At 46.5% G+C, this 284,033-nt stretch overlaps 2 protein-coding genes and 1 pseudogene across 2 annotated transcripts; 1 reads left to right on the plus strand and 2 right to left on the minus strand.

Annotated features, from left to right (window-relative positions):
* Positions 1 to 6,449: 6,449 nt before the first annotated feature.
* On the minus strand, positions 6,450 to 186,200 carry ABTB2 (ankyrin repeat and BTB domain containing 2). The gene is made up of 17 exons (XM_059931367.1): positions 184,908 to 186,200; positions 53,494 to 53,640; positions 46,614 to 46,827; positions 26,584 to 26,736; positions 25,065 to 25,230; positions 22,088 to 22,177; positions 21,420 to 21,521; positions 19,322 to 19,418; positions 18,926 to 19,061; positions 16,882 to 17,111; positions 15,073 to 15,251; positions 14,526 to 14,631; positions 13,759 to 13,861; positions 13,115 to 13,205; positions 8,894 to 8,962; positions 8,088 to 8,201; positions 6,450 to 6,722 (listed from the first exon to the last, which is right to left on the minus strand). The coding sequence occupies exons 1-17, from the start codon at positions 185,788 to 185,790 to the stop codon at positions 6,525 to 6,527; spliced, it is 3,078 nt and encodes a 1,025-aa protein (XP_059787350.1). The 5' UTR covers positions 185,791 to 186,200; the 3' UTR covers positions 6,450 to 6,524.
* Positions 186,201 to 226,238: 40,038 nt separating this feature from the next.
* Positions 226,239 to 267,395, plus strand: CAT (catalase). Its single transcript, XM_059931368.1, has 13 exons — positions 226,239 to 226,394; positions 243,276 to 243,447; positions 244,818 to 244,928; positions 245,905 to 246,035; positions 246,485 to 246,589; positions 247,185 to 247,310; positions 252,621 to 252,812; positions 253,275 to 253,427; positions 256,164 to 256,302; positions 259,379 to 259,509; positions 264,694 to 264,801; positions 266,305 to 266,388; positions 266,704 to 267,395. The coding sequence occupies exons 1-13, from the start codon at positions 226,329 to 226,331 to the stop codon at positions 266,767 to 266,769; spliced, it is 1,584 nt and encodes a 527-aa protein (XP_059787351.1). The 5' UTR covers positions 226,239 to 226,328; the 3' UTR covers positions 266,770 to 267,395.
* Positions 249,748 to 250,153, minus strand: LOC132369925 (non-histone chromosomal protein HMG-14-like; annotated as a pseudogene).
* Positions 267,396 to 284,033: the final 16,638 nt, after the last annotated feature.

The following is a 284,033-nucleotide window of genomic DNA, read 5'->3' on the forward strand; positions in this document are numbered from 1 at the left end:
GCCTCCGCGTGTGGGTTTATGGCGATCCTTCGGAGCTCGCTGACCGTGTCGGATTTCAGCTTCTGTATTTTTCCTTATTTTAAAAAAACTCATGTGGTGGCCTTGGTTACTGATCTTCCTTGGTTTTTCATAGACTTTTAAAAGGACTGGGCCTCTGTGAGTCCAGATAGATCCTTTCCTCAGCCCTGATAGGTAATCTGGTTCCTAGAAGTCTGGCGTGTGGACGGGGAAGGAAAGGGAGCTTCTGGACCAAAGAGGGTTAAATGTGCACCTCCCAGGACAGATGGCCACGGGGAGACAAGCAGATTCTGACTGCGTACCTGGGACCACTGTGCCTTGTCCCTGTAGGTGTAGGGCCTTTTGTCTCCTGGAGCTGCCGACCCCCTATTAAGTCTGAAGGAAAGTTTAATGAGATGAAAAATTTTTTTGATCCATTTTTCTCAGGTGAGTGCCTGAGCCTGCCTTTCAAAGACGATTTTCTTAAGGAGAGCGGCTAAAAAGCAGAGTCACAGCCCCAAATGGTCTGAGCTGAATGACATCTTAAACCTCTCCAGCCACGTCGTCCCACAGGTGCAGGACCCAGATCGGCCGAGCCCTTGCTTGGCCCCTCTAGCCCCAAAGCCCGTCCTCTGATCTGCTCCAGGGAGCCTTCCTGGCCTTGACACTGGCTCTGCCTGGCCCTTGCTGTGACCTGGGGCACACCTCGTAACCCAGGTCCACATCTTTGTAAACCGTAGGTGGTCATGACAGCACCTCCCTCACGGGGCTGCCGCGAGGAGCTGAGAACAGTGCCTGGCGTGCAGCAGGCACTCACCAAGCCTCTCTGGGTTCTGTGGCATGTGCCAGTGTAACCCGGGGAGCTGCTCCATTACCCACGAGCGCCAAGAGGGGCTGAATGAGGACTGGCTGGCTTTGTTGTAAACCACAGGCTGTGCTCGAAGAGGCCCACCAGGGCAGCTAGGAGCGTGCGCTTTGTAGTCAGACCAGTGCAGCTCTGCGTTCTCTGACAAGCCTCTTGACTGACAGCCTTTCCCTTTGCGCATGAAAAGGAAGTGAGCCTTTCGCCTACTCTATAGTCTTGGCCCTTTTATGTGCAAAGCGTGTGTTCCTAAACAGGTCTCTGCACTTGGTGGTTGTGATCTTGGGTTCTCCTCCAAACCTGAAAAAGCACGCCTCCCCCAGACCTCACCATCTGGCCTCCAGACAGAGTGACATCTGTAAAGCTCGCTGTCTCAGGAAATCTCACTTGCAAAATGAATTCAGATAGGCTGCCTATGAATGCTGTCACCAGCCTGGGGAAGGGGCTGAAGAAGCCTGAACAAAGAAGAGTCCTCAATGGTCTCCACCCCCCGCCCCCCCCACCAAGCTGGGAGGGGGGCCAGTACTGGCCGGCTTCAGCGCTTCCAGTGCTCGTCTGTCCCCCACAGTCCCGGAGGACTCCGGGGTGACCAGGAGATGACACAAAGGGGGCTGTTGAGGCTGGGGGAGGGGAGGAAATCGGTGACCGTCACCTTGGACAAATGTAGACTCATTATCAGAGGCCATTACACCAGCCGCAGGTCCGAAGGCCTGGAGGGGGCGGGGTTGGCATCCCCAGGGCCTGAATAGGCAGTTCAGACTCCAGACGGCTGCCCTCCACCCTGTAAACAACTGGTGAAAGTTGAAAGGGGGTGTGGATTCTGCAGAAGGGTGGGGCGGCAGGAAAGGGAGATGCTGAAGCTTTTCTTGCGTTGCTTGCAGTGGTTCTGCTGAGGAGAAAGCTGTGATAATCCCGGCATCTGGATGCTATCGGGCAACCGGCAGGAGCAGAAAGGAAAGGGAAGTATGGGGAGGAGGAAAGCAGGGGGCCAGACGCTGCTGAGGAGGGCAGGCTCGGTGTCAGCCTTGGTGGCCCGGGCTGGACTCGGGCTCCCTCTCCTCTGGATGGGTTTCCTGGGGAGATTCCGGCTGAGTTAGCCCAGCTTCTCACTGCCTGCGGGGCAGCTAGAGTAGAACGAAGTCCCCCTTGCTTTTCAGGGACTCCTGCCCAGGAGAAGTTCACTGTCTTCTTCCCGGCCTACCTTTGGCTGCCGACAGCCTGAAGCAGGCAGCGGACGAGAGATGCCCCCATGCTCCGGAGCAGTGGCCCGACGAGGAGGCCCGGCCGCCGGGGCAAGTAAGGTGACCAGACACACCCCTGTTTCCATTCTAGTCCTCCTGGCCCCTTGGAGAATGTCCGATTTTTTTTCTAATTATTTAAGTGCTTGCTTTAGAGCGTGTTTCTGCTACACGCAGGCTCAAAACGGCCCCACCCCTCCCTTATCCCACCTTCCCTTCAACCGTCTGCCCCCCAAAAAGAGAAAATATGGCTGAGCTCCCGTCTAGAGCCAGGTGCTGACTAGATCTTGCCTCTTAGGCTGCGTGCTTGACTGAGGCACGTCCTGCAGGGCTGGGGGACTTGTGGGGAGGGTGGACACGGACCTCTGTGGGGGATCCCCTGCAGGTGGCGAGTGCTGGGGAGGGACCACCCCCCAAGCTCCCTCAGGGGCCTCGGACCAGGAGTATGGTGCCGAGGGGTGCGCCTCCTCCCCAAGGCCCCCAGAGGGCGCCATGGTCCGTGCTGAGCCCTCTCCCCACGGAGGCCAGGGCCCCAGGCTGCCTTGCCTGGGCTCCACCAAGCAAAGCCCACAGCAGGCCTTTCCTGGGACTGACCCCGTGCGGTCTTCACGTTGTCCCCCGGCTCCCGAGTCCTGGCCTGTCGGTCACCGAACCACAGCCACTCCAGTGTTCCCAGCGGCCTTAGGAATTTCTCTGCCTGCTTCAGGCAGGAAACATTTTTCAAAGCCTTTATTTCTGCCTGGACTTCGCACCTAAGACAAACTACAGCCGACCCCAGAAAACCCTCGGGCCTGAGTCACCGGCTTCCGGTCCTCCCTGCATTAACAGGTGACACAGCCAGCTTGGGCTCAGCAGGGCCTGAAGGCAGCAGCCACCAAAGGGCGGGGGGCCCCTCCTCAGGCCCCCCTCTTCCTGTGCTGGGCCACACAGATTTTGACTGTGCGAGGGAGGGTTTGCAAACAACTATCCCAGTAGCCCCTGCATCAGGGGTGTGGGGAACCTGGGCTCGGGCAAAGCAGGAAAGCCCCTGGCGGCTGTCTTTCTAAACACTTTTAAGTATAGTTGATTTACAATGATAATTTCTGCTCTACAGCAAAGTGATTCAGTTTTATATACATATATATATATATATATATATATCCTTTTTTGTATTTTCCATTATGGTTTATCATAGGATATTGAATCTAGTTCCTGTGCTATACAGTAGGACCTAGTTGTTGATGCCTTCTGTATATAATGCTTTGTGTCTGCTAATCCCAAACTCCCAGTCTACCCCTACCCCACCACCCTCCCCCTTGGCAACCACAGGTCTGTGCTCTGTCTGTGAGTCTGTTTCTGTTTCATAGATATGCTCATTTGTGTCGTATTTTAGATTCCACATATAAGTGATATCATATGGTATTTGTCCTTCTCTGTCTGACTTCACTTAGTACGATAATCTCTAGGTCCATCCGTGTTGCTGAGTTCTTTTTCATGGCTGAGTAATATTCCATTGTATGTATGTTCCACATGTTCTTTATCCATCTGTCAATGGACATTTAGGTTGTTTCCATGTCTTAGCTATTGTAAATAGTGCTGCTGTGAACATGGGGAGTGCATGTATCTTTTTGAATTATAGTTTTGTTTGGATATATACCCAGGAATGGGATTGCTGGGTCGTATGGCAACTCTATTTTTAGTTTTTGAGGAACCTCCATACTGTTCTCCATAGTGACTGCACCAATTTACATTCCCACCAACAGTGTAGGAGGGTTCCCTTTTCTCCACACCCTCTGCAGCATTTATTATTTGTGGACTTTTTGACGATGGCCATTCTGACCGGGGTGAGGTGGTACCTCATTGTAGTTTTGATTTGCATTTCTCTAATAATTAGCATCTTTTCATGTGCCTATTGGCCATTTGTATGTCTTCTTTGGAGAAATGTCTCTTCATGTCTTCTGCCCATTTTTCGACTGGGTTGTTTGTTTGTTTTTTGATATTGAGCTGTTTGTATATTTTGGAAATTAAGCCCTTGTTGGTCACATCATTTGTGAATATTTTTTCCCAGTCTGTAGGTTGTTTGTTTCATCGATGGTTTCCTTTGCTTTGCAAAAGCTTATTAAGTTTGATTAGGTCCCATTTGTTTATTTTTGCTTTTATTTCTGTTGCCTTGGGAGACTGACCTAAGAAAACATTGGTATGATTTATGTCAGAGAATGTTTTGCCTATGTTCTCTTTTAAGAGTTGTATGGTATCATGTCTTATATTTAACTCTTTAAGCCATTTTGAGTTTATTTTTGGGTATGGTGTGAGGGTGTGTTCTAACTTCGTTGATTTGCATGCGCCTGTCCAGCTTTCCCAACACCACTTGCTGAAGAGATTGTCTTTTTTCCATTGTATATTCCTGCCTCCTTTGTTGAAGATTAATTGACCATAGGTGAGTGGGTTTATTTCTGGGCTGTCTGTTCTGTTGCACTGATCCATATGTCTGTTTCTGTGCCAATACCGTGTTGTTTTAATTACTGTAGCTTTGTAGTATTGTCTGAAGTCTGGGAGGGTTAGGCCTCCTGCTTTCTTTTTGCTCAGGATGGCTTTGGCAATTCTGGGTCTTTTGTGGTTCCATATAAATTTTAGGATTGTTTGTTCCAGTTCTGTGAAGAATCTGACAGCTGTCTCATTCCTGGCATTGTGTTCCCGTCCTTCCAGTCCAGCTCAGTGGCACGTAAGTGCTCAACGAATGGGAACACACCTACCCCATTGGACAGAACAGGAAAACTAAGGCCCAGCGAGGGCTGGACTGAGGCTGAGGTACTAAGTGGGGTAGGGCAGGGGTTGGCAGGTGGCCACAGCACAGCTTCCAGCAGGGGTTCTTTCCCTCTGAGACATGGGTGCCCCAAGTAACCAGGGAATCAGCTGTGGGTTCTCTTCCTGGTCCTAAATGGGCTCCTCCCCAGCTCTGAACTTTGGATAACCCTCTGTCAGGAGCCATGAGGCCAAGGTCACTGTTAACAAGTGTTTATTGTTAATAAAACCATAGTACATTTACAATAAGTGACAACATTAATGTATAGTTACAGTATCGTACAATATTACAGCAATAAAATAACGCCTATTCCTTTGTACATCCAGCTCAAGCAGCTAGTTGAAAATATTTTCCAGGGTTGCAAGCCCCCAGGGGTTTTTCAAGGTGACCGAAGTGACACCTCCTAAAGTGCCTGGGGCTTCTGGTGAATAAATAGTTTCTAAGGTACGGCCAGACAGCTGAAGGCGACATCCAGCACAAGCTGTCCAGAAGGTTCCCCCCAGTGTCTGGCCCATAAATACGACAAGGGTCTAGGCCCAGCGCTGTTGTCTCCACCCCAGGAGAGCCTGGAGCGTAGAGAATGTCAGCGGCAGGTAGTGGGGAAGAAGTAGAAGGGCCTCCTCTCCCACTCCTTGCCTTCCACCCATGCCCCGTCCTTTAATTCCCCAAGACCCGCAGTTCCCAATGGGAAGTGTGGGCCCTGCTCTCCAATCCAAATTAAAGGACTTTTTCACTGGAGAAACTGGACCAGGGGGGCTGTTTAGGGCTCTGCCTCCGGAGCCCACAGAGGCAGCCTAATTCTAGGCTTGGGATTTCAGCATCGACCCTGAAAACAGCAGCAGCAACAAAAGCTGAGGCCACCAGGCTCCTCCACTGTACCCCATGCCACTCTTGGCTCAGACCAAAAGCTTGAAAGGCATTCAGGGGAACTAACTGCCTTCTGCCACTCACTGAGCAGGATGGTGATTCCCCCCGCACCCCGTCCCCCCAGAGGAGGGCCTCTGTGAGGCCAGACACCAAGAGAATGGACTGAAAATGGACTCAAAGTGACCCTCTGTGCACGATCCCTGGCCCCCTGGAGGCCCACATCAAGTCTTTCAAAGGCACAGCCCTGCATAAGTTCGGGGTTTGGGCAGTATTTCTGACGTGACATTGAGGGAAAATACCAAGTTTTGACTGAAATGGCCCGGGGCCCAAACAGAACATACATTCTGTACATTCATAGGGATGCCCACACCCCCGAAAAGCCCCAGTTAGGACAGTCTGAGCTGCCTGAGGCCCCGGGGGGAGGGCACGATCTGAAGCTGTGTTGAGCAGAGCTGAATGAGCATCACACGAGGGTGCGTGCGTTGCGGCCCTCAAGGTGTGAGCGTTAGGTGTCGGGGAGGGGTTGGGGGAAGGGCCACCTTTTGGCCACACCTGCCTTTGGCCCATCACTGGTTGAGCCAGTGGTTAGCTCTGGTCCTGCCCGGGTCTGGCTCCAAGAGGGCCTGTAACCAGCCTCCACCCAGCAGGGCCCCAGCGTGTCCACAGGCCCTGGCTACGTGCTGGCCCAGACACCCCGGGAAGCACTTGCTCCCGGCCCTTCCCACCCGCTAGGATGCCTGGCGACAGAGCCCGGCCCAGAGCCAGCCGTCCCCCAACCTCACACCCGTGAGGTGACGTAGAGAGAGTGCACGCGCTCGGCCAGGGTGCTCTGCAGGTCCTGCAGTGGGTCCAGGCCCTGCACTTTGCTGCTGCGGCCGTAGATGAGCTGCCGGAAGGAGTCCTGCTCGAGCAGGGCCTTCATGTGCTTGAGGAAGAAGCCCTCGCAGAACAGGGCCAGTTCGGGGGCGCTGTGGATCTGTGGGGCAGGGAGAGGGAGGGGGGTGAGGCCCACTGCGTCAGCACAGCCCTGCCTGAAACCTCCCCCTACCCTCACCTCCAAATAGTACCCGTGGGTTAAGGCCCAGCTTCAAGCCTCAACCTGGGGGAGGCATGTCCTATCTCGGGGTGACTGGCCCCTTATCTGAATTCCTTCCATAAGCCTCTCCTTGGGGTTAGACTGATCGGGGTTCAAATCCCAGCTGTGCCACCAGGAACATCCCTGAAATCTTGTTCTTGGCCTAGGTCCCGCTGGTGACGGCTTGCTGAATGCCAGTCATCCCTATTGGATTGGCAGCTCCCTCACTAAGGGCAGGGACTGCCCACTGTGGGATGTCCGGCACAAGGCCCAGCACACGAGTGTTCACCTGGTAAATGCTCAGTAACTATTTTAGGTCAACAAATATGGAGTGCCCGCTCTGGGCCAGGCGCTGGGCGCAGGCCTCGAGGCCCGGGTCTGCGATGCTGTCTCAGAGCTGATGTTCCAGTTCAGGAAGACAGGGAAGCCAAGGAACCAACCAGGCCAGGAAACCACAAAGTGTGGTCAGTGCTGTGAGGAAGTGAGAGTGGGTGAAGGGGCAGAGAGGTGTGTGACTCGGGGGAGGCCTGGGGAAGTCAACAGGGCTTGGGAAGAGCTTCACCGGAGGAGGGGACAGAGATCGCAGGAGTTCTTCTGGGGTGGGAATGAGTTGAGGAGACGTGGGCCGCGTGGCTGGGTGAAGGCAGAGGGGAGGCATCGGAAGGGGAGATGTGGACAGGGTCCTGGGGCCCTCGTAATGGGCGACAGATAAGGGCTGGATTTTATTTAGTTTGCAGTGGAAAACCTTTGGAGGGTTTAAGTAGGGGAGTGATACGGCCTTTATACTTTTCCAAGAGTCTTGTGGATTGCAGGGTGAAAGCCAGGAAGTGTGGAGGCCAGGGCAGCAATTGCCCAAGAGAGGGGGCAATGGTGATGGAGGGAAGGGGAGGGACTGCTGATGTGTTTCAGGAGTGTTTCTAGGTGTGGCAGATGACCATGGCGTTTGCTGAGAGGAGGAAGACTAAGGAGGACCGTGCTGGGGGGGAAAATCAAGTAGTGCCTGGGGAACTGATTTGACTCAGGCTCAGCTCCTTGCCCCAGGTCTCACAGCCTGGCGCGGCACGGCTGGGATGGGAACTGGGATCCAGCCGGCTCATGGCTCAGCTCCCAAGCTGCTATGCTGCCCCACTGGGCGGCAGTGACGCCAGGCTGCAGAGGGACTTACAGTGCCCTTCAAAGCTGCCTGGCCACCTGCATTTTCCAGCCAGGCCACAGTGGAGCAGAGTGTGTGTTGGGAGGCAGCCGGCGGGCATCGGGGGTCCTCACCTTGGCATACTTGTAGGTGTTCACGGCGCTCTCCACGCTCAGGGTCTGGGAGCACAGGATCTCGCAGTGCCGCTGCAGGGCGTCCAGCTGGAACAAGCTGGCAGCTGACAGCAGCTGGCAGGAGGCAAAGGAGGCCGTGGGTGTGCGTGGCCAGGTCTGCGGCCCAGGCATCATGGAACAGACAGCTGCTTTGTGCTGTGCGCTCTGCTTCCTCCCGACCTCCAGGGCCCTCCCCCACTGCCAGTCAAGTCTGACGGCCTAGATTCATTTCTACTCTAGGCTATCTGCGTATTGGCTGGGACACCTCGGGAGGCACCGGATGGGTGACAGACGCTGGTTGGGATTTCTGACGTCAGGAGGCCTTCAGCTATAAGCTGCCTGCTCATCTACGTGACCTTGTAGCCAGGTGCCCGGCCAGCAGTGGGTCCGTTCTCTGAGCAGTGACCTGGTGAGGGGAAGGCCTCGCTGCCTTGTGATCCTCCTGGGCCTTCCATCCTCAGGGGTGGCCCTTTCTAACCCCGAGGTGTGGCCCGGGAGGCCGGGCTCCGTGGGTGCACAATTTCCCACACTCTCCTGGAACGGCGCTTCCCGTCGCCAGAAGAGCAAGGACCAGCAGGGGACCAGGAGGTCCTTGCAGAGGCCACCTGCCTTCCCTCCTCATCTCTCCAAGTGCTGTGTTTCTGAGAGCGGGGTTGAGACCTGGAAGATGTCGCAGGCGGGGGACACAGGCATGGCGGGACTGGGGGCCAGGCTCACGGCCTCCCTGCTCCTCCCCCTGGGGCCGGGCAGACCGGCCAGGCCCTCACCTCCAGGATGTCGCCCGTGGGGATGTCCATGGATTCTGTTCCCCCGTAGTACAGATACTGCATCATCATCTGTAGGGAGGAGAGGCCCCGTGTGAGCGCCAGAGGGACCCACAGCACCGAAGTCCTCACCCGGCACCCCCAGAGTGCCACTCCAGCCGCTGCCGGCCTCGTGGTGCCCCCTGACCTCTGTGTGCTGACGTCTGCACCTCCCCCGACTCTCGTCAGACATTTTTGTGTTTTCGCTGGAATGCGTGTGGCAAGCTTCCTTCCACAGAGTGGTTTCACTTCAATCCTCACGACAGCCCTGTGAGCCCAGGAGGGCAGATACTACTCACAGCTGGGGAAACTGAGGCCAGGGAGGGGGGCTGAGCCCCCCTCCCCAGAACCCTTCCAGCTCACCAGGCACCACGCCGCTCGTTTCTCCTCTTACTGAAATTCTAAATATGGGGTTGGGAGAGGGGGAGGTGGGGCTCTGAGGGGGCGACTGTCTGACGGGCCACCCTCCCTCAGGATCCCAACTCCTGACCTCCCTGTCTGCGCTAGGCCTCCACGTGGAGGTGACAGCCAGATCCCGACTCCCCCCTGGAAAGTAAGGTGCAGAGCTGGGACAGGGATCTGGTCCAGAGGTCACCTTGCTGACCAGCCCAGGACCTTCAGGATTCTTGGGAGCACAGGGCCCTGGGACACCACGTGAGGTGGCCTGCGGGGAGGGAGGCTACATTTAGTTCCGCTGAGGTCTGAGTTACAAGCTCTGCCATCACGCTGGAGACTGGGGAGTTTCCCAGTTGGAAAAAGAAAAATGATTCCCCCTGGTTGGCTGAAGAAACAGCCCCAGCAAGGAGCTGGCAAGTGTGTAAGTAAACACGGCTCCAGCCAGCACAGTCAGGCTCTGTTAGGACTGGCCCCCAGGCTGGAAGCGGCACCAGAGGAAAGGAGCCCAACCTGGGGGAGGGGGGGGAGTGGGGAGGGCCCGCCAGCCTCCCCCAGGCCCAAGGCCTGTCCAGGAGACATCAGTCTCTCCCCCTCAGAGGAGCGGGGGCCCCCAAAGGCCTTCCCCAGCCCCTGCTGGAGCTCACGTGGCGATCCTACAGTTAGACATATGTGTCCATGTGTCCCACGGCTCCAGGTGGTACCTCAGGTGGGCCCACGCCTGCCTTCCTCTGCCATCCCCATGCTGGGAGCTGAGTGGGTGCTGAGCACAGCACCAGCAGGACAGCGCTGAATGCCCAGGGCTGGGAGTGGGGGAGGTCAGATCTGCAGGGATTCTTTGCTGAGGGATGGCCTCAGGGCAGCCCCTAGGTGAGAAGGGGCCCAGGGACAGAGGCTGGGAGACAGGTGACAGCCTGCAGCTCCCCTCCCTGGCCTGGAAGGCAGCCTCCTGCTGCATTTGGTAGCTGGTTTTGGCCAGGCCCAGCCATCTGTGGCATGTGGATCTCCCTGAGGTCACCTGAATGCATACGAGTCCACAGAAGTCAGACCAGAATTGCCCTTCTGGAGGCTGGCTGAGGGAGCTGGGCTGCTGGCAGGCAGCCTGTGGGGCTGGACTGGCCGCCCAAAGGGCTGCTCCCTGTGAGCAGCGGTCGGCACCAGCTGCAGGAGCTGCCAGGCTTCCTCCTGCCCAGAGTGGGCCACCAGGAATGTGACCACAGGGAGGCCGCTGATGCTGCAGGGACAGGCCTGGGGTCAAGAGCCACGTCAGAATGGCAGGGCTCTCCCCCAAAGGCCTGGGTTTAGTCGGCAGTGACCTTGGCAAGTGTCTAGACCTGTGCTGTCTAATGCAATAGCCACTGGCCAGGTGTGGCTTTTGAGCATTTGAAATGTGGCTGCTCTGGATTAACACGTGTTGTGTCAAAACTGGATTTCGAACACTTAGTGTGAAAAAAAGAATGTAAAACATTTAATTTTTTATATGTTGAAATGATACTATTTTGGCTACATTAAGTTAAATAATATTATTAAAATTCATTTCATCTGTTTCTTTTTGTTTCTGTGGCTACTAAGCGATTTTAAATTACCTATGTGGCCTGCATTATCTTTCTATTGGACGATAGCACTGCTTAGATCTCCTTGGGCCTCTGTTTCCTGTTCTAGAAAACAAATAATGACCGCCATTTCTCTTCGTGCTGTGAGAGCCAATGAGATGTTTGGGGGCTGCTCTGAAACTTTTAGGCTTTTTTAGGGTGCACTGGCCCTGGATTGATGGCTTCGGGCTCCCCCCACTGATGGCAGAGCTCTGTCCCCAGAGGACCCCTGGGGCGAGGCCAGAGGCTAACATGCCCAGGCTCACGTGTGCCCCAATGTTAGACCTGTTGTCCCCGTCTACCCTCGTGACAACCCCGAGAAGTCATCAAGGGCTGCCCAGCCTGTCCCGGAACAGGCATCCTCCCCTGCTGAGTGAATGCAGCCTTGATGGCAGTGGTCACCCGTGCCGCACGTGTGCCCTTGCCCCCCGCCCCCCACCGCCCCATCCCTGCTGCCCTTCTCAGACCCGCCTCCTGTGTCAGAGCCTGACCCCACCTCCTGCTCCAACTCACCTGGACTTCGGGCTTCTTAGCCAAGTAAGTTTCTAGAGCTGCTCCCCTCCCCAGTGAGTTTGGCTCAAGGGACGGGAAAAGGGGGGGAGGGGAGACACCCTATGCCAGACCCTGGGTCTCCCACCCTGTTGAGTTGCCGAGTTCCATCCACTCTCCCCTCGCCCACTTCCCTTCATCCTGCTGTCACTACCTGGTCACCATCATCACTTAGCTGGATTTCTCAACAGCCTCCTAACTGGTCCCCTTGGCTGCAGTCATGCCCCCTCCAGTCCCTTCCTCACCCTCCAGAGTGAGCGAGGTAATGCAAACTGGACCATTCCACACACCCTAAGATTGAATCCTGGCTCTGTCACTTCTCAGCTCTGTGACCTTGGACAAGTTACTAAACTTCTCTGTGCCTGTGACCCCTCATCTACCAAGAGGGGATAACAAACCTGTACTTCCTAGGACTGTGCTGTGAAGCTTAACTGAAGAACAGGGGCAGAGCACTTGGAACCATGCCTGGCTCAGTGTCTGTGATGATGGTGACCTCTTAGTGGCTTCCATCTGTCCTTGGGTTAAAGCTCAGGCCCTTCATGCTATGGCTTCTGGGGGCAGCTTCAGCCTCATTTCTGAGTGTTCTTCTGAATTGCTGCCAGGACTAGGCCAGAGGGCATCTCCTGAGCAGGTCGTGGTCTCTGGCTTTCGGACCCTGCGTGCACTTCTTCCTCTACCTGGAGCCCCCGATACCTGGCTGGCTGCCCTCGTCCTCCAAGAAACTTCCTTCTCCACAGCTTTGGGTTAGATGCTCTGTCCTGCTCTCCCAGTGCCTTCTTCACCACACCTATACCATTACTTCATAACCCTGTCTCGTGGAGGGCAGGGTCTGTTAAGTCACAAGACTGTCCTGTGCAAGGCCAGGTCCTACACCCACCCACCAGCTGCCTCTTGGCCTCAGTCTCAGCCCCTGAGGGTCATGCCTGCAGCCTGGAGATCACTTTCTAGAAAGGAGCTCCCCACTGGGGCTCAGCATAGACCCCAGCCAGCCTCCTCCAGACCCCACCTGCCACCCCTGGTGGCCAGCCTGTGGAGTTTCCATGACGCAACCTCTGAGGTTCTCCGAAGTTTAGAGATCAAAAGTCCTGACCTGGATCTTCCACACCCAGGATGGGCTCACCATGGCTTTTTCTGCTTGGCCGGCGTGGCTGGGGTCTGACGCTTGGGAGGAGTGACGTGACTTACACCAGCGCACGCGCATGTCACCCTCCACCCACCGGGGTCTTGTTAAAATGTGGGGTGTCTGGGGTGGGGTCTGAGGTTCTGCATTCCCAACAAGCACGCGGGCAACGTCTGTACTCTGGGAGCTCACTCCGGGGAGCAAGGACTCACATGCTGCACGTGTGGTGTGTGCCTGTCCTTACACGTCCATCAGTCTGCCCAGACCCCTCACCCAGTGGTTAGAGCTCAGGGCCCACGAGACAGGCTCTGAAGCTACAAAGTCACAATGGAACGGCTACCTTTGCCTGGGAAAAACCTAGATGCTCCAACCTGACCACTGAGATTCAGCAAAACACAGAAGGCACTGGGGACGGAGGGGAAGATTATGACCGACTCACGGCTGCTCCCGCCCAGACGGACGAGCCAGGGTGGGGCTCCTGGGGGGGAGGGGGCATCCCCTGAGAAGCGTGCAGCACTGAGGTCCACATACCTGAAAAATGTGGTACTTCATGTCACCGATCTCAATGGTTTTGCTGCTGTTGCCATCTTGTTCTGATTTATTGGTCATCAGTGTCTTGAACCTGGAGCCAAGGAGATGAGACAGGACGGGGCTTGAACGTGACTTTCACTCCATGGCCGTGTGGCAACGGCACCGTCCACCACCTGACTGGCCACCAGGGCACAGGAGCATTTTAAAAATTACTGCCGTGCTCTCAAAATAATTCTCGGCGAGTGACGTTTTACATCGTCCAGACGGCTGGGCTGAGCCCCATTCTGTCCCTGCTGCCCCCTAGATGAGTGACTGTGACGCCTGCGTCTGGAAAACTGACTTTCGTGCCAGAACATTTATGTTTTCTAATAATCAAAGGCAGCAAGTTGGCCAGAAAGAATACAGCCTCAGAGCTCCTCTTGGAGAACTCTGGGTCCCATCTCGACTGTCCCTCTGTCAACCTGTCCCGTGCCCGCCGTGGGGTGGACGAGGCCTCCGCGCTCCGTGACCTCCCTGTGGGGGGTGCAGAGGCTCGGGGTGCAGCCCCAGCGAGAAGCTCTTCTCCGGCCTGTCCATCACCTTGTATCTACATGAAGCTGCCCAGCCTCCCGGCAGCTGAGACTTCATTAACCCGGGTTGCCTACCTGTTAGAAGCTGTCACCAGCAGGACTTTATGTGCATAAAACAGCTTTCCTTCCACAAGGAAGGTCACATCCGACATCTCCTTGTTGTTCAAAAAGTGAGGATCTGCCAGTAGGGAAGGAGAGGGGGTGACTGAGGAGCCTGCCTCCAGGGGTGTCTTACGTGTGTGTTGGGGGGAGATGGGGTGGGGAATGTGGAGAGCAGAGAAACTGAGGCCAGGCCATGGCACTTGGAAAGGGGAAGGAGGACAAAGAGGAGAGGGAGAGGAAAAGGGGAGGGAGGGGAGGGGAGGGAGGGGAGGGGAGGGGAGGGGAGGGGAGGAGGGGAGGGAGGGGAGGGGAGGGGAGGAGGGGAGGGGAGGGGAGGAGGGGAGGGAGGGGAGGGGAGGGGGGAGGGGAGGGAGGGGAGGGGAGGGGGGAGGGGAGGGGGGAGGGGAGGGAGGGGAGGGGAGGGGAGGGGGGAGGGGAGGGGGGAGGGGAGGGGGGAGGGGAGGGGAGGGGAGGGGGGAGGGGAAGGGAGGAGGGAGGGGAGGGGAGGAGGGAGGGGAGGGGAGGAGGGAGGGGAGGGGAGGAGGGAGGGGAGGGGGGAAGGGAGGGGAGAGGAGGAGGGGAGGGGAGGGGAGAGGAGGAGGGGAGGGGAGAGGAGGAGGGGAGGGGAGAGGAGGAGGGGAGGGGAGAGGAGGAGGGGAGGGGAGGGGAGGGGAGGGGAGGAGGGGAGGGGAGGGGAGGGAGGCCTGGCAAGCGCGGGTGGCCGGTGGGGAAGGCCTCACCTAGCCTGGCCGGCGGGGTCTTGCGGAGCTCGGGGATGCTGGGGATAGGGCTGCTGCCATAGCAGTGCGTGAAGATGGCAGCCAGCTGCTGGATGACAGAGTCGTTCTGTGGGGGGAGAGGCAGGGAGGGGCCATGAGCTCAACGCCCCATCCTGTGGCCGTCTGTTTACAGCTCCCGATACATCGGGCCAACTTCAGAAGTCCAGGCCAGGATCAGAGCAGCCGCTGCCTTTTGCTCCTCCTGGAGGTGGCCTGGTGAGGGAGGCCTGTCCCTTCAACACTGATTCCCCAAATCGCTTTTTTGGCCAGGCTCCAGCCCAGACAAATCCACGGCCTCTGCAGCCAAGCGGTGCGCGTGTGCGTGTGGGGTGGGCGTCCACCCGCGTGCGTGAAGGTGCCTGTGTCCATCTGTCCGTGTGAGGGGTTGTCCCTGTGTCTGTCTGCCTATGCGTAGGTCTCCGTGTCCGTCCCATGGTCTGCTGGGGCCGCGGGCTCTGGAGCCTGGGTTCTCTGAGCTTGGGGCAGGGACCTGCCCGGAGACACTCACCTTGCTGGTCTTGAGGATGTCGAACATGAGCTGCAAGCCCTCGGTCACCAGCTCCTCGTTGTATTCCTCCTCCTTGATGGAGCTGAAATCCCGCAGGAGGCTCTGCACCACCGAGTACCGAGACTGGGAGAAGGACGTCCTCAGAGACTCGATCCAGACGTGCAGCTTCCAGGGGACGCCTGGGCCCGGGCAGGGGAAGGGCAGCAGTCAGCCCCTGGGCAGAGCGCTCCCCGCAGGGCCCACCGAGCCCACCTCCCGACGAACCCCTTCCTGGCAGGCTCTCTTGCGATGCACCCAGTGTCTGCAGAGCAGGGGGCAGGGGGCAGCCCCCAGCCCCCTCGGTGTAGCCAGTAAGGAAAGCTTCCGTTCACCCTGACGGGCCTCCCTGAGAGATGAGAGGGCGCCCCAGGTTCCTGTCAGGTGAGGTGGAGGAATGCCTCCGGACCAAGTGCAGGGAGCCTGAGCTCTGAAAATCCACAGCTCAGCCTGGGGACTTTCAAGCGCCATCCCAGCACCCACACTGGCCCCACTCCTTGTTGGGCCCTGGAATTACTTACTGGGGGAGGACCCATTATAATTACGAGGGGTAGCCTGGGAGACTCGGATACCCGGAGGATATGCAGGGTGCTTGGGGACGCAGGGGCTCCCTGCCTGTCAAGAAGCCTGAAATCAACCCTGTCCTATTGCAGAGGGCTTTTCCTAGCGCCCAGCTCACTGGTCTGTTTGTGCACATCCAGTGCCACGTAATTACTGTTTACCAGCTCCCTAGAGTGTGTCGGTGGGGCCGCAGAGCAACTTACAACTACTTTGGAAAGATCACCACAAAAACTAGTGATGTTTCTGATAATTAGAGGGATTGCTTCTTACTCCCCCACCTCACCATGGGTTAAAAAAGGACCGATGGCATCCCCTGCCCCCCCACGACGACGTGCGTAACGTTAGCATCGCTGGTTGACTGACTGTATGCAGGAGCCCATTTCACAGAGAAGAACACTGAGGCTGGCTTGCCACAGCAGGGCCATGTGGCCTCCTGCTGCCTTGGCCCAGCGCCGGGCGTTCGTGTGTCATGGCCCCCGGGAGAGTAACGATGCTGTCATCGTGCACTGAGTGCTGATGTTGAGCTGGCACTGGGCTCTGAGCTGCATGTGGCGACACCACAGTCGTAGAGGAGGATCATCAGCACCAGCGAACGTGGCAGGGCTGGGCTCTCCCCCATGTCTGTCTGTCTGACCAGCCTCCCGAGAGGGAAGGAGAAGTCGGCAGGCTTGCAGACCCAAGGAGGTAGGGAGGTTGGCTGAGGGACTGGAGTGCATCTAGTTGACCAGAAATGTAGACCCCTAGTGCTACAGATGCTCCCAGAGCAACACATCCCAGGACTTGACCAGGGAGGTTGGGGGACCTGAGGGCACAGGGCTGGGGTGAGGCTCTTGAGACACATCCCCACTGAGGACTGTCTGAGGCTCAGGGCACCTCCTGTCCTGGCTGTCAGTCACCAGGCCTGGGGGAATTGAGCCCCGCTCTACGCTCAGCTACCTGGCCCTCTCCTGGCCTGAGGAGCAGCAGAGCGTGTGTGTGAGTGTGTGTGCGTGTGTGTGTGCGTGTGTGTGTGTGTACACGCGTGTGTGTGTGCGCGCGTGTGAGTGTGTGACAGTGTGTGAGTGAGAGCGTGTGTGCATGTGTGCACGCGTGTGTGAGTGCGTGTGTGTGCGCGTGGGCGTGTGTGTGTGACTGTGCGTGTGTGCGAGTGCGTGTGTGTGTGTGCGCACGTGTGTGCGTGTGTATGTGTACCCATACGCTGCAAGGTCTCACCCAGTGCCCGCAGCTCCATGGTGATGTCCACGTAGCCGTGCTCCGCGCTGTAGTACATGGCCTCCTGGAGGGCCTTGGTGCGCGTCCGGCTCAGCCTCACGGGCCCCTCGCTGCCACTGCCCTGGCTCGACGTGTCGCTTTCCTCCACGCCCTCAGCCAGGATCTCCTCCAGGGACAGCACGTCTGCTTTGGCCTGCTGCGGCTGCGTCAGGAGCTTCCTCAGGACGTTCCTGTGGGTAAAGGGACGGAGGGTGAGGCCTGAGGCTCCCGCCACGGACGGCGCCCGCCGAGCTGCCTTCTGGCGCCGCGGGGTCCAGATGGGCAGCTACGGGGCATCTGCGGGCACAAAGCGCTCATGGTCTTCCCGTCCCAGGCAGGCTGGGCCAGGGCTCCCAGCGACCCCCATCCCTGGCCGCCTGGGTGAGTAAGGGGAAGGTGCAGGAGACCTCTCCCTTCTGCCATCCAGGTGGGGCCGAGAAGTCGTGGGCTCTGAAACCAAGCAGGTTCTGCCATCCTGTGTGATCTCGGATAGGTTGTTCTGCCTCTCTGAGCCCTGACGGCTTTGTCATCTGTAGGACAGGGCATCAGCATCATGCTCTCCCGGTGAACGTGAGGCCAGTGTGATGACATCAAATGCAGAGCCTGATACCTAGCAGTCCTCCTAATAGCAGCCAACTTTACACATGTAAAAGTGTCCGAAACATAGGACATGCTTATACTCATTTCTTCCTTTCCCTCTATTAATAAGAATGAAGTGAAGCTGCATTTTATACTGAATTCATTAATATACACAGATGTGTAGAACACTGGATGCTCGATGCAGCATATTCCCATGTACCGCGGCACTTAACCCTGAGCGATCCCACGAACCTCGCCACTCGTGGGCGATGACTACATCTTGCTCACGGTCACACTGAGCAGGATGAAGACTCAGACCCAGAGCTTCAAGCCCCAGGCTCGTCCTGTCACATCCTGTGGGCCGGGGCGCTGGGCAGGCTGCAGCAGGGGCAGGCCCACAGGTCACCTGGGGCTGAGCCTCCTCCCGGCGGCCCTGCCCACCCCTCCCCCACCCCTTCCCCTACTCGGTGATGGAGGCCCGGCAGGGACCCCCTCGAGGGACCTGGGTCATCCCGCTGTAGCTCTGTCAGTTCAGCAATTTAACAGGGCACCCAGTCCGGCGTGAGCTGGCACGTGACGGTGAGCGCCCACCGCGCCCACCCAAGGAGCCCGTGTTCCAGAGAGAGAGTGGGAAGCCGATCAGCAGAGGGGCAACTCCACGCGGGGTGAAGAGGCCACAGCCGGGGGGAAAACGCGGGCACTGGGCGGGGTAGAGAGGCCTGGAGGCCGTGCCCTGCGAGGTGGTGCCTGAGGGCAGGGCTGGTGGAGATGGGTGAGAGCGGGGGCCGGGCGCAGAAGGCGGGGAGGAGAAGCACGCTGGGAGCGGACCACAGCAAAGGCACAGTCCGGGCTTGAGAACGGCAAGTAGGTGTCCCGCCTGCCCTCTCTGCCTTCTACTCACCTCTTCCCTGTCCCCCTCTGCCCCGAGCTGCCTAACGGCTCTGCTCTCACCCCTGCCCTCTCACAGCCCTGGCCCCCGCAAAGCAAGGTCCACCAGCTGCTCCTGGAGCGAGACGCGATCTCCTGCTGCAGAGCCCCCAGCGGCGTCTTCGTGGTGGAGCTGCCTGCTGTGTGGACGCCTCTAGCGCCCCAGGCCACTGCAGGCACCGGAGGAGCACCCCAGGCGCGGGAAGGGATGGGGTCCTGGGTGGCTGCAGCGTGGAGAGCCTTACGGGGGAATGGGAGGGCCTGCTCCAGTCCCACGTCTGCCAGGAACTGGCTGTAGGACCTCTAAGCAACACAGCGTCTCCGGGCCTCCAACATCGGGGGCCCCCGCGCTGCCTGAAGACCTATCTTCTTTCCGGCCGGTGTGCACGCAGCCATCCCCGGCCCCCATCTCTGGAAGGATCTCCAGGCCTAGCGCTTCTGCTCCTGAGAGCCTGCTTCATGCCCCACAGCACACGGGGCAGGAAGCCCGGGCGGGTACCTGTGGCCATGGGCGGCTGAGTGGCTGAAGCAGTTCATATCCTCGTGGAGGGAGGAGGCCATGCCGTTGGTTTCGAGCATGCTGAGGAGGGGGTCGGCGCCCCGGCCGAGCAGCAAGCTGACCAGCTCGTAGTTCCCTGAAAGACAAGGTGGACCAAGGATGCTCCCACCGCCCGTGTCACTGCCCCTCTGCTGGGCCTGCCTGGGCAGTGAGTGTGGCAGAAACACTGACGATGGGGTGAAGGGGAGCCCCTGGGACCCAGAAGGAGGGGCTTCAAGGCTCGCCACAGGGATCTGCGTGCGCAGCTCAGCCAGGCCGGGTGACACCATGGGGAGGAGCAGGTGGAGCCGTGGGGCAGGAGGGGACCCTCACTGCGCAGGGCAGCGGTGTACCTACCGGCTGCAGAAGCCAGCTGCAGGGGTGTCTCCGCGTAGCTGTCCTCGCCACCGGTCACTGCCAAGCCCTCCACGTGGGCACCGGCGTCCAGCAGCAACTGCCATGGCACAGGGAGGACACTTCAGCGTTGTAGGGAGTGTCTGGGGCATGTGCAGGGGAGGCTTTGGGGAGGGACCTGTAGTTCCCTCCTGGCATGTGACCAAGGACCGGCTCACCCGGGTGTCCAGGCAACCAGAATTTTAGAACTCTTGGTTACCTTCAGGGCTCTAAGTGTCTAGAATCTTCACCTCCATTCCTGTGGCCTTGGACCAAGCCCCTAAGCTATAGGGACCTCTGAGCTATTTCTCCCTTTCAAACAGTTTCCTACAAACTGGCCGCAGTGATCTTTGTAAGAACTCACACAGATGAGCAGAAAAGAAGGTACCACCCCTCAATCAACCGGGGGAAACCGGGGCTCTGGAGGCAGCAGAGGTAGTGGGCACGGCAGAGGTGTTAGAGCTGAGTGCCAGTGCTGGCCACAGACCAGTGGGTGACCTGGGGCAGGTACCTCAACTCCCCAAACCTCAGTCTTCCTCATCTGGAAAATGCAAAAGAGGCCCGCCTTGCAGCCTTGTTGGGGATGAAGTGAAACGGTACTCACCTCTCCATAGGGGCTCAATAACTAGTAGCTTTTAGGGTTCCCATCAGAGAGGTTTGGCGAGCTACCCAAGGCTGGGAAGTCCAGGGCTGGGGCAGAACCTCACTGTCTGGGACACCAGGTGGCCTCTCCCCATTCCAGCAAGGGCACGTCTTGCAGGGGACAGATGGGGCAGGGCTGACAGATACCAGTTCCAGCTGAGCCGGCTGGCTCTGCCCTGGGGCAGGGGTGGGTCTGCGCCACCGAGAGGTGACTTCAGCTCCATCTCACCTTTCCTGACCGGCTGCTCTGGAGGGAGCCGCCTTCCAACCCTCCCAGGTTTCCAGAGACCAAAGCCTCCTCAGAGCCCGAGCTCGGCCGGCTAAGGCAACGCCGCACCCCCGTCACCTGGAGACCAGGTCCGAGGGGCCCAGGCTGACCTCTCAGCCTCCCCACAGCGTGGAGCATGGGGGCGGCTGCCAGTGGGAGGCTCCCATCAGGCAGAAAGGGCACCGCTGCCTGAGCCAGTGTGCCAAGGTGGAAGAGGAAGAGGCCTGCCCGTCAGGGTGAAAATGGGCACCAGTCCAGGTGAGTCCAGGGCACAGCCCTGCAGGCCAGTCTGGGCTAGCGTGGAACTCTGCTCAGGGCCTTAGGAGGACGCGCACCAAAAAGCAAGCAGGATGTGGCAGTCAGCCCACTGACCACCATTTACTGCATCCCTCGTAGAGGCCAGGCCTGGGTGCACAGCGACGAACAGGCCAAACTTGACCCCTGCCCTCAAAGGCCCCGCAATCCAGCAGACAGCAAGGGTGTAATACGAACTCCCAGGAAGGAGTCTGGAATCCTGTGGGCCTGTGGCCTGAGGAGTGAAGGAGTCTGGGAGCCGAGTGGCAGTGTCACCATGCCCCATCCACAGCTTCCACTTCTAGGCCTGAACCCCCTCCTCACGCCAGCCACAGCTCCTGGGATCAAGGTGGGCACAGTGTGGCTTGGCTTGACAGGCGAGCTGTGCCAATCTGAGTCCTCTTTCAGGAACTGGGGAGCTGCAAGACTACGCCTGCTACCCGGGAGGGGCAGAACCGGAAGGACAGCATGATGTACAGAGCCGGCAGAACTCAGGAGGGAGTGAAAACAGCTAAGGGTTGGAAAGATTACTGGAGGAGAGAAACGGAGCACACCTGCACAGATTCCAGATTCCAGCACGCCCCAGGACTCACCCACAGATGCAGAGACGCCAGGCAGGCCTGGTACTGCTTGGGCCTGAGTCTTGCTCCCTGAAATTCTCACATGCATCCTCACACTGAAGGCTGCTCCTGGAGGCAGACCAGGTGGGTCTTTGCTGACCAAGTGAGCTAGCCTTAACCAGTGCCTCTGGTGTCTCTGACTCCAGGCTGCTGCTCACACAGGTAAGGCTGGGGCTACGCCTGGGGCTCAAACCACTCAGCAAGCTGGGGGCACGCTGCGTACCTGACAGGAGCTCACCTGGACCACAGAGATGTGTCCATGCAGCACAGCAAATGTCAGTGAGGTCCAGTGCCGGCTGTCAGGGTGGATGGAGGGATGCTTGGGAGAGTTGCTTGGAACCTGGAAAAATACCACAAATGATCAGTGTTTCCTAGGTCAGTGACATTCCTGGGCAGGTGACACAGGCGCCTGAGCTAAGGGGAGCCCTGCAGGGATGGTGACTAGGAGTCAGCTCAAGAGCTTTCTACATTCGATTGGCAATGTCTGCCTGGAGTACCCTGTGGAAAAGGCTCAAAAGGATGTTCTATTAGTGATGTCTGCCCTGGGCAGAGAGATGGCAGAGAGGGAACACTTTATGCCTCAGAGGGAGGTAGAGCAAGAAGTATCTGGGGATGGTGAGGATGGCTGGGGATTAGGTTGATAAAATGGGAAAGGTGCTACAGTAACAGAATCACGGCCATTCTCTCTGCTCGACTCCCCTCTGAGCTCACTTCCTCTCTGACAAAAAGTTCAAATCTTGAGGAAAAACCCTCTTTGCTAACTGTGATCTCTGTGCATCTTGCGTCTTCAGTCCTCTGAGACACGTCTAGTTGTCCAAAACATCACAGCCAGCATGGATGATGAAGACCTTGGGGTGTTCTCTTGCTGGGTTAGGAGCCCGGTGCAGCCCTTGGGAGCTTTCTCACCTGGATGTCCAAGTTTGCTCCAGCATCAATTAACATCTGGACCATCGCTTCATCCCCAGCGGCACAGGCATACATCAGCGGCGTCATACCCTACATGAACCAAAGGCAGATGCTGAACTGTCTGGAAACAGAACACGAGGACACGTGTTCCATAGGTGTCTGCCCCAGAAACCAGATCCAGGTCTTCCTGCTTGACCAGCTGCTCATCCTGAACAATCCTGTGTCTTGTGCTGAAAAAGACAACCTGCCCCTCCTAGGCCCACTGGACGTATGACACCTGAAGGATGAGGAGGGGACATTTCCATGAGCACTACAGGTCGCCAGAAGGGCAAAGGGCACAGGCCCTATGACCAGACTCTGGTGCAAAGGCTACTTCTGCTGTAAACTTTGTACAAGTTACTTGTACTCCTCTGTGCCTCAGTTTCTTTATCTTTAAAATGGGAATAACAACAGTATCTACTTCATTGGGTTCTTGTAAAGAGTATGAGTTACTATGTATAAAGTGCTTAGTACAGCTAACTAAGGACAAGCTAACTAATTAAAATAACACAACGACACTATCACTGATACTATGTTACACTGGCACATCCAAACCCACCCCGGGCCCTGTGCTGGTAAATCACCGTGTGAAGTGACTTACATGCATCGTCTCATTTAATGACCGTACCATCCCTATTAGGGAGGTTCTGTTATTGTCCTCACTTCACAGATGAGGAGCAGAGAGGGGGATTAACTTGCCCAACAGTCACACAGTAAGTAAGAGGATGAACTCAGCTGGAACCCAGGTCTGCCTCAGCTGCGAAGCTCTCCCTTGAGCCATCTCACGGAGGGTGGAGAGGTCGACTTCAACATCTCGTGCTGTGAGCAGTTCGGAGCTTTTCTGAAAGCTGAGGCCCAATCCCTCCCTGAGTTCAGGTGGGCGATTAACGGAGCTGCCTCCCTGGGGGGGAATCTCCTCTGTGGCCAGTAATAGCAAAGGCAGCGGTGGAAAGTGTTATTCCACAGCTGGATGCCGGCAAGCGTTTGTCTGGAGCCCCGTGATGTTATTTATTAGGTTATCTGTGTGTAGACAAGATCTCCTTACCTCATAAATCCTTGCCTAGTGCCCAGAGATAAAGAAATGGCCCGAGATTAATCACGGGTGAGAGGCCTGTTTACCCACAGATCATTCTGCAGACACTGAGGCTGAGGGAACAAACAGGATCGGACATTTAGAGAAAAGCCCACTGCCACCGAGTGAGAATCTGGCTTTGTTTTATTCCCCTTGGCACATGCTTGACTTCTTTTTTCTCCACACATCTGTACATGATTCGGAGTGTAAACCAGGCTACAAGCCTTCTAAGGAGAAACTACTTTTTTCGTGTTGGCCCCTCCCCACTGCAGGTACCTCAAGAGGCTAAATCAAAAGAGGCTGATTAACAGATTTCAGGGATGATCATCATTGTATCGACAACAAAAAACTGGACGAACCTTTATTGAGCATTTACTATGTGCCTGATGTGAAAGCCTCACGATAGCCCTATGGGGCGGGTACTTTATTCCCACATGTTAGAGGTGAGGAGACAGGCTCAGAGGGGTAGAGTAGCTTGTCCAAGCTGCCACAGCTATGACAGGAGGACTAAACTCCAGGTCCGTCTGAGGCTAGTGTCCATGGGCTTCCCCACCGCACTGCTGGAGGAAGATGATGACCCCCCAGGATGAAAGCCCCATAGCCTGCACTGACAGAGGCACCTCGGGGAGATCCCAGGACCCAGCCTGTCGCCTCCCTGAGCTCGGCCGCAGCGTCCCTGTCCCAGCACGCGCCCGACTGTCCCGCCCCGATGCTCCTGCTCCCAGCATCTCCCTTCCCTGGAATGCCTTCCCCACTCCTCTCCGTTGCATCCGATCACCCCTCACTCCAGCTTGGCTCAGATCCCCCAGGAGGAAGCCATCCCTGGCCGCTCAAGCCCGACCTGTCAAAGTCCACTCTGGCTTGGGTTCGCCGGGCACCTCATCATGCTCTCTACCATGCTGTCATCTCATCTGAGAGTGCTATGTGACCCTTCAGCTGTCATTTAACTTCCCTCATGCTTCTGTGTGGGTTTCTAAACCCATATAGGAAACCCATTACCTATATATTGCAGAGCTCACAAAACTATATCAAATACACAAACTGCATCTTCCACAGCGGTGAAGAGCCTGGGGTTGGACCACTTGGGTTCTTCTAATCCCAGCTCTGCTCCTTACTAGTTGTGTGACCTCTGTACCTCAGTTTCCTTATCTATAAAATGGAGATGATACCTACATCATAGGGCTGTGGTCAAGATTAAATGAGTTATTCTGTGCAAAGTGCTTAGAACAATGCCTGGAACACAGTGAGTGCTATATAAATGTTAGCTATTCACAGCAAAAACGAAAAACAAAGCAAGCCAAAAAACTCAAGTTAAATTCTACCTAAAATTGTTAGCTGCCTCCAACACTTCCTATCCCCTCTTCTGGCTTCATTTAACGCCTTAGCACTTTTCACTAACATACTCTGTATTGTGTGTGTGTGTGTGTGTGTGTTTCTTAATATCTGTCTCCTCTCTAGAATGTTAACTCGTGAAGGGCAAGGATTTCTAAAGGGCTGGAACGTGGCAGGCACACAGGATGCTCCAAATACAAGTCTCACTGATTATGATCTAGAGCTCGCTATCAAGCTGACTCCTCTGGGCTCTTGCCCAGCCCTGCACCCTCTGGGGCAGCCTCCAGCCTTCCAGTGAGGGGAAGCAGAATCCCCGTTACAAAGGATTTCCAAGGGGTGTTAGGGAAGTCTCTGAGTTGACATTCTACCTGGATGGCAGGGCACGATTCAGGAAGCAGCCCACCTCTTAGAGCACAGAGCTGAGTGGGCGGGTCTCAGGTTTGGGACAGAAGGGACTGTGCCACCGGCTCCAGTGGTCACGAACCCTTGTGGACTCTGGTCCTGAGCCTGGCTGGTGGAGCGCTCACAACACACCTGGTCATCCATGGTGTTCACCCCGTCGGGACCCAGGGCCTCGATCGCCTGGCTGATGAGGTCCGTCCTCCCGCAGTTGAGCATGCGGAAACCCAGGTCCTGGTTGAATTTTTCAGTAGCCGCTCGGGCTTCCAGCCTCCGGAAGGAACTGAAAGAGCATTCGGGTCTGCGCAGAAGAGACCGGGGTGTGTGAGCGTGGCTCTTCCTGCTAGGACACGGCCTCCCTATGAGAGGTGACACAACTGTGCTAGGCTGATGTGTGGTGTGAGGATGAGGGTGGTGGGGGGAGGACTGGGAATTACTATCTAATCGGCAGTGACTGGCCTTGTCACGCTCGGTGACAGGAAGAGCACGTATGTCGGCTGTTCTACAAACACGTTAAAGACGTGCTCTGAGCTCTTGGGAGCTGTCAGTTGTCAGAGACAAAGTTCCCATCTAACATAATCTCTCAGGGGACTGTTCTGAGGAGGAAGTAGCTCCAGCTTTTTGGCCTTGGGCCACAGCTCTTGGCTGTATAGTTTCTGCACAGAGAAGGGCGCACTCTCACTCTCTCAGTCATCGAGGCCAAGCTCCAGTTCTTGCCTCTCCATCCTCTCCCCTCAGCGCTTCCTGGTGAGGCCCCGAAGCGCCAAAGAGACGGCAGAGAGTGGCCCAGACTCCCATTGCAGCCAAGCCGTCCTACCAAGGAGAGTCACAGATAAAACCTGCGTCTGCAGAGGGCACACCACAAGCTTCCAATAGGTGGCTTCAGCCTGGAGTCGTGATTAGGCCAAAGAATAAAAAGTACCTGCCACAGAACGAGGTCCTGGCATTTGTAATGGAGACAGAAGAAGACAAAAAAAAAAAAAAGCAAGGCTCTTCCAGGTCAAGCATGGCCAGAGGAATGTTTCTCTGAAACAACTTCAGGAGGCCAGTCCAATACAAGAGAGGCACATTGGGAAGGTAACTGAGAGCCCAGGCTTGGGGCCATACGGGCCTGGGTTCAAATTCGGACATGGTCACGTTGCTGAGTATCTGTGGACAAGTTACTGTTCCTCCTGACCCTCAGCTTCTCCATCTGAAACATGGGCATTAAAGCCCCTTCTTCTCTGAGGTTGTCACGAGGACTGAGAAAATGCACGTAAAAAGGAAGGGCTCAGAACCGGCCTGCACCTAGGAAGTGCTCCAGAAAATGGTGGTAACCACAGCAAGGAGGGCCCACTTCTGCTGCATACCCCCAAATGGCCCGAAGAGTCAGACTGCGAAAGCTCTCCCACCCAAATCCAAATGGGAGTCTGCTCTGTGGGCCCGACCCGTGGCTGCAGAGGATGCGTCCGAGGGCAGCCAAGGTCCAGAACACATCAGTCCTAACAGGTGGGCTTGTGCAGAGAGCACCTTCGAGCAGCTCGAACGAACCGGCTGCAGCCCCTGCCTGCCGCCCCCTCCCGATGCAGGAGGAGGAGGGAGCAGAGGGTTTACGGGGGGGGGGCTGGGCATGGAGACGCACCCCCCCCCCGCCCCCGCCTCCCTGGGTCCGTACTTGAGCTGCCGGGGCTCACAATCCAGGCCGGGCAGCAGCAGCCGGGCTGCCTGCCGGATGTCGCCGCTGTCCACGGTGAGGCTGCGGCGGTGCTCCGCGTAGGTGATGGCCACGCGCATCCACTCCATCAGCGGCGGCAGCAGCATGAAGGGCCTGGGAGGCAGCAGAGAGAGGGGGTCAGGCCTGGGCGGGCTGCTCCCTGAAGCACAGAAGGGGACCCCCTTGAGCACCCACTCTCAGGACAGCCGCGGAGGCTGGGTCCCCTGTAGCCTTCCGGCGGTGGGAGGCGGAGGGGGCCTGACTCTTCTCCTCACGGAGAGCGCGATCTGCCCCGTTCTACAGGAACTCTGTCAGGACTCGGAAGGAACCCCTGCCATGGGCCACGAGCAGAGCCTGAGGGCCTTAGGTGGCCCATCGAGGAAGGGGTTTGCCAGCGTGTGGAACTGGGGACTCCTGTCGCCTCCACAGGATTCAGACAGGGTCTCCTTCTCTGCAGAGGGGAGAGGAGGCCAGCCTTCTGGGTGCTGGGGTGCAGGGGAAAGAGTCGAACAGACCCAGGCTCCAAACCCAGCTGTGCCGTCAGCAGCTGTGCCCCTTCATCACCACAGACAACACCCCGAGGCTGTTTCCTTCTTCGCTTGCGAGATGGGGCAGTCCCCACTTCTCAGGATCATCGTGAGGCCGCGTGAGACGACACATGGCACACTACCTGTGTGTGGTTGACAGACACCCCCTCCTCAACTGACCCCGTGCTGAGGTGGGCCTATGTCGCTTCCTGTGGCAGGCAGGGTGGCCCCAGGCTGGCGCCCGAGGTCCTCCAGGGAGGACCGGTCCCAGGACCTATGTCACACCCAGAACCCATGGCCACGGTGTGGGGCAGCTAGGAGGAGGCAGGGAGAGGCGGTTCAGAAAGGCCTCTGAGCTACAAACTCAGGGGGCACTGGTCACAGGCGTTCTGGGTGCCAGCAGGGGGCACCATTCACAGGGCAGCGACTGGGGCCCCCTGGTGCTGAGCAATACCATGGTCCTGCCACTCAGGGCTGGTCCCTCCCTGCCCCAGGCCCTGCCGTCCCCACCCCACCAAGCTTGACTCCTGTCCTCCGCCCATTCTGGCCCATCTCCCACGGTGAAGACCTCGGAAGACCACTCCACAGCCCAGCAGACCCCATGCTGTGGAGGGGCCCTGACAGCCAGTCTTGGCTTCATGCCTACCGCCCCCCATGCCCCCTCCACACCCCACTTCATCTGATACCCTGGGATCCATGTGCGTTAGGCCCTTGCTGTCGCCGTCTTTCCCCTAGACACGCAGAGAGGTACTCTGTCCAGGAAGACGACCTCCATCCTCTCTCCTCAGCTCCTGAGTAAATCAACTGCAGGGAATCACCTAAAGATGCCCTCACATGACTGATCTCAGATCTCAAAAGCTTAGGTCATCTTCAAAGTTTGCAAAGCTTCTCTTCTTGAGGGCAAAGGATGCTTTTATTTATTTATTTAAAAAGATAATCAGATGGGATTCTGGAAAGTGGTTCATTCAGAAATTATTTTGATGCCCTGGTTCTGTCATTTCTGAAAATATTTCTAGGTTTGAGTCATTTCACTGGTGCACTGAGTGTACCAATCGCTATGGTGACAAGGCGGCCACAGGCTGGGAAAGCCTTGTAGCCTTGGCCTTCAAGGATGCCCAGAACCTCACTCAGCTTACTTTCCAAGCCTGGCTCACATCTTTCATCAGGACACACCTGACCATCAGGCATTTGTGGTTCTCAAGCCCACCCTGCCCGTTCCCACCTCCTCACAAGAACGAACCAGCTCTCACCTCTGCCCATCCAGATCCTATTTATCCTTCAAGGCTTAGTTCCAATGCCACTTCTTTCTAGAAGCCTTCCCACATCCCTTTTCCAAAGAAAATAATCTCTTCCTTCTCCAAGATCCCTTAGAATTCTATTCCAGAATGAATATGTCTCATCTTCCTGACTAGGTTATTCCTCTTCAGGACAAGAACGATGCCTTCATCATCTCTGGTTCTCTAAAATACACCCAGCACAGGTCCTAGACACAACAGATCCTCAATGAACCGAATGACTGCAAGGATGGCTAAGCATCAGGAACGTGGCATAATGCATCCAAGTTATCAGTTCTGGACCAAGTCCTGTTTCTGCCCAGAAAAGAATGGCATATACTTTTCAAAGTCACAACATGGACTCGTTAGAGCGGGAAGCCAGGACCCTATGCGGGGAGCTTGTAGAATCCAGGAAGGAACAACTATCCCTTTGTGAATTACTCCCCTGTTTCCAAGAACTTCTTTAATTGTGAATGCCCATTTGAATTCCCCCCAAATGTTATTTTGGAATTTTACAATTCTTACACTCCAATGCTACAAGGCAAGCTCAGAGACATACTTCTACATGTCAGTCCTTCTGATCCAAAGGGAAGGTTTTATCTAAACCACCAGCATTGGAGACTGAAGGGTAAACAAAAAGACAGTTCGTGGATTTGCCAGCCATTCTTCCCTATTGTGGCCAACGGCCAAGACAAAGAGCCAAGTGTGGCCACAAACGCTCTAAACAGCATCTCCCAGCTGCACTACGGGAAATCCAAGAGGGAACTCAGGAAACCATGAAGTCTAATCAGATGGTGTCATGATTCATTCTCCCGCCTTGTGCCTCTTATAACTCAGCACATGAAAAGACACAGTGTTGATAACCGGTGGGCAGATACTGGGGATTGGTTCATTCAGCCTCCATTTTACCATCTTAGCTGAAGACGTGGAAAATTGAAAACTACATTTCCCAGACTTCTTTGCAAATTAGGCTTCACCATTAAGACGTAGCTGCCCGAGATCTGGTAAATGGATGTGAGGCGGAGGCCACCTTTGTGTCCCCTTTGCTTGTTTCTGCTAGCAAGCCAACTCATAAAACATGAGGGATTTTTTTCCCCCTACAGAGCATTCCGGTGTCCATTTCCCAACTTCCTGAGTGCTCCAGAGGCAGCAGTACTGCTATTGAAGGCAACGGCAGAAACTTCTTGACTCCAGCTTCAATCCTGAATTGCAGTTCCCAGGGTTATCTCAGAGGGAGTAGCCCCCATGCTAGCAAGTTTTGTATTGTCCTTGGAGTCATTCCTGGAGTTCAGCCTTGAACCTGCTCCTTGAGTCCTTCCAATGATTCTTTTGGCACCTAATTCCCTGCATTAAATCCCTTCCTGTTTAAAGCACCTAAGGTGTTTTCTGTTTCCTGAATTGCACACTGATTAATATTCTCAACATACAAAAATCCTTCAGGGTTAAAATTGTCACTCTGCCTCTGGGGTGGTGGCTGGTGCCCACCTGCCCACAAACAAGGCCATTGCAGCCCCCCAAATGACCCCTTCAGGCCTTTCTCCAAGGAGAAATGGTGGGTGTCTACCCACCTCCTTGACCTGTGGCCCATAGGAAGGTAAAATGACAAGCAATTCATGGACTTTCTCAGTAACATCCTTCCCTTGGCCTGTGGGTTCCAGGCTACTATTTCCTTTCTGGTAATTTCATCTAGCCCACTGGGCATGCTGAGAAACTGGCCTGCATTACTGGACATTCTGGAAAATCCCTATAAAAACTCCCATCTGTACCGGCCATGGCTGCATCCTAACTGTGGAGTGAAAAGGCTCTAGAGGGGCAAAGCTGGGAATGACTGAGTATGCGTCATCCCCAGGGTCTCTCTGCTTGGTTCCCTCCCAGAGAAAAAAACCTGTTTCCCTCTTCTTGCCTTTTCCCTAGGCTGAGTGGGGCTGCAAGCCCCTGACTTTCCCCTTTGCTGGGTCTGGCACCACAGAATAGCGGTTCTCAAGCACTTTGGCCTCAGGATCCCCTTTGTACTTTTACAAATTACTGAGGCCCCCAAAGAGCTTTTATTTATGTGTATTGTTCTAGCGCTAATTATTGTATCAGAAATTAAAACAGAGAACTTCAAATATCAATACACAAACTCATATCCCGTCAGCCATCAGAGTGATACTATGCTCACATGTCACACAGCTTCTGGAAAACTCCCTGGAAACTTGTGAGAAAATGAGTGAAAAGGCAAATAACACCTTATTATTATGAATATAATTTTGACCCTGTGGACTTCTGAGAAGTCTCATTGAGAACCACTGCCTTAGACAACTGTAGTCGATCCCTAAGGCAAGGCTGCTCTCAGGCGTGGGGCTGGGATTCTGTCCCAGTCCAGCCAATTCTAGAATGGTGTGTGCTTTATATGCATGCTCCCGGCCTAAGGATCTGAGGATCCCACGCTGAATCCTCACTGGGAGACAGCCCTAGTTTTAGGAAGCAACCGAACTGGCTCTGTAACCTTGGGCAGATCATTACCCTCTTTGGGCCTGTTTTTCTTTTAAAGATGGGGTTAAGTCAGTGGTTTCTAGACATTTTCCATCATGAGAAACCCTTTTGCTGTTATTTCACAGCCTCCACATAACAATAGCTGTACCTACTATACAGAGGTCAAGAGCATAGGCTCTGGTGGGAGGCTGCCCTAGGCTGCAATCCACTGCACTCTCAATGAATTAAATTGTGATCCTGTGCAAGTCATCTTATCTCCCTTAGCCTCAGTTGCCCCATCAGCAAAATGGGTATAAATAACAGGACCACCTCACAAGATGGCCAGAAGTATGTACGTAAAGGGCTTAGCACAGCATTTGGCACATGGTAAGTTCTTGGTAAAGGTTAACTGTTACTACCATTTTAGTGTCTGTTGGTAGAGAAAACACATGATAGCAGAAAAGGCTATAGGAATCTGGTCCTATTAAATGCCTCAGCTCCAGCTTTCTTCAAGTCCAGCCAATTCCCTCCCCACACCCCCCAACCCTCCAGCGAGTATAAACATGTAAAGCTTGCAAAAGCCTGCCAGCGAGCTGCTCACCACCCACTCATAAAACAGAGCAACAAACACAACCACTATGTGGAGGGTGATCTGGAGACCGTTTCTGGCAGTGCAGGCCCTCGGCCTTGGCTGTCAAGAACCTTGAACAGGGGGAGGGACGACAACACAGACCCAGGGACCATGGGGTCAGAAACATGCCAGGTGGTGAGGCGGTGGGCACGGGAGGACTGTGAGGGACCCGCAGCCCCTAAATGCTGTTGGCGGCCTGACCAACCTCAGAAACACCACACACATGTGCGTGCGTACACACACACACACACACACAAACACACACACACACGCATGCAAGCGCATCCGCATCCGGTCAGGCTGCTACTGTGACAAACAAAGCCACTTAAAAGGGTCACCGACTGGGAGCATTTGTCTTTGTGTGCATAAAATAGCAACTAATGTCAGTGGGGGAGGTGTAAAATACACCAAAGAAAACGGGTCTTTAACAGGAAGGGGGGTGAAGAGGAGGAAATAGAGACCCGGGGAGGCTTTATATGCATGACCTCACCCAAGGTCACAGAGCCCTTCAGCAGCAACAGGGGGCCCAGCCCCATGTGTCATGACTCAGTTTCTCTTCCTCTCTCTTTAAATTAATCATACAGATGAGCCTGAGAATATCAAGCCAATGGGCTCACAAGGCCCTTCAATAGGACCAGGCCTGCAAAAGCCATTTTTCCCTGTTAAAAAAATGAAAGAGAATAAACTTCTTAAGACCTTGGTTTTAAGAGGTCCCTGCAGCCTGGGGGGAAAAAAAAAAAAAAACCGCTGCCCCACTCAGCAAGCATATGATTTATTGGGATTACAGTCCTATAAGCAGTGTCTTAACAACATGAAACAGGAAACGCCTCCAATTTCCAGCTCAAAGCAGGCTCTGTTCTTCCTTGAGGTGGGCAGGGGCCTTGGGGAGAGAGTCAGGTTGGTAGATGGGGCACAAGCCTGGAACTGGAGGCCCAGGTATGGGAAGGCCTTGTGCCTCTGTCCCCAACTGGCAGGCCAAGTCTGGGGCCAGCAGGTATGTCCCCTCTGCGCCCACCCACGAGGACTGGGTTCAAATACTCAGGCAGGCAGATCTGGGAGGTGCCCACTGGCTGGGCAGGGCCTCGAGACCCGGCCTGAGCTCAGCCCTGGGAAACCGGGCTGTGGTTTCTTAACTTCCACCGTTGGCTGGGAGGACACAGGACTCTGGGGCGTGGGCCTGGCTGGGAGGGTCTGGGGATGCCCATGATGCCTTAGAGCCCACCCTGCCTGTGAGCACCCTTAGTCTAGGAAAGGAATCTCACAGGGACCAGCTACACAGCTGCAGGTGATGGTCAAGGGAGGGGGTAGCCAGAATGTCTCCCACCCTCAGCCCTAAATTCTTGCACTGCCTCTGCCCCACCTTCAGTGGGAACCACTGCTGAGCACTGGTGTTGAATGGGGTGACCTTCCCCCCAAATCCATCCTTCTCACGGACCTTGCTGGGAAACACACCGCTTCCACGCCCTATCCTGCTGTGCCGCCTGGGCTGGGACCTGGCAAGTGGCACCGTCAGGAACCTGAGAAGATGCCAAGCTTTTCCCAATCAAGTGACAGCTCTTCAAGCAGAGACTGCTCTAGGAAGGTCAAGGTCGGCTCTGCTCTGCCAGCTCTGAGGCCCTCACCACAGGTCCCCCAAGATTTCTGGAGGGCCACGGTGGCCGAACACCAAGCCAAAACATCCACGGAGAATGAAACCAACACTGTCCCAACTGAAGTCAGATTCCGCTCCCAGTACAAAGGAAGCGATTCTAGTCTGGTTCACATCTTGGACTAATTATTTTTCTAGAATTGCTTGGTAAACCAGAATGGTTTGGCTCAGCTTGGAGTCAGAGCCGGGCAGGCATCTCTCTTCTGACCCCGGGGCCTATCTCCTCTGGCAGCCCCCGCTACCTCAGACCCTGTAGCTGACCCCTGGCAGAATCTCCATGTGGGGTCAGGTGACTTCTGTTAGAGGCAGGGCTTAGGACTTTCTTCTGGGAAATACACTTTTCTTATTAAAACCCATCTGGTACAGATTAGAGGCACTAGAAAAACCTCCAGTTGCTCAGATATGTATATGGATATAAATTTAGATTACAACCAAGTCATGATTAGCTGTGAACGATTTCCCTGCCTCTTCCCATTGGTTGCCCGTCAGGGAACCTAAACATGAGCTGTGGGATGGGAGGCCAATTGTGTAACAATCGGGGCATCCTGGCCTGGCTCCGAGGCATCCAGGAATAACTGGGCAACACAAACGACTAACGTGTACAGAGCATTTGCTGAACACGTGGCACTGTTTTAAGCCCTTTATATCTATTGACTTATTTCATCCTCATATCTACTTTATGAAACAGGTACTATTATTATCCCCATTGTACACATGGAGAAACTGAGGGCTGGAGAGGTAAAGTAACTTGCTCCAGGTCACGCACCTAGTAAGTGGCAGAGCTGGGATGTGGTCCCAGGCAGGGTACCCCCCATGTCCAAGCTCCCAAATAGTATACTCCACTGCCACTTAGCTTAGTCAGTTGGCCCTGGCTTTCCATTTTTCTGGACCCTGGACATCTTGGGGATGATGAGCATTAGGCATGGTAGCCATGTAGTCTGTCATCCAAGCTGGACCACTTTTGAGAGGGAAAAGGAGTGCTATTGCCAGCAACACTGGGACAGCAGGCATACATGAGAAGTGTCTCAGGCAAACACAAACACCTGGTCACCCTGGCATTAGGCCCTGGGGTAAGGCACCTTGCCTGGCTCATGGGTCTCCTCCAGGCAGTGGGAGGCCCTCTCTGCCCACCCGCCCTGAGCCTGGTCCCCATTCTGCCCTCAGCACTGCACCCTCACAGCACTTAGCCCATTTGGTATCATTTTGTTTGTTCACATTCTTTTTGCCTGCTTTCCCCTCAGGCTATAATTTCTCCGAAGGCAGAGACTGCTTTACTTACTGACGCTACCCATCCCCCAGCACAGAAGCCCATGTTAGAAACTCAACCTTTGAATTCAGAAAGCATAGCCCAGGGAATTCCCTGGCGGTCCAGTGGTTAGGGCTCCGCGCCCTCACTGCCGAGGGCCTGGGTTCAATCCCTGGTTGGGGAACTAAGATCCTGCAGGCCGCGTGGTATGGCCAAAAAAAAAAAAAGAACAGAAATGCATAGAACGTTTCTCACTCCTAGAGGCAAAGCCCTCTGGCTGCTAACATGTTCTCAGGGGTCCGCTCTTACTCCAGAACTCTCTGCAGGGCTCCCGAGCTCTAAGTCAGGCAGATGAGCTCCTGAAATGGGCAAGTGCTTCGTCTTCCATTCTTGGAGGCTTGGGCTGGCTTGGGTATTAACAAATGGTTCTCTTCAGAAAAAAAGAAAATATTTCCCTGATAAAAAGATAAGCATTCCGCAGGAGAATTTTCTACCCAGGAACAGCTTCCTGGGGGAGCTCGGCTGACTGGGGCTAAGGTGGTTTCTGGGAGGGCAGCTAGGATGGCACGTGGAGCCGTCTCAGGGAGGGGATGGCAGGTGTGGCTCGGCAGATGTCCATGTGGCCTTGAGCCGCGATGGAGGGGACACAGCCATCTGTCTTTGGTAACTGGGCCTGACTCCAGGGTGGCCTCTTATGTGGGTTGGGAGGGTACAGATTTCACTGGAGATTGCATGCGGGCACCACGCCTCCACCCTCTCCCCTACAGCAGGGAGGGCTCTGAGTGATGCAAGGTCCAGGGCATCTATCTGGCCCATTTCTCAGGCCAAGGCTCCCCTGCGTGGCGGTCTGGCTGGCAGGCAGCTGGCAAGGCAGGCCAGAGGATCGCTGCTTCCCACACAACGGGAATGGAGCGGGGTGAAAGCAGGCCTCCCTCTCTCCGCTTGGCTGGGGTGTGGCTCCCTTCGCCTCCCGGCTGCACCTTACCCCCAGGGCTCACTGCTGCAGGAGGATGCAAGAGACTCAGAATCACCCAGGCTCGGCGTCTGTGATGGCTGACAAGAGACCACAGCTCTTTCACCCTGTGGAAGCCACACAGTCAAGGGCCTCCAACCTGTTCAAACACACGTCCCTGCTTCTGAACACACGCTTTCAGAATCACGGTGAGGGCACTGCCACCACCGATCGGCCTCTGCCAACAAGTCAGCTTGGGAGGACCCTATTGCTTAGCTCTCCTGCTCCACTGACCCAACAGGCAGCTGCTGGGCAGTGGGCCAGGGGTGGGGTCATTTATTTAGAGTCTCTGAATAGGTGTTCCTGTCTGGATTCAGCTGAGTATCGTCACACAGCACCCGCCTTCCCCATCCCCCCACAGTCTAAGGCAGAAAGGTGACCCATTCACACTGTCAGGTAAAGAGTTTCCAGAAACTTCCAGGAGGAGGTAGAGGCATGGGGCTCTTGAGGCCTGGCAGAGATGCACGTGTGTAAGGTGGAGATTCCCGACTGGCAGCTAGTGGCTTTGACCTGAGCTGGAGACGGTGGTGCACTCTTAACCCAGCCAGAGGAAAAGGCTCCCAGCGCTTGACCCTGCTTTCTGCACCCACGGCCCAACTGCAGCCTCAGGGGGGACGCTGGCACTGGCTTCTGAGCAGCAAAACCACATTGCTAAGGTTTGCTGAGGGCCTACTACGTGCCAGGTAAGCAAGAGGCCATTCTGAAAACATTACCCTCTAACACAGCCACCCTGCAAGGGTGTTTCACAAATGTGGAAACCAAGGCTTTGAGGGGTTTGGACACACGTCCAAGGTCACATAGCTAGCCAATGGCGATCTGTCTGGCTCTAAAAAGAGAGATTCCGAGGTCCTTCCTGAGACCAAACTGCCATACGCAAAGCGCTCTGAGCCTGCTGGCTGGTGGAGAACTGGAAGGCAGAGCATGAAGGAGAAAAGAGTCGCCCCAGTGCGCTCACTGCCCCATTCTGCCCAACTCCAGCCTCCGCGCCCATAGCCGCATCAGTCCTGAAGGCAGCAGGGAACGGGGTGCGGGCTGGGCCCCAGAGGGACACTCCAGACCCCTTAAGAGCTTTCTTCCCCCAAATCTCAAATATTAAAGCAGCAAAGGAAGCGGCTGTCAGAGGCAGTTGGTCTTGAGGGAGGAGGGAAATCTGGGGAGCCGGCTGGCAGGCAAGTAGGAGCAGGCCAGAAACCAGCCCAGCTGGACTCCAGACATCGCCCGAGCTCCTATCCTGGCCCATCCTCGGCGTCTGCAAAGTCCACAGCTCAGCCTAGGAAGCCGCCTTCTGTAAGAAACCAAACTCCATTCCCTTGAGTTGGGACTTTCCAGCACCCAGGCGCCCTCTGGGAGACAAAGGGCATTGTGGCGGCCCCGTGACAAAAACACCCCTGGGGCTGGCAGTTCCCAGTCTTCTTCTTCTCTGTGGGGACCGGGTGGGCGCAACAATGGGACAGGAAATCACACGCAACAGGCAGCCCCGGGGGCACTTGTCAACAGCTGGGTTGGGATCCTGTTCTTTCTCCAGCCCCTGTTATCTGGCACTGCCACTTCCTTTGTCTGTCCCCCATCCCTGGCTCACTCCTTCTCGGATGCTGGACAGATGCCCACCCTCGCTGGCCACCCAGAGCCAGCTAACTCAAGCCTGTGGGGGAAGAGGCCCTGAGTAGTTGAGAGCGAGCAGCCCAAGTCACACTGGGCAGGAGGTGCTGATGGAGACCAGTTCCCAGGGTCTTTCTCTCTCCCCTGGGAGGCGGGAGGGAGGTCTCACCCCCCGCTGCTGACACTGTGAATTCACTGCATTCTTATCGTTGGACCTCCCCGGCTGAGCTCAGATTTGCCTCTTCCTAGCTGTGACCTTGGGTACCCCTCTTACCCTCTCAAGGCCTCAGTCTGCTCTTCTCTAAATGGGAGTGGAAACGGCTTCCTCTGAGAGCTTGTGAAGATCTGCTAAAGAGTCGTGTGTTTAAAGTGCTTTATAAACTGTAAAGATTTGTCCAGATGCTTCTAACCCATGTAAATATAAATCAGGTCATATCACTCCCACGCTTAACACTCAACGACGGCAGCCCGTCTTGTGCAGGCACTGTGGCCAAACCAGCAAGTGAGGGGCCAGGGGCACGACTACATCACTAACTTCAGAGTGCTTGACTTGCTGCTCGGTCTTTGAACCAATGGGTGGATGAAATCCAGTTTCTAGAGTTCTTTGAGATTCTCGGGTGGTGGGTTGCGATAAATCCAAAGTCTGTACATATCTCTGTTCAAAACTATCTTCACTGAATTAAACCTTTGGACCATCTGGTCTACCTCATCTTCTCTGTCATTTGCCTGATTCCCTGGCTACAGTCAGGGGTGGGTTAAGAGGGAATTAAGGGCAGCGATTGAAGGAGGTATATATGAGAGGGAAAGAAAACATGCACTTTGAGTAGATGTGATTTTTAAATTCACCATTGTTTTGGGTTATTTATGCATTAAACATGATTTAGTTATTTGAGTCCCTCCACAGGTTTATGAAAACAGTAATTATACTGACAATAGCAGCCATCACATATGAAGAGCTTACTCTGTGCTAAGTCCTTTCAATGGATTACCTCATTTGATCCCTACAAAAACCTATGTAAGTAGATCAAGCCATTTTCCATTAAAAGCTGGGGAAACTGAGGCCTGAGAAATTAACTTGCCCATAGTTACACAGCTAGTAAACGAGAGAGCAGAGACCCCACAGATGGTCTTTCTGACTCCAAAAGTCCAACCTTTAGGCTCTATAGCCTATTTCACTAACCAAACAAAATATTTAACTGCCTACTCTGTGCCAGGGAATGTCCTATGTGCTGGGGTCACAGTGGTAACACCGGGCCCACAGTGCCTACCTTCTAGAGGGGTGAGGAGGGGGCAGAAAAGGAAGTAAACAAATTCACAGACAAGGTAACTTCAGACAGAGGAGGGTGCTTGGAAGAAAGTAAAAAGCAGCTAAGAGGATGGAGAATGACTGGGGGTGGGAGGGACAGCTCTCTGTGTGTACTGCAGACCACAGACAAGTCACTTCAGAGGTCACTGGATGCACCAGCCTGGGAAACACATGCAAACAAGTACTTAATTCACCCGATAGCTATTTTTATTTCTTTTGCTTCCATTTTGGGTAAGCAGATGGAAATTCAATGCACAAAAGGGGGGGAGTGGAAAGAGAGAAAAGAGCTTAACATTGCAAATCTTCTTGAAATGGTATTTAAGGGAACCACAAGTCAGGAGCATAAAGCCACCAGTGCCATCATCTCTATTATTTGATAAGAGAACACTTTCGCAAGCCGAGCAAAAGATTAACGAGCCCACTTCTTCAGACTGAACGCGCAGCCTATCCGCGGGCGCCTCCCATTTATGTAAAGTGCTCATCTGAGGGGAAACGTCCCCCTCCTGCATCTGGACTGGAACAAAGAGAGGCCTCTCTTTGCTGTGTACTTCATGTGTGTTGGGGGCCCTGCCCCAGAACTTGGGGGGCCCCCAGGAAGTAGGCACTGCTTAGATCTTCACTCTACATAGGAGGAAACTGTGGCTTGGAAGGTAAGGAGACATGTTCAGATCACACAGCTGGAGGAGGCGGCGCTGGTTTGACCCTCACACAAGGGCACCTCTAAGGATGCAGGTCTCCACGGGAAAATCACTCAAGCACCACTTATCTAGGAGCATTTGCCTAGATAAACAACCACCACTGATGATTTAAAAAAAAAAACAAAACAAACCTTTTCTGTGTTTTAAAAATGTACATGAGGGCTTCCCTGGTGGCACAGTGGTTAAGAATCCGCCTGCCAATGCAGGGGACACGGGTTTGAGCCCTGGTCCGGGAAGATCCCAAATGCCGCAGAGTAACTAAGCCCGTGCGCCACAACTACTGAAGCCCACGTGCCTAGAGCCCGTGCTCTGAGACAAGAGAAGCCACCGCAATGAGAAGTCCACGCACCACAACAAAGAGTAGCCCCTGCTCTCCTCAACTAGAGAAAGCCCGAGCACAGCACCAAAGACCCAACACAGCCAAAAATAAATAAATAAAATAAATAAATTTATATTAAAAAAAAAAGTACATGAAATGTAGATTTCATGACATATTTCATATGTCATGAAATATGCACTTTGAAGCAACAAAATCCCTCTGCGACTTCTGCTGCCAGTGTCACCCCACCTGTCCCAGTGTCCCGTGGCTGTTCTTTAAGGCCCAGTTAAAACCCCAGTCTGTTCTGACACTACCTCCCCAAAGACTCCAGTCTTCTCCAAGATCCTCTGGGCTACGAGGATGAGGATGAGGATGAGGATGAAGAAGATGATGACTGACACATACTGTGTGCCATGCACTGTGCTTCGCATATATTAACTCAATCCCCACGACACCCCTACGAGGTCGGCACTGTTAGTCCTGTGTTAAGAAGAAACTGAGGCATAGAGGCTAAACGACTGAGGCCACCAGCTTGTACATGGCAGAGCTGGGTTTGAATCCCGGCCGGTGTCAGGGCCTGAGGGCTGACCTAATGCAGTATCATACAACCAAGCTTCTTCTTACATTGTCTGGTGGTTTGTGCTCATTTTTTCCCTCTGTCTTGTTTTTGCCTCTCTCATTAGGCAGGAGACTCAATCACATAAGGCGCTCCGTAATTCCCTTATATCCCTTCCCTGCTGATCAACAGAAGTACAGTGAGAAATGTGAGTTAATTAGTGAAGCACTTAAGATGGTATCTGTCACTTAATATGTGCTCTATAATGCTAGCTATAATTAGCAGGAGTGTTTGTAAGTAGGAGTAATATTAGGAGTTGCATTATTAACTATTATTATTGGTAGTGGCACTGGTTATATTGGTAATATCAATAGTAGTAGTGGTAATTGTATTAGCTGTAGTCGTATTACTAACCCAGATGCTGCTGGAGAACCACATTTTAAGAAACATCATCCTACGTCAATCAAGAAAGACTATTCTAAAAAAAAAAAAAAAGAAAGATTATTCTCGGCGCCAACTGTCACCTAAGCATGTTTATGACCATTGTAGTAACGGGGGGAGTGGGGGGCGGGGCTGGGGGATGACAGCCACCATTTATGAGTACTTTTAGGTGCCAGGCACTGAGGTGAGTGTTTTACCACATTATCTCAGTTAACCCGAGTAGCATCTTATTATCTTCACTGTTTTACCGCTGAGGAAACTGAGGCCTAGAAAGATGGGCTGATGTGTCACACCGCTAGAAGGTAGCAGAGATGGCACCTCCGGGATGACCCAAGAGGCTGGTGGAACCCTCTGACCCTTGGGCAGTATCTGAGGTCGTGGTATGGACTTCAGGTGGAGTGGGTAGGAATCCTATGGGCTGACACCTTTGCCAACTCCAGTTTTTCTGAGTTCTGTCCACATACTTGCAGGAACCTTCTTGGCCAGCATGACATGGATCAGGGCAGCGAAGAGATGGGCTAGACACACAGCACCTTCTTCCGGGATCTCACCTGGAAAAGGGCTTTGATCTCAGAGCAAAAATAGCTCCATGGGAACTGGGGACTGATAGGTAACAAAGCAGCAATCTGGGCCACTTGTCTCAGCTGAACCTGCCCAGGGTGCAGGACCATGTACCAGACAGCTCCAGGGTGGATCCTGGTAGAAGTGCCTTTCCTCGCAGCAGCATGGGAAGGGCTTCCTAGCGCCTGCATTCTCAGAGTGGTCCAGGTGCTGAGAGGGGATGTGTGGGGAAAGGGCAAGTGAAAATCAGCCAATCACAGAAACACTGAGCAGGCCAGCGGTCCCCAACCTGTTTGGCACCAGGGACCGGTTTCGTGGAAGACAATTTTTCCACGGATTGGGGGCGGGTGCGGGGCGGGGCGGGGGGATGGTTCAGGTGGTAAAGCGAGTGATGGGAAGCGATGGGGAGCAGCAGATGAAACTTGGCTGGCTTGCCCGCCACTCACCTCTTGCTGTGCGGCCAGGTTCCTCACAGGCCGCGGAGCGGTACCAGTCCGTGGCCTGGGGGTTGGAGACCCCTGTTCTAGGCCACAAGCTCAGCCCTCCCCTTGTCTCGGCCCTGGAGGTCCCAGCTCCCCCGGGCATCGTTCTGGACCGTGTTTCCTTATTCTCACACTGCTCCTTTCTCTCTCCCCCAGGTCCCACACTCTCTCTTGCCACATGGTCTCGGCATATGCTATTCCTTCTGCCTGATACTAACCATCATAGTAGCTAATACTGAGCACTTACTGTGTCCAGGTACCATTCTAAAAGTGCTACCTGCGTTAACTCATCAGCGCTCACCTTACGGGTGGTTGTGAAGACTAAATGTTACTTGTCCACAGAACCTGGGCTCTGGAGAGACTAAGCGACAGGTCGAAGGATCTAAAATAAGAGAGTGATAAGTTTGATCTCAAATGCGCGTCTTTGAATCGCAGTTTTCCCCTCAGATCATGCTCTGCTGGCTGAGAAACAGAACACCAGATGTTTCTAGGTTCCATCCCAAGTCAGACGCTCTTCCTGGCTTAGTGTCCTGAACACCAGCAGGCCCCCAGCCCTCGGACTGAGCTTCCCTCCATGAAGGGGCACTGTGCAGGGCTGGGGAGAGGGAAGCAAGGGGCCAGGAGGGCTTGAAGCTTAAGCAGATGGGCTGGTTTGTGGACAAGGAGCCCACCTTCGTTTCCAGTATTCCCAGATATTCCTCAAGGATCTGGCTTTTCTGCTACTGCTGGCAGCACCGTTCGGTGAGTCTGAGCACCCCAGCTCCCGAGGTTCTGAGGCAGAAAATCAGATCACCCTCTGTCTACCTCAGCCCCCTCTGCATCTCTAGCTGTATCTGTCTCCCTCCGTGTGCTCTGCTGGATGATGTTCTCCTCCAGCAATTTGCTGGCAAGCCGGCAGACCTCCCTCTGTTCCTGCATGTCTACACAGCCTTCCTCCCCGCTTCCCCAAACCCCTCATTCCCAGGGGGACGATGTCCTCTGCCCGGATGCTATTTCAGCTACCCATCCCTCTGCCTCCAGGCATGACGAGCAAGGACCACATTTAGCCATATGTGGCTGTCCATTCTCCTCTAGACCATAGGGGAAGAGGCTCCCCCCATCTCCCTGGGTAACCCTGGATCTCTGACAGCAAGTTCTTTCACTTTCTGAGCTCAGTCCCGGGTGATGACATGCCCTGCAGGGGCGCAGCTGTGACTAATCCTGTGTTTGAGATCCTGCTGGTGCCTGTGATGCAAAGCTGCCAGCAAGAAAGGGATCCTGGGAGGGTGCAGGGAGGCTCCAGCTGCGGGGCTCTCCCAGGGCAGAGGAGAGGCAGGTGGGGCTGGAATGGTCCCAGAGAAAGTGGCCCCAAGGGCCATCACCCACCCAGATTATCTCAGAGCTTTAGGACTGGGTCTCAGCAGCTGGGTGGGAAAGCTGTAGCCTGGCATGGTGAAGGTTGAGGGCTTTCAGGTCAGAGAGACCTGATTCGAATCCCTGCCCAGATACTCAGCAGCTAGGTCCCCCCTGGCCACGTGCCCTCGTCTGTAAAATGCAGGTAATGCTAACACGCACCTTGCTGATTCGTTGTGGAGCACAAAAGAAACAGAAGTTGGTAGAGCTGCCCTTTAAAAGGAAGAGCTGGCTCCTTTCACATGTGGCATCTCACTCGCCCTCCCTGATGGGTCACTCAGCCCTGTTTTACAGATGAGGAGCCTGAGGCGTGGAGGGGCCTGTGTGGGAGGCTGGATCCGAGCCCAGGCCCCTGCGCGAAGCCTGTGCTCTCTTCCCTGCTGCTGCCCGCCTCACTGCGGAAGCATGTTCAACTGCCTTCTTGTGCCTCGCAAAGCCCCCGCTGCTTCTACGACTACCTCCTCCCTCCAAACCCAGAGCAGGAGGCCCTGGGGAGAACGGTCCTCACGGAGAGATACTGAGGCCCCACTGACCAGCGCAGACGCAGCTCACGGCGTAGCAGGATGAGCTTCACACAGAGGGTTGAAGGCATGTCCCGCCTGCCCTTTGTCAGCACACTTGTGGTCACACACAACCCCCGTGGGAGGGAAGAAGGGTACTTTCTTCAAAGCGGAAATCTATAAGCACAGACTGCAGCGGCACCGTCAGTGGTGCCACGGGCCAAACCCAAGCCGCCAAACTGAGCTCCTTAGCCCAGGCAGGCGAGGCCGTGGAAGAGGTCCCTTAATCCCCACGGGCCCAGACATCCCCAAACCATCGAATCCCCAAGCGGAAAGCCTCCAGGCTACAAACCCACCATCATACCCGAAATCAGAGGTTCTGTCCAATTCTGGTTGGGGCACCTGACCCCCATGTCCCAGACATGGGACAGAGGGAGGAACTTCAAGGGAATGAAGTGGGGGAGGGGAGAGGAAGAGACAGACAGACGTCCCCCGACTCACAAAAGCAAAGCTTTGTCACCCTGGAGCCCTAGCAAACGCCAGCTCCTTGGTGCACAGAAGAGAAGGTTTTCCCCAGGGCTCTGCTGAGGGTATTGGAGTGGCAGTGCCTCGTGGGGACATGCGGCCCAGCCCGCAATGGAAAGGCCAGCCAGGCTCTCCAAGGCCTGCAGGGCCTGCCCTGTCAGAGTGAGTCCAAGCACGGCAGGACCCACTCAGCAGCCAGGAACCGGGCCACCAGAAAGCTGCCGGGCTGTCTGCCCCCCTGGGTACTTTTAAGGTGTCCTCCTTTTAGTGCCCAAATGTGAAATTTGGGGATTCTTTTTTCCTGATGGTGGTTCCAATTTTCCACATGTCTAACACCCACTTGAAACGATTCACGGAAAAATGCTTTTGCAACCAACTTCTTTGTGCCACAGACAGTGTGGTTTGTAAATAAGGAGATATCTAAACACGTACTCATGTGTATGTTGTCACTCAAGCTCAGCCATCGCAATCACACACAGACAAGCAGCTCGCGTAGCACAGAAACCCTGATGTCATGTTTTAGAGCATCAGGGGCTGGGAATCCCCCCCGGAGGAAAGCCAGAGGGTGGCCACAAAGACATCCAAGGGGTTCCGGGCACAGAATCCACAGAAGAGCGCCACCCTGGCCAGCGCCACAGCCAGTAGCCACGGTCACAGCCGGAGGGCCAAGCAGCCCAGCCTGGGGCAGCAGGTCCCAGGAAGGCTCCTTGTCCTCCTCTCCCAGCCACCTCTGCTTGGGTGACCCAGCCTCAGGCTCGGTCTAGCACCCTTGGGGACCTCACCACTAACAAGCAAGCCTCCCCTCCCCATCCCCACCCCCTCCAGATGTTTTCTTGGCCCTTTCTCCATCCCAGCCAGCTCTGGCAACCACAACAATTTCTCCACAAAGCAGAAACAGCTGGGGCGTACAGCCTGTGCTCTGGCCCCATCTCCCTGCTGGATGCTTCCTTCAGGAAACCCAGGGCCTCCACCTGCTGCCTTCTTGCTCTGTGTCAGGCCCCACCTGCATTCACTGTCCAGCTCCCCAAGAAATAAGACAACGATGGTCTAATAATGATACCAGTGATAATAACAGCAGTGGTAGCATTTACGGGGAATCTACTGTGTGTGTGTACTGGGCCACTATTGCTTCATGTCTCTCGTAATGACAGACGGTATGGTACAGAGGTTATGAGCAGAGCCTATGTGGCCTTGGCAAGTTACTGAATCTCTCTGTGCCTCCACTTACCCATCTGTAAAATGGGGCTGCGAAGAGCACCTATTTCCTGGAAGTGTGTGCCCACATGTAAAGTGCTCAGCACGGTGCCTGTCACGTGGCAAATGCCCTATAAACATCGCTGATCATCATCGAATCCTTAAAACTGCTTCGTTACTGCCCCATGTTTATAGCTGAGGAAGCTGAGGCTCAGGGAGATTTGGAACCTTGCACAAAGGTCTCAAGGTTCATGAATGTCCGAGTTGCTGTGCGGGCCCAGGCCACCTGACTCCTGAGCCTCTGCATCCTCTGCTCCCAGCATTTGCCATATGTCCACAGGATTGCCAGTGTTTTCACGACGGCTGTTTTTTAATGAGCTGGGGTGGGGATCTACCCTTGCATCTTTATCTTTTGTGACTGTGGAGGCCCTGGAGAGGTGGGCCTGGCTGTGAGGACCACAACACCAAGGAGACCCAATGCCTCCCAAAGACAATGGGTGGCGGGGGGCTGGGAAAGCAGTGGCACTCTCTGGATCAAGGTCTCAGATCTCCCTCCTCTGTGATGGGGCACAGAGACCCCTGGGCTGCTCTCCCCCTCTCCTGGGCCCTGCTGTGAGGTGGAATGTATGCACTCAGGGCTTCCTAAAGTGAAGGCGAGTCTCTCCCACTCCCTGGACCTTCAATTACACAAGCCTCGACCCCTGGCCATGGGTCGAGCCTGTGGACAGACCCTGCCTTGGGTGGCCATGTGGTGGCCTCCAGGTGAAGCTCCTGTTAGCATATATACTGGACAAATTATAAAAAAGCATCTTCTCTGGGCAGAAAATTGAAAAAAGGTGGCCCTCTGAGTAGACCAATTAGAATGGGCACCCTGTCCTCAGGCAGACATGGTTCCACGTGTGCCCCCCACTCATGCCCCTCACTGCGTCCCCTTGTGCAGTGTATACAACCTGTATATCTGTTCTTAGCAGCCCTTTCCCCAGTTGGGAAAGGGCTGGGACTCCGCGGACAGCACTAGACTGGGGGCCAGCAGGCCTGGACCCTGGGGCTATTTACCCACTAACCTGCTGGAGATCAAATAACCTGCCAGAGACATGACGTTCCCATCTATAAAATGAGTGAACAGGGCAAAATGTGCCTAAGAATTCCTAACAAGAATGATGATAACGTGACATCATCATCATCAAAAGAGGTGACAGCCACCACTGATGGAGGGCCAATTACCACCCAGACATTGTCCTAAGTGCTTTTTCTGAGAGCACTAGCTCACTCGATTCTTACTACCACCTTTCTACGTAGGTGTGAATACCTCATTTTATAAAAGAGGCAACTGAATTTCCAAGAGCCCAGGTAGTAAATGCTAGAGCTGCGAGACAGAGGCCAAAGCCCACTTTCTGAGACTCAACGACCCCACACTACATCAGCCCAGGGTGAACAAATCCCGCTGCACCCCAGGGACAGGCCTTCATCCATCTGAATTCGCAGCCGCCGCCCGTGTCAGGCCGCCTCCTCACAGGCACACAGGCCGGGGCCAGGGCTCTTTTTCCGCCTTATCGGTCGCTCGGTCAGTCAACACACATTGTGTCGCATGGTCCAGCAGGCGTGCGGCCCAAGGCAGATCCCTACCGTTCGTTGTTCAGGGCCATCCTCGGGGGGTCCAGGTTGGGGTTCTCCATGGACTCCATCTGTGGACACCGCAGGAAGTAGTAGAGCGTGTGGAGGGCGTCAGGGGACCAGGTGATGGGCTGGGGTGGCTGGCGGGCCTGGCGGGCGGGGCTGGAGCCAGGACAGAGCGGGTGGCGCCCCTGCATGTGGTGCACGGCGCGGGAGACCAGGTCGCCTGCGGGGGAGGGCAGGAGAGGGGGGGAGAAAAAGAAGAAGTCTCAGTTTATAGCCCACATTCTTCCAAGGATCTTGCTAGCTAGAGGAGCAGCTAAGCCTGCATGCCTAATTACTATTTACCCAGAGGCAGCAGGGGGAGGTGCAAACTGTCACCCAGACACACGATAGCAATTTAGATTCCCTTTCACTTTCAGTCCTGCCTTAACAGTTGAATGAAACACTTGGTAGGGCCCGGCCCCACCGGAACTTAGGCGAATACGGTTTCTTTTCCAACATCCCCACTCCCTCCATCACCCCACGGCCCTTCCCCCAGCTCTGACCACAGGAATCTCCCTGGGCCTCTTTTCCCAACCTCCAATTCCTGTGCTAGGCTGCATGGTGATTCTCCCCCGTGCTGTCTGGTGCAAAGTCCAGGTACTTCCGCAGAAAAGGGACCTCCCTCTCCACGGCCTCAAGGAAAACTCCCACCACCATCCATTATGCTTATTATGTGCTGAGTGTTCAATTTTCTAGAAATAGGATTTAATTTGATCCTTACAAGGCCGGGGCCCGAGTAGGAACCCCATTTTGCAGACGAAGAAATTGAGGCTTATCCAGTAAGCAAACATTTACTGACACCATGCATTTCCCTGGTCACAGGGATGCCGCGGCGCCCAGTGAACGGTAGAGTCTAGATTTGAATCCAGGCCTGTGGGACTCCAAAGTCCATGAACTGAACTGGGACCCAGGCCGTGGCCTGCCCTAATGAAGTCTGCAGGGTCCTCAGGTCCCCATATCCTGTGCTGTGTTTCTTCCCCAGTTGAGTCCTTTCAATTCCCCACCAGCCCAGGACAGGAAACATCCCATCATTGTGTGAGGCCACAATGCTGAGAAAGGATGGGTGAAATGGCCCCAGGCACCTGCGGGCCCCTCTTTCTAGGAAAAGTGGCGCCTTCCATTCTTCTCAGGCCTGAGAACTCAGGGGGGCGTCCCCTGTGGGTCAGCTTGCCCCTTACAGATAACCCCTTGGAGAGAAAGCCGCTGGATGAGGCTGAGCTCAAGGAGGGAGAAACGAGTAGATTTTAATATGGCAGGTGAAGTGTTGTTCAACGTTCAACAGGACCAGTTCATTCACTTATTCCGTTAACCTCCCCTACAGAGCCTCTGGGTCTGGGACTCTATACCATGTGTCCCCGGCGCCCTGCACAGCTTCTACGGCACAATGGGTGCTCAGCAAACATTTGGAGAATGAAAAAGTAGCCTTACACATTCATTTCATTCAAAATACAACTTCTGCTGGGGCTTGACTTGAGCTCGTTAGCTGCCAAGTTCTCCCATGACAGCCACAGCGGCAATGCTCGTTTCCAAGCAGGGACGATGACAGCCCTGGAATTGGAGATCTCCACTGGGAAACAGCCCTCCATGCCACCCCCAGGTCCTCACTCCTCTCTACACAGCGGACTCTGTCCATCCCGCAGTTGTAGCTCAGCTGCCTGGGTGCCTCCTGCCAGACCCCAGGGCCAAGAGGGCTGAGGGCACTGAGTTCCTGATGCCTGGTTCCCATCCCCCAAAATCTAATTTAATTGGTCTGGGGCAGGACCCAGGCGTCCATATTTTGTAAAAGTTCCCTCAGTGAATCTAATCTCCAGTCAGGTTTGAGAATCACCAGGTAAGCAGATGAGCGCATAGATTCTGAATTCAGACTTGCCTGGCTTCCAATCAGGGCTCTGCTATTTCTATCCTGTGTGCCTTACGTAAGTTACTTATCAAAGCCTTGGCTTCCTTATCTGTAAAATGGAAATAATCGTTTCTAACCTAAAAATCCTGAGGATTCAAATAAATAACCAATGTAAAACACTTAACATCATGCTTGGCACAGAGTAAGTGCTTGGTAAAGTTAAATATATCACCATTATTGTTACTGTCTTTTGTTATTAATCCTCTATCCTACAGGCCACCTCGTGGTACTCTTCCTTCCAGGACCTCTGCCTGCAGTCAAGCACTGTCCCGCATTTCCCAGGACAGGAGGAGTCCAGCCCTGCCCTTGGGCTCCTGGGTAGTAGTAGAAACTGGCATCAACAACCCCAGGCCAAGCCGTCTCCCAGCAGCTAGTTGTACAGCTAAGTTGGCTGCAATAAGTTGAAACCTGGCTCCCGTTTCTCCAGGTCTAAATGTCATAACTGTTGGCATGACCACAGGACCACAAGGAGGAGAATTCAAAGAGTCCTCGAGAGCATCAAAGAAATCTTGTTGAATTATCATTTCAAAGACTCGACAAGGTAGAAGTCATTACCATTAATGATGTTTAAGATGGTTTCGTTGTTCCTGGTGTAGAACCCTTGGCAGCACGTTTCCAGCCAGGATGCAGGCAAGAAGATCGAGGAAGGAATAGGAATACCTCCTAACAGCTCCCTAAAAGGGAAGCCAGGAACAGAGAGGCCTTCCGAAGGTTCGGGAAACCATGAAGGCAGCAGCATGAATGGTGACTGGAGGTGGAGTCCCCGGACACTTTGCTCCAGGCCCAGCTTCGGGCTATCAGTCTTTCTCAAAGACCAAAGAGACAGATGCCTGCAGACAACTCTAATCAGGCATCTAAAAAACTTAAGCTGCGCTGCAAGTCCAGGTTACGGGCAAAGACAGCCACTTGCTTTGGATGTTCTCCCAGAGGGATTTTCCTCCCTGTCACCTTCTATTTTCTAGGCTTCAAGATAGACATGAAAAGATAAGACAAAATCTCTAAAAAAATCTCTTTACAGCCACCCCATAAGGGAGGCATTTCCATTTTACAGACGAGGACACAGGCTACACAAATTAAGTGATTTGTCCAGTGGCACAAGCAGGACTTGAACTGGGGTCCCTGTGTCCCAAACGCACATTCTCGACCATTGCGACATTGCTACTTGAAGTGTGGTCTGCAAACTGGGACAGGTCTGTGAACTGGGACAGGTCTGCAAACTGGTTACTGGTTCAGAAGTTCATTTCAGAAACTGAGAGTGAGCTTGGAAAAACTTCCAGAGCAATCTGACAGAGTGATTTTATGCCTATTTAATCTAATTAATAAAATAAAATGGCTTGCATCTTACCTGTGCTTTATTTCATATTTCGAAACGTTCCTTTTTATTGTATTTTATAAAAGTTTCAGTTTGCAACAAAGCTGGGGGGATACCATCCCTGACCTGCTACCACAGTGAGTTTCAGAAGCTGTGGCCCAACGGGGCTGTGCTCTTGGTTTGGTAGAGCTGGGCACTCAGAGCTGCTTCTGAGACATCCTTGTACTTGAGAATCAATGGATCCTAAACTTGATGAGACCTCAGTCTGAAGCCCAGAAACACCCACAAGTATGGAGAAACAAGCCCTCCCTGCTTGTTAATCACGAGAGCCCTGAGCAGAGGTGCTATGGCTTCCCTCTGGTCTGTCCAACCTGCATCAGGAGCCATCGAATAAAAAGAGAAGGGGAGGGCCTGGGATTCAGCACTGTCTCCAAAATGAGGCCCATACCATCTGGCTCCCTTTAAAAAGAAGTGTTTTGTTTATTTCTTATTCCCTTCCATTTATCTTCTCATAGGTAGAGAGGGACAGAGGAAAATAAAAGTGCCCGAGCTCCCTATGCAGATGGACCTGATACAAGAATGAGACTTCTTGACCTACCTGGCAGGCTGGTCCTGGCCGGGTGCAGGGAGAGAGCGGGTGTTAAAGCCGGGCTAAACTCTAAGGTACGAGGTGCTTAGCGCCAAGTATCACTAGCCTCATTAAGCTCTTTAGTCTTGAAGAGAAAAACCGCAATATCTGCCTCCACCTTCACCTCCTCCCTCCTTCACAACGATTAGCAAAAACCCTGGTTTCAGAGCGAGGGAGCTCGGGCATCTTGGCGCATGATACAGCCTGCTTGGTTGTCGGTGAAAGATGCTCTGGGGATCCTTCTTCCCTTTGGTCTGAAAAGTGGTTGAGCCAGGATGGGGACCAATCCTAGGTGGGTTTTAGGAGGCAAAACCTGGATGATAGAGAACTTATTCTTACTTACACACACACACACACACACACACACACACACACACACACACAAATACACAGCTCAGGTTCTGTTCTCATCACTAGCGATACGTACACCAGGGGATACAATAGAGAAAGTCTCCATTCTCATGAAGCTGAAGTTCTAATCACATGAGAAAGATGACCAACTATTCACAAGTAAATATATAATAAATGCCAAGTGTCCATTAGTGCTTTGAATAAACCAAAGCCATAAGATGGGAGACAGAGAACGAGGGTGGGACCCTTAATCTCTGCAGGGTGCTCAGGGAAGGCCTGTCTAGTAAGTGTTATTGGGCAGAGACTTTAAGAACGTGCCATATTTGGACAACTGGACGAAAAGGTCACAGGCAGAGGAACAGCTAGTTCGAAGGCCCTGGGGTGGGAGGATCTTATTAGCCAGGAGGCCAGGAGGCCAGGGTGGCTGGAGCACAGTCAACAAGAGAAGAATAGAAGACGAGGAAGGCAGATCATATGTCCAATCCCGGACTTCACTGAGTGTGTTGGGAAGCCATCGGGGTAATTGAGAGGATATTGAGTAGATGAGTGACATAATACAATTTGGGTTTTAAATATCCCTGGTTTGGCCTGAGTTGGTAGCCCTGGAAGTGGTGAGAGGGGCAAACTTAAACTTGGGATAGTTTTAGAAGGTAGAACTGATTGGACTTGGTCCCTGGGCTGAATGGTAAGGACAAGCCTTTCCCCTGAGGGAAGTTTCTGAATGCTCGCCTTGTGCCTGACTATGGATTGTAATGGGCACAGAGACCACTACAACAAAAGGCTCTACGATAAAAGTCAAGATCAGATTCCAATCTTTTTTATGTACGTATGTATGGCTGCAATGGGTCTTCGTTGCTGCATACGGGCTTTCTCTGGCTGCGGCGAGCGGGGGCTACTCTTCGTTGCAGCGCGTGGGCTTCTCATTGCGGTGGCTTCTCTTGTTGTGGAGCACGGGCTCTAGGTGCACGAGGGCTCAATAGTTGTGGCTTGCGGGCTCTAGAGCACAGGCTCAGTAGTTGTGGCGCACGGGCTTAGTTGCTCCGCGGCATGTGGGATCTTCCTGGACCAGGGCTCAAACCCGTGTCCCCTGCATTGGTAGGCAGATCCTTAAACACTGTGCCAGCAGCGAAGTCCCCAGATTCCGATCTTGACCTCAGCTGCCCTGAGATGCTGGTGGCTGGGCTGCTAGTCATGTCTACGAAGCCCATAGCCCTAAGTAATTTAGAGCTTTGCTAAAGTCAGACACAGCAGGAGTCAAGCCCCCTTTCTGATTCTTATTTGCAACCTGACTTGGGGAAAATGACTTTTCCTCTCTAAGCTTCAGTTCCCTCATCAGGACATAGCTTGCTGAGCCGTTTTGCACAGTAAATGAGATCACGTGATGAAGGCACTTCATACAGTGTCTTGCACACAGTAAGTGCTCACTTAATGTTCAAAATGCAAAACAAAATCAAGGTGTTCTCCAGTGGACTGAGGCCTAAGTGTGTCCCTCACTGTCCTCAGGCCAGGAGAGTTCACCAAACAGACTGCGCATAGCCCCAAAGACAGCCCACTGTCCAGGAGACATTCCCCGGGGGTGGGGATCAAGCTGTACACCCAAGCCCACTTCCTGCAGGGTCCTCAAGAGGCAGGGGACCCAGGTGGCCATGCTGGAATGCCCCTAGGAGACAGAGAGCTCAAAGTGCTGCTTTCTGTCCTAGCATTATCACCAATCTGCTCTGTGACCTTGAACCAGGCACCTTCACTTCCTGTCCTGGGAAGGGAAGGAAGATGGGGGGGTGGGGGGAGGAAGCGAGGAAGCTGTGTCCTAAAGAAACAGAATGGCTTGCCATTCACTATTCGGGGGCCAGAAACCTCAAAGAAATCACAAGCGGAAAAGGCTGGAGCAGAGTGAAACTCCATCTGTTTCCACACTGTGTGCTATACGACCCTTGGCACATGTCCCCACCCTCCGCTGGGTGGTCTCATGACCCCAGGAGGAGCATGCAGTTTGATTTCTCAAATAATTGGGATAATGGGAGGGAGAGATCGGGAGACACGGGGATCTCATGCCTCCTAACACGATCTTCTGAAACACCTGTCAAACAGTAATGACCTAGACCCAGGGGTTTCCCGCTGTGTTCCAGAGAGCCCTGAGGTCCTGGGAGATGCCCAGGGCACCGCAGGGCTGAGGTCACTGATCAGGTCCTCCTTCAGCCAGAGAAGCTCCGCTTTTTCCTTTCTTTTTCTGTGATGAGGTTTCGGGAGGTGCTTTCTTTCAAATACTGGTTGTAAATTCAGAGCCCTTGGGGCCAGGCAGGTAAAATAAATAAATGGGACAGGCCAGCTACGAGAGACCGAGGTATTTGGCAATGTAGGGAATGCCTTCTGCCCCCTTAGCTGCCACTCAGCTCCCCCTGATTGCTGCCATGCAGGAATAGGGCGCAGCAGTGCCAGATTGTCTGCTTCCTCTAGAGAAACGAGAGATCCAAACTTGGATGTGATTAAATGCACCTGCCAACTAAAGCACACATGTCTGTGGGCCACCAGTTTGCAACCTCTGGCTTTCAGAGAAGGCAAGAAGCATGGAGGAGGAGGAGGAGGAAGCCAGGACCCAGAAGGTGGGCTCTTCCCCGCCTCTCCCTTGGAGCCAGCGGACTGTGGGTGCCCCACTTACTCAGCTCCGAGATGCTCCCCACGCAGGTGGCCAAGAGGGACTGCTCCAGGGTCCGGAGCTCCAGCTGGGCGTAGGCATTGGCGCGCTCGTCGTGGCCCAGGGACCCGCCGTTGTAGGGACTGAAGTACGCAGGGAGGGAGAGGACACCTGTGGGGAAACAAGGCGGACAGTGTCAGTGAAAATAATCAATAAACAATCAATAGTAAGAATAGGAAAGAGTTTTATTTGAGCCAAACTGAGGACTAGCCCAGAAGCCCACTGTCCAGGTTACTCTGAGAAACCTCTCTGGAGAAGCAGGGTTTTCGGCACAGTTTTATATCTTGTCAGAACAAAGAATATTAAACAAGTCTGGGTTACATTTCTTCAAGGTTTGAAAAAAAAAAAAAAAAAAAAGAACAGACCAGCACGTACATAGGAAGTCGGTATGCCTTAGCACCTGAGAAGGGAGTCTTTTTTTTTTTTTTTAAACATCTTTATTGGAGTATAATTGCTTTACAATGGTGTGTTAGTTTCTGCTTTATAACAAAGTGTGGGAAGGGAGTCTTATCATCCAAAGAGGACCAGCATTGGCATCCCAGGAAGGGAGGCATTTAATCTTTATTTTTAACCTAGACGTTATTTACTTCTGGTCAATGTGCCCTTTTCTTTAATAATTAAAGCCGATGTACAATGTATGTTTGATAGGCCACAAACAGGCTATTTTAGTTAGCATAAAATTCAAGGTAACTCATGGATAAGCCAGAATGACTTCTCTATATGTCAATATGTGAAAATGTCTTTTATCAACAAGTCACCTGAGGATGGAAGCAAAGCTCAAAGGCCACAACTCTGCTCCCTGTCTGCTCGAGTGCGGGTGGTGGGCAAATCGCAAGGCTCCACTTAGGACAGCTGACTTTTCACTGTGGACGGTGCTGCAAGAGCCAGGATGAGGGTGGCCCACCTGTAGACGTGGTTTAAAGCAATGGGAGACCATCCTTTCTTGGAGCTGCACAAGGAACTGGCCTCCAGAGGCTGGTGGGCCACATAAGCGTTCATTCATTCCTTCCCTGCTTCACTTGCTGAATATCCAGAGTGCCTCACTCGGCCCAGGTGTTCTGCTGCCTTTAGGATTCCGGGGTGACAAAGAGACCTGGCTTTGTCTTCACGGAGCTCAGTGGATGGGGCGGCAGATGGAAACGTTCACCCTGCCCACCCAAAGGGCGGCATCGCCCTTGGAGTCCTCCCACTTCCTCATGCTGGCCCCCCTTCCTTCTTCAAGCCAAGAATAGGACTAGGAGAAACCACAGAGAAAAGGATGTTGCTTTCCCCACTCCAGGAAGGGGACTCATCCAGCCACTGGCCAAGGCCAATTAGCGTTTTTCATTAACACTTCAACAATAGAGGAGCAGAGCTGTCAGAATCAATCCCAGAGGGTGACAGCCTGTAAATTTCTCCAACTCACTGTGTGGCTTCTTAGAAAGCACCAGAAAAGCAAAATCAGACTGGCTTAAAATTACATGTTGGTTCTTAGGAGCATGTGGCCACAAAGATTCCCAGTTTTTGGTAACTGCTTCTTCTTTGATCAAGGCATCTTTGTCCAACCCCCTTGAACTTTATTTTTTGAAAGCAACATACCCACAGGAATTTATTTTAGTCACTTTTGGGAAAATCTCTTAAAATTCCTTGAGATAACAGAAGAGCCCCTGGGATGTGGCCAAATCCAGGCTAGACTTCCCTATCCTGTACCCAGAAATGTCACAAGGATGACAACAGCCATAGGTCCTGCAGCAGAGAGGTTAAGACAGGGCCTTGGAGCTGGAACATTTGGGTTCATGATTCTAGCTCTGTCACTTAAACCAGCGGTGTGATCTTGGGCAAGTTACTTCACTTCTCTGTGCCTCAGATTCCTCACGTGTTAACTACAGGTAACAAAAGTTACCTAGCTCACGGTGTGGCCGTGAGTTGTCAGATGTCCATGTGTGGACTGCTGCGTGGCTCAGAGTAAGTGCTCTTTGGGTACTCTTGCTATTGCTTTTCCTATGTGCTGGGAACGCAGGCTTTAGGTACACTATCTCATTTGTTCTTTGAACAAGGTGGGCACTGCTGGCTCCACTTTAGAGAATGTGCAGAGAGTTTCAATAACTTGCTCTACCAAGTGGCAGAGCTAGGATTCAAATCCAGGTCTGACTGGCTCTGGAATGTACACGTTTCACCTCTCTGTAAGCCCAGATTCAATGAACACACCACCAAGCTCACCTACGGCTGTCCCGATTCAGTGTTATTCCTGCTTGGTTCACCCATGGAAGCCCCAGTGCTGGGCCTCGTGTGCTCTTTTATGGGGCAAACGCACATGGCAGCCTTCCTGCTGCCCAGATCCTGGCAGCGTTCTTTGGCCACGCTCTAGGTTCGGCTGCCGGTCAGCCCTGCCCTCCTAGCCTGCCCCTCCCCTGACCCAGCCTCCCTGCCCTCCCCAGCACTGCCTCACTGCCCTGCTGTGTGGCTGGGACCTGCCGCTCTGAATCTCCCTCCGACCCCTCCAGGATGGCAGCGGCAACGGGCTCCCGATCTGGGCGCTGGTTCGGCAAAGCAGGGCATCAAAGCACTTCCTCAAAGCTCTGTTTCCAGTGGACGGAGGAGGGCATGACTAGCTTCCCCCTGCCCCCAGCCCTGTCCCCAAAGCAGAACCTCTCCCTGACAGCTGAGGACCCAAATGCATTAGGAAGACCTGGCTCTGAGCATTAAAACAAGTAGTGAAACAAAAGACAACCCTCCCATCCCCAGCCCGAACTACAAGCTCAAACCCACGGGCAGCCCAAATATTTGGGAGGGTTTCTACGCATCTACGGGTCTAACTCAGGCCCTGCTCTTCCTCTTCTCTTCATTATTAATCCACAGAAACAACGCTGGGGACGTGTGGATCAAATTTACAGCGCTTAGGGCAAGGGAATAGGAAATTCAGCTGATTTGTCAAAGGATTCCCAGAGAGAAATATTATGTCAATGGATCTAGTAACAAGAGCTTGCAGCTCCATTAATAATAGTTCCCATTTTCCCAGTCATCACCCACCCAAAGGGGTTTTCATTTAATACTGTGGCAAAAGTAATTATGAGCCTATTATTGATAATAGTAATTGATAGCATCACAGCTTTTGCATAGTATCTTTTGCTTTTAAGAGACTTCGAACACCGAGGAGTACGTAATTTATTCTTCCGGCAATGGAGGTAGGGAGGTCATTATCCGTAATAGCCACTGCTGACTTTTAAAGAGTGCTCACTATGTGCCAGGACTGCGATAACTTTATATGCATGATCACATGCAATTCCCAAGGCTTCATGAAGTACTGTTTGCACCCATCTTGTACATGAGAAAACCAAGGGTCCCGCCCCCAAAGTTAAGTGACTTGCCCAAGGTTACTGAGGGTCTGAAACTGAACTGGGGCTAAAATCTCAACCTCTTGATTCTCAAGCTGTTGAAATGAAATGACGTCCTAACTTTGGCCCCCTTGTCCTTTAGTTAAAGAGCACAAGGATATTTGAGAGAAAAGGGGTTCTGTTCTGTTTGCGCCTGGGGTCTGATAGGAGGAAATATAAAGAAAGACCCAGAAATACGACTTTCTTTTAATGTGTCTCCAGGCACTGCCTGCCAAGGAACCCTGGAGGCCTCGCGTAAAGCTCTACAGACTGAAGGCCATCTCTCTTATTCCCTCTGATCTTTCCAGAATGCAGTTCCATAGCTTGTCTTCCAAATCTGCCCCTTAAGAAAGCCTTTTTTGGACTTCCCTGGTGGCGCAGTGGTTAAGAATCCACCTGGCAATGCAGGGGACACAGGTTTGAGCCCTGGTCCGGGAAGATCCCACATGCCGCGAAGCAACTAAGCCCGTGTGCCACAACTAGAGTCTGCGCTCTAGAGCCTGCAAGCCACAACTACTGAGCCCGTGTGCCACAACTACCGAAGCACACACGCCTAGAGCCCGTGCTCCAGAACAAGAGAAGCCACTGCAATGAGAAGCCTGCACACCGCAACGAAGACCCAATGCAGCTAAAAATAAATAAATAAATTTATTAAAAAAAAAAAAAAAGAAAGCCTTTTTAAAATGTCAATGTGAAATTCTTCAAACACTTGCCTTAAGTTCTCTCAACACTTCAGTGCCCTCTTTGCCCCACAAAAATTCCCAGCTTTAGGGGATGGGCCCAGGGCAAGGTCATTCTGGAAAAAGGGATTTCCAAAAAAAAACAAAAGAAAAGCAACCCCCCCTCCCCCATCTGTTTACTAAAATCCTTAGAAAAAAACTGTTTATTTCAGTCGTGATGGAAAAAAAAGCATGCTGGAATGAAACCTGTATCCCTTTATTAATTAATAAAGACACCCCAAATCAATCCCTGCTGAACTCTGTAAAAGTTACAGAGAAAGCCCACGTGCGTCACTCATATCGTTGCTGTGAAATGAACTCCCGAGTGTGAGGCAGGGAGGCAGTAGGCATGATGACCCAGGCACCCTCTGTCTCCCTCGTCTACAAAATCAGCATTTCTGTGGAAACAACATTCCACCCCAGTGTGCTTTGACTGTACGTGAAGCCTCTACATTTCTCAATCTGCACACAGAACCACAATCTTCCGTCACTCAATTTTTCTCAAGCAGGTTGCCCAACCCTTGAATCTCGGAACTCATTACCTCATTCCCCAAAGCTTCCAGTCCCTTCTCTGAGCACAGCACCACATCCACCCAGTTGCCCAAGAACAGATCGGTGAGTCATCCTTATCAACTCTCTTCCTCCTCCCCCCACACATCCAATCAACCACCAAATCTTGCTGCTCTCATCACCTTCGTATCTCAAAAATCCGTCATTGCCGGGTCAGGCTACCATCTTCCCTCACTGGATACTGCAGCAGCCCCTCCCCATCTCCTCCCTCCATCTCACCCCATCCCTGACAATCCCTTACTCTGGTCACGCACTCTTATTTACTCTGGCTTTAAACTCTTCAACCACTGCCCACTGCCCTCACTCCCCACTGCCCTCATAAAGAGGTTCAAACACCTTTTCACAGATAAGAATAGATAATATTCTTCTTTCTTTTTATGATACTTAGAGATGAAAATAATTCTGCCAGTAAATAGGGAAATTCCCAGCACTTCTCAAGAAATCAGCAGAGCTAAGAAGCCTACGCACTGGAGAAAAGGGAACACTCCTGCACTGTTGGTGGGAATGTAAATTGATACAGCCACTATGGAGAACAGTATGGAGGTTCCTTAAAAAACTGAAAATAGAACTACCATACGACTCAGCAATCCCACTACTGGGCATATACCTTGAGAAAACCATATTTCAAAAAAAGTCATGGACCACAATGTTCATTGCAGCTCTATTTACAATAGCCAGGATATAGAAGCAACCTAAGTGTCCATCGACAGATGAATGGATAAAGAAGATGCGGCACATATATACAATGGAATATTACTCAGCCATAAAAAGAAACGAAATTGAGTTATTTGTAGTGAGGTGGATGGACCTAGAGTCTGTCATACGGAGTGAAGTAAGTCAGAAAGAGAAAAACAAATACTGTATGCTAACACATATATATGGAATCTAAAGAAAAAAAAAAGGTTCTGATGAACCTAGGGGCAGGACAGGAATAAAGACACAGACATAGAGAATGGACTTGAGGACATGGGGAGGGGGAAGGGTAAGCTGGGAGTAAGTGAGAGAGTGGCATGGACATATATACACTACCAAATGTAAAATAGATAGCTAGTGGGAAGCAGCCTCACAGCACAGGGAGATCAGCTCGGTGCTTTGTGACCACCTAGAGGGGTGGGATAGGGAGGGTGGGAGGGGATATGGGGATATAAGTATATGTATAGCTGATCCACTTTTTTATACTGCAGAAACTAACACAACAATGTAAAGCACTTATACTCCAATAAAGACGTTTTTGAAAAATAAATAAATAGGAAACAAAACAAACAAAACAACAACAACAAAAAAGAAGATTATGGGCTTCCCTGGTGGCACAGTGGTTAAGAATCCGCCTGCCAATGCAGGGGACACGGGTTCAAGCCCTGGTCCAGAAAGATCCCATATGCTGCGGAGCAGCTAAGCCTGTGCGCCACAACTACTGAGCCTGTGCTCTACAGCCCACGAGCCACAACTACTGAGCCTGCGAGCCACAACTACTGAAGCCTTGTGCTCCGCAACAAGAGAAGCCACCGCAATGAGAAGTCCGTGCACCGCAACGAAGAGTAGCCCCCACTCGTCACAACTAGAGAAAAGCGCGTGCGCAGCATCGAAGACCCAATGCAGCCAAATATAAACAAATAAAATAAAATAAAAATTAAAAAAAAAAAAAAAAGAAGACTATGTACACCTGATCCTGGTTTCTGCAGGCTGTTTTCCGAGTTTGGTCACTTGGCTCTGCTCCAGCCCTGGGCTCCTTCCTAGGTGATTCTCCACCAGTGCCCAGAGAGGGTGCCAATGAGTCAGCTGGGAAACCCAGTGCACAGAAGACTGGGAGTCCCGCCTTCTTGCTGGCTGCCAAGCAGGAATTCGACCTGGGTTTCAGCTTGCAGAGGTTGCTGGCTCCTCCAAGCAAGCAAGTAACAAGCCAGAAGCCAATGGACTGCACACTGGGTTGACAAACCAGATTTTCAGTGCTAAGGTTTTTCAGAAGCAGGGCTCAGCCCAAAGGCCAAGTCGATGGGGATTTCATTCTCTTCTAAGACACAGGGGTCAACTGGGTGGCCTCTCAAGTCTGCTCCAGCCCTGGGATCTTGCACTCTAACTGGCCCTTCTGTGGACTCTAGCACTAAAGTGTACCCCTTAAAACCTTTCCCCCCACTTTCATTCCACTATTTAACTTCTGAATTGTGGAAACAAATAGGCCCTGTTAGTATTATTTCCTGTGATTTAATTTCCCCCAAGTTATAACAACAGCCCCCCAACAGACACAATACACACAAAATTGTAAATGTAAAGATGTCCTTTTTTTGTGAAAACTGGGTAGATTTACAGTTCAGTTTTTCTAACCAGTCATCAAAAGGCCATCAAGACTGTAACATAACTGTACCCCCAACTTGACAACCCATTCCCATCCCCAGGGCTCTCCACAGATTTGCAAATGTTCTTTTCAGGGTGCTGTGACTACAGTGGGCCCAGCGACCTGTGCAAGTCTGCGTGCCTAGCATCTTCTCCCGCCCCTGCCCCCCCGACACGCCCCACCAGACTCACTGGCCCCCCAGCTCAGGGAAGCTCATTTGTGAAGACAGCAAAGGCCACTGCCTGTCTCCTGTTTCTTTAAAATGAAACCCGGCATGCAGAGGATTACTCTTTTACTGCCCTTGAGAGGAAACTTGGCAGGGCGTCTTCTGCCACTTTTCTTAGGAGCTGGAAGCTTGGGTGGGGTTCGATCCATAAGCTTCTGAAAATAAAAATTATATTGCCCCACTGAACAGTTTCCAAATAGCCCACATAATCCAATCCTTTTTATTTTTTTTAAAGTGTTTCCATTCTCTGATCTGGAATCTTATATATAGTACGTTTAATGCCCGGTTGTTGCATATTAGTCATACTGAAACAAAGTGCTGAAGAGTTAAAGCTGGAATATTTTCCAGAGAGACCCAAATGGAGTATAAGGACAGTTGATTCTAAAAAAAACCCACTTCACTGAATGGTATTTCCCCTGATATTCGAAGTCCAACGAGATTGGGGGATGGGTGTTGAAGCAAGGGGAAGATGAAGGAAATAAGGAGGAAAACCTAGAAGTGGAATGAAATCTGCTTGACTTGATGAATCGTCAATCATCCCTGTATAAATGATTCATCAAGAGTAATTGAAAGCTCATGTAATTCTCAGCCAGAACCCACCTAAAGATGAGATCACCATACTGTGAGGCCCAAGAGTTCAAGTGAGGAGCAAAGGTTAGGAGACAGGAAGAGAGAAGAGCTGGGGTCTAAACTGAGTTTGGGAAGCAGGTTTTAACCGTGGGTTAGTAATGAACGGAGATGGGCGAGCCCATACCGAGTAGTACTCTACGCCACGAGTGGGATGAAACAGCCTTTGAACCCACATGAAGACCCTACCAGCGGTCTCATTACAATTAGCTAGTACTGTTACTAACCCCATTTACCAATGAGGGACACTGAGGTTTAAATGGGCTGGGTCACTTGGTGAAGGTCACAGAGCTAGAAAATGGCCGAGGTGGGATTCAGACCCAGCTCGTCCATCCCGGGAGTCCACACTGCCTCTCACACGGGGCTCTGCCCATTCAAGCCCAGGGACAGAAGACTTCCATCACCACTCACCAGACCAATTAGCACTGCCCCTTCCCCTTCTTCTTCAAGCTCAGGAAATTAAAAGCAAACATAATCATGCTCTGGTTAACACCTCACTCTAAGTTATCAGAACTCCACCGGCTGAAGGTGGTCTTCCGCTTAAGAGAGGCCCAGAGGGCCAGGAGCTTACCATTAAACTGCGAAATAAAAATGCACATTTATGACTGCCCAGGGAGCCAGGGGCCAGAGAACCCAGGGCTAGCGAGATCAAAGGCTGTTGGAGTACAACGCGCTTGTTGCCAGCGTCCCCAATTCTCTTAAAAAAAATATACGGTAAAAAGCAAACCTCACAGTGAACACTGGGCTGAATTCATCTCTCTCTGGAGTCCTTGACAGTCTTGGGCCTTCTGGCAGGGAGTGGGGGGGGGGGGTCCTGCTTGGGGAGCTGGCCTTGGGCTGCCTCTTTTCCCTCCAGTTGGTAGCAGCACCTCTGACCTCAGGGCTGGCTCACTCAGTTCTCAGAGGGGCTCCAAGCAGGGTGAGGGTTTAGATGGGGAGAGGGGCCACCATAAAATAATAGCCCAACAAAGCAGTGCGGGTGAGCCCAGAAACTCCGCTAGGAATGCTGGCTCACTGGCATTTTGGTGATTTGTTTAATTAAGGTTCATATCAGAGACCCGGAGGATGAATATGCCCGTAAAAGAACTAGTAGAGATCATGGACTGCTGCTTAATTCTTTTGAAGTGAGAAAAGACCTAGCGAAACGCAGCCTGTTCATTGCCATTTCCCCCCCCTTGCAAGAGAATAAAATAAAGCCACAGTAACCAAGCAGATCAATTTCAGGAAATTAAACCTAAAGGTGAACTCTGGAAAACCCGGCAACCGTCACAACATCGGGGGGTATGGCGTGGAGAACTCACACGTGGACCACTGAGATTTTTCCTGTGGAAAAAGATCTCTGTTGTGTTTGGAATATTTTTTAAGAGATTCTGGGTGGCCTCGCTCCAAAGTATTGATGTAACACATCAAGAACTTGAGCGACCCAGGAAGCATGAGTCTTGGAACTGCCACCTCTTAAAAAAAAAAAAAAAATCCATCACATGACCATGGTCCTCTGTCAAATGCTGTCCTTGACCCATGGTGGCAGAGCACGCTAGTTCCTGTGAGCCAAGGACAACATCCAGCCACTTTTGTATAAAGGCAACAACACATTTAAAACATAAACACACACTGTCATCACCCTAAAACATCAGCCCTTCCCCCAACCCATGCACACAACCACCAAGGTGAGAGTGGTTCTCTCTGCACTAGGGCTATAAAAATGTTTTGAACTACTATGCTTTTTAAACTTTTTACAAATATGATTTATTGGTGGTGTAAAAAGTGATTGTTATAAGAGAAACAGGGGACGTGGTGGGGGAGATGTACTTAGAGGGAGAAGAAGGTGATAGAATGTTTCTTCTGAGCATAGGAATAGCCATAATTTCAAATATGTTAGAAAGTTAGTTAACTGAAATTAAATTTTTATGTAAGAAAACAAGAGAACGTTTAAAAAAATTACTATGATCTAATTACCTATAAAGAGCCCAGAATGGAGGTCATCTAACATAAAAGATAGTTATTTCTGCACGGGAGAACTTTAGATGATTTTTTTCTCCATTATTCTTCATGCTTTCTTTCTACTGATTAACTAATGAAACTATATATTTTAATAAAAACAAAACCATTGTTACAACTGTTGTGAGCTCATGGAGGAAAAAAAAGTAAATAGAAGGAAAACTTGATTGTTTTATATAAATATTAATTTAAAAAAAAAGATAAGGGAAAGAAACTCAGACAGAAACTGTTCTATATTCCTAAGCAGGGGGTGAGATTTTTGTCTGCAAGTCTCATTCCAAGAATCGGTCGCTCTGAGAGCCAGCCCCTTCACCTGGCCAGATGGTAGGGACTCAGGGGCCACCTGACTGGTCAGGGGAGGGGGGGGCACTTCCTCTGGTCCAGCCATGTACCCACTGGGCTGAGCCTGTGTGATCATGATGCAGCCACGTGGCAGTCTGGACCGCCAGTACTCTCAGTCAGTCGGTACAGGCTGCCACTTGCTGGGACTGAGCACAGGGAGAGCTGGGGGAAATCCTCACGCTGCGCCAAGTGTGAAAAGAGAGGCTTGCCACTACCAGTGCTGCTGGGGGTGGGGTGGGAGGTACCGGTGGGCCCGGGAATGGGAGAGAGGGCAAAGCACGTCCCGGGAGTGATCCCGGAGCTACATCTCCAGTGAGAGCAGTGCTGCCGGCAGGAAAAAGAGGGGAGTGGGAGAAGGCTCCAAGTGTCAACTCAGAGGAAGGAGAGGGATAAATGAGCCCGAGCACCTGTAATACACACAAGTCATTCCTTAGGGGTTAAAAAAAAAAAGAGGCAAATGTCACAAGGTCCAGGGCAGATGGCCAAGATATTTATTAATAGAACATGAATGCATCATTAGTCAGAAATGTACTGTGCTACAGTCCTTCTAACAAATATAACCTGCTTCAGTCGGCTTTGGTTCCCATTCCAAATGGCTCTATTAAACCCTCCAGATGATTTAAGAGCATGAGTCAGAGGGAAGAAGGTTCAAAACTCAGCTATGAATCTTATTAGCTATGTGACTTTGGACTAGTTAATTAACCTCTCCGAGCCTCAATTTGTTCATCTGTCTAATATGCCTAATAATAGCTCCGAATTCACATGATTATTTGAGAATTAAAAGAAGTTAAGTAAGTAAGCATTTAGTAAAATGCCTGACACATAGTAAGCATGTAATAAATGGTAATATCTTATAAATGGCCTCACGGATTCCCAGGGCCAACGGCTTTGGGATAAAGCCATCAGATACCATATAAAAGTATTTCTATTCGACGGACCCTAGGCCAACCTATCCCATTATTTTCCTAAAGGCCTGTGCTGATAAAGAATCATGCTTTATTCACCACAGACAGATCATTTATTCTGCATTCATCCACTAATTTCTTCAACAACTGTTTACTGATGACCTAATAATCTGCCAGAAGTGGCTATGCTCTGGGGGTAGAAAAGTGAACAGGACATAGTCTCTACCCTCTTGATGTTTGCCGTCTAGTGAAGGAGGGCAGACAGTATACCAGCCAAGTCCATAATGAAAAGGGCTACCTGGAGTCGGATCAAAGAGCCCAGAGAAGGGTCTCTAAGCAGACTACGTAGGCCTAGTAGTCAAGGAAGGCTTCCTGGAGGAAGAGACATAGATTAGATATCAGTCTAGTGAAGGGGTTGGATGGGTCTTCCAAGCAGAGGGAGGGCCTGTATAGGGAGGTTTTGGGGCAGCGATAGGCAGGGAGGGGCCCCCTGAGACTTGTCATGAAGCTGTGCTTGTAGAGCCAGCATATTATTCATACTTAGACTATGTGTTTATTTGAGGCAGCCTGGGAGGTGGCTAACGGAGATCACTGCCCTCTCTCCACCCACCCTTGGAGCCACTACGAAGCCGAGATCGGCGAACTTTTCCCGCAAAGGGTCAGAGTAAATATTTTTGGCTTTGCGGGTCTGTCACAACTACTCAACTCTGCCAGCGTAATGTGCACATACATAAACAAATGGGCACAGATTTGAATTTTATATCACCTTCATGTGTCACAAACTAGTCTTTTAGTACTTTTTCAACCATTTAAAAATGTAAAACTAATTTTTAGCTTGTAGGCCATATGAAAACAGGTGTCAGGTGGGATTTGGCCCCAGGGCCATGCTTGCTGACCCCTGTACTAATCCAGAGCCCCTCAGAGGGATGGAGAGGGGGTAGCTCAGAGTGATGGGTGAGCGTGACAGGCCTCCGGGGGAGAGACCAGGGTGGAGGGCACCAGTCACAGGAGTCTAAGGGGCTGAGACTCTGTCCTGAGAGCAATGAGGACTCGCTGAAGGAGTTTAAGCAATTGAATGACAGGGTCATACGCACATTCAGACAGATAAATCCGGTAGCTGTGTGGGAAAAGGATGGGAGAGGAGATTAGAGATTAGACAGCCCCACTGCTGGCTGAAGACATCTTCTTTGCCAAGGAATTCAGTCTAAAAATCCACCTGGGCCACTGCTTGGGCTCTTATTTCAATAAAGCTGCTCATTCCTTTTAGCTTTTGCACTAAGCACTTAAACATCAAAGTCGGAGGTAGCAGATTACGTTTTTCGTAACTAAAATTCATTAAGGGATCATTTTTAAGACCAAATAAATGAAAACCATGTTTGACTACTTTTAAAATTGGTGATGTTCCCGGATCAACTTAAAGCAGTTAGCAAATTTCAATCTCAATCTTTATGGCTCCAGCAAATTTCAATCTCAATCTTTATGGCTCCAAAAGGCAATTCACAGAGAGTGGGAGAATTCAACACGTGCCTTGAAATCTGGGCTGAAAAAAAACCCCACAATGCTAAGTGTGCTGGGGACACCAGAGCCCAGAGTTTAAGTCACTCCCTTCATAACTCATATATGGCAAATATGGACATACCCATGTACCACCCTGTCCCCATTCCCCCACACAGAAAGGGTTGTTTGCAGGCAGTTAAATCCTATGGACAGAGAACACATTCTCTAAGGCCATGGGACCTTCTGTCCCAAGGTTGACTGATGGCTTCAAATATGGAAGAAGTATCCAAGTAGGCTCGGGGAATTTTAGCGCTGTGCTGTTCTTATCACTCATTCACTTACTCAAATATTCATCACATGCCTATTAATCACACTGAGCTTGGTGCTAGGAATACAGAGGTAAGATCCAGTTCCCTGGCTCTAGAGGACAGGAAAAATATGTAGACAGATAATTAAAGAGTACCATAATAAATGCTAGAGGAGGGGTCTGCAGTAGGTACCAGAAGCTTGGAAGGAGTCTGAAGAGGGGGTTTTGCTATGTGCTGTCATCCAGCAAGGGAGGAAAAATAACAGAATGTTTCACAAAGCCGCCCCTCCCCGCTCCAAGAACCCCAAAGGGACCGTACAGACCTTATGAGTAGCAAACACTCCCCGGTCATCTCACGGCTAAGCAACGTCACGGAACATGGGAGTAGGTTGAGGAGGTGCAGGGAAAGAAGCTCATTCATAGGAAGGAGGTCCCTGTAGAATGTTCATTATCAGGATGGGGACATCCCAAACCTCACTGTGTCACTTCCAGGACACCACGATCTTTCCCTGCAAAGGTGTATGAAAACATCCAGCCGCTGGATGCTTGAAACTGTGTCGCTGTTCCCAGCGACCTATCCAGTGCCGTCCTTCTCCATCCTGGCTAACAGAACCCTGATTCTGCCTGGAATGACTTGCAGTATGAGCCCTGGGGGGCCCCTTCCCAGACTCCCTTACAGCTGTACAACATGGTCTTGGACATGAGACATAAATTCGAGACTTCAGGGGTTTTGGAAAATGTTGCTTTGCCTGATCTAAAGGGACAGGCTGTCCAGCTGGCAGGGCCTTTGCGCTTCTTCCTGCCTCGAATGGGACACAGTGTCTGAAGAAGGTACAGAAGCAGCCATTATGCCAGCAGGAGACAGGCCGCCTGCTGCCAAAGCTGGAGCAGCACCTTGGGGCTGCCGTGCAGGGGGAGGAGCTGCAGGAGGGGACAAGGGCAAGATCAGAGCCAACATGCTGAGGATGGCAGAGCAGAAAGCAGAAAGAGCCTGGGTCTCTGACCGTCTCACCGAGCAGCTAACCACCACCAGGAACTGCCGATCCCCGAACTTCTTGTTATAGGAAAAAATATCACAGGGAGGGCAGCTTAAACAACATAAATTTGTTTTCTCGCAATTCTGGAGGCTAGAAGTCTGAGATCAAGGTGTGGGCAGGGTTGCTGTCTTCTTCTGAGGCCTCTCTCCTAGGCTTGTAGACAGCTGTCTTCTCCCTGGGTCTTCACATGGTCTTCCCTCATGTGTCTGTGTCCTGATCACTTCTTCTTACAAGAACACCAGTCAGATTGGATTCGGGCCCATTCATGGGACTTCATTTTACCTTAGTTACCTCTTAAAAGACTCTATTTCCAAATACAGTCACATTCTGATGTGCTGGGGGTTAGGATTTCAACCTATGAATTTTGGAGGGTCACAGTTCAGACCACCACAGGCAGGTTTTATTGACTTGCAGATGAAGTGATTTCTCTAATACAAGATGGTTTCTGTAAATCACTAGTTCGCAAAAAAACTTTTAAACCATGGAACCCTTTGTTCAAATGAAATCATATGGAGAGTCTGATGATAAAGCCGTCTCCCCACTCCTGGGGCCCTGCGTCTCTATGGATGCTAAAAATGCGTGCTCCCAGGCTCCTCTGTGTGGCGCTGGCTGTGGACATGCTGCACTCAGACTCTGCTGAGAACAGGGCGGCTCTGGCCCACAAGGCCAAGTTCCCCAAGGGCCTGGGGTGGCTGCAGCAACTCCAGTCCTCATTTTGCTCAACATAAGGGCTGGAAGCTCCCTTCACGGGGGAAATCTTCCGGGCAGACCATTTGGCTTCTGCTGGGTGAGTGCTGGCAGAACACCACTCACAGTTTATTTGCATTTAAAAAATGCAGATAGGCGAAAAGAAGAGAATAAAAACAGTAATTTTACTGCCCTGAGATAATCATCATTGACATTACAGTTTAATATCCTTTCAGACTTTTCAATATGCACCTCTGCTTTGGAGTGTGCATGTGTACTTTCTTTTTTCTCACATGCATACTTTTAATTTTAAGAAATTAATACTTTAATGACCACCTTTTTCACTTAATATTTCACAGATAGCTTTCCATGGCCCCAAATATTGTTTCTCATCATCACTTTCAATGGCTGCAGCACACTCCATTCTAAAGGCTCACAGTACCTAGCACTGTTATTTTGGGTGACTCAGGAGGGTCCCCCAGTATGACTTCATAGTGGGCAGTGGCCTCTGAGTCACATCGAACCCCAGCGCTCTAGCACCGAAGGGACCCCTGCTTGTTGTCCTAGCTCTGGAAGTGAGCCCTGAGCATCCACCAGGGAGGTGAGGCCCCTGCTCTCCCAACCAGGACCTGCTAGAGAGAGGTGACCCGGACAGGGCCTCATGACAGACGCCAGCACCTCCATCTCATTCTGATTTTGAAAACCAGGTCTCAAAAAAATGAACTAAAGCCACAGGAAGATGGGGCATTTCCTCACAGGTGTCTTTGGGTTACAGATTCTCGCTCCCGGAGGCCTCAGAGGGCTGGCTGTGGGGCTGTCATCTAGCCAGGGAGCACCCAGGACGTCTGATCCACTGACAACCAGCCCTGGATTTGCACACAGGCCCACTCCTTTCCTTCAATCAGCAAAGCCAGGACCCTCCTGTGCTTTCCACGCAGAAACAAAATGGGAAGGGCTCTTGCCAAGGCTCCAGGGGTTTCTGCAGCACCTGCCTGGGAAGAGAGGCCTGTCATTGGGGAGCAGCTTCTCCCGCTGCCCTGGGCACACAGAGTCCTGGCCTGTCTGCAGAACTGGATGTGACCCTGTGTGCTTCAACGGCGACTTTGGGCTTTGGCCGGAGTCCCTCCCTGTTTGTTTTACAGACGCCTACTTAGAGCCTCAAATTAGGCTCATTAAAAAGCCAGCTCCCCGTGGGACTATAAACGTCACATAGACAAGTGGAGAGTGAGTTTACGAGGCTGGCGTGTGATCTGCCCACCAAGACAGCGCGGACCCAGTGGAAATAGTGAATCAGCCTGTTTGGGCAGGACTCCCTCCTCCAGCCCCTCCTCGATTAAGGCTGTGTCAGCCACAGGTCAGAAAAGAGGCAGAACCGTGGACGTCCTCTCAAGCCAGCTGGGCTGGATCTCTGTTGGATTTGAGCGGCATAACTAATAGGGGGGATGAACTGCCTCTCTGACACCCTCTGCTGCTCTCAGCTTTTCCTCACTTCATGTGCAGCACCCCTGCTCCGTGCGCATCCCCCATAATCATCCTTACAGGCAGAGGCTGCTGCCCACAACACAACCCCGACATTCTCACTCCTGCCTTCAGCAGATTAACCTTATCTTTCTGTGGGGTGTTTCTCCTGCCTCCGGGGCCCCCGGCGGCCCCCAGTTTAGCTCCGTCAGTTCTGCTTTGCAGCTCATGCATGTGCGAGGGGTCGTGGCTTGCAGGTGGGAGGCCGGGGTGAGTGGAGTGCAGAGAAAAGTGGTCTCCTGTTCCCCAGCATCAACCGCATTTACTCGAGTCACTGACCAGTCAGCATGCCCCAAATTACTCCAAGGCTGAAGCAATGTCACCTCGGAGATCTTACCGTCCACCCTGAGGCTACCAGCCAGATGGTGAAGGCGAGAAAGCATCAAAATCTTTTAACCTCCTAGACTAAGTTTCAGGAGATCACTTCTCTGTCCCAGGGCTTTACTAAAACACATACAAACAGCATCTCCTCCTTCCAAATCCAGAAGAGCATGACTTGTATTTATACAACCAAGGCTGGAAAGGACTACAGAAACCACACAGATTCAAACCCTTTTTGCACTTCCCCAGGCATCTTTATTTAATATGCTGCCACTGTGTTATCAATATTCACCACACCCTCCAGTACATATATCAGCACTGTCTGATCAGTCCCTGATGTTTGACACTCCTGCACAATACCCTGAGTAGCTGCCTGAGGGCTCAGTCCCAGTGGCCAGGAACTCACTCTCCCTAAGAGAGCTCACGTGCAGCTCCAACTGCTAGAAAATTCTTATTTAATCCAATCTGTCTTGTTGCAGCTTCCAGCCCTGGTCCTGTGTCCACACCAGTAAACCTAGCTCCCTTCCCATGGTGGGGCCCTTACATCCATCACATGTCCTCACGTGTCGTGGTTCCACACCACTGAATCTGGGATCTCAGGACTCATGCACATCCCCGAGCTGTGTTGTGCGTGTGTGTGTCTATCCTGCCTGGTTCAGAAGAGAGGAGGATGGTCCACACCCCTCTTCCCAGATTCTAAAATGCTTATGACTGTAGCCTCTGCATCGGTGGCGTCCCCCATCCTTGTCCGTCCTCTTTCTACCCAGTGACTGGTCACCACCTTCTTCCCAGAGCCTCCCCTTGGTTGCGAGCACAAGCTCACAAGTTAGGCAGACCCGGCCTCAAATCTTGACTCTACCACTTACTCGCCATGTGGCCTTGGACATGTGATACTTTCTCTAAGCCTCAGTTTCCCCATCTGTAGAATGGGGATAACACCTACTCTCAGAGAGCAAGAGTGAGGGTCAACCGAGATGACAGGAATGCACAGTGCCGGGCACAGAGCAGGCACACGATAGAGGGACAGTGTCTTTGTGCCATCATCCCCATCAGGTGGGGATCTAATCACCACTGCACTTGGCCCTCTCCCAGGGTTCTCAGGCTCCAGGTAGGAGTTACCTGTGATATCAATAACCCTTTTACTAGAAGCTTATGAAGGGCAGAGGCTATGCTTTTCACCTTACTCCTTCCCTCTCTGCCATCTCTGCAGTTCCAAGAACATGGTAGATGCTTAATAAGTATGGAAAACCCATGTTCAGAGAACACGAATTTACTTCAGCGTTAAGCCTTAGTAAAAACACTGGACACTCTCAATAGAAAAGCAAACCACGAGAATGGCTTTGCCTTCAGATGGTGTGACAAGTTAAAGAAGAAAACCGCCTCTGTGACAGCGTCTCCTCCAATCGTCTGGCCTGTTAGGAGACAGCCGTCGGGGGCAGATGTCAGAGGGAAGGGGCCTGCCGGGCGCTGACCGCTTGGGCCCAGGCACTCCAGCAGAATGGAAGGAGGGCAGGCACGTCAGTCTGGCCTCCACCCTTAGCCCTCCCAGCCCTGGTCCTGGTCCACAGATGGGCTTGAGCGGAGCACAGAGGTCCGGGCTGCGCGGCCCTGCCCGGTCACGGTGACGTCGCAGCTCTAAACAGCAGCTCTGACTCTACGCTCTGTGCAGACTGAAGAGCCCACCCTCAGCCCCTAGCTCTCCTACTCCCTTCCCTTATAGAGAAAGAGAAGGAGAGAGACAAGGAGGGAAGAGAGGGAAGAAAGTGTGTCTGAAAAATAAACAGGTGCCACATGAGTGCTTTGAGCTCAGAAGCCCCATGACGCTTGCATTAACGACATGTTTCAGAAGAAGCCACTGCCTAGTTGACTTTTACTTCTTCAAACAAACACTGGAAATGCCTTGGCAGCATGAGCCATCACTCTGCCCCCCAACCCAGAAGCCCAGTCTCTTGGAAGGGGTGGTTTTAATGCAGGGGCTCTCCCGTGGGAATGGAAAGCAAAAAGCAAGATCCCCTTACATGAGTGACAAACCCGCCTCTTCAGGGAGCAGCTAACAGGGGCAGACGAGAGGAGGATGTGGAGGAGGGGTGTGGGGTCTGAACAAATGCCCAGGGACCCTTGTTAATGTAACGGTGTCTCCGTTTTACCCTAAGAAAACTGACACTGTAAGAGGTTAAGAAACTTGCCCAAGATGATGCAGCCAGGAAGCAGCAGGGTCCATGCTCTACACTGTTCCATTGTAGGGAGTCTGGGCCCAGCACTTATAAATCAAAACTGGAGACTTAAAAAAAATTGAGAGGGCTTCCCTGGTGGCGCAGTGGTTGAGAATCTGCCTGCCAATGCAGGCGACACGGGTTCGAGCCCTGGTCTGGGAAGATCCCACATGCCGCGGAGCAACTAGGCCCGTGAGCCACAACTACTGAGCCTGCGCATCTGGAGCCTGTGCTCCCAACAAGAGAGGCCACGATAGTGAGAGGCCCGCGCACCGCGATGAAGAGTGGCCCCCGCTTGCCGCAAGTAGAGAAAGCCCTCGCACAGAAACGGAGACCCAACACAGCCAAAAATAAATAAATAAATAAATAAAAATGAATATAAAAAAAAATTGATATATAATTCACATATCATTAAATCTACGCTTTTAATATGTAAATTCGGTGGTTTTCAGTACATTCACGGAATTGTAAAACCATAACCGCTATTTAATTCCAGAACAGTTTCAACAGCCCCCAAAGAAACCCCCATTCTCTGTCTTCCCCACCCCTACCCAGGCCCGGCAACCAGTAATTTACTTTCTGTCTCTATGATTTGCCTACTCTGGACATTTTATATGAATGGAATCGTACAATGTACAATACACAGTCTTTTGTGTCTGGCTTCTTTTACATGCGTAGCACAATATTTTTAAGGGTCATCCACGTTATACTGTATGAATACTTTACTCCCTTTTGTGGCTGAATGATCTTGCACCACAGTTTCTTTATCTCTTCATCAGCTGATGGACATTTGGATTCCTTCCACTTTTCAGCTATTATAGATAATGCTACTGTGAACATTTACTTACAAGTTTTATGAGCACATACAGTTTCATTTCTCTTAGGTATACACCTAGCAGTGGAATTGCTGAGTCATGCGGTAATTCTATGTTTGACTTTCTGAGGAACTACTAGAATATTTTTCACAGTGTCTGCATCATTACATTTCCACCAACAAAGAGTACACGAAGGTTTCGATTTCTGTACATCCTGGCCAACAAGTGTTATTGCCTGTTTGGTTGAAACCATCCTAGTGTCTGTAAAGCAGTATCTCATTATGTGATAATCTTTTAAAAAATTATTTATTCTTTGGCAACGATTCTATGCTAGAATGGGTTTCCTTAGGAGTGCCATCACAAAATACATGAAAGAAGCACATAGAAAAATAAGATAACACAGCTAACAAAAAATCAGTCACAGGAGATTAGGATGACCCTAAGAATGAAACTCACTCACTGGCTTCACGTTAAATTACTTTTATCACTGTCAGAACAATTAATGCATGTTCACTGCAGGGTATAGAAAATATAGTCGAGGGCTTCCCTGGTGGCGCAGTGGTTAAGAATCTGCCTGCCAATGCAGGGGACACGGGTTCAAGCCCTGGTCTGGGAAGATCCCACATGCCGCGGAGCAATTAGGCCCGTGAGCCACAATTACTGAGCCTGCGCATCTGGAGCCTGTGCTCCGCAACAAGAGAGGCCGTGATAGTGAGAGGCCCGCGCACCGCGATGAAGAGTGGCCCCCACTTGCTGCAACTAGAGAAAGCCCTCGCACAGAAACGAAGACCCAACACAGCCATAAATAAATAAATAAAATAAATAAAAATTAATAAAAAAAAAAGAAAATATAGTCAAGTCCAAGGTAGAAAATAAAAATCACCCATAATCCCATCACTTAGAGAGAGGTACTGATATACTTTTTAAACATACAATGTTGTATCATTTTACTTATTACACACTATTTTCTTATGATATTAAATATCTTTGAAACATATTTAATATGTCTTTAAATGTCTATGTAGTCACTGCCAACTGCTTCAGGTTCTACTAGCTTGCTTGGCATTTGCTTTTTTTTTTTTTTTGGCTACACCACGTGGCTTGCAGGATCTTAGTTCCCCGACCAGGGATTGAACCCGGGCCCCCAGCAGTGAAAGCACCGAGTCCTAACCACTGGACCACCAGGGAATTCCCTGGCCTTTGCTTTTCTACCTGGGTCCACTTTCCTTTCTTCTAAAACTCCCCATCATTCAGTTCATGAAGCAGAACCTCCGGCTGGGTACACCTACCTGCCAGGGAAGGGGTGGGAATCTGTGAAGCCCCTGGAGAGCCCTTGGGATGGACAGATACACACCTGTGTACGCCTACACACACACACACAGCCTTCTCATTTCCCTGTGATGACCATTCTGATCAGAGAAAGCAGAGAGTGTGGACCATGGACTTGGGGACACCACAGTCCACGCCTGCATTTGAAGCTAACAGTTCACAAACCACACTAAGGGACAGCACAGCTCAGTGAAGGAGAACCTGAGGGCCACACGGAGGTTTGGCTGCCAGGTTTGTCACTTACCCAGGGACACTGGGCAAGTCCTCAGTCTTTCAGCAGTAAAATGGGGCTGAATGGTGTCCACCTAAAGCTGTTGATTTGGCAAAAGGCTTAGGGACCACCTCTTCCAGTCCCTTCCCTCTTATTTTTTATAATTAATTAATTAATTAATGGCTGCATTGGGTCTTCGTTGCTGTGCACAGGCTTTCTCTAGTTGTGGCGAGCGGGGGCTACCCTTCGTTGTGGAGCACTGGCTCTAGGTGCACAGGCTTCAGTAGTTGTGGCATGAGGGCTCATTAGCTGTGGCTCATGGGCTTAGTTGGTCCGTGGCATGTGGGATCTTCCCAGACCAGGGATCGAACCCGTGTCCCCTGCATTGGCAGGCGGATTCTTAACCACTGAGCCAACGGGGAGGTCCTCTTCCCTCTTATTTTCATCACAAATCTTTTGTACAGCTTTGGCTCTTACTTCCCCAGTCTGAAAACCTTCTTCAAAAATGAATGTCCCAGGCTCCCCAGTAGCAACCAGCACATCCCACACCCAGATTCTGGTTTCTAATACCGTTCTCCAATGAAAAGACCCAGAGCTTACTGGAGAAATGGCAGATTCCAGGAATGGGGCAGGAAATACACAAGATGAGCTTGGAGCATCCTGTAATGCCAGAAAGTAAGATAGTGCTCAAAAAACCAAAATGATGAGGCATGTGAAAGGGATGAAGGGGCCAAACAAAAGAGCTCTCAATGACCCAGGATGGAGCAATTTGAGCAATAAAGGATTAGAATCCTAAGTGTAAACTAAGTATCCCTGTATCCATATGATTAACAATGATGGAATGTTTGAACAACTGATTGAATAAATAATTGAGGAGAAAACAGACAAATCTTTCACACAAAATAATTCCAAGTAATGTATGTAGATTCATCCCCTTCCAGGTGCTGGAGCATAACTTCCTTTCCCTTAAGTGTGGAATGCACATAGTGACTTCATTCTAAGGAGTACAATATGGAAAGGTCCAGAAGGGAGGGGGAGGGGGGGAGGTACCCTCATAGTAGAGAAACCTGACAAACATCCCGGGGGGTCAAGGTGAACCTCATCATGGTAAGTCATGTTGATAGCATGTACCCTTGACACGATGTGATGAGAAGGGCACTTTACCTCTGTGGTCTTCCTCCCCAGAAACCCACAATCCCAACCTAATCATGAGAAAAACCTCAGACAAACCCAAATTGAAGGACATTCTACAAAACACCTAACAAGTCTTCTGATTAACTGTCAAGCTTACCAATAGCAAGGAAAGGCTTAGATGAGAAACTGTTACAGCTGAGAGGAATCTAAGATGTCTGGATGACTAAATGTAGTAACATGGGATCCTGGGACAGAAAAAGGGCATTAGGGAAAAACTAAGGAAATCCTAATGAAGTATGGACTTTAGTTAATAACATTGTGTCGGGACTTCCCTGGTGGCGCAGTGGTTAAGAATCTGCCTACCGATGCAGGGGACACGGGTTCGATCCCAGGTCCTGGAAGATCCCACATGCCGCGGAGCAACTAAGCCCGTGAGCCACAACTACTGAGCCCACGTGCCACAACTACTGAAGCCCGTGCACCCTAGAGCCCGTGTTCCCCAGCAAGAGAAGCCACTACAATGAGAAGCCCGCGCGCTGCAACGAAGAGTAGCCCCAGCTCGCCACAACTAGAGAAAGCCTGCGCACAGCAACGAAGACCCAACACGGCCAAAACAAACAAACAAAAACAAAAACAAAAAAACCCATTGTATCAAAGTGAGTGATTCGTTGTGACAAATGTAAGATGTAGGGGAAACTGGGTTTGAGGCATCTGGGGATTTACTGTAATATTCTTGCAACTTTTCTCTAACTCTAAAATTATTCTCAAAAATTTACTGAATGTTAATAAAAAAGTACATCCTAAAAAAAATTGAAAAAGAAAGAATGTCCCAGAAATAGCATCATATGGACTTCCCTTCCCTAATTCCTAGTGAGGGGATCTTTCCCTTAAGGCCCCACCAAAACCTGCTGACACGTATCTCAGACAGCACTTATACTACTTGAAAGCATTATATCTATTGCTGAAATAACTTTCTAAGCCCCAGATTGAGCCACTCCGGCCTGGGGTGCCACGTCAGCACACTGAAACTTTGATAACTTTTGTTTCCCTGTAAATGCTCTGCTTGACCAGAAAAGCAATGTATCCAATCAGCCGATTCCCAAACACCAAGCCAACTCTGGGCCTTTTCACCCCAAACAAGGCTGACCGTGTGGCCCTGACCAATCAGATATTTTCTATTATTCTCCTCCTTATTCTTTATTCTTTATTCCATAAAAGCTTCCTGCCTTCCATCCTATTTTGCAGTTCTCCAAAAGGAGACTGTCTGCTTCATGAAGTGTTAAATAAAGTGTGTTTGTATCACCTAAATTGTCTTCTTTAATCATTTTTAAACACTATTCAAACTATTAGAATTTTTTCCTCCAAATCTTTTTTTTTCTGATTATAATGGTAAATATGATTATTATTTAAAAATCAGAAAGGCAAATGACAAAGAAAAAGACAGCTTCCTGTACTCTTACCTTCCAAAGATAACTACTGTTTTATATATATATATATATATATATATATATATATATACACTAGGTACAGTATATATTTTTTCTTCAAATAGCCTTTTTTGTGCATAAATTAACCTTATCAGTATTTTTTCCCTCACAGATAGGATTCTAATGACATTATTTTTCACCTAACACTGAATCCTGTCTTTTGTGGACATTTTTCAGATCACTACATTTTAAGATCTGCACAGTTTTCTGCTGTAACTGCCTCCCCAAATTTGAATTGTGCCCACAGCTGGCCCCCGTCTCTCAGGTATCTAGCGAAGCTGCCAGCTCCAGGGCGCCTTATGCAGAGCCAAGCTGGGACTGCAGGAATTTTCTGTGGCAGGTGCCTCAGTGAGGGGATTTGCCCCTTTTCCTGGCTCTTCCCCTGCGGGGGTGGGGGCAGAGGTGGGAACCACTCCCCAGGGAGATGCCCAAAGCAGGCCAGGAGTCAGGCAGATGAGCTTCCTTAGTGACATCACACTGCGGAGCTACGTGCAGACACCCGGCAGGCCAGCTGAGTGGTGACTCAGTGAGGCAGGAGCGAAGGGAGGGGGCTCCCATCTCAGGAGGGAACAGGTATTGGCTGAGAATGAGAACTGCTGGGTTCTCCCCTCCCTGGCCTTCCTAGAGCAGAGGCTGTAATCAGAGCATCGGAACTGGAACTGCAGTAAATTCCCCAGGGCTTCCCCATCTGGGGGATTCCTGGGTTACTTTCGCTGATCACAAGATGACTACCTACGTCCAGGGTGAGGCTGGGCAAGGGTGGGGCTGGGGCTGGTCCCGCTTAGCAGAGGAGAGATGCAGTTCAAAGTGCCAGCATCGTGGGGACACTTTCAATGCCAGCTCTGGCTCTGCCTCTCATAAGACAAGGCACATAATCGTTTCCTAACGCAAACACACGGCTACCAGGCAGTGCTAAGCACTGGGGAAATTCAGGTGACTGACTCTGCCTGCTGAGGCCCCCAGGTTACCAGGTGACGCTGCCTGCTCCTGCCTGCCTCAGAGCTCTGGGAATCCTGGCTCTGCCATGGAAGAGAGCCCTGTTAGTGACCCTGAAGCGTGTATACAGATATCGCTGTGTCTATTTAGTTGCTTAGCTGTTCAAAGTCTGGCACTCCCCTCCAAAATGCAAACTCGTTCTGGCAGGGGTTGCCTGAACAATGTCAGGCACATAGTAGATGTTCAATAAATACCTTTTGGGGAAAAAAAAAAGATTGCCATCAACTAGCTGTTTGACCATAACCCTGGGTAAGTTACTTGACCTCTAGATCTCAGTTTCTTCATCTGTAAAATGAATGTCGTTTCTTCTCTCTAGTGGTTATGGTGAGAATTAAAAAGGACAAATGCACACGAAGCCGTTAATGCCTGACACATGGCAAGAGTTCACCAATAAATGAATAAATGGGCTCTCTTTGTTATCACCATCAGAGGTGAGGGACGGATCTGAGCCCCTTCAGTTAATGGCCACATTTCCAGTATTTAATGAATTGGTCTTTGTTCAACCAGCCCCGCAGGAAGGGGATGGCAGAGGGGAAGATCAAAAGGACCTGGTGCCTATGATCCCACCTTCCTAAATGGATTTGCCAGGTCATCCAGGACCCTGTCTGAGGGGGGATCCCGCAGTTTGGTTGGTAATCCACAAGCCACGGGTCCTGCTGACAGACTCCCAGGAAGCAGCAACAAGCAATCCGTCACTAATTGTCGTTTTGCGAAGCTTGTCCTGATCCAGGCTGCTCCGGCCAGCTAAAGGCACTAATTAGCTGCAGGAGGCCAGCTGTTAGCTAAGGGAACAGTCTTTGTATCCCAGGTAACAGACGAAGCCAGGAAGGCAGAGTGGAACTCGTCTCCCCTTGATACAAACTTTCCAGGTAGCAAAGCCCTAAATGGAGAGAGAGCTGTTTGGCCGAGGCAGGAGCAGCACCTGGTTTCTCCACTGCCCAGGCCCAGAGTAGGTCCATCTCCAGGAGGGGAAAGAAGAGCTGCCGGGAGAGGTGAGGGCTCGTGGGGACAGATCTGCTGTGGAGAGAAGAGGTTCCGGTGGTAAATCCCTGGAGACTCTTGTTGGGAGAGAGAGATTAAAAATGGAAAGAGAGACAGAGGCTGGAGAAAAAGGAGGAGGAAAAATAACCAAAATAGAGCAAGTTATTTCCCTTCAAAGAAGAGGTCCTTTGGAACAGTCTCTTAAACTAAATTCTTGAAAAATGTATTTTGAGGGGACTTCCCTGGTGGCGCAGTGGTTAATAATCCGCCTGCCAATGCAGGGGGTGAGGGTTTGGTCCCTGATCCAGGAAGATCCCACAGGCCGCGGAGCGGCTAAGCTCGTGAGCCACAACTACTGAGCCTGCGCTCTAGAGCCCGCAAGCCACAACTACTGAGCCCACGTGCCACAACTACTGAAGCCTGTGCGCCTAGAGCCTGTGCTCTGTAACAAGAGAAGCCACCGCAATGAGAAGTCCGCACACCACAACAGAGAGTAGACCCTGCTCGCCGCAACTAGAGAAAGCCCGTGCGCGGCGACGAAGACGCAATGCAGCCAAAAATAAAAAAGCATTTTGAAATAGCTGAGAAAATGCAGAAATTTTCTCCTTCCTTTACTCATGCAGTTGAAGTTTAGAGAATTCACGCTTGCCTTTCACCTCTGGCCTTGTGTGAAGGGCGGAAAACACAGGATTCAGTTTAATATGCTTTTTAAGCATAAAATTCTTCCTGATTTGAGCTGGTTCATCTGATGGGTTTCAGAGACCTTATTTCTAGGGCTGGAGAAGGACCTTCTCCCTCCAGATTTAACTGAGGGCAGCTCCTTGCAAGTGGGGAAGGGGAGATCCTTTTCCCCCATCTTCAGGGTAAGCAGCAGATGATAGGTAGCCGGAAGCAGAGAGGACCCCATTCTCTTTTGATCCCTTCTCTGCACCCCTCCCTGCAATTTACTGATTTACTCTGGGAGGCCTCAGGGCCCAAGGCCAGGCCTTGATCTCTAAGGGGAGCAGAAGTGATTGAGATGCCAATACATCAGGCCTATGTGCAGGGTCGGGAGGGGGGAGGAAGGATAAAGAGACAAAGAGGAGGAGGGGGGATAAACGAATTCTCATCAGCGGCAAAGCGCCTCTCCTTGATGGATTAGCCCCTTCCTCTGCCCTAATCATTCAGGACAGCCTCTGCATCTTGGGCCCGCCGGAGCCATCTGGGAACCCTCAGGGATCCAGACTCTGGGTTCCTTGGAAATGTTTTGGCAGTTATGATCTGAGATCCTCAAGTTTATGAGAAAGTTGAATGTAAACATGAAGACAAAATAAAATCATTTAAATTGTAAGACGGAAGCAAGCTGTTTAGAGGTATCTTAAGGAGTTGTGGCCAAGAGCAGGGACTTTGGGGACAGATCATCTACCTCTGAATTATTCTGGGCAAGTTACCAAATCCCTGTGTGTGTGTGTGTGTGTGTGTGTGTGTGTCTGTGTGGTTTTCCCCATCTGTAAAACAGAGTCCACAACACCACCTCTATAGGGTTGTTATGACGATTAAATGTGCTATCGGATACAGAGTAAACAGTATTGGCCGTTTTCATATCACTTATCCCAAATATGCCCTCCTGATATTTCTGCACGTTCTGATTTCAAATTGTTTTCCTGTTATCTCTAAAATCCCTCTGCCAGATTATTTATAATTGTTATTTTGATCAGAATATGCTCTTTGTAAAGGATACTCTCACCTTCTGAACGATCATTTGTGTAAATGTGAACTTTCCCAGTTATGGCTGGCTGAAATGGGGACCCAACTCAAGAAGAGCCTGAGGCCACACAGTAACGAAGCCAGGGGTCCTCTTAGAGGTAATTCAGGATCTGCCATCTCCTTCCCTAAATTACAGCTACTTGTGGGGAAAGGATGTGACCGCAGACATAAACAACTGTGAAGGCTCAAAGAAGCCCAAGAGAAAACAAAGCCCCAGTCAAAGAAATGAAATCCTGGAAACACCCACTTTCCGAGGCCAGATCAGGTCCAACCCACCTGTATTTCTGTAGCTCTTTTCTTATTTGGGGAGAAAGTGTCTGGTCTTGACTTTCTGAGCTACTCTGGCTTCCTCAAGGCGAACTGGCAGGGAGCCAGGTCACCCCAGGGTCAGGGCGCTGTGGTTACCATCAACTTCCTCTGGCATCTGAGAAGGAAGGTCAAGATGGGACAGGGCAGACCACTTCTACCCAGAAATGTACTCTCCTCCCCCATGAGGTCAATTTCCATCTTCCAACTTTCCCTGATACCACCTTGTCCAGGAGACCATCCTTGCTCACCTGGCTTCCTGTACCAGCCTAGCCGATCTCCCTGCTTCTCTCTTTGTCCTCCATTTCCAACAGAACAAAGAGAGGGATTCTGTTCAAACCAAGAAGCCAGGTCTCATCATGGCACTCTTCAAAGCCCTACTGTGCCACCCCCCACCCCCCGCACGCCCACCCTTCACCCAGCAGAGCACTCTAAGTCTTTAAATTGGCCTCAAAGCCCTTCGTCATCCCCCCACACCTCCACCTCTCTAGCCACACCACACTGGCGTCCTTGCTGTTCTCAGACATACCAGGCCTGCTGTGGTCACAGGGCATTTGAACTTGCTGTTCCTTTTCCTGAAATGCTTCCCAGGTATCCGCACTGGTTATCTCCCTCACCTCTTTCAGGGCTTTTCACAAATGTTGCCCTTTCAGTGAGGTCTTCCCTGACCTTTATCTGCCCACCTCCATCTCTCCCTATTCACATTCCCTGCATTGTTTGTCTCCATGACACCACTCACCAAATATACTGTGCTTTCTACTCAATTATTATATTACCTGTCTTCCCCGAATATGGTATAATCTCCAAGAGGCAGGGCTTTTGTTTGTTTAATTCATATTCTTAATGTCTAGAACAATGCCTGGGATATAGTAGGTGCTTATAAGTATTTGTTGAATGGAGATTTGCTATAAGCATATTCATATTCATCCATGCATTTGTATAAATGTTAATCCAGTACCTACCATACACCAACTACTTAACATCTACAATCCCAGTAAGCCTTGCAACAGCCTGTGAGGGGAGATCTGACCCCTACTTTATAAATGATGAAACTGAGCCGCGTAAGCTAAGTGATGTGCCTGAGCCAGGCTGCTCTCTTCCATTGTGCCTGATGTCATTGGTCACGTCCTATTGTGAACATAGGCGTCGATTTTCCCTGCTGGACTCGAAGCTCCGTGAAGGGCAGGGCTATGTTTGGCCTGTTCATCACTATGTCCCTGGCACTCAGGACAGTGCCCTGTACCCGGGAGGTGCTCAGGTGAAATGAATCCATCTGATAAGGAGTGGGGGGATTCACTGCCTGGCCCTTTAGCCAGCTCCTGGGTTTGCCTTCCCACCTACAGAGTTTTTCAGAAGCATGTAAAGCAGTTTACCCTGAGGCTGAGCCAAGCCTAGAATTCACTCTCAGGCCTCTCTACCTCTTTCCTATCCCACCCACCCCAATCCTGGGCTTTCTGCCAGCAAAGAACTACCCAAACAGACTGTAAGACAGGCTGTAACTCTGACTTCGCAGTAGTACAAGGTAAGTCTCTTCGACAAGAGTCTAAGGGGGGAACTGACCTTTGGGAGGCTAACTGCAGCTGTCACTCTCCTCCAGTCCTGGCTCCCCTCCCCTGGCAAGGATGCACCAGAGACCCACAGCCATGCAAAGGGCGGGAAGACATTCTACTCTGAATTGACCATTTTCCCAGAGAAGCAAGCTGTCTCCGTCTATGTACACCCCCACACCCCCAGTACTGGATAAAGAGCCAAGAGCTGGGGGACTGATCTATCACTTAATAGTCAGGAGGAGTTTCTTATTCTAGTTACACAATTTCCTCACCACAAAAGATGGTTAATGGACACAGAAGATTTGACAATTCGTATGAAAATCATCATAACCTCAACTGCTACTCATTACAGACCTTTTTTTTTTTTTGGTGGTGGGGCTTCTGAGAACAAATGAAAAGAAGAAGGTTGTGTGTGTAACCCCCATCCCCCAATCTTAAAGCCAAGAGAGCTCTTAGAGCATGTCCTCCTTCCCACAGTTTCCAAAACTTTTCCATTTGATGAATTGACTCCATTAGCCGGCAGTAAAGCCAAGCTGCTGACAGCAATGGCTCAAAGCTGGAAGCCATGATTCTAGGGACTCTCTGATGATCCAACCTGGCCGAAGAATAACGGAGGACCTCACCACTGAGAGGGGTCACGAGAACAGGGCTTTGCTTCCTTCATTGCCAACCGCCCCCCCAAAGAGGGTCCCTCCATCAGCACTGGATAATCAGAGACAGGGGAGATTGTCTCGTAATGAACCAAGAATGCATCCATAGATGTTCTAGTCACGCATCTCCCGGGCCCAGTCCCGTCAGAGGAGCCTGCCCTTGACTGCTTGGGCTGAAATCTTCAGAGAGGCCAAGTTCTCAAGGTTTTGGGGGCAAGAGAGAGAGAGGGACTTGGAGGCTTTTCAGTCAGAGTTGCCTTTTTTCTAGAAGAGGTGCATTATGGCATGGTGGTTAAAAGGATTTGACAGCCAGCTCGTTTGAGCTCCAGTCTCAGCTCTACCAGTTACTGTGTGACTTTGGGCAAATTACTTAACCCCTCCATGTCTCAGTTTCCTCATCTGTACAGTGGGAACAACTGTTAGTAACCTCCTTCATGGGGCGTTATGAGGACTGAGTGAGTTAATACTTCTGCTTCTAAAGCCTAACAGAGGCGGAACAGAGAGAATGCAATTAAGCATTTCTGGGATAAGGTAGGAGGGTGGAGAGAGGAGGCAGTGTTCACCCAGGGACAGTTTGAGGGTGCCTACCTCATCCTCTGCATTTCCAGACGACATCCCTGCTGCCCAAGAACCATGGAAGGGGTGAAGAAACGGGAGAGTGGAAGGCACTGGAAGGACACCATGAACCACAGAGGTGTGCCTCTGGGAGTCTAGGATTGAGACGGGAAAAGAACCACTGAAAGATGGCAAGCTTTTAGGATCCAAGGCTGAATTTCAATACAAAACAGGCCACGGCCCCCAGAAGGCTGCTGTGGGAGCTAAACCCTTCTGAGGGGTCTGGTGAAGGTTCCACAGGTTGATCTTACCTCCTGGCCCCTCATTCTCTTAAACAAGTGAGAGAATTAAAAATCGGAGTGTACTTCCCCGGGCTGGCATCTGAAATCTCTCTGCAGAGTCACTATTTACCTTAACCGTGCTCCTGGGGCCTCCTGCCGCCCCCCTCCCTACCCAACTTCCAAGACTGCACCACGACTCTGCACGGAAAGAGCGGGCTTTGCCTTTTATAAATGAAACCAGGATCCATTCGGGCTTATGATGCTGCCTTCTTGTTAGGACTGCACATCTGTGCCGTGCCTCCGAGTCACTCATGAGTCAGACCTTGCCACACCCTCCTGGTCTAAGGCGTGATTACTGAACCAAGGGGGCCAAGAGGACACCATTTCCCATCGGTAGGAACTCCCGGGCTTATGACTCTTGGAATTGTGTGGTCTGGTCTTGAAACGAGACGATGACTATCAGGTCCTTGGTACACAGTATCTGACACACGGTGGTGATGGTGGTGAGACGGACACCTGCGTGGTGCAAACACCTCTGCACGCAGGGCCCAGTGAGTGGGAGCTACTGCTGGACTGTGGCATTCCTTTCCGGGGGGAGAGGTGGCAGGAGGGGTAGGCATGCTGTGAGAGGGCTCCGTTGCAGGTGTACCTGTATTAACTCTGAGGAAGGAGAGGGACTGGTGTCCTGGGGGAGGAGGGGTGTGGACTTGTGGGAGAAAATGACCAGCTGGGGTCTCCTGTCCTCAGGCGTGTGACGGAGCTAGTGAATCACTGCAGGCTTCTGAGCACTTTTGCACCGAGCTGAGTTGTTCACATTGCATCATCTCCTCAAAGTCTCCACAGGATGGGCACCACTGTGTCTCCATTTTCCAGAGGAGACAACTGGAGCTTAGAGGTCAAACAACCCTCCCACTTCACAGCCCCTACGTGGAGGACTCCAGGTGCTTACTGAGAGCTTTACCCCGGGAGTGGGCCCAGGTGAACCAAGGCCTCTTCCCGCCTCTCCTCATCTCCCCCTGCCCCACACAGTTCACAGGTGATCTACGGCAGGGAGCCTGATGAGGAAGTAGAGGCCTAAGGAGGAGATGTGCCAGCTGGCGGAACTTTCCACCTTTTCTATCACACCCAAGATAACCTCAGCTTCTCAAGAACACTCTGCAGCTATAGGCGGGAGGCTGTTATCACCCCACTGAAGGGGGAAGAGAGGTGGGAGAGACAGCCCCTGTCAGATCCTGCCTCTGCTTAGGACAAATCACTTAACCCTTCCAAGCCCCACTTGCCTCATCCATAACCGCTGCCCTCTCCCTCTGCCTCCAAAAGCAGAAATCACTAACTTCGATGAGCACTTAATCCATTCTAGAACATTTGCTAAATACTTCCCATTCAGTATCTCATTTAATCCTCAAAAATAATCCCAGGAGATAGGTCCTAGCCTTAAACCTATTTTACAGATTGTTGTTATTTGTAAAAATGAGAACAACAACATTGATCCTCTTAGGAGGCATCTATGAAGACAAGACAAGATCTTGCATGGAATGTGCTTAGCACAGATTCAGTGTTTGAAAGGGGAGAACTTGAAGCCCAGGGACAGCCCTAAGGTCAAGCATCAGGTTGGACGGGAATGGAGCCCTGAGGTGTCCAAAGCAAGGCTCTTTCTTCAAGGACCCGCCCCATCCCCAGGTACAGTGACTCAGCAGAGGGCATTCCACTGGCTTATATGAAACTGTCTGGAAAACCCCACCTGCCTGCGGCCAAGACCCTTCTGTACCCTAGGAGTGGAGTGGACGTGTCTGGAGAACGTATGGAATTTGAAGCTTTGGATCCTGAGTCTAACGCTGCTATATGGGGCCATAATTCACAAACTACCTCTGTTTCTTTCCACGCCTGTCCCATGCCAGGCCCTGCACTAGCCCTGGAGATACAAAGAGAAACCAGATCGGCTACCCTCTGAGCAGCCATCCCAGGTACCGGCAGGCCACAGAGCAGGCCTGCCCTGGGGACCCAGATGCTGGCCTCTGGAGATGTCACTGTTGGCCAAAAGAGGTGCTTTCTCTCTTTTAAAAAATCACTTCCAGTCGTTAAATGAATAAACAGCTCTAAAACACTTAGGAGATAAGACACTCTATCAGGACTCCCGTGATCTTTCAAAGCTCAACGTGAAAATGCCAGCAGGCCTCGGCTGACTGGCTGTGGGAAAAGCAGATAACCACCAGTTTCACCGGCAACAAAGAGACTGAAAACCCTGCACATTTTTAGTATGTGACTAGAATAATCTACAGCTGGGCCCCCAGCACAAAATGCAGGGTAATAAAGCATGCAGGAAACAGGGGCAGCCAGTGCCTTCGTTAGGAGTGAGTGAGGCTCACTTTGTGCCTGTATTATTAAGCCTTTCATGCAGATCATCTCATTTAATTTCATCTAGTCCTCACCGCAGTGGCCAAGAGCTGCGTTTAGAGTCAGTCTGCCTGGGTTACTCTCAATATTCACTCCCACTCACCCTCCTCACCCCTACCCTCCTGGCTGGGTGACCTTGGGCACCTTGTTTAACCTCTTCAGGCCTCAATTTCTCTGTCCGTAACACTGGGATACTAGAACCTACCTTATAAGATTGTTTTAAACATTAAATAAATAAATCCACAGGAAGAACTTAACTTAGGATCTGGGACACAGTCCTCAACAAGTGTTAGCTTTTGCTGTTGTTACGCTGATCGCAGACAGCCCCATGCCTGGCTGTGTGTCATCTCTTTATTTTACACTTGATACAACTGAAACCTCCCAAGGTCAGAAGCAACCCACACTTGTGCAGTTCCCTCTCGGTACTGATGCTCGCGCCCGGCTCACCACACCGCCTCCCCACGAGCCCTGCCTCAAAGCCAGAGCCCTGCTGATTCTTTGGGTCTTCCCATTAGGAAATCACCTCCTCAGTGGGAACCCGCCTGGGGGTCTTTCTGTGGAAGCAGACTGCAAGCCACCCACTGGAAATGCGTGCCGGGCAGACCTGAGGCCTGTGAGGTGCCGAGACACCTGAGGAACCAGCGGTGTCTGAGAGCAATTTGTCTCCAGCTGTCCTGGTTTCTGTCCGTTTCCTCCTCTGATCCAGAGGGGGCTGGGGGAGGGCAGGATGAGCAGGCGCTGACATCCAGGTTACTCACAGGGAGACCGTCTTCTGGCCACAGGCCGCCCCCTCCCTGTGGCTTCTCGTGCACCTCTGCACACCCGGGGCTCCTTTCCGACCCAGTCTCATCACGTAGACAAACGGGAGCTTCGCGGTGGACTGGTTCCTCTGCCCGGAGGCCTGGGCCCCAGCTTGTCTGCCACAGGTGCAACCCAGAGGCTCTTCCTTAAGGGTGAAAGCTGCCCACGCCTCCCTCCGTTCCTGTCACACCTGGGCCCAAAGGCCCCAGCACAGCTTTCCGTGAGTCGTTCATGGAAAACAAATGACGGGCTGCCGGCGTTAGAGCAGCAGAACGAGACCACAGCCCGTGCCCACAGGGGGTCTACGATCTAAGAGGAAAGAGATACGGATCAAGAAATGCCACCGAGGTCATCCCACGTCTAGACTCAACACAGCACTCAGAATTATCCTTCCAGTAAACACCTCAGATCACGTCCCCCAGTCTCTCTCAGAGTCAAAGGCGAGACCTGAAGATGTCCTCTCAGGCCCTACAAGGCTGCCCCAGAACTCCTCAGGTCTTACTGCCATGTGTCCTCACTGGAACTCGTCAGGCCTGCGGGCTGTCATGCAGGCTGTCCCCTCTGCCTGGAATATTCTTCTCCCATTTTTTCACAGGGCAAAATCTCTCCCCTCCCTCCAGCCTGCGTTTAACAGCCATAAGACCCACCCTGATTACCCTATTGCAAACTCCAACTTCACTCCCCACACCCCTGTGCCCCCAATCCACCTTACCTTGCTCATTCCCCCTTTCCACCTTCTGGTGTATACTTCCCGTGTTTACTGTGGACCATCTTCCCATCTCCCCCCAGCCCCACTAGGATGCAAAGGCAGACATCTGTATGTGTTTTATTTCCTGACATGTCCCGAACACCCAAAACAGTGTCTGGTACGTCACAGGCACTTGGTAAATATTCGTTTTGTTTTTTTTAATAGATCTTCATTGGAGTATAATTGCTTCACAATACTGTGCTAGTTTCATAGCACAGGGAGATCAGCTCTGGGCTTTGCGATGACCTAGAGGGGTAAATATTTGTTGAATAAGTGAATAAATGAATGAGGGAGTGAGTGAGTGAATGAACAAATGAGTACTATGAGAGGGGAAGCAGAGGGTGCTGTGAGCACTCAGGGCAGAAGAACTAATTCCGTCTGGGGGTCAGGGAAAGCCTCTCCCCCCCACCCCCCAGGGCCTCAGGGGGTACAGGGGACGGGGAAAAGAGAAGCAGGGAGAGCCTTCCTGATGGCCAGTCCTACCTGAGGGAGGGTGAATGCACTGCTGCTGCCCCTTCCCCAGAGGGATAATTCCACCTGCAGGGGGGCAACACCCAGGCCCGACACTGGCCATCCAAAGTACTTCTGGCTGCCTTGGGCATCTCCACTTCAGAGCCTGAAGATTCCATCGGAGAGAGCTGCTCTCTGAAGCCTGGATCTCTAAAAACTCTTATCAGCCAAATCCCCACTGAGGTTTCTCAAGTCAAGGAATAAACCAAGTCTAACCCTGGCTATGAGGTAGAAGGGCAGAATGGAAGCATCCAACAGAAAATTAAAAAGAAGTGACATTTATTGAGAGCACATTAGGACCCAGGCCCTATTATAAATTGTTAACCTGCTTAATTACTGATGAATTGTGTGCCTCCAGTATGGTGATAGGTAGATAATAACAGGACCCACCTCACAGGGTGGGTTGTGAGGAAGGCAGGAATTACGGTATGAAGTACACAGAACACACACAGAGTGCTCTTTATTTGTTTGCTACTATGTCACCATCCTCAACTTACAGGTGAGAAAACTGAGGCACAAAGAGGTGACGTAACTTGGACCATCTTCCCCCACTAACCAGAGGCCAAGCAGGATCCAAACACAAGCCGTCTGGGTTCAGGGCTGATTTTCTCTACCCTATATTACACCTTTCCCAGAAATCAGGCTGCTCAAAAAACGCTTCTTCCTAAGGGACAGAGAAGCTCCTCCGAGCAGAGTTCTTTCTGAAAATTAAGTTGTGCTTGGGGGCTTCCCTGGTGGCGCAGTGGTTGAGAATCTGCCTGCTAATGCAGGGGACATGGGTTCAAGTCCTGGTCTAGGAAGATCCCACATGCCGCGGAGCAACTGGGCCTGTGAGCCACAACTACTGAGCCTGCACGTCTGGAGCCTGTGCTCCGCAACAAGAGAGGCCGCGATAGTGAGAGGCCCGCGCACCGCGATGAAGAGTGGCCCCCGCTTGCCACAACTAGAGAAAGCCCTCACAGAAATGAAGACCCAACACAGCCAAAAATAAAAAAAAAAAAAAAATTGTGCTTGGCCTTATTTGTAGAAAGGTGGCTAAAAGATCCAGCAGCCAGGTATGGCTGAAAAGCCCAGGACCCAGCAGCTCCTCCCAAGGCTGTCCCCACCAAGTGTCTGGAGCCAGACTGCTGTTCTGGACTATACTGCAACCTGGGGAAGAACCCTAGCCCTTGATGCTGCAGACACAGAAACACACAAACCCCAGGAGAGGAGAGAGGTCTTCCTCATCCTGGGACCACAAATGTCTGTCATTTATGGATTGGTCTTTGCTGTCAGTTCCTGGCAGTGTGTGTCCACCAGCAGCCAGCCACCCCCCACCCCATACAAATGGCAGTGGAGGGGCTGAGGGGCCGGCTGGGAGCCCAGGCTTCTGGCTCCCCCAGCCCCAGCACGCTGAGTCGGATGCCCTCACTATTCCTGGAGCACCTCCTACCTAAGGCTGCTGCCTCGGTCATACCCACACCCTCGGGATCAGCCTTGGTGTGGCGATTCCTCACGGACACACTGGAAGCCAGAAGCATGTAAGCCTTACTCACGGCCCAGTGCCCCAAGCAGGACTGGCACAAGACCCGGGGAGGACTTGAGGGGTGTGGGCAGGGTGTGCTGGACCAGTGGGGACTTCGAGGGCCCAAGCGCAGGAGCCAGCACCCGGTTCTCCATCCTTATATCCCTTTCTAAAAGGAGAGGATTCTGTTCAAATGAAGACTCTTCAGCCAAACAAAAAAAGGAGGAAACCAGTCAGGGCATCAGGTGGGTTTCTTAAACAAGTTCAACGAGAGTGGCCAAGGCTAGGCAACCTCTTGTCCAATCTGCAACAAAGGGGCCTTTGGTTTGTTTTTTGGAAGAAGAATCTGGTCTCCCTACACCTTCTTCTCAGTATTTGCATAGTGAGCCATCCCAACTTGCTTTGTACCCTCTTACAACAGAAAACCCCACTTATTTCTTTAGGTTGTGTTTTTTTTTTTTTTTTTATAAAGCTCCTATTGATATTACACAAATGATACTTCTTTGTATTCACACTCGGAAGGCTCAACAGATCACTTTTTTGCCAGAAGTTCAGTTTCTTAAAAAGCTGGGCCAGTGTCTCCTGTGTAAATCCGCCTTGGCCCGTTGACCAGTTGATGCTGTGGCCGCTGGCATCACAAGCTTCCAAGCGGGCTTCTCCCACCACCACTGCCTCTGCTGCCCTCAACAGCCCCGAAGAGAAGCGCTACAGATGCATCCACTGAGGAGCTAAGGCCCACCCGGGGCCGCAGAGCAGCAGAAATCCTAGCAAAGCAGCGACTCTCACCACCAATCTCACCACCAACGTCAGCAAAGGCTGGCAGTGATTGTGCATTTACTGCAAACCAGATGCCCTGCTAAGCACTTCACATGCGTCATTTCATTTAACCTCCCAGCAACTCTGTGAGAAAAGCAATTTTTGGTACTATTTTGTACATGAAGAAGTAGGTTCAGAGGTGTAGGGGAGAAAGAAACTTAAATTGGAGCATCTCAGTGCTTCATGCTGGGCGAAAGGCACGTATGTGCTGATTGCATACCCAAGCACGGGGAAAAAGAGCCGCACCTGGGGCTGGGGTCCTGCACAGCTAGGAACCCGCTGTGGAAAAACCCACATTTATACAAAGGGAATGCCAAGGAGTAATGGTTCATTCTTTCAAAGGGTTAAGTGCAAGTTTCCTATAAAAAAGAGACTTCCTCACTACCTTCAATTACAACTCCATTTTCATGCCACTTTCCACTCCAGGACACGGTGACCCAAAGCAGGAATGATTAAAAAGCAGAATGTGAAGCGGAATTGCAGCCCAGTTCACTTCAGAGGTGGCTTTACCTTCAGAGAAGAACCTGAAGGACCACTCAGGCCCCTGACGTGATCACGACACCCTCCCCTCAGCTCACTTAAGAATGTAAAACAAGTGAATTAATTCACAAGTGTGGTTTTCATAAATGAACACAAATGTACAACTTCTAAAGAGACGGACATGTTGAGTTTGGGGGCTATTTTAACTGCAAAATTCACGGATGGAGTCATGATATGATGTTTACTTAAAACCCTAAAAACTCTGATGCATCACAGAGATACAAGATGCTTGCAACACAAATTCACTGCAAAGGTGGCCGTGACTTGCACGTAAGCAGATGTTGGCCGTGGGCTGGAGTTGGGACCCACAGACCAGTGCCGACTCAGTTATGGTAGCTCAGCCGTCCGTGCCTGGTGCCTGTGTGGACTGTGCCTTTAGAGACGAGTCTGAGTCTGGCCCCTGAGCTATAGCAGTTGTAGTGTCACATAGGTATCAATGAGCAACTGAAAACGTTGCCAAGAAGTGGTGAAATACTAGTTTTACACCGAACTAGCCAGAGTTGGGTGGAAATTTAAATCAGATTCTATAAAAGCAACCAGCTTAAACTGTCTTGGACCAGAATAACCCCTGAGGCATCTCAGGGAGTTAGAAGCACTTTGGGAATGTCCTCTAATATGACAGGGCCTTACCGCTGAGGCTCAGAACATTGGCAAGAGGGCAGGCCACCTGGGTAGGTCACTCCAAGACCTTCTGAGAAAGGCAAGGCCGTTTGAGCCTGACCCCACCTGAACACCTAACTCAGAGCTTTGTCCCGGTCAGGGAAATAGTTCTTCAGCACCGTCTCTGCACACCATCAGCAGAGCTGAAGAGGCCCAACTCACAGGTCTGTTCTCACAAAGCCAGCGGTGTGGCCGGTAAGACCTTGTCAGTGTCAAAGCATATGGGTGGCCCCAGCAGAATAACCTCAATGGTGCTCAGTGGCTGGGACAGCTTCACAGGGGACTTAGTGACGACTTGAGCTGGCCCTGGGGACCACAGCTCCCTTGAGCTGGGGAGCTCAGGCAGACAGAGGAGTAAAGGCATTAAAGTGTCAGCTGCCCTAGAACAGAAAGAAGAGGGGTCTCGGGGGAACAGAACGCTCAAGCGAGAGGCAAGCAGGAAATGCGTACAAGGAAAGTGGAGGCAGAGGGTACCCAGGCGGCAAGGAGCCTGTGTCTCATCCACAGGCAACAGGGAGACAATGAAGCTTCCAGTGCAAGAGAAGTCTCTGCAGATCTCCTGAGAGGGCCTTTCCAGGCTTTCGGCACTACCGGATGTGAGTTCCATAGGGGCGGGGGATTCAGTCCCAGCACCCACAAAAATGCCTGGCACGTGGTGCACATACAGTAAATACTTGCTGAATAAAGTAATGATAAATGTGAATCCAGAATCCCTTCCCTCCTGGCACAAGGAGGGAAAAAGGGGGCTTTATAGACACCAAATGACAAGGTTTTGGGCAACTGAAACAATTCTTCAAATGACCCCTAGGGGCAGCTCCCTGCTACATGAAGATGAGACTCAGTTCTGGGAGAGGAGGAATGGATGTGGAAAGTGAACACTCGTGGCACAAAGACACTTCATCCTTCCAGTCTCCACACCAGCTCCTCCCAAACCCCAGTAGCCTTGACTGAGATTCCCCCTCAAGAGGGATGGCACCAACCCCCAGCTTCTTTCCGCAGCACGCAGATCAGGTGCCTCCCTTAATAAAACCGCAGCTACTCTTACTGCGATCCTACCATGTGTCAGGCACTGTGCAAATCACCCCCTGCTCATTCAATACTCAGAATGATGCGGAAAGGTAGAAACCATCACTCCCATTTTACAGATGAGAAAACTGAGGTTCAGAGAGATTAAGTAACTCATAAGGTCACACAGCTGACTGGGGCAGAACAGGACTCATACTGCTCTGACATCAAAGTACATATCCTCAATCTCTATAGTCACCCTTCCTGAATCTCTGACATTACACTGCAGAGGAAGGGAAGGAGGGCAGGTGCCTGTGCACTGGTAAAGAGAAGCTGGCAGCTAAGAGATGAACATTCCCCCCGGCTTAGGAGCAGAGGCCAGCCTGGCTGTGGGACAGGGAAGGTAGGAGGGGCCTCTCAGAGGCAAGGAGGGTGGCTCTCCCCTTCTTCTATGACAACCACACCAAAATAGACGGGGCGAGGCTGCCGGGGGGCGTGGGAGCGCATCACTCCCAGTGAATCAGGCCCTGTGAAGGGTGAGGTGCTGTTCAGACACCCTGACACTATTTCTTCTTTGCCAGCGTGAGGGCTGAAGGGTGAGGCGGGGCTCTTTGTCAAAGGAGGTGGATATGCTGAGAAATACAGCAACCCCCCAAAACACACACCCCTCCCCCGAGCACCAAGGGGATGTTGGGGTGACTGGCTTTGTGGAGGACACTGTCTGCCTCCTTCCCCTCTTATTGGGGGTTTGATTCCAGGCTCTGTCAGTCACCAGCCATAAGCTGTGGGCGGTTACCTCGCTTTCCTGAGCCTCAGCTTCCTCATCCGTAACACGGAAAACATAATAGTCCCTTCCTCCCAAGGTGCTTGTGAGGGTTTAAGGAAACCGCGTCTGCCCAGCACTCAGCTCAGTACCTGGCATTTCATAAGCGTTCAGATGGTTTCTTAAGTTACTGAAATCGTGACTTGCTATGCTGTCGGTGCTGCGATCACTCTGCTACTATAACATATGGGAAAATGCGAGTCGGCGCGGTCACTGCCCTTATACCTTGCCCTGGGGAGGACGGCAGACTTCAGCACGGGAGAGCAAAGGAGGGGGGCGTGGTAGTTTTAAGCCCAAGCGGGTGACGGCCAGACAAGGCAGTTCTGTCTCAAGTGCCCTGAACCAGAGAAGGAGCCCGTCCTTCGGGTACAGAAGAAGGCATTGAACTCCCTTCCAGTGGTGGAGGAGGGAGGAGGGCCCTCTTCCCAGGCAGGAAGAACCTGAGATAACCAGGGCGTTTGGCTTCCTCTGTGGCTCTCGCGGAGTGAGTAGTGGCCGCCGCGGGAGGCGGCGGTGCGGAGAGGGGGTGGTGCGAGGGGAGGGCTGTGTTATGAGCGGTGCCCCGAGTCTTTCTGAAGGAAGGAAGTGAAGAATCCCAGGCATCTGTGTCTCGTGGCCCAGGTGAGGCCTCCAGGTACACAAGTGACCTGGGTGCAGGTGCTGAGAGGGGAGACGGTGGCAGTGATGCTTCCAGCTTGGAAGGGGCCAGGGCGTTCTGACTTAGCAGCGGGCAAGCCCTGCTGTCATCTGGGAAGAATGCCGTGGAGCTAACGGAGTTGGGTCTTCCCCAGGATGGACATGGGGATTAGCTGGGGTTGGGGGGTGCAGTGCTCAGGGTCAGCACTGATGGGAGGTATTTCCACTCACGGCAGCTATGGAAGTGGCTCTTCCTGCTGTGGAAGGAGGGATGGAGTCGGACCCTGAGCTGTGCCAGGGCCAGGTGACGGCCACCTGGGGCAAGGCAGGAGATGGCCAGATGGCCAGGTCCAGTCACCTATGGCTCCCTGGAGACCACCCAACCTCCTCTGGCCCAGCTGGTAGTTTCATTGGCCCTGGCACTAGGTTAGGGAGGACTCTTGCGGTCACAATTTATAAAAGACATATTGGAGTATAAGGAGGAAATAAAAAAAAAAAAAGCAGGTGGAGCCCAAAGGCAGGAGAGCTGAGCCTCGGGACAGTACTGGGACCGAGGATTGGGAAGATAACGCACACACCCCCTTTGTCCCCCCCTCCCCCTGTCTTCTCCTTTCTGCTCTCCTCTCTTCCAGAGCTTCTTTGTAAACAAGGGCACACTGGGGACTGGCTCTTAGGAACTTGGTCACTCTCCCTAGGTCCCCATTCCATATTCTCCAGGAAGGGGCCAGCGGCCCCCTTGCGGTCCAGTGGGGCTGGGTTCCTGCTCTCCAGATGGCGCCTTCCCGCTGTGACTGAGGAGGACCAGTTAAGCAGTGGTCACTGTGAGCTGCCCACACAGCCCTAAAGGTGCTACTCCTAAGGGAGTCAGCCCAGCAAGGGCACAGATGTGGCCACTTCAGGGAATAGACCAAAAAGAAGTGGGGAAACGTGAAGATTCAGGACAGGGCCTGTGTGCCTGGCCTCTCACTGTGGCCCCAGTCATCACCCTCCCAGGTGTGGCATCGTGGGGCTCCGGTGCGGGACCAGGTTGCGTCAGGTGGCTTACCTCCCTTGCTGAACCCTGGAGCCTGAACTCGGAACCGCCCTCCGGGACTGACCATCAGTGTGCTTCTCTCAGGAAACTCTCCTCTTCCCCAGCTGGGCTGTGAGCCCCCTTGGGGAGGGACCTGTTTGGGGGAGCGGGGACTCTGACCCCAGAATGAAGGGACGCTTCTATTACCACCCACTTCCTTATATTCTTATATGATGGTGCTAGTGACTGTGGTAGCCACTAGGCTACCAAATAAGGCCAGTGAGTATCAGGAACCACATTTTTACTTTAATTTTAAATAAATTTTAATAGCCACATGTGGCTAGTGGCTACCACACTAGACAACACAGGTAAAAAATCATATCTTGTACAAAGTACTTCCATATATACCATAACATTCAATTTTCAGGTGAGCAGGGCAAGCAATATTTACCCCATTTACAGATAACAAAACTGAAGCTCAGAGATTTGCTCAAGTTGAGTTGGATTGAATACTCAAAGCTCCCAAACCATTTCCATTACATGACTTTTATACCCAAACTTGACTTCTGACCTGAGGGCCAGGGGAGATAGCCCTGATGGAGCCCCATTCTGGCTCTACCATTAACTGGACACGTCACTTTCTCACCTTTCCCTCCTCTAAACTGAGAAGGAACATGGTGGAGGGTTCCAGAGAGCCTGGGGCACGGTCTCCTCAGACCAGAGTGGCTAGGTGGCCAGGATTCAAGATCCTTCTAAGCTGCTGTGCGGTTTCAAGATACTTTTCTAAAAATGAGGAGAGGGAGGGAGAAATGAGATAAATTCTTTCCCTCCTCCACCAGTCTTGTCCCAGGAGCCATAATTAAAGGGGGAAAAAATAGTGTGATCCCACGCTGGCCTCGAGGACATTCCAATGCCTCCTTACATGAAACTGAACTCCTGACCATTTCCTTTAGGATCAATCCAATCCTCAGCATATGGCCATTCCATCAAAAATGGTATAATGCGGGACTCCCCTGGTGGTGCAGTAGTTAAGACTCCACACTCCCAATGCAGGGGGCCCGGGTTCCATCCCTGGTCAGGGGACTAGATCCCACACGCATGCTGCAACTAAGAGTACACATGCCACAACTAAGGAGCCGGTGAGCCGCAGCTAAGTAGCCCACCAGCCGCAACCAAGGAGCACACGTGCCACAGCTAAGGAGCAGGCGAGCTGCAACTAAGGAGCCCGCCTGCCGCAACCAAATTAATTAATTAATTATTTTAAAAATGGTATAATGCACTGGGTGGGCATTCGGTCCTTACCAAACACCCTGGCACTAACCCAACACTCATTCCCATTCCTGTTCCTTCGTGAAATCCAACTGATGAGTCTCAGCTAACTGTGAGGCCCACACTACTGTCAGTTTATAATCTCCTGGGTGGGGGGGGATGGGCTGGGGGACATCTAGAGGCAGAAATAAATCACACAAGGAAAAGTCAAACGGAAAACGCAAATTTAATAAGACACAGACAGAAAATAAACCACCAGCCCAGCCACTAGTGACCAGTGCAATGTTATTTGTTTCCCTCTGGTCCCTGGTGAATGCCCCCTAATTCTGGGAAAGGCTCCCTTTCGTCTTCTGAGTCAGGCTTGAAGGAATACTGCAGTATTTCAGCCTTGGGTTTCTAGCAGAGAAACAAACCCAGTTTTGTCATATAATTTTCGGCACCTCTACTATAATAACACATCATTCGTGGATCTATGCTAAAGCAAACACCATCTGGTGGCTGCATAAAAAGCTGTCCGGGGTTCTGACCTTCGAGATGTAAGGGGTTTGTTTGGGGAAAGGAGGCCGGGTGCAGGGAGAATCAAGTCGGTAATGAGAAACGGTGTCGGCAACCTGCACAGTGCGACATTTGGAGGCTCAGTGGAGGAAAACGAGGCTGGTGTCAGGTTCCAAACACTCAAGGCAAAATCGCCAACGATTCTTTTTTTTTCTTTCCCAAGTGAAACATGTTTCAAGAAGTCTCTTTTCCCGGTCTCTGGCCACAGAACACACACACACACACACACACACACACACACACACACACACACACACACACTCACTCACTGGAGAGGGAATGGTCCGGGGGAGCCCCAGGCTGCCCCAAAGGAAAATTACCTCCTGAAAAATCTAGCTGGTGAGTTCTCCATTTTGTGGACGGTACTAGCTATGCAGCTGCAAGAATGAGACAGAATTTGCCCCGTCCGCAGCCCAGCATTTCTTGGGTTGCTCTGAATCACTAGGACACCGTGGTTCACCCAGATACAGGGCACTCATAGGACTCAAATGCCTTCTCTGGAGCTTAGCTGCTTAAACACAAACTTGTTTAAAAATTCTAATTATACAGTAAAACTCCATTATTCCTCACACATGAAATGATCCCCAAGAGTTAGTATGAAGGGCGGCAAGTCCTGGTCCCGTAAGTTGGGTTTTCATGAAGACAGGTCTTGACACTGACCTCAGAGTTCTGACTTGTGCATTCGGACTTGAATAAGTCCGTTCCGAGCACACATGGAGAACAACTGTTCCAGAATGAACAAATATGCCTTGAACATGGGAGGGAGGAATTAAAAGAAAAAGAACCCAAGAGCCATGTGCGGCTCAGGAAGACCTGCTTCTACGGCGTCAGAGAAGAAAACACATGACTGAAACATTTAGAACTGGTCAAAAGCAACTCAGAGAAACTAAGTCTCCAGGAGACCTCTGGGACTCTAAGATATGAAGAAGAGTTTTTAGTCTAGAAGGGGCCACAGAACCCAGCCTAAGAAAGAGCAAATTTGCTGTCATATACCCAGAAGGATCAGGTAACTGCTAGAACTTTCTATAATGATGAAAATGTTCTACATCTGTGCTGCCCTACACAGTGGTCACTAGTCACATTTGGTTACGGGCACTTGAAATGTGACTCATACGACTGAAGAACTGAAATATTAATTTTATTTAATATTAATTAAAATATAAATTTAAATAGTCACATGAGTTGAGTGGCTACCACTTTGAGCAGTACAATAAGATCAAATGGTAAAGCACTATTTATGGAAAAGCCCAGGACTTCCATGGTGGCTCAGTGGTTAAGAATCCGCCTGCCAATGCAGGGGGCACGAGTTTGAGCCCTGGTCCAGGAAGACCCCACATGCCGCGGAGCAACTAAGCCCATGCGCCACAACTACTGAGCCTGAGCTCTAGAGCCAGCGACCCACAGCTACTGAAGCCTGCACGCCACAACTACTGAAGCCCACGCGCCTAGAGCCCATGCTCCGCAACAAGAGGAGCCACCGCAATGAGAAGCCCGCTCACTGCAACGAAGAGTAGCCCCCGCTCGCCACAACTAGAGAAAGCCCGCACGCAGCAACAAAGACCCAGCACAGCCAAAAATAAATAAATAAATTTATAAAAAAATAAAAAAAGAAGAAAGAAAAGCCCAAGAACAGTCTCCAACAAAGCTATCTGACAGTTACTCTTTTTCTTTCCTTTTTAGCCCCGGGCCTTCAGGTCCTCTCAGTCGAAGTCACATCTTCCAGCCCTGGAGGAGACCTTCTCCACCTGAGGGTTGTTATCAACCACTTGACGCCACCAAATCTCTCCAAAGCTATCCCAACCACGGGCCATGGTGCCTTGCTCTCCCCCCACCCCCTGCCCCAGAGTCCCTGGGAGACAAGGCTGGAACAGAGGCAGCACCTGGGCTCCCTTTTGGGGCCTGCAGGCAGAGTACTCTAATGACCCCAGAAACCCCACTGTCCCTCAGAACCCCCAACCTGTTTTGTCCCACAAAAATCCCAAGTTTAAAGATGAAGTCCCATGGCCTACTTTATGGATTGTCACATTGGCCTGTAAGCCTCATGCCACTCATTCCAGAAGTTACAGATCATTACAGTATACCCCTCACATGCTTTCTCCACAGCTCATTTGAATAAGGCATAACTTACACATTTGGGTCACTTTATTATTTTTTTCCCTATTTAATCCTGACAATGAGAGAGAGGCAGAGGGAGGTAAGATCACACCTGTTTTAAACACACTTGTCAAGGGTTCACAGAGGTGGAGTTGATGACCCGGCAAAAGACTGAGGATGATCTTGGGTTGCTCTGGGCAAGTCACTTAACCTCTCAGTGCTTCAGGGTCATCTGTAAAATGCGAGGAACAACGGTGCCTGCCCCTTAGGGTCGTTGTGAGTTAGAGTATATACAGTGCTCGGCACTGCGCCCAGCACAGGGAAAGCTCTACAGAAGCGTCTGCTCTTGGTGAGAAGGGTGTAGTGTGTGTGTTTGTGTGTGGGGAACGTAACTACATGTTTATACACCTGGTTGTAGAAAGCCTCTGAAGCTTCCCCAGAGACCCTGAGAGGTGAGGAGGAGGACCTGGTCCAGTGGACAGGGAGAAGCAAGCCGAATACAAAATGAGGATTTTCTGAACTCAATAACCCATCTGATCCCAACCGATAAAGTACCTGCCCTCGAAGGATGGTGTGCTGCCTCCTGAATAATACATGCGCAAGGTCCCCCCTGCGGATCGCGATGTAATTCCATGAGGGGTCTCCGGAGAGGACACATCAGTGTGCACTGAGGTTCTGGGGCCTTGAGAAGGCAGAATTCCCAGATCAAGTTTCCCCCCAGACCTCTGTCCAGAAATACACCTGTATCCTACCAGGGAGAAACCTGTACTGATAACCAGGGAGTGACACTTTTTCTAAAGGGACATTTGGCCCAGCATTGCCTCTTTGGAAGAATTCCATAATAGTTACTTATTTCATGGGTTTTCTTAAATAGTCGAATCCCTCATATTACGTGTATAAAAGCTGATGCCCATGGAGACCAAGGTCATACCAAAGGTAAGGGCAGAGCTGAGGGGACACCAAGACTCACCATTTCTACTCCAGGCTTCCTACCACCCAGCTTCACAGCCACACTTCCTCCAAATGCCCTTTTCTGTCCTGTCTGGGTTCACAGCATCCTTACATTTAAATAATAATTCATAAGGCACATTCATACCTTCTGTCTCAGTTACCCTCACCTAGGTTTAATAACCCGAAAGATTTTTTAGAGGAAAGATGTAAGTTGGTATGAAAACAGAAATACTGCTGGAACGGATGACCTGTTCGCCTGAGTACACGCTGTAGTAACTGTGGATGTGAAAAATCCAGATTTACCTAAAAGATAAATATACATATGCTTTTTTGCTTGACACAACTATTGGCCACAGGATTCTAACAAGTGGCCTGTTTTTCTCATATATTTGAAAGAGGATTTAACTTACAAAACCCGCCCCCCTCCAACATTTTTGGGTTTATACCAATTGTATTATACGGAAAATGTACTTTTTTTCTCCTTCCTGATTTTTATTTCTGAGAAGCCAAGGTGGTGCTAAAAGGACTAAGGAGGAGGAGGATGATTAGTGACAACAATGATTAGATTCCCATCTTCCAGATTAATAGAGAAGTCAGAAAAGAATTATAAACCCCGGAAGAGAGAGGCCTCAGGGAAAGCTGTTGCCTAGTTAGCTGTAATGAGTTAGTCCACGTAGACCTCATGCATAATGGGCATTATGATACATTTATAATTATCAGCATTTTCACTCTTTTAAAATGCTATCACCCATTCTCGTCTGGCTTCCTCCAACCCAAGGCACAGCCATTTTCATAGATTGGTGAATAAGCTGCATTCTTCTGGTTTTTAACAAACACTGCACAGTGCTGTCTGTACCACCCCCCAAATTAAATCAGACTTGTTGCCACACAGCTGCAGCGACCGGCTGCCAGCGTCTCTGGAGGACAGTGGGACTTCCGACTTGGCAGGGCGGGCTGCTGCTTTTCACAGAGCCCGTCCAGCCCTGAAGTGTCACCACACCCCTGGTACGGTGAGCCCGGCACCCAACAAGAAAACAACACAGCCTCACATCCTCATGTGAACAGCGTGAAGGCCATCATTCTCACGACAGTTCTTTCACAGAGAGGTAAATGAGGTCCAGAAATGCCAACAGGCTCGGCGCTTGGCACACGGCTCTCAATAAACGGTGGTGTTAGTTAGCACCCAGCTTTGCATCTGGATCCTCCCTCTAAGGGGTGCAAGGCACTTCCAGCAAGTCCTCTTTCGTCACACCCTTGCCACCCGGTTTGGGCAGCTATTATTCCCTGAGCAACGCGAGGGGCTTATACTCCCATGATCTCCGATCTGGACGCTCCCCAGCAGGTGGAGAATCAGACTCAGACATAAAGGAACCTGCCCAAGGTCACACTGCTGTGCCAGAGGCAAGATTTAGACCCGGGTCGGCCCGACCTTATCCTCTCTCTGTTCAGAGCCTTGGAGGGGCTCAGATCTGGTGAAATAAAGACAAAGGAGGAGGGCTTCCCTGGTGGCGCAGTGGTTGAGAATCTGCCTGCCAATGCAGGGGACACGGGTTCGAGCCCTGGTCCGGGAAGATCCCACATGCCGTGGAGCAACTAGGCCTGTGAGCCACAACTACTGAGCCTGCGCGTCTGGAGCCTGTGCTCCACAACAAGAGAGGCCGCGATAGTGAGAGGGCCGCGCACCGCGATGAAGAGTGGCCCCCGCTTGCCGCAACTAGAGAAAGCCCTCGCACAGAAACGAAGACCCAACACAGCAAAAATAAATAAAATTAAAAAAAAAAAAGACAAAGGAGGAGCTGGAGACACTCTTGGGGATGCATAGTGAGGCTGGGAGCATCTTCCGATTACACCTCCAGCAGCTATAGAATCTCTCCACAAGCTCCCCCGGTGGACTTGCCTTCCTCCACCAGCCTTGATAAATTACAAGGCCCCACGACAGGGACTGTTTCTTCCTCTTAGCTTTGTTTGGAGCATTGTCCTAGCAAGGCTCAAATAAAAGGCCATTATTAATAGTGACAATAATGCAATACTGTTTTCTCAAGGGCCTCTGCGAAGGCCTGCCAGACCAATGCCAGGCTGCTCCCCGCTGCCTCTCGCTGGCGGTTCTCACCTGTGAACCCTCAGCCGCCGGGGGCCTTGGTACCCAGCTCCGCCCTCCATGTCGTGTTGCCTGAACTCCACCTTTTCAGCTTCTCCAGGGCCCTGAACAGGGGAGAAGGGCCCAGCGCAACGCATCTGAGGCCTAGCAGAGGACGGACAAGGCAGCCACGGGGGACAAAACCAGGCCAGGGAGATAATGGGCCCCAGGTTTGTTTTGCACTGAGCTCGCTTGCAGCCCCAGGCCTAGAGCTAAAGAGCTCTGGGACAGAGCTCTGGGATGGGGTGAGCGTCAGGAATGCTTGGGGCAGGGGGGGCTCTGGTTTCCATTATGCACTTGGACCTATGGCAGCTGTGAAAAGTTAAGGGTTCATCTCGTGAGAAACGCTGCCTGTGATGATGGAGAGGACACAGAGGGGAGCCACTGTGCAGTGGGACTCATGCGTGGCGGTCCCCGTGTGCATGCGTGTGCATGCGATCCAGGCTCATCCCTGGGGTTCGGGCTAGAAATTCATTAATAAAGCCTCGGTGGGGGAAATAAGAGGCTTTTACGGCCACAGAAGCAAGCAGCAGGATGAGGCAGGATGAATGTGGAGAGGGGGTGGGGTTTAAATGAAAGTTCCTTTGCAGGTTCTCAGCTTTTAATTAGTACACCTCTGGGGCCAGAGTACTCCCCTCCCCCCGCCAATGCTTACAAACATAAGGTCTCCTCAGGCGTTACTTTTACTGTCAGCTGGGACAGACCCAGGTAACCAAAGTTTATCTGGGTCAGAAGAGCTTGGCCCTTCCCTGAGGGTCTCATAGGTAGGGTTGCCATGTTCTCTGAGCGGCTGGAAAGGCAGGCAGGTGTGGCACACACGTGCACCGGACTAACGCGCTCCCGCTCGTTCCTCAGTAGGTCATGAGCACCCGCCGTGGACAGAGTTCAACTCCAGGCCCAGTGGGGAAACAAAGACACGTGAGCCCACATCTGACCCCAGGAGCCCTCTTCTCCAAGTCCAAAGGGCAAGACCACGCTCGGAAATTAGAGGCGCATCTGACATGCACAACAGGGCCGCCACTCTGCTCCACCCCAGCCCTCCTGGGGACATCTGTGAGGGAAGCTGTGATCTGGGGGCCTGGGAGGGAGACCTCAAAACCGCCTGCCAGTAACGCTGGTGCGGGGGGTGGTGCAGGTCCAGGCAGCTCTCCTTTCCACACTGATGTCTTCATGGAGACTGGTGGTAGATTGGCTTTGCTCTGTAAGCTCAACGGTCTGTTAGAGAAAAGTGTCCCAGCATCTTCTCTGAGGGAAGTGACCCAGGCCTCCCCTGGCTTCTCCAGCAGGACAAACAGGGAGGTAGTCCCAGCTCCATCAGGTGGGTCTCCAAGCTCAACTGATCTTTGAGCAGCAGCTCCTTGGAGGGGAGCATTGGATGGGGAGCCCAGTGGGTAGGGCCCAAGGTGGGGAGCCCAAGGCTGGGATTCTAATCTCGACTCTCCCTTGGTACCATTCTCCCCAGCTCTCTCAGTCCTGATTTCTCCCTCTGTGAAATGAGAGCTTCAATTTCTGCTGCCCGTACAATTAAACAGCAGCCTGTCAAGAGCACACGGTGACACATGGGCATGGCTCCTTCCCTGGAACTGTGGACAGGAAGAGGCACGATCATTTCCACAATATGCAGGGGAAGCAAGAGCAGACTGACGCCCTTGGAAATCACACTTAGTGGCCCGAATCTATGGGAATTTGCCCGGCTACTCCAAGATCTTTCAGACTGGTTCAGAAAACCTGATTTTGTTTGACTTTCTGCCACCAACATTTATCTGAGTTGGCTAGTTGCTCCATTTCTTTTTTTTCGGTTTTGCCCCCCAAAGCTGACTCAGTTATACATATATATGTATTCTTTTTCATATTCTTTTCCATTGTGGTTTATCCCAGGACACTGAACATAGTTCCTTGTGCTATACAGTAGGACCTTGTTGTCCGTCCATTCTATATGTAATAATTTGCATCTACTAACCCCAAACTCCCAATCCATCCCTCCTCCATCCCCACCCTCCCCTCAGCAACCACAGGTCTGTTCTCTATGTCTTTAACTCTATTTCTGTTTTGTAAATAAGTTCATTTGTATCATTTTTTTAAGATTCCACACATAAGTGATACCATATGATATTTGTCTTTCTCTGTCTGACTTACTTCACTTATATGATAATCTCTAGGTCCATCCATGTTGCTGCAAATGGCATTATTTCATTCTTTTCTTTTATGGCTGAGTAATATTCCATTGTGTATATTGTATATATGTACCACATCTTCTTTATCCATTCCTCTGTCAGTGGACATTTAGGTTGCTTCCATGTCTTGGCTATTGTAAACAGTGCTGCTATGAACATTGGGGTGCATGTACCTTTTTGAATTACAGTTTTGTCAGGATATAGGCCCAGGAGTGGGATTGTTGGACCACACGGCTCCAGTTTTAGTTTTTTGAGGAACCTCCATACTGTTCTCCATAGTGGCTGCACCAATTTACATTCCCACCAACAGTGTAGGAGGGTTCCCTTTTCTCCACACCCTCTCCAGCATTTGTTAAGAAAATACCCTTTTTGAATGGGGGTGGGGCACACTGACCACGAGGTGCCAAGACCTGGGATCTAGTCCCACTCCCGCCTCTGCCACTAATTCATCCTAGGACTGTGCAGAAGTCACATCCCCTGCTCAGGCCTCAGTTTCCCCATCTGGGAGCCGAGCTACTTGATCGGAACAATCCCTTCTCACTGACACTGCGTGCTCCTCTCTGGAGCAGGAAAACAGTAGTGTGTCTTGTTGTTTCTGAGCAAAGGCCCTAATTGTTCTCTACAGCATGAGCTCCTCTATCTAAAAACCACCACCTCTCCCCTTCCTCCCTCCCCACGGCCACCCCCTTCCTCTGAGATCCACAAGACTGTTACAGAACATTTATTTTTCTTCGGCGCTTGGGCTGAAAACTCTGATGAGTAAGCCATTGAATTTTAATGTGCTACTGTGCCCCTTGGAGGATTCCTTCATTTCCCAGCTCCCCCTCCCCGCCCCCTGCGCCCTCAGTGGACATGTGGTAGTCATTAGGAACAGTTCGATGAAGTTTAGGTTTGCACAGTAAAGGAGGGACGGGGGGAGGGCTGGGAGGAAGGCATGATAAATGGACACAACAGTCCAGAGAGCCACTCAAAAAATAAACAGAAAGCTCCTTTTGAGTGAGCCCACTAAAAACAAATTCCAAAAAAGCTTTCCCCCCGCTTTTTTTTTTGGTGGGGGGTTAGGAGAGGGAAGTTCTCTTGATGTAAAAAACCCCGTTCAGAGAAAGAAGCAATTCTTTTTCTGGGCAGCCCACCGAAAGTGTACAGGGGTCGCTGCCAGCCACAGGTCTTTTTTTTTTTTCAATTTTATACACATCAGTGTATACATGTCAATCCCAATCGCCCAATTCAGCACACCACCATCCCCACCCCACCGCAGTTTTCCCCCCTTGGTGTCCATACGTTTGTTCTCTACATCTGTGTCTCGACTTCTGCCCTGCAAACTGGTTCATCTGTACCATTTTTCTAGGTTCCACATACATGGCGTTAATATACGATATTTGTTTTTCTCTCAACCACAGGTCTTGAACGCTAAGTCCTCCAAAGCTGAAGCTGGCATCTAACTCTTGGGTGTCCGAGAGGCCGCGGCCCTCAGGAGAGCCCGCCAGGGCTGGCAGAATTCCATGGAGAAACCTGGGTCACCCACCACGGCAGAGGGGGAAACACCCAGTGGCCAGGAACGCCCCTCCTGGCCTCAGTCTTGCTGACTTTCGGAAAGCGCCTCGCGTTCTGAGAGGACTTGCTCAAATTCTCCTTCCTGGACCCCAACCTCAGACTCTTGCCCATCCCACAATGGCATCGCTCCCTGCCCCTCAGTCCACATTTTCATCCATGTAGTTTAAAAACTATAGACCTGAACTCTGAACACGAACTGGGTAGCAGTGGCTCCAAAGCGTCCCTGTTAACGTGCTTAGGCACGATCATGACATTTTGGTTATAAAAACGACGACTTTTTTTTTTTTAGAGATGCACACTCCAGTAGGAGGGCGTAAGATGACATGAGATAAGGGACATGCTTTCAAACACTTCAGCAACAACAAGGACAAAGCAATAGGTGAAGTGGGGTAAGAATAGGTGAAGTGGGAATTCTGGGCAGTGGGAATGTGGGACTTCTCCATACAACTCTTTACACTTGTCTGTACATTTGAAAACAGTCATAATAGAGACAAAGACCATCTTAAACAAAACCCTGGACTTTTAATGGTAAGACTTCCTTTGCAACCTGAGTTTCTTCACCAGTGTGTGAGCTGGGAGTTTTCAAGGAATTGCCCTTGTGGAGAGAAGTACAGCATCTCAGGAGCTCTGAGGGCTGATTTCATTTGTCTGCCACACAAATGAGCTTAGCCAACCAGAGGCTACCTAAGAAGGAAGTATCAGTGTTCTTATGCTTTCCAGGAGGCCACTGGAGACTTCCCTTATTAAATCATCTTCCACGTTGGAGTTTTACGTGGGGCATCTCCCCAAAGATCTCTTAAGCGCATTCTTCAGATGCACTGTAACCTGGCTCAGAAAATGATAGTTCACTCCTCTTCCAATTCTGCAACTGTAAAAAGCACACAGATGTATGCACAACATATCCCCGCCTCCACTGTTTTTTTTTAAAGTTAGCGACTAATTTTTCCTCCTACCCATTTGAGAGCCTAAGTGAGCAAGCTCAGATGACCACAGTAAAGAAATACTCTTGGGCTTCCCTGGTGGCGCAGTGGTTGAGAATCTGCCTGCCAATGCAGGGGACACGCGTTCGAGCCCTGGTCTGGGAAGATCCCATATGCCGCGGAGCAACTAGGCCCGTGAGCCACAACTGCTGAGCCTGCGCGTCTGGAGCCTGTGCTCCGCAACAAGAGAGGCCGCGATAGTGAGAGGCCCGCGCACCGCGATGAAGAGTGGCCCCCGCTCGCCGCAACTGGAGAAAGACCTCGCACAGGAACGAAAACCCAACACAGCCAAAAATAAATAAATAAATAAAGAATTATTTTTAAAAAAAAAAGAAAAGAAAAAATACTCTCTGCAGAGCTCCTGGAATGAGAAATGCAAGGCAGGAGGAGGCGCCGTCACTCTGAGGACCCGCCCTTCCCTCCAATAGGATGCTATGGACCAGCCAGAGGAAGGCCCTTCCCAGAAGCGTGGAATCAGAAGGCTTGGGTTTGTATCCTGCTCTGCCACTAGCCAAAACCTCCGGCAGGTCATTGAAACTTGCGGCACCTCTACAGCCTCGTCTGTAGAATGGGGATAGCGCCAAGTGCTTTAGACGGCATTAGAAGGTGGCATTAGAAGGTGGCACCGAGGGTGGGCGAGCTGCCTGCATGAGTTTCCTAGGGCTGCTGTAACAAACTACCACACACTGGGTGGCTTTAAACAACAGAAAGGTATTCTCTTACACTTTTGGAGACTAGAAGTTGGAGATCACGCTGTCAGCTGGGCCATGCTTCCTCTGAGACTCTGGGGAGAATCCTTTCTTTCTTCCTAGCTTCTGGTGGTGGCCAGAAGCCACCCTGGCATTCCTTGGCATACAGACGCGTCACTCCGGTCTCTGCCTTCACTGTTACTCAGCCTTCTCCCTGTGCGTCTCTGATTCCGTGTTCAAATTTCCCTCTTCCCTCAACAAGATGCCAGTCATGTGGGATCCAGAGCCCACCTTACTTTAGCAGGACCTTGTCTTACTTAATCACATCTGCCACTACCCTATTTCCAAATAAGGTCACACTCTGAGGTGTCAGGGGTTAGAATCTCAACCTATCTTCTGGGGGACACAATTCGGCCCTAACACTGCCCTCACAAGCTTATCAGAGCCGTGGCCGCCCTATGTGTGTCCCGTCAGCCCGAGGCTGAGGGAAGCTCTGCGGACCAGGCCCGCTGGATGGGTGACATGCTGGAGAAATGCCCACTGTGACAGGAACAGTCTCGCCTCCTTTTGCGGTTGTTGCTAAGAGGTGGATTGGTTTAAGAAAAATGCTGTGGTTTTCATCAGGAAGTGCCCCTGGCTGAAGCCAGAGGAAGGAAGCGTTGCTCCATGGGAGTTAAATTGAGAGAAATTCTTGGTTTTACATCTGAAAATATTTCTTGGGCCACCTATTTGCAACAGCACCTGAGTCTGGATGGTAGAAGAAGTGAGGGAAAGAGGTGGAGGGACTGAGTCACCGGCACTCCACGATCTACCCTAGAGGTTGGCCGACTTTTTCTGTAAAGGGTCAGAGGGTAAATATTTTATGCTTTTAGGGCCATCTGGTATGTGTCACAACTTCCCAACTCTGCCACTGCATCCAGAAAGCAACCACAGACAACACCTGAACCCATGGGCATGGCTGTGTTCCAATGAAACTTTATATGGACACAGAAGTTGGAACTGTGTAGAAACTCTATGCGCCATGAAACGCTATTTGTCTTTTGATTGTTTTTCAACCTTTCCAAAATGTGAAAGAGGGCAGGATATGTCCTGTGGGCCACAGCTTGCTGATCCCTGATCTACAAATAGCACAGAGGTTGTGTGTTATGTGTTCATCCACAGCACGCCATTCTGTCATATCACCTGACTTTTCAATACAGCTTTACACTTCATAACATTTTCATTGGATCATGTAACCGGATCCTCTTATCTGCCCTGTCGGGAGGCACACTTGACATTATCCCCATTTTACCAATGAGAAAACAGACTCCAAGAAGTCAAGTGCTCAGTTAGCAAGTGATAAAGCTAGACTGAAACTTATGTCTTCCAACTCCTTGTTTGATACCTCAGTGAATATTTCACATCACGTAACTATGCTCCAAGTCAACTACTTCCCCACAGATGTACGCACATACCCACGACTCCCCAAGTCAGCATGTGTCATTCTCCAGATCAATTTTCCAGGAATTCTGCCACAACTGGGGTGTTGCTACAGAGCTGAGAATTCCCCTTGAGGATCTCAGCTTCCTACATAAGATGGCCAGGCATAACACTGACCTAATGGAAGGATGGAGAATGAGCAGCTGCCCACTACTTCTGCTGCATACACACACAGTAAGGAGCAGAGTCTCGGATCAACTGTGGACCAATTAGCTCCCGAAGCATTAATAGGCTGCACCTTGGGAGACAGAGTTCCTTCTTCATCTATGTCAGGAGTTGACAACTAGATGCTTGTGAGCGCCAGGCACGCAAGGTAAATGAGTGACCTTGGGGGATGGAGGCTTACAGCAAATTGGAGAGCACTTGCTCCATCTAAAGGGGGCAGATGCCACTCAGCTTTAGCCAACTGTTGCTAGATCTGGAAATCTCTTAATTTTATAATGATAGCATAAGAATTTTTACAAGAGTATTAGGTCAAAAGATATCCATAGGCCACCGTGTGCAGCCTCTGCTCTGAGGCCTGTCTCTAGACTTTGGGCAGCTGATACCACCTTGTAGTACATATAAGAAGTTGACTCTCTTTCCTGACAACACTCATTACTGGCAGCCAGAGGTGGGTATGTGTGCGTTTTTGGAGAAACAAGCAACCGTGTGACCCTGAATAAAGCAGTACGGGAGCTAGGGGGCGTGGAAGTTTGGTCTTTGGAAGTAGATAGACACTGAATTATTCAAGACAGGTTCAGCCCAGGGCAGAAATAGAAAATATATCCTTGCTGTGTCCTGATTCAGACTAAATTGAACTTGACGCTACCCTGTCACAAGACACCTTTGATGGAAATGAAGATGATAATCACTGATGCCATCCAACATGGTGATTGATAATGTTCCCTCTTCCAAATTGTAGCAAAGTCCTTGAATCCCAGGAAGGTGCCTGGCTTGGGTCCAAGACCCAGACTCTGTCTGGATCCAGAGGAAGGTGCGTTAGGCTGTGTGGGTACTCTTTTCCCGGTTCACACTCTGTAAATACTTATAACTTGTGTTTTGCACCATGACCCATTACATGCTCCTGGATGGTAGAAACACATCGTAGTTGTCCTTGTATCCCTGGCATCCTCTGTGCCAAACCTCGGCAGAGGCTGCGACCAGCTCATGCAATACTGTGCGCAGCACCTGGCAGGGCTCAATGTTTGCTGAGCAAACATGTGGAAATCAACACTATGGAATATCCATGCACCAAGTGCTTTATCTCACTTGATATCTGTAATAAAACAAGGAGGTAGGTACTGTTATTATTCCTGTTTTACAGGTTAAAAAAAAAGTTCCAGGAGTTTAAGTAACTTTCTCAAGGTAAAAAAAGCTAGTGAGAAGTCAAGCTAGAATTTAAACCCAGGTCTGAGCCTAAAGTCTGCTCTTTCACTGAGATGTGAGGAACACTTGTGATTCAGCCCCCAAAACATACCTCTAGGGTCGCTGAGCTTGTACGGCAAGCACATCCTTCGTGGAAAGGAAGGGATGATGGGGAAAGAGAAAAGATGATGGCAACTGACGGGTTTGATCCCTTTCAGGTCTGCCTCAGACCAAACAAGGTCCTAGGGCTGCTGTCACCTGGGGAGCTTGATCCACTCTCAGCTGAGTCTCACACAGAGCTAGGTCCCAACATCACACACCTTCTAAGTATTCTTACATCCAAAAAAGCATTATGAGTTTATGCTCTGAAGTCAGAAAGACCCAGGGGACTCACCACTTTCTACTGAATTTATACAATTTATTTAACCTTGCCAACCTTCAGCTTCCTTATCTGTACCTGAAGATAATAAAGCACCCATACCTCACTGGGCTGCTGGGAGGATTAAATAAAATAATGAGTGTAAAGTGCTTATTAGCACAGTACTTGGCATAAAATCATAATTCATTACAGTGTTGGCCATGGTTTATTTGTTTGTTGGAACCTCTTATTTTGCAATAATTATAGATTCAAGGGAAGCTGCAAAAATCGTATGGAAAGGTCCTGTGTATCCTCACCTAGACGGTACATTCTCCTAGATGGTTAAGTCTTACAGTACAATAGCGAAACTAGGAAACTGACATTGGAAAATTGTGTATTATAATTCTATGTATCACATGTGTATATGGTTTATTTTTATAATTATAACTATTTTATAATTGATAAGTATCATGAGAGGCAGTACAGGGATGTGGTTACGTGTGCAGCATCTAATTCCAGGCTGAGTTCCAAAACTGATTTGGCCTTTACTAGTTGTGTGACCTTCAGCAAGTTACTTCACTGCTCTGTGCCCTGGTCCCCTTATCTGTAAGAGGGGAACAACAATAATAGCACTTCTCTGACAGGGTTATTAGGAGAATTACATAATATATGTAACGTGCTTAAACACTAGCAGGCAGGCACTTAAGTAAAACTCCATGATTTTTTAGTTACTATTATGTTCACTATTTTCACCATTCCTGGGACCAGGAAGGGAGAGGGGAGAATAATTTTGGTCTAACTTCTGTCTGTCACAAGGCTCAGATCTTTCTTTCCTTTGGTTAATGGTCATGATGCTTTACAGAAGTGAGTCAAAGAAACACCAGGGGTCTGCTTTTGTTGTTTTGTTTTGGAATAAACCCATGTTGCAACTCGAAGAGAAAACTCAGGCAGTCTAGGCTTGAGGAGCCTGCCTTTGGAAGGCCTGAGGTCTCTGTTGGGGAGCCTCGGCTGGCTCCAGGTTCACTGCTTTGGAGAGTAAGCTGGCAGGGGATGTGGGAGGGGCAGAGCTGGCAAAGGCCAGCACTTGACCCCAGATAACACCACCCCAGAGTGCTCACGCTTTCTCTAAAAGACTCCTCCATCCATCTGAATGGTGGTCCACTAGATGGACTTCATGGCTGAGCAATACTCAGACCTCGGAGGAGAAGGATAAAACAGGACCCAATCCTGACAATGGGTCCATAGGAGAACTGATGCTGGCCACAAGGTCCGGTTTCAAGGTCAAAGTTCCTAAGAACTTACATCCCCTTATGTGCTAGTATTGGAGCAACGAGGTAGAAAAGAGGAAGGAAATCAGACACATTGAGCTGCATAGGGGGCATTATCCCCAAACAGGCTGTTGCTATGGGAGAAGGGAGGACAACCATTATGCTAGCAGCTCCCATTTAGTAAGCACTTGATTCCTGTTAGGTGCACTCAGTTCTCAGGCCAATTTATGGCATGGTACCATCTCCCCATCTTTTTTTTATTAAAAAAAATTTTTTTTTTCAATGGAAGTATAGTTGCAATACAATGTTACAAAAGTTATAGATGTACAATATAGTGAATTCACAATTTTTAAAGGTTATACTCCATTTATAGTTATTATAAAATATTGGCTATATTCCACATGCTGCACAATACATCCTTGTAGCTTATTCTTCTGCCTAATAGTCTGTACCTCTTACTTACCCGTACCTCTATATTGCCCCTCTCCACCTCCCCATCTTATAGTAAGAGGACAGAAGGCTGGAGCGCCCAAGGTCACAGCTAATAGGCCACAGGGCCAGGATCCAAACCCAGGCTCATGGACTCCCAGGTTAGAGCTCTTAGCCACCAAGCTATGCCCCCCCACCGACAACCACAGCTCCTCTTGGCTGGGCTCTCATTTTGCCCTTTATTAATGCTATGGTTCAGTTCTGGTTATAGCTCTTCTAGTATGATCTTATGCATCCATCCTTGTATTAACTAGTGCATTGGAATGGTTATACTACATATTTAAAACAAACACACAACAACAAAGCAATGCACACCTCAGCTGGATAACTGGGAAGGGAAGGGAAGGGAAGGGAAGGGAGGGGAGGGGAGGGAAAGAAAAGAAGGGAATTCCCTGGTGGTCCAGTGCCTAGGACTCTGCGTTTCCACTGCAGGGGGCATGGGTTTGATCCCTGATTGAAGAATTAAGATCCTGCATGCTGTGTGGTATGGCCAAAAAAATAAAAATAAAAAATTAAAACAAACAAAATAAAAGCATTAAGAAAAGAAAAAAGGTCATTTCCTTTTCTGGCCAAGCAGGTCTCACTCTGTGCTAGTTGGGAGGTACAAATTCAGACCAGTGGCTTTGCAGAACCCCATTTCAGTCTTGGGACCCCGTTAGACACACGGGTCAGTCCACATCGGCTCAGCCCGGCTCAATACTGTGCAAATGTGCCTTAAAACCTGCCTTGAAACATTCCTGTCCCGGAAAGTTCCTGCTTACCCACTTCCAGCCTGCTCTCGTCCTCCGTCCTCTGTCCTTCTACACTACATGAGGCGACGACGTCAGCAGAGAGAACTGGCCCAGCAGCCTTGACTGTCTGCCTCCTGTCTGGGCCCCGGTCCCAGGCTGCTGAGCCTTGCAGAATAGACGGTGATGACTCACCTGCGCTCTGTGCCGGCCCCGCCCCATCCAGAGCCCCACGGAGGCCTGATCACATCACATCACACACTGACTCCCTTACCTCAAAACCCAACAGGAAAAACCAGATTCCATCATTTGGAATCTATTTGGCTTGGAGCCATGACAGCATTCCTTACTCAAGATCTGAGTCGAAACAGGGCTGCAGCCCACAGGCTGAGGCTCTGTTCAGGGGAGCCTGAGATGCAGGCATCGACCTCCTTACCCTCGTGGAATTAGGGCTATAAGTTATGACAAAAGAAAAGCTGGTGCACCCAGTGGAGAACGTTCCACCTCTGCCGTGGAGAGAGCGCACCCTAGACTTTCTCCAGAGCCGTTTAGTTAAGCGGGAATGCCAGCACGCCACAGGCTCTCCCTGAATCCTGGACATCGTTTTCCCTTTATTCTACCCGCAGACGGGGCTAAAATATCAACCTGATCTTGGATCTCTTGCTTAGAAATAAGCACAGATGGCACCGGTACCAACTGCAGCCATGGGTTTCATGAACAGCCAGGTCCGCCGGAAGCCACCGCCACTCATGTGGATCCCAGCTCTGCTTCCTTTTCTGTATCATTGTCATCTGCTTTTACTAGCTGGCATGACCAGTTTTCCCTGGGCTTCCAGGTCTAGTTAAGGGTAGATGCTAATTATGCACAACAAGCTTAGGACTAACAATACTTTCTGCCACCCTTTCAGGTCAAGGACACCAAAACTTCCAACCCAGAACTCCTTGTCAGGTGAGCTACGTGAACTATTCCTGTCAGGTCAGCTGGATAAAATCCCTTGGTCATCTTCACAGGTGGGCAAGGCCATGAGCAGAGAAGGTGACTGTCCTGCTGGAGTCAGCACAGGAGGCCACTGCTGGGGGGTGGAGAAGGGAGACGCCAGACAAGCGCTCCAAGGAAGGCCACCATCGAATACCTGAATGGAGACCTTTCCACAGTTAATTCAGCTACTCAATGAGCTTCTGGAAAATAGAAATGGCACTTGGGCGTTACCAATGTGTGGGGCTCGGAACTGACAACTCAGGGGTCAAAGCCCTTCTTTTTAAGCGGGGGCCTCCGAATGACACCAAAGGCCCTCCAGTGAGAAAAAGGACATGTTGAAATAGAAAACGTTCGACACTAAAGAGAACCACGTCAAACATCCTGACTCAGTGTGACTAATAATTCTCAAGACCGCACTGCTGAAGGGACCTGACCAATTTAAGCGTTTTAAAAACTTAAAATAGATCGCCTTTCTGCTCCCCAAAACTTAATCAGTTATTCTTGGCTGCGAATAAAACCGATGCTGGTACTTACTTAAAGCTATACTTCATAATCCAGTTATTATTCTTAAGGGAAAATATTAACACGTAAAATCCTTCTTGGCTATATACCATGTGGAAAAAATATAGGGCAACAGGATTCTTCCACACACACACTCCCTCATCCCTCCCCCCGTCCCCCAGCCCAAGCCTGCCATTTCATCTCTCTGCTTTATTGGCATGCACATCTGGATCACATAAATTTCAAGTACAGTTTTCAATATTAGTACCGCTTAGGGTTACAATACTTGACAAATCTCGAATGCCAGGATGTCAGATCAAATTAGCTTGACCAGCCACAGGAGCGAGGGGGTGAGAGGGATGTACAATTAGAGGACTGTAATAAATAAACAAGAGCTTGCAGCGGCCCTTTCTCTCTTGTTGAGCTGGCGCAGAGGTTTCAGAGGTGACCTAATGAACTCTCAGATCCAGGATAATGATGACCCGCAGATCCACACTTCCATTCCTTACCAGAACAGTCTGAGCAAGTCAGCAATGAGGCTCGGGGAGGGGGGTGGGGGAGTGGGGTCTGGTCATCCGTCCTGATTTCCACGGTCCAGCATTATGAGGACACAAAATACATGAAAAATATTCTTCAGGATAAATCGATGACTCTGGATCTTTCATACTGCTCCAGTCTCATACTGCTCGATCGAGCTGGAACAGCTAGATCAGGGGCAGGCTCAGGAGGTGCTCACGTGGCTGAGAATGTGTGTTTAAAGGTCCAAATGAAACTACTTGAATGAACAGCCCTAGTTAATCCAGTGTCTCATAAAGAGCATCTTTGAAATTCTCTTTAAATAAATACCTTTACTACTCAAGTTCAAGTCTTACCCCCATTGGGAGCATCTCCTAGCATATCATGACTCTGGTATTTCAAGAGGGCCATGGGTTGGTAAGACATTGAGTATTTTAAGATCAAATCTAAAAGTGACTGGCTACCAAAACAAAACAACATACTTTTTTGCCAAGTACTTTTAATTCTACCATTTTCTAAATGTCTTATTAAAAAATAACAGATTCTCCTTTCTTAATGTTCACATAATCACTTGTTATAAACTATTTTAGGATAATTAGATATCTTCAGTGTTTTTACTTACCCCTGAGGGATGAAAAAAAAAGTGTTCGTGTTCATGGTAAATTTGATTTGGGCACTTCTGGGTTAAACAATGTTAAGTCTGTTTCTTTACTGCAGGACTTCTCAGAGCCTTGAATATGCAAATGTGTATTATAAAATGCCAAGAAGGAAAGACAGAGTAATGCATTTTCCAAACATATTTGGCCATGGAAACTTTTCCTGTGGTGCATTCACATGAGCAGTGTTCTGAGAATTACTCTGGGGATTAGTTGATACTGAGGTAAGCCCTCTACTCAGTAATCATCACCCCAAACTCACAGATAAGGAAACTAAAGCTGTCCAGCCAGCTGTGCTGGCTTCCGTTTTCATGTATTGAGGGAATGGCTGAGTGTCACCAGCCCCTGTGGGCACATGATGGACAAAATCATATCCTCTCTCTGACTCCCCACAGCACCCTGTAGGGTCTGAGCTTGTCAGGAACACAGCTTACTGCCTGCTAGGTCTCCCAAATGTCTGACACCCTGGTGGCCCAGGCGCCTTCATGGGAAAACGAAATCACTGTACACACAAAGGTGTGTGTTGGCATTTCCAAGCAGGAGAGCCAGCACCAACTTGGAGACAAGCGATGTGCTCCAAGCCAGGCCACCACCGCAGAGAGGTTGGGAAGATGCCCAATGATCTTGGCCACTATGGACACACAGTGGACTCCAAAGGCCACAATGAACGTCCGGGGTGGTCTAATGTCTGACACTGGCTTGTGTGTGAAAAGTACATACAGAAGAGCAGCTCTAAGGGTATAGCTGTGGGAAGTGGGAAAGGATGGCTCGTGCATAGGTGTCCTGTTTTCCTTCCTGTGTTCTGACAGTCACCGGGGAAAACTAAACATAAACCAGAAATCATCCTCATACTTCAAAATGAAACCTGAAAAACTGCAGGAACCACCTACTTAATGTGGTAGAATGAGCCTTACTGAGGCAATATTTCACTCATCAGCATCAGCACCGCCATTTCCTGGAAGCTCACTACTGTCATGGGCTTTGCATGTGTTCTTTAATTTAATCCTTGCTACAACCCTAGAAGGAGTCTATTCTACTCCATTTTACAAAGAGGTAATGAGGCCAGCGAAGTCAAAGGTCCATAGACAGGGGCAAAGTCAGAATTTGAACCCAGTTCTATCTGGTATCATAGTCTGAGCCTCCCCATCCATCCATCCAACAAATATTTAGGAATCCTTACTAAGTGGGGGTTAAATGGATCAGACAGGGATTCTGCTTTCAAGAAGAAATAAGAGGTTAAGATGAAAGGTCTGAGGCAGACAGAAGGCACTGGCAAACACTGATAAAGAAAATGCCTTCTATATCCAGTCACTATTCTAAATGCTTTTTTTTTTTTTGGCTGTGTTGGGTCTTCGTTTCTGTGTGAGGGCTTTCTCTAGTTGTGGCAAGCGGGGGCCACTCTTCATCGTGGTGCGCGGGCCTCACACTATCACGGCCTCTCTTGTTGCGGAGCACAGGCTCCAGACGCACAGGATCAGTAGTTGTGGCTCACGGGCCTAGTTGCTCCGTGGCACGTGGGATTTTCCCAGACCAGGGCTCGAACCCGTGTCCCCTGCATTGGCAGGCAGATTCTCAACCACTGCGCCACCACGGAAGCCCTAAATGCTTTTTTATAAATAAACTCATTTGACCCTCATGAAGAACCTATGGGGTAGGTACTATTATCCCCATTGTACAGATGAGAACACTGAGTCACAAAATGGTTAAGAACCTGCCCAAGGTCACACAGACAGAAAGGATGGAGCCGGGATGGGACCCTGGCACATGGAGGCTTGATCACTGTACTACTTAGCATGGCAAAGGAAGGCCATGGGTGAGCCTGGAGCTGAGACGGTGAGGCCAGGCCAAGCTCCTGGGTAGTGGCTCTGCTGCCTGCCTGCTGGGCTGTGGCATCCAGGTCAGAGAGGAGACCATCACAGGGCCCTCCCTGTGCCAGGTCAGAACGCCCTCCTCAAGCCTTCAGCAACCTGGCGCCTTCCTAGCTCCAACAGCTGCCCCAGGGCCCCTCTCTCTCTCTCATTGCCTGGTCAGAAAGGCACAGCTCAATAATCTGTTGGCAGTGAATGTTTTCCTAGCTGAGGTCTGGGAGGCGGGATGGCTGTCCCAAGCCTTTTGACCTCAGGGCCCCTATTACTAACCTAACAGTCATGTCTAGTGGGATCTGCCCACAGACAATGATCCATCAACCCTTAAGGACTACACTACATTAAGCCCTCAATAAAAATGGGCAATTTAAGCACTTACTATCCAGCCAGCTACTAAGGGAATACTTTCTATGTCATTACTTCTAATCCTTACAACCGCTCTATTTTATAAATGAGGACCCTTAGGCTCAGAGAAGTTAAGTAACTTACCCAAGGGTGACCCAGTAATTGGAGGAGGCAGAATGTTAACTGAAGAGCTTGGTGGACTCGTAATCCCTGGGTGCTCTCCCCACACCGTCCTGCTTTTCCCGAGACACACATAAAACTAACTATAGCATAACAAAGAAAATGGGAAAGGCCCTAGTTGGGACACAGATAAAGCAACACTGGAGAGGTTGTTCCCAGCCAGGAGGAGGTGGTGGCATTTAAGTGGCTGTAGCTGCCTTTCATGGGAGAACATACTGGGCTGAGCAGCTAAGTTCCCCAGGAATGAGAACCTCCACCCAAAACCACAGTTGCAGCAACAGCATGACACCCAGCAGACGCTCTCCCAGACCAGGAGTATGCACCCAGCTTCCGACATCCCTTCCGTGTACATCTGTCAGGAGTTCTCCAACACCTGCTCCCCAAGACAGACCCCTGGCTGCCTCGCAAATCCTCATCTGCCCCTTGCTGTTGAGGCCACTCCCCTCTTGGATGCTGGCTCCCAGCTCCGCCCTGGCTAGAAACCACCTCTAGTTCCCCTTTTAGCACAGCTGCCCACACCCAAGCCTCGGATCTCTTCTGACTCCTGCCGAAATCCAGGGTGTGGCCCCGATACATACGTACAGCGTCATGCTTCCCACTCACTTACAAGAGCCTCTGTACCCTCCCTGGGCCCTTCTGTAGCGACGATCCTGTGACTATCACCGAAGCTTTGCCAACCGGGCTTTGGAATTCTAGCACAGCCTTCTGTAGCTGCCTACTAGGCGGGCCACTGAGCTGCAGAACGCAAATAATTTGTTTTCTTCAGAAAACCCAGATGATTCCTAAGAGCCATTTGCCACAATGAAGCTGCATCACCTCGTTCCAGCAAATTGATGGCTTATCACCTGAAGTTGCCATTAACAGACACAAAGCTACATCCCAGGATGGAGTCAAAACTCAGAGTCAACCTTCTTGTTTTTGGAAGGTTGTCTTTTTACATGTATTTGAAAAGTTATTCTAAGTAAATCATTAAGACCATGTGCAAAAGTTTTGTTACAGATTAAGTTCACGGCAATGCCAATATATCAGAAAACACTGTAAACCAAAATGGCCCAAAACAGGTAACAAATTATATAAATGCATTATATAGAACAGCTCGTATAATGAAATACTTTGTAAGGCATTAAAAATGAATATGTAGAAGAGCTCTATTTATTGACTTGGAAAGATATTGATGGTATATTGAATGGAAAGTAGGTTATGAAACAGTGTGGAAAGTAACGAAAATCTCCGTATGTGAAACAAAACCAAAATCTCTATATATGAATCAACAACTTGAAGATATAATCTCCGAACAGTGAGATTATAGATGATTTTAGCTTCTTTTTTGATGACACACATTTTTAAACTGTGTCTACATTAAACATATTAGTTGTACAATAAAATTTATAAAAAAGTTTTCTTTTGATTCAAGAAGCAAGCAGTGTATGTCCATTTAGCAAGTGTAAAAATATACGCTGAGAAAAAAAATACCGTCCTATAAATCCAAGCTTCAAAATTTCAAATTTAACAAAAGCCAAGTAGCAGTAATTTAGGGCATGGATCAAGACGGAAAAATCATCACTAAATACCAGTCAACCTAGAGGGTACCATCCAAGGTGGCCCCAGAGGACACTTTTTTAGGTGGTCTTTCAACACCAAAACATTTCCTCCAGAATAAGGAGAAGCTGCTGCCAAGAAACTTAGCCCCAGGGGCCTAAGACCCACATTTGGTTCCTTAGCCTCAGCAAACACGCTTCCAACTGGTTTTCTTGTCTCCTTAACAAGGTCCTCCCCAGGCCAGAAGGGAGAACTCTTCACCAGCCCGTTTGATGGAAGTTGCTGAGTTCTCTTACTTCTTGGCAAATCCAAAGGAGGGTTTCCCTACCAGATTTATGTCCTGGTACAGAGTTTCTCAAACTGCACTGTACGCATGATCCCTGGGATCTTATCAAAACGCAGACTCTGATTCAGGAGGTCTGGGGTGGGGCCTGAGATTCTGCATTTCTAACAAGCTCCCAGGTGATGCTGCAGCTGGTCCAGAGACCACACTTGGAGCAGTAAAGCCCTCCCCGTGATTCTCAGATAGGAGAGCTCGGCTCAGCCCAGGGATGCCGAGGTTAAATGAGACAATGGGCCGAACCACATCACCCAAAAGGGCAGAAACATCCTGGCTTTTGTTACACTCTTACCTTCTCAGGCTACCGGTGATCCATTAGCAAATAGAACCCTGAAGGACCTTGATGATTTAATGTTCCTATCAAAATGGGCCATTTACCACAGTTACCAGAGGGAGCAGCCCCGATGCCTGGGTGCCTTCCAGGAACTCTGCGTATAACCAGAAACACCCTTGGGCGCCTGAAAAAGATTGGCAACACCAAGGATTCCATTCAGGAACAGAACATTATGACCCCAATAAATCAACCCCCAAACAGGAATTCCGATTGGCTGCTCTGAAAGCTGACACTGGAAGCAAGGCATGAGGGTGGAAGACAAAGGTGAGAGGCCACAGTTAGGATGGATTAGAGAAGGATGAACAGGAATCGGAGAATTGGTGACTGGAACAGGAAAGGTGGAGAAAGCAGAGGACAATAAAAATGGTAAAAGGTGGACCCAAGTAACACTGCTGCAGCTGGATACCTGTCCTCGTGGGCCCTGAACAATGGCAGCAGGTGCTGTGCTTGCACACGCCCCGCTTGATGCTGTCTGGACCCAGAGGGGCGTTAATGAGGCTGGGTGGCGAGGCCGACTCCATTTTTCATCACTGACACTCAGACGGGCGGTCCTCAACACAGGACCCTGGCCAGTCAATCAGCCCCCAGCTCGGCTGTGTATAAACACCTTCCATCCTCAATCAGCATGGGAGGCAGGTGCTGGAGATCTGGTCACGGTCAGTTGGACAATCTGATAAAGCCTTTCTGGGGTCGCTGTGGCCAGAGAATAGACCCGGCATAATTAGACCAGGCAGAGAGGCTGTCAGGCAGCCCAGGCGGAAATAACAGGGTCTCTGCCAATCAAAGGGAAACCCGACCACGGAGGCGGGTGGAGAGGGACATTTGTTGTAGAAGTGGACAGTGGGGGAGGGGAGGTTTCCCTGAGGCTGGCTGGTGACTCTGGGGGAGCTGCACAGCTCATTATGCGAGCCCCGAAGCTAGGCGGGCGCTATCGATCACTATCGGGGGTCTCTGGGGACTCGTCATCACGCAGCAGGACCCGGTGCGCTTTGCTCTGGCGGTAACCAGAGAAACACTGCAACGCACCCTTGCTAATGGAAAAACAGGTTGGCCTTTTTTCCACTCCCCTACTTTAATCATCTGGCAGGCCTCTTAACCATGAAGGTGCAGAAACGGACAGTAACAATGAAAAGACCACAATCGGTTTGTAGTTTACAAAGTCCTTCTACACATGTGATCTCAGAGAGGCCAGAGGAGGGTTGATGCCTGAGAAGCATAGCTGAGAACGCAGGGGCTCGCCACCCCGCCCTTGGGTCTTGTTACATTCACTCCGCCACACGTGTGCACAAACTGCTCAGTTTACTCAGGGATTCTGGCTTTGTCAAGAACTGGGCAGAGCGCACCAGCCCCTCTCCCAGCCTTGCAGGAACCTGGGCCCAGGGCACAGTGAGGCACCCACTCCCCTATCCTTTTATTCCACTGTTTCCTGTTTAAGCCGAAAGTTGCCCCCCTGCAGCTTGTATTTTGGACGGAGTGGAACCAGATGGGCAGCCTCTGTCCTCAACTCATGTGTACCCGGCAGGAGGCGGCCACAAGGCCCTAAATAAATTCAACTCCATAACCCAACCTCCAGTACTGAAGGTTCATTGGGGAAAAAAATCAAAGGAGATTTACACTTCACATTTATAGAAAGCAGCTTGATACAATCTCCCTTTACAGACCAGGTTCATCCCCCAACCAGCCTTGCCCAGTGCCCGCCTCTGTGTCCCCCACTCCTGTTTTTGGTTCTCACCATCCATTGCCATTTTCATGCTGCTTCTTCCCCCTTCCCTCACTCCCAGAAAAACAAAAGCCACTTGATTATTATTCTCAACATGTCCCCTTGGAAGCTTAAAAACATATTCATGGGCATTATGCTCCATGAAAGAAGCCAGTCTCAAAAAGTTATGTACTGGGCTTCCCTGGTGGCGCAGTGGTTGAGAATCTGCCTGCCAACGCAGGGGACACGGGTTCGAGCCCTGGTCCGGGAGGATCCCACATGCCGCAGAGCAACGAGGCCCGTGAGCCACAACTACTGAGCCTGCGTGTCTGGAGCCTGTTCTCCGCAACAAGAGAGGCCGCGATAGTGAGAGGCCTGCGCACCGCGATGAAGAGAGGCCCCCGCTTGCCGCAACTGGAGAAAGCCCTCACACAGAAACGAAGACCCAACACAGCCATAAATAAATAAATAAATAAGAGATCTTCTTTAAAAAAAAAAAAAAAGTTATGTACTGCAGGATTCCATGTGTATGATGTCCTCAAAAGATGGAACTATACTGATAGAGAACAGATCAGTGGTTGTCAGGGTGTGGGGGAGGGGGGATGATGTGACTCAAATATAGCAGCAGGGAGCTTTTTGGGGTAGTGGAACTGTTCTGTATCTTGATTGTGGCAGTGGTTACCCAAATGTATACAAGAGAACTGCGTCAACATTCCCCAAAGCTGATTTTACCGTACGATAATTACAAATATATATATTTGGTGTGTGTATATATATATGTATATATATATATATATATACATATATATATACACACACCAACAGAACTGAGCTCCTGAGACGGGGGTGGGAAAATTCTGCAATTACGAATGATCAACTGATCCTACTCACCAAATAGATCCACTTCTTCAAAACTCTTTCAATTTGTGAAGACAGCTTTTACACAACACACAGAGCCTCTCTGCCCAAGCCAGGGCCTCTACACGCGGGACTTGACTTCGGGGACCCCAGTTCATCATACGCAATGTACAATTCGGTACCCAGAGGTCTGCCCCGCAGGATGCCCTCCCTCCAACCTTGACTGCTTCCTTCAATCAGAGGAACATTCTAGGCCTACCATGTAAGCCTTCGGCTACCTCCCCCCACCCCCCAGCCCACCTGTCTCTCAGCCACTCCCTTATCACACGCACTGGCTTTCTTTCCTTTCCTCCAATCCACCAAGTATGCGCCCATCGCCAGGCCTCTGCAGCAGCTTCTCCCCACCTGTATTGCTCCTCCCTTCATCCTTGCATGGCTAGTGCCTTCTGTTCACTCAGGTCTCAGCTCAGATGGCTCCTTCTTGGAGATGCCTTCCCTAGGCCCTCAATATACAGCAGCTCAGCCCCCTCCTCACTATGCGTTTCTATGGTTGTTTTTAAAAATTTTTTCTTTTTATAGAACTTTCCACTATTGCTTGTCTGACCTCCCCCCAAAAGAATGAAAGGGTGTGTGTTCCGCAATCAGGGGACCACCTTGCTCACTATCGTATCCACATCACCTAGAACAAGCCCCCAAGTGCCCCAAACGGAGTGAATAGGCCATGAAGACAGAGCTTGAAAAAAAAAATGGGGGAACAATTGCAGGGGGTGGGGGGAGAGGTGGGATCCCAAATCCATGAATTCTCTTTTGCTATTTTCCAAAGGTTTTACACTCAAATACTTCATGTCATTTCCTACAACATTTGATTATTAAAATCTTCAAACAGACAGCAAACTTGAAAGCATTTTACAGTGAACACCTGTATAGCCACCATCTAGACTAGAGTCTATCACTAACATTTTGCTATTCTTGTTTATCACCTATCTATCCAACTGTCTGTCCCACTGTCCATGCTTTAACCCATCTGACTTTTTCTCCACCAATTTCTATTCAATCATCTAAAAATGCCCATTGCATAAACAAAGCAAACGAACCAGAGATGAAGACATTCTTTGGGGCTTTCCTAAGTGCAAGAATCAAAGATTTCCAATAGCTGGTCCCCTAGAGGCCATGCACCCCTTCCAAGTTTTGAGTGCTCTGAATCAGGCCTGAAAGAAGGGAACAGAAGGACAGAGCGCTAGATCAGTTATTTTCCCACTGCCTCATTAGTCTTCCGAGTCGTGTTTTCACCCCGGGGGTGAGGGTGGGATGGGAGGGGGTGGTTAGGGACTCACAGGTCCACAGGAGGATGACAGTGAAGGACGACCCTCAGCCACGTGTCCAAGGCCACTGCCCTAGAAGCCGGGCTTCCGCGTTGCTGCAGAAACCCCTCCCCGGCTGCACGAGGAAGGTGGAGGGAGGGGTCGCAGCAGAATATACTGCGCAACACTCCACCTTATTGCCCTGACATGAAGCACAGCCTTCCTCCCCTGGACACTCCTGCATCTGGTCATAACATCAGCAGCGACCTTCACAGTCCCGCTGGGGTTATTCATCATGTACCCTTGCCCCTACCCCTGCCTTCATATAGAAACCCAGCAACACGGCCATTTTTACTGAGGTCACGTTGGCTGACTGAGAATCTGCTTTTCCAATTCTGATGTCGGCACTGCCTGGAAAACTGGCTCTGTCCTTGGAGAAAGTGGGTCAATGGAATAAATCTCTGATCAGAAGAGTGAACGAAACTCGACCTTGTGTTTACAGGTCCAAGAAGACCTGCGTGCCAATTCTCCAACATCTGAGTCCTGTGACAACTTCCTCAGCATCCCTGAACATCGGGGTCCCTACTTTATCATGGCTGATGCTTAGAATCTGATGAAAGGTAATGGATCTTCTCCCCAGGAAAAATAAAGTACCCATCAACACAACATTTTACAATTAATTTTAGGGATTCACCACGGCACATCCACAAGGCTTCTACACCCCAATAGCCATGGTTAATGCTAATGTAGGGCTGACCATGTGCTGGGCACTTTCCCTATACTGTCTTATTCAATCTCACGAAAACCCTTTATCATTCTACCACCCTCAGAGGTAGAACATGAGGCTTAGACAGGCAAAGCCAAAACACACAACTGGTGAGCAGCAGAGTTGGAATCTACCCAAGCCTGACTCCAGGACCACCAGAACACACGTGGCATTCTTGAGAACCCCATAAACCAACTTTGCTCAGGCCATAACTTAAAGCTACCCCTGACCCCAAATCTTCATTCCCATCCAAATGGTTTATTAAAGTCAACTGATGAGATGGCCCTTCCTGGCAGGAGCCAGCGTGGGGCCCTGGGCATGAGCCAGGAGCACAGTAACCTAGAGCCTAAACAAGGGAGATCCGGGGGATAGGTCACTAAAACCTGAGAGATGGTGAGCCAACCCCCAAGGCAAAGAATATCCCATAAAGAACCACAGCTCCACAGCAGATGTCAAATTGCACCCTTGAGCCCGATTCAAACCAGATGTGTGTTGTTTGGCCCACACAGCTTTGCTTTTGTTAAAGTTTAAGTTTGAATAGCCTTCGGGCAGGGCCAGCAGCTTACTATAGTCCCCACTATTCCCAACTGCCTCACCTCCAACATCTTCATTAAAACAAATTAACAAAGATGAATGGCCTAGCCCCTAAAGACATTTGAATGGAACTCCTAAATCACAGCAAATCAGTTGTATTGACCCTACCATGGAAATCTGATACAGGTCCCTAAATGCTCCTCCTACTGCCTTGGATTTTACATGCCCCAAAGCCCCAACCCTGGATTTTCTCAGAACACCAATTTCCATGTTTGCTCACAAGCTAACACTTCTCTAAGTAAACCAGTAAGAGTCAGCAAACAAGCAGATATTAGCTCACTCCAATTTTTGTTCTCCTAAAGTCAGACAAAGAATGTGAATTAATAAAAACATTGGGGTATTAGAATTTTTTATTATTAAAATTTTCATAGACAAAAATAGAGTTAAAAGATGATTCCAAATGGATTCATTGTAACAGTCGTTAAAAAAATACCTGGTCTAGGGCTTCCCTGGTGGCGCAGTGGTTGAGAATCTGCCTGCCAATGCAGGAGACACGGGTTTGAGCCCTCGTCTGGGAAGATCCCACATGCCGCGGAGCAACTAGGCCCGTGAGCCACAACTACTGAACCTGCGCGTCTGGAGCCTGTGCTCCGCAACAAGAGAGGCCGCGACAGTGAGAGGCCCGTGCACCGCGATGAAGAGTGGCCCCCGCTTGCCACAACTAGAGAAAGCCCTCGCACAGAAACGAAGACCCAACACAGCCAAAAATAAATAAATAAATTAATTAATTAAAAAAAAAAAAAAAAAAAAACCTGGTCTAACAAAACAAAACCAAACCCAACCCAGTCTTCTGCTTTAGCTTGTTTTATTCCCTTGGCACTAAGAGTTAAAATATTTATGCAAGTTAACAGCTTTTTACAAAAACATAGCAGGAGAGAGAGGCCATTTTCCACAAAGAAAGCACATATAATATGATCACACTTATGTTTTAAAGGTGTGTCTACACAGACACATAAAGACAGGAAGGATACACAATGACATACCCCCTCACACCCGTTAAGATGGCTATGATCCAAAAATCAGAAAATAACAAGTGTTGGAGAGGATATAGGGAAACTGCAACCCTTGTACACTGTTGGTGTGATTGTATAATGGTACAACCACGGTGGAAAACAGTATGGAGGTGCCTCAAAATACTAAAAAGAGAACTACCATGAGATCTAGCAATCCCTCTTCTGGGTATGTAACCAAAAGAACTGAAAGGAGTGTCTGGAAGAGACTATTTGCATATCCATATTCTTAGCAGCATTATTCTCAATAGCCAAGAGACGATGCAACCCAAATGTCCATTGATGGATGAATGGATAAATAAGCTATGGGCCATACATACAATGGAATATTACTCAGCCTTAAAAAGGAAGGATATCCTGTCACAAGCTACAACACGGACAAACCTTGAGGACATCATGCTAAGTGAAATAAACCAGTCACAAAAAGACAAATACTGTATGGTTCTACTTATATGAGCTATCTAAAGTAGTAAAATTCATGGAAACAGAAAGTAGAGTGATTACCAGGGGCTGGAGGGAGGGAGGAAGGGGTGGGGGGGTGTTTAATGGGTATAGAGTTTCAGATTTGCAAGATGAAAAATTCTGGAGATCTGTTTTACGACAACGTGAATATATTTAACACTACTGAATTGCACACTAAAAAATGGTTAAGAAGGTAAGTTTTGTGTTTTTTTTTTTACCACAGTTGAAAACAATATTAAAAAATGAAACAAAAATGTAGAAGATAGAAGGATGGATACTGCTAATGTTTGGGTGTATCTCTGGGGGTAGGATCATGGAATCCATTTGCACCCTCTGGGTTGCTTTATTTTTTTTACAATTGGATATTATCAGACAAAAATAAGTAGAGATACCTCTTCTCAAAAAAAAAAAATGTCACGTTTAACAGGGTTCTAAGGATAGGATATGGGATTATACATTAATAAGGATTACCAGGGTGAGGTACTACTCTGTTTAGGGTAGCTGGCAAAAGAGGCCCCATCTGAGACATCTGGGCCAGAGTGCTGGCCACTGAAGTTATGCTTATTTGAAACAGAGGGAGAGCAAGAGAGATCCAAAAACACTCATATACACATGCATACATGTAAGTAGCCAGGGCACATGACAGATTGTTGGATTGAATGGAGCATTTTCTTAGCCTCTTTTTTCTTTCTTTTTTGTTTTTAATTAAACATCTTAAATGGTGTGGGGACCCTAATGATTCTATTCTAATCTTTATTTTGGTTCTGTCTTGAACCATGCTTCTAAAGGCTGTTTTTCATACTCAGAGAGGGCCCTGCAAATTCCTGACTTTTGTATAGAACCATAATGTGTTTATGCATAGCTCCTTGTCTTGAATTTTTGCATCTGTGAAATCAGAATGGGGCTTATCATCTATGTATACTCTAAATACAGACCTTCTGACTTCCCCAAAATAATATCTAAATCATTATTTCAGATAAGCAGCACTTATACTAAAGAAATATTACTCTAAGTGCTGTGCTGGGAAATTTACTGGTACTTGGATAAACATTTAAAAATATTTAATAGTAACGTGTATAATGTGTTAGGAAAAAAACAATAAGCCCATCCAAAACTCATTGTTATGGATAGTATTACTCAGAACAAGGCTGAATTTTAAAAAACTGATTTCAAGAGAAATATTGAGTACAATGTAGTCAAATCAATGGACAAAATCATGAAATGATTTTCAAATCATTAGCGGATTGAAGTATAGGAACAACTGGACGAGGGCGTGTATCTCTGCAGAGTGGAATTGGATTTGGGTGGAAGTAGCTACCCTCCCTTGCTCAGTCACCCTTGAGGTCAGAAATCTGTATTTTCAAGATGGCGGCTGGAGTTAGGGGTTACACTGTGGGCTGGGAGCACAGAAGGCCCAACTTTCTCTTGTCAAGATTTTATCCAATTCGTCCCTGACCTCAGCAGTCCATGCCAATACCAGTAACCCCAGGAAAACAATTTCTAAACTTCACAAGTGTGGTTCTTCTCTGTAATAGTGGCAGCAGTCAAAGAAAGATATTTTAAGCAGCTCATTAGCCACATATGGCAGATATGAAAATCATCTATACATCATCATGGACAGGTGGCCTTCAGAAAAGCTTCAGAGGGGGAAATAAAAGTGGAACAAAAGAAAAGTGTGTGCCAGAGAGGACAGAATAATTGCGACTTGAACACAGATGGGTAAGTGTCTCCGGGAATTCCACAGTTAGGACTAATGGCTAAAATTACCAGCTTAAACTATTTCCCATGTTCATTCTCTGAAGTGCTATAAATGGAAACAGTTATAAATTTTTTTCCCAATAAAGTGTTCATATTCTTCTTTCTAAGACACAAGAGACTAACACTCACTTAAGACCAACTGAGGAAAAACAGCATTTTACAGCCACTGTACACACCCTGAAAACCTTCATCTGCGGAGTGGAAAGGCAGCAAGTGGTGCCCGGGTTTCCCAGGCTCCCTGCACGTAGGAGAGACTGGGGTCTGTCGAGATATGTGCATATCAATGAGCTTCAGATCTAAGTCAATGCCACAGCGATCCCCAAGGAAACTGGCTAAGTGTTCGTAACAGCCGGCTAACTTTGGGAATTCAGAGGACAATAGTATCTTTTTCTAATTGGCTCAGAATCCTCTTTGATGTCTTTATCCCAAGTGGACCAGCTTCCCCACCAGCCTCTCCCACACGGGTGAGGGGTCTGTAAGCACATTCCCAGCCTGGAGGGAGCAAGGGCTGGAGACCCCTTTGTCAGCTGACTGGCGGGTCTGCTCAGCCAGAGCACAGGCTAGGACAGAGACGGCTCCCTGCTCTCTGGGGGTGGCACACAGGACAGAAAACTGTTCCTTTAGCTGATCTTGATTACATTTGCTTTTAAAATGTTTTTACTATTATTATGCAATGCAAATGGGTTTTTAGTTGGGCAAAATGATCTGCACAGAACCATCCCTACTAGTAACTAATTTGAGTTTTGGGTTTTTTTTTTTTCTTTTTAAAGGTTTTGAGTGGCTTACACAAATAATACAAAGGTACATTGAAATGAATGCACTAGGAATCTGAGCTTGACTGATTTACACGTCTAAAACACAGGCCATAAATACTAATTTGCTGAGTCCCAGACCCAGCCCATATTCTAATGAACCGGGGAAGGCGGGAGGCACATCTAAGTAGACCTTAAAGCAAACCAATATTTCATTTTGCGTGAAGCCTGGTCTAAAGTCCACTGGATCAGCACCAAGGCTGCATTCCTTCTGTTCATCCAATAACCCCGCTCCGTTCCCAGTAATGAAGGAAGGAAAAGCCACAGTGTTCTAAGAGAGGACTGGGAACAATTTAGCAAAGACTTACTTGGAAACTTTTAAAACAGCTGCAAGAAGCTACATGCCTTGTGGCACAAAGATGATCTTTCCTACTTTGCAAATTGGTAAAACGTTGGCCTTGACCTGAAACCTGCCAGTTTCCTTGAGGATTCTTTTAGTCACGGTCTGTGAAGATGGCAGTCCAGCCAGGGTCGCTGGTCTCTACTCTTCTCAGAGACCAGCCGGTCATTTTGCCTTGGCCCTGCTGGAATATGGAATCCTGTATGGAATACTTCCTATGTGCCAGGGCATCTGCTAGTAAACAGACCCAAGTCCTGCCTCAAGGGTCCGATAGACAATAAGCAAATATAAACGACAGACAGCAGTTGCCGATATGAAGAAAAATTAAGCAAAGGAAGAATGGAGAGGGGTGGGAGAGTGGAGCTCTCTCAGAGGGAGGTCAGGGAAGGCCTCCTGGAGGAGGTGGCAGGGGAGCTGAGACTTGCACCAAGTGAGGGAGCCTGGGACGGGGCCACCTGGGTGAAGGTAAGAGCATGTACAAAGCCCTGAGGGGTGGTAACAAAGGGGTCACCCAGGAAGGCAAGGGCCAGACCACAAAGGGCATGTAGGCCACTGGAGGACTTCGGATTTTATTCATAGTATTATGAGCGGCCTTTGGGCAGAGGAGGGCCATGGTACGCTCTGGTTTTCAGGGAGCAAGAGCGGGGGGCAGGGAGACAGGTTAGGAGGATGCAGGGGAGGAGGGAGAAGACATGGCTTAGATTAGAGAGAGATCAGTGGAAAGAGAGGATTCTTTGAAGGCAGAGCCAACAGGCTGGCTAATGGACTGGGTGTGGGATGTGAGAGAGAAGAATGGGGGGTGACTGCTGGGTTTTTGGCAGCGCGACCAGACTGTGCCATTTGCTGATGCTGGGAGGCCCTGGGCAAGAAGCAGGGTCTGGGGAGGTGAATCAGGACCCCAGTTTTGGGCATGGGACGTTTGATGGAGACTGAGGAGGAGGAGGAGTGTGGGGGGAGGCTAGTCCGGGCTGGAGGTATAAAGTGAGATCTCAGAACCAAATGAGATCACCCAGAGGATTAGCACAGACGAAGAGGCCTCAGGGCTGGGCGCCAGGAAGCTCTCTCAGCCCTCAGGAGGAGGAGGAGGAAGAACTCACAGAAGGGACTGTGAGGCAGGAGCATGGGGCCCCAGAGGCCAAGCGAAGGAACTGTTCCAGGAAGGAACGAGCGACCAGCTGTGTCAAATGCTGCTGAGACCCCCCCCTCAGAAGGTGGGGGAAGGAATCTGCGCGTGTGCATGCAAACACACGCGCAGCGAGGGACGGGTGGAAGCAAGGATACGGCAAACGTGGCAAAACGTTAATTAACAGTTGGAGATCTCGATGAAGGATATATGGGGATTTTTTTGTTCTATTGTTGCAACTTTCTCTACGTGTGAAGTTTTGTCAAAATAAACGCTAAACGAGGGAATTCCCTGGCGGTCCAGTGGTTAGGACTTGGTGCTTCCACTGCAGGGGACCTGGGTGGGGAGCTAAGATCCCACAAGCTGAGTGGCATAGCCAAAACAAAGAAACAAACAAACGAAGAAAAAAAATTAGAAGCTTTAAGAAAAAAAAAAAAAAAGTTAAAAGAAAAAAAATGATGTTTCTGAGAGATCCAGTAAGATGAGGACCGAGAATGGACACGTGTCTGACAAGGCAGAAGTTGCTGTATCTTAACAAGAGCAACTTCATTGGGGTGCTACAGATGAAATCTTGATTGCTGATGGGTCCTACAAAGAACGAGAAGTGAGAAACTGACAATGCTAACTACAGACAATGCTTTCTGGAGGTTTCACTATACACTGGAACACAGAAATGGGAGGGGACACTGAGCTCGGGATCAGTGAAAAAAAATTTAAGACGGTACTTCTCTAAGACGGTATATTTGTCTGCTGATAGAATGATCCAGCAGAGACGGGAGAACTACAGAAGCAAAGCTCTTCCGTAGGCTAGAGGGGGTGGGATGCCGATGCGTAAGTAGAAGGTTGGCCCTAGACAGGAGGAGAGACAGGTCAACCCCTGGAGGGGTGGCAGAGTGTGGGCATTCAGATGCAGGGAGATCATTCAATTTGGCCAAGGAAATATAAGGAGATTCCCTTCTGATGGCTTCTATTTTCTCAGTGATGTATATGACAAAGTCAGCAGTTGAATGTGAAGGAGAGAGTAGGTGTTTAAGGTTTCAGAGACAAGAGGTGTGGGGGAAAAAAGAGTGAACTGACTATGGAATGTAGAAGGTGTGCCAAGCAAAGCAGAAGGCTCAGTTGAGGTATGTGGCCATAAATTTAACGTGAATCCAATCCGCGCGGGTGTGAGCATGTCCTTCTCGGCCACACTGAGCTGCTTGGGTGACAGCATGGAGAAGGCAGACTTGGGTTCAACCAAGGTCAGAATTTTCCAGAGACTGTAAGATAGAGTGAAAGGCAAGGCAGTGATTACAATGATGGGCCATGAAATCTAAGGTGAGTAAGGAGGGAAGAAAAGGATGAAGGGTATTCATGGATAGTGGAGTCAATGGGTTGGAGGTCCCCCTGGAGTGGAGGAACTACTTGAGTGTTAGGACCAAGAGAATTAAGCTGGAAAGACAGGAGGTGGTGGTCAGAGAGAAGGAAGCTTAAAAAGATGATTTCAGAGATGATGCAGTTATTATTGGTCATAACAAGGCCCAGAGTCTGACCCTGGGAGCAGGTGGCTGAAGTTAGATAAAGGACAAGACCATTGGAGGTGAGGGGGTGAAGGAACCAAAAGACCAGTGTCCTCTGCGGATGTTGATGGTGCCCAGAATGAGGCAGGAGTTATGCGGGAGAGAGAGGCGGTGAGGCAGGGGCCAACATCACCCAGGAAGCAGGTGCGGATGGGGCTCTGAAGATGTGCAGAGGACTGGAATAAGGAGGGACAGCAGGTGACACAACCTGAAATTCTGTATGCTTCAAAGGAACTGGGTTGTTGTTTTTTTTTTTTTTTTTCCAGAAGAAAATAGGGGGAAATGGTCTGGAAATGACAGTAAGGAGGAAGAGAGAGTCCGGACCTGTATCCAAACCCTGTGTACGTAGGGTGTGGGAGAAGTCAACAGCCACGGCTTCAGAAGGCTGTAGGGACGGTAATGTCCTTCAGATTCAGGCAGATTTCAATTATAGCAAGATGGAGAAGGAAATGTTGGGGGAAAAGAAAAAAAAAAAAAAAAAGCCCTGCACTTCTGGATAACTTGCTCAAAGACCTTGAAAAATTTACCATTCACAATGAGTGAAGAAGACTTTCAGTGTTAGGCTTTTATTCATATATACAATTTAGCTATGTGTATACAGCTTACCATGCCAAAAAAACAAAACAAAAAACCCACCTTTTAAAAGTATTTCACTAAGGAAGATAGATTTAGCTTTGGCCGTTTATGTACATATTCATTTTATATCCTCACTTGTTAGCCTAGTACCTGGCACACAGTAGATGCTCTGTGAATTTAGAAATGAATTTGCTTTTCCTTAAAGGTTCCTGCCTCTCTGAGGCCTTTGAGTCTTGTGCTTATTCTCTCTCTCCAGTCTTTTCAACTACATATTTTTTAAGTAGTTAACTTAAAGAAATGCCAGCCAAATTCTGGTTAACTTTTTCTAACGTGCTGTAGAGTAGAAGATCTTAATATGAAAACAAAACCACACTGGAGAATTTTCAAGCTGAGTGTAAACAGACAATTTATCCTATTTTTATCATCTCACTCAGCCTCAGAGAGGCTAAGTGACTTACCTAAGATCACACATGGTGTGTAAGAAACGGAACCAGAACCCAGGACTCTTGGCTACCAACCACTCCAACATAAATCACAAAATATATGCCCACATTTCACTGCAACATGATTGACCAGGCTCAATCACTCATGGCATACCCTTGGCATAAAACTCAGGTCTTAATTTCTACCTTTAAAATACAGAAGATTACAGAAAAAAAACAAAACAAAAAAACCCAAAACAACAACGAAAAAAACTTGGGAGGAAAATCTCATTTCTTTTCTCTTTCAAACCAGTTACTTTAAAAAGCCATTTTACTTTCTCGTCTTCCCATAAAAAACAGCATTCGGCTTGGGTACAACAAAGCAAAAGAGTTTAGAGTTTCCTACATACAACTGGGCCTGCATAAATGTTTAAGTTAATAAAGATCCCTGTTCTAATTTTATTCTTGGTGCTTCTTCACCCTCTTTCAAATTCTGGTCCTTGAATGGTCTGAGTGATTGAAGATGCAGCTTAAGGTTTCATAGGAGCTTCTCAGGGACGTTTGCATTAATCCTCTGCTCCATGCAATGTAGAAAACATTAAGTAAAATTGTCTGAAGTTAAAATATGCACTTAATTCCCACTACAGGGGATGGATCTTTTTAGCAGATGTTTTTCTGGAATGGCTGGTGATTGTAAAATAGGAAGAATTAAAAGAACCTAAATCAAAGCAGGTAAAGAGAATGGCTTGGGCAAGGGTTTGGACTGGGAGGCAGGAATGGCACATCAATTAAATTTCCAGACTATTGCTTATGAAAAAGAAGCCGTCTTCGGATTGTTTCTAGGACATGGCTATACACGGTGGCCATGGACCAGAGAAAATGAACCCAAATTGATGTTAAAAAAAAAAGAAAAAAACATTTAAGCAAGACTTTCCTGTGATGTTTAAACCAAGATCTCTGAGGGTATTGGGCTCCCTGGTTGGGAAGGATCGCGTGTTTGTTTGGGAAGTCGTGACAGCGTAGTCCTCACGGAAAACAATGAAGGCGGTTGTCGGCAAAGCCCAACGAGGCTTCGGCTCCACCAGGGCCCTGCCAGCCCGCCACCCGATGGGAGTTTTCGGCCAGCAAAGGAACCCTGGCTGAGCCTGAGGAAGGTGGGCCGTTCCATTTGCAACCGGCATTTTTTTCCCAGGCTCAAACTGACAGCAGCTACTTTGGGCCCTCATGCCGAGAGGCTGCTCAACTGGGGCTCCCGCTCTGCATTGCTCTTACATGGGGAGGAAGAGAGAAGCGGGCCATCTGGGTGGGGCAGCAGAGTGTGGCCAAGGTTGGCATCCCGGCTCCACCACTGACCAGCTCTAAGAGCTGGGGTCAGCTAATTAACTCCTCCGTGTTCCAGCTCTGTCTCTGTAAAATGGGAATAATATTACTACCTACTTCATAGAACCATTGGGAAGATTCAACGAGACAAGGATAAAGTAGGTGGTACAGTGCCTGGCACCCAGTCAGCGCTCTCTGCCTCTTAGTCCCGAGGGGCGGGCAGGGAGGGGCGGAGGTGGAAGGTGAGGGATGCAAGCATCTCCAAGGTAAGGAAGGGGCTTCCTGTATGGCTCTCAAACATATACTGTTTTCTTTTAGAGGAGCTATTATACAGCCCGCTGAATCTAACTGCCATGCTAGCTCAGCATGAATACCCCTGCATTAAGAATCATGTCACACTCTTGTTTCACAAGTCGCGGAAACCCAAATCAGACTGCATTCAGCTTTGGGTGGTGGGAGACACACTGAAGGCCTTTCAATTCCCCAAGCCATGATCAGAATGAAATGTTCTCACATCAGGCGTTTCACATTTTAGAATTCAATTACAAAACCCTACCATTTAGCTTGTTAGGCTGACTGCCCCACCCCAGAAAGAGTGACAAAAGACGATCTTTATAGCCACGCTCCAAGTTCCAGTGCTATAAATCACTGGTTATCGGATGGAGTGGAACTCATTAATATAAACGAGAAGGCTGAAAGGCACCCATTAGCATGCTATTAATTTGCTTGACGATCTACGGCAGGGCAAGAGCTAAAATTGTTAGGCTGGGCGATAACGGCATCTCACGCAGAAGAATGACCTGGTCCCATTAATTTTTGTCTTGGGCTTGCCAAATGTAATTGGGCATAATCAGAGCTCATACATCTCCTCATAGTGTTTTCATCCTTTCTTTCAAAAGAAGATTGGGGGTGGGGATGAGCTCAAACTCTGGGTACTCAACAGAGGTAACCAACGAGAAGAGGTTTTAAGTTGCAACAACCCGCTTAAGGACTGTAAGTGCTTCTACCCTTCTGTTTCCCTTCCTTTGCTCTGCCTTTCTTGTGTGTTCCTTTCTCATGAAATGAACGTCAATCATAAACTCTTTTCCAGTTGGGTTAACTTTACTTAAACATCCAGCCATCCCAGTTGGGAAGGGAGGAGGGGAGAATCCATTCTATCCCAGCGGTAGAGATGACTGTCTCCAGTCTTTGCCAATAATGAGGGGGTAGGAGGGAAGGAGAGAGGGTGAAGAAGCTTTATCTACGTCTCTGTGGTCTCATGTCTTTGTGTCCAATTGCAGGGTATTTCTATAGCTGGTTAGCCTTCCAGCCCCCAGAGCTGTTACAGAAAAGCAACTCACAGACTTGAAGGCCTCTGACAGCATCTTGGCTCACCTGGGTCACTTGTGGGCAAAAAGAACATCAGAGTTAGAGGGAGCTGCCCACATGCTCCTAAACACACCTCCCTTCCTGTGGTTATTGCTGTTCAAAGGACACCCCCCCCACCTCATCATGCCATCAAATAAACTGAAGACAAAAATTGTGTTTTCAGAGTTTTTCAGATAATGGGATTACAAATAAAAGGTCTGTGGATCGGAACTGAATCTTCCAATGATCATCTTGACCACATCAATTATTTTCTTTAATCTAAGTCAATGAATGTGTACTTTTCCTGCTCATCAAAAAGCTAGAATAAAGTAAGCTATGAGGATATATTTTACAATGCAGGGAATATAGCCAATATTTTATAATAACTATAAATGGAGTATAAAATATAAAATTGTGAATCATTATGTTGTACACCTGTAACTTATATAATATTGTGCATCAACTATCCTTCAAAAAAATCCAAAAAACCCCCCCACCCCCCCAAAACACCTAGCATAAACAACAAGCTTGAGTAAATTGGTACGTCACATCCACCAGCAGAGCATGAAGACCTAGCCTCAAAGCTGAAAGGGAGAGAAGCGAGAAAGGCCTGTGAGCTTTGCTATGTGTTTAACACATCTGTTCCAGCATCACCCTCTTCTAACAATCCAAAGAGGGAGCCACTTCTGAGGATTCAGAACTCTTCCGTTTCTCCTCACTATAGGATACTTAACATTGGAAAACATTTCAACATGTTTTTATGCTCAGGGCATAAAATTTGGCAAAAAGTAGAAAGTATAGGGAAGAAATGAAAATCATGTGTGTTTCCACTGCCCTGAGATAATCACTAGTAATACTCTGGCCTATTTTCACACGTATGACATTTATGTATGTTTTTTTAGAACTGGACCATGGCATATATAGTGTCCTGTCTCTGCCCTCTTGCCACCCATGCCTGGACATTTAAGGAGCATTTTTCTATGCCATTACATTTCCTTCAAAAATGTATTCGTCTTCCCTCCCTCCCAGCACCTCGAGGCTTGCAGGATCTTAGTTCCCCAACCAGGGATTGAACCCCGGGCCCCAGCAGTGAAAGCACCGAGTCCTAACCACTGGACTGCCAGGGAATTCACCAAAAATGTATTCTTTAATGGATGGTGGTAATGGCTGTACATCATTGTGAGTGTACCTAATGCCACCAAACCGTACACCTGAAAAAGTTTAGAATGGTAAATTTTATGTTATGTACATTTTACCACAATAACCAAAATACAAAAAAAGCAGTGTTTCTTGTGTGACGCCTGTGCATTCCAAGTTATATAAATAAACACATGCAATTTTGTTTAAAAAAAAAAGTATTCTTTGATGGCTGGATAAATTTTACCATATCCAAGTGCTATGATTAATTTAACCATTCTCAGATGATAGATAGGATTTTAATCTCTCCCTGCCTTCTTTACTAAAATTAAACTCTTATCTTCCTATCTGAAACCCATGACCAGATAGACTCAAACCTATCAAGGGACATTCTACTGGGGAAACTTGACAGCAGGCATTCCTGCATAAAAGTCTCTGGCAAGAGAAGATCTGCTGGTTCTCAGGCCCCAGAGGTGCTCAAGCAACAACCAGAAGTGTTACCAAGGCCTGAAATCAACTACTGGTCTGCCCGCTATTTCTGTCACCAACTTGTGCCGCTGTTTGTGTCCTTGTGAAAACCTGGGGGCAGCAAGCAAAGCAAGATGCTCTCTGTGACCAGCTAATGCTAAGGAGCCTCCAGCCCTCAGAAACAGGACCTCTTGAACTCTGGTACCCAAAGCCCCCATCAGAAGGAGAGCTGGGACATTCCTGGCAGTTTGGTTTATTACCCAGAGGCGTTATAGATTCACCAGGGGGTTCTGAGCTACCCAGTGGTCTGGAGCTGTCAAGTCTCCGGTCGTAAAAGGAACTTTATCTGTAGATCTGTATCTTGGGTTGGTGCTTCTCCGGGAGCGTTAAGATCGGCACCTGATAAGACACCTCCAATTCAATTTCCTGCCTCTGGCGGATTTATTCCTGATGGGTTTCATTCCCAACATTCCTGCCCCTTGACTTAAGGCAGAGGCCGCAAGATACTTTCTCAGGTGGGAACCAGATAGAGAGACCACACGGTCAGCATCGCCCCCTCCCCACAATCCTATTGGATGTGTGGTATTTAGGAAGATGACAGCGGTCAACTCACTTCACTGGTCAAGAGGGAGAGCCACAGGAAGAGGTGCAGAGGTCACTTCCTGTGCTGAGCACTTCCTCGGAGTGGCACCCAACCACAGTCAGCCAACCATCAACCGCTGATTGCTTACAAAGGTTTCCTTTCTAACTCCATCTACCATTTTTATCAACCACTCAAGCACGTGTTACTTTACACCATGATTTAAGAGGATCAGAAACAGCCTCCCCACATCTAAGGCGATCAGAATCAGTTGCAAGGAAGACTTGGGTGGCACAGCGTGGAAGCTTCCTGTCTGGAGGAGGAAGAGATCAAATGTTTTCTGCTTAAACTGCCAACGCTAATGCACACTCTATCTTGACAGTGGAGTTGTACTTTACATGCATTTAACATACATGAACAACGCAAATATACACACGTGAAAGAAAAAACACTAGTAATAAATACTTGCATGAAACTAATTATGTGCCAGCACTGTTGCGAGCACTTCTTATAAATGAATTCATTTACTCTTCCTAATAACCTATTAGGTAGGCATGATTCCCATTTCACAGATTAAAAAAAATAGAGGTCAAGTAACTTGTCCATGGACACACAGCTAGGATATGGTAGGGCCAGGATTCGAACCCAGGCAATCCAACTGCAGAGGGCTCTTAACCAACCACATGGCCGCAGTGCCCCTGCCAACTGGCGTTTGCGCTGCCCTCCCCTCAAAGGGTGAAGGCCCCAGAGTGAATGCGGACAGGACCATGAACCTGTGCTCCCTGCTGGCTCAGTTCCCGGGTGCCTCTCATGGTGTACATTATGGGCCATTAAAGAGATTTTCGGCAGAAATGTTGGCCACGTGCAGTTTCTGCTGTGTGCACCGCCATCAGGGGCTCGCCCCTGAGTGAGGTTAGGACTCCTCGGGGCAGAGTCTGGGATGACACATAAGTGTAGAGCAGCCACGTCAGAGCACACATCTCGGGCTCAAGAAAACGTGCGCTCTAAATGAAAGCCCCACATATAGGTGCAGGTGATCTGGAAGAGGTCCTGCACCTGCAGGCTGAAAATCAAAATGTTAAGCTGAGTCTCCACACTAAACTCAGCGACACAGCCGCGAGGCCTCTGGGGTCCATCCGTTAATTCTTGGTGGCGTTTTCCCGAGATTTGTGAGTGGGGAAGCCCTTACTGGACAAGCTGCTGGCTCGTGCACACGTTCTCTCTCACACATGGCTGTTTTCTCTCCAAAAAATAAAACCTTGCAGTTTGAAACATTTGATACTCACGAAGGCATCACCATGAAGGCAATAACATCGCATGCACCTCTTTTCCAGCAAAGTGAAAAATTGAGTGACCAGAGCAGCTGAGATTTTTTTTTTTGCCTTCCTGGCCAAAAATAATATTGCACGTCATATAAATGAATATTCTACTGGTGGCTTTGAGGCTTGACTGGAAATAAGTGAAGTAAAGGAATAGGAGGTTTATAATAAAGACCTGCTATCTCAGTACATTTCATTCATGATGATTTCTGACTTCAGAGACAGTTAAAGGACAGGACCAAAGGACTAGAATTTTACTTTTTTCCCCTTCCAACCTTTCATTTTGAAAATGTTCAAACTTACAAAGAAATGGAAAGGATAGTACAATGAAAAGCACATACCCTTCACCTAGATTCACCAGTTGCTAACATGCTGCCACATTTATTTTTTCTTTTTTGCTGAACCATTTGAAAGGTGCAGATACGCAGCTTCCTCTATTGATAATTCAGCATGTATCGCCTAAGATGAGAGACATTCTTCTAAGACTGCCATTCTCAAGAAAGTGCATATTGACACAATAATGTTATCTAATATTTATTTTTACATTATACTTACTTCTGATACAATTATAATTAATAATATATTAACGTTATAAGGTAAATATATGTACTTGGAATATAATTATATAATTACATTTACTTCTAAGAGTCAGTAAAACCTCATGTAAGTAAAATGACACAACTTGGATTCAATTAAACTGTTAGAGGGAAAAATAACTCTAAAACGTACCAGAGCGCACTAAGTACAACAATGCCGTGAGTAAAATAACTTTCAGACGATGATTAAATATTTGCATGATTCTAAACTAATTTTCTCATTATTCAACACTGTAGACCCCACAGGGGGATAAGCTCAAAGTGCCTGGATCCCATTACACATGTGGGAGGTTGTTTTTAAAAAGACATTCCATTATTTGCTTGTGTTCATGCCTTCTGCCATGCAGTTAAAAAGTACTTCTGCTTGAGGGAAAGAAAGACCGGAAGGTGAACTGTTTTCTTTAGTTGTCGTCTTTTCCTTTTTATAAACAAATATTACTTTATAATATTTAGAAACTTCTGCTACATGAGAATTTGGATGAGCTCAACACATAGGAAGTACTCAAAAGTGCCTGATGGCCAAATCAAAGCTTGCTTGCTTAGTTTTCCAGCCACAGCAAGGAAGGACAGCTAACAAGCTAACAGCATGAGAGGATGAGAAGGGACTTAAAAAAGGAAAAAGCAGAACAAAACTTCAAGCAAGACTCAAGGCTGACTTTCCTGCAGGCGTCCCTGAATGATTCACTTACTCAGAGCTTGGTATCCTAAGAACCCTTACAGTGACATCCCGAATCATCCAGACTTCCTCCTGGTGCTGCCAGAATTGTTCAACAGCATCCAATGCTTGCCCGTGCTTCAAAAGTGTAACTGTCACTGGGTCACCAACAGGAGAAGTCTAGAACAACTAGGTCACTTCTCTAAAATAGGTCAGGACCAAGAAATGACCAACCCTTAGGTCTCCCCTGGTCTCCTTGTGTGCATAACCTGCATCACCACTACATCCCGAAACTCTTGGAGAACTCAACACACCACGTACCCAAAACCTAGCCCTTCAGCAATCTCCACCATCCAGCACTCAGCTATGATCAGGAAATGATGTAAAAGAGTCTATGCCATAAACAGAAATGCCATGAACCCCATTCATGGCTCTCACAGGAAAGCTCTTCAGACTCACGCCACAATTCTTTCCTTTCCCATACGTTGGAGAGTGCAATTTCCTTGGGGACACAGATCATGCTCTCTGGGTCTGATTTTTACATTATCAATGGTTATGAGTCTGACCCCATAGTCGACAAATCTCTATGAGTTACAACGCGGTGGAATAAAAAAGGTAGGTGTTTTGGAATCGGTGTCTTTGGGCAAGTTACTTTACTTCTCTGAGTTTTGATTTCCTTATGTTTAAAATACAGTCTAAAACATATTCTTTGAGGGTGTTGTGAGACAAGAGGTTACACACTGAGAAGCCCTGGGGCACAGTGGTTAAGACTGTGGCTCTGGAGCCAGACTACCGGGGACTGAATCCGAGCCCTGCACCTCTTGCTCTGTGACCTTGGACTGCAACTGCTTCACTTCTCTGTGCCTCAGCCTCCTCTCCTGCAAGATGGGGATAAGAACAGCACCTACCTCGTAGATGATTGTGAGGATTACCTGAGTGGACACGTGTGATGAGATTAGAACACCTGATGTAGAGCAGGCACTCAATGAATGCTCATTATACTAACCATTATTAGTAATGTACACTTCCCAGACCCTCACCACCCAACACATAACAGATACTCAAAAGAGTCTATTAATTGAAAGGAAGCTGGCTGGTTTTGTTTCTCAGACCACAGCTTGTTCAAAGCAGCAAGAAATGATAGCTAATAGCTTTAGAAGGGCTGAAAAATGTACAAAAAGAGAAAGCAGGTGAAAAATGTAAAACAAGACTAAGTGTGGGGCTATTCAGTATTGGGATCGACTCTCGGTCACATCTTGGGGTTCCTGGTGAATCACTCCCTTAAAAGAAAGCACAGGGCTTCCCTGGTGGCACAGTGGTTGAGAGTCCGCCTGCCAATGCAGGGGACACGGGTTCGAGCCCTGGTCTGGGAAGATCCCACATGCCGCGGAGCAACTGGGCCCGTGTGCCACAACTACTGAGCCTGCGCGTCTGGAGCCTGTGCTCCGCAACAAGAGAGGCTGCGATAGTGAGAGGCCCGCGCACCGCGATGAAGAGTGGCCCCCACTTGCCGCAACTAGAGAAAGCCCTCGCACAGAAACGAAGACCCAACACAGCCATTAATAAATAAATAAATAATTAATTTAAAAAAAAAAAAAAAAAAAAAGAAAGCACAGTGCTGTACAAATACTCATACGACAACCTTGAGTCATCAAAAACACATGCACATCTGCTCTGCTCACTGTTTAAGAAAACAAAACTATGTGATATGCTTAAAAAATACTCCAGCACTGGGACTTCCCTGGTGGTCCAGTGGTTAAGACTACACTTCCAATGCAGGGGGTGTGGGTTCAATCCTTGGTCAGGGAACTAGGATCCCACATGCAGCACAGCCAAAAAATTAAATAAAATGAGCCTTAAAAAAATACTCCAGCCCTAAACAGTTAAGAAGTTTTACTGAAATGACAAAGCGTGGGCACTTACAGGACACGAATGTGCAGCTATCCTGGATGACTTGCGCCCCTATGGTCTGATGGGTGGAGATTTCAAGCTGAGGCAGAGTTATCACAAAGCTAAGGAAGCTTCACCTTCTGGCAGCCCCCACTAGTAGAGGTCCCTTCCAGAACCTTGGGGGGTCCAGCAATGTGTTCAGGTGAACACGAGTTTTCATAAAATTTGACCAACATAAGATTAACCACATCAGTTAGGACCGCTGTCTCTCCCCACTCCAACGGATACTCCTTTACACGTCCCCAGGCATCAGGAGGGCATTTCTGGGAGTCGGTTGAAGGGAAGCTGAGTTGGAGATACCAACCACTAACCCCAGCTGACTGTAAGCAGTCATTTCTGAGTACAGTTACTATATCACTAACCATCCCAGTGCACCCATGACACCCAGAAGTGTTCCTACTGTCAAACGTGTCCTGACACGAGGGTACAGGTCATTATCAAGACATGAATGTGTGCTACAGTGCTTGCACCAGAGGTGCATGGGGAATGGAAGAAATGGAGCTCAGAAGGCAGGGAGCCGAGCTAGCCCGCGGAAAACCCTTCCAAATCTCACTGCTCCTTAAACGACAGAAATGTGATTGCCATGTCCCCAAATCTGACAACAACCCTATGAAATACTAGACACCACCAATAATGAGTTACAAGGTCAAAATAAAGTGTTCTCAACTCTCAGTGATAAAAGAAAAACACAAACTTTTGATTACCTCTTCTAAAGAAAAGACTGAATTATTTCCATAGAAAATGGTATAGAATCATTGTCATCGGAAAAGGTGAGCAAAGCCAAAAAATGCGGGGAGAAAGTATTGTCGAGGTATGCCAGGCGGTTAATAAAATGATTTTTCTGGATTTTGTGACATGTATCAGCTTTTGAAAATGTGTTGGACTATTTTTCTCATTCTAAATAAATATTTACTTTTATGCCTCCCTTTGCGTTTGTAAGTTTGGATTTTTTTTCTTAACTGGATAAGCTTTAGATCTCACAAAATCTGAACTGCCCCTGACCGTGGCAGAGTGTAAGCCTGACCCTGAGACTACTTAACCGTGTGGTTTGAGAGGCACCTCCCGCCACTGCACTGGGCCTCAACTCTCCTTCCTAAGAGGGATAAGCACGGTGTGTGTCCCATGCTCGTCAGTGAAATGAGATAAGGCACAGAAAGGGCTGAGAGCCTGGACGCACTCCAGAAGTAGTACCTTTAAATGTGGCTCATCTAAATGCTGATGATTTTCAAGTCTTTATCTTCAGATCCAACTTGTTATTTACAACTAGATTTGGATATCTCACAGCTACCCCATTCTGGGCATGTCCCAAACCTGGTCCTGTGTGCCACCCTCAACCCCGATCTCACCCCTCTGTCTTGTGAGAAGTACTGCTTCCTATGTCTCTGCCCGTCAGCTTGCACTGGACCTCATTCCAGGGGATCCTGGCAGGCCTCACGCACACCCTGGTTTTGTCAGGCTCCGGAAGGGCTGCCTCGGGCCTCTGAGAGCTGCGACCGGTGAGGTGAGGCTAGACAGGAACACAGCACTTCCAGGCTACAGACCCAGACAGGCACACTGCAAGTGCTTCTAAATTTATCTGCCGCCGGGAGGTCTAAAATTACCAAAGGTGATGTTTAATCATGCGAGTCCCAGAGTGGCCTGGACAAGGCCTCAGTCCTCATGGTTCCCCTTAGCTCCAAACCAACCCAAACTGATTTACTGTAAAAGAAAACCTTAGACCCCCATGCACACAAACTTCACACCAATCCCGCAATCACGCCCTAAAACCAAATTAAGGCTGAGAATCTCACCTAAGTAGAAATTCTTCAGCTGCTACTGACATTTTAATTGAGAAAGCAAGAGAACATGTCTCTCAGGGACAGTAGTTGAGGTTGCTCTCCAGGGCTATTTTTAAAATTAAAAAAAAAAAAAATTTTTTTTAAATAAGGTGTCCATTTTCAATGAGAGGCAATTATTTAAACATAACCCTAGTTACTAGTGTTCTGCCCCAGGGTAATTACGCCATTTCCCATTTGAGAGGAAGCGTAAAGAAGGGAGGAATCAACTCCTACCTTCTGCTGAGGCAGGATTTCTGTCAGTTCATTCAGAGAAAGTGACTCCAAAGGTGGTTCTGCCTGGAAAGGCATCTTCAAACGGACTGAACACATCCAGATGGGCCCCAACGCGCCCGTTTGGTTCAACACTGGAATCCCAGGAGAACCCATGTTGTCCAACCATTTCCAGAGGGTCTCTGAGGTGAGAAACACCAGCCCTGGGGTCAGAAGCTTCTGGGTCAAATCTGCAAAATGGGGCAAGCGTTCTCAACTCTAACTGGGGGTGGTAACTACCCTTAGTGGTTTGCCTTGAGGAAGACAGGCTGCGAGCTACAGACGCTGTACAGGGCTGGGCAAACATTTGCTGCATCAGAACCTAGTCTCTGGCTTTTGTTCCCAGTAGAGTGTTCAGTACTTTATTATGTCTAGATCAAAAAGGCCACTCTAAGACGCTCCCTGTTCCCAGTTGGTATGCAGTCCTCGGAGTTCTCATTGTTTAAAATTTTCTCTCTCAACTGATCTAAGAAAAATAAGCCTCTTCAAGAACATTCCTTCATCTCAGACCGTGCTTTGCAGCAGCAGCAACTAATGTTCACTGAGCACTTACCAATTGCCATAAACTATGTAGGTGTGTTTCATGCATTATAACATTCAGTCCCCTCAACAGTCCTGTCTCATAGCTTCTATTATTTCCATTTTATGGGAGGAAACAGCCTCAGAGAGAGAACTCGTGTTAGATTACAGAGCTAGCAAGGGGCAGAGTTCGGCTTCAAACACAAGCCTAAGTGATTCTAAAACCCATGTTCTTGGGACTTCCCTGGTGGTGCAGTGGTTAAGAATCCGCCTGCCAATGCAGGGGACACGGGTTCGATCCCTGGTCCAGGAAGATCCCACATGCCGCGGAGCAAGTAAGCCCGTGTACCCTAGAGCCTGCGCACTGCAACTATTGAAGCCCACATGCTGCAACCACTGAAGCCTGCACACCTAGAGCCCATGCTTTGCAACAAGAGAAGCCACTGCAATGAGAAGCCCACACACCGCAACGAAGACCCAACGCAGTCAAAAAATAAATTAAAAAAAAAATAAAGCCCATGTTTTTATTTTATAAATTTATTTATTTATTTATTTTTGGCTGCGTTGGGTCTTTGTTGCTGTGCGCGGGCTTTCTCTAGTTGCAGCAAGCGGGGGCTACTCTTCGTCGTGGCGCGCGGGCTTCTCATTGCAGTCGCTTCTCTTGTTGCGGAGTACAGTCTCTAGGCGCGTGGGCTTCAGCAGTTGCAGCACGCGGGCTCAGTAGTTGTGGCTCGTGGGCTCTAGAGCGCAGGCTCAGTAGTTGTGGCACACGGGCTTAGTTACTCTGTGGCATGTGGGATCTTCCCGGACCAGGGCTCGAACCTGTGTCCCCAGCATTGGCAGGCGGATTCTTAACCACCGCGCCACCAGGGACTCCCAAAGCCCTTGTTCTTAGAAAAACAAATCTTTCTTAGTGAGATACACACATTAAAATTAAATCTATATCCTTGATTTGGAAATGGGCCAGGGACTGAAAGCATTAATATTAGCTCCTTGTCACTGGGGCAATGTATACAGGAGCCCATGTGCAATTTCTTGCTCAAGAGGTTCTGAAGCCTTCTGTGGAGTGAGGTCAGCATCTGGAGAGCAAGAGGCTGGCAGAGAAGGGGAGTGAGAAGATGACCAGAGACTTGCTCTTCACGGGCGCTCTGGCGGAGGTCTGGCTCAAAGACAGACTGTCCTACTGGATGGCTCCTGTGCACTCCAGCTGTCTCCTGGGTAGGATGTGGCAAGCCACCTGGCTCAGAAGGCAAGCCAGCACCTGAGCGGCAGCCTGCATCACTGTCAGACTCATCTCCTGCCCCAGTGGGGCCAGCGCTTCCTGGTTAAGTCAAGGCCCTTCCATCCCCCTTAAACAAGCTTGTCAATGTAACCAGGAGCATCTGACAAGTGGATGTGTGGGCAAGTCCTCTCAAACACCCATAGAGATAGGAGGAGTTGGTACCACACACACACACACGCACGCACACACGCACGCACACACAAGATGATATCAGCCATCCCATGTAAGTGGGAGTGATGCCAGTGTGAGGACTCACCTGCCTCAGTTTCTTCCTCTGTGAAATAGGGTTAACAGTAAGACTTCGCAACGCTATGGCAAAATGAGTTAATACATGTAAAAGCCCTCAGAACACTGCCTGTGCTTTTTTAACATTCATCAAGTACTGCTAGCTATCGTTACTACTATTACTACCCCTGGGACGAGCAGCAAGAATTCATAGATTCACGATGTAAAAACCTCGACCCCTGCCGCCTTTGGAGAGGGGCTTCCCCCAGCACCACCTACGGAAGTTCTCCAAGCTGGGGGTGGATCACGAGGGCATGACCAGTTGCCACACGGTGATGGGGGTAAGGGGCACGGCCTGTGGTGCGGGGAATTCATAAACACACTTGGAAACAGAGAGGACCCCAAATTTACAACAGCAAAGGGGAGGGGCTGATGCAGTGACAGAGTGATGACGGAAAATACTGCCTGGGATATTCCCATGCATGTGGCTTTGTTTAATTCTTTGATATCTAGCATCCCAAACCCAGCAAGGGCACCCTAGAGGGCCAGTGAAGGCTGGATTAACAGCTGTTCCACATGCCCTGAGGTCCCATGGACCAGCTGGTCCCACCAGACTTCAAAGCTGTTCTTCTTGGATAAATTGAGACAGAACAGAGACTTACGCAATCTGTTCAGGGAAGGAGGTGTGGGTCTGAGCTTATACTTCAACCTTGATGAAGGCAGGGACCATGTATGTTTTCTTTAATGAAGTATCTATACTCCAATTCTGATCCAGACCTGGCACACAGTGTGTTGTATTAGTCAGCTGGGGTTGCTATAACAGAATACCACAGACCAAGTGGCTTAAACAACAGAAACTTATTTCCTCTCAGTTCTGGAGGATGGAAAGTCCAATATCAAGGTCAAGCAGGGTTTGGTTTCTGATGAGGGCTCTCTTCCTGGCTTGCAGATAACTGCCTTCTTGCTGTGTCCTTACATGGCAGATCTCTCATCCTCTGTCTCATTCTCTCTCTGTATCTGTCTCTCATTATCTCTCTCTCTCTCTGTCTCTCATCCTCTCTGTCTCTCATATTCTCTCTCTCTTCCTCTTATAAGGCCACCAATCCTATTTGATGAGAGCCCTACCTTCAGGGCCTCATTTAACCTTAATGACCTCCTCAAGACCGTATCTCCAGATACAGTCACATAAAGGGTTAGGGCTTCGACATATAAATTGGGGCTGAGAGGCTCGCCATTCAGGCCACAGCATGTATGTTCAATAGTATTTGTTGCATGAAGAATGGAATGACTAGAAAGGTAAGCCAGATATGTGTTTTCAAGGGCCTACTAAGTGCCACACACCCTGCTAAGTGCTGCAGGGCATAATCTTTTCTTCTCTGCCCAGCAGCTCTAGGGGAGAGATGCCAGGTGGTTCTCATTTGAAAGGAGGGCACTGAGGCCAAGAGGTCAGTGTCTCCTTAGCCCCAAGACTCCTGGCTGGTGAGTGGCAGAGCCCAGCCTTCAGCCCAGATATTCACCCTCAATGTGTGAACCTCATTCAAAAATTATTATGAATTCAGACAGCAACGACAGGTCACTGAGCTAAGCATGGGGCCCCAAAGGCTGTATGCCCCTGTGGCTGGCCCTTCCTCTCGGGGCTGGCGCTGAGAAGCTGAGGGCGACACCGAGTTTACAAGGCCTAAGCAGCCCTGTAATGGTCCCAAAGTTCATTTTGCCAAGTTCCAGCCCATCTCTCCAAACTACTTCTCCAGAAAGGCCGCCACGTATTATCTTACCCTCCTTTCAAAAAGCAAAGACTGGAAAATTCCCTGCCAGAAGGCTTCAAAATTCCACATTAAAAGGAGGCCTGCACTTGGGCGAGTCTGTCTTCTGGACAGTCTGCGTTTGCAGGAGGCCACGTGAGTGGCAGACACTCTAGCTGTAGAAACAAGCTTGCCTGGCATTTAGAAACCTAACTGGGACCAGATCCTTGGTTGAGGAGCCCCAGTTACCACAGAGCGAGTGTCCTGATTAAAACCAGTGGCCTGAGGTTCCTGGATTTCGCTGAATAAACACACCCAGTTCAGGCTGACTGGTTTCTGCTGATGGAGAGAAGTGAGTATCTAAAATCACCTGTGTCCAGGGCCTTCCTGACCCCAGGCTCCAAGAGGTCTGGGATTTGGCTCACTGAGGTTCAAAAACCCATCTCCGGGAGGAAATTCTGAAATAAACTCCAAAAAGCTTTGGGGAATACAGCTCCAATGTATTCACGAGGAGGAATGGAAACAATTAGGTTGATTCCAGAGACGAGTTCTGGGTTCCCATTCACCCCTTTCTCCCCCATCCAGCTCCCTCTGCTATGTCCTCCTCCCCTTCCCTACATACAGCTCTCCCACAGCCTCTGCAGACGCAGCAGAGGCGAGGGCTCCCTAGGTGGCCGCGGCCCTGAGGCTTTTCTTCACCATGAATTCAGTTTTTAAAGGGCACAGGTGTCCTCAAATTCAATTTCCCTTTTCATATTAGAAACGACAAGAGCAGCTATCCTTCATGGTTTAGGCCATCTTTCATGGCAGGATCTCAGTGCTTCTGACACACAGACAGAATCCCAAACACCCGTGTGGGTCAGTCTCTTTACAGAGAAGGGACCTGCAGTGGCATAGGATAATTTGTCCCAGACCAGCTTACACAGTAATTTCTAACCAACCGATGTCCAGCTGCTAATTAAACATGTGGAATTCAAGTTTAAAGGGAAGAAAAAAAAAAACCTTACTTTGTCCTACACTTGAAGTGACCAGAATCAACTTTGGGACCAAGCAGCCATATTTGTTAGAACAGGGCTACAAATGTTGACGTCACTCTGCTTTACCGACCCAGCAGGACGGAGACGACTGTTCCAGCCTCCGAAGGATGTTTCCCGGGGCAGGGCGTGAAATCAGCTCTCAGCCAAGGGCATCGAACACGAGGCTGTGTTCTGTGGTCAGCCCCAGACTCTGCCCATCACAGGAGCAACTTGTCACTTGGGTATTTGAAAAGCTGCCAACTGCTCCCTTTTATCCTTTTTGGGAAGCAAAGAGACTCTTTGGATTAACTCCTACAGTCTGCTCATTTGCTCCCCTAAAACCCACAGGCTTAAGTCAGTGACCAAGAGCAAACGTGTGTTTGCCACAAATATTTCATCAGCTACAAACACACCAGGTCAAGTGGTGAAAATAGCAAGGCCAAGTTACTATTTCTACTGGTGCTGCTAAAACCCAACTTTACAGATAATCTGTGAGCTTCAGAATATAGATATTCTGTACAGATACAAATATATATATATGTATATATATATATGTATATATATAGTTTTTAAATATACTGTGTACTCGAATGTGACAAAACTATAACAATAAAAACCATACACAAAAAGTTTCCAAGAATAGAGGTGCGCTGGGCTTGTCCTACTTGACTGCATGACAGGTACACTAAGGACCTCTGCGTACCTACGGCAGCAGTGGGCCCAGCGATAGGTGAGCAGTTTGTGACACAGTTCCCACTCTCTACACACTAATGACCTCCTTGGGGGAAGCCCAGAAAGACACAAGGGATAGAAAGATCTGGGCAGAACACTCGGGCCCGAACAGCATTAACTCCAGAATTCCTATGAAGGAGGTGCTTAGGGCAGGAGAGGCGTAAAGGGCTGTTTGATTCTCCGCCACTAGCAGGCAACTGCAGAATCAACCGAGCTAGAGCAATTCCAATCAGAAATGTATGGAAGAACCCTCGGTACTGCAGAGTGGATTTTCAGGTGTTTCATGAAAGCACGACCTTTCTTGGGCAGGTTAAACATGTCACCCATGAGCTTTGTTCCTACTCTAGATCGGCTTGACGCAGCCTAGCTTAGGCGCCCCTCTGTTTCTGCTGCCCTTGGCTCACATGGTCATCACAGTCACTAGTGCGTTGCTTACAGGTCCATCTACCCTGGAGACTACAATCTTCCTGTGGGCAAGGGAGCTGGGACGTGTGTCCTCTCCCGCATACTGTGTTCTTACTTCCCAGGACAGCACGTGGCCCACAGGCGGCTTGATGAGGAGGCGTTGACTGGGAGAACAAATGCAGCCAGGAACAGTAAGGAGAACCACTCATCGACAAGATTTAAAATAGAGTCACTGATTTTAAAGGCAACCAGAGACCACCTAGAGAAGTCACACCCTAACACGTCTCCGAGAAGGAAACACAGGCTCCGAGGGGTCGAGGGACTGGCGGAGGTCACCCAGCCAGCTGGTGGCAGAGCCAGGATGTGATGCTGCGTCTCAGCCACTAACAACACCACAGAGCAGTCATCAAAATCCAACTTAGATCTCTGGGCAGTCCGAAAGAAGGTGGTTTTACTAGACTGTGAGCTACCAAGTAAATACAGAGTCTAAGAGCCCAGGGGACTATTTTCCATTTGGTGCCAGCCGAGGATTCATAACTCAGTGTTCTGAGTTGGGAGGTGACCCATAATGTGATAAGGATACAACATGTTGCTCTCAGGTCTTCCCAAGTAATCCATAAAACCCACTGTTTAGAGAAACAAGATGCTTTGATGAAGGAATACCAAGAAGTGTCATCTCATGGCTAAGGAGAGAAGCTGGCACGTCTCTCAAAGAACCGCCCCAGTTACTAGCCTGCGTCAGCTCTGCTGCCAAAGGCACCTCTTTCCCAGGCTCATATTCCAGAGTCAGACACCAGCAATGCCTTAGCAAGAGTGACAGCAAAGGCTCCTGCAGCTGGGAACATCTTGTCAGCCTTGCAGAATAACAGGATCAGCATTGGAGTAGAGACCACCCTAAACTCCAGGAGCACACGGCAGGGGCAAGGCAGTGCAGTGAAGCTCTGTTGCCTGGACCTGGCAGACAGGAAGCCTTGGTTCAAGCCTTCTTTCCCACAGTCCCACTGACTTCAGGTTGTCATTCCACAGCCAAGTGGAGAAGGTCACAGAGTCCTCAGCAAGGCTCATTTGAGCTTTCTTCCCACTTTGTTATAGAGGAGCAGGTCCAATCAGGACTAGCTGATGCCTGGGCTGGTCAGTGTCTAGGAGGCGGGGCAGGGAAAACCTAAATTCGAGACAGCTCCAAGCCAAAGGTGAGCTGTGGGCAAGAAAGGAACAGCCAACACACACCAAGTAATTGCCATGCTGCCATCTTTGGAAAGTGGTTAACAAGGTGGGCTCTGGAGTTAGCCAGACCTGGGCGTGAATCCCCTCACCATCACTCATCACCTTATGATAAGTTATTTAACCTCTCTGAGCCTCAGTTTTGTCATCTGGAAAATGAGACACCATCCCTTCTTAGAGAGCAAGTACATTACAATGAGTTAATAGGTATAACGCATTTAGCCCGGTACTTGGAACATAGTAATCCTTTAACACGTTACTTAATTTTATTTTTATCCTTAACACACAGCTTATTCCCTGAGATCTTTACCAGCAGAGCTGGACCTGATTCAATGTCAATCTCCCCTATGTATGTGCACAGGTGACCCAAACAGGAATTAGCTCTAGCTTTGGAAGGCACTGATGTTTTCATTTGAAGAGGAGCAGATTTTCTTCCTTTCTTCCTTCCTTCCTTTCTTTCCTTCTTTCTCTTTCTTTCCTTCCTTCCTTCTTTCCTTTCTTTCTTTCAAAAAATTTATTTATTTATTTTTGGCTGCGTTGGGTCTTCGTTGCTGCGCGCGGGCTTTGTTTAGTTGCGGTGAGCGGGGGCTACTCTTCGTTGCGGTGCATGGGCTTTTCATTGCGGTGGCTTCTCTCGTTCTGGAGCACGGGCTCTAGGTGCGTGGGCTCAGTAGCTGCGGCTCTTCGGCTCTAGAGCGCAGGCTCAGTAGTTGTGGCGCATGGGCTTAGTTGCTCCACAGCATGTGGGATCTTCCCAGACCAAGGCTTGAACCTGTGTCCCCTGCATTGGCAGGTGGATTCTTAACCACTGCGCCACCAGGGAAGCCCAGATTTTCTTTCTTAAGGATGTTAAACTTGGGCTAACATTTAGATATTTTGCATTTCCTGGACAAGATGTGTCAGAAGACAGGGTCCTAGAAATGTACTCGGTGACTGAAGCAGTTCTAGCAGATGATGAGAAATAAACTGTCCCTTGATGATTCCCCAACTGGAAAGGTCATGGGCCATTTCAACTCCCCATGGGTGTAGAGACTTAGGACAACAGGTCACTTGAATGGACATGTCTCATTACAGCAGAATCTTTTCTCCAAGGCAGAGTACAACTTAGAAACCCAAGGGGTCATTTTTGGTAGATTGAGTTGACAGCCTTTCCCATTCACACACCTTACCTTCACCAAGTACTTATTCCACAAACACCATGTGTCCACATTAGAGGGTTGCCAAATTCTAACTTTATTTCCTCTGGGCAAGCCCTGCTCACTGCCTGCCCTCTTCTGAGGATACCTCACTCCATCAGCAAGCAGCACACGCAAGCTTAACCAATCTCCAACACAGTTTTTATCTTTCTTGCAGCCATGTGTGCTAAAACCTTCCATAAAGTTTTACTTTGCACTGTTTAAAGATGTTTTACCTTGGGTTAAGTCTTTGCAAGGAGAGAAGGTACATACTTCCCATTCCACAGAAGTCAAACCTTCATAAATGTTTCTGGACAAATCAGAGAGGGCAGTGTGCCGGGAGTTCAAAGGAAAAGGAGAAACATTAACCAATTTGAAAAAATACACAAAAATAAAGAGGTTTAAGCAGGAGGATAAGGATAGAGTGTGAAGGTCAGTTCCCCTATTCTGATCCAGAGAAAATTAAAACTTATTAGGGATGATATTTTTTTTTTCTAGAAAGACGCCTGTGAATGGGATGCTTCTGATCTCAAAAAGTGGCATTTTTAAAAAAAATTAATTAATTTATTTATTTATTTATTTTTGGCTGTGTTGGGTCTTCGTTTCTGTGCGAGGGCTTTCTCTAGTTGTGGCAAGCGGGGGCCACTCTTCATCACGGTGCACGGGCCTCTCACTGTCGCGGCCTCTCTTGTTGCAGAGCACAAGCTCCAGACACACAGGCTCAGTGGTTGTGGCTCACGGGTCTAGTTGCTCCACGGCATGTGGGATCTTCCCAGACCAGGGCTCGAACCCACGTCCCCTGCATTGGCAGGCAGATTCTCAACCACTGTGCCACCAGGGAAGCCCCCAAAAAAGTGGCGTTTTTATCTCATAAAAAGACATCTCTGGTAGAGTGGCTTCAGGACGGTTAGTTCTGTGACTCAACATTGTCATCAAGGACTCATGTTATTTCCTTTTTACCCTTGGTCTGCATCAGGATGGTGGGTTCTACCCTATGTTCCCTGCACAGTCATTAGATGGCTGCTGCCACAGCTCCAGACACCCCCATACAACATCCAAAAGTCTGAAAAGATGACCCCAAATTTGGGTCATCCCTGTAAGAGAGGAAAGCCCTCCCAGAATCCCCACCAAGCAAACTTCCCTTAATGGCCTGAGCTGGGACACAGGCCCATTCCTCAATCAGTCACTGTCAAGGGTACCAGAACCACATCTGTCAAAATAGTCAGGACTGGACTTCCCTGGTGGCACAGTGGTTAAGAGTCTGGCTTCCAATGCAGGGAACATGGGTTCAATCCCTGGTCCAGGAAGATCCCACATGCCGCGGAGCAACTAAGCCTGTGCACCACAACTACTGAAGCCCGCGCACCCTAGAGCCCGTGAGCCACAACTACTGAGCCCATGTGTTGCAACTACTGAAGCCCGCGCACCTAGAGCACGTGCTCCGCAACAAGAGAAGCCACTGTAATGAGAAGCCCGCGCACCACAACAAAGAGCAGCCCCCGGCTTGCCGCACTAGAGGAAGCCTGCCTGCAGCAACGAAGACCCAACGCAGCCAAAAAAAGAAAAAGAAAAACAAAATTCAGGACTCACATCTGGGCCAGAGGAAAAGCCCACTCATAACGCACATATCTTCTGATGCCTAAGCAGAGCCACAGCTCTGTTAGCAAGAACAGAGGATGGAGCAGGGGGTTCTGATGTCAGTTTGGGAGATAATCCAACAACATCTACAGTAGTTCACGGTCCTCTGGGGCTCCTTACAATTTAAACCACATATTGAGCCAGTAAGACATGCAAAAACCATTCCACTAGTGCAGGTCTGATGTTAAATACCTTTCTCCCAGTGCTCATGATGAAAACACATCTGGGTTAACAACAATTTACAACGTGTAGACTGTCTTTGGAATCTGATTCAAACTAACTCATAAAAGATATTTCTGAGGCAAGCAGGTAAATGTGAATATGAATTAGGTCCTAGGTTATATGAAAGAATTACTATTATTATGACAATGACACTGTGACAATTAAATGTGAGAAATTACATTAGCATATAAGCAAATCTTGATTTTTTAAAGGATGCATACTGAAGTAGTTAGGGATAAAATATCACGATGTCTGGGATTTGCTTTAACCTATTTCAGACAAATAAAGAGAGGCATCAATGAAGAAAGCATCAAAATGGTGATAACTGTTGAATCTGAGTGATGGATATACAGTTGTTCATTACACAAGTCTCTACTCTTTTTAATGTTTGAAAATTATTCATAATAAAAATTTTAAAAGTATTTCAAAAGTAAGGTATGATATCTCTGACCTTGCCTGCTGAAAGCTTAACAAGCCTTCAAGCTGTTCCACGTCAAGACCCTTTCCCCCTTTTCTTCCATCTTCCTGGAATGTTTGCCCAGATCTTTGCATTAGTCAGCCCTCAGTGTCCATGGATCAAAAATATTAAAAAAAAAAAAAAAAAATTAAAATTCCAGAAAGTTCCCAAAGCAAAACTTGAATTTGCCACACTGGCAACTACTCACATAGCATTTACACTGTATTCACAACTATTTACACAGCATTTATACTGTATTAGGTATTACAGTCATTTAGAGAAGATTTAAAGTATACTGGAAGATGTGCATAGGTTATATGCAAATACTGCACCACTATATATGAAGGACTTGAGCATCTCGGATTCTGGTATCAATGGGGAGACCGTACTGGCTCCTTCTCACATTCAGGCCTCTGCCCACACGCCACCTTCTGACTTCACTTGTCCTGCAGTCCTTCTCTACCTTAGTCTGATTTTGTTGTTGTGGTGGTTCAACACTCTTACCACTACTTGAAGTTACCTCACTTGTCTATTTATCAGTTATTGTCTATTTCTTCCATATAGAACAATCTTCATGAGAAGAGTGACCTAATATGTCTTGTATAATCTTTCCCCGGTGCCAAATCAGCACCAGGCATACAGAAGGTACTCAAATATTTGAAAGAATAAACTGAATTTTCTTCTTAAAAGCCCTTCCCAATGCTAAGCAGGATGATTACCATTTAATGAGCAATTTATATATATTCCTGTTTAATCCTCACAATAATCCTCTAAGTGCGGGTAATATTGTGCTACAATCAAAATCCAAGGCTTATGTAACCCCTGCACCCAAGGTGACACACACCTGACAGACATGCTTCCAGCCCGTTCCTGGGCCCATGACAGGCATCACCAATAGATCCCCAGATTCTTTCCACCGAGCCTGTATTCATCACAGGGCTGTAGGCAGTGTTCATCATTTGATTAGGTTTGGTCCATGATGTGATATCTACTTGCCACTCGCACACTAGGTCTTGCTATTAAAAAGCAGGTGCCAGTGTGACAGAGTTGCCCCTCCAATAGTTCTTTCTGGGGTCCATTCCTGCCTCTTCAGGAAATGCAAAACCTAAGGCTCCAAATAAACCTCGGCCTTGGTGAGCCATACTGCCATACCACTGGATCAGCCTCCAGGAGGTTATTAAATAGCACAGCCCGGCTGCCAAAGTCTGCTGAGGCTTGGCATGCAAGGAAGGGCTCCCCGTGGGGACCGCTGGCTGTCCCTGTCAGTTACAGATCAGAATTTCCAGCCCTGCTACTCTTCAGCTTCCCACACCCTCCTGCCAAGAAAGTGCACGGAGGCACAAAAGCCAAAAGCAGGAGTCAGGAGGCCTATGTCCAGCCCGGGCTCTGCCTCTACTGGCGTGCCCGCGGGCAGCCTGCTGCACCACCTCGGATTCCATATCTGAAAAGTGCACTGGTTAGGCCACATTTCGAGTCCCTTTCAGTTCTAACCTCAGATTCAAGGTCCATTCTCAGAGCTTCGGTAGTACGTGCATAACCCCTGGCATAGAGAAGGTCTCCTGTCGACGTTTACAGGAAGATGGGGAAGAGAATCAGTTTGGAAACAAAGGAGTCTCTGAAATGGACCATCAGTGGGCTCTAGCAGCAGATCTGAAGATGGTGGAGAGTATAAGATCCTCAAGAAAGACTAGGAGATTGTATACCTTCCAGTGTGTTCTTCCCCCATCGAGGCCTTCTGATAATAGGATAAATTCAATGGTCCAAAGTCTGCTGTTTACTGGCTAGTCTGCCGTAACTGGGCAACTCTCGATGCCCTAGTTTCCTCATTTATAAGATGCAAATAATTATAGTACCTACAGTATACGGTTGTTGGGACAGTAACGTAATGCCTGTAAAGAACTTATTTAGAACAGTGGGTGACTCACAGTAAGTGCTCAAAGCTAGCTATTACTATTGATGAAATAAAATTCGTATTTTATGGCAAGACAAGAAAAACTTAAAATTTTTCTCTGCCCATTTGGGCCTCCCTCCTCCCCTTTAGCGTGTATTGTGAGTCTGCATTAACCAGACCTCCTTAGAAGATAACCTTCCCTCTTAATCTCATCCAGGGTCACCACTCCTTAGGAGATAAACTTCATGCTTAATCTTGTAAGGGGCCATGACCCACTACTCCTTGTAGTGTAGATCTGGTTTGTGTAAACTGTCAATAATATGTCATTTAATGTGTAGTCCCCTGTCTCAAAAACTTATATAACTGCTTTGACCTCTAATGGGCAGAACAGTTCTCGGAGCTTTCTGAAAGGCTGCTCCAGGGTTATAATCCTCATTTTAGCTCGAATAAAATTTTCCCTTTCTGGGCTTCCCTGGTGGCGCAGTGGTTGAGAATCTGCCTGCCAATGCAGGGGACACGGGTTCGAGCCCTGGTCCGGGAAGATCCCACATGCCGCGGAGCAACTACTCCGTGCCCATGCGCCACAACTACTGAGCCCGCATGCCGCAACTACTGAAGCCCACGCTCCTGGAGCCCTTGCTCCACAACGAGAGCAGCCACCGCAGTGAGAAGCCCGCGCACTGCAATGAAGAGTAGCCCCCTCTCACTGCAACTAGAAAAAGCCCGCACGCAGCAACGAAGACCCAAAACAGCCAAAATTAAATGAATTAAATAAATAAATTACAAAAAAAATTTTTCCATTTCTTTCTTACATCGACTGAGTAATTTTTTCATCAATACTATTATTAATACTAAATACTAGGCCAACTAGACACTAGGTTACCCAACCCAGAAGGGAGAAGATTCTACTGCCTGCTGGATAAATGTTACTAAGTGAATGAATGAATGGAGATAAAAACAAATTTCATTTCTTCCAGGTCTGTCTCCTCTCTCTACACTGGGTTAGGATGGGTTTCCTCCAAAACTAGATTTTATATGGAAATACCCATATGGTGATGAGCATTCCACATTGCACTTGAAGTAGGAAAATATTAATTCCAAGTTGATTGTGAAAACATACGTTTTAAACCTAAGAGCACCAACTTAAAAATAAAAAAAAAAAAACCAAACAATAAGATATAGTCAAAAGAGGAAAAACAGAACAAACAAAAAATGGTAGAAACTAGATCCAAATATATCAATAGTTACTTTAAATGTAAATAGTCTAAATGCACCAATTAAGAAAGAGATTGAGAGTAGATAAAAAAACAAAATGCAGCTCTATGCTGTTTACCAGAAACTCACTTGGTGTACTACATAAACCAGTAAAATTAAATGTACGGAAAAATACATTAGGTGAACATGTATCAAGAGCAAACCAGAGTAGCTATAATTAGTATCAGATAAAGTTGATTACAGAGCAAAGACAATTATTAGAGACAAAGAGGGACATTACCAACACTAGCTTTTATATAAAGCATCAGAGAAGATGAAGTTTCTAGTAGAGTGGGATGGGAGTCCTGCAGAAGGTCCTCTTCTCCCCATCGGAGACTCTACTCTCCGGTCCACTCCCAGCTCCCTGAGGGGCCAGGAGCAGAAGAGACATTGGCTCTCCCTCCCGGGCCTCAGGCACATTTGCTTATCTTCATTCACCCCCAATTCCCTTCCAAACTCAATTAGCTTTAGAGGGAAAGCAACCCCAAAAGTGACAGGAGTCAGTGACCTTGTTGAAAAAGCCATCCCATCCCAAGGATTATACCCTCATTCCTAGTGGTAAATTCTCAACTCTGAAGCATCACACTATTCAGGGAGCTCTACATCCGTATGGATAACCATTGGGGGCAAAAAAATTCCCTCGCTTCTACTCCTGCCCCCTCCCAGATATATTTCTCCCAAGAGAAATTAGATAGGGAGGGAAAAATCCTTCAAAATCCAACCTATCCTGCCTAGGAGAAAGGGTTTCTGGATTATGTTTTCTGCTTCCATGACCTTGGCAGGGTTGGTTTAAACAAGCCCCCGGCGGCGTGTGGTACGGATAGGATGCGTTCGGTCTGCCGTCTGGCCCTCCAGACCCAACTGCTCACAGTCTGTTTAACACCTCCAATCCCCATGCTGCCTGCGATCTCAAATGTATCATCCAGTCCAGTGTGTGAAAACAGAGAGATTACGGGCAACTCCAAAGCTCTGCACAACTCTGATTCCGCCCAATTCCAGAAAAAAAGATTTGGTTCACGCTCAGACTGGTCCTACTGTCCGGGCTGCAGGCAGGCTGGACCGGCAGCTCAGAGTCAGAAGTCAGACAGATGGAAGAAACACGTGGGTCAGACAGGCTGGCAGGAGGCCCACCCAGTCTCCTCCTTCTGGAAAGGCACTGGCTTCAGCCGTGAGGCAATCTTCTTTCTTCCCAGGCCTGCAGTCTCACGAGTGATGAAACCTGCTATCAAGGGAGAACTCAGTTTTTTGACTGTGAGAAATCCTGCAACGACAGTCTCCATCCACAGCACTGGGGTGAGGGACTTGAGTTTTGCAGCTGGAGAGAGCAGGGTGTGAGCCTGGCTTTGCCACTCACTTGCTGTGTGACTTGGGGCTGGTTGCTTAACCTCTCCAAGCCTATGTTGCTTCCTCTGCAAACCAAGGATTTAGCATCTGCCCTCCTATTGGTGTCGTGAGGATTGAAAGAAATGACGTATGCAAAATCCTTAGCACTGCGCCTGCCCAGAGTAACTGCTGAATAAACAGTTCCTGTGATAATTGCAATAGGATCATTCATTCCTCCAGGACAGAAACCACTCCTTCTGTGTCCTCCATGATGCCTACAAGATGCCGGTCACAGGGCAGGCATTCAAGGAACCCTCGTTAGCTAAACATTCCCACTATCTGGACCTAGTTAGCTGTAGGTACTTCAAAAGGAATATTTAATAACACCCCCTCCTTGTCTGGTTTAGTTCTGAAATGGAAAGCAAATTAGCCACCAAGCCACCCAGGATTCTGAAAACATGTGGTCTCTTAATATTATCACACCTTCCATTTGCATTTGCAGCCAATTAAAAACAAGGATCTGTGAGATGAACTTGTCTATAATACTTGACAACATGCAGCTCAGACCAAACGTTCTCACTAAAACTTGAAGCACATCAAGGTGGCATCAAATTAGGAGACAGACTGAAGAAGAGAAGTGGCACTTCAATTCCGCTGGCATGATTTAAGATAGCATTAAGACAGAAAGAAGCCCAGTCACCAGCTATTCAGGACCTAAATGGCTCTCTCCCTCAAACCTATAATCTGAATATTTAAGAAGTGCTTTTCTTCCAGAAAGGAAAGGTTACACTAGAACAAATATACACTCAAGTCAGTGGATATAATAAATAATAATTGCTCTAATAGCTACAACAAAAAGATACTTGTAAGCTTCCTGTTCTCATTAATGGTCTATTGAAACTCACTTCAAATAAAAAATTTACCCTTCCCAGCCTAATGTGGCAGATGTCTTTCTCTACAAGACTGGTTTTTCCATTCTACTTTTCCCTCCGGATCTCCCAGCCCATCTCCCCGCTACTTCACCCCCAGGGCTCCCAGTGTCTCATTTCCACAACATCCACTCTTCCTTCCTCTATAGACCACTTATGGTTCGCAGACCAGGAGGGCTTCCAGCATGGGAGCAGCATATGGCCACAGGACTACAGTGATTGGTTCTTCAACGGTGGGCACGTGACCTAAGTCAGTCCAATTAGAGCCAATGAGACTCATGCAGGAGTTTTGTTTGAGCTGTCAGGGAAGCTGCCTAGTCCCCTTTGCTATTAGGCCTTAAAGCTGAAGCTGCTGCAGGCAGCTTATAATCACAAGGGAAAAGCTGCTGGATAATGGAGCCAACCCAGGGGCAGAATCCAGAGGAGCCAGCAAGCAAGAGGAGACAGGGTCCCAAAGACACCACTGAACCCCGGAATCAACACACCCCTGTAGCCAACCTTACCATTAGGACTTTTAAAAAAGCCAACAGGGGCTTCCTTGGTGGCACAGTGGTTAAGAATCCGGCTGCCAATGCAGGGGACACAGGTTCGAGCCCTGGTCCGGGGAGATCCCACATGCTGCGGAGCAACTAAGCCCGTGCACCACAGCTACTGAGCCTGCGCTCTAGAGCTCACGTGCCACAACTACTGAGCCTGCGTGCCACAACTACTGAAGCCCGCACACCTAGAGCCCGTGCTCCGCAACAAGAGAAGCCACCGCAATGAGAAGCCCACTCATCTCAACGAGGAGTAGCCCCCGCTCGCCACAACCAGAGAAAGCCCGCGCACAGCAACAAGGACCCAACGCGGCCAAAAATAAAAATAAAAAATAAATAAACTTATTTTTGAAAAAAGCCAATACATGTCCTTTTGCTTTAATTGGTTTGAAACGTGTCTGCAACACGCAGAGTCCTGACGTAGAAATTTTAAATGGAAGTGCACTTGTAAGTAGCAAATTTATGGCCTCTTAGCATCGGTTAAATTACTTAGAATGTGAGAATAATGCACTGGATTCCCAGAATTCCTTCCCATCTGCCTGCCCTGAAGAATGAGCACAGGACTGGCCGTTTCTGACCAAGTGGTAGCTGACTTGGAGATGCTGATGGCCTCACTTGGGTAATACCGTTCAGGTTAACAGGTCTTGGGTAATGACAAAGCACTGGTCCCTCAGGAAACCTGACTTCTGGTCCCTGCTGTGTTGCTTTTGGCTCTGTGACCTCAGACAAACCCTTAGCCTTTTCTATAGGAGAATGAAGCCACCTGCCTCTAACACCAGGAGAACGGGAGCCAGTGCCACATGTTACTTAACAACATGGGCTTTGAGTCAGGAAAACTGGGGTTCAAATCCCTAGCCCACCCTCAACTAACTAGGTGATCTCAGGTAAGATGCTTCCTTATCTGTAAAAGGGAAATAATCAGTATTATCACATAGGGTCATTCTAAGGATTAAATAAGATAAAGTTTGTGAAGTGTTTAGCAATGTACCTGGTATATAGTAAAGACTCAATAAATGTTAGCTATAATAGCGGTGAGACCAAATGAGAAAGAACGTGAAAGTACTTTGTAAAAACCATAAAAACCATATTAGGGATTATCATCATCACCTCTCCTCACTCCTAAACTGGTCGTGGGTTATAATGTCACAGTGTGGGATAAAGGCAATAAACTCAATGAACTCAACTCAACTGATAAATTATATGCGACCCGGCAAAGAGGGGGAGAGAGGGAGAGAGAGAGTTGTGAGCGCGGCATGAGGCTGCAAACTCCATACCTATAACTGTCATTTTGTCAACAGTGTAGCACATTCCCCAAGAAACACATCAGGGCAGTTCATGGAAAATGCAATCAATAGCGACCTGTTAACTGTTCCTCTGGAGGCCTGGAACTGTGCCCAAGCTATGAACACTCTGGCCCATTCTGAACTTTTCCAGAGCTACATCTGCAAAAGTACAAGATCCCCTTCCTGATTTTTCAATTGCTTTGAACGACTTCACGGGCAGGATGAAAATGTGCTTCTTTATGAATGAGAAACTTCAGTTGCTGGAGTGGGCAGCACTGGTTGCCAAGAAGCCCAGCCGTGGAGAGTGCTGCCTTACGGCGGACCCCTCCTATTTTCCACTGGCACATCCCATAAAACGAGTGAGGGCTGGTTTTCCAGTGGGCTGCTCGCAGGAAAGAGACAGCCGTGGTAAACCCAAAAAGATATTCCTTCCAGGTGTTGGAGAAAAAGCCCCCCCAGACCAAAAGGACACTGGTTCTTTTTCAGTTTGGGAGCTTTAAAAAACACACAAAACAAGCCTAAGAAGTGTTCACCACGAACATACAGAAGGGTCACTTCAAAGAACCTAAGTATTGCTTAATGTGGAAAAAATTAAAGCTTGAAAATCAGGTCCATAAAATGTAAGGAGTCTTGGAAAAACAACCCCATTTGATTTTGCAGTACTCGTTCAGGAAAATAGATTGATTGTTCTCTGGCTCTCTTTTCTAACTGCAGCCCGTATACCCGCCGTGTGTATTTTGGACTCTTTCCCATCCTGCCATGATTTCCTGTCTAAGTCTGGGTCCCATGGTAACTGGAGAAATTTGGCGTGCTGGCCCCATTCGCAAGGACTGGCCACTTGAGGGATGCCAAGTGGGTATCTTCTTCCATAACAAACACATCTCTCTTCTGGTTCTGTGGCAGGGTTACTCTCTTACTCATAAAATCTTACTAATAAAGTCTTCAGTTTATAAATGGATCTCCCCACCCAGCCTCTCTCACCCACCTCGCAGGAAAATGAAAATCTTTTGCAGAATCAGAAGACCCGTGGATTCAAAATTCCATTGCACAGGACAGAGTGACTACAAGGTTGCTGCGGGGAAAAAAAATCAACAGTCTTGCCACTAAGCAAAAGAGTCAAACAGTTTAGTAAAAACAAAATCACATTTATCAGGTGGGCAGAAGTTATCCTTGAAAATGTATTTCCTGAGAGTCCCAAGGATACACTGATGTGGGTCACGAGTTTTAGATGTCTGAGGGCTGACTTCTATTTATCGTTCAGATCTCAACCCAAATGACACCATCTCCAGCACTGCAGCAACCCTGTGCCCCCAGTCTGGTTTAGGGGCTGGGGTCTTCCAAGTACAGCACATAACAGACTGCGTTACAAATGCCTCTTTAATTTTTGCTCCCCAACTAGAAGCTGCTCCCTGAAGGGCAGGGATTGTAACTTTTCACCCGTCTTCTGACACAACGCTTGACGTGGCTTAGGTGTTCTGTAAATGTGTGTAGAGGGTCCTGTGGGCAGACTGACCTAGACCACGCCACAGATACAGGGAATTCGCCTTTGTAACCTCTCTTTGCCTCTTGTGTTGTCACTGCCCCCCCACCGATGGCACAGTTTTACCCCTCCTCCTTCATAAAGACCTCCCCCCCAGGAAATGACACGATAAAACCATCCAGGGTAAGATCAAATGGAATCATACATCATTAAAGTATGCCCCCCACCCCCCAGACCAGGACACCTGTGCTTCCCTCCATGCCCCCCACCCTTGACCTAAGGAATTAAATTTTAATTGTAGAATTTCAGGCAATCACAGGGGTAGATTGTTTTGGGTTTTTTTGGTTTTGTTTTTTTAAGGACGAGCTGGAAGAGGTGGCTTCCCCTCTTGCTCCTGAAACCTCACCGACGACCGACTCCTGGCACTTGGGCAAGCCCGCGTCCAGGGACCCAGGGAAGTCCGTCCAGCTCAGCCCTCACCAGCAATGCCTCTGTTGATTTTGCTAATAGAGCAAACAGACCCTCTTTGAAAGAGGCAGAAGCAGCAGAACTCCGCTTTCCTGCCCATTTCCTCTGCCTTATTAAGCGAGAAAAACTGGTTTCAGTACGAAACCCTGAAAGCCACAGAGGGCACAATCTCAGAAGTGTGTTCGGGGGGTCCCAGGGCGTGGATGGGTGCAGAGGGCACCAGAAGCATGGGAATTGCAGTGAGCACTGAGGGAAGGGCCTGCGTCCCCGAGTAAGGAACAGATGAACACTTAAGTCAAACACGCAATAACCAACAATCACCAGCTCCACCTGACTTTTTTTTTTTTTTTTTTTTTTAATATTTATTTGGCTGCGTTTGGTCTTAGTTGCAGCATGCGGAATCTTTAGTTGAGGCATGAGAACTCTTAGTTGTGGCATGTGGGATCTAGTTCCCTGACCAGGGATTGAACCCGGGCCCCCTGTGTTAGGAGTGCGGAGTCTTAGCCACTGAACCACTAGGGAAGTCCCTCCACCTAACTATTGACTGTTTTACAAATGTTCTACTATTGGCTCTACACGTGTTGCTTCATTTGATTCTCTCAATTCAAAGCTATAACACAAGAAATACAATTTCACTTTTAAAAATAAAGAAACTGAGCTGGGGCTCAGAAAGGTTTGATAAGGTACCCACCCACCAGAAGTTCAAGAACAGGTAAAACTCATGGATGGTGACAAAAGTCAGAATAATGGTTACTTGGGGAAGGGAATGGAAACTGACAGGGAAGGGCCATGAGGCATCTCCTGGGGCGGGAGTGTTTTAAATCTTGGTCTTGACCTGGATGGGTCACACAGGTATATGCCTGGCGAAGATTTCACCAAGTTGTACACTTCAGATTCTGCCCTTCATGGACCTTAATTTAAAATTAGGAAAACAAATAATGCTTCTACCTCAAATCACACAGTGAAGATCCCAAAATTGAAACCAGGTCTCCTTACCTCCAAAACCTATCCTCTTATCTCCTCTACTTCCTCAAATTCAGAGGAGAGGGGTAAGACATGAGGATCATTTATGCCCAGAAGCCAGGGACCTACAAGCACACCTCTGGGGTGTCTCATGAGCCCCCTCATGCTTCCCCTTTCCCTTGAGGGTAGGAGCATCAGGTAAAGAAAAGCCACAGGCAAAGGTCATGATGCTTGGTGGTGGCAATGGAAGCAGAGAGGTCTCAGATCATACCAAGGCAAATACCATCAGGTCCAACCCAAACATCTCCTTCCCTCGGAAAGCAAAAATCCTGGCTAACGTGAGTGCTCAAGTGATTCCAGTGAAAGCCTCTATATCTAGCACAGCAAGGGCAGAAACAACCCTGTCTTTGTCCAGCTACTTTAGACACACACACAGGAGCTCATGCCCAAGACCTGCATCAAACCTAAGAAATAAGGCAGCTTAAATATCCCCACTGTTCTGTGTTCTCATGTGGAAGCCGCTGTGGCTGGAGGTGGAAAAGCGTGGTTTTCAGGGTATTTTGATAGATGACAGGCAATCTCAGGAGGTATTAATGGTGGCCTATGGCCCCCTATTGAGAATCCACTAATTCTTTAGCCTCAGGTACACAAATTGAGTGTATCATAATCCTTGGTTCATGACCATTTTTAGTTAGGTATAATAATATGAACTCACCCCCAAAACAAAAGCTAGAGCTTTGAAAACCATCTCCGCCCCACACACCCCAGTTCATCCCTTTCCTTCTTCCGACACAACACGACCATCATGCCATCACCCGTGTTTACCAACCTTCACTTTCTCCTTTACACAGTATTTACTGTGGCTGTGATGAAGTGTTTCAGTACATTTTAAAAATTTAACTCTGTAAAAATTGTACCATGCTGTATCTAATCTTTTGAGACTGATTTTTATTTTCCCGTACTATATTGCTAAGGTTCATTCAGCTCCTATTTTTCCTCCTATTCATTCACTGCCAGCTGAAGTTTTGTTTACATTTTTGCATTTCACCTTTACAACAGCACAAGGCAGCTACTGTCATCCCTACTTTATACATTAAAAAAATAGAACAAATAGGGAGAGGGGCTTCACATTAAAAAAAAAAAAATCAGCTTATCTGGGATTAAACCCAGGTTTGTCTCCAAAGCCCTTGATCTTTCCACTATAATACTCAAGACATGTTCACGTATGAGTGGGCTCCCCCATCACACTATGGGAAGGGTCACCAAAGACCTCCCACCCCAAATAGTCATCATTATCATCATTATAATGGCTAACATAGTGAACACTTATATGCCAGGCACTGTTTCAGGCATTTTAGAAGGTAAATTCCTTTAATCGCTACAACTACCACGTGAGATAGGCAGTATTATTTCCATTTTACAGACAAGTAAACTGAGGCACGGAGATGTGAAGCAATTTGTCAAGGGAGCAGTGGATCCAGGATTTGAATCCAGACAGTCCAGCTGCACATCCAAACCCTCAATCACAAAGCTGTATGCCTCTCAGTCTACAGAGGAGGACAACCATCTGAGTACAAGTGACTAGGACGGATGCTGGCTAAGAGGAGGCCTGTGCTGAGTTTGCATCTGGGTGGTGAGTATGGCACTCCCACAACCTGATCTATTTATTTATTGAGGAAGGCCCTGACCCGAGGCCTCTGTCCCAGAAGAGATGCATGCAAGGGCTGAGTAGAGAAGAAGGAAGCGAGTGAGAAGGAGGAACAGCAGAGGAAAATACAGCCATCCTCAACAAAGAGCAGCAAAACTGGCTGGCTGCTGGTCTCGGTTAGGGGCCTGGGCCTCGTGGGGAAATGACCAGGCTCTGAAAACCACGGCTGGAAATGCCAAAGGACAGTGTCTTAAAGAAAGGGCACAGAGGACCCTTCTAGAAAAACTCTGACATTCTACTTACAAGATTCTTATTTGATGCACTCCCAATAACCTAAGGATTGTGATTAAAACTCTAGCCAGCTTCCAGAAATGCAAGTCATAGGCTTTGAAGTCTGATCACACTAACCTCAAATCCCAGTTCTGTCCCATGCTGTGTGTGACCTTGGACAAGTCATTTTAACTGTCTCCAGGCCTCAGTTTCCTTATCTGTAAAGTGGGAATAAATAATAGTACATATACCTCCTAGGCTGTTGTGGGGATGCCATAAGATAATCCATGCAAATCGCTTAGAATCTTGTCCTATCTCATAGTCTGCACTCAGTAAATATCAGCCTGTGTTCTCATCTCTACCACCTCACAGTTTGGTTGAGAGGATTAAACAAGATAGTATCCAGCAAAGGTTGGCTACCTTTATCTTTTCCAAGGCAACACTCAACCTCACCTCCTCCTGCTCAGTGACCCTAGGCAGTCCCACCGCTCATAGAGGAGACCTTCACAGACCAGCCTCACATGCCACCTCTAAGGGGACCTTTGCCCAGTGCACACCCTCAAAGGAGCCCCGAAGGCAAAACCCAAATCCAAGTGATAGAGGATGGGATTCACAAATGCGAATCACCTGAGGAGCATTTTAAAAACAGACATTCTGGCCCCCCTTTTAGAGGTGTTTACTTAATACATCCAAGGTGGATCCCAGAGTATGATTTTTTAAAGTGTTTCAGCAATGAGCCAGGCCTGGAAATGACTGATTTAAGGGGTTCCTGTATTTTAGGAAGGAGGGGGAGATGTGTGGACTCGTGCTACACGTACACACATGCACACCCCGCCCACACACAGGGTTCTTTAGAGGTTTGAGGGGCCCCAGTGCTAATGGAAGAGACCACAGCACAGTAACTAACAAGGCAACTATTTGCCAAGAGGAGTGCAAGTTACCCTTTAACCATGGGTGATCTGTCAGTGCCAGGGAAGCCACACAAAGGACAAGCGTTTGGTCAGCCTGGGAGGGCCCATGGTGGGGCCCACGCTACACAAATGTCAACACGATGATGTAATATCCTGGCCCTTGTCCTTCTTTTCTTGGAAGAGTCTCATTGAGGGTCGTGCCTCCTTCAGTAGAACCATGAACAGAAGGAAAGCAGGGACGTCACCATTGCTCAGTAGCATTTGGATTCCCCAGATTTAAACCCATCTCTTCTAACAATTGTGATGAAAATTACTCAAAATTCCCTAAACATGCTTCCAAGCCATTTGGATTTCATTACAAGCGGCAGATTTAGCACATTCTGGATGTGGGTAAATGAGTGGCAATTGCATAACTACCTGGGCATTTCATACCACAAATTAATCCTATAGAAATAATCCGATTCTGTCTGATTATACTGTTTGACTGGTGGTGCTGGTTGCACAGCCCAAGCCAGCAGGAGGGAAGCAGGCTGGTGGTTACCAGGTGAGGTACTGAAATAACAACTGCACAGTCACGCTTTTCACCCCCACCATCGTCAAGAGAGAAAGAAGGAAGGAAGGAAAGGAAAAAAAGAAAAAAAGACCAAGTGGAGGCCCATGATATACAAATGTAACTTAGACATTCATTTAAAGAGTTAACATTCACTTAAAGACCACTTCTGACTAGACAGCTAACATTGTACATCCTCAAGTAGAAAATGCAAACAGCACCTAAAAGTGAAAGTGCACCAAATGCCATTGCCTTGAAGCAACTGGCATGCTCCTGGTGGTTGCCATGTGCCAGGCACTAGGCTAAGGGCTTTATTTTGCATTTAATCCTCACAACCACCATACCTGGTAAGCTCTAATATTGTCCCCATTTTACAGATGGGAAAATTGAGGCACAGAAAGGTTAAATAACTAGCTGTATGATCTGGGCAAGTGAGTAGTGCAGTCAGGGTTTGAACCCAAGCCCCAGGTGTGAGCAAACATCCTCTCAGGCCCCTCTACCCATCACATCAGTGAGGCCTCTCTTGGTCCTACTCTTCGCAAGGGATACTCCTTTTAAAGCCATCCTCTGCCAGGATTCCACTGAGAGTTCTCTTAGGCTCAGTCCTCACAGCAAAGGATGCAAAAGGACCACAGGGCATGTGAAGCACTAAAAACCTTAATCTCTTGGGTAAATTTCAAGTTCCAAGGAGCCACAGATTCTGGCAGGAGCTCTCTTGGTGGCAGCTCTCCAAGTGGACGTGACAGGCTGGCTTTAGGCAAAACACCTCTGAAAAGAGTTCCCCTCAAACGGTGGGAGGAATAGGCGGTTCCTGAATGAAAGTGAGCTCAGAAGAGCTTCTAGTTCAAACAAACATCCTCTGACTTTATGACAAGAGGTCATCCAACCAGCCCAGGAGGAAAGAAGAGACTTGGAGGAAAAAAGTAGAACTCAAGTTCAAGTCCTACTACCCTTAGTAGGAGCAATAGCAGAGACAGTAGCAATAGCTTTCCCCCAAGCCTGTTTCATTGCCTTGAAAATGGCAACAATATCTACCTCGGGAGAGGATTACTGCCTGGCTCAGATGAGAAAACCCATGAAAAACTCTGTAACACATGTAAGTTGTTACTATGTGTCAAGCATTCTGCTAAGTGTTTTATACATATTTTGTCATTTTGTTTAACCCTCACAAAATCCCTGTGAGGGATTTTAGATCACCATTTACTTTTAGATCACCATCTCACTGATAAGGGACAACTTCAGAGGCTGATTTGCTCCAGGCCATGCAGCTTGGAAATCATAAAACCTGACCTCGTGTCAAGGGTCCAGAGGTTAGAGCCACACAAATCTATGGCCTTAATCTCCACATCCATGAATCTTCTTGTTTCTGCACAGAGGGCTTCAGAGAGGCTAGAGAATGGTTAAAATTTTGAGACCTCTGAAAACCCAGAAAGCTGGCCCCAAGTGACCAAGTGATGACTCACTCTAGTGGCCACGTGTCCCATGGAACTGTCTGCGATGATGGAGATGGTCCATAACTGCCTTGTCCAATCTGGTAGCCACTGGCCTCCCGTGATGAGTGAGCACTAGAAACGTCACGTGTGCAACCCAGGAACTGATGTTTTAACCTTACTGAATTTTTATTAAATTTCAATAGCCTCACAAGGCTAGTGTCTGCCGTGTTGAATAGAGCAGTTTCTCTCACTCACAGTATGTCAGGTGTCCTGGCTCCCACTCCAGGAAGGCTGTAAGAAAACGCATGCTTCCCAGGGCAGGCCTTAGTGTGAAGGAATAAAATAAATTCTTCCTGCCCCAGAGCAAACACCATCGCTATGATTTTGGAACCTCTGCAGCTGGAAGAGAGAAATGATAGATTCCAAAACAAATGGCCTCGCCTCATTTTTTTTTTTCCTTTTAAAAGAAAAAAAATGAAATGCGTGGAAAGTCCTTGATTAAATTACTTAGGAAAGGCTGTCACTTTTTCAGGTGACAAATTCCTTCGGCTTATGAAGACACAAGGGCTAAAATACGGTGGAAAGAAAAAACCAGAAGGTAAACAAGAAGAAGCCCGGCATTCTCTAAGGTGTCATAAATCAGGAGGGAATAGACTCAAGAAGCTAACAGCTTCCAAACGCTCTTTCTCTGAAACTATTTTAAGCAACCCACACAATCTCTCAGAGGTTATTTCATTCACAGCAATAGAAGAGAAGCAACGTGCTTCGCAGAGTATAGCTTTAAACTTGCAAAGAAACAAATACCTACACCACAGCCCTCAGGCCTGTCAGGTCGGCCACCCCTCTGAGAAATGTTACTATTTTAAGGCACCTAAATGGCTCAGTTGTTCAGAAGCTGTGAGGGATGCTTTTCCTCTCACCCTCTTGGACCAACCCATTCATCTCTTTGCTCAGGAAATCACTGCATGTGTTTCATCCCCACCCAGGCGACTGCCGAGGACAGAAGTAGGGGAGGACAGAGGCAGCATGGCAAGTGAGGAATGGTACCCAACAGACCTTGGTTTGAATCCCGCGGTGTCATTTACCAGCTATGCTACCTTGACCTCTCTGAGCCTCAGTCTCTTCAGTTGTCAAATGAGATTAAGAAGAATACATACTTCATTGGGTAATTATAGAGATTACTCAATATTATACACATGAAGCACATAGCATAGGGCTGGAACTTTGTAAAGGCTCAACACATGGCAGGTATGTACTGGGGATCAGAGCTGGCTTCTCTGGGTAGGGAGGGAACAGGATGTGGTTGAGTGGAGAATCCAGAGTAAGGTTGCCTGGGTTTAATTATAATCTCCACCTCTCGTTAGCTGTATGACCTTGAGCAAGTGACTGAACCTCTCTGAGCCTTGGTTTCCTCCTCTTTAAGATGGAATTAATATCCCTCATTTAGCAGCGGGATAAGTAACATTATTACACGGTGCCGCTGCCATTCTAGATCTAACTTTGCTCTTTTCATGCAAATCTAACAGTTCAAGCTTCTCTTGGTTGTTCTTTGGTAATCCCACCAGAGGAACAAGCATGGCTATGAAGTGAAGGAAAGTCGCCATCCTGGGTGGGGCAGAAATGAATGCTCCAGAACAATGATTCTTTTACCATGAATAACAGCTAATGTCTCAGTGCTCACTGAGCACCAGACTCTCCCAAGAACTCTACCCACATGGTCTGCGCCCTACTCCAGATAATTTATATCAGAATTTCTGGAGGTGGGGCCTTAAGACACACACGCACTTTTTAAAAATTTTTTTAAGCTCTCCAGGTGATTCTAATGTGAATCCAGGGTTCAGAGCCCCTGAAACAACTCTAAGTTCGGAACCATGGTATACCCATTAAACAGAAGAGGAAAACTGAGGTTCAGAGACCTCAGGCAGGCAGGGGCGACTCTCAAATTCCATCTCTTAGCCACCTGTGCTACCTGAGGAGCAGAGGTCAAACTATTTCACAGGCACCTGGAGCCTTCCAATGCCTTTCTGAGACTCCTCCAGGCCCCTGTGCCCTCTCAAAGCACCCAAGACGGTTCTCTTTCTGGCTAAATTTCTGACCCAGACTTGACCTCCAGGAATCCAAAGCTGCCTGGAAATGGAGACTCGCTTTCCCAGACCTGAAGGACCCATGCACGAAGTCACAGCAATCCACAGAACAACTGGAACTAATTAAACAGACCCCATGCTAATGACGGGAAACTGTGGATTTGATGATCTTCATTAAAGGCTGCTGGTTGTCTGTGAAGAAGCTAGAAGGCAAAATTTAGGGGGGCTCTTAAGGCCATCAACCAAAGAATTACAAGACTGAAAATTAAATCTCCACTGCCTGAGGCCCTATCCAGCCCTGCTGCATGGCGCCTACCATTGGGAAAGGCAAAGGAGGGCAATGCTTCAATCCATCATGTGATTAAGGAGGGAGGCCTTTCCTCCCAGTTAAGGAGATCTGGAGGCCACCCTCCTGCTCAGTCTCTCTCTATATAAAGTTTGAGACAAGCAACCAAAACCACACTCAGATCGCTGGCTCAGCCCTCCTTCTTCCATAGATAGCTGTTCCACTTTCAATCAACGGCCACTCCCCCCTTTCAGTTGCTCAGATCATAAACCTGGGTGTCACATGGATTCCTCTCTCACCCCTCACATCTAAGCTGTTGGCAAGTCCCGTTGGCTTGAACTTCAAAATACATCCATAACTTCCTCAACTGACACCCAAGCCACCATCCTCTCTCACCCGGATTACTGCAAAAGCGTCCGGAGTAGTCGTGCTGCTTCCTTCCATGCTTGATGCTACTGTTCATTTCCAACACGGCAGAGAGGGTGATCTTGTTAAAATGCAAATCCGATCACATCATTCCTGGGCCTAGGCCCCTCCAATGGCTCCCAGCAGACTCAGAATTGAAAGCCAAGGCGCCACACAGTGGCCTACAAGGCCCTACTTGACTAACCACCCCTCCCTTCCCTCTCCAATTGCATCTCCTACTACGCGCCCTGCTCCCCCTCACTTGCCCCGCCAGCCTCCTTGGACCCAATGTGCACTTGCTCCCTCTGTCCAGAGCTGTCTTCTCCAGCCTGGCTGGCCTCACTGTGACTCCTCCAGCAGGTCTCACCCTTCCTCATGATCCACTGGGCCTACACCCTCCCCTCCTTTGTGTCTCTCATATTCATCTATTCTATCACCATGCACAGTAAGTCCTCAATAAATATATGCTGAATAAAAAAGTAGAGGCAGCCAAAACTTTTAGCCTCTCCCTGGATCCTAATCCCAGACCCTCCCACTGTAACCACCGTCTGTCTCCTCCAAGACCAACATGGTAGAAAACCCAGGATACTTTACAAGCATCCGCTGGACAGGTGGGGGTCCCTGTAATGCCTTTGCAGAGGCAGCTCTACCCCAGAGGCCCTCTCACCTGCTACTGAATTGGGTCTCAGCATCGTCCTGGCCTGCCCCGCTCCTCCTGGAAAGATTACATCCAGAAGAACAGCTGCAAACAACCGGCTTCCAAATGGTGTCCCCACATACAACGTGATTTACCCAGCTGCCGAGATGAGTTAAAGGAGCAGCACCAGGCCTCTGGTTTTCACAGAAGCCACTCTTTTTTGGCCACGTGTTCTGCCTTCTCCTGAACATTTTATAATCTTCAACTTGGGGACTTGTAGAGTGGAAGGGCTGGTGGGGAAGAGGGACAAGCTGCCCCACTCACCCAGCTCTGGTGGGGACCGCCCCAAGCCCTGCTCAAACTCTGTGACTGTAGTAAATCGGGGTTCAGAGCCCGTACCCCTTGGGGTGCTGAGCTCCCCTTCTCAGGCTTGGAATTCCTGGCAGCCTGTCATTTTCACTTACTCTCACTTTCCCTGCCTTTGAAAAAACGGCCCTGACAACTGCAACAAGAGCATTTAAAAATATCTTGCTGGATTATACTGCCCTGCCTTCTACATTCCTCACAATGTCTGTCTGTCCCACATAGTATAAAGAAGGGTATAGCATATTTAATTTTTTTTTTTTTTTCTAGCTGCTCCCTGCTATAAATATCCGAGGTCAGATAGGCGGGCTGCAAACATCGGCTGCATGAAGTCACCTCGGGGCCAATCTCACCACCAAGCAGGCCCGCCAGGACCTGGACACGGCTGCTGAGTGCTGGAGGGGTGGGTTGGCCAGGAGTAGACAGAACTCATCCTTCTGAAGCAAGTGGGGGAAGAAAAAACTCTAAGTAGAGTAATCATAGTTAATCCCAATATAAAAAGGACGGCATTTAGTCCCACTACCCGGACCATCCTCCAAGAGCACGGCCAGCTCCATCCTGGGCTGCTTCCTTCCCAAGGATAATAATTACAGGGCTCGACCTTAGGAAAGTGATTTCACAGTGTCCATGTGGGGTCTGGAAACATTATCGGAGATAGAAGGGCCGTTGGAGAATCTAGTCCAACCTCTTCACACCACAGATAAAGTAACAAAGAGCCAAGAAGATGGAGTGATTCACTCCAGGTCATGGAGAGGCCAAGCTCCAACCCAGAATCTTCTGGATCCACATCCTTCACTCTCTGAACTGGACTGTCCCAGACACTTGTGCACGTATACCTGCTTGGTCCGTGAACCTCGGCTTGTGTTTATGAACAGCTCTCCTCACAGCAAATATTGCTTTCCATATCTTAAAAGGTACAGACTGAAAAAAAAAGTTTTAAAATTCTCAGCAAAACTTGGCCTCAATTTTAGGGATGATTTTCATGCACTGAAAGACCTGTTTCACCCTCTTTGTGGTCCACTTTAATCTCTCCCCACCCCTAACCTTTTATCTCTGGTACTTCCAAGTTCAGCTTTCCTGTGTGATTTTTCCATCACGGGCCTGACCACCCCCCTCCCAACCCCCCATCCAGCTCACTTTTAGAAAGCAAATGATGGGTCCCAAACCATTAACCATAAATAACTACACACGTACTTTTGTAAAACGTTCATGAGATTTCTCTTTTCCAAGCGACAAATTCCTTTATAACACTGGGGTCAGGAAAAGGTCTAATACCTGAGTTATCGGCTAAGCCATTGATGACCTATCACATTTTATTACTGTCAGCGGAATTCAGCTGGACCCTAGGGAGTCCATTCCAGACGGCACTGAGCTATAAGCTGGTTCCACAATATCAAACATTTAACATGATGATTGAAATCTTTATTATCAATACTCTGGAAACAACTTCAGCAAGAATTAGAAGGTGACTAAACCTCTTTGAGAACTGAGCTGTTATTTTCCAAAATGATAAACTCTAAACTGGAAATTGAAGATATCAAGCCAGACTCACAACCAAAGTTCTGGGACCCTCTTACCCTGTTTTCTGTCCCTCTCTGCCTCTGTGTTTGAGAATCCTGCCTTGGCAAGAGTCAGTCCAACAGCCTCATTTAATGGGTGTGCCAGCCCCGACCTTCATTCCATACGGGGATTGCTTTGGCCTGAAATGCTATGTTCGGAGCCCTGCAAGAAACACCGAGTCAGAAGCCAAACTGCATGGGAGAAGCAAGGGTGATGGCAGTCTTGCTCTTCAGGCCCTCTCAGCCCAGGTTTGCTCGGGGAAAGTCTTCTTTCATTACTTGTACTGCTAGGACAGAGGCCAGGGGCATTTTTGAGGTCAACCTTTCAATCAACAAGAGGGGTAATGGGAGGTCTGGGGCTGTGGTTAAGATGCGCTGGGGAGCAGACACACTCCATTTCTGAATTATAAAAATGAGTTTTGGAAAACTCTCTTCCTGCACTCTGGCAGGCTGCTTAACATCTGGATAAAAGATGTGGGAAAGTTTTCCTCTTTACTGTGTTATCTGCCCTGCTCCTCCTCATCATGCATCTGAACCTTTCCAGCCAAACAGGGTCACTTGCCATTTTCCAACACACACACTCTGGCCTCCATGTCTTTGCTCACACCATTCCCTCTGCCGGCAAGCCTGCGTGCTCTCTGCACCACCTTCCCTTCCCTGTCCCAGCTCCACCTGCCCAAGTGCCCCTGGCTCACATGCCACACCCTCCACAAAGCAGCCCCAACTCCCTCCCTCACACCCAGCCAGGGCTCACCTCTCCCCTTTGAGCTCTCCAGTCACCAGAACTTCAAGGTGCCCATCTAAGGGGTGGACAGTATATCTACCTTACAGAGGGGCTTGGGAGGATTAAATGAAATAGCTCATGAAAAGCACCCCTAATGGGCAGTGGGAAAGATGAGGCCTCAACATAATCCCTCTCATTTGAATGCAGGGACCCCAAACTTCCTTGGAAGAATCCATGGAGATGCTCTGCTTTCCCTACTAGATTCTAAACTCCTTGACAGGCAAGATCAATTCCCATCCTCCTCCATGGCCTTGGATGTAGCTGGCGCTCGGCAAGTAGTTGATTAACTAGGCCGGCGTGGCATTCCTCAGGCTTACTCGGGCTGTGTTTCTGAAGCTTCTCTCCTCCCAATTCGGCAAGCTGCTCCAAGCCTACTGCCAAAGCTGCAAAACCATTTAGGCCTTTTTTAAAACAAGCAAGAAGATCACAAAGTATGTTTACATGACAGGCCAGCAAAACACAAAACACCTGCTGCCCTGTGGCTCAGGACTTGGCAGCTGCGATGGGCAGGGTCCCATAGCAGAATGACTTTGCAGGGCCTGGAGCGTTGAGTTTGCACCATCACTGTCATCCTGGCAGGGTCAGCCTTGAGCTTGGAGGGAGGGTCAGATGTCACTGCCCAATGCTAGCCCGCTTCATCTTGAGGGCAATAGAGCCATAACTGAGCAAGGTGCAAAGGTGCTTTTTCCAGATTCTGTAACTTCCTCCTACCTATTAGTCACCAAGGAAAGCCTTGTGACTAACACTCATCGCTCTGGGATTTGGGTCACGATCCTCCCCTGCACTAGAAATGCCCACTTTGGCAAAAGTGAACATGACTGGCTGCAAACCAACACAAGTTTGCAAAAACATAGCAGTGATTAGAATTAATATTTTATGTGCCAGGCACAGTGCAAAGTCCCTTACAGAGACTTTTAGTAAATCCCACAAACATCCTATGAGTTGGGTACTCTTTTCAGTTCTATTACAGAGCAGTGTTTCCTCAACCAGGGGTGATTTTGCCCCTCAAGGGACCTCTGTCAATGTCTGGAGACATTTTTGATTGTCACCACTGGCAGCTGGAGGTGGGGGAGGGAGGGTGTTACTGGCATCTAGTGGGTAGAGCTGGGATGCTGTTAAGCTTCCTACAGGGCATAGGACAGTCCTGCAACAAAAGTTATCCAGTCCAAAGTGCCACAGTGACAGGCTGAGAAATCCTGTTATAGAGGAAGAAACAAAGGCACAGCACTGACCTTGCCCAGGATCACACAACTCAAAAGGGAGGGCGCCAGGAATGACATTGGGCAGCCCTACCCTGTGCTATGTTCTCAGCGCTCAACCCAGAGGCAGCTCTGACATCCTGGGAGCAATGAGTATGCCCGCAGGCACAACCACCCGTGTATAAGAGCCGGTCCCTCACTTTATAGTCGGAGACTTGAAGCAACTTGCTCCAGGACTTTGTAAGAAGCAAGGCAACTTGGGGCCCAACTCAGACCTCAAAGCCAGAGCATCTCAGTGCTCGCTACGCGGATTCCTTCTCTCCCTGTGCTCCTGGCACTGAGATTTCAGCCGAAACCGTAGTGGACTCTGAGGAAATCAAAGGCCCCTTCATAAAGGCTTTTCCACCAACTCCAGAGCAAGTGAGTTGAGTGCCCTGAGGCCAGTGGCCTAAACACGGGCTCCCTTTGGGTTCTTTCCTCCTGCATGTCCTCCTTCTCCGGGCTGGCTCTCCCCGCTGTTAGAAGACAATCACAATGGAGGTGGCAGCTTTGCCATTCAGCTGAGCTTATTGATCGCCCAGCAGCTGACACTTGTAAGGCCCTCCCTGGGCGGCAGAGTTCCCCGCCCCCTCAGGAGCAGCAATAAAGGCTCCTTAAAATCGATGGCACCTGCAGGACACACTCTGGGACCGTCAGCAAGCAGCATTTAAACAGCCAATCACAGCATCCTTCGGAGGAAGATCCACACCTGGGCCTTGATGCCTGGTCTTCAGCTTGGTTGTGAAGATTCTCTGGCCTAATGGATGTAAAGAGCCCGGACGCAGCAGGCATTAACAAGCAAGATCTATAGCAGGTGCTGCTGTGAGTCTGACCCTTGCCTCCACTGGCAGGGGAAAAATACTGCCCTGGTCCTCATTACCCTTTGTTTCCGTGATTCTTCACAGAAACAGCACAGGCCTAAGGCTTGAGCGATATGGGGCTTGGTCCTGGCCCGGCCATTACCAAGCTGTGAATCTTGGGCTCCCAGAGACCCTTCTGTGAAAGAGCATCCCATCGATGGATTTTTATGGGCACTGGGCGAGATCCTAGATAAAAAGGTTTAAGGACCTGCGCAAAGGTTAGGCCTATTATTACAGCTGTAGAAGTGTGGAAACAGAGGCCAAAGCATTCACCCACTGCCCTACTTGGGGAAGGACAGGTAGTGATGGGGAAATGGGATAAGGACCAACCTGAGGATTCGCAGCCCAGTGTCTCTGGCTTATTTTATTATTTTATCTTTATTGGAGTATAATTGCTCTACAATCTGGTTTATTTTAGAACCTTAGGTGTTGTCTGTGCGACCCAGGAATGTCTCGGTAGTTGATTGCCTTAGTGCCATCCTCAGATTGGAGGCAGATGGGGTGCAACACAGATGCACCCTCTTCTAAGCAATAGTCATCAACAAATTGCCCTCTAGGGCAGCTCTGCAGGCAAGGTGGGATTGGTATTGCTATTCTTAGGGGAACTGAGTGCCTCTGTCTTTCAACTCAGTCTTCCTGTGGATCTATCTGTTGCCCATCAGACTTCTGCTGTGAAACGCCCACTATGGGCACTGCACACTGAAGGAAGCCCCCCTCCCCACACCTGAAATCCCTCCCATTTATCTTTACTTAGCACAGGTGACCTTGGAAGCCCTGCTCAAAATTAGGGGATCAAAAGTTTGAATGACGTCCCTGTGGTTTGGGTACACTCCAAAACGCTGCCTCTATTCATCAAGAACTTGAAATTCTCTGCCATGGTAGAAACAGGGGAAGGTTCTTCTGAGGGGGCTGAAGGATTTCAAATGAAGTATCTGGAATTGAACATTTTGTATTGTGGGATCAATCATTGGCCTGACTGCCATTCATGGAGCCTCTACTGTGTGCCAGACCCCATGTGAGGCACAGGGGAGAAAGTGATACCTTTGAGTCTACAGTGTGATGGGAGAGACACAAACAGGAAACAGTTCAAGAATCTGCCCTGAGTGCTGTGGAAATTCACAGAGAGGTGGCCCTTCAGTCGGGCACAGAGGCAGGTAAAACCTCCTGGAGGAAACAGAACATCCCCGCCTGCCTTGTTCTTCTAACTACTTAAGGCTGGCTTGCATTTCTCAGGCATTCAAGGAAAAAAAAAAGTTTGCATTTCCAAAGCTTGCTTTGTTTCAGTTTTACCAGCTCTCTGGGCTTCAATAAAACAGTAAGAGAGGAGGGAAGCTGCCACCGCAGCCCAGACTACCCAGGTGTGGAAACTGATTAAACAGCGACTAGCGGCTCAATTAACCCTTGCTCCTGGAGTTGATTATCTCAATGGAAATCCATCCTATAATCTCCCTGTTAAATGAATTCTACAACTAGAAGAGTTTTCAGCCCTGCTGTAGATGCAGCCCTTTCATTTCTCGGCTGCAAATGAGATTGTTGGGACTCTGCCTCAGCTAATAAATAACTGAATAATTCAGAAAGGTCCTCAGTCACTTTTTTTTTTTTTTTTTTGATGAGTGATCCTTAGACATCAGCAGTATTGATATATTACCTACTACTAATGAAATTTCAGAGAGGCCCCCCTTGGCTGTCATTTAAATTAGCCCCAGTCACACTATCCTATTACTATGTTTTCTGTTGTTGTTAGTAACACTTACTGCTAAAAGTAAATCCCTATTTGTTCATTTTCTCCTTGTCTCCTCCATTAGTTTGTAAACTTCATGAGAGGAGGAACCTCCCCATCCCCCAACTTAATCCACAGCACTTTTAACTGTGGTGCAGGCAGGGTCAGTGCTCAATAAATATTTGTTGAATGACTGCAACTATTTATTAAGCATTTACTATGTGCTACGATCCTTAAATCTAGGATATCACCTAATCCTCATCAACCTTAAGAATTAGGTGCTGTGATTAACCCCCATTTAACAGATAACAAAATTGAGGCTTAGAATGGTTAAGAAATATGCCCCCCGGTCACTCATATAAACAGCAGAGGTGCGCTTCAAATCCTCACTGTGATTCCAAAGTTTTTGCTCCTTACCATTATGATAGAGCTACCTTCATGTACATCCTGGTTACTGCTTTGGAGCAGGAATATTCTCACCAAAATCTTATCATTTAACCTAGAGTCACCAAATGGAAGGGGATTTTCTCTAATGCCATGGACATTCATGAAAGCTTAGTACGAAAAGTGACCAAGAAGAAACCCTGAAGTGATGGCTCAGCATTGAACTGATGTACAACGATGAGAGAGAGAGAAAGTAGATGAGAGAAGTTTCTATTTTCTACCAGATCCGTGTTTATAAATATTGCCCTATTAAAGTGGTTTCTCTACTTCCCACAAGGAAGATATCATCACTTAATGACATTGCCCTGGGAACAGGGACATAGATACCAAATGAGCAAGCAATATATAACTCCTGCTGCTCTACGAAGCTGAGATCATGTTTTATAAACACCATAGAAATTTTATCATCCATCTTGGGCTGAGCGAAACCATATTTGCCCAGCACTCTGAGTAATGGATGGGATTAGATGGATTAGGGGTCTTAAATTCCTGGTTGGAAGACATTAAAAGTTTAAGAGCCCTATATAGCTGACTCAAATGCATGTGTCCATGCTGTATAATTAGCAGGCATAACAACAATAAATATATACTATAAAGGGAAGACCAGCAGGACAAGACTTCGAACCAGCACACTCCCTCCCGTGCGTAGCCATTTCCCACTTAGTCTTCAGCTGTATAGATGGTAACCTTGCTGGCCTCGGCTTATTTTAGTACAACAAAGGTTTAGGATCTCTCCATTTCTTTCCTAAGCAGTTTATGCTTCCCTGTGAAGTCAGCTTTGAGGCATAAGTAATTCATTGTGCCTCTACTAAACATTCATTTCACTTTGTCTAAAGAGACAATAAATCAGCCTGGTTATTGTTTACTGGAGCCACCCTCAGGTTTTCATGTATAAAAAATGAGCATCCATGTAACTCAGGGGAAGCGAATGGCCACCTGTCTTGCAGGAGAGCTCCCTGGAGACCAAGGAATGTATGGAGGGCCACGTTTGCTCGGAACATCCCAGAGATGTGTTGTCTGTCACATAGAGTCCTGCTGTCTTGCATGGCTTAAGAAGAATTGTTTGGGGTGGAGGATGGGAGGGAAGAGGTAAAATTATAGGGTCAAGACCCCATCCGGTGAAGAAAATCCCAAGGAGTGATGACCCTAGATAAGAAACCTAGGGCCCTTTGGGATAGCCCTTTAGTGGAAGACACCTGTGTTCTAGCAATTTCTCATGACTGCATTTTCAGAGGACCCTGGAGAGGCAGCTGCTCTTAATAGCCTCAGTTTACAGTTAGAAAAACTGAGAAGTTCCTCCACCTGAGGGGCACCAGTTCTGCATGAAGGGCATGTTTTTGTTTTGGCTTTGTTTCTCTGCCACCCATTACCCTCCTTCATTCTAGTCTGGTTTATAGGATTATAGGCCTTTGTTTTTTCCCTCAAGAGTCTTCACTTCTCTGAGTTCAGTCTGGGCCTCCCCTCAGCCAAAAGTTCAGAACGCTTCCCCCTGGGCTATGACAACCAGATGGAAATCCCCCTGCCCTCCACTTCCTCTCCTGGGGCTGTGTTCCCCATGCTGATGCCACAAACCTGGAGGGTAAACACAATTATCAGCTGTGACAATATCAGCTGAGATTCTGGACTGACCTCAACTCTGACCTAAGAGAAGGAAAATTAAAAGGCGAATGCTCTTCCTTCCATTCCAGGCCTCTCCTTTTGGCAGTGCCAGAATTAAAAACAAAACCCATGAAAGTCAAAGTCAGCCACACTGGTAAATGCAGACTGTCTTCAAAATGAGGCCTTAGGATGTCAAGTGCTCTCCTTGAAAATTGGACCAGTGAAAACAAAGCTGCTTCTTCTCCTTGAACTCTGGAGCCTGCCTGGGTTCAAATTCCACCCTGTCACTTAATATCTGTGTAATCTTGGGTTAATTATTTAACTGACGGGTACCTCGGTTTCCCCATCTGTATAATGGGGATAATACTATAGGTACCTACAGATTACTTAAGTTAACATATAAAGTGCTAAGAACAGTGACTGACACATTATTAAGTGCTAATTTAAAATTTTAGCTATTATGATTATGTTAAACCACATTTAAATATGACTCCCTTTATGGCATTCCAATACCCACATGGCCTCTTCCACTGACAACTTACTTGCCACTGAATGCTGCCCCCAAAATGGCCTTCCAATCAGATTGCAAGGATGTCTAGCCAAAGTACCATTCCAAATAACTGATGGTTTGCTGACTCCTGAAGTTGGAGTCTGGTAGGCAGTTTACTGTTGAATGTATGTCGCACCGTAACCTTTCAAGGGAAAAGGTCAAGTGCTTCCCTACCACCTTCTGCACTGAAGCTATGTCATCCTTCAGAGAAATGCAACTACCTAATGGTTTCTTTCCCGGACTTGACACCATGCCACTGCCCATCCCCCCACTCCTCTTCCCAATAGCGTGGTTTACTGACTGGGTCTTGGTTTCTTTCAGGAAAGTCCATAACGTTGTGCATTTAATATAATACAACACAGGGTTTTAATCAATTGCTCACTTGGTTGGTGACAGCTTTGAAAGTCAGGCCCTGGGAGCTAGGATGTGGTTCCCTTTCTGGGAATGGGATTCAGGAGTCACCAGGTTCCATCGCTCTGGGCACATAGAGTTAAGAACCCACCAGTACCACTCCACCTTCCAGGAGAGGGCCTGAAAGGCATGCTTCAGTCCAGCAAAGCCCAAGGTGGCAGCACCAAGGTCCTAGGCTTCCTGCTCCCTTCCTCCCATCCCACTTACCCAAGGCTCAGGTCTTAAGAGTTTGGGCCCTCTGGCTACTGCTACTGGACTGGAGAGAACCGGGACAGAACCACAGTCGAACTGCCCAGCTGTGGGGAGAGACGCCAACTATAGATCCGTCAAGCAAGGCAGAGAGCGACGGGGCAGTAAGCTTCACGCCAAGAGAGGTTCAGGGATGGCTTGGTCAAGAGGTTCAATCAGTGAGCAGCCCCCAGTAGCGACAACACGACGCAGAACAGAAAGTAGAAGATCAACCACGACTTTGCCCTCCAAAAGTCAGTCGCTGAAAGAACAATCTCGGGAAAGACCCTTTAATGAACTCCTCCACCCGTAGACCGAAAGCTTTCTCTCAGGTCTTGAATTTCCTTCGTCCTAGGAAATTCACCCCCTGGGTAACTCATGTCCGACTTCTCCCCCACCCCGTCCATGGGTCGGGGGCCCGCGTGCTTACCATTGGCGTTCTTGCCGCAGATGAGATGCTCATAGGGCTGCAGGACGCCCCAGAGCTCGGCATCATTGTTGATGACCATCTCCAGGGCCTCAACGGACACCTCCCCGCCTCCGGCCCCTCCACCGTCGGGGCTCTGGCTGGCCAGCACCCTGGCCCGGATCTCCTCCACCAGATTCTCCATGCAGGCGGTGAGCGAGATGGCCGCGTACTCGTGGATGCGCACGGAGATGCGGGTGTCCACCATCCAGCGGAAGAAGCGGCCAACCGAGAAGGTGAGGCCGCAGCGCGCCGACTTGCCCCGGCGCAGCCCGTCGCCCGCGCTCATGCTGTACAGGGACAGCGCCTTGACGGCGGCTAGCGCGCAGCTCTCGGCCAGCGCCCAGCTGTGCACCAGGCGCACGGCGCTCTGCACCTCGAAGCGGGTGCACTTGGCGTGCAGCACGCTCAGGCGCTGCGCCTCGCGGGCCACACGGATGAGCGCCCGGCGGAGCAGCCCCGCCAGGCGCCTAACCGCCTCGGCGGAGAACAGGGGCTGCCGCCGGCCGCCGGCACCTTTGCGAAGCACCCGGGCCACGTCTCCCTCGGTCCAGGGGAACTCCTCCAGCTCGGGGAGGCGCGGGCAGCGCGAGAAGAGGTCGGCCACTTCGGGGTCCTCGGGCAGCACCGTGTTCACCGTGTCCCAGCTGTTGTGGCGGCTGTTTATGGAGCCGGAGTAGCACCACCAGGCCGCCCCGCGGTGCTGCTGCGCCGAAGAGTTGAGCGCCTGCGAGTTGGACTTGGAGGACGAGAGGCTGAGCGAGCGGCACGAGTCCCCGGCCCCATACCCGGAGTCCAAGGTCAAGTCCTCCAGCGTCTTCAAGGTGGAGCTGTACGTCCCGGCCATGGGGAGCCTGCCGGGGGCGGCCTCGCCGAGCGAGGGGTGCTCACAACTCCATGCGTCCTTCCCCAAGTGGGCAGAAACAAGCTCTAGGCTCTCCGGGGCGCCCTCTTTCCTCTCGGCGCCGCGGGGCTCGGCGGCCGCATCGCCCGCCCGCCCACCCGGCGGCCGCGGGAAGGTGGGCGAGATTCGCGGCGGCCGGAGCCCCACGCTCCCGGCGTCTGGACTCGAAGCCGTCACTGAAACAGCTCCCCGCTGCTCCTCCTCGGCACTCCCCCTGGCCCACTTCAACTTCTCTCAAGCAAAGCGTCTATCTTCCGCGGAGAAGGAATCCCGAGAGAACAGGGCGGCGGCAGCAGAAGGAGGCGGCTCCGAGAGCTGTGCGAGTACAGGACCAACCGGCGAGGAAGCGCTCGACAAACTTCTGCGCGGCGCCGGCCGCCCGCACGGGCTAGGTACTCGGCCGCCACCGGCATGCAAATAACGCGGGGCAGCCCACCAATCATCGGCCGCGACGGGCAGGGGCTGCACCAATGATCTCCCACAGAGGCGGTCACTATGCAGATTTCACTCCGCCGCGGGTAAAACCCCTCGGCGGCGGAGGCGGGGCTGGAGGCCGAGGGCTGGTAGAGCTGACGGGAGGACAGTGGAGGAGGGGGAAGAGAAGGCGAGTGAGTGAGCTGGGAGGTGGGGAGCAGAGACTGGGAAAGGAGGGATCGAAACGTTAGGCTCGGGAGCTGACGAATTAAAGAAAAATGTGAAGGAAAAGCCACTGTGCGCTGCCCCTTTCCCGTCGTCCAGGCTTTGGGCGTTCGCAGCTCCCTTTCAAGCCCTGTGCTGCCGAACACCGACGCCAGCGAGTTGAGTGTGGGTAGGGAGCGAGGAAGGTGGGGCTGGGGGAGGGCACAGCGGCATGGGGGAGGGGACCCAAGCCAGTCGCTCCACTTCTCTCCTAAGACTTTCTGCCAAGGCCCTCCCTTCTTCCAGACGAAACTCCAGTGAAGGTGGGGAGGGAGGAGGGACGCCCCTGTTTGCTTCTCTTCCCAAATCCCTCTGGTTTTCTTTACGGTGCTCTCTAAGCTCCAGTCAGACCAATCTCTCCCTAATCTGGCATCTGATAAATGGACGGGCTCCAGGAGGCCTGCGATTCCGCCCCCCCCCCCCCGGTCACTTGCAATATTACACATGCAGTAGTCTGAGTATTACTCAGGGAGAGGGCTCTAACTGATCAGATTCTCAAGTGTCTGTGTCTTCGCTGTAACAACTGTACAATACCGCTTGCTGTGTTGGATCCTTCCTGTCCGAGGAGCCAGTGTCCGATTGTGTGTATGTGTGCGGGGGATGGGGGGTTGTTACACACGTGTGTAATGGGTGTGCGAACGTGAGAAACGTCCCTCCCTAGCACTGGCCTGCGCTCGGAACACCTGGCTGAATGCACCTCTTCCTAACGGTGTGCCCTTGGGCGAGTTATCTGCCCCCCTCAGGACTCGCTTTCCTTGCCGGGTAAAATGAGAGCTGACCTCCAAGCAGCACCCTTGTAAACCTGTCTCAGGCGCGTGTTCAGCGGCGGTCAAAGTTCGATTGGTTCCAGCAGATCCATGCGCGGTCCCACTCCGTCCCGCTGCTGTCCTGTAACTATTCACACACACGTGCACGAATGTGCATATGCCTCCTCCAGTGGAACCGCAAAATCAAGGAGGAGACTGTGAACGCGTTTCCCCCAAGTCAGCCTCCTCCCGCGCTCTTGAATAGCTCCTTTGTGCTGTATCTCACACGGTGCTGACCTTGGGCCGTGAGTTGGATACGAACTAGAAATGTCTGGTTTGTCTCTTTCCTTCTTAAATTAATGGCCCTTTCCCTGTGAAACTCCTTTTTCTTTGGCAGTTTGGCTTAATTTTGTCTTCCTGCGCATCTTTATTTATGCAATACCGCCGCCTCATGGTTAGGGCTGGGAATGGCGTCAAGGATGGAAGTACTCATACGAACAAGTCCGCAGGGACCAAATCAAGAGAGGACACAACGTGTGACTACATCTTATAGAACAAGAGATGAGAAGTCGAAGTAGGTAAGGAGGTTCCACTTGTCAAAAATGCGAAAATCGGATGTAATTTAATATTTATTAGGGGAAATATAATACTAAGGCAAATGTCGCCCACTAATGGATGTTTACAGGAAAAAAATTCGGGAAAGTTTTTTTGTTTGGGTTTTTTTCTTTTCTTTTCTTTTCTTTTCTTTTCTTTTCTTTTTTCTTTTCATTTTGTTGTGTGCATCCTTAAAAAGTAACGAAAATGACAGCTGGAAATTTAGGACAGGACTTACTGAATAGAAAGGTTATCTAGGAAACTATCTGGAATATTTCTTGGGGGAAAAGAGCAGATGGGATTTATCTTAATATATTCAAGTTACTTGATGACTTGAAGTGTAAAAATAATCAAACATGCCTACAGCCAAATTTCAGAATGCTGTGAATGTTAAATTGCACCACAAGGATTTGTTCAGCAAAATTCAGCGGCTGGAAACGCTACTGGACAAACAACTGAGTTCCGTTAGTAAATTACAAGGAAAGAAAGAGATGGAGAGGAAACCTATACACTGAAAAAGACTTAGAAGACATATCAGCCAATCACAATGTGTGGAATTTATTTGGAATTTGTAGGGTTTTTTTTTTTTTTAAGTTATACAATTTTTATTTATTTATTTATTTATTTATTTATTTATTTATGGCTGTGTTGGGTCTTCGTTTCTGTGCGAGGGCTTTCTCTAGTTGCGGCAAGTGGAGACCACTCTTCATCGCGGTGCGCGGGCCTTTCATTATTGCGGCCTCTCTTATTGCGGAGCACAGGCTCCAGACGCGCAGGCTCAGTAATTGTGGCTCACGGGCCTAGTTGCTCCGCGGCATGTGGGATCTTCCCGGACCAGGGCTCGAACCCGTGTCCCCTGCATTGGCAGGCGGACTCTCAACCACTGCGCCACCAAGGGAAGCCCCGGGTTTTTTTTTTAATCAATAAATATTTGACCTTATGAAACTATTGGAATATTTGCTATTATGAAATCATTGTTAGTTTTTTGATGTGGTAATGGTAGTGTGGTTATGTTTATTAAATGTTCTTATCTTTTAGAGACATACTGAAATGTGTCTTTTAATTTTCACCATTAAAACAAAGAAAGAAAAATCTTTATGGAAACATCTGGTAAAGGGGCTAGAAAGTTATGAAAGACAATTAAGACTGTAGATCTCTTGTGTTTGATATATTCCCCAAAGAGTTCTATAGTCTGCTTGAGGACTGGAGGTACAAATAAACCCAGAGTGTGCTTGTGTTTGTGTTTTGTGTGATGGGGGAGAAAGAAAGAGAGGAAGAGAGATAGTGGTAGAGGACAAGATACACTGAACCGTTTTAAACACAAGCCAACTGATTTCAGTTAATCTTTTGGGAAGTTGGCAAGCCGGATGAAGTACAAAACTTTGGATCAAGGAAAGAATGGACATGGCTTCTTTTTTTTATATAAATTTATTTATTTTTTATTTATTTATTTTTGGCCGCGTTGGGTTTTTTTGCTGTGTGCGGGCTTTCTCTAGTTGCGGCGAGTGGGGGCTACTCTTCGTTGTGATGCACAGGCTTCTCACTGTGGTGGCTTCTCTTGTTGCAGAGCACAGGCTCTAGGCATGTGGGCTTCAGTAGTTGTGGCATGGGGGCTCAGTAGCTGTGGCTTGCGGGCTCTAGAGCGCAGGCTCAGTAGTTGTGGCACACGGGCTTAGTTGCTCCATGGCATGTGGGATCTTCCCAGACCAGGGCTGGAACCCGTGTCCCCTGCATTGGCAGGCAGATTCCCAACCACTGTGCAACCAGGGAAGTCCTGACATGGCTTCTTACATATATGTATGTGGTTAATTAAGGCAATCTGGTAGTAATGTGTTTAACCTTAGGAATGCAAATTATATTAGAAGAAGAGAAAGCAGACCCACTTTCTCAACTCAGGCCTGGCCCAAACATAATCTTTGAAGAAAAACAACTGTCATGTGGCTGGACAAGTTAATAAGAACATGATGAAACCATAGCAAATATTGGGAGAATTCCCAGTGGAGTGAGAAATTAAAAAACAGATCTGGGATTGCCTATGCAAAAGTTATGTAAGGCAGGAGCTTGAAATAAAATGTAGAAACTTTATCTTGGGCAAGGTCTCATATTTGTTATACAGTTTCTTACAAAATCAAAAACAGTGTGAAGGTTAGAGAACAAAATACTGTAGAATTTATCTTGAAAGAGAAGGGGTTAATAATCCCAACTATTTAAGTACAGATAGAACTCTCTTATGAGAAAGGTAGATTATGACCTTGACTTTGGAGAGTGACCAAGTTTTAATTTAGTTTATGGATCATGTTTGGTACATCCTTTCAGCAACATTTATTGAACACCTACTGGGTCTAGAACTGGGCTAGGTACAGTAGAGGTGCATTAGACAAGGTCCCTGCCATAAATAAAAGCGTGGCCAATGTGTAGAAATGGGCATATGAGACTAACTCTTCTGCAAAACATGCTTTGTGGAGCTTTTCAAAAACCACTGACCAAGGGCCATTGCCAGGTCATTGGCTCACCACACAGATTGATGCATGTAGAGGAGGAATGGTACAATTGCAAGGAAGGAAATACTGTGTGGAATGCCAGGAGAGCTAACAAAGGTGCTGGTAGGTAGACGAGTGTGCCATGGTTAGCAGAACAGCTTTGTAGCTGAATTTCAAGCAGAACACTCAGCTATTGAAAAAGCACCAATGGTGTGGAAACTGTGAGGTAATCCTTCCGTTCCATGTAACCTAAGGTAGCCCATTCCTGACACAGGTATCGTTTTCTGGACCTCAAAACTAAAGAGACATACAGACAAAACAGAAATAGACCCACAGACATAGAAAACAAACTTATGATTACCAAAGGGGAAAGTGGGGGAGGGATAAATTAGGTGTTTGGAATTAGCATGTACACACTACTATATATAAAATAGGTAACCAACAAAGACCTACTGTATAGCACAGGGAACTATACTCAGTATTTTGTAATAAACTATAAAGGAAAGGAATCTGAAAAAGAGTACATCTATCTATCTATCTATCTATATACATATATATATATATATATATATATATATATACCTATATATATATATCTAAATTACTTTGCTGTACACCCAAAACTAACACAACACTGTAAATCAGTGATACTTCAATTAAAAAATTTTTGCATTCCTGTACATGATAGTGCCAAAACTTTCCAAATAAAAAGTTCTACTTGTAAAAAATAAAATTAAATAAATAAAAAATAAAGAGACATACAGTTCATTTGACACAAAGAGCCCCCAAGATGACTACGGGGAAAAAATACACTTTTCCAAAGCGTGTTCTGCTGAATGGTCTCATGAGATAGTCTGTGAAAAAGGATTCAATAGTTAAGTTTGAGAAATTTTGCACCGTGTTTCTCCCTCTACTATATTCATGATGCAATATTTTATTTAAGATTCTGTTTATATTTTTTTGACCTAGTATATCTCAGACTTAACTGGGCAGAGAACTCTCCCCATCCCCGGCAGAACTGTTGTAAAGTGATTGGGATTTTTTATTTAACCTGAAGCAGAAAAGACAACTCCATTGTTTATGTGTCTCCTCAGGCAGTGGTGGTAGGGCAGGACCCTTGGAAGGAATCCAGATAAATCCCAGAACAGGGCAAGGTTCACCATCTGACCCCTGCACAAAGCTGGATTTTGGTGATTCTGTTGGACACAAATGTGATTCCAAAGGTAAATATAAACCTAGGGCATTGGTCCACAGGAGAAAAGGAGGTGGAGTGCGTGGGGGTGCAGGCACGAGTAAAAAGTTCCACAAAACAAACAAGATGGGGAGGAAGGAGTCTCTCCAAGAGGGAGTTCTGCCTGTTAAGCAGTTGGTGTCATAGATTTGATAGCTGTTATTAGAGATGAAGCCTTCAAGAGCCTGGGGTTGGAATTTTAAGGGATATGGGCTGGAACTTAAAGCTGCAGAGCTGAATTAAAACTACAAGACAGAAAACCCAGGGACTATTGCCAAATCCCCACATCTGGATGTCCTATACACCGGTTATCAATTAACTGCAATTGTGCTCTTCTATCTTGGCATGGAAAATACCTAGAGTTAAATATGACATTTAACTCTGCAATATTTACTAAACATTCAACTTTTAAGATTTATCTGGCATTCTTATTACAAATTTAAAGTCCCAGGGACTTCCCTGGTGGCGCAGTGGTTAAGAATCCGCCTGCCAAAGCAGGGAACACAGGTTCGAGCCCTGGTCTGGGAAGATCCCACGTGCCGCGGAGCAACTAAGCCTGCGGGCCACAACTACTGAGCCTGTGCTCTAGAGCCCGTGAGCCACAACTACTGAGCCCGCGTGCCACAACTACTGAGCCTGCGCACCTAGAGCCCGTACTCTGCAGCAAGAGAAGCCACCATGATGAGAAGCCCGCGCACCGCAACGAAGAGTAGCCCCCGCTCACCACAACTAGAGAAAGCCCACGCGCAGCAACAAAGACCCAATGCAGCCAAAAATAAATAAATAAATTTATTAAAGTCCCAGTCCCCTTTCCTGGAGGACCTGATTCAGTAAGCCTGGAGTGTGATTCAGGTAAAAGTATTTTTAACAAGTATTCCCAGATGATTCCCACTCCCCGTTATGTAGGTATGTATGTATGTATGTATTTGAATTGAAGTATAATTGACCTACAACAACACAACATTAGTCCTGAGTGCACAACCTAGTGATTCAATATTTCTATACATTACAAAATGATCACCACGATAAGTCTAGTTGCCATCTGTCACCATACAAAGATATTACAATATTGACTATATTCTCCATGCTGTACATTTCGTCTCTGTGACTAATTTATTTTTATTTATTTATTTATTTTTAAAAATGTATTTAATTTATTTATGTTTGGCTGCATTGGGTCTTCGCCACTGCACGCAGGCTTTCTCTAGTTGTGGCAAGCAGGGACCACTCTTCACTGTGGTGTGCGGGCTTCTTATTCTGGTGGCTTTTCTTGTTGCGGAGCACGGGCTCTAGGCACATGGGCTCAGTAGTTGTGGCTCGCAGGCTCTAGAGCGCAGGCTCTAGATCGCAGGCTCAGTAGTTGTAGTGCACGGGCTTAGATGCTCCGTGGCATGTGGGATCTTCCCGGACCAGGGCCCGAATTCGTGACTCATTTATTTTTAATTGGATGTTTGTACTTCTTAATCTCCCTCACCTATTACGCTTATCCCCCCCACCCCAGATGATTCTTATCAAGACCTTTCGTGGATGTCCTGATTCCATAAGCCTGGAGTGTGATCCAGGTAAAAGTATTTTAAACAACCATTCCCAGATGATTCTTATCAGGCAAGTTTGGGAACTGAGGCATTTGTCTCTTAAACTTCAAAGTCCATGAAGACTTGTATAAAATATAAATCTTTGAGCCCCACCTTCAGGGATTCTAATACAACAGGCCTAGAGCCTATAAACCTTCCATTTTAGCCAGTGGCTCTCAGGTGTTTCAAATGAGTGAGGCTGAGGAAACCAGCTCTTCAGTATTCACGCTCAGAAGTTCACATGTTCCCAGCAGTTGGCGCTCTCGTTCATTTTGCTAAAAACTTGCACCTAAGAAGTCTAATTCTTTAATCATGAGCTGGGGGACTTCCCTGGTCGTCCAGTGGGTAACCCTCCATGCTCCCAATGCAGGGGGCCCGGGTTTGATCCTGGTTGGGGAACTAGATCCCACATGCATGCACAATTAAAGATCCCACATGCTGCAACTAAGACCCAGCACAGCCAAAATAAATTAAAAAAAAAAAAAAAATCATGAGCTGGATTTTTTTTTTTTTTTTTTTTTTAAGTTTTAAATCTCCCTAGTGGATCGATCTGGGACCAAACAGCTATTTCTTTTTTTTTTTTTTTTAATTATTTATTTATTTATTATTATTTTTTTATTTATGGCTGTGTTGGGTCTTCATTTCTGTGCGAGGGCTTTCTCTAGTTGCGGCAAGTGGGGGCCACTCTTCATCGCGGTGCGCGGGCCTCTCACTATCGCGGCCTCTCTTGTTGTGGAGCACAGGCTCCAGACATGCAGGCTCAGTAGTTGTGGCTCACGGGCTTAGTTGCTCCGCGGCATGTGGGATCTTCCCAGACCAGGGCTCGAACCCGTGTCCCCTGCATTGGCAGGCAGATTCTTAACCACTGCGCCACCAGGGAAGCCCCAAACAGCTATTTCTATTGATGAATTCCTTCCAAAGTTTGAAGATGTCTCTGTCTGCCCTTTAAAAAGGATGTTCAATATTAGGAATGATTGTAGACACCCCCAATCAGGGATGGCTGATTTGCAGGTGAGACTGGTGTAAGTAATTTTAAGAGTTCAGACTGTGGTCTCCTTAGACTTTTTAATGCTGAATTCATTTGAAGACAATTAAGGCTACAAGTATGATAGGAATATGTGTTAATTTAATACCAAAGGGTTAAAAATTGAACCCTATTTTAGTCTATTTTATTTTATTTATTTTTTGGCTATGCTGCTCAGCTTGCGGGATCTTATTTCCCCGACCAGGGACTGAACCCAGGCCGCCGCAGTGAAAGCACTGAGTCTTAACCACAGCCAGGGAATTCCCTATTTCAGTCCTTTTTAAAAGCACTCCAAATCAAAGTAAGAAATCAACTTGGAATTGAAGAGGTTACTGGGTGTTAGGGATGACCCCTGTATTACAGATAAACACTGGAGCACATAAAGTTTTCTTACCTCAAATTGGTCAGCAAACCAGGATCAAACACGGGGTGAATAATCAAGATTAATAACAAAGATTTGTGACTTCTAGTTGAATGATCTTAAACACTTTTAAAAACCTTTTTTATTATTGAAAATTCCAAATACATACATAAATAGACAGAATTTTATAATGAACCCCCATGTACCCATTACCCAACTTTAATAATTATCAATTTGTGGTCAACCTTGTTTACACTGTCACCTACTTCCCCATCTCCAGTATTTTTAAAGCAAATCTCAAATATTATGACACTGAGTAATGCTCATCTAAGTCTTTGCTGGGTTGACTCAGTGGTTTGGGACAGGGCTAACGGGACCATCTTAAGAGTCCTGCTAGTATCACATTAAGAAATATCCCCCAGGGACTTCCCTGGTGGCACGGTGGGTTAAGAATCCGCCTGCCAGTGCAGGGGACATGGATTCGATCACTGGTCCGGGAAGATCCCACATGCCGCAGAGCAACAAAGCCCGTGCGCCACAACTACTGACCCTGCGCTCTGGAGCCTGCAAGCCACAACTACTGAAGCCCGTGTGCCTAGAGCCCATGCTCTGCAACAAGAGAAGCCACCACAATGAGAAGCTCATGCACCGCAACAAAGAGTAGCCCCCGCTCGCCGCAACTAGAGAAAGCCCGCACACAGCAACGAAGACCCAATGCAGCCAAAAATAAATGAATAAATAAATTTTTTTAAAAAAGAAATATCCCCCAGAGTCACAGAATACAGCCCCTGATACCAAGAAGACACTTGCAAATGTGGGCTCTACCTAGGTTATGGGGTTCAGGGTACACTTTAATAGGTATTAGTTTCCCCTCTGATTTGAAAATCGCCATGGTATAGGTATGAACAATTACTGTTACTCTGTTTTCTTAATTTCTGAATTGAAGCCAGTACACCCAAACTTTTATCAAGGGGCTGTCTATAGGATATTGAAGGGAGTAACTAATAATTATTTTTCCTGTGTATGGGTTTTGGTTTTTAAATCATCACCATCCCCAAGAAAAGCTAGAAGAAAGATGCTTTTAAAGTATATATTAGGAAGGGACTTCCCTGCTGGAGCAGTGGATAAGACTCCACACTCCCAGTGCAGGGGGTCCAGGTTTGATCCCTGGTCACGGAACTAGATCCCACCTGCATGCCACAACTAAGGACCCCACCTGGCACAACTAAGGACCCTGCCTGCCACAACTAAGGAGCCCGCCTGCCACAACTAAGACCCAGTGCAACCAAATCAATAAATAAATATATTTTTTAAAAAGTTTATATTAGGAATCTAGAATAACAACTTTTTAATATTAACATATTTTCTATAGTTAAAATTTGTATTTGGAAAAATAAAATGAAAATAAGTAACAACCATAAAACTACCACTTAAAGTATACAAAGTAGGAAGTGAAAGTCCTTTGTTTATTCCTTCAAGCTCATGCCTCTTAACTGTTGGGTGCTCTGAATTTTTCCTTAAGCTTAACAGACAAACATCTCTTTCTACACACATGCACGCGCACACACACACACACACACACACACACACACACACTACTTTTTTTCTTTTCACAGAAATGGGTTTATGTAATATGTAAGTTCTACAAGATATCATGTGGAAAGATATCATAGACGTCTTTCCAAATTAGTAATATATTTTACTGCAGTCTTTTAAAATGACTGAATAATATTCCATTGCATGGTGTACCTTACTTTCTTCAGCTAGCCTTTATTGAAGAACTTGTTCTTTCTTCCTTTCTCTCCCTTCCTCCATTCCTTCCCCTCCTTTCTTTCTGTCTTTCTTTCTTCCCTCCCTCCCTCCTGTCTTTCTTTCTTCCCATCCTTCCTTCCTTCTTTCTTTCTTTCCTTCTTTTCTGTGTGTCTGTCTCTCTGTATTTCTTCTCTTGCCATACAAACAATGCTGTGATGAACTTTCTTGTACATAAATCTTTCTAGCTATTCAATTGTTTCCATATGATAAATTTCCTAGAACTTGGATTACGGGTCACGGGATATGCTTTTACTTTTAAAAAAAAACATTTATCACTAAAATTTCCCCCAAATGTTATACCAGTTTACATGCTTCTTTCTCAGTTCCTAGGTATCTTCCAAGGCTGACCAGAGTTCCTACTCCCAGCTTCTCCATGAAACTGTCCCTAGTAGTCTAGCCCATTTTACCACTTAGTGCTCTTATCTGTTTCATACATGGCTGTTCTTAAAACAATGTACTTTGTTAGAGATATCTAATGAACAAACTTTAGGTCCTCATCCCCAGGCTCACCTCGTACTCTCCCTGCTGCAGACCTGGCTCGGCCATTTCTCCAGAGATCTCCATTTCCTTTTAGTGGGGCCTCTTGAACCATCTCCTCCATGAAGCTTTCCATAACCTTCCAGACCCCACCCACCCCTTGATCCCATTTCTGCTGTAATCATCCCTCATCATAGCAGTGTAACTCTTGTTTACTCGTCTGGTTTTTCCATTTTACTGTCAGCATCTTGAAGGCAGAGATTATTTTGTTTAGATGTGTATCCCCAGTTCCTACTTAGCACATGGAAAGCATTCAACATTTTTGTTGAACAGATGAATGAATGACATTTATCATGTATGTCCAATAATGTGATTGAATTGTTTCATGGGTGTCTTTTTTTTTAAAATAAATTTATTTATTTATTTATTTATTTATTTTTGGCTGCTTTGGGTCTTCGTTGCTGCGTGCAGGCTTTCTCTAGTTGCGGCGAGCAAGGGCTACTCTTCGTTGCAGCACGGGCTTCTCATTGCAGTGGCTTCTCTTGTTGCAGAGCACGGGCTCTAGTCACATAGGCTTCAGTAGTTGTGGCACAAAGGCTTAGTTGCTCCGTGGCATGTGGGATCTTCCTGGACCAGGGATCGAACCCATATCCCTTGCATTGGCAGACGGATTCTCAACCACTGCACCACCAGGGAAGTCTGGGTGTATGTCTTTTCTTTCCAACTACATTGCCTGTTTCTTGAAGATAAGAACTCTGATTTATATCTCTTGCTCCATACCCTTTCCCCCCCACCCCAGAGCACAGTTTAAACCCAGAATAGGCACTCAATAAATATTTGTTGCATTAAACTCAGTTGAGTTACTCTGAATTATGCAACACACATTGCTCGAAACCAGAAAGTTCTATCTCCTTGTAACACATTTTGCTTGTTAAGACGGTATGGCAAAGGATTTGTAAATATTCATAAAATACTTCAATGTAGGACAGGGGTCCCCAACACCCAGGCCATAGATTGGTACTAGTCTGTGGCCTGTTAGGAACTGGGCTGCACAGCAGGAGGTGAGTGGCAGGAGAGTGAGCGAGGCTTCATCTGTATTTACAGCCGCTCCCCATTGCTCGCATTATCGCCTGAGCTCCGCCTCCTGTCAGATCAGCAGTGGCATTAGATTCTCATAGGAGCGCGAACCGTACTGTGAACTGTGCATGCGAGGGATCTAGGTTGCACGCTCCTTATGAAAATCTAATGCCTGATGATCTGAGGTGGAGCTGAGGCGGTGATGCTAGCGCTGGGGAGCGGCTGCAAATACAGATCATCATTAGCAGAGAGGTTTGACTGCACAGAGACCATAATAAATCAATTGCTTGCAGACTCGTATCAAAACCCTATCAGTGAGTGGCAAGTGAAAACGAGCTCAGGGCTCCCACTGATTCTGCATTATGGTGAGTTGTATAATTATTTCATTATATATTACAGTGTAATAATAATAGAAATAAAGTGCACAATAAATGTGATGCGCTTGAATCATCCCGAAACCATCTCCGCCCCATCCTCCGCCCTGGTCCGTGGAAAAATTGTCTTCCATGAAACAGGTCCCTGGTGCCAAAAAAGGTTGGGGACCGCTGATGTAGGACATTTAGAACACTCTTCCTCTCTCAAGCAAAGAAGATTCAAGATCAGATAGATTAGCTAGAAAGAAACAAGGATTGCAACAAGAAACATCATTTAGGCCAGCAACTGGGAAGAGTTACCCCAAACACTTAGTCAACAATTGAAAAATAATTTAGTGAAGTAGCTCTTCCAATTACCTTACAACCTCACACAAAATTTGTACATATAGGGAGCAGATGAAATAGAATCAATATTCTTTATTCTTGCTTATTGTTAAAGTGACAATTGTGCAAAGCACTGACTCAGATTGTGACTGTCTTAGCATCCATTTTAATAGCAAGAATCAGCATCATTTGACTCATTCACTCATACAGGAGTCTGTTACAACCTGTCTGAAATTCTTCAGGAATGATTGATGTAATAATGCTGATTAGGGACTCTGTTTTTGCTGTCATCTCCTTTTTTTTTCTTTTTAGACATTTTTTTTAGAGCTATTTTAGGTTCACAGCAAAACTGAGAGGAAGGTACAGAGACTTCCCGTAGACTCTCTGCCCCTCTGTATACATAGCCTCCCCTATTATCAATGTCCCTCCCCACAGTGGTATATTTGCTACAATTGATGGACTTACACTGACACATCATCATCACCCAGAGTCCACAGTTAACATTAAAGTTCACTCTTGGTGTTGTACATTCTATGGGTTTAGACAAATGTATAATGACATGTATCCACCATTACAGTATCATACAGAATAGTTTCACTGCCCTGAAAATTCTCTGTCTTCCACCTATTCATTCTTTATCCCCCTCCCTGAGCCCCTGGCAACCACTGATCTTTTTATCATCTCCATAGGTTTGCCTTTTCCAGAATGCTGTGCACTTGAAATTCATCTGCCTTTTCAGCGTGTTGAAGATGGAATAAAATTGGATCTTGTTCAGACTTAGTCTGGAAACTGGTGGCCTAAGGGGACCCAGTGGAACTCTTGGGGTATAATCTCGGGGACTGTGTCTTTTCTTCTCTGTAATCTGACTCCTCAGTTGCTTCTAATCATTCATAACTGGGGTCTTGTGTTCCATCTAGTAATGCCCCAGGCACCCTGGAAACCAGAAGAGCCAGGCAAGCTGTGTCGGAATCATTGTACGCTTATGCCCACATAGCACCTGCCACAGAGTCCCTGGCTCATTGCTTCTCAATGAAGGAATCTCCCACCTCGTTATCTTGCTTCTCACTTTTTTTGAATAAAAATATAAGCCCCGGAGAGCAAGCTGCTCTTTATTTGAGCAGAGTTAACATGCTGACAGTCAGCTTGGAGTGGACCAAGATCATGTACAAGTTTGCAGCAGGAAATATACCCATGATTTTGGCAAACCACAGCCACACGTGGCCCAAGCAGAACCTTGCCAAGAGTGCATTTAGATAGTTTGAGATACAAACATCGATATCAGAAAAAAAAATCTTGAAAAAAAAAAACAAAAAACCAAACAAGCAGGGAAGTAGTCTGCAAGTTATCCTAGGCAACCTGCCAATCAGGCTTCAAGAAAACATTACATTCAGAACTAATCATCATCCTATGTTTTATAGCAAGGTGATAGCCTCCAGCTTCCTGCAGGGGTAAAAGCCACGGAACCCTGGTCCATGGTACATGCCCCTTTGATCACGTTTCATCTACAGCAGCTAGGACTAAAACTCAAGAGGGCAAAAAGCAACTGAGCTGGGAGACATCTAATGTAGCCATTTGTCTCTACATCTGATTACAAGTGAAGCATTTCAAATGTTACGTGATTTCACTTCTTAAATTTTGTGGTAAGGAAATAGGAATGAGCATAGATATTTAGCAACAAAAAAATTCATTGTGGTATTGTTAGTGATTGTAAAAAGATAGAAACACTATAAATGTCTGTAGCAGATTGCTAAAATAAATAATAGAATATCTATATAGTAGAATAATATGGAACCATTTAAAATAATGTTGTAGAAGTATATCTTTTACCTTGAAATATGTTCACCATATAGTAAAAGAAAAAAATAGATTATAAAATATGATCCTACTTTTGTTAAAAAAGAATAGAAAACAGCTTAGAACACTAAAGCAATGGGAATTCCCTGGCAGTACAGTGGTTAGGACTTGGCACTTTCACTGCTGGGGCCTGGGTTCCATCCCTGGTCGGGGAGCTAAGATCCTGCAAGCTGCGGCGTGCCGCAAAAAAAAAAAAAAGGTAGATGAAATTACAGTTTACAAGTATCTTTTTGGGGAGGGGGCCTTGTCCATATTATTTGATCTTTCTGAAATTAGTATGTATTACTTTGTTACAATAAAAACAATACATTTGGAAAATAAAAGTACAGTCCGGGCCTGGCTCTAGGAAGTATGATGGAAGTAAATAGATGAACTAAAGATTATATAATGTTCAGTTTTCCCCACATAGCAATTTGTGCTCTCCTGACATGTAATAAAAATGTTTCAACAGCATATTTCACATTGCACTGTGATTTGCCTGTTTTCCTGTCTGCCTCTCCTTCAGCCCAAGCTCCTTTAGAGCTGGGATTATTATTATTTATCATTATACACCTAGCACATAGGTCAGGAATCTGATAGGTGATGAGTAAATGTTGAATAATTGAGTAAACAGCACACTGAAGAGTGCTGAAAGATTTCAATTTTAGTTTCAAGCCATGTTGTTGACAATCACACCATCTGTCTTGCTCTAACCTAGGAATGTAGTCAATGAATTTACTTATACTAAAACAAACATTGATTAGAAAAAAAGCAGTGGTTCTCACACCTAGATGATGATCAAAAATATCTGGGAGTTCTACTCCCAAATAACCAAATCAGAATTTGACATAAAGAACTGCAAATATATCATGGCAAAAATCAAATTCACCACAGAAGTCCTTGATGCAAAGTTAAGATAAAAGGTGAGGGGACAAAGGCTAAAGGTAAAAAAATTCATAGAAATCACATCAAAGAGTGCTACATCAAAGAGCATCAAGTTTGGGGATCTTGGAAAGTACTGCAGGAAAACTGCAAATCAAACAAACAGCAATAATACTCAGTACTTTCAAGGGTAAGGAAATGAGGGGCTTCCCTGGAGGTCCAGTGGTTAAAACTCCGCTCTTCCACTGCAGGGGGCGCGGGTTCGATCCCCTTTCAGTGCGGCCAAAAAAAAGGGTAAGGAAATGAATATATACTTGAATGCATTTTTTCTGGAGATAATTGAAGCATACTCATCAAAAGCCTTAGAAATAAGCATAACTTTTGACCTAGCAATTTCACTTCTGAGGATTTATCCGAAAGAAATTATTGTGGATGTGCACAAGAAAGTAGCTCTAAGGATGTTTGGCACAGTACTCTCTGTAATAGCAAAAATCAACAAAATAAACAATATCAATGCCCAACAGCAGAGAATTGGTAAGGATAATAATAATAGAATACCCATTTAACAGAATACCTCATGACAACTAAAAAGATGCTGGATACTGTACAAATATATTTCTAGGTATGGAAATATGTTCCTAATATATCATTACATTTTTTAAAAAAGTCATATTACAGAGCAATATGGAAAGTAGACCTAATTTTTTTAAGTGAAAATATACAGATGGATCAAATATAATTAGTAGTGGTTTCTCTGGAGGAAGGAAATTATCGATTTCAAAAGTTCCTTTTTTTTGTCTGTCTTTTCTGAGTTCTTTGGAGTAAACCTATGTTGCTCTTATAATAAGAAAAAAGACTTTAGAAAAAACATACACATATTAAAGCATCATACCAATAGGATCAGAGGAGAAAGGCTTTATTTTTTTTGAAGCCAGCTCATATACAGCACTTACTATACACCATGTATGATTTCAAGTAAGTTGAATGTATTAACTGTTTAATCCTCATGGCCACCCTATGATTTTTTTAAATTTATTTATTTTATTTATTTTTGACTGTATTGGGTCTTCACTGCTGCATGCGGGCTTTCTCTAGTTGCAGCAAGCGGGGGCTACTCTTCGTTGCGGTGTGCAGCTTCTTACTGTGGTGGCTTCTGTTGTGGAGCATGGACTCTAGGCAGACGGGCTTCAGTAGTTGCAGCACGCAGGCTCAGTAGTTGTGGCTCGCGGGCTCTAGAGCACAGGCTCAGTAGTTGTAGCACACAGGTTTAGTTGCTCTGTGACATGTGGGATCTTCCCGGACCAGGGATCGAACCCGTGTCCCCTGCATTGGCAGGCGGATTCTTAACCACTGTGCCACCAGGGAAGTCCCACCCTATGATTAAGTCATAGAGCTAATAGAGCCGGATTTGGTCCCTGGGAGCCCAGCTCTACAGTCTGCCCTCCTCATGCACACCCTACCATTAAGGAACAAATCTAGGTCTGTGTCTCCCTGTCAACACATATTCATGATGTCCATTTTTCATGACTCATTGATTCTCAGCAGCTTGGAGGGAGCAGTGGGTCAGCTTTAATGGCACATACTAGAGAGGAATCTGCCTTGCTCTTCAGGAGCTGGCTTTGAGAGTGACCCTAGGCAAAGAGCAGTGGGTGAATTTTCTCTCTCAGTGTCTCCTGCCCTACTTGCCCCACTTGCTAGATTTAGTGCCTTCACCTGATTATTGACACTAACAGTCCATTCTCAGTGTCTAGAGTTTTCCTGATAGATTTCTCCTATGTTAAAGCCTACTTTTCTGAGTCTTACCACTTGGTGGCATACTCAGCAACTCCTAGCAAATCTTCAGAAACAAAGTAATGCTAATAGGATAAAGGGCACAAGTGTGTTGATGATATGTCACCCTTCCAGGCAACATGTACGTGTAAATAGAAGTCATCTAGAAATTATTCCTACAGCCAAAGAAGTCTCATTCTCGTGGTAGGCATTTTGAACATTGCAGGGGACATATTTCAGGTATTAAGAGCTCAGCTGGCTGAGCTAACAGCTGTTTCCAATTCCCTTATCCCCTGTCAACTTCCCTATAAAGGTTGCAAAAGCTAAATACTCCTGTTCCCAGCCTCCTTCCATCCAGGGGTGGCCAAGTGGCACAGCGCTAGCCAATAAGATGTAGGTGGTAGTCTGTTGGGGGTTTGGAAAGAAAGCTTTTGCTTTACTGATAAAAGCAAAAGGTTACTGCTTGTGCCCTCCAACACCTCCTCTTTCCCCTCACCAAGTGCCTTCAACATGATGCCTGGAGCTGTTTTAGTCATTTATGACGGGAAGAAAAAGGCCGGAAGAACTGCAGAGATGCCAGTCCAGAAATTACTGAGCCACTGAACCATCACCAGCAGCTGCTTATGTCCAGATTTTTGTCTAAATGCATGAAATACAATCTCTGTTTGTTAAACCACTGTTAACCAGTTGTCTTTCACTGTCAGCCAAAGCATTCCTAACTGATCCACACATCTTTAAAAACAAACCGCAGTTGCATTTCATGGCTCTGGTTTTACCCAGAACCTTGAAGAGCAGGTCCAATATTATAGGAAGACAAACAAAATAAAAAACCCACAAAATTGTGGGGTTTGTCCATAGCATTTCTGAGCATGTTATGTGTCTTTATTTAAGGTGTGGTTACTTTAAACAGAAAGATATTAACATTTAAAGATAGAGGCTACTGTCTAAGGCTCATCATGGGTTCAGAAATACAATATACAGCATTAAAAATTCTGTTGTTTTGCTGACTTGACAAAAATATTTGATAATGTGCATTTACTCAGATATTTGATTACTATTTTTCAGTTTGGTTAAACCCAGTACATAACACAGGTGCTAGCTGGTCAGCCCTAGTTTTTTTCTTTCTTACTCACCTTTTTTTTTTTTTTTTTTTTAAACTAAGTCTTTTTGTTTTTAATTATTATTTATTTATTTATTTATTTGGCTGTGTTGGGTCTTCATTTCTGTGCGAGGGCTTCCTCTAGTTGCGGCAAGCGGGGGCCGCTCTTCATTGTGGTGCGCGGGCCTCTCACTATCGCGGCCTCTCTTGTTGCGGAGCACAGGCTCCAGACGCACAGGCTCAGTAGTTGTGGCTCACGGGCCTAGTTGCTCCGCGGCATGTGGAATCTTCCCAGACCAGGGCTCGAACCCATGTCCCCTGCATTAGCAGGCAGATTCTCAACCACTGCGCCACCAGGGAAGCCCTTACTCACCTTCTTTATCTTTCCTCATTGCCTCCCCCCTTCCTCCTTCCCTTCCTCTTTTTTTTTTTTTTTTGTACACTGCAGTCCCATACAAAAAAAAAGAAAAAAGAAAAAAAAAGAATAACATATAAAGGTACAGTGTAATAAATAATAAGGAAGCAAACACTCAGGTCAAGATCCACGTGCTGTCAGAATGGCCGTCATCAAAAGATCTACAAACAATAAATGCTGGAGAGGGTGTGGAGAAAAGGGAACCCTCTTGCACTGTTTGTGGGAATGTAAATTAATACAGCCACTATGGAGAACAGTATGGAGGTTCCTTAAAAAACTAAAAATAGAACTACCATATGACCCAGCAATCCCACTACTGGGCATATACAGTGAGAAAACCATTATTCAAAAAGAGTCATGTACCATAATGTTCATTGCAGCTCTATTTACAGTAGCCAGGACATGGAACCAACCTAAATGTCCATCGACAGCTGAATGGATAAAGAAGATGTGGCACATATATACAATGGAATATTATTCAGCCATAAAAAGAAACGAAATTGAGTTACTTGCAGTGAGGTGGATGGACCTAGAGTCTGTCATACAGAGTGAAGTAAGTCAGAAAGAGAAAAACAAATACCATATGCTAACACATTTATATGGAATCTAAAAAAATAAATGGTTCTGAATAACCTAGGGGCAGGACAGGAATAAAGACGCAGACATAGATAATGGACTCTTGAGGACACGGGGGTGGGGGGAAGGGTAAGCTGGGACGAAGTGAGAGAGTGGCATGGACATATATACACTACCAAATGTAAAATAGACAGCTAGTGGGAAGCAGCTGCATAGCACAGGGAAATCAGCTCGGTGCATTGTGACCACCTAGAGGGGTGGGATAGGGAGGGTGGGAGGGAGACGCAAGAGGGAGGAGATATGGGGATATATGTATACGTATAGCTGATTCACTTTGTTATACAGCAGCAACTAACACAACATTGTAAAGCAATTATACTCCAATAGATATTAAGAAAAAAAAAGGGGGAAATTTAAAAAAAGATCCACGTGCTGCTGGGACTTCCCTGGTGGTGCAGTGGTTAAGAATCTGCCCGCCAGTGCAGGGAACACAGGTTTGATCCCTGGTCCGGGAAGATCCCATAATGCCGCAGAACAACTAAGCCGGTGCGCCACAGCTACTGAAGCCCGTGCACCTACAGCCCATGCTCCGCAGCAAGAGAAGCCACCACAATGAGAAGCCCGTGCACCGCAACAAAGAGTAACCCCCGCTGGACACAACTAGAGAAAGCCTGCACGCAGCAACGAGGACCCAACCCGGCCATAAATAAATAAATAAATAAATAAATATCCCCGTGCTGTAGACCTGTTTGTCCCCACAAATCCACTGTCCATCTGCTGTTGGCCTGGAGGCTGACCCCTGTGGACCAGTGAGCAACTTTGCCCTCCAGCTGTCTCTTGGTTCTGCCCGATGGGAAGCCCCTGCAGGAGATCCGAGGGAGAGACAGCGGGAATAAGGCATCTATTCCTTTAGCTCCTAATGTGAGGTCATCTCAGGCTGGCTGGGTCTTTCCGCTCCTCTTAACTTGGCAGAATCTACTTAATTTTCTGTCCTTCCAATTCCAGAGACCACGCCCTCCCCTTGTCCCTTCAGGCTCAGGGGTGGTAACAGCCTGGATGCCATTAGCTCTGGGTTGCAGAACCATCTCCTGTGCTTCCCCTACACCTGCACTTTTGTAATTATTGTCTTTTAAATGAACCCTCCTCAAATTACCTTATTTTGAGTAAGCCCTCGGTTTCCCATTGGAACTTTGATGCAAACGTGATACCTCACTGTCCAAAACAGTAACTACTGGCTGCTTGTGTCTATTTAAATTTTAAATGAAATAAATTTAAATTCTAAAATGAAATAAAATTAAAATTCAGCTCTTGGTCACACTAACCACATTTCAAATGCTGAATAGCAACACGTGACTAATAGCTACGGTATTGGACAGCTCAGATATAGAGAATTACCCTCAACCCAGGAAGTCTTGCTGGACAGCACCAATAGAATATTGACAATCCCCGGACTCCCCTTTCTCCATCATGCTTCTTCTGACTTTTATAGTAATCCCATCCTTGCTTTTCTTTATAATTTTACCACCTTTGTAAACCTGCTAAACAATATGTTTTGTTTTGCCTCTTTTCCACTTTAAAATCTAATTTTACAGCATGCATTTTTGTTGTCTTGCTTCTTGACTGTTTTGAACATCACTTGTGTGGTAGGTAGCTAATGTTTGTTCACTGTCATTGATATATCGTATTCCATTATACGAATATATCGCACTTAAAAAAAAACCCTATCTATTCTACTATTGCTGGATGCTTGTGAACATAGACACATTCCTGGAGTGGAATTGAATGGTTTGGTCATAGGGTGTGCATTTCTTCCCCTTTAATGGATCATGCCAATCTGTTTTCCAGTGTAATTAAACCAATTCACACTCCCATCAACAGTGCAGGAAAATACCTGTTACTTCACTCCCTCACAAGCACTTTGTATTTATAATAGATGTTTACATGTCAGACATTCTGATGAGTATGTAGTAGTATCTCCTTGTGATTTTTAAAAATTTATTTATTTATCTCTGGCTGGCTGCGTTGGGTCTTCATTGCTGCTTGCGGACTTTGTTTTTAGTTGCAGTGAGTGGGGTCCACCCCTTGTCACGGCGCACGGACCTCTCAATGCAGTGGCCTCTCCCGTTGCAGAGCATGGGCTCTAGGTGTGTGGGCTTCAGTAGTTGCGGTGTGTGGGCTTCACTAGTTGTGGCTCGAGGGCTCCAGAGTGCAGGCTCAGTAGTTGTGGTGCATGGGCCCAGTTGCTCCCTGGCATATGGGATCCTCCTGGACCAGGGCTCGAACCCATGTCCCCGGCACTGGCAGGCAGACTCCCAACCACTGCACCACCAGGGAAGCCCTCCTTGTGATTTTTAAATTGCATTTTTCTGCATACCAGTGAGGTCAGCATCTTTCACGTCAATTTCATTTTTTTCCCACATATATAGGTAGGTGTCTCAGCATCATTATTAAAAATACTGTCCTTTGTCCATGCCCTGTACTGCCACTTCTGTCTAAATCAAGGTCCACATATATGTGGGTCCATTTTTTAGGATATCATTTTCTTATCTATTGGTTTCTTTGTCTATTACTGTATCAATTCCACACTGTTTTAATTATCATAGCTTTGATATCAAAATATCTTGGTATCTGTTGAAGCAAATTCCCTGTCATTTTTAAGATTTAAGATTGTCTTGGAGATTTTTGGCCCTTTGCATCATCACATATGTTTTAAAATTAGCTTGTCAGGGCTTCCCTGGTGGTGCAGTGGTTAAGAATCCACCTGCCAATGCAGGTGACACGGGTTCGAGCCCTGGTCCCGGAAGATCCCACATGCCGTGGAGCAACTAAGCCCATGCGCCACAATTACTGAGCCTGCGCTCTAGAGCCCACGAGCCACAGCTACTGAAGCTTGCATGCCTAGAACCCATGCTCTGCAACAAGAGAAGCCACCGCAATGACAAGCCCGCACACTGCAATGAAGAGTAACCCCCGCTCGCCACAACTAGAGGAAGCCTGCACGCAGCAACAAAGACCCAACGCAGACACAAATAAATAAATAAATAAATAAAAATTAGCTTGTCAAGTTCTAAAAGCAAAACAACACAAACCGCCCAAATTCTGTTGAAAGTTTCAGTCAATGAATATGGTTTAACTTCCCATTTCATCAGGTCTTCTTCAATGTACCTCAATATAACTTTATCATTTTTCCTGTAGAAGTCTTACACCTTTTAAAAACAACTTATTTCTAGGTACTCAATATTATCGATGCTATTGTCTATAGTATCACTTTTCAAATTTCATTTTCTAATTTTTTGAGGGGTATAGAAATGCTGTTGATTTTTCTGTGTGTACTTTGTATCCTAGCAACCTTGCTAAAATCTCTTACTGCCCTAATAATGTATAAGTAGATTATTTTGGATTTTTTTCCCATTATTGTATAATCTGAAAATGACATTTTCTTTCTTTTTTTTCAATTGCTGAATCTTGTGTTTCTTTTCTTCCTTTATTGCACCATCTAGGGCCTCCAGCATACCCAACAATGTTAAGCAGAGGTTATGATAGGAACTGTCTTTGTCTTGTTTCCAACCTCCAGGGGAAAGATGTCACTGATTCACTCAGTTGATTATTTGCCTTTTTTCCCCCCTGATACCTTTTATCAGAATAAGGAAGATTTCTTCTGTTTCTAGTTTGTTAAGAGTTCTTTATTATTTTTTAAAAAATCATCAATGGATATTGAATTTTATCAAGTCCCTTTTTTTTGCATCCATTGAAATGATCCTATGCTTTTCCCCCCTCTAATTTATTTATATGCTAGCCTCAGAAAATGAGTTGTCTGTCTATTTCCTAACACAAATATCTTAAAATATGCATTCCTGGGTATGTGAGTTTAGGCTCTTTTGATTGCAAAAATAATGTAAGCCAATAGGGAACTTATTGTCTCATTTAATCATAATTTTAGCACAGGTGAATTAGGCATCCAATTATGTCATCAGGACTCTGTTTCTTGCCATCACTGTATCTGCTTTCCTCTGTGTTGGCTTCCCTGCCCCCTAACCCCTATCCACCCCCCCACCCCCACCCCACCCCCGCATCTGGGACAAGATGACGGCCAGAAGCTACATGGCACCTTCTTCAAGCTTCAAGTGCAACAGAATAAGGTTAGGCTTCTTTCTTTTAACTTTCCCAGCAAAACTGTCATTGTGTCCCATTGGCTATGACTGGGTCATGTTCCCATCCCTAAAGCCGTCACTATGCCAGCAGAATACAATGACCTGATTGCTTAGGCTTTAGTCTTGTGTCCAGTCCTGGAGCTGGGGATGGCTTCAACTCATCCTACAGCATGTATGGGGGCAAGGGCAGGATGTAGGTGATTCCTCTGAGAAAAACTGGAATACGGTTACCAGAATTAGCATAAAAGTATGTCTCCTACACTAACCTAGATCTTTACTGCTACCAGTACCCTGCTACATCTTAATTTGCTGATTTTATTTGGTTTATGTAATTTAATTTAATTTATTAAGTGCTAGGCATTGTGCTAAGTGCTTTAGATGAATTACTCCTATAATTCTCACAACAACCCTAGGAAGTGGGTACAAATATTACTCACATTTATAAAATAAAAAAAAAAGTTGAAGGGACAGGGCTGGGATTGGAACTCAAATATATTTATCTGAAGGGTCTGGGTTTTTTATATTCCTTATACTGCTTCTCTAATATAAAGAATATGTATGTTTAATCTAAAATATAAGGATATTGAAATTGGTGAATCTAATTTTCTAGACGTAAGACCCTTTACCTCATTTCAACAGAACTTTTGAAATATTATCCCTGAATAATGTTTTGTAATTTAACGTACCCCAGAGGAATATACAAGTGGAAGTATACACAATTTGTCACATAGGATGTGCGTCAACAAGAAAGCTAAATAAACAAGGATTAGTACGAGCTTAACCTGTTGCATGTCATGGGGCCATTTCTGAATTTACGTTCCTTGTGATTCAGCTGCTTAATCCCAGAGCTTCACGTTAAGGAAGTTGAAACATTGTCTGTTTGGTAACAGTGGCATAATGAGGATGAAAGGTCCCTGAGGCCATGTAAAATGTTCCTGCGCTCATGCTTTCCATGCTGCAGCTTGAAGTGCTATACTTTGCAGCATCTAGTACCTTGTGGACACCCATGGATTGGATCCCTATATGTCCCAATGTGACACACCTTCTCTATTCCCTGGTTGTCAGCTTCTGCAGAGATGCTTTGATATCCATTATAATTGGAGAATGAAATTCTACTGCTGTCCATTTATCAGTGCACTGCTTCTTTCATCAAGAAAGTCTTAACATTAAAAAAAAAAAAAAGCTGTGCTCCAACTAAAATAGACTCCACATCATTCTGCTATATTTCCTGTCTCCAGCTCATTGTTTCTGTTATTCTCTATACCTAGAATGCTGGGAAACTGGGTTAGTTTAGGTTTACTAGAACAAACTTTGCAAGAGCATAGTTTTTTGGTTTTTTTGTGGGGCATTTGTTTTTTTTACTTTCTTTGTTTTTTTTTTATTTTTTTTATTTTTTAAAGTAACCAGGAAACCCTTTTTTTTTTTTTTAATTAATTTTTAAAATTTTTGGCTGTGTTGGGTCCTCGCTGCTGCGCGTGGGCTTTCTTCAGTTGCGGCGAGCAGGGGCCACTCTTCGTTGTGGTGTGCAGGATTCTCACTGCGGCAGCCTCTCTTGCTGTGTAGCACGGGCTCTAGGCGCACAGGCTTCAGTAGTTGTGGCACACGGGCTCAGTAGTTGTGGCACATGGGCCCAGTTGCTCCATGGCATGTGGGATCCTCCGGGACCAGGGCTCGAACCGGTGTCTCCTGCATTGGCAGGCAGATTCCCAACCATTGTGCCACCAGGAAGGCCCTCTTTGTTTTTTTCTTACTGATGCACCATAAATACCAGGAATTGTTATGGCACATAATAGGTACTCAAATAAAAAGAGTATAGCTGAATTAGAGTGCTGAGTGTCACAGCTGAGTTCAGTTGATTTGTCTTCTGGGGCAATCTTCTTACCTCATCCCAGAGCAGTCATAGCTCATGAACTGGCACACGTCCTTGGTCCTCACTTTGAGTAGCCTTGATTTCGTCCAGTGTCTCTCTATGTGAGGTCTGGGGACCACCCACATCAGTCATCTATAGTGCTTATTAAAAATTGTGAACTGCCTAACATGGGATTTTTGAATTAGCAGTTTTTCATGAGTAAATTTTGGGCTATTTTTATGCATATTAACATTTGAGATCACTGATCAAATCCAACACCTTATTTTATAAGAGAAGGGGGGGAATTCCCTGGCGGTACAGTGGTTAGGACTCTGAGCTTTCACTGCAGAGGGCTCGGGTTCCATCCCTGATCGGGAAACTAAGATCCCACAATTCTCGCAGCATGGCCCAAAAAAGGAAAAAAAAAAAAAAGAGAGAGAGAAGGGAAGTAACTTAGAGTCACACAGTTCAAGGCACTTTGTTGCTTGCCTATTGAGCACCTGTTTCCTATTCCTCTCTTCCTAATGGTATCCATGTGGGTTTTTTTTTTTTTTTTTTTTGGTCAAACCATTTTTCTTTTCTTTTTTAAAAAAATTTATTTCTTTTTGGCTGCATTGGGTCTTTGTTGCTGTGCACGGGCTTTCTCTAGTTGCGGTGAGAGGGGGCTACTCTTTGTTGTGGTGCACAGGCTTCTCATTGCAGTGGCTTCTCTTGTTGTGGAGCATGGACTCTAGGTGCACAGGCTTCAGTAGTTGTGGCACGCGAGCTCAGCAGTTGTGGTGCACAGGCTTAGCTGCTCTGTGGCATGTGGGATCTTCCCGGACCAGGGCTCGAACCCGTGTCCCCTGCATTGGCAGGCAGATTCTTAACCACTGCGCCACCAGGGAAGTCTCGGTATCCAGGTTTTTGTTTGAGTGTATACCCCATCTTTGGAGAAAGGTGAACAGCATTCCAGTCAACTTCAGGAGTGTACCTTGAATGGTATATTCAATCCCCCAGGACACAGTGATTGGTTCAGAGGTAGTCACATGACCCCAACTAGTCCAGTGAGTGTGAAAGTCAGAGTTCCCAATTGGAATGCAAACATTCTTTCTCTTTCTGAATGGCCTGGGTGGTCTTCACATGTGGAACAGTTGCAGGCATTTTGCATCCATGAGGGAAGCCAGGTGCAAGATAAAACCAACAAGCAAAAGCAAATAAGACAAGCAGACTGGTGATACCACTTGAGCTGTGCAATCAAATCAACCCTGAAATAGGCCCTACTTATTTGATGGGCCTTCCTGTTAGTTATGTGACTGATTGTTTCCCTTTATTATTTAGACTGCTTAAGGTGGATTTTCTGTTACATATTTGCAACCGAGTACATCCTAACAGATGTATTAAGATGTTCAAAGATGAGAATTTAAGAATTTCAGCTCTCTGTGCTTCAGTTTTATCATCAGTAAAATTAATGGCTTGGAATATGTCAGAGGTTTTTGAATCTATTTTTAGCAGTGAAACACATTTTTCAAGCAAAGTCTTACATGGAACATACAAATATATAAAATACATTTTAAAAAATCAAGAAATGAGCTCCTCATTTAATAATCCTCATTATTGGTGGCAAATATTTCATTGTTAGTGAAATTTTTTATTTCCTTGGAGCACAATTTAAAACCCTCTAGTGTAAATAATAAAATATATGTAATCCATTATGTATAGTAAAATACGAAATCTGTAAATATATATGAAATCGCTGGCCTTTCTTGTTCTTACTCTCTGCCAGGGATTGTGCTGAGGACTTTTTTTATGCATGGTTTTCTTTTAAATTCACAACTCCATGAAATAGATACTTGCATTTAATAAGGAAAATAATAATACCTACCTCAAGGGATTCTTGGGAAATTAAAACAAGATCCTGGAATGCAGATTGAGTGACTCAGTGGTCCTCCAATTTCCTTTCATTGAATTTGAACCTGGGAAGATGTACACCTGAGAAGCTTGCCTAGCCGCAGACTTTATAATTCCAAGTCAGGAAATTCCCCGTTTTTGCTTAAGTGACCCTTAACTGATACAGATTCTTCTTGAACTTTAGCCTCAGTATTCTCACCAGTAAAAATGAGATTTGATGTATGTCTCCTCTTTCATTCTTTGTGATATGTTGGTTCTTCCAGTGGTAGAAAATAATACCATGAACAGCAGTACTTTAAGAGGGAAAATAGATACTATATCCATCAATATCCTAGAATGTGTGTGCTGAAGCCCTCGTAGTTATGTTAAAGACGAGTCACAGAGAGGTCTAACGGCTTCTCCAGGTCACACAGCTTCTTAGAGGCTAGAGTTGAGACTAAAATCCAGGGATCTGTGATTCCTGGGCCAACACTCTTTACACTTCATGCTGCCCCTAACCAACCTGGCTGATCTTGGTCTCTAATAGCCACAGAATTTAGGCAATGAGAAAGAAAATCTGAAGGGTATTAAAAGCAAGTGCATTCTATATATGAATATGTATAACTAAATAACTTTGCTGTACACCTGAAACTTACACAACATTATACTCCAATATAAAATTAAAAAATTTTTTTTATAAAGTTAAAAAAAAGAAAAGCAAGTTTTCTGAATTGACTGGTCAGGACTTCCTATGGCCTTGTGAAGAAAAGACTATTAGCACTGTGGTCTTCTGTGTACACAGAAGTGTGACTGTTGTTTTATAATCTTATTGTAACCCTTCACATTGAAAGTTCATGTACAGAACCACTGAAATATATTTGGTAATTCTCTCTAGCTTTTGCCATTTCTCTACTAGCTGGAAAACTAAAAAAGATGCAATACCCTCAATGTTTTAGAGATTAATTTGCTTTAGTGTTCACTGTCTCCTCTCATGCTTCAACATATGAAATAAACTGGCTAATGTATTACTTGCCTTTGTTTACAAGTTCTCTAAGGTTATTGTAAGTTTTCTGGGCATGGGGCCAACTTTTTATCGAGGATAGCCTTATCATATTTTGATAACTTCCAAACATTTAAATGTAACCCAGATGTTAGCTCAAGCCTCCCAAGGCACATCCTTGCAGGATTTCTGCACATTTCTGGTGAAATTTCACTCTGGCTGGATCCAGCTCCCACACAACTCTTGTTCTGGCTTGAGGCATGTACCTTTGTAGGGACCTGCCCCTAATATTTACAAAGACCAGGGCAGGGCAGAAATAAGATGGGAAGCTCACATACAGTTGTCTAAATATTTAACAAACTATTAAGTAAAATTTGTACTGTTCTCTGGGGCTTCCCTGGTGGCGCAGCGGTTGAGAATCTGCCTGCCAATGCAGGGGACACGGGTTCGAGGCCTGGTCTGGGAAGATCCCACATGTTGCGGAGCAGCTAGGCCTGTGAGCCACAACTACTGAGCCTGCGCGTCTGGAGCCGTGGCTTTTACCCCTGCAGGATCTATCTCGTCCATTGTGCCATTTAAAGCTTGTTTTCTTGAAGCCTGATTGGCAGGTTGCCTAGGATAACTTGCAGACTACTTCCCCGCTTGTTTGTTTCTTTTTTCCAAATTTTTCGCCTCCTTAGGCAGGAAAGAAACCAAAGATGACATAAACTGATGGAGAAATATACCATGTTCTTGGATTGGAAGAATCTATGTTGTGAAAATGACTATACTACCCAAAGCAATCTATAGATTCAATGCAATCCCTATCAAACTACCATTGGCTTTCTTCACAGAATTAGAACAAAAAATTTTACAATTCGTATGGAAACACAAAACACCCCGAATAGCCAAAGCAATCTTGAGAAAGAAAAACAGAGTTGGAGGAATCTGGCTCCCTGACTTCAAACTATACCACAAAGCTACAGTAATCAAGATAGTATGGTACTGCCACAAAAACAGCCATATAGATCAATGGTACAGGATAGAATGCCCAGAGATAAACCTATGCACATATGGGCACCTAATTTACCACAAAGGAGGCAAGAGTACACAGGCAGCCTCTTCAATAAGTGGTGCTGGGAAAACTGGACAGCTACATGTAAAAGAATGAAATTAGAACACTACCTAACACCATACACAAAAATAAACTCCAAGTGGATTAAAGACTTAAATGTAAGACCAGACACTATAAAACTCTTAGAGGAAAACATAGGAAAAACACTCTTTGACATAAACCACAGCAAGATCTTTTTGACCCACCTCCTAGAGTAACAGAAAAAAAAACAAAATAAAAAAAATGAGACAACTAAACTTAAAAGCTTTTGCATCACAAAGGAAACCACAAACAAGACAAAAAGACAACCCTCAGAATGGGAGAAGATATTTGCAAATGAAACAACAGATAAGGAATTAATCTCCAAAATATACAAACAGCTCATGGAGCTCAACACCAAAAAAACAAACAATCCAGTTAAAAAATGGGTAGAAGACCTAAATAGACATTTCAGCAAGGAAGACATACAGATGGCCAAGAGGCGCATGAAAATATGCTCAACATCACTAATTATTAGAGAAATGCAAATCAAAACTACAATGAGGTATCATCTCATGCCGGTCAGAATTGCCATTATCAAAAAATCTAGAAACAATAAATGCTGGAAAGGGTGTAGTGAAAAGGGAATCCTCCTGCACTGTTGGTGGGAATGTAAATTGTTACAACCACTACGGAAAACAGTATGGAGGTTCCTTAAAAAACTAAAAATAGAACTACCATATGACCTAGCAATCCCATTACTGGGCACATACCTGAGAAAGCCATAATTCAAAAAGAGACATGTACCACAATGTTCACTGCAGCACTATTTACAATAGCTAGGACATGGAACCAACATAAATGTCCATCAACAGATGAACGGATAAGGAAGATGTGGCACATATATACAATGGAATATTACTCAGCCATAGAAAGAAACGAAAGTGAGTTATTTGTAGTGAAGTGGATGGACCTAGAGTCTGTCATACAGAGTGAAGTAAGTCAGAAAGAGAAAAACAAATACTGTATACTAACGCATATATATGGAATCTAAAAAAAAAAAAAAATGGTACTGATGAACCTAGTTACAGGGCAGGAATAAAGAGGTAGACATAGAAAATGGACTTGAGGACATGGGGTGGGAGGGCGAAGCTCGGACAAAGTGTGAGTAGCATCAGCATATATGCACTACCAAATGTAAAATAGATAGCTAGTGGGAAGCAGCACCATAGCACAGGGAGATCAGCTCGGTGCTTTGCGATGACCTAGAGGGATGGGATAGAGAGGATGGGAGGGAGGCTCAAGAGGGAGGGGATATGGGGACAGGTGTATGCATATGGCTGATTCGCTTTGTTGTACAACAGAAACTAACACAGTATTGTGAAGCAACTATACTCCAATAAAGATCTATTAAAAAAAATAGAAAAGAAAATCACTCCCTTGTCAATGAAGCTTCAAGACATCTCTTGTTGCTCCCAATTCCAACCCACTAGAGCCATTAAAGTCTCTCCTACATAGAAACTGCAGAGCTGCAACAGTCTTGATATATCAGATAATGTTTTAATAATTTTTCAGTTATGAATTATCACTGCAGAAAAGAAGTATGGTCTTACAACTGCAAAAAATGAACTCTAGGTACAAATGAAAGAGAGTTGCCATTTGGACATGAGGACACACCAATCCAGTGGCAACTCAACATGTTTACCAAGACTTTAAAGGTTACGATGATTATAAATATGAATATAAATGCCTGCACTGAAATGTCATTGCATTACTTGGTGATGGGGCTCAGGGCAGGTTACCCCAAACTGTCACTTTGGCATGTGGATGATTTCAAACTGAAGACGATCAAGGCTCAACAGACTCAAGAAGAGATTTTTATCCCTCCCTTAACTGCATTAAAGAATTTAGATAGGAGGCTTGTACCAGAGAGAGAGCTATTAGCAGAGATAACTTTTTTCCTCAGGAAGACCTATCTGCGTGGCCCCGCACACATTTATCTACCAAACATTTGCTCTTCCCATCTTTCTGTGAATTGCTTTCTCCCCCTTTCAAGTGCCAGGCCCCTACCCCCTTCTCCTTAGCTCAGGATGGCATATAAGCCTCAATTGCCAGACTGTTGGGGAGCCACATATTTGGAGGGGTTCCTGTACTTGTGAAATTAAATTTGTTTTTCTCCTGTTAATCTGTTTTATGTCAATTTAATTATTAGGCCAGCCAAATAACCTAGAAGGAAGAAGGGAAAAGTTTTCCTCCCCTGCGTTGGCTATCCAAAATATGTTTCTATTAAATTTTAAATGTTATCTTAAAAATAAAAATACAATTTAAAAAAATTAATTAATTAATTTATTTTTGGCTACGTTGGGTCTTTGTTGCTGCGCGTGGGCTTTCCCTAGTTGCGGTGAGCCGGGGCTACTCTTCGTTGCAGTGCGTGGACTTCTCATTGCGGTGGCTTCTCTTGTTGCGGAGCTCGGGCTCTAGGCGCGCAGGCTTCAGTAGTTGTGGCTCGCGGGCTCTAGAGTGCAGGCTCAGTAGTTGTGGCGCACAGTCTTAGTTCCTCCGCGGCACGTGGGATCCTCCCGGACCAGGGCTCGAACCCGTGTCCCCTGCATTGGCGGCGAATTCTTAACCACTGCGCCACCAGGGAAGTCCAAAAATACAAAATTTAAAAGTTCTTGAAGAGGATGTTCAGGCCTCTAAAAATAGGTTCACAGACTCTCAGGATCTGTTTGAGAAACACTGAAATACTAGGGCATAGCTTTGCACTCACCTATCTACTAAATGCTCTCTCTTTTACTGTGGGCCCTTGGGCAAAATGACTTAACCTCTCTGAGGCAGTTTCTTAATTTTGAAATTGGAAACAACATCTTTCTCATGGGGTTGTTGTGAGAATTAAACATAGCATTGTATATGCCACGCCTGGCACAATGATGGAGCAGCAATGCCAGGGTAGTGGAAAACACATGGGATTTATAATAAAGAGAATATAAATCAGATCAGGCTTTGTACTTCTGGTCATCTGACATTGGGCAAGTGACAAATGCAAACTTTGTCTCCTTGTCCATGATTGAGGAATGTTATCAGTATCCTCCCCAACTGGATTGACAGCCTGTAGAAGTAACTCCAGTGCTGTGCATATGGTAGATCCCTTTACTCTATACTTCTTTCCCATCACCCCACTTCTCTCTCTTTTCTCCCTCCAACCCCTCTACCCCTGCAAAATACACTTTCTGGGTGTTGCCTAAATTCCTTATAAGCATTCAATACTTTGTATTGATAGTGTTTTTCCTGGGTCTTCTTTTTTAAATGAATTTTTTGGGGTGATAACTAGAACATTAACTACTTGACAATTTTCTTATGAACAATTGTCAACTACTCTACGTGGTACACTAAGCTAAAGGACATTGAACCCACTGGGTGCCTGAAAGAAGAAGAAAGAAACAGGGAACTTTATTCTGCCTTTCCACTCCTAAATATATTTCACAACTTTTCCTCAGTCTAGCATATTTTAAAAATCAATATTACATAAAAAAATCACTATTACATACTGACTTGTAAGTGACTTCATTAACTAGTTACCTCTGTATAGTTTGACTGTTTTAACACAATAAAGTACTCATGAATTACTTGCTTAATTAGAAATATATCTTAAAGAAAAAAAATCACTATGACAAAGGTTATGCTAAGTCCTTTTGGAAATGTGAAAAGCCAACTTAAAGGAATAGTACATGTTTATGAAAGGTAAGCTTTGATGGGACTTTACTGAAGCAGAGATTAATGCCATTATTTAATATTTATCATTAAATCCATCTATCAACCAAAGTTATATGTGACATACTTCTCATGTGATCAACTTTCTGTTGAACTTTGGTTTTAAAAATAGAGACTGTTTCATGAAAAACAAATTTATGTCACAACTGTACTCTAGCAGTCAGCAAATATACAAGACAAACAACATATTGCTTCTGCGATATGGCCAGGAGTCAATGGCCATTGATTTCCTGTGTGTGTCTGCAGATATTTACTGGTATAAGGATTCTAAAATGTGAAACTAGGCTTTTTTGTGTGTGGGGAAGTGGGAAGGAAAGTAAACATCGCCAAAGAGGAAAAGTCTGGGAGTCCGTAGAGCTGGGTTCTGGTCCTGGTTTCTAACTAGTTTTGAACTCCAGATACATGGATATAATAATCTATGAGGACCTCAGTTATTTATTTTTTTCCAGCCGTATTGAGGTATAATTGGCAAATAAAGATTGTATATACTTAGGGTGTACACAGAGATGATTTAATATATGTGTATGTTGTGAAATGATGACCACATTCAAGTTAATTAACACATCCATCACCTCACATAGTTGCCATTTTTCCTGCATGATGAGAATACTTAAGATCTACTCTTTTAGCAAACTTCGAGTATATAATACAGTATTATTAACTATAGTCACCGTGATGCACATTAGATCTCCAGAATTTAATCATCTTATAACTGAAAGTTTGTACCCTTTGGCCAACATCTCCTCATCTCCTCCACCCCTCAGCCTCTGGCAACCCCATTCTATGCTGTGGTTCTATGAGTTTGACCTTTTTAGATTCCACATGTCAGTGAGATCCTACAGTATTTGTCTTTCTGTGTCTGACTTGTTTTACTTAGCATAATGCCCTCCAGGTTCATCCATGTTGTTGGAAATGGCAGGATTTCCCTTTGTGTGTGTGTGTGTTTTTATATAGAGCTGATAATATTCCACTGTGTGTGTGTGTGTATATACACCACATTTTCTTTATCTACTCATCTGTCAACAGATATTTAGGTTATTTCCATATCTTGGCTATTGTAAATAATGCTACAATGAACATGGGGTTGCAGACATCTCTTGGAGATACTAATTTCATTTCCTTTGGATATATACCTAGAAGTGGGATTGCTGGATAATATTAGAGTTCTAGTTTTAATTTTTTGAGGAACCTCCATACTGTTTTCCATAATGGCTATACCAATTTATATCCCCACCAATAGTGTACAGGGGTTCCCTTTTCTCCAGATCCTCTCCAACACTTATTATTGCTTCTCTTTTTGATAATAGCCATCCTAAAAGGTATAAAGTGATATCTCATTGTGGTTTCGATGTTCACATCCCTGATGATTAGTGATGTGGAACAGCTCTTTGTATACCTGTTGGCTATTTGTAGGTCTTCTTTGGAAAATATGTTTATTTGGGTCTTTGCCCATTTTTTAATTGGCTTATTTGCTTTTTGTTTGTTTGTTTTTGTTGTTTTTGTTTGTTTGTTTGCTATTGAGTGGTAGGAGTTCCTTATGCATTTTAGATTTTAACCTCGTCTTTTTAAATTGCTAATTTGTAAGAGTTGGATGATTCCTTCCAGCTTAGTCGATTGTCCTTCGGGAACAGTTGATTGACTAATTCCTGAAACTGTGATCTTGTTAGCTTGAGAAAGACTAGATGATAGGGTCCAAAGGGCAGGGATCATAAAAATTTATGAACTGTTGGACCCTAGAGGCTGTCCAGGTTGATACCAAATAAAAACCTTTTGAATGTTGAACAACTGAGGGCTTACTAGCTGGCTGCATTCGATTTTCAATTCAGAGCTAGCTCTACTTACAGCTCTTAAGGTATAAATCTAAAAGTTAATAATTAGTGCACATTTGGCGGAACCACAAAGGGAACTAAATTCTGCAATGACAGCTTCCATTGATGTAAGGGATGAGGATTCCAATACTCCAGCCTACCATCTACAGGTTAGATCATTTTGTGATTTATACTGAAAGCTCCATATGTTAAACAAAGGTCTTTTCTCAATGGAACAGATGTCTATTGTATTAATGTTGTCCCACTTAACAATAACTGACTTCTCCAGTGGATCCTGACGCTTTTTCTTCCCCCTTCCCCCTGGCACCTACCACCATCACCACTCCCATGCCAGTGGCAGTTTTCTGTGGGTTCAGATAGAAGATCAAGCCCCAGGAAAAATTAAGGAAAGGCAGGGATTGTGTTGTTGGTGCACACTACTCTCAAACTGACAAAGTGCAGCCTCAGCTCCACCCCCAGGGAGCCAGTTTAACTGGGTGTTCTATAATAAGACTGCCCAGTGGGCTGGTCATGTTCCAGAAAGTGTGGGGAGAGTTACAAAAGCCATCCCTGCCCTTAGTTCAGGCCAGCCAGTAAGCAGCAGAGGGATTGCTTTTCCTAAATTCAGTTCTCAAAAATATGAGGACTTCGGCCCTCAGTATTTAATAATATTGTTTTGTTCACAATTTTCTGTTTTAGAGCTCAAAATATTCATGTCAAGTATCTTTGAGGTTTGCAATTCTTTCATTTCCTAGCCAATGGAAAGTTGGAACCACTGTAATTTTCCAAGGAAGCTTGCCTCATCATAATCACCTTCTATCTTAAGCAATGTTTGGCAATGTTGAGATTGAGAGTTCCAATATACATATTAATTTCTCAATAAATAAGTCATAATTAGATATATTGTCATTTTTTTCCTTCTTTATTTTTCTGATATGTGCCTTCAGAAGTGAGGTTCAACACCTTGGAACTTGGCTTCTATTAACATTCACGTGGACCATACTGACATCTCATTAGCTAACTTCCAAAGTGACTCGAAGACAGCTATTATTTCTTTTCATAAACAAATTACAAATTAAAGAATTTTAATATTAGTAATATTCTTAGTTCTTTTGTTTGGATGCTTCAATAATTTCTAACATTAACAAAGGAAAGCTCTTTGGAGTCCTCAATAATTTTTAAGAGTGTAAATGGGTTCTAAGGTCAAAAGTTTGAGAACTACTGCCCTATACCATGCTGGTTGGACAAGTATTGTCCAACACAGTGCTGCAGTAGCTCCAGAAAGTGTCCTTTAAAATGCATCATATTGAAGTAAGCCAGACAGAGAAAGACAAATATATGATATCGCTAACATGTGGAATCTAAAAAAAAATGATACCAATGAATTTATTTACAGATGAGAAGTAGACTCACAGACATAGAAAACAAACTTACGGTTACCAAAGGGGAAAGGGGGGGAGGGATAAATTAGGAGTTTGGGATTAACATATACACACTACTATATAAAAAATAGATAACCAACAAGGACCTATCATATAGCACAGGGAACAATACTCAATATTTTGTAGTAACATACATATATATATATAACTGAATCACTTTGCCGTACACCTGAAACTAATACAACATTGTAAATCAACTGTACTTCAATAAAAAATAAATAAAACAAGATAAAATGCATCACATTATTTTGCTTTTTATGAGTTGTATCAGTCAGAATCCCTGCAAAAAACAGCACACTCTGAACGGAAAATTGTGGAAATTTTCATGAAGGGACTGTACAAAAAGGGTGAAGCACCTGTGACTGTCAGGTAGGCTGTGCCATTCTTGGGTCTGAAGAGGCAAAGAAAAAGAGTGGTTTCTGCAACCAATTATACCTGTAGCTGTAGGAAATGGTTGCTTCCAAGAAATCAAGGAATCATGGCAGGGTAGGCAGGCAGTGAGCTTGGTAGGAATGGATCCTGATCTTGCGGGATTCAAAGCTTATATAATTTGCACTGCCCCTTTAAGGAAAAGAACATATACTTAGGCACAAAAATCAATCTTTATCTACAATGGTAAAAGAAATCACAACTTACAAACTTGAATAATCTGACAAGTACCATACACATCACAGAATCCCCCCAAAATAGCATAATATCTCATTAACAGTCTGGCACATCTCTAAAATTCTTTTTTTTTTTTTTTGCATTTTGACTGCATACTTTTTGGTCACCTCTTTATATACCAAAAAAGGTCATAATTTTTAATAGAGAGAATAGAAAGGTAATTCAGTCTTTCCTCTAGCATAGCTTGTCAAAGTTTGTGTTTTTTATTGATAGTTTAGAAAAGTTGCATTTCAACTTCATTCCTTACTACTGGTAATGCCATTTAAAATTCATGAATTGTTGGGAATTCCCTGGCGGTCCAGTGGTTAGGACTCCACACTTTCACTGCCGGGGGCCCAGGTTCGTTCTCTGGTCGGGGAACTAAGATTTTTTTTTTTTGGCAGTGCAGCCAAAAACAAAAATTCATTAATTGTTGTCTAATTGGGGGAAAGCAATACTAACTGGCTTTCATATAGGACTTGTCAAATTTCAGGGCATTTCCCATGTTCTTTTGTGGTGGGCTACTCCTAAATACTCTTTGAACTGATCACATGTATTAACCATTCTTGCTGTGATACTGTATTGTGAATTTTATGTTATTTTCATCATCATCATTTTTTTAATGTCAAACCAGCAAGAAATTAATAAGAACCTAAGCAAGTGTGATTAGGGAAGACAATTCCTGGCCAAGGGAAGAGGATGAGCAGTGCAAGGTTCAGCAAAGTCAAGAATCTTAGTTCAGTGGAGTGTGGAGTACAGATAGGGCAGTGGTGGGAGATAAAGACCAAGTGACAAGACAACAAAGTGTGCTGGAATTTGATAGGGGAGGTGAGAAAAGAGTGTCAAACTTTGGCAAGAGGCTGAGGATGGGCTACTGTGCCTTTAGATAGAGGAATCAAAGGCCCAGTGAGGCTCACCAGACAGAGAAAAGGCCACACAGTTGCTTGGTATCAGAGTCAGACATAATTCTGCCACTCTCTAGCCTGTGAAACTTTATGAATAATAACTAACTATACATGGAAGAGACTGCAAGTCACTTAATTGTATTCCACTAAACCCAACTAAATGAATCTCCAGCTCGATGTCTCCTTAACAGAATGCCAAAAATAACTACAGTCACTCCAATGACACCTGATAAAAGAGGTAGTGTGGTGGAGGGGAATTCAGAATCAAAAGAGACCGAGGTCATATTCAATCATGGTTAAATATCTCATTCTAATTTTATGAAAACACATTGCACGTAAGCACATTGTGAGGACACCTCCCAGAAGTTTGGAAGGAACGTGTGTAGGTGAGGAACTCTAAAATTTAAGCTTCATTAACTTCGTGGTAAATCCGACTTTGGAGCTGATGTAATGAATCCTTTGGCCCCTCTCTCCTCCTAAGTTCCCATCTCATGCCGGCCCACCATTGGCTGAACTCAACAAGAAGGCAGGGTATCATGGGGCCAAGTGGATGATAAAAATCAAGATTCCTGGAGTACAGATTAGGATTGAGAAGGGTGGAGAGTGGATCTGGAGGGGCAAACAAAAACATGCCTACTTTTCAAGAGAAGCAGATAAGTTAAGTGATGATCTGGAGAGGGAATTGCATTTGATTCAACTCATGGTGAAAACTAGAAAGAATCAAAAGTCCTACCACTGAGCAGCTGAGGCCCAGGAAACAAAGGGCCTTTAAAATAAGGAGACATATGCATCAGTGGGTACAGGAGATGAGATGTACATAGAATCACTGGAGAAATCATGTACATTATTGAATACTTGAAAGTTGTCTATGGGCACTGTGTTTTTCTTTCTTACTTTAGGGTTTTCTAATAGGTCTGATAATTGTAACGTGACTTGGCAAAAAGTTTTGGTAGCCCTCCCTAGCTCCTTTCACTTAATTTAAACTTGAAAGACTTATTCTCATGCAAATAATGTTATAAACAGTGGTTAGATTTCCAGTTCTATTCACAAAAATCCTTTGTCATACAAGTGTGACTGAACTAGAGTCCTAACAGTATGCTAACATTTCAAAGACAAGCTCAAGCATAAAAAGTGATATGAACCCAGAAGTAAAAGAAAAGAGTGACAGCCTGTCTGGAATAAGGCAATCCCTGACCACACGAGGATGGAAACAACTGAGGGAAGGGAAGATCTGAAGAATAAGTGTGATGCCCTATGAGTGGGAGGTTCACATAGTGGAAGAAAAATCTATGATGTGGCCTCAGGATGAGAAGTTGTAGGAGTACAGATCTCTGTTGAGGTCTAGGAGTCCTATTTTTTCCCTAGCTTTATTATGCCAAGGCAATTGTCTCAAACTTTGTAGACAATCTCTCTAGCTGGGGACAAGCAAGTCCTCCTTTCACACTTCATCTAATTAAGCATCTTGACATGAGTAAAACACCACTGAAGATATTTTCATAGAATAAGTCATAGAACTTGTTTGCATTTTTGAACTCTTGAGCAATTTTCTTCCGGAATATCACAAAATATATTCTGTTATTTCACTTATTAAAATGCACTGCTCGAACACCTCAAAAATCAGTCCCATTAACTTACTGAAGAGATTTTCTAAACTCTATGCCAGCGTTTCTACTAATAAATAGTGGGTTTGAGCATCTTAGTTAACTTAGTTAATTATTCTACATCAGGAGCAAGCCAACCTCTTGATGCTTGTTTATACTGTCATGGTGGGGAGACTTCATTGACCTTTAATGTCTTTTTGTTGTGAAGATTAAGTGATAGAGTCTGGCAACCATCAGCAGTGTCTAGCACATAGTAGACACTCAAAAATGGGGAGCCTCTGAACCAAAAAGGGAGTCTAAAAGGTTGAATTTTCCTCCTATGTATTTTAGACTATTAAGATCATTTAGAACTTGCCAATATTTTGCTTTTCTGTGTTTTTTAAAAAGGCACGTCTTTCTGTGCATAATCTGTGACAAAGAAAAAATAACGCAACATTTGAGAGTGTGACCACTGGTCATACTTAAATGCAGAATCAGTGTTTGCATTTATTCCAAATTCCATCAATCCTTCAGTTGTAAACAATATTAACATTAGAACATGACAAAACTTCATTTTGCACAGATGAACTCAACCCAGGATTTCTTTTTCTTTTTTTTTTTAAGAGCTGAGAGCATATTTACAGAGTTCAAAGCCTCACCCAGCAGGACCTAAGCGTTCCCTCAACAAAACTGGACCAACCGCTGCGTCCCAGGGCACCCTGAAGGATGCTGATAAACCGAGCAGAGAGTCACGTCCTGGTACCCGGGGCCCCGGCCCTAGGTTCCTTAATCCCGGGGTTAAGGGGTCAGAGCCGCGGAGCTCCCCACCTCTTCCAACCCCTCCCCAACCTCTCCTCTCCAGGAGTCCCAGCCCCGCCCCTATTTGGTTTCCAATCCTATCCCTCCTGGCGCTCGAGCGGCCAATCAGGAGGCGGTTCCGCCAAGGGGGGGGCGGGACAAGGGCCGGAGCTGAGGGGCAGAGTCTGAAGTCGCCAATTTCAGGCGCGGGGCCGGAGACGCGTGAGTAGAGGTAGCCTGCAACGTTCTGCAGCGCCAGACACCATGTCGGACAACCGGGATCCAGCTAGCGACCAGATGAAGCTCTGGAAGGAGCAGCGGGCCGTGCAGGTACACCCTGCGCTCTCCGAGCCGGCCTTACGGTCAGCGCAGAAAGCTAGGTGTCCGCGAGTAACGGCCCCTGCTTCTCCAGCGCGGCGGTTCGGTAGGGCTGTACCACAGATCACGGGCGGGGTGTCTGTGTGGGTGTGTGTGTGCGTGCGCGCTGCCGTTCGGTCCCGATGGACTGTTACATTCAAAGGCAGGAGGGGAGAGGGTTCTGGGGCGGTGGGCAGCGGGCCTGCAGGATTTGTCGTGGGCCGCAGGTCGCGGGTGGTTGGCTTATAATTTTGCGCTTTTGCCATCTGGGACAGAGGTCGCAGCTTGAGGCAGGAGTGAAGGCTCATGGGGAAAGAGGCAGAGAGCTGCAGCTGCAAGAAAGGACGTGAGGGGGGAAGTCGGAACAGGCTCTAGCTTTGCCTTTGCTCAAACAGTGACTACCAGCTTTCATATTTGTGGGGTACCAGGGGGACAGGGACCGTGTTTTATCATGTCGACGTCCCCAGCACCGTACACACAGCATTAAACGACTAAATAAAAAGATTTTTACACCCATGATTTCTTTTGCACTTAAAAACATCAAGTCTAGCATTTTAGAGCTAGAAGTGACCTTAGTGATTAATTAATGCGCTTATTAACACGTATGCTTTGAGTGCCAGCATGTGCTAGGAACAGTGCTGGGTGAGTGGTACAAATTCCAATGAGGCCAGAATTGCACCCCCCAGAAGCTCCAAGTCCAGTCTGGGAGACAAGACAGATAAACAGATGATTACCATCCAACGTGGTGAGGGCGCTAATAGAGGTTATCTGCAGAGTGTAAAGGGAGTGACCGACTGGGCTGGCAGGCTTCTCAAAGCAGGTGACACCTGAACAAGCGCTTTAAAGATGAGTAGGATTTCAGCCCAGTGGTGGTGGGCCAGGCATTCCTGGCCTGTACCCTGGGGTGCAGAGCCTTAAAGGGCATCTCTGAGAAGGTTGGATGGGATGAGAGCATTTATTATTCTTTTTAATAGATCTTTATTGGAATATAATTGCTTCACAATACTGTGTTAGTTTCTGCACTTCTGTTTTGAGTCTTCTTTTGTCAAATTGGCCCAGAGAGTCTGAGGGACTTGCCCAGTTCCCATGGTGGTTGGTTAATGACAGAGAGAGGACTAGAGTCATGCTTTCCTTGTCTTGTCTAGCTCTCTTTCTTAAAACCAGGTTAGTGTTAATGAACTAGTATTAATGCTGAGTTCCCATGGATTGCCTTAGAGTTCCCTGTTTGTGAGAAGGCTGCCATCCTATTCTAAGAGCCTGGAAAATTTCTCATTTTGTTCCTTATATGCTACTAGGGTATTTAACTTTTCATGAGTTCTTAGTCAAAGTGACCCAGAGAGACTTAGCATCTTACCAATCAAGGACAAGCGGCTAGTTAGTGGCAGGGTCAAGATTAGAACTCAGCTTCCTGGGGCCAGGACTCTCTCCATACCCAGTGGTTGCTGCATCCTGGTTCACATGGAGCTTTTCATGAATACTTGGTGAACTGAAAAAAATATGGACAATGTAGTGAGTTTTTCATAAAACAAAATTTATTCTCTTCAAAGGACTCCCCTGAGACTAGCTTGCCTCTTCACTGTTTGGGAGAATCATTAACTGTTGTTAAGTCATTATGACCTCGCTGGTGATTTACCCTACCTGGTCACCCATGTGAGAAACAGCTGGCTCGAAAAGCACATCTATAATTTGGGTACTTCTAGTTGAAATACTGCTGTCTCCTCTGCCCATGCATCTCAGTACACTGTTTACATTGTCCTGATTGGCAGTCACATTGATGTCTTGTTGTTCCTTACTTGAGCTGCTCTGAGTGAAAACTGCTTATTTCTTTGAGGTGACTCCCCCCACCAAAAGGAATTTTGCATATGTCACATGGCCTTTGTAATTTTCCAGTGCTTTCTTTTGAAAATTTTCAAACATTCAGAAAAGTGGGAAGAATTGTGTAGTGTATGCCCATATATCCACCACATTTGTTTTTGCTGTATATTTTTTATTACATGTTATTCCATCTGTCTGTCCCTTCATACATCCTTTAACGTGTTTTTTGGAGGTGCATTTCAGAGTAAGTTGTAGACATCAGCAGGCTTGACCCCTAAACACTAAGCATGCAAATTAACAGAATTCAATGCTTATTTATGTTTTTAAGGCAAAATTTATATGCAAGGAAATATACGAATATTAAGTGCACCATTCTGTGCTTTTTGATAAATATAAACACCTGTGCATTCGGTTCCTTTATTAAGGTACAGAAGATTCTCATTACCCTGGAATGTTCCCTCATGCTGTTTCCAGTCTTTTCCTGAAAGCCCTGCAGTCTTGCCCCAGGCAACCATGTTGATTTTCTTTTTTAACCATCGATTTATGTACTTTTTGTGTAATGCTGCTTTCATTCAGCAAATATGTTTTAAGATTTAAAAAAATGTTTTAGAATTCATTCATGTCATTGCATGTATCCATGGTTCTTTTTATTGCTGAGTAGTATTCCATTGTATGATTAGACCACCACGTGTTTATACGGTTGCTGGGCACCTGGGCTATTCCCAGTGTGTGGCTGTTATGAATAAAGTTTCTATAAAGAATCTTATATAAATCTTTTTGTACACATATGCTTTTATTTCTCTTAAAACATACCTATGAGTAGAATTGCTGGGTAAGTGAATAAAGTAATTGAATGTCTTATGAGAAACTCGTAAGCCTTTTTCCGATGCAGTTGTACCATTTTACAGTTCCATCAACTGAGTTTGAGAGTTCCAGTTGCTCCACATCCTGCCATCTTTTGGTATTGTCTTTCTTTTAATTTAAGCCATTCTGGTGGGTAGGAAGTGGTACTTGCATTCCTCTGATGACCAGTGATGCTGAGCATCTTTTCATATGCTTATTCGACCATTGGTATATATTTCTTTGATGTATCTGTTCAAATCTTTTGTCCTTTAAAACATTGGATTGTTTGTCTTATTATCCTTAATTCATAGCCCATATTTTAAGTACAGTCATGTATGGGCCAGGTGCTGCAATAATATTATACATCCCAAAGTGTATAATGGCATAAACATATTGGAAGTTTATTTCTCTCTTATTTATTTATTTATTTTATTTCTCTCTTACATGATTAGCCAAAGTGGTTTGAGGTTGAAGAAGGGGGTAGTGAGTACTCTGCGGCCCACAGTTATCGAGGGCTGCAGGCTGAAGGAGGACTCCCTGTTGTCAACACATGGTTTCTTAATGTTGCCCTCGACATCACTGTCTAGTCACACAAGGTTAAGAGCATGGAGGGAGAGTATGAGGGAGGTTTAGAGGCCAGGCTGGAAGTGGTGTAGGTCACTTCTACTCACATTCCATTGTCTAGCACCCTGTCACATGGCCACACCTACTGTGAGGGAGGCTGGGAAACATAGTCTACCTCTTGTGCCTAGGTAGCCAACCCGACTACATTGTATCCAAACATACGTTCCATGTGGTGACAATCTCTCTAGCCATTTTCTTGTGATGTGGTGATGGGCAAACAGACATAATCTCTTTTAAAAGGGTATGTCCTTTTTACTTTCTGACTTTAAAATATTCTTTCTGTTAGAAAATTATGACAGTAAAGGGTGGTATTTTTAAAAAAATCTCCACTTGCTTGGCAAATTTTTTTTTTATAAGTGGGCAGCTCTCTGTTAGTATCCTGCCTCCCACCCCCCAATTTGTTTTTATTTTTTCTGGATTGTGAGAGCTTTAAGTTATGGAATGACTGTTGGATGGCACCCTGCTGTCTCTGTCCTCAAGAACTAGATGCCGAATGTCAGGCTGGGTGTCTCCTTCTTTAGGACCCGTGTCAGCCAGCATGAAAGCAATTTTTTGGGCGTCTCTCCTTGTGGGAATATTTTGTTGCTGACAAGTGAATTGGAACCTTTGTGAACTTTAATAAGCGAGTGATGAATGAATCAAATATGTTCATAGGTATGACTTGGATCTTCTTAAAAACGTTATTTTTCTTTCTGTCAAAATACATTGAGGGGAGGGAGGTGGTTCTCCATGTATTTCCAGTCACTCTGAATGGAACTTAGATGGAAACTTTGTTGTTCATTGCTTAGAATGCCATTGGCTCTTCCTTTGGGATACCTAGGGTACTTGGTAGCCTCTGATCCCTTAAAAACTGGAGAATTTGAGCATTTCAAGGGAACCTTTTTTTTAACAGTTCCCTTATTACTTGGGAGAGAGGTTGGGTCTTATCCCATCCATTCCTGTCAATGAGTCGTAAGACAGAGCCTTTGAGGGTTTATGTATTTTTTAGGGTAACTTGATAATAACTGCATTGATGTTACACTGCTAACATTCAGGCTGGAGAAGGGGTGACTCAGTAACTTCTTGTGCACACGTGCTTTCATTTCTGGTGGCAACTACCTAGGAGTGGGACATAGTATGGCAGGAAGAGAGAGAGACAGATGGACATTAGGAGAAGTTGAATTAAAATTTCTAAGTTTTTACTTCTTTTAGCCAACAGCTAGACCACTCTGTATTTTTCTCCTGGTAAGAAAAGAGAGGCTGATTGTGAAACATAAAACAAGCAAATATTTATTTTTGTTTATTTTCTCACTTTTGTTCTTCATTTTCTTTCTGGTACTGTGACTACTGTAGTTTCTACTACAAAGAGTAACGAAATCTTTTATATTTGTGGATCAGTTGTCCTTCATTTTTTGAGCCTTTCTCTCCTCTTATTCCCTACTTCTTTGAGAAATTGAAGGACCAGAGCAATTCCCAGTGCTATCAGATTTATTTAGTAAAGTAAGTTTCAAGACAGAGAAAACCTCTTTTGCAGTAGTTATTCTGTGTATTTTCAAGGTTTTTTTCTTGGTGGGATTATTGTAATTGTTTGCTAATTATTGAAAACCAGTAGCAGTGTATTTTAACCATATCTTGCTGGAAATGTGGACAACTCACCAAGAAGAGAGGAGAAGAATATTAGCAACTACTGTGACATGTTTCCTCTTGGACAAAATAATACAAAAGAGCCTTCCTGGAAAAACAAACATTGCCCATTTGAGTGAGGGAGGAGGTGTGTTCAGTCAGTCTGTGCTCAGCCATCCAACCATGTGACCTTGAAGTCTGACATTTATTTATCTTCCTTGTAAAACGCAACTTTTTAGTTTTTTCTGGAATTAAAACTATCCACTAGAATCTAAGAAAATGATATAAATGAACTTATTTACAAAACAGAAATAGACTCACAGACAATAGAAAGCAAATTTATGGTTAACAAAAGGGAAAGTGGGCGGGGGGGGGGGAGGGATAAATTAGGAGTTTGGGATTAAGATATACACACTACTATAAATAAAACAGATAACCAACAAGGACCTACTGTATACTGTATAGCATAGGGAACTATACTCAATATCTTGTAATAACCTATAGTGGAAAGGAATCTAAAATATATATGTATATATATATATATCTGAATCACTTTGCTGTATACCTGAAACTAACACAATATTGTAAATCAACTATATTTCAATAAAAATTTTTTTAAAAAACACAGTCAATGGAGCCCATCCAGACCTACTTTAAAAGAAAGTGATTAGTGATAACATTGGATTAATATCTACCAAAAAAAAAAAAGAACAAAATAAACTACCCACTAGGGACTTCTCTGGTGGCACAGTGGTTAAGAATCTGCCTGCCAATGCAGGGAATACAGGTTTAAGCCCTGGTCCGGGAAGATCCCACATGTCGCGGAACAACTAAACCCGTGCGGCACGGCTACTGAGCCTGCACTCTAGAGCCCGCGAGCCACAACTACTGAGCCCGTGAGCCACAACTACTGAAGCCCGCACGTCTAGAGCCTGTGCTCCGCAACAAGAGAAGCCACCACAGTGAGAAGCCCGTGCACCACAACGAAGAGTAGAACCCACTCGCCACAACTAGAGATAGCCTGTGCGCAGCAAGGAAGACCCAATGAACCATAAATAAATAAATTAATTAAAAAACAAAAAACACTACCCACTAGTTTTCTTCCCTGGAATCCTTGGAATCATTTTTTATTTTCTTCAGGCATTTGCTCCTCTTGCCCCCATGCAGTTCAAGGACAGGCAATTCTTTGCTTGCCTGTGAGATCTTTTTTTAAAATTTTATTTATTTTTTTATAGAGCAGGTTCTTATTAGTTATCTATTTTATGCATATTAGTGGATATATGTCAATCCCAATCTCCCAATTCATCCCACCACGCCCCCTCCACTTTCTCCCCTTGGTATCCATACGTTTGTTCTCTACATCTGTGTCTCTGTTTCTGCTTTGCAAACTGGTTCATCTGTACCATTATTCTAGATTCCACATATATGCGTTAATGTACGATATTTGTTTTTCTCTTTCTGACTTACTTCACTCTGTATGATGGTCTCTAGGTCCATCCACGTCTCTACAAATGACCCAGTTTCATTCCTTTTTATGGCTGAGGAATATTCCACTGTATATATGTACCACATCTTCTTTATCCATTTGTCTGTCAATGGGCATTTAGGTTGCTTCCATGACCCGGCTATTGTAAATAGTGCTGCAATGAACATTGGGGTACCTGTGTCTTTTTGAATTATGGTTTTCTCTGGATATATGCCCAGTAGTGAGATTGCTGGGTCATATGGTAATTCTATTTTTAGTTTTTTAAGGAACGTCCATACTGTTTTCCATAATGGCTGTATCAATTTACATTCCCACCAACAGTGCAAGAGTGTTCCCTTTTCTCCACACCCTCTCCAGCATTTGTTGTTTCTAGATTTTCTGATGATACCCATTCTAACCGATGTGAGGTGATACCTCATTGCATCAATGCATTTTGATTTGCATTCCTCTAATAATTAGTGATGTTGAGCAGCTTTTCATGTGCCTCTTGGCCATCTGTATGTCTTCTTTGGAGAAATGTCTATTTAGGTCTTCTGCCCATTTTTTTTTTTTTTTAAATTATTTTATTTATTTATTTATTTTTGGCTGCTTTGGGTCTTCGTTGCTGCGCGGGCTTACTCTAGCTGCAGTGAGCAGGGGCTACTCTTCATTGCGGTGCGCGGGCTTCTCAATGCAGTGGCTTCTCTTGTTGCGGAGCACGGGCTCTAGGTGAACGGGCTTCAGTAGTTGTGGCATGCAGGCTCAGTAGTTGTGGCGCACAGGCATAGTTGCTCCGCGGCATGTGGGATCTTCCCGGACCAGGGCTCGAAACCGTGTCCCCTGCATTGGCAGACGATTTTTTTTTTTTTAATTTTATTTATTTATTTATGGCTGTGTTGGGTCTTTGTTTCTGTGCGAGGGGTTTCTCCAGTTGCGGCAAGCGGGGGCCACTCTTCATCGCGGTGCGCGGGCCTCTCACTATCGCGGCCTCTCTTGTTGCAGAGCACAGGCTCCAGACGCGCAGGCTAAGTAATTGTGGCTCACAGGCCTAGTGCTCTGCGGCATGTGGGATCTTCCCAGACCAGGGCTCGAACCCGTGTCCCCTACATTGGCAGGCAGATTCTCAACCACTGTGCCACCAGGGAAGCCCTTCTGCCCATTTTTTGATTGGGTTTTTTTAAAATATTGAGCTGCATGAGCCGTTTATATATTTTGGAGATTAATCCTTTGCCCGTTCATTCTTTTGCAAATACCTTCTCCCATTCTGTGGGTTGTCTTTTCGTCTTGTTTATGGTTTCCTTTGTTGTGCAAAAGCTTTTAAGTTTCATTAGATCCTATTTGTTTATTTTTGTTTTTATTTCCATTACTCTAGGAGGCCGGTCAAAAAAGATCTTGCTGTGATTTATGTCAAAGAGTGTTCTTCCTATGTTTTCCTCCAAGAGTTTTATAGTGTCTGGTCTTACATTTAGGACTTTAATCCGTTTTGAGTTTATTTTTGTGTATGGTGTTAGGGAGTGTTCTAATTTCATTCTTTTACATGCAGCTGTCCAGTTTTCCCAGCGCCACTTAGGCCTGTGAGATCCTATTGTTCCTTGAGCAGTGTATTGTTGTCAGCCTAAGGCCGTATCCCATACCAGTTAGCACGCTGCTGACATGGCCTGTTGTCACTTCAGTGATACTTTAGTATACTTTGTTTAGTACCAACGGGACCTATTTGGTTCTTGATGAAAAACACAGTTTGATTTTTTCTTACATTTATTGGATTTCACTTTTTCCATTATGTATTACTTAGTATTTTATTGAATGGCAGTTCTCCAGGCAGATGGTATAGAATAACTTAGGCAATTAGTAAAGTAGAATGAAAACCCATTCTCGCCTCTTGAGCTTAGAATGACCAACTGTTCTTGACTTATACTGTGGCCCTTAGTGGCTTAACCATGATGAAGTCAACTTACAAAATGAAGTATATCCCAATGATGAAGTGTCCACTTAGAGCCCAGAAAGTGTAGTTTTCAGTCTTTCAGGCAGTCAGAAAAATTTCCCAGTGTTGTCAGTTCACTGATTTTGTGCTAGAAAACCCCCTCAGTGTGATGTGGTATTGAGGTGAGTCACTCTCTGATGCTGAAAATGAAAAGCACATCAGACTTAATCCAGAGTTGAGGAGTAAATGGCCTACATGGAAGTTAGGGTTTTCCACTTTTTCTAGTGACAATAAGCCCTCTCTGGGCAGGACCCAGCGTTCATCACCTGGTCTGTTGTATATTTTGAGTACAGTACTGAATTTGCCTGCTCAGAGTTACCACTCATGTATGATGCAGCCCCCTATTTCTCTCCCTTGCTTCAACTTCTCCCTCATTTCTTTTCTTAGACATTTCTCTTTGATTCTTCATTGAAAAAAAAAAACAAACCCAAAACTTTATATTGTGGAAAATTTCAAACCAGAACTGAATAGGGAGGATAGTTTAGTGAACCTCCAAGTGCCTTGTCTCTCAGCTTCAATAATGAATTTCTATCCCACCAACTCCCCCCCACCCCATTTTTGAAGCAAATAGCAGGCATTGTATCATTTTATCTGTGAATATTTTAGGATGTATCTCCAAAAGATAAGACTTTTTAAATAATACTGTGGTCGCATCTATAAAATGAACAGTAATACCTCACATCGAAAGTATCAGGAGCCAGTGATTATCCAGTGATTGCTGAGAAAGGAATGCAAACTTTACAGCATTCTCTCTTTTATACACATACATACACACCACACATACACACACGCACACAGATATTGTGTAGCCCTTAGGTATAATCAAATTAGGTGACCAATTAATTTTTTCTTAATCTGTACACAAATTTTTTTAACATTTTTATTTGTAACAGACCCAACCTTAACCAAAATGTCCTCCAATAAGTGATGGGTAAGGAAACTGTGGTACATCCATACTGTGGAATATTGCTCAGCAATAAAGGGTAACAGACTATTGATACTCTGAACAACTGTGATAGATCTCAAGGGCATTATGTTGAGTGAAAAAGAGCCAAGCTCAAAAGGTCACATACTGTATGACTCCTTTTATCTAACATTCTCAAAATGACAAAATTATAGAGATGGAGAACAGATCAGTGATTGCCAGGGGTCAGGGTGGTAGGGGGAGGGAGTGGTGTGACTGCAACGGGCAGCACGAGGGAGATCTGAGTGGCATCTGACATCTGTGATAGAACAGGTCTCTATCTTGATTATACTGGTGGCTACACAGATCTACACATGTGATAAAATGACACACACACACAGTCACACACACCAATATAAAAACCCTGGTTTGATGTCATACTATAATTTTGTAAAATATAACCATTAAAGGAAAAGTGGGTGAAGGATAAAAAAAAAAAAAAAAAAAAAATACCTCACATCCTCACATTTCCAAGTAGCATGATCAGTTTCCCAGATTGTCTCTGTGCAGAAAAGAGTTTCCATGCAGGCCTGAGACTGCTGCCCTTAGAAAGGCCTATTGGCAAGGTTGGCCCTTGGCTGGCATCTGGACCTTGGCTTTCTGGAGGGTTCCCACCACCCTAACTGGTAAGAGTGGCTCACAGTGCCTAAGCTACTTGTGCAAACAATGTGGTTTATGCTGAACACCTGCTTTCCTTCCGGGAGTCAGAGGGTGTCTCTACGATCAGCCCCCAGTACAAACCCTGGGTGCCGAGTCTCTAACGAGCTTCCCTGCGAGACAGCATTTCACGTGAGTTGCCACAGCTTGCTGGGGAAATTGGGCATGTCTTGCATGACTCTCCTGGGAGAGGATTCTTGGAAGCTTGTGCTGGTTTCCTCTGGACTTCATTGTGCCTTTTCTCCTTGCTTATTTTGCTTTGTATCTAAATGCTGTAATAAATAACGGCCTGAGTATGCCTAGATGCTGAGTTCTGTGAGTTCTAGGGAATCACTGAACCCGGGGTGGTCTTGGGGACCCCTGACACTGTCTGTCTCTTTTTTTTTTAACGCTTTGTTCAAAGTCAGATGCAAATAACGTTCACACACTACATTGGTTGATATGTCTCTTAAGTCCGTCTTTCTCCTCCCTAGGGTGGTTGTAAACGAAGTTTATGTGGCTTAAACTTTAAGGGGGTCAGGTGAGGGGTCAGGCTTTATAGTCAGACAGGGTTCAGATTGAGGCTTGACCACCGGCCAGGTTACTTAACCTCCCTCCCCTTTGGTTGCCCATATTGAAAATGGGATAATAATTCTCCTTACTTTGCAGTATTGCTGTGAGAATTAATTTATCTAAAACATGTGTGTAGATTAATACATGTCAATTACCCAGCCTGAAGAATATGTGCAGGAGATGTTAGCTATGTTGTTTTGAGAGGTGCTATAGTGTGTGGGTAAGATTTGGGTCCTCGAGCCAGTCTGCTTGGGTTCAAATTCTGCTTCTGCCCCATTCTAGGTGGGTGGCCTTGAGCAAGTTGTATAACTTCTTGGTGCCTCAGTTTCCTCTTCCGTGTAATGGAGATTATTATAATCTTTACCTCGGAGAGGTAGATTAAATGTGATAACCCGAGTAAAGAGTTTAGAACAACGCCTGCAGAGCAAGCTGATATTTGTTGTTTTGAGGCTTGAGCGCGTCTAGTAAGTTAGGCCTCTCACGTACACGTCGCACACCTAAGCTGACAGAGAAGCAGGGAGTCGGTGGCATGAGAGGAAGCCAGAATCACCTTTATTATCAGTAGAGGCTTGACTGGAGAACGTGGCTTAGGAGTTTTGGCCAAGAGGGACTGCTGAGACCGCTCTCCTGAGCTGAATTTATTTACCCCTTGTGTTTAGGCAGCTCTGGAGATTACCAGAGGAACGGGTGCTGCCTGCAGCCATTGGTTTCCAAAGGGGAGAGAGTGGAGCCCTGTGTAGGCCTGGGTCCCTTTCCCAAACTGCCCCATCAGGGAAAGTCTCCCCCCTTCTTTGGATCAGGACAGAGGCCTGGAGCACCCCACTGTCATTCCCTTCCCCACCAAGAAATCTGAGGACCAGGACTGTCTTTGGTTTTCTGTACACAGGTGTGTCATAGGCAGTGATTTGCTAGAAATACTAGGTATATTCTGTATTGATCTCCGGGAATATAAAGCTGTCATTATGACTCTGTTGGGATTGAAAGTTGGGGATGGTTTGCATGACCACTGTTTTTCAATCTAAAAAAGGAAAACTAAGATGGTTAGCAAGTTCTTGGAAATTCTGTCAGCAGTGGGCACTAATCAGTGGAAGCTAGGTTGATAAAATATTTCGTCAGAGAAAGCCAACCTGACTCCTCCCAGGAAAATTTCTTCATCCGTGTCTTAGTTTGAGCCAAAAAATACAAACAGCAAAGCCAAAGTGGAATTTTACTTTAACTTTGAGTCCTTCTTTCTAATCATGGTGCCAGTTTTTAGCCAGGCCAAAGTACTTCTTTGCCAATTTCTGCAGCAGTTTTTATAACACGTTTGTCTGAAGGTGATTGATCAGAATATGAAGTTACAAGTTCAAATATTTCTCTTTTATTTTTTGGAGGGGAGGTGCAGGGAGAGGCATAGACTATTGTTGTATCCTCCTCCTTTTTAGAAATAATCCTTCTTGGCCATTTCATATTGGTCCATAGTTTAATTCATTCCCATGTTGAATCCACAGCATTGGTTGTGCACTTGTTGGTAACCGAGCACTGTGGCAGGTGTCAGGGCTATAGATGCAAAAGGAGTGTGCTGTCTAGAGGGGAAAAACTGTGAAGTACACAGACAATTATAATATTTATTCTATGGGGCACAAGAAGATGCCCTTGGCCCAGCTCATGGGGTGGCATGGGCAGGGCAGGAAGAGCAGTCCAGGAGAAGCATGTATGAATGTCATGAGGGATTGGCAGCCAGAAAGATGTAAACACATTAACAGGTACTGTTGCTGCTTTTCTAGAGAGGGAGCTCTTAGAATTGTCCAGCAACAGAAAAGCTCTTCTGTCTTAAAAAAATTCTAGTTCTAAAGTGACCTTGCACTGAGTTAAAAAACAAACAAACAAAAAACCCCCAATAATCAGCAAGTTGGCAGATACATCTTTGCCCTTCCATACTTGTTATATGTTGCAGGTAAACGTGTGCTGCCACATTGAAATCTGTGTAAAGTTACTTAAATTCTCTGAGCGTGTGGCATCACCCATTAAATGGGAGTAATGACATTTATCTCCCTGGGTTCTTGGGAGGCTTGAATGAAGGTAGCTAGGATAAGGCCTTGTGTATGGCAGGTGCTTGAGAAATGGTAGTTACAGAGGGAAATGAGGAACATATACAGAACATATGCAGTTCTGTCAACTGCATTGATTCTGTGTTTGTCCTTTCTAATTAGCTTTGGACCAGCAGTAACCACACTCCATCATATTCCTAGAGAAAGCCCAGAGCTTGCGTCATGGGATATTGTTTCTTTTGTTTGATGCTTGTGAAAAACAGGGGTGCAGGCTACAGGACATGGTTGTATTATGGTTTTCCTGGCACTCACTGTCCTCAGGAGCCCTCTGTCCACCCTCCTCCAAGACTGCAGACCTGTAGCATTGTGTGTGCAGGACACAGGGATGCTTCTTGCCAGGCTGTGTGGTCTGTGGCGACGGGGAGGACAGGGACCCTGGCTGGTGAATGAGTGAGTGTTGAAATGAGTCGCCTGAGGGGCCCTTGTTCTAAATCTACATGCCCCCGCTCCACCACCGCCTGCCGCCTCCCCCCTCACCATCCAGCCTGCAGAGGGGTCCTCCTTGGGATTGTTGAACTTCTAATGTGACCCAGGTGTGCTGTGGCGGCTTTTTGTATCCTTGACCTGCAGACAAGCTCTGAGTTATTTTTCCCTCCAGCCCTTTCTCTCCCAGCCTCTGGCTGAAATCTGCCACGCTGTTGCTCTTATTGTCGCTGCCAGGTGGTTGCTGCCTTTGCCGTTTGTAGACTTTTCATTTTTTCTCTTCTTCCCTCCCTTATCCACCCCCCCACCCCCCGCCCCCCATCACCTCTGCCCTTCTCAGCTTGTGCAGGGAGTGGCTTCATCGGACTGTACTCGTATAAGCAGGTATCATCTTCCAAGTTTTGCCATTCCAGGACATTTTTGTCATCGCTTGTAGCCCTGGAGGGCTGATTTTCACTGCTTTCTGCTTCAAGTTCAAAATTATTCTAAATGCTTGAGACTCCTGGAAGTTTGACTCAAACGAAAATAAAAACAAATTGTATCTACACGGGGGCTGATCACAATGCTCACTGCATGGAACTAGCGTTTTTTCAGAAATGAGTTTTAAAACTTTGCTTTCGAGGTCCGTTTCCCAGCCCCACCCTCACTTTCAGTAAAGCTTCATTGCGTTAACTCTCTCCATCTCAGCGAACATACTGAGTCCTTCTTCTCGTCTAGTAAATACTCTTATCTTTGCTCTAAGTCAGTTTTTCTTATCTGATGTTGCCCTAAACACGCCCTGAAGTCGGGGATCTTTTCCTCCCTAGTCTTTGCCCACTGGCCTCCCTTCTGTCTTGCTGACCCTGTTGAAGCTTTTCCTGCCACACTTGTTTTAAAAGCAAATTGCATATCCATTAGCTTGTGTGAGGAAAGGTGTTAAAAGTGAGAACAATTGATCTATTAGACCAGGGAATAAGAAGAGGTGCCAAATGCTACATTTGTAACTTACAAACCCAGGTTTCATTTCTCCAGGGGATGGGTGTTATGGAGGAGATTCCTGCGTTGGGGGGAGGGAGGCCAGTGGTGGCAACGTTCCAGCATTGCCACGCTAAGATTCCATGATTCAGTGTCACCAGGCGAAACCATCTCATTCTTAGTTCTTCACTCATTCATTCACTCATCCGGCTTACTCTGCATCTGCCTCCTTTGGGCATGGTTTTTATTCTTGATTTTATCACGCTGACCTGGTCATGAGGAGGGGTCTTCTGATGTGGTCTCATTTGTTTCTCGGCAGCAACTCCTTCCTGTATTAGGGATGCAGAAAAGTAAATGACACTCTGACCTGTTTACCTTTCCTTTTACTAAGCTTGGTATTCTCTCTCATACTCTTCTCCTTTATGGGATGTTCCTCCCCTCCACCCCCCCCCCCCGCCATTTTTAGGTTTCCTTTAGTGCCTTGATTATATGATGAAATGAGCATGTAAAGGGTGGACAGACTTAGTTTACTCAGACTTTTTACAATTTTAATTGTAGATCATCCAAAAGCTTTAGGTTAGTGGTGGTTAATCCTGGCCTCACTTAGGAATCACCTGGAGAGCTCAAAAAAATAGCAGTGATGCCTGAGCCTCACCTAGACTAATTATATCAGTAGTTTCTAGGGGGGATGGCCAGGCATCCGAGTGCTTTAAAAAGTTCCAGGTGGACTTCCCTGGTGGCGCAGTGGTTAAGAATCCACCTGCCAACGCAGAGGACACGGGTTCGAGGCCTTGTCTGGGAAGATCCCACATGCCGCGGAGCAACTAAGCCCGTGTGCCACAACTACTGAGCCCGCGTACCACAGCTACTGAAGCCTGCGTGCCTGGAGCCCGTGCTCCGCAACAAGAGAAGCCACTGCAGTGAGAAGCCCGCGCACCGCAACGAAGAGTAGCCCCCGCTCACCGCAACTAGAGAAAGCCCGCACATAGCAATGAACACCCAACACAGCCAAAAATAAATAAAATAAAGTAAATTAAAAAAAAAAAAAAAAGTTCCCAGGTGATTCCAGTCACAGCCAAGGTTGAAAAATCAAGGTTTTAGGTTTAAACTAAAGGGGAAATTGTGCAATTTCACTCTTCCTTTTTCTGATTCATTTTCTAGTTTAGATTTTAAACAAGTATACAGTGTCACACTTATTAGCACATGTGTGTCTTCAAAAGAGGGTGGTGTGATTGGGTGGTAACCACAGACTGGACATGTAAGCTTTCATATAGTTTGGAAGGGTTTGCTGCCGGATGGGTAAGGGATAGGGCGAGAGAGTCTGGATGGATACCTACATATCTGTCATGGTTTCTAGAAAAATAAAGCCAGAAATGCTTTGTTTCTGGTATCAGGTCACTTTCTCATGGCCAGTACAGCAGTAACGTGTGTTTGCCTAGTGTGTGGCCTTATTTTGTGTACATTCAGTTCTTTTAATCCATGTGTTAACCCTGGGAAGTAGTTATTTTTTGTCCATTTTTCAGATGAAAAATAGACTCAGAAATACTGAGTAACTTGCTAGTAGCCACACATCTGGTAATTGGCAGGACTGGGAGTTGGACCCACCCTGTTGGAGATGGCTTAGCTCTGCGTCTCCCCTGATTTCCTAGTGACCAGGGGAGGTCGTGGGAGAGGCAGTTGGCTGTAGTCAAAAGCAGAGTGTGACCACAGCTGGGAGCTGCCCAGGATCATGTGAGGCTTAAAAGTGCTGTCCCCACTCTAGAGAAGGGACAGCTTCCCCACTCTAGAGAAGGTACAGGGTGGATGAAAACTAATTCTTTATTACCGTAAAACAACCTATCTCATCTCAGAGACATTTGGCATCTTTAGAAAACTAATACTATAGGCACTTCCCTGGTGGTGCAGTGGTTAAGAATCCGCCTGCCAATGCAGGGGACATGAGTTTGAGCCCTGGTCCAGGAAGATCCCACATGCCACGAAGCAACTAAGCCTGTGCGCCACAACTACTGAGCCTGAGCTCTAGAGCCCGTGAGCCACAACTACTGAGCCTGCGCTCTAGAGCCCGTAAGCCACAACTACTGAGCCGATGCGCCACAACTAGTGAAGCCTGCGTGCCTAGAGCCCGTGCTCCGCAGCAAGAGACGCCACCGCAGTGAGAGGCCTGCGCACCACAATGAAGAGCAGCCTCCGCTCACCGCAACTAGAGAAAGCCTGCGTGCAGCAACGAAGACCCAACACAGCCAAAAATAAATAAATAAAATAAATTAATAAGTTTAAAAGAAAAAAGAAAATTAGTGCTATAATCCATCTTACCAATAACTGTTTATTATCAGTGACAACAAAAGCCACTGACTTTTTTTTTTTTTTTTGGAATTGAAAAGAGATGTTGCGAATAGCTGGTACACACTGCTTGAGAGAAATGAATACATTGTACAGGATGAGCTGCCTTGACCTCTGCAGCAGTCAGGAAGAGTTTAGAAGACTGAGTAAAGCATTTACAGACATAGCTTCTGTGGGGACCATCATCTCACTATTAGTTTGGACGTTCCATGTTAAGCACATATGATGCGTTTTGGAGGATCCGTATCTGGGGTTTCCTGTGTGGAGCCCGGCGGCTGTACCTGGAGCAGGGGTGGAGCAAGTTGGCGAGTTATTTAGCCATCTTCCTGCTCCTCAGAGCAGATTTCTTAGGATTTCTGCGACCTGACTATAAATTTCAGGCAATTGCATATTTTGAGTATTTCAGTACTTTTGACACAGGAAATTTAAAAAGAGTTTGGGTAGAAGGTATAAAAAATGCAAAACGATGTGCCCTGTGATAGCAGAAATTAAGTGTGTGATTGTACTGACTCTCTTACACTCTTCTCCTCTCATGTTCACTTAGAAACCTGATGTCTTGACCACCGGAGCCGGTAATCCGATAGGAGACAAACTCAATATTCTTACAGCAGGGCCCCACGGGCCCCTTCTTGTTCAGGATGTGGTTTTCACTGATGAAATGGCTCACTTTGACCGGGAGAGAATTCCTGAGAGAGTCGTGCATGCCAAAGGAGCAGGTGAGAACTTGCTCATTTGCTGTAAAAGGGCCGTTTCATAACACCTGGGTTAAAAATTACTTCTCAAAGGATCAGAGCTCCTTTAACAGAAGTGCTAAATCTCCATTCCAGGGGGAAGGGAAAAAATGTCTGTCAATAGAGGAGTCAGTAATTAAATGATGGTTATTTCCCTGGATTGCACATTATATATAAAATATTTTTTACTGAAAATAAAAGTAATCTTCCTTTTAGTCCATTATGAAGTTTAGTGAAGAAGTAAAAATGTGGAAATACCGACACAGACATACTGTAATTACAATTAGATTTAGATGGTGCACTTAACTGGATAAACACTGGAATGAACTGGGCAAAATCAGTGACGGTTGTGTTAGTGTGGTGGGTTTGTGGTGATTTTTCCTTTCTGTTGAAAACTTCTGTAAAACTTTTATCTTGCTTTTATTACAGAAACAGAAGATGGGGGTGGCGTTTAAAAGAAAGCTAAAAACTCAATAGGAAAAACAAAGCTTGATAGAAAGGAAGAAGAAGTTTTGTTTTAGCTGCTTGCTTGGACTCCCAGTTAGGACTTCCCAATTTCTTTATTTGCTCTTCCATCTTCTCCAGCTTTTTTTTGTCTGTTTGTTTTGTTTTGTTTATTTATTTATTTTTGGCTGTGTTGGGTCTTCGTTTCTGTGCGAGGGCTTTCTCTAGTTGTGGCAAGTGGGGGCCACTCTTCATTGCGGTGCGCGGGTCTCTCACTTTCGTGGCCTCTCTTGTTGCGGAGCACAGGCTCCAGACGCGCAGGCTCAGTAGTTGTGGCTCACGGGCCCAGTTGCTCCGCGGCATGTGGGATCTTCCCAGACCAGGGCTCGAACCCGTGTCCCCTGCATTGGCAGGCAGATTCTCAACCACTGCGCCACCAGGGAAGCCCTTCTCCAGCTTTTTTTGCGTGTCTTTTTCCTCATGATTTTGATATGCTGTTCAGTTTGTTGTTTGGCTCTGTGGCGACCTTCGTAAGTGCTCAATCCTTCTCTCCCTGGGTTTTCTCCTCCTCTCCACCCTGTTCTTTCTCTCCTAGGTCCTGCCTCTACTTCAGGGGCCTCTCAGGCCCTGTGTCCTTGTGGCAACCTTGACTCGTTCCTTCTGATCCCACCCATCTCCTCCTCCTCTTTGGCTCCAGCTGTGTAGCACTCAGCTTAGCACTAAGTGACCTAGGACTCTGCATTTTGCTCTCATCATTTTGTGTTTGGTTATCTCCCCTTCTCCCATCATACTGGAAGCTCCCAGAAGGCCAGTGTTAAGCCACCAGTTTCTCTCTCACGCAGATGCCTATTGAGGGCCTGATGGCCTGAGTGACGGTCTTGTGATGAGGATTTCTGTGTCTTTTTCCTTAGGGGCTTTTGGCTACTTTGAGGTCACGCATGACATTACCAGATACTGCAAGGCGAAGGTGTTTGAGCACGTTGGAAAGAGGACGCCCATTGCAGTTCGCTTCTCCACTGTTGGTAAGTTGGTCTGTTTGCATTTCTGGTGTTGCTTAACTCAACTGTGTATCTTATCTGGGGCATTTATAACTTAATTTCAAGAGAAAACTTATTAGACAATAGAAAACAAGTACTTCTTCAAATGATAGCAAGGTTTTACAGTAGAAAAAATATTTTAACACATGTAGAAAGTTACTTATAATTCTGTTTGTTGAGGTCTTAGGAAATCATACTTACGCAGAGGCCGCCTCTGCAATTCTGTGACATTTGGAAAGAATTTTTCCTACAAGTGGTTGCATGAAGTGGGAATCTTACTTAGTAGCTATGATAACAGTTGCCCTTTATTGAGAATTAACTCTATGCCATCCACGGTTGGTGCTTTACTGACATTGTTTATAGTCTGTAGATCTACTTTGCAAGGTGGGGTTCTTTCTATTTCAGAGAGAGTAAGTGATTTTTCTCGTGTTACAGAGCTAGTAAGAGTTAGAGCTATCAAACTGCATCTCAGCACACCACAATGCCTGATTAATTCTGTTTCTGCATGAATTTGTGCATTTTAAAATACTGTGAAATGCAAAAGTAAATGAAATTAAGAATAAGAATTTATGTTTTGACTCATTTTCTTAGTATTAACCTCATAATTTTGACACTCACTTATTCTCTTTGTTCACTACCTTAATCTTCATAATTATTCTCTTCCCTTAATTTAAATTTTAATTACCTGTGTGAACAAAGCTATCTTTTTATGTTAAGCGGATAATCTTTTCAGCTGTTGTTACATACACTCTCTCATTTCTCTCAGTTAATTCTTTTGTTTACTTTTTAGTCTGAGTTAGCTGGTGGGTAGTAGAACTAATAACCCAGGCACTTAAATACCTAATTTACTTCTAGAAAATGAATTGGAAAGGATAGATCCCAGTGTTTCTTTATGACTTTAGGCTTCTTGGATGCAAAGTACTCTTGTGGAGGCTTCATTTTTCTCGTTTGAATCTTCTAGCTGGAGAATCGGGCTCAGCTGACACAGTTCGTGACCCTCGAGGGTTTGCAGTGAAATTTTACACGGAGGATGGTAATTGGGATCTTGTTGGAAATAACACCCCCATTTTCTTCATCAGGGATGCCATATTGGTAGGTGATGAAGTATTTTGCACTCTGCAGATATTTGTTGATTTAAATTGATTTCAAATACTCTGTATAGATTGGCATTTGAGGAAAAGCCCTGGGAAAAGCAGAAAGAAGAGAATTTGGATTGGCTAGATTGCCTTTTTAAATTTTTTTTCTGTATTTAATATCTTTTTATAAGGTCAGATAACAACAATTATCATTGGTCTTAGTTTGGCACTTTGGGATTCACTGCCATTATGGGAATAGTCCAGTTTTCCTTGCAGAGCTTGGGAGATGAATAAAAAGAGGCAATTTGCCCTAGAAACATGTAGAGGGCAAATTTCATTTTAGGGTTTTGCAGCTTAAAATTCTAGGATTACATTGTTCAAAATTATAATCTGTAAATCTAGCGTTAAGCACCATAATTCCTGTAAACTTTATTTTTGGATTTTTTTCTCTCTTTTTCCATTTAGTTTCCATCCTTTATCCACAGCCAAAAGAGAAACCCTCAAACGCACCTAAAGGATCCGGACATGGTCTGGGACTTCTGGAGCCTGCGTCCTGAGTCTCTACATCAGGTGGGAACACCTCTTTTTTCACTATATCACCTGATATGGAACTGTTAATTATGCCTCATACATTTTTCTCCAGTTTTGGCTATTTTATTGGAATTGGTTTTTGACTTTCTTTTTGGGAGGCTTCCTCAGATTTCTTGATCCTTGAAGAGTTTTATAATGATTGATTTTCTTAATCTTTCCCCATTCATAGACCTTATGTGATTCTAGAATCATTATCAATTGATATTTAGCAATATTAAGGATTAAAGTTTCTAGTAGGAAGTGAAGTTCTTTGTATTAAGGAAATGAGAGGAAAGTAGTACCAAACAAATTTTCTATTAAATTAAAATTTAAATAACAAGTTAGGCTAGTTTTCAGATTTGTTTTAACGTTTCTTTATAGAATTTTGAGCCATGAGGTTAATGATTTATATATCATTCTGCTTTCAAATTCTTCTGTTTGTCATTTTTTACAAATGGTAACCCTACCTGTGGGCACTTGGCTAGTATGTTCCATGTCATTAGGAGATTTTTATGGAAACTTAGGAATGTCTTAAAAATATAAGATGTTTTGATTTAAACTGAAAAACTTTACACTTTACTTTTCTGTTCCTTAGGTTTCCTTCCTGTTCAGTGATCGAGGGATCCCAGATGGACACAGGCACATGAATGGATATGGATCGCATACTTTCAAACTGGTTGATGCAAATGGAAAGGCTGTTTACTGCAAATTCCATTATAAGGTACATGTTGTCTTTGGGCAGTGCTGTCAAATGCTCCCACCACCCACGTATCCTTACTTCTTCTGAGGATTGGGCAAGAATCAAGGCCTCCCCTACGTTAGCCTTACCTCTCCCCTCAAGGATGACAAGTATTGATCTGGTTGAGTAGGACCATGACTATTTTGTTGACCACAGCTTGAGTGAATAGACTCACGCTGCCCAATTAGAAGAACTATGTGTAGTGTCTCTTTGGTCTCTTCATGTGGCTGGAGGGTAATAGCACACAGCTACTATCAGCAATCAAGCTTTCTTCTTCTGGACCCTGGGAGCTCTGCCATAAATATTTGGGAAAATGCTCATTTTGTGCTTGCTCTCTGGTTTAATATTTCTGGTGCTGGCAGGTGCACATTTATATTATTTTCTCTCTGGAGAAGGAAGATCTAAGGTTTTAGATCAAAGGTAAAGAGATAGGGCTTCCCTGGTGGTGCAGTGGTTAAGAATCCGCCTGCCAATGCAGGGGACACGGGTTCCAGCCCTGGCCCGGGAAGATCCCACATGCCACGGAGCAACTAAGCCCGTGTGCCACCACTACTGAGCCTGAGCTCTAGAGCCCACAAGCCACAACTACTGAGCCCACGTGCCACAACTGCTGAAGCCTGCGTGCCTAGAGCCCGTGCTCTGCAACAAGAGAATCCATGACAATGAGAAGCCTGCATGCCCCAACCAAGAGTAGCCCCTGCTCACCGCAACTAGAGAAAACCCGTGCACAGCAACCAAAAATAAATAAATTAAATAAATAAATAAATTTATTAAAATAAAAAAAAAAGAGATAATACAGGTCTCCAAGCTAGGTAAAAGGAAATTCCTACTTGGTTTAGCCTAGAGTTCTTTGTTGGAGTTTAGAGTCAAGTGTTAGCAAACAGTAAAGTGTTATATTGCTTTGCCTTTCCTAGCCCTTAGTACATTGTTCTGAGCATATATAGTTTTGGGGTCCAGGAGGGGATTAAGACAGAATTGGGGCATTTCTATCTGTAATACCAATCTCACTCTCATTTTCAACATCTGATGCTATCTTTCCAAAAACATTTCTCCCAACTTTTTAATTCATCCATCCATTTTTTTTAAAAAAGAACTTTATTATTTTTATATAAATTTTTTTTCTAATTTATTTTATTTTTGGCTGCATTGGGTCTTCATTGCTGCGTGTGCTTTCTCTAGCTGTGGCGAGCGGGGGCTACTCTTCGTTGTGGTGTATGGGCTTCTCATCTTAAAAATCCATTTTTAAGGATTTATTGAGGATATATTATGAACAAGGCACATAGAAAAATCAGTTACAAATGTCAGAAAACAAAAATTCTGTTTTTTTTCTTTCATAATTGAGATTTTATTGGTTGTTTTGAGGATCAGTACACAGACATTTCAATTTGTACACAGTTCTTAACATATGTACAAAAAAATCTACAAAAATCATGTAGTTGTGATTCTTTTCTAAACAAAATCACAACTACACAGAGTCACTTATTTCAGTGACTTTCCAGCTTAAAATTTGGAGGCAAATTTTCCTTAAGGGAATATCAAGTACCAATATCTTCCAACATTGATATGCTGTTACATCGCAAGTCCCACTAATTCAGAATTTAATATCATATATACACTACGTACTTGAATTTTCAATTGTTCATAGCATGTTAACAAAGTTACTAGGAAAACTTGACTACCACGACCAAAGATGTTACAGAGTACGTAAAATTCTGACCAGGAGAGCCAAGATCAACGAGTGGTTTGCTTTAGGAAACAATTCTACCAAAAACAACATGAGAAGAGACGTAATTTAAAGTGTTCAAGACATTAAATGCACAACTGACTCCAAATTGCCATTTAGTATGCTTTGTATTATAGGATATAAAAGCTATCCCCGGGCTTCCCTGGTGGCACAGTGGTTGAGAATCTGCCTGCTAATGCAGGGCACACGGGTTCGAGCCCTGGTCTGGGAAGATCCCACATGCCGCGGAGCAACTGGGCCCGTGATCCACAACTGCTGAGCCTGCGCGTCTGGAGCCTGTGCCCCGCAACGGGAGGGGCCGCGATAGTGAGAGGCCCGCGCACCGCGATGAAGAGTGGCCCCCGCACCACGATGAAGAGTGGCCCCCGCTTGCCGCAACTAGAGAAAGCCCTCGCACGAAACGAAGACCCAACACAGCTAAAAATAAATAAATAAATAGAGTAGCTATTACAAAAAAAAAAAAAAATAAAAAAAATAAAAGCTATCCCCATTTATGGAATGTTAAGCTGACACCCGAGACAATCAAAGCCTCCCATATTCAATATCCCACTATTTTCTGGTTGTACCAAAAAGTAAACAACCAGCAAATGATTTCACCTCTTAAAAAAAAGCATCTACACTTAAAAAATGGGATGAGGTGGGATTTCCTCCTTCTTAAAACTGTTTCTAGAGCTACTAAAAAACTTGGATTTACAAAATAGTTGATAAAAATATTCCTCTGGATTGTACAAGAAGGGAAACAGGGACCACTGATAGGACCGGGTGTGTGATATTAATCAGACTTGGCTTCTTTCTCTCCTGCTTCATCAGAGGCTGGGCTCTCCTCGTTTTTAGTTTCTCCGTTTTCTGCAGGTAAATCATCTTTAGTCTCTTGGTTAGCCACTTTGGCCTGTTTTCCCTTTGCTTCCCTTTTGCTTCCTTTCCCTCTTCACTTTTTGTCTGAAGATTTATCCTTTCCTGCTGGCTTTTTGGGCTTCATTTCCACTTTTGCAGGAGCGGGTTTAGCTGACCACCTTGCAGATCTCCTCTTGGGCTCCTCACTCCCCGACGCCTCTGCAGAGCTGACCTTCCTCTTGGGCATCATGGCGGCAGTGGGGGGATGGAGGGGTGTGCTGGGCTGCTTGGCCGCTGCTTTCCTCCCGCCCCAAATTTCTGTTTTTTTCATGTGCTTTCCTACAATCAGATCAGATCAGTTACTTTTGGGGAAGTTTTTGAGAATCTTTTAATTAACTGAGGTGTTTTAAAGGGTTCTCTTAGTATGATCTTGGCATTGGTTAGAATAAGTAATATTGCCAGAGAACTCTAGAAGGTTATTAAAAGTCCTCTGGTTGCCTAAGAACTTGTTTCCAAATACTTCTGCTAAAATAAGCAGAGACAGAAGTGGACTCATGACAAATATAGGCTCCCTCTTAATGATATCCCAAAGACCTATTTTCTTCTGTCCTGTTTTAATTGTTATCTGAACAACTTATGTGGGTATATCAGACAGGAAAACTGTCACCCATCTTTATACTTATGACTTGGATCTATAATCTTTGGCAAGGAACAGTTGCAGGAAAGAGCTGACCCATTGGTTTGTAATTGCCAAAAGCAGCAGCATAGTGTCACTTAGAGCAGAACTAAATGATTGTATCTCAGACAGCTAGCATGTTGTGGCTTTGTAGTTAGAACAATCTGAACTCAAATCTTCCCTCTTCTAGATAACTGTGACTTGGCATATTATTAAAAGTTCTCTGAGCTCCAGTTCTGTCACAGTAAAATTGGGTAATAGTCCCAGCTGTCAATGGTCCTGGAAAGATTGGATTGCTTATGGGTCTGTTCAGCAGAGGGCTCTGAGGTAGCATGAGATCTACGTAGATTCATCAATCTGGATTATTCTGACCTAAGATTATTCTTTTCTAAACCCAGGGGATTCAGTTAAAATCAGAAAGGTATTGAAATATTATTGCACAATTTACCGTATTAGCTGGGTGATCTGCAGATGGTGACTTCCATTTTCTAATCCTGAAGATCTAATAGTAAGAAAAGTTTAAACCTTCCCACTGGCTAGAGAGAGTTGGGATTTCTGTGGTAGAAATAGACCAGCCTTCCAGAGTTGACTTGCTAAAGAAATATTTCCATGGTGCCTGAATTGTTGGGGATATTTCAGAATAAGACACCGGTGGGAACTCTATTGAAGAGCAGGATGGGATGATAATAGGAGCACTTGTGAAAGTGACTTAACTTCTTTGGGTCTTAATGGCTTGTTTAGAAAGTCAGAATACTAATTTTGGTTGCTCATAGTCAGAGAACTGCTTTAGAGTGGCTGTACTGAAATTCTTTTCAGCTCTATAAACTGTGATTCTGTGATTTCTTAAAAAAAAGAAAAAAGAAAGACAGTTGGGGTGGAGGGATACTAGCTCAGCACAATCTCTGTAACTGACTTTAGCTATTATAAAACAGGGAATTTAAAAAATTACTTCATGCAAAAAAAAGGGGAAGTCCTTTAATTTCATTAATCATTTGCTTATTTTTAAAATATATTTTGGACTTCCCTGGTGGCGCAGTGGTTAAGAATCCGCCTGCCAGTGCAGGGGACATGGGTTCGATCCCTGGTCCAGGAAGATCCCACATGCCGCAGAGCAACTAAGCCCGTGCGCCACAACTACTGAGCCTGTGCTCTAGAGCCCATGAGCCACAACTACTGAGCCTGTGCATTAGAGCCCACACGCCACAACTACTGAGCCCACGTGCCACAACTACTGAAGCCCGCGTGCCCTAGAGCCTTTGAGCCACAACTACTGAGCCCGCGTGTTGCAACTACTGAAGCCCGGGCACCTAAAGCCTATGCTCCGCAACAAGAGAAGCCACCGCAGCGAGAAGCCTGCGCACCACAACAAAGAGTAGCCCCTGCTTGATGCAACTAGAGAAAGCCTGTGTGCAGCAACGAAGACCCAACAGAGCCAAAAAAAAAAGAAAATTATATTTTGATTTTTTTTTCTGATCTGAAAATAGCATGAGTATAAAAATTCAAATAATACCCACTCTGGAAAACAGTTTTGAAATTCCTCAAGAATTTAAACATAGAATTACCATATGACCCAACAATTCCATTTTAAGATATGTCCTCAAAGAAAGCCACTGAATTGGACACTTTAAAATGGTTAAAAGATAAATTTGATGTTACGTATATTTTATAGCAAAAATTGTTTTAGCTTGTCTGAAGACAGTAATGTAGCATTCTCTATGAGTGAAAAATTGAAAATAAACTATGTGTCAACAATTTTAAAAATTCAAATAATATAGAATACATAAAGGGAAAGAAAGACTAATTTTAAATGTAAAATGTGTAGACAGATTCCCTGGACATTGAAAAGAATCAGGATAATCAAGTAGAATTTCTTACTGATAAATTCATACTTGTATCAGATTTGAACAGTAGGATTACTGTTAGAAGGAAAATCCAGTCTTTTGTTAGTGTTACTCATAATCCTTCAATGAATTATTGATTAAAGTTCGATAACTTTGCCAATAAGTTTCAGTTTGAGCTTCTTTCTTTCATTCTGTAGACTGACCAGGGCATCAAAAACCTTTCTGTTGAAGATGCAGCAAGACTTGCCCATGAAGATCCTGACTATGGCCTCCGGGATCTTTTTAATGCCATTGCCACTGGCAACTACCCCTCCTGGACTTTTTACATCCAGGTCATGACATTTAACCAGGCAGAAACTTTCCCATTTAATCCATTTGATATTACCAAGGTGAGTCAGTTAACAACTAAACTGTTTTCTTTTTTAAGTGTCTTTGCAACTAATTAAAAAAAATTGTAGTCAAGCATTCGTAAGTTGTATACAAAACACAGTGGTACCACTTAAGAGTTTCCTAGCCTGTGAATGAGGGCTCACCAGCATTCCCCTTCCAGTTCCTGTTTGATGAGTTTACTAAGTTCATCTGGGTGGCCTGATATATTGTTATTAGCAGGGAACAAATTTTGATGAGCTGATGTACTTTTGCCCAGGGAAAGACTCAATGTTTACTGTTTACTGTTGTGAAAGATTCAACCAATGCACTCACCTTAAGTTCTTATCATTTTATTGGATTCAAAAATGTTATTTTCACTTATCATCATTGGCTTCATTGTATTTGAAAGCTGATATTTTTATGTGTACTTTAATTTCCTTCTGTTGGTTGTCTGGTAATTGTGAATATGGCATTATTTTTAGGTTTGGCCTCACAATGACTACCCTCTTATCCCAGTTGGTAAACTGGTCTTAAACCGGAATCCAGTTAATTACTTTGCTGAGGTTGAACAGTTGGCTTTTGACCCAAGCAACATGCCCCCCGGCATTGAGCCCAGCCCTGACAAAATGCTTCAGGTAAACCTGGTGGATTGAGAGTTCTGAGGCAGGAATGTGTGCACACATGCACACGTGCGCACACAGAGTGTAATTTGGCATGACCTTTATATAAAGAATTAACTAGAACATCACTTAAACTTTTGTCTGGGTCCTTAGTTCCTGTGGGACTGACTGAAACATTCTTAAATGAGCATTACAGTGTAAAACAAATTTCATTGTAGGTCCCTCAATATGGTAAGGCTTTGACATTTAGGCTCTTAATTTAAAAGAAGTTATAGTAGAAAAATACCTTAGGTATTTGTGGGGTAAAATATTCTTTTTCAATCTGTAATCAATGGGATGGAGGAATATCACTAATTGATTATAACACTTGGTCAGCATAACTTTATTCATTTCCTCTTCTATGGTGATGCTTGAATTTTGCCACATGTAGAAAGAGACCCAGAGATGATATTTACAAACTCAATTTATGTTTCCATTGATTAAAGGCAGTGGGTTAATTTAACCATTTGTTTTGGTAATGTTCCTAGGCATTCATTATTTTTTCACCAGTCAACCAGTATGCTTTTTCAAGAGTACAAAGAGAGAAAAACTCCTTTTTGGATCAGAAATTAATAGGAAAATAACTGGCTTAATAATTATTGAGTAAATCAATCTTTCATGTTCTTGGACCATGACCATGATACAAAGTTTAAAGTTTATACCCTAGATCAGAACACAGTGACTGACAGCTGTTTCTTACGTAAGTGTCTGATTCCAGTTCAGGTGTCACTCTCCATGGAAGCAAGCTAAGTTTCCTTTGCTTTTTAAATAATAACTTTTTGCTTTGACATTGGGAACATTTGAACCTTTTATAGAAAGTAAGTTTATATTAGTTTTTAGTTTACTATAAATTGAATACCTATCTATTGATAGACTGTCCTGGCTACTAAAATAGGAGGCCATACAGCAGGGAAGGACTGTTGTACTTATTAAGCCATTTGGTGACCAGTGAGGAATTGTCCAAGATTTTTTTGAGTAGGTGTGTAATAGAATCTGCATGGGACCTTAGGAGGAGTCTTTTGTCAGGAACATGTAGGATGTCGTTGGAGGAGGGATTGGAAGTGGAGAGCCGGTTCAGAGGGCTTGGAAAATTACCCTGATGAGAGTAGTTGTACAGTAACGACTAGTGTTCTCAGTTGCCTTTCAACAAGGTCAGATTATTAACTTTTAAAACTTTGGGATCCAAAGTGTAAGCCAGACCATGGTGAAAAGCAGGCAGTAGTATAACACAAGTCACAGAGACTGTCCCCTGAGTACCCTGTGATGCAGGTGCAGCCTTTCTTCACTCCCACACTCTGCAGTTTACTGGGAGAGGAGAAGTTGGCCTGACTGATTGAGTGGGAGAGCTTTGCTCTGCTTTCTCACCCCGGCCCAGCAAGGAGCTTGGGCACAGGGCCTTGGGTAAGGCCTCCATTCAAGTTGGGGTCAGGGTATGGCCTTGCTGTGCCCATTTCGCAGCCTTAACTTTGAAGGTCTCCACCTGCAGGTGGGGTAGTGATGCGTTTTAAACCTAAGGTGACACAAGACCAGAATTACATGATGAGGCTATATCCAGGAGCTGCTCTTGGCTCAACTGTATCTTCTGTCCTGTTGGTGATGTTAGAGCACAACTTAGTCTGTTCTGGGTAAAAGGAGGCAACCAGCTTCCAAAGTGTAGGTGGTCTTGGGCACGGCTGCATGACCAGTCATCTGAATATTACCTTAGGGGCTATCTGAAATGATTATGGGAGGCAGGGTCGCTCAGCCCAGAGCAAATTATCGGCAGAATGGCGAGACTGGATTGAGCACGTTGGCCTCAGTGATTTGGTACAAGATAATCACATCAGTTGTCCTGTTCAACTTGGTTTGTATTTTGGCCCATAGAATTAGGGACATAAGAATACTCGTTCAGATTCAAGGCCAATAATGAAGGCAATGAAAGAAAACTACTACTACTTTCTCTGCTTATGTAGTAGGGCTTTGAATAATGGGAATATTTAAATAATTGGATACTAAGATTGACGTGGAGTTAATCATAAAGCTTTTTGTTTCAACAGTAACTGAAAGAAATTACAAAACCTCCTGCATTGGTAAATATGTGTGAGGCAAAACCTCCTGCCTTGGTAAATATGTAATTTAATCTTTGATTCAGGACCTTGTGGCATCGTTTTGCACTGTGGCTTTCTTTGTGTAGTATTTTGTTTATATCTAGATAGCCTCAGAGCTCAAAGTGTATCTGACATAAACCAGAATGCAACATGGGAGGTGCTTTTTTGGAATAATTTCCCGTACAGTTGGTTTTGTAGAAATCTTCTTTTTGTTAAGAGCAAATGGTTGACCCCACCCCTAGAGTGAGAGAGTGGGGAGGAGTGGAATTAGTTCATGATTCCAGTTAGTTGGGTTCTAGCAAATTTATTTCACAATGTAATGTGTCCTTGGGAATAGGAAATAATTCAGGCCTGGGCACTAACTTGTTACTTGAGGAAAAAAGGAGTTATGACCTAGAACAGATGTGAAGATTTGTGGCTGTTTGGCCCCAAGGGGTGGAAGACTAAGGACCGTTCAGTTAGGGAGAACTCATTTCATGAGAAAGAAGAGACTTTGCTCTTTACTGGGGGGACAGGCAGGGCTTTGTGATGCTTTGTGCTTGAAACTTTACAGTGAAGTTCACGGGCCTCTCCTCTCTCGTATGTTACTGCACACCATCAACGTCTGTTTCATTTATAACTGCAGGGCCGCCTTTTTGCCTATCCCGACACTCACCGCCACCGCCTGGGACCCAACTATCTTCAGATACCTGTGAACTGTCCCTTCCGAGCTCGAGTGGCCAGCTACCAACGTGACGGCCCTATGTGCGTGCTGGACAATCAGGGTAGGCCTGGGGCCGTGGCTCACCCCGCGGGTGCGGGGGGCATTGCTGGGCAGGGGGCGGGAGGCCCTGCCAGCCCAGGGGTCGTCAGGCTGCCCCGGGCACCTGCTGCTCTGTGGAGGCCCCGCAGCCGCTCCTGCCAACCACCTATTTGTTGCCCAGCAATGAAGGTTTAAACTGCCTGAGGACTCTCCATGTTTTCATCTATTTTATATATTTTATTGAGAGTTCCCCCCTCAGATTTTACTTGCTGTCCATCTGACTGTGAAAGGCAGGGAGAAAGGTTTTGCCACACTGGCTGTTGTAGGGTATCATCCAATTTAGGGACCAGGTTTGTTTTTTTTTCTTTTTTTTTTTTAACATCTTTATTGGAGTATAATTGCTTTACAATGGTGTGTTAGTTTCTGCTTTATAACAAAGTGAATCAGCTATACATATACATATGTTCCCATATCTCTTCCCTCTTGCATCTCCCTCCCTCCCACCCTCCCTATGCCACCCCTCTAGGTGGTCACAAAGCACCGAGCTGATCTCCCTGTGCTATGCGGCTGCTTCCCACTAGCTATCTATTTTACTTTTGGTAGTGTATATATGTCCATGCCACTCTCTCGGGAGCAGGTTTTAAAGACTCTTCACAAAGTGGACGATTCCTGAAATCACTCTTAAGTCACCAGGACTTAGCCTCTTGGAAATGCAAAAGCCAAGAGTTCATGCCTTTTGTTTCTCCTCGCCTTTTGCTTGGGCCATGGAGGAACGTGGTGGGCAAGGGAGGTTAGAATGGGGAGACGGGGTAAATCAAGGGATTCTCCTCCATCTTTTGTTGATTCAGGTAAGCTGGTGAGATGAGACTCCACTGCATTTTGGTTTTTGGAGCTCATTTACCAAATTTATGATTTTTTTTTCCTTTGAGCTACTCTTTTTGCTGCCATGTTCCAACAGCCTCTTCTGATTACTTATTCTAATTAGAGAATGTGTGATTAATGTTTTTTTCCTTTTAATATTCAACAATTTAATATAGATCTTAGTTTTCTTTTTTTATTTTCCTGTTTAGGACATGTGATCCCTTCAGAAATTTTACTGATGATTTATATTTATAGCCATAGATGTCTATATTCAAACAAAGTTTATTTTTCTATGCTAAAAATAATACATGTACCTTAAAGGAAATTTGGAAAATATAAGGGAAAGAAGAGAAGAAAGAAGTAAAACCCACATATAGTCACAATATCCAAAGGCCAGAACTGTTGCATTTTGCTGTATTTCTTTCCAGTCTTTTCTGTGAATACTTGTTATACATTTAAGATTAGTTTGTACATATAATTTTGTGCCTTGCATTTTGTTACCATTATCATTAAGCCTTTTCCAAGGCTTAACAAGTTTACGTGCTCACTGAATGATTGTACTGGGTGGTTGCCATATTTCTGCTCTTTGAGGTTTACAAAGGTATGGAGCGTGTTATTGCCCAAAGTAACTGATACTTCTGTGTCTGTCTTCTGCGTTTTTATTCTAAAGTGATTTTTTTTTTCATTAATCTCCCTCGGTCCTTTCATTATTGAGACTGGCTGTATCAGAGCAGTTCATATATATTTTGGAACATCATTAATAAGTAAATGCTTTGTGTTTACCATTCTTGTTTACTATTATAGTGGCATACGTATGAAAAAAACTACTTTGACACACCTTTTGCCTAATTTTAAAAGTAGAACATTTGGGCTGCGCCCTTGCAGTTTGATGAAGGAGCTTAATTGTTCCGAGTAGTCAATGACTTGAAGACAGCTGCGACTTTGAGTAAAGGTAGAGATAATTTGGAAATCAAATTTTAAAATTACTCAATTGGCACATTTCAAAGAGCTAATTCTTAGTGCAGAAAACCACTCTGATGGCTCGTTATTGGAGCACTTTGCTTTTCACATGGACGTGGCTGAGCTGGAATGGATTTCTTAGGTTGATAACTGGGGTCCCCCCTCTCTTCCTACATGCATTTGGCTCCTTCGTCAATGTGATGTACAGGCATGTCCTGCTTATCCGCCCAGAATAACCTATTCTGGCAGTGAGCTGGGTAAAATTCTAATCCCGACTGGTTGGTTCAAACCACTTACTACGCTTCCAGGCCATCCTTTCTGTTTAGGAAGCACGTACTCAAATAATGCAAGCTTCTGCTAACATCAGCCAAAGCAGAGTATAGTTGGGAAAATGAACATGCCAAAAGGAAAAAAAAAGCCTCATAACTTATTCCAGAAATCTTAATAAATGTTTTGATCGCATTTGTCATTATTTTTCCTAAGTCCAGATGAATGAGTGCTGACATACTAGAAATATCAAATTTTAGAAAAATACGTTAAAATTTTATCTGTAGAGAGAAGTGAAAGTGAAACTAGAACTGAATAAAGTCTTGGTCAGTAGGAAGGATAGATATCCCGAGAATCTTAAAACACCGTTAAGAAATAAATAGTGAAGTAGAATCCTGTGATAGGAATGTAGTATGTGCTGGAACGGAGAAGACAAAAATCCCAGATCCCGGATCCACCACTGACCACCACCTCACCCTGCAGCACTCAGTGAGCATCTCAGGGCTCGGTTCATTTGTCTGGCGATTGAAAGAGCAGAGCTGGAGCAGAGCTAGAACTTGGAGTTGCTCCCAAGAATTCTGTGATTCTGTTTTTGAACTGAGCCCAAGCCCCAATGAAACCCTCCAATCTGAAATATGTCTTTGAGTCTCATCTTCTGTGGGGGCCAAACCAAGCTCATATAAATATATTCGTACCGGAAGGCATCAGGAGATTGTAGAGATGCGGCCGTCTGAAGTGTTCAAAGGGAATTTGAGATCTCTTCATTAAGACGCAGAGTGAGACAGCCACGCAAGCGTTTGGCGGATGGCATATTCTCTAAGAATCCAAGTACTGCCTGTAGCTAAATATGGGGTGTTAAAAATCATATGTGCATGGCATGTATATGTGTGTGTATACACGTATGTATAAATATAATTGTCACTTGAATCCATTTCTTATTTTGTTGACTGTTTGTAGACTTCCTTCATTTCTCATCTCCCCAAGTGAATCTGTGCGGTTTTCTGTTAAAGGTGGAGCTCCAAATTATTACCCCAACAGCTTTGGGGCTCCGGAGCAGCAGCCTTCTGCCCTGGAACATAGGACCCACTGTTCTGGGGATGTGCAGCGCTTCAACAGTGCCAACGATGATAATGTCACTCAGGTAGTGGCTCCTTTGTCTGCTGTGCGAGTTGCTTGCTTATTCTCCTTGTCAATGTCTGCATATATTCCCCCTTTTAAAGTGTCTAATATGTCTTACACTGAATTCAGGGACAACATCTCTATTCATAAATCAGTGCCTGTATTAAATGGAGTCGAAGAGTTGTGTTACTATGCCCTTTTAGTACAAGGTATGGAGACTCATTTCAGTTCCTCCAAATTTTATTGACGGGATGTAAGTGGGAGCCATTGGGGAAGCAGTGATCTCGTGGAAATCTAAGAAATGGGCAAGTAAAGCTTAAATACAGCTGAATCTAAGAATCTGAGAAGGACAGTCCAGATTTGAGGGACTAGAACTGGATTCAAAATAGCACTGGGAGTCCCAGTAGCAAAGGTGTGGGTGTTTCCACTGTAGGGCACCCCATTCATGTGACTCGGCTACTCTCCATCTGTCTGCTGCTGCTCTCCATTACCAATTACTCATTCTTACCATGTCCTTCCCTATTTTTCTCCTCTTTGCCTCATAGCTTGTGTGTGTGTGTTTTTTTAATTAATTAATTTATTTATTTATTTTTGGCTGTGTTGGGTCTTCGTTTCTGTGCGAGGGCTTCCTCTAGTGTGGCAAGCGGGGGCCACTCTTCATCACGGTGTGCGGGCCTCTCACTGTCGTGGCCTCTCTTGTTGCGGAGCACAGGCTCCAGTCGCGCAGGCTCAGTAATTGTGGCTCACGGACTCAGTTGCTCCGCGGCATGTGGGATCCTCCCAGACCAAGGCTTGAACCCGTGTCTCCTGTATTGGCAGGCAGATTCTCAACCACTGTGCCACCAGGGAAGCCCATAGCTTGTGTTTTAACATTGCTGTGGTTTTGCTGTGACCATGGCCTAACTCTTCTTCTTTATGGCTTCTTTCTCCATGTATTACTTTTTTTTTTTTTTTTTTGGCCCTTTTTTACTCCTTCTCTCAATACTTCTACAGTCAGATTCTGGAGAGAGGAAATTGGATTGAATGGACTAATGTTTTCACTGTGGGTTGCATCATTGGCCTTTGACCAGCCTCTAGTTAACTGCCCGGGGTCAAGTGCCCACCCTCTTTCTAATCACCTGTGGCTGCCTGGGGGCTGGTCTTTTCGTAGATGCCATGGAAGAGGCCCTTTGACTCTGAAGAGCGGCCACCTCATTAATGTGCCCAGTGCAACTTATACCACACGTAAGAAAAGGATAAAGTTAAAAAGTATAGTTGTCTTAGATCTCTGCTTGGGTAGTTGGTGTTAAACAGTATTTAAATTAGAATGGGACCTATTCTAGCTTTTCAATTTGTAAATGTGTGTTCCCAGTAAAATATACTTAAATACATAAATTAATTCACTGCGAAGATACCATTATTTGAAAGGCACTTATGTGTATACATGTATATAAAAAAGAAATTACTTTATTGTACCTTATAAACCATATTTTAGATGAAATTAAATGTCTCCTGAAAGCCTTTTATAGTAACTGCCTTATTCTTGGTGATGTAGGTTACCAAGTATCAATATATTACAATACAGTTCCTGCTTCTCATAAAATTTTACCTACCTGAAGTCTATTCCAATGTTAGACTAGCTAATACAACCTCTGTAGAAATTAATTTAGATAATGAGGCTGTTGCTAACACATTAAAATTTACTATATGATCATTCTTATTTTGAGAGATTTTCTTATCACTATATAGAACTCAAGTTTTTAAGCAGCCATGATACTGCTTATAGCTTCATAGCATAATCCTGTAACTGTAAGAGTCACATGGAATATAAATAAGAAGATCCAGGTTTATACTTTTAAAAATGATTCACTTGGACTTATGCTTCTGGCTTATGACAGATAAGCTTGCATCAGACCTATCCTCTCATGGAGAACATTGCAAAGCTAGATAAAATACAAAAAGGCTGTGGAGAGCTATAAAAGCAGCAAGAATTTGAGGGGCCAGGATTTTGAACAGAAAAGAAGTGCAGAGATATGAGCTTGATATTTGTTCTTCTTTTCTCATGAGGCATTTATTACTTTGTAAGTATTGGCCAAGATGCTGAGCTGAGTTTACAGCGTTTTCATGGGTCTGGAGGGAATAAAAATTGGAGTTCAGGGCCTGCTAAGGAAGAGGGCCTCTAGTTAACATCCCAGGCACTCAGTTGGATCCCTGAAGGGCCATCCTAGAAATAAGGGCAAACCTGAAATCAACCTGACTTTACAAAAAATGAGACTCAGTTTTATACCAGTTCAATCTCAGACTGGATTAAGGTGATCTCCCTCTATCCTGACTATCTTCCAGAAGCAAACATAAGGCTTTGGAGGAAAACAGAGCCTCAAATTATCTCTGTATTTTTTCATAATGCAAGTGCCCAGCATTCAGTAATAAATTATCAGGCATACCCAACACATAAGACCTTATATCTGAAAAGCAAGAGGGGGATAAAAAAAAAACAAACTGGCAATAGAAACAAACCTACTGAAGATCCAGATAGTGGAATTGTCAGATATAGGTTTTGAAATAACTGCAAATAATATGTTCAGGAAAACAGAAAACAGTTGACAACATGGAGAATTTAGTAAGAGAACTTGAATCTGTAAAAAAAGAATGGAGGGGACTTCCCTGGCGGTCCAGTGGTTAAGACTCCGTGCTTCCACTCAGGGGCCATGGGTTCCATCCCTGGTTGGGGAACTAAGATCCTGCATGCCGTGCAGTGTGACCAATAAAATAAAATAAAATTAAATTAAAAAGAAAAAGAATTGAATGGACATACTGAACTGGAAAATGCAAAAACTAAAATTAAGCATTTGGTAAATGAGTTTAAAAGGAGATTAAACATGGCCGAAGAGAGGATTACTGAATTGGCGAATAGAGCAGTAGATGTTATCAAGACTCACTCATGAAGAGAGAACAAAAGAACTTCTCTTCGTTATGAGAAACCAATTAGAGATTGAGAAGGCAAACCACAGAGTGGGAAAATATATTTGCAGTTCCTCTAACTAACAAACAACTCATATACAGTACATGTAAAGAACTCCTACAGAGCAATAAGAAAATGACAGACAAATGAATAGAAAAATGGGCAAAAGACTTGAACAGGCACTTCACAAAAGAAAATATCCAAATGACTGAAAAACACACAGAAAGGTAGTTTATCTCACTATTCATCGGGGATATGCAAAATAAAACTAAAAAGAGATACCACTACATACACACCAGAATGACTAGACTGAAAAAGATTGTACCAAGTATTGCGAGAATGAGAAACAACTCTAACTCTTACCTGAGTGTAGATTGGTTCCCATGTTTTGGAGAACTGTTTGTCAATATCCACTAAAGCTAAACATGTACATGTCTTTTGACATAGTAAGTGCACTCTTACGTAGATTCTTAATAGAAATGTGTACATATGAGCAGCAGAAGACATGTACAACACTGTTTATTCATATTACCCAATGTTCATCAACAAAAGCTTGGATAAATAAACTGTAGTATATTCCCACAGTGTACAGCAATGAAAATTAAAGAAGTATTCCAACAAACATTACCATAGATGAACCTTACAAACATGACATTGAGCAAAAGAACAAGAATATAGACTGTATGATTCCATTTGTGTACATTTGAAAGAGAAGTAAAAAATGTTTATAATATTAGAAGTCAAAAAATTTGCCCTTGGGGAGGCAGTTGGAGAAAGGGGATAATGACTGAGCCGGGGGGTATGGTAGGGGGATTTCTGGGGTGTGAGTGATGTTCCGTCTTGATCTGGGTGGTTGTGACACATTTGTGTCCACTGAAAAATCATTGAACTTCACATGTTTAATACCCTTTACTGTAGGCATGTTACACTTAAGAAGAAAAAAATCATTCTCTAACTTTGTATAGACTAGTAAAAATGTCACTTTTCCTTTTAGAGGAACTTGGTCCTGCTCTTAAAGGTCTGTGGTAAAAGTGTTGGAGTGGGTAAAGCGCCTAGAGCCTGTGCTCTGCAATGAGAGAAGCCACCACAATGAGAAGACCCCGTCTCATTTCTCTAGTTGTGGTGAGCGGGGGCCACTCTTCGCTGCGGTATGCAGACTTCTCATTGCGGTAGCTTCTCTTGTTACGGAGCACGGGCTCTAGGTGCACGGGCTTCAGTAGTTGTGGCTCACGGGCTTCAGTAGTTGTGGCTTGCGGGCTCTAGAGCGCAGGCTCAGTAGTTGTGGTGCACGGGGTTAGTTGCTCTGCGGCATGTGGGATCTTCCCGGACCAGGGCTTGAACCCGTGTCCCCTGCATTGGCAGGCGATTCTTAACCACTGCGCCACCAGGGAAGTCCCTCATATTTAAACTTTGCTCAAATTTTAAAAAATATTATTATATTCTGATATTTGATAACAGAAAAATTATGAATATTTGATATTTTATGAATTTGCTGCTTTGGATAATTGGATATTTTTGGACTTTATAAACATTAGTAGAACAGTACATAGAGTAGTGCCTGGTGCGTTATAGGTACATGAGAAATAAGTATTTGCTCAGTGAATGAATGAAAGAAATATAGAATAGAATCATAGCCATAACTTAGAAATGGTTAATTTCAGAAATGAGCAGAGGCTGTTAGGACTCATTTACTTAATACTAAGCTCTTACTTTTTATTTTAACTTCTTGATAGTCATTTTAGAGGTTAAACCCAATAATCTAAGCAAAATATCACTATTGACATCTGTCTTCTCCAAGGAATCTTGGCTTCTGAATAACTAAAGACCTAATTAATAAATTAGGGTGTTTTCCTCCTCTTTGGTTCTGGGTGAATTGAACAAAGGTTGTATTGTGTTAAGCTTACATTTAACGACAGTTTGCATATTCTGCACTTGTCAGTATTCAGGTGTGGTGGCATTTTTAATTGTAGGCAACACTGCCTTCTATTTATAAGAGATTTATAAGCAGTGACTACAAAGGACATTATTAAAAAGAAGTTATGAGCTATTTATTATCTTCCTGTTTTGCTTAAAATAAAATAAAAAGTGAGGAACTCAACACGTGACAGTTTCAACTATAATTTTAAATTATTCTTGAATTCTAAAACCTTTTTTCATTCTTATACCAGTGAGAAATCTTGCATCTTCATTTCAAAAGTGTTTGGGTGAGTTTTGTTGGTGATAAAGTGGTTATTTGATTCCCTGCACTCTATTTTCAATGAGCAGGTGCGGGCCTTCTATTTGAACGTACTGAATGAGGAGCAGAGGAAACGCCTGTGTGAGAACATTGCCGGCCATCTGAAAGATGCACAACTTTTTATCCAGAAGAAAGCGGTGAGTGATACTTTGTAAGCCGAAGGATGACACCTGCTGGCAGGAGAAGAGAGTGCAGCTGTGTGAGAAAACCCTTCCATGGAAGTGTCATTTCTATTTTACTTGAGCTAAGCAGACTTAAAAAAACTAGTATGAATCCCCAATCAACCTCTGATTCTTTTCTCTCTGTGTTTTACTTCCAGTATATATGCCATATCCATTGATCCTTTACTCTTTGTCCAGTGTATAATAATTTAGTTGAGTTTAGGGTGAATGATCTCCTATGCTGTTCAATCTGACTGCAGCCAAGTTCTGTGTAAGAGAGTAATATCCAATGTCAAAATGTGGGTTCTGCCACAATTTTGCTTAGACTTTAGATGATAAGAAATACAGATTACATTTTTGTGGTTTGAAGTCTGCCTGACTACTTGATGTTACGATGCCTGACCCTCCTTCAGAAGCAACTAGAAACTTGCACGTTTTCTGGCATCAGAACTGAGCTGCTTCCAAAGACTCAGGCTGAACTTTCGAGCTGAGGCGCCAGGGTATTTCTGATGGTAGCTCGTTGTGCTGTGTGCTCCGCTGTGGTCTCCTGGCCTGCCACAGGGGTTAGCCTCTTGTAAATTTAGGAACCCCGGCTATTTCTTTGTCTCTTGGTTGCTGCTTCTCTGTTCATAGGGGCAGCTGTCTGGGATGTGTTCTAAGGCCCAGAGATACGTACCAGCAGGCTGGGTGCTCTACCTGCAGGCACAGTTCTATAACTGTGTTTCACCAGGGCGTGTATGAAAGATAACCCTTTAAGTCCCTGAGCGCTAGTAGTTCTTGCTGTCTGGGGCAGAGAGCCGGACAGTCGCTTTGTGAGATAGGGGGGCGGGTTTTTTCTCATCTCACTGATGAGAATGAATAAGACCCTTTGTAAGTAGAGAACTGGGCTTGAACCCTTGGCCTTCTCCTCTCACATATGCTGAAGCTGCAAGGCCCCCTGTGGGTTCTTGATACCCTACCTCAGGATCAGCCCAGGGTCAGGAATTGCTGCTTGAAGTATGCTTAGTTGCCCAGCAGGGGCCAGTGTTTGTACATCTCACTTTAAATTCAGGCAGTGTCTGGGCCTGTTTCTTCATGCAAATCGCTATAACTTGTTGCGTTCCTCCGAGGTCAGCTCTTTGCCTGCTGTAAATGTAGCTCACCTCATAACGCGTTTTTCTCACGGTACTCTACGAGGTAGATTTAATCATCCCACTTATTTTTCTGGGGAGTGGATATGAACCGTATGAGGTAGATTTAATTATCTCACTGATTTCATGAGGAGTGGGTACTGCAGCTCAGATGAGTGACTTAGGCAAGGTTGCTCAGCCAGTATATGTCCAGGACGCAAGCCTTCCTCCGTGTTGGTAAATGCTGTGCGGTTCTGCCTCCCGTGGAAGCGTCCGTCCTCCCCTCTGGAGTCGACCCTGTGAGGCGGACTCTGGGGACTGGTGCAGTGAGGGCTAGGCTAATGTTTACATTATCTTCACTTGGTTACAGGTTAAGAACTTCAGCGATGTCCATCCTGACTATGGGGCCCGCATCCAGGCTCTTCTGGACAAATACAACGCTGAGAAACCTAAGGTGAGCCCAGAGCAGCCTGGCTGTGGCAGAGGGGGTGTGTCGTGGATAGGCATAGCTGGGTCTCCTTTTACGACGATTCTTCTCAGGGACAGCGATTCCGTTTCTTAAGCAGCTGTTCAGAATCTCATTTGAGATATAAAGAACTCACCTGGAAAGCACATGCTCCTTGTTTTAGCCCTGAGCAGTATAAGACAGTCTAAGGTGAACAAATTCTGAATGCTTATTTTCATTTGAGCACAGATTAAAGCTAAGATAAATACTGAGTTGCTGCCCAAGTGAGTTAAGTAACCTGCTGGTCTTGGTCTTTTGAAACAGAGCGCGATTCACACCTATGTACATCCCGGGTCTCACTTGGCTGCAAGGGAGAAAGCTAATCTGTGAGGGTCGTCCGTCCGCCTATGAAGCAAAGCATAATGTTGACACACGTGCCCACTCATCGCTGGATGGAAGATTCTCCTGCGCTAGACGTGCAAATGCAAGTTAATGTCTGTAAGATGATAATCCAGGTTTCTATAGCAAATAACGTAATAATGGCTTTTAATGCTATTTTCCTAGGGGTAAATGATCGTTAGAGCTTAACAATCATTTAAAAGAAACGTGTATTTGCTTTTGACAGCTGATTATTTACTTAAAATGACTAGAAGGAAAGTTTCTAGCAGAAATATGATTTCATTTGATAAGAAAAAATCTTGGTGAAATTAATATGTTTACATATCATCTCATGGCCTGTTATATAAAAATATGGCTGTAATTATATAAGAAGAAAAGATAAAGATAATCCACTCAGAAATTTAAATTTTTCTAAGTTCCTTATAGGAAGCACAATTTGGTGTCTTTTGAAAATAACTTCAGTACCATCATGGCTTAATGTTTATTCCTGCTTGGGATTGATCAGATTTTTTAAAACTTGGAATTACATTTATGCTAATATAGTATTGATTTTGCAACAGGCTGATCTGTAATTGCTTATCTTTTTACAATAAAATAATCTGTAAATAAAAATAGAAGACTGGTATTTGGTTTCTTTAGGCTCCATATATAACTTGGAATGTCTCAAGACTCTGAATCTGAGTATCATCTGTTATCAGATACTTACCCTTATAATTGAAAATATCAACCTCACAAGGGTAGTATGTTATTTGTTTAAACCAATAGCCTTTAGACGTAGCCTCTGAGATACAGGGGACCAGAACTTTATTCTATTGGGAAAACAGCAAATTTCCCAGCTTTGAAAATTGCTTAGATCTCTTGTTCATTAGCTCACTTCTTTATCTAATTATGAGTTTTAATTAAAAAAATTTTTTTCCTTTTTTTCTTCCCAGTTTTATTGATATATAACTGGCATACAGCACTGTATAAATTTGACTCACATACATCATGAAATGATTATCACAATAAGTTTAGTTAATGGGAATGCCCTGGTGGTCCAGTGATTAGGACCCAGTCCTCTCACTGCCAGGGGCCCAGGTTCGATCCCTGGTTGGGGAGCTAAGATTCTGCAAGCTGCGTGTTGCGGCCAAAAAAAAAAAGTAAGTTCAGTTAACATTCATCATCTCACATAGATATTGTACGACATTAAAGAACTAGAAAAAGTCTTAGGATTTACTCTTAGGATTTACTCTCTTAACAATTTTCATATATAACACACAGTAGCATTAATGATGTTTATTGTACATGACATCTCTAGTACTTATTTATCTTATAACTAGAAGTTTATACCTTTTGACTGCCTTTCTCCAGTTCCCCTCTCCCCTACCCCCACCTGATAGCAACCACAAATCTGATCTTTCTTTCTTTTTTTTTTTAATTAATTAATTAATTTATTTTGGCTGCGTTGGGTCTTCGTTGCTGCATGCAGGCTTTCTCTAGTTGCAGCGAGTGGGGACTACTCTTCGTTGCTGTGTGTGGGCTCCTCACTGAGGTGGCTTCTCTTGTCGCGGAGCATGGGCTCTTGGCGCGCGGGCTTCACTAGTTGTGGCTCGTGGGCTCTAGAGCGCAGGCTCAGTAGCTGTGGCGCACGGGCTTAGGTGCTCTGCAGCATGTGGGATCTTTCCGGATCCCCTGCATTGGCAGGTGGATTCTTAACCACTGTGCCACCAGGGAAGTCCCTGATCTCTTTTTCTGAGTTTGCTGATGAAGTATAAATGACCTACAACACGATGTTAGTTCCTGTTACACAACATAGTGATTCAGTATTTCTGTACATTTAAAAATAATCACCACTATAAGTCTGGTTATGATATGTATGATACCATACAACAATATTACATAGTTATTGACTGTATTCCCCACACTGTACATTTCATACCTATGACTCATTTATTTTGCAACTGGAAGTTTGTACCTCTTAATCTCCCTCACCTATTTCTTTCCTCCCCCTACCACCCTCTCCTCTGGCAACTTTGTTATAATTGTTCGTTTTGGTTTTTAGATGCCACATATAAATGAAATCGTGCAGAATTTGTCTTTCTTTTTCTGACTTATTTCACTTAGCATAATACCCTCTAGGTCCATCTGTGCTGTTGCAGATGGCAAGATGTTATTCTTTTTTATGATTGAGTAATATTCCATTATATATCACATCTTTTTATCCATTCGTCTATTGATGGGCACTTAGGTTGTTTCCATATCTTGGCTATTGTAAATAATGCTGCAGTTAACATAGCGGTGTATATATCTTTTTGAATTAGTGTTTTTGTTTTCTTCAGATAAATACACACGAGGAGAATTGCTGGATCATATGGTAGTCTTTTAAAAAAGTTTTGAGGAATCTCCATACTGTTTGCCATAGTGGCTACACCAATTTGCATTCCCACCAAATGCACGAAGTTTCCCTTTTCTCCACATCCTTGACAACACTTGTTATTTGTTGTCTTTTTGACATTAGCCATGCTGACAAGTGTATCTCACTGCGGTTTGGATTTGAATTTCCCTGATAATTAGTGATGTTGAGCATTTTTTCATGTGCCTGATTGCCATCTGTATGTCTTCTTTGGAAAAATGTCTATTCAGATCCTCTGCTCATTTTTAAATCAAGTTGTTTTTTTTTTGACGTTGAGCTATGTAAGTTCTTTGTATATTTTGGATATTAACTGCTTATCAGATAGATCATTTGCAAATATCTTCTCCCATTGAGTAGGGCCTCTTTGTTTTGTTGATAGTTTCCTTAGCTGTGCAAAAACTTTTTAGTTTGATGTAGTCTCATTTTATTTATTATTGTTTTTTTTTCCGTTGCCTGAGGAGACAAATCCAAAAAAATATTACCAAAACCAATATCAAAGAGCTTACTGCCTGTTTTCTTCTAGAAGTTTTATGCTTTCAGGTCTTACATTTAACTCTTTAATCCATTTTGAATTTATTTTTATGCATGGTGTGAGAGAGTAGTCCAGTTTGATTCTTTTGCATGTAGCTGTCCAATTTTCCCAACATCATTTAATTGAAGAGGCTGTGTTTTCTCCATTGTATGTTCTTACCTCCTTTGTTGTATATTAACTACCCGGATAGGTGTGTGTTCATTTCTGGGCTTCTATTCTGTTCCATTGATCTATATGTCTGTTTTTGTGACATACTGTTTTGATTACTGTAGCTTCGTAGTATAGTTTGAAATCAGGGAGCATGGTGCTTCCAGCTTTGTTCTTTCTCAAGATTGTTTTGGCTATTTGGGGTCTTTTGTGTTTCCACACAAATTTTAGAATTATTTGTTCTAGTTCTGTGAAGAACGCCATTGGTATTTTGATAGGGATTCCGTTGAATCTATAGATTGCATTGGGTAGTATGGTCATTTTAACAATATTAATTCTTCCAATCCATGAATATGGCATATCTTTCCACCTGATTGTGTTATCTTCAGTTTCTTTCATCAGTGTCTTATAGTTTTCTAAGCACAGGCTTTTTGTCTCCTTAGTTAGATTTATTCCTAGGTATTTTATTCTTTTTGATACAACTGTAAATGGGATAGTTTTCTTAATTTCTCTTTCTGACAGTTTGTTGTTAGTGATTGAAATGCAACAGATTTCTGAACATTAATTTTGTATCCTGCAATTTTACTGAATTCATTGTAGTTTTATGATTATGAATTTTTAAAATAGGGCTCAGAACCTCAAGCTTTTCATTTGTTTTTAACCCGTATTTTCCTGTCATGCTTGAAAATCAAGGGGAACACTTTAAAGATGAGTTCTGAATGCTAATTGAAAACTTGTTTTCCTTGAAAATTCTTATTTCCTTCATCTCAGATCTTCAAAACCAGTTTCTGCTTACTCTTAGGAATCAGATCTTGGGCATCAGGAAACCATTAGACACTAGTAGATACAAATTCTCAATCTTGTAGCTCAAACTCCTTTACTCTCCTGTCAAAACTCTCCTGCTTAAATACCTCCTGTGTTTGAATGTGCCTGGAAACTGTTATATTTGTAGACATGGAAAATAAATTTATCCATTTGTACCCAATGGTAAATACTTTCAATATAGTAACTTTACTATATAGTTACATCTCTTTATTAAATATATAAGATAAAGTCATAAAAATTAATATACTTCGATGATGGGAAGGAGGCTATTTATTTAAATATTGGTTATAAACACAGTGTTTTTGAGCTGATTTTCTGCTTTGTTCTATTCTGTATTCTAAAAATAAGTTGGTAGTTAAATTACATGTATCTAACATGTTTCCATATGTAAAAATCTGCCTGGAAGTGTCCCCAGTTCTACTCTGGAGACCTATTTTGTAATTTTCAAATATAAATACTGATGAAGTTAACTTTTCCATTTGGGTTTTACTTCCTGGGAATTACTATCTAATGATATTCCTTTTAAGTGACATTAAGATACACAGGACCCATGGTGATGGCTAGCTCATAATAATGGCAAAAGTGCAAGAATGCAAGAAAAGGAAACCTGTTTTTCCTCTCAGGAAATCGGGACTGCAATTCAAATTGCACAAGTGCGTTTTCAAGCCTTTGTTCATATCACGTCCACTAATATTTCATTGGCCAAAGCAAGTCACATGGTTAAGCCCAAGTCAAAGGGTGAGGCAGTGTACTGTACCCACAGAGCCAGTTGTGTGTGTGTGTGTGTGTGTGTGAACATATCTGGACATTAACCTAATTTCCCATAGGCCTCCCCTCCTATCAGTTCTTCAACACTACTAGCAACTTCCCTTGGTCATCGCCCTCTTCTTGTCCTTACTTCCCCTGTTTAGATTTTATAATTACTCCAGAACCCAGCCTTGGTAAACTAGGCCTCTCACTTATTCATTTCTTACACTGGACATGACTGTGGCAGGAGCAAAACACAGCCCTACAAAGTGGGCTTTTAAAAATTTGACCACGACCTCAAGTGGGCCCTCAGCACTGCCTGGAAATCTGTCTTTCCTTCCTCAGTAAACTCTCCCACTCCCTCTGCTCCTAGTTCATCAAGGATAGGATAGCTTCCTTATCTTTTCCTCCACCAAAGTCCTCCATCTTGCCAGCACTGACATCCACGTGCTCTTTTTTCCTTCCTGTTGACACAGATGAGTTCTGTTCATATTGAAAGTTAGCCCCCTATATGTGCGCTGGTCCATGCCCTTCTGCCTGCTCTGGAATTCTGCATCATTCTTCTTAGAATGCAGACCTGCTCTTGTAAGTCTCCCCAAATCCCCTCTTCATCTCATAGGCCTCTCTTGTTATTGCCCCCTTTATTCTTCTCCCCAGTCTCTTATAAGAATTGCCTTTACTTGCTATCTTCACTCTCTTCTGTCCTTTCTTGAACCTACAAGCAGACTGCCCTTGCCAAGGTCACCAGTGACTTCCATGCCACTAAAATCCAGTGGTTCCATCCAGCAATCCCACTTCTGGGTATATCCCCAAAAGGAGTGGAAGCAGATACTTGAAGAGATATGTATACAATGTGTAGCATTATTCACGAGGGCTAAAAGGTGAAAACAACTTAAGGGTCCATTGATGGATGAATGGATAAACAAAATGTATATCCAGACAGTGGAATATTATTAAGCCTTAAAAAGGTAGGAAATTCTGACACACACTACAACATGGATGAACCTTGAAGACATTATGCTAAGTGAAATAAGTCTGACACAGAAGGACAACTATGGTATGATTCTACTTCTATGAGGTACCTAGAATAGTCAAATACACAAAGACAGAAAGTAGAATGGTGGTTGCCAGGGTGGGAGGAAGGGAGAAATGAGGAATTCTTATTTAATGAGTGCAGAGTTTCAGTTTGGGAAGATGAAAAAATTCTGGAGATGGATGGTGGTGATGGTTGCACAACAGCATGAATGTATTTGCCACTGAACTGTACACTTAAAAATGGTTAAAGTGGTAAATTTTATGTATTTTTTACCACACATCTCACACACACACACACACACACACACACACACACACACACACACACACACAAAGCCCAATGGTCCATTCTCATACTCACCTTGCTTGGCCTCTTAGCAGTGTTTAAAACACTTGATCATTGGCACCTTTTTTAAAAAAAAAACAACAGTTTTTTTTGAGATAGAATTCACATACCATAAAATTCACCCATTTAAAGTGTATAAGTCAGTGGTTTTTAGTATAGGCACAGAGTTGTGCAATCAACACCACAATAAATTTTAGAACATCTCTGTCATCCCCCAAAAAACCTTGTACCCATTAGCAGGCACTCACCGTTCCCCCAACTTAATCTTGCCCTGCAACCCTTGGCCATCACGAATCTGTCTATGACTTGCCTACGTTGCACATTTTATTTAAATGGAATCATACAACATGTGATCTTTTGTGACTGGCTTGTTTCACTTAGTATAATGTTATCAAGATTCTTACATGTTGTATCATGGATCAGTACTTCATTTCCTCTTATTGCCAAATAATATTCCATTGTATGAATAAGCTTTTTTATTGATCCATTCATCAGTTGGTAGACGTTTGGGTTGTTTCTACTTTTTTGGGTATTGTGAATAATGCTGCTATGAATATTTGTGTATGTGTTTTTGTGTGGACATGTCTTTTCATTTCTCACATTCTCACCTTCTTAAAATGCGTTTTCACTCGTCTTCTGGCACACCACTCTCTAAAAGTCGACTCCTGGTATTTTAAAATCTACTACTCTTCTAAAATGAGGGCTTGGTCTGGGCTTATAGAAACACTGAGGGATTACCTTGTTGCTTTCAAATTCACTGTCAGAATTTCAGTTTAAAAACATTAATTTTTTCCTTTCCCAGATAAATGGGCATCACTCTAATTTGTAATCTCTGCTACAGAAATGAGTTTTAAGAATTAGCACTTGCTATTCTGAAAGAAAAACAATGGGCAAACTGCTTGGCCATGTCTTTGCCTCTTAGTTCATGATAAAGGCAAAGGGCCAAATTCTATTTTCAATGATGTGATAAGACAAATTGAAGGCTTTAAAATCCTTATCAGAGTTTTAAAGATGTGAAAGGTTAGTGGAGGTGAACTCAGAAAGTTATGTATGCTTTTGAGTTTTTGAAAATTTTAATCAATCACATGTGGAAAGCTCGACTATGACACTCTTTGCAAAGGAAGTACTTATTCTCTCATTTGACTGTTTGATAAGTGAATTTTGCATTGTCGTTTTCATTTTTGTTGTTTTGCTTTGTTATTGTTTGTTTAAAGTATGGTATTTTAAATTGTCCTTGTATTTTCTGCTCTTGAATGAATTGCATTATGAAACTATATGTTTAAGTAAAACTCACATTTTAAAGAGTGTAGTGGGTTGAATGGTGGTCCCTAAAAGAATATGTCCATGTCCTAACCTCAGGAAGCTGTGAAGGTGACTTTATTTGGAAAAAAGTTTTTTGCACGTGTCTCCAGATGAGATCATCTGGGATGATCAAAGATCAGTGTGCTTCTAAAAGACCAAAGGGGAGGAGGAGGGGCAGCTCATATGAAGATTGAGGCAGAGATTGGAATTTTACAGCCACAAGCTAAGGAACACCTGGAGCCTCCAGAAGCTAGAAGAAGCAAGGAAGGATTCTTCCCGAGAGCCTATGGAGGGAGCATGGCCCTGGAATACCTTGATTTTGGACTCAGCCTCCAGAACTGTGAGAGAATGAATTTCCGTTGTTTTAAGCCACCAAATTTGGTGACTTGGGCAGCCCTGGAAACTCATAGAAAGACGATGCTAGTTTAATGGTTTTTATAAAACAAAAACTTGTTGAGTAGCAGAGGGATTAATTTTTTTGTTCTCCTAATCGCCTGATGCCCCTCTCGGGGTGGGGGGCAGCTTCTCTTAGGTAGTGAGTGACTCCTCATTGCCATCCACCGCTGCCTGCCCTGTCCCCACCTCAGTCCCTGCCATCCCCCGGGACTTCTTGGTTCTGGTTCTTCACTGCCAAGCTCGTTGCCTGAAAGCTCCCAGCTCCCCTCCTGTTAGCTAATTTCCAGTTTCCTGGACAGTCTCTTCTTTCAGCTGGACTGTGAGCTTTGATCCAGTCCCTCAACATGGTACTTCCCTCTTCACCTGGCCAGGACAGGGGTCCCAATTTCAAAATATAGAAGCATTCTGGATGCATGAAAAACAGAAACAAATAACCCCAAACAGAAAGTAAATTGGTACAGCCACCATGGAAAACAGTGGAAGTTTCCCCCAAAAATGAAAAATAGAACTACCATGTGACCCAGCAATTCCACTCCTACGTATAGATCTGAAAAAAACAAAAACACTAATTCAAAAAGATACATGTGGAGGGCAGAGTCAAGATGGTGGACTAGGATGGCGCGGAATTCGCGTCTCCTCACAAGCAGGGCACCTACCAGGCACCGGTGGGGGACCGCGGACACCTAAGGGGATGGGAGGAACCCCCATGACCCGGTAGGATGTGGGGCATGGGGGGAGTGAAGGGGGAGGAGAAGTGGAGGCAGAAAGGGACTGGAGCCCCTGGGGGGCGGCTGAGGGAGGAGAAGGGATCCCATGCCCAAAGGGGGAGATTGGGGATCATTAGGAGGACAGAGGATTGAAAGGGAGCGTGGCCAGTGTTTCCCCTGCCCACTTGGGCCCCCAGGAACCTGCTGAGATCCCGGGCCTGATCCTCTGCCCATCGAGGCCCCCTCCAGCCACGTGGGTCCTGAGGGAGTGGGAGGGAGGGAAGGGGGAGCAAAAATAAAGGCTGGACCTTTGGGACCCACACCTCTGAGGGGCGGCTGGCAGAGGGGAGGAGTTCCTACACCCAGTGGGCCCCACCCACAGTTAGGGGTCCAGCGGGGACGGGGGAGACCCTGGGGGAGATGGTGGAGGAGGGGCGCGAAGGAACGGAAGGGAACAGGACCAGTGCTTTCCCTGTCCACTTAGGCACCGGGGAGCTGGTTGGGCTCCCAGGCCTAATCCTCTGCCCTTGGAGCCTCCCTGCTGCCCTGAAGAGCCCAAGCCCCACCCCACACCCCCACCCAGGGCCCCACCTCTACCCTCGGAGACCCCCTTGGAGACCCCCTCCAACACAATGGGCCTAAATCCCACCCACAAACCCTCACTCAGGGCCCTACCTCCAAACTCCACACTCCAGAGGCCCTCCTTTCCACGTGCTGCCTCTCCCCTTCTGCGCAGGTCCTAAGCAGAGGCCCCGCCCCCAAGGCCTTTTTCTGCTGCATGGGTCCTGAGCCTAGGCCCTGCCCCATGCTCAAACGTCACCCCCCACCCGCCTAGGTCCCGCCCCCCCCAAACCCCACCCCTGCCTAAGTTCCCCTTCCACCTAAACTCTGCCTGCAAGGCTTTTTTTTTTTCTTTTTTCCTCTTTTACATTAGGGTTCTGTTTTACATTGTTGATTCATTGTCATTGATTCATTTATATTTTTATTTTTCCTAGTAAATCTTTATTTTTCTAATTTTATTTTATTCTTTATACTTTGTTATTGTTCTCTCCTTTTGGCTTGTTTCCCCTGCAACCCCCCTTCCCCCCTTTTTTTTTCTTTTCTCTGTGGTGGTTTTATTTTACCTTGTTGCAGTTGTTTCAATTATATTTTTATTTTTCCTAATATATTTTTTATCTTTCTAATTTTATTTTGTTTTTTATTCTTTGATATTGTACTGCTCCTCTTTTTCTTTCTCTTTCTTTCTTTCTTTCTTTCTTTCTTCTTCTTTCTTTCTTTCTTCTTCTTTCTTTCTTTCTTTCTTTCTTTCTTTCTTTCTTTCTTTCTTTCTTTCTTCTTTCTCTTTCTTTCTTTCTTTTTTTTTGTGCCACGCCATGCAGATTGCAGGATCTTGGTTCCCAGGCTGGAGGTCGAACCTGAGCTCCTGTGGTGGGAGCTCCAAGTCCAAACCGCTGGACTAACAGAGAACCTCAGACCCCAGGGAATATTAATTGGAGTGAGACCTCCTGAAGGTCCTCATCTCAGCACCAAGACCCAGCTCTATCCAACTGCCTGCAAACTCTAGTGCTGGATGCCTCAGGCCAAACAACCAGTAAGACAGGAATACAGCCCCACCCATCAAAAAAAAAAAAAGGAATGAAACGAAAAAAAAAATGTTATGGGCAAAGGAGCAAGGTAAAAACCTATAAGACCAAATAAATGAAGATAAAATAGGCAATCTACCTTTATATATATATATATATTTTTTTTCCTTTTTCTCTTTTTCTGAGTGGGTATGTGTATGCTTCTTCATGTGATTTTGTCTGTATAGCTTTGCTTTTACCATTTGTCCTAGGGTCTGTCTGTCTGTTTTATGGTTTTTTTGTTTTTTCTTTTTTTATTACTTTTAATTTTTTTAATTTTTAATAAATTTTAAAATAATTTTATTTTAATAACTTTATTTTATTTTATTTTTATCTTTCTCCCTTTCTTTTTTTCTCCCTTTTCTTCTGAGCCGTGTGGTTGACAGGGTCTTGGTGCTCCGGCAGAGTGTCAGGCCTGTGCCTCTGAGGTGGGAGAGCTAAGTTCATGACATTGGTCCACCAGAGGCCTTCTGGCTCCACATAATATCAAACAGCGAAAGCTCTCACAGAGATTTCCAGCTCAACACTAAGACCCACCTCCACTCAAAGACCAGCAAGCTACCGTGCTGGACACCCTATGCCAAACAGCTAGCAAGACAGGAACACAACCCCACCCATTAGCAGGGAGGTTGCCTAAAATCATAATAAGGTCACAGGCAGCCCAAAACACACCACTGGATGTGGTCCTGCCCACCAGAAAGACAACATCCAGCCTCATCCACCAGAACACAGGCACCAGTCCACTCCACCAGGAAGTCTACATAACCCACTGAACAACCTTAGCCACTGGGGGCAGACACCAAAAACAATGGGAACTACGAACCTGCAGCCTGCTAAAAGGAGACCCCAAACACAGTAAGTTAAGCAAAATGAGAAGACAGAGAAACACACAGCAGATGAAGGAGCAAGGCAAAAACCCACCAGATGAAACAAACGAAGAAGAAATAGGCAGTATACCTGAAAAAGAATTCAGAGTAATGATAGTAAAAATGATCCAAGATCTTGGAAATAGAATGGAGAAAATACAAGAAACGTTCAACAAGGACCAGGAAGAACTAAAGAGCAAACAAACAATGATGAACAACACAATCAAAGAAATTTAAAATTCTCTAGAAGGAATCAATAGCAGAATAACTGAGACAGAAGAACGGATAAGTGACCTGGAAGATAAAATAGTGGAAATAACTACTGCAGAGCAAAATAAAGAAAAAAGAATGAAAAGAATTGAGGACAGTCTTAGAGACCTCTGGGACAACATTAAATGCACCAACATTCAAATTATAGGGATCCGAGAAGAAGACGAGAAAAAGAAAGGGACTGAGAAAATATTTGAAGAGATTATAGTTGAAAACTTCCCTAATATGGGAAAGGAAATAGTCAAGTCCAGGAAGCACAGAGAGTCCCATACAGGATAAATCTAAGGAGAAACACGCCAAGACACATATTAATCAGACTATCAAAAATTAAATTCAAAGAAAAAATATTAAAAGCAGCAAGGGAAAAACAACAAATAACATACAAGGGAATCCCCATAAGGTTAACAGCTGATCTTTCAGCAGAAACTCTACAAGCCAGAAGGGAGTGTCAGGACTTATTTAAAGTGATGAAAGGGAAAAACCTACAACCAAGATTACTCTACCCAGCAAGGATCTCATTCAGATTTGATGGAGAAATTAAAACATTTACAGACAAGCAGAAGCTAAGGGAATTCAGCATCACCAAACCAGCTTTACAACAAATGCTAAAGGAACTTCTCTAGGCAGGAAACACAAGAGAAGGAAAAGACCTACAATAACAAACCCAAAACAATTAAGAAAATGGTAATAGGAACATACATATTGATAATTACCTTAAACGTAAATGGATTAAATGGTCCAACCAAAAGACATAGACTGACTGAAAGGATACAAAAACAAGACCTGTACATATGCTGTCTACAAGAAACCCACTTCAGAGCTAGGGACACATACAGACTGAAAGTGAGGGTATGGAAAAAGTTATTCCATGCAAATGGAAATCAAAAGAAAGCTGGAGTTGTGACCACCTAGAGGGGTGGGATAGGGAGGGTGGGAGGGAGGGAGAAGCAAGAGGGAAGAGACATGGGGATATATGTATATGTATAACTGATTCACTTTGTTATAAAGCAGAAACTAACACACCATTGTAAAGCAAATATACTCCAATAAAGATGTTAAAAAAAAAAAAAAAGCTGGAGTAGCAATTCTCATATCAGACAAAATAGACTTTAAAATAAAGACTATTACAAGAGACAAAGAAGGGCACTACATAATGATCAAGGGATCAATCCAAGAAGAAGATACAACAATTGAAAATATTTATGCACCCAACATAGGAGCACCTCAATACATAAGGCAAATGCTAACAGCCATAAAAGGGGAAATTGACAGTAACACAATCATAGTAGGGGACTTTAACACCCCACTTTCACCAATGGACAGATCATCCAAAATGAAAATAAATAAGGAAACACAAGCTTTAAATGGCACATTAAACAAGATGGACTTAACTGATAAATATAGGACATTCCATCCAAAAACAGCAGAATACACTTTCAAGTGCTCATGGAACATTCTCAAGGATAGACCATATCTTGGGTCACAAATCAAGCCTTGGTAAATTTAGGATAATTGAAATTGTATCAAGTATCTTTTCCTACCACAATGCTATGAGACTAGATATCAATTACAGGAAAAAAACTGTAAAAAATACAAACACATGGAGGCTAAACCCTACACTACTAAATAACAAAGAGATCACTGAAGAAATTAAAGATGAAATCAAAAAATACCTAGAAAGAAATGACAATGGAAACACGATGACAAAAAACCTATGGGATGCAGCAAAAGCAGTTCTAAGCGGGAAGTTTATAGCAATACAATCCTACCTTAAGAAACAAGAAACATCTCAAATAAACAACCTAACCTTACACCTAAAGCAATTAGAGAAAAAAAGAACAAAAAACCCCCAAAATTAACAGAAGGAAAGAAATCCTAAAGGTAAGATCAGAAATAAATGAAAAAGAAATGAAGGAAACAATAGCAAAGATCACTAAAACTAAAAGCTGGTTCGTTGAGAAGATAAACAAAATTGATAAACCATTAGCCAGACTCATCAAGAAAAAAAGGTAGAAGATTCAAATCAACAGAATTAGAAATGAAAAAGGAGAAGTAACAACTGACACTGCAGAAATACAAAGGATCATGAGAGATTACTACAAGCAACTATATGTCAATAAAATGGACAACCTGGAAGAAATGGACAAGTTCTTAGAAAAGTACAACCTTCCGAGACTGAACCAGGAAGAAATAGAAAATATAAATGGACCAAACACAAGCACTGAAATTGAAACTGTGATTAAAAATCTTCCACCAAACAAAAGCCCAGGACCAGATGGCTTCACAGGTGAATTCTATCAAACATTTAGAGAAAAGATAACACTGATCCTTCTCAAACTATTCCAAAATATAGCAGAGGGAGGAACACTCCCAAACTCATTCTACAAGGCCACCATCACCCTGATACCAAAACCAGACAAAGATGTCCCAAAAAAAGAAAACTACAGGCCAATATTACTGATGAACATAGATGCAAAAATCCTCAACAAAATACTAGCGAACAGAATCCAACAGCTCATTAAAAGGATCAAACACCATGATCAAGTGGGGTTTATCCCAGGAATGCAAGGATTCTTCAATATATGCAAATCAATCAATGTGATACACCATATTAACAAACTGAAGGATAAAAACCATATGATAATCTCAATAAATGCAGAAAAAGCTTTTGACAAAATTCAACACTCATTTATGATAATAATTCTCCAGAATGTAGGTATAGAGGGAACCTACCTCAACATAATGAAGGCCATATATGACAAACCCATAGCCAACATCGTTCTCAATGGTGAAAAACTGAAACCATTTCCTCTAAGATCAGGAACAAGACAAGGTTGCCCACTCTCACCACTATTATTCAACATAGTTTTGGAAGTTTTAGCCACAGCAATCAGAGAAGAAAAAGAAATAAAAGGAATCCAAATCGGAAAAGAAGAAATAAAATTGTCACTGTTTGCAGAAGACATGATACAATACACAGAGAATCCTAAAGATGCTACCAGAAAACTACTAGAGCTAATCAATGAATTTGGTAGAGTAGCAGGATAAAAAATTAATTTACAGAAATCTCTTGTATTCCTATACACTAATGATGAAAAATCTGAAGGAGAAATTAAGGAAACACTACCATTTACCATTGCAACAAAAAGAATAAAACACCTAGGAATAAACTTGCCTAAGGAGACAAAAAACCTGTTTGCAGAAAACTATGACACTGATGAAAGAAATTAAAGATGAAACAAACAGATGGAGAGATATACCATGTTCTTGGATTGGAAGAATCAACATTGTGAAAATGACTATACTACCCAAAGCAATCTACAGATTCAATGCAATCCCTATCAAACTACCAATGTCATTTTTCACAGAACTAGAACAAAAAATTTCACAACTTAAATGGAAACACAAAAGACCATGAAGAGCCAAAGTGACCTTGAGAAAGAAAAACGGAGCTGGAGGAATCAGGCACCCTGACTTCAGACTATACTACAGAGGTACAGTAATCAAGACAGTATGGTACTGGCACAAAAACAGAAATATAGATCAATGGAACAGGATAGAAATCCCAGAGATAAACCCATGCACATATGGCCACCTTATCTTTGATAAAGGAAGCAAGAGTATACAATGGAGAAAAGACATTCTCTTCAATAATTGGTGCTGGGAAAACTGGACAGCTACATGTAAAAGAATGAAATTAGAACACTCCCTAACACCATACACAAAAATAAACTCAAAATGGATTAAAGACCTAAATGTAAGGCCAGACACTATAAAACTCTTAGAGGAAAACATAGGCAGAACACTCTATGACATAAATCACAGCAAGATCCTTTTTGACCCACCTCCTAGAGAAATGGAAATTAAAACAAAAATAAACAAATGGCACCTAATGGAACTTAAATGCTCTTGCACAGCAAAGGAGACCATAAACAAGACAAAAAGACAACCCTCAGAATGGGAGAAAATATTTGCAAACTAAGCAACTGACAAAGGATTAATCTCAGAATTATACAGGTAGCACATGCAGCTCAATATCAAAAAAATAAACCACCCAAGCCAAAAATGGGCAGAAGACCTAAATAGACATTTCTTCAAAGAAGATATACAGATTGCCAACAAACACATGAAAGGATGCTCAACATCACTAATCATTAGAGAAATGCAAATCAAAACTACAATGAGGTATCACTTCACACCAGTTAGAATGACCATCATCAAAAAATCTACAATCAATGAATGCTGGAGAGGGTGTGGAGAAAAGGGAACCCTCTTGCACTGCTGGTGGGAATGTAAATTGATACAGCCACTATGGAGAACAGTATGGAGGTTCATTACAAAACTAAAAATAGAACTACCATATGACCCAGCAATCCCACTACTGGGCATATACCCTGAGAAAACCATAATTCAAGAAGAGTCATGTACCACAATGTTCATTGCAGCACTATTTACAATAGCCAGGACATGGAAGCAACCTAAGTGTCTATCGACAGATGAATGGATAAAGAAGATGTGACACATATATACAATGGAATATTACTCAGCCATAAAAAGAAACGAAACTGAGTTATTTGTAGTGAGGTGGATGGACCTAGATTCTATCATACAGAGTGAAGTAAGTCAGAAAGCGAACAAATACTGTATGCTAACACATATATATGGAATCTAAAAAAAAAAAAAGGTTCTGAGGAACCTAGGGGCAAGACAAGAATAAAGATGCAGACGTAGGGCTTCCCTGGTGGTGCAGTGGTTGAGAATCTGCCTGCCAGTGCAGGGGACACGGGTTCGAGACCTGGTCTGGGAAGATCCCACATGCCATGGAGCAACTAGGCCCGTGAGCCACAATTACTGAGCCTGTGCGTTTGGAGCCTGTGCTCCGCAACAAGAGAGGCTGCGATTGTGAGAGGCCTGCACACTGCGATGAAGAGTGGTCCCCACTTGCCGCAACTAGAGAGAGCCCTCGCACAAAAACGAAGACCCAACACAGCCATAAATAAATAAATAAATAAATAATTCCCATTTAAAAAAAAAAAAAAGATGCAGACGTAGAGAATGGACTTGAAGACACAGGTAGGGGGAAGGGTAAGCTGTGACGAAGTGAGAGAGTGGCATGGACATATATACACTACCAAATGTAAAATAAATAGCTAGTAGGAAGCAGCTGCATAGCACAGGGAGATCAGCTCGGTGCTTTGTGACCACCTAGAGGGGTGGGATAAGGAGGGTGGGAGGGAGATGCAAGAGGGAGGGTATATGGGGATATATGTATGCCTATAGCTGATTCACTTCGTTATACAGCAGAAACTAACACAACATGGTAAAGCAATTATACTCCAATAAAGATGTTAAAAAAAAAAGAAAAGATACATGGACCGCAATGTTCAAAGCAGCATTATTTACAATTGCCAAAATATGGAAGCAACCTAAGTGCCCATCGACAGACGAATGGATAAAGAAGATGTGGTACATGTATACAATGGAATATTACTCAGCCATAAAAGAGAATGAAATTTTGCCATTAGCAACCACATGGATGGACTTGGAGGTTATTATCCTTAGTGAAATAAGTCAGAGAACGACAAATACTGTATAATATCCTTATATGTGGAATCTAAAAAATACAACCAACTAGTAAATATAACTAAAAAGAAGCAAACTCAGAAATATCGAGAACAAACTAGTGGTTGCTGGTGGGGGAGGGGCAAGATAGGGGTGGGGGAGGGGAGGCACACATTATTGGGTGTAAAATAGGCCACAGGGATGTACTGTACAGTATGGGGAATATAGCCAATAGTTTGTAATAACTGTAAATGGAGTGTAACCTTTAAAAATTGTATTAAAAAGAAAAAAACAAAGAAAACCCTCAAACCAACCACAACAGTGCAAGAACAAAGTTCAGCGTCTGAGGCAGCATCAAGTGGTGACCAAATGCTCTTCCACCCAGGTCCAGGAAATTACTGCAACAGGCACTGAGAAACTAGTGGTACCAGATCTGACTTTCAAAAAGAAATTGGTAATCTGGATTTGTCTGTAAATCTCCTGATTTTTAAATAAGGCAACTAATT

Source organism: Balaenoptera ricei, chromosome 8 (assembly GCF_028023285.1).
Source record: "Balaenoptera ricei isolate mBalRic1 chromosome 8, mBalRic1.hap2, whole genome shotgun sequence".
NCBI lineage: Eukaryota > Metazoa > Chordata > Mammalia > Artiodactyla > Balaenopteridae > Balaenoptera > Balaenoptera ricei.

What these genes read in the sequence shown, in the direction of transcription:
- ABTB2 (XM_059931367.1), bottom strand. Translation starts at nt 185,790, where the DNA reads ATGGCCGGGACGTACAGCTCCACCTTGAAGACGCTGGAGGACTTGACC. An exon ending in TGTGAGCCCCGGCAGCTCAA is followed by an intron (nt 25,231 to 26,583) that starts GTACGGACCCAG and finishes TCTTCTGCGCAG; the next exon opens with ACCCGAATGCTCTTTCAGTT. An exon ending in GCAGCTGGCTTCTGCAGCCG is followed by an intron (nt 19,062 to 19,321) that starts GTAGGTACACCG and finishes CTTGTCTTTCAG; the next exon opens with GGAACTACGAGCTGGTCAGC.
- CAT (XM_059931368.1), top strand. Translation starts at nt 226,329, where the DNA reads ATGTCGGACAACCGGGATCCAGCTAGCGACCAGATGAAGCTCTGGAAG. An exon ending in ACTGCAAATTCCATTATAAG is followed by an intron (nt 247,311 to 252,620) that starts GTACATGTTGTC and finishes TTCATTCTGTAG; the next exon opens with ACTGACCAGGGCATCAAAAA. An exon ending in GCCCTGACAAAATGCTTCAG is followed by an intron (nt 253,428 to 256,163) that starts GTAAACCTGGTG and finishes TTATAACTGCAG; the next exon opens with GGCCGCCTTTTTGCCTATCC.